General features: G+C 41.3%; 6 protein-coding genes across 8 annotated transcripts; 4 read left to right on the forward strand and 2 right to left on the reverse strand.

The window, feature by feature from the left end:
• Positions 1-20421: 20421 nt before the first annotated feature.
• Positions 20422-82550, reverse strand: ppp2r5a (protein phosphatase 2, regulatory subunit B', alpha isoform). Its single transcript, XM_055232089.1, has 14 exons — positions 81992-82550; positions 81584-81782; positions 61624-61820; positions 48346-48447; positions 48170-48262; positions 42837-42967; positions 40479-40538; positions 30101-30209; positions 28293-28346; positions 28070-28120; positions 27869-27988; positions 26544-26671; positions 25498-25599; positions 20422-23854 (listed from the first exon to the last, which is right to left on the reverse strand). The coding sequence occupies exons 2-14, from the start codon at positions 81738-81740 to the stop codon at positions 23518-23520; spliced, it is 1641 nt and encodes a 546-aa protein (XP_055088064.1). The 5' UTR covers positions 81741-81782; positions 81992-82550; the 3' UTR covers positions 20422-23517.
• A 10404-nt stretch (positions 82551-92954) lies between these two features.
• On the reverse strand, positions 92955-111703 carry dtl (denticleless E3 ubiquitin protein ligase homolog (Drosophila)). Its single transcript, XM_033991348.2, has 15 exons — positions 111536-111703; positions 109982-110119; positions 108813-108905; positions 107894-107955; positions 107654-107774; positions 105876-105941; positions 105135-105250; positions 104988-105061; positions 104443-104549; positions 100584-100688; positions 99503-99615; positions 99253-99342; positions 98983-99106; positions 95118-95662; positions 92955-93296 (listed from the first exon to the last, which is right to left on the reverse strand). The coding sequence occupies exons 1-15, from the start codon at positions 111585-111587 to the stop codon at positions 93234-93236; spliced, it is 1869 nt and encodes a 622-aa protein (XP_033847239.1). The 5' UTR covers positions 111588-111703; the 3' UTR covers positions 92955-93233.
• Positions 111704-117627: 5924 nt separating this feature from the next.
• Positions 117628-136911, forward strand: ints7 (integrator complex subunit 7). 2 transcript variants are annotated; one of them, XM_033990543.2, is made up of 20 exons: positions 117628-117835; positions 119386-119515; positions 120348-120494; positions 121155-121292; positions 121361-121407; positions 121971-122170; positions 122675-122797; positions 123180-123297; positions 123412-123546; positions 124423-124520; positions 125963-126202; positions 127338-127475; positions 128637-128843; positions 129782-129976; positions 130615-130718; positions 131543-131611; positions 132171-132306; positions 132384-132482; positions 133534-133719; positions 136093-136911. In XM_033990543.2, exons 1-20 carry the CDS (start codon positions 117742-117744, stop codon positions 136372-136374), a joined length of 2886 nt encoding a protein of 961 aa, XP_033846434.1. In that variant the 5' UTR covers positions 117628-117741; the 3' UTR covers positions 136375-136911. The 2 variants fall into 2 exon arrangements, with proteins under 2 accessions (XP_033846434.1, XP_055088059.1); XM_055232084.1 differs by having other exon boundaries at positions 117662-117835; positions 132174-132306; positions 136093-136420.
• A 2596-nt stretch (positions 136912-139507) lies between these two features.
• lpgat1 (lysophosphatidylglycerol acyltransferase 1) lies at positions 139508-201710 on the forward strand. Its single transcript, XM_033990544.2, has 8 exons — positions 139508-140029; positions 147608-147859; positions 158487-158605; positions 164172-164267; positions 167312-167591; positions 176437-176566; positions 198693-198799; positions 199543-201710. Exons 2-8 carry the CDS (start codon positions 147622-147624, stop codon positions 199692-199694), a joined length of 1122 nt encoding a protein of 373 aa, XP_033846435.1. The 5' UTR covers positions 139508-140029; positions 147608-147621; the 3' UTR covers positions 199695-201710.
• Positions 201711-209716: 8006 nt separating this feature from the next.
• On the forward strand, positions 209717-216786 carry nek2 (NIMA-related kinase 2). Of its 2 annotated transcripts, XM_055232199.1 has the most exons (9): positions 209717-209987; positions 211134-211351; positions 211765-212005; positions 212398-212480; positions 212557-212683; positions 213567-213807; positions 214792-214846; positions 214928-215004; positions 215740-216786. In XM_055232199.1, the coding sequence occupies exons 1-9, from the start codon at positions 209892-209894 to the stop codon at positions 215937-215939; spliced, it is 1338 nt and encodes a 445-aa protein (XP_055088174.1). In that variant the 5' UTR covers positions 209717-209891; the 3' UTR covers positions 215940-216786. The 2 variants fall into 2 exon arrangements, with proteins under 2 accessions (XP_055088174.1, XP_055088175.1); XM_055232200.1 differs by lacking the exons at positions 214792-214846; positions 214928-215004 and having other exon boundaries at positions 209882-209987; positions 215740-216402.
• A 351-nt stretch (positions 216787-217137) lies between these two features.
• Positions 217138-229623, forward strand: slc30a1a (solute carrier family 30 member 1a). The gene is made up of 2 exons (XM_033991179.2): positions 217138-218107; positions 226368-229623. The coding sequence occupies exons 1-2, from the start codon at positions 217534-217536 to the stop codon at positions 227273-227275; spliced, it is 1482 nt and encodes a 493-aa protein (XP_033847070.1). The 5' UTR covers positions 217138-217533; the 3' UTR covers positions 227276-229623.
• The last annotated feature ends 22183 nt before the right edge of the window (positions 229624-251806 follow it).

Genomic DNA, 251806 nt, shown 5'->3' on the forward strand with positions numbered 1-251806 from the left:
TACGTTCTTCTTGGGTTCCTCCATCTCAGTATGTCCACCGGTAGATCTTTGGGTTTTCTGTACAATGACCATAAAAACAACTTTATACCTCTGGTCCGACAGTCACCCAGAACTCCTCTATCTAAGGACTGTGCCGGGCAGTTGGATTTTCAGATTGAACGCCCCCACCCGCTTGCAGAGGTACAGGGACTGAACACTAATTGTACAGTGAAATTTTAGATTTTGATTTGACATTTTTTAAAATTTCAGAGTCAAGATGAATAAAACCAACATCCAAACAACACTTTTGACTTCAGAATTCCTGTCAAACAAGGTAACAGAAGTGACATCCCAACATTGTAAATTATATATATTTTAAACTGAGCTGGAAGAGAAATCAAAGTTGCATTACTGGGACAACACATGGAAAACAGATAGAAATAGAAATAATCTGGTGGTGGAGAAGGACTATCGGACGGCCTCAAAGAGATTCTGGCAAACCGTCCGACGCCTCAGGAGGGGGAAGCAGTGCTTCACCAACACTGTATACAGTGCGGGTGGAGAGCTGCTGACCTCGACTGGGGATGTTGTCGGGCGGTGGAAGGAATACTTTGAGGATCTCCTCAATCCCACTGTCACGTCTTCCGAGGAGGAAGCAGAAACTGGGGACCCAGAGGCGGACTCGTCCATCACCCTGGCTGAAGTCATTGAGGTGGTTGGCAAGCTCCTCGGTGGCAAGGCTCCGGGGGTGGACGAGATCCGTCCTGAGTACCTCAAGTCTCTGGATGTTGTGGGGCTGTCTTGGCTGACACGTCTCTGCAACATCGCGTGGCGGTCGGGGACAGTACCTGTGGAATGGCAGACCGGGGTGGTGGTCCCTCTGTATAAGAAGGGGGACCGGAGGGTGTGTTCCAATTACAGGGGAATCACACTCCTCAGCCTTCCCGGTAAGGTCTATTCCAGGGTACTGGAGAGGAGAATCCGACCGATAGTCGAACCTCGGATTCAGGAGGAGCAGTGTGGTTTTCGTCCTGGTCGTGGAACACTGGACCAGCTCTATACTCTTCATCGGGTCCTCGAGGGCTCATGGGAGTATGCCCAACCAGTCCACATGTGTTTTGTGGATCTGGAGAAGGCATTCGACCGTGTCCCTCGTAGTGTCCTTTGGGGGGTGCTCTGGGAGTATGGGGTCCGGGGCTCTTTGCTAAGGGCTGTCCGGTCCCTGTATGACTGGAGCAGGAGCTGTGTTCGCATTGCTGGCAGTAAGTCAGACCTGTTCCCGGTGCATGTTGGACTCCGCCAGGGCTGCCCTTTGTCACCGGTTCTGTTCATTATATTTATGGACAGAATTTCTAGGCGCAGCCAGGGGCCGGAGGGGGCCTGGTTTGGGAACCACAGGATTTCATCTCTGCTGTTTGCAGATGATGTTGTCCTGATGGCTTCTTCGAGCCAGGACCTGCAGCAGGCACTGGGGCGGTTTGCAGCCGAGTGTGAAGCGGCTGGGATGAGAATCAGCTCCTCCAAATCTGAGGCCATGGTTCTCGACCGGAAAAAGGTGGTTTGCTCTCTCCGGGTGGGTGGTGAGTCTCTGCCCCAAGTGGAGGAGTTCAAGTATCTCGGGGTCTTGTTCACGAGTGAGGGAAGGATGGAGCGTGAGATTGACAGGCGGATCGGTGCAGCGTCTGCAGTGATGCGGTCGCTGTATCGGTCCGTTGTGGTAAAGAAGGAGCTGAGCCGGAAGGCGAAGCTCTCGATTTACCGGTCAATCTACGTTCCTACCCTCACCTATGGTCATGAGCTTTGGGTAATGACCGAAAGGACAAGATCGCGGATACAAGCGGCTGAAATGGGCTTCCTCCGCAGAGTGGCCGGGCGCACCCTTAGGGATAGGGTGAGGAGCTCGGTCACACGGGAGGAGCTCGGAGTAGAGCCGCTGCTCCTACACGTTGAGAGGAACCCGCTGAGGTGGCTCGGGCATCTGCTCAGGATGCCTCCTGGACGCCTCCCTAGGGAGGTGTTCTGGGCATGTCCCACCGGGAGGAGGCCCCGGGGAAGACCCAGGACACGCTGGAGGGACTATGTCTCTCGGCTGGCCTGGGAACGCCTTGGGGTCCCACCGGAGGAGCTGGAGGACGTGTCCGGGGTGAGGGAAGTCTGGGAGTCCCTGCTTAGACTGCTGCCCCCGCGACCCGGCCCCGGAGATATTATTGCTATTCCTTGAATGCTGCCCGGTATGGCATTAATCTTCTACAATCTCTATAGAAACTAGTCTGGTGAGACCAAGTTACAGGTCAGATCTCTGATAAGGCAACTCTTCTCACAGTAAGAACACATGGTTTTGATCTGTTTTAGCGCTATAAACAACTGTGATTAAAAAAAGTAAGAGATCTATGGTGTGAGATTCTAGGCAAGACTATAACATCTCCATGGAGAAAAGCAGATGGCAGACTGCAAACAGAAAAGTGATATAATGCACCTTTTTTAATCTTAATGTTGTAGGCTCCTCCAATGATCCAGAGACCATGTTAAAGTGGATGAAGGTCTACCGGCTCACCCACACCGACCTGGAGTTTATGCAGAGGCTGATGGAGGAGAAAAAGCTGAAGAAACTGCAGGTGAATGTCTCAGTGTGGTTTATGTTGCTGTGAAAGTCTGACAGATTGTAATGGTTTTAGGAGGAGCTGAAAGCCGTGCAAAACCCCCTGGACAGTGAACGTATGGCTCTGGAGCTGGCCTCCAAGTACGGCTAATGCTCATAGCCTTAGTTAAAGTGCATATGACAGGTAGACTACTAACTTCATTAAAACAAATAATTATAGTTTGGACTTTACTAACAATCTAGCCTAGTTTTCTTTTAATTTCACGGCCTGGAAGGACAAGGGCAACCGATGTGACACATAATTTCGTAAGTACCTAGCAGCAATCATAATGAGAAGGGGTATTTTAGTTCTATGTTATATTCATTTAAAAGTTTCACTTTAGTTTTTGATCCTCTGCGTCCCCGCTCCCTTTGCTCTCCACATTAAACTCCCACACTGTCATTGTTCATAAATAAACAAAATACACTACACTAACTGATGTGATGTGCAGTCATTTCATTAGCGGGATGTGATAGCGCTCTGATGGGGGAGTGACTTAGTGCATAGAGCAAAAGGAGAGACTTGGTGTCAAAAACGAAACTTAACTGTATTAAACATAATAAAAGTCAACTGGACAAAACGTTGTAGGACTGAAGACGTTTTGCTGCTCGTCCAAGCTTCTTCAGTTCTGGTTAGATTATTGGTGGACACTGCCTCCCCACTGATGTGGGGATAAAAGAGGAAATCAAAGAAAACCATGGTCTCATCTGAATCAAACTGGAGATGCTTGACTTAGCTCATAAATTCTTCTGTTTTCTCAATCTGGTGCTCCATGTTGCCCACTAGAGGAGCCAGGATGGTCTTCAGATGTTTGGCCACATTATATGTAATAAAGCCTGTACTAGATACAATGGGTCTGAGGGGTAATCCTTCATGGATCTTTGGGAGGCCATAGATGCAAGGAATGGAGGCACCAGGATAGAGTCTGTAATACAGCTGTCTATTGGGAGCCATAGACCAGAGAACAGGTGATGTTTGACACCACATAGTTCAGAGGTTGCATTGACTCAAATGCTTCGCCTGAACACCAAATACAACAAATTAGTCCTTTTGTGTAAGTGTACCGGGAGCGGTGCAGTAAAACCTTGATTTGGTCTTCACTTATTAATTTAATAAATGTCCAATAATGCCACCCCAGGAATTTCACCTGGAGAATATAAGCCTAGAGCACACATGTAAGCTTTACTTAAGGAGGACAAGAGACAATTCCAATTCACAATGTTTATTGAAGGAAGCAAAAGTAGTAAAATTGCAATTCTTTGTTAAACTAGTTTAACTTAAAAACTTTTTACACATACAAGCCAGGGAGCTGAGGCCTTTCTGGGAAAAAAGGGAGAGGAGCAACTGATGAGTATATTTAACCATAAACAAAGGAGAAACAATACACGCAAATAAACAGTGCACTGCAAATATGAAGAGTTACCGCCTCCAGAAGAACCACCACCAGACCCGACACTCAGCTCCTGGAAACAAACTTTAAAATGAGGGGTTTCAATGATATTTCTACATATACACATACACCCGAATAACAGCAACAATAGTGCATTGTGTCATTAATCCACTGACTCCCAGTGAGCGTGGCAGACAGGTAGATCCGACGCGTGCGGACGCACGGAGCGGTGCAGAAGTCCTCGCGCACCCTTTCAGCGCGGCACTGGCGGACCACGCGCACGGTTAAAGCGAGCAACGCATAGTAAAAGGTAGCAGCAGGCAACCGAAAATATAGGACAAAACGGCAGCGTCTGCATAGAAAAGGGGGGACGCATACGAAGATTAGAATTTGCAAGCACATGCACCAGTGACACAGGCAGATACTTAGTACTTGAGCACAACTTGTAGCTCCTGTAAAGGAGAGGACAGGAAAGCAGGACAGGCTGCCTGTAGAAAACACAGGGCTAAAGCTAAGGGACCGCTAACAGCCAAATACAATTGTGATCTCTTACCGTCATGAGTTGCGAACGCAGTCTGTCCGCGCGCAGATACGTGATTGTCCGCGCTAAACAGTACCAAGTTAGCGGACGGATAAGTACATTTTAGATGAGAGCACTGGAGTATCCCTTACCTGCCGTGAGGCGCAGATAAACACGGAACTGCTGGTGAAGTGCCGGTGGGCGCGCACTAGAAGCTAAAAGCAACAGGAGAACAGCAAAGAAGCACGCACCTTTATCGCTTGACTCCAGTTATTCAGCATAATTTAAATTTGTGGCATTGGCTTTCCCTTCTGACAGGCAGTTCTCTTGGACATTGGTAAACTATGAACGTGCTTATCGGTGGGGCCGAGGGTGGGAGCTGCTGGTGTGGGCACAACTCTGCCCACACCAGTCCATCTTTCCCACAATCTGGCCCTTGTTCCTTGGATCAGCAGCAGCCTGCAGTATGAACATGGAAATAAAAACATAAAAATTGAGTATGAAAGATTGGTCACTATTGCCAAGTTGGGCTTGGTATCCCTTAATGAGACACAGAGGAACATTCTAGGTAATGGAGATCTACCCTTCACCAGAAAAGTTACATCATGCACCTAATAAAAATCAGACACAAAAGAAAAGGATCCCTCACCTCTTTTTGTGCCAGGGAAGACTTGTGCGTGGCCATTCTGTTCACCAAGGCAAAAACCTTGGACTAAAAAGAAACAATATATGTGGGATTAAAAATAAATAAATACACACACATTTCATAATGATGATGCAGAGGTGGGAAGGTACCCAAAACTTTTGCATCTCCACAATCTTAACTCTTATTTGATCTGGAGGAGGGCCTCCTCCTTGTTTCCATGGAAATGTTGTTCCTTTGGCTAGAATATTCCACAGAATGGCGTGTAACTTTGTCATCTCCATGGAGAATGTTCTGATGATGGTTTTAAACTTTTCATTTCCATGAAATCATGCAGGAGATGTGCCACCACCAGAAAGTTACAGTGTAGGTATTGTAAAGTGTAACCAGTTTTTTATACATTTAGAGTTTTGGTTGAAGCCATTCAGAAAGCAGAACAAGCTTCACACCTTGTGTGCTGAGCCTTGGATAGAATCATACTGCTAACCATAAGGAGGATTCAGATAGGATCCAGGAGATTTCTAAGAGGTTATAACATTGTTCCCTCTTCTAAAACATGCCTGAAGAGGTTTTAGATGTCATCCATGCCTGTTTGAATAATTTAGTGATTTCTCCCAGACTCTATTCAAACCCTTGTTAGCCAAAAGAGTCTATACAATGCTCCGCCCACAAGCCTATGTCACCCATGCTCCCATATGACACTCCTTCATAAATATACAAATTGTAAACAATTTGACAATGATGTGATGTGCAGTGGTTTCATTAGTGGGATGGACACTGATGTTTTGTGATGCCGCTATGAGCTTTGACTTAACACACATAGGCTTGTGGGCTAAGCTTTGGATAGCAACATACAGCTAACCACTAGAAAGGTATCTAGGAGAGACCACTAGATTACTCAAACATGCTTTTGATGAAGGAACAATGTTATTTTAACATGGTAGAAAGCTCCACAAAGTACATTTTCCATAATACCCCACTATTAAAGGGCCCATATTACACTATTTTCTGATCGCTGTTATGTCGTTTCCTCATCACAAACAGATCTGGAGTTGTTTGTTTCATCCACACATGTTTAACACACAAACTCTGCATATTTAGGCTGAATTTTTCTCTCAAACAGAAAACACTCCACCTTCCACCTTGTGATGTCATCATGTGATACTACAGGAAGCGCTGCACTGTATTTTTAAACTCCATACACATTCACTAGAATCATGTGGGTATTTTCAGCCCTATAACTGCCAATCTTTACTGAACTAAACGTGAAAGGGGCTGTTAACTTAAACTACTGCTTCATGACAAAGGCTGAATTTAAATCTGTCTGAAAGACCCCCTAATCATTTTTTTTCTCTCAAAGGGCACAATGGTACAGTTGACATAGGCCAAAAAAGAGGGAGAGAAAGATAATTAGAATGTTTTATTACCATTAATACCATTAGTTAAAAAATATATATATTTAAAAAAAATCACACTAGGAATTTGCTGTGGCATTACAGTGAAGAAAGAATAATAATATAAGAAAATAAGGAAATCCATTAAAACAAGGCAAAATAGACTTTGATACAAATACAAAAGATACAGAAGAGTAGATTTAGTTGTTTATAGTGACAGTAACTGGTGTTATAGAGTGACAGGTGTTAGAGTGACAGGTCTTATACAGTTACAGTTGTTATAAAGTGATAGTTGTTATAGAGTGACAGGTGTTACAGAAGCAAGGCAAGTTTATTTGTACAGCAGAATTTATACACAAAGTAATTCAAAGTGCTTCACAGAAAGAGAAAGACCTTAAAATCACACAAATCAAAACATAAATAATCAAAAATAATCATCAAATTAACATTTAAACAGAAGAGTGCAGAATATAACCCTTTCAGTCAAATGCACAACTAAACAGAACTGTTTTGAGCCTGGATTTAAACATGTCAAGTACAGTGACAGGTGTTATAGAGTGACAGTTGTTATAAAGTTACAGGTGTTATAGAGTGACAGTTGTTATAAAGTTACAGGTGTTATAGAGTGACAGTTGTTATAAAGTTACAGGTGTTATAGAGTGACGGGTGTTTTAGAGTGACAGTTGTTATACAGTGACAGGTGGAATAGAGTGACAGGTGCCTAGGGAGACTCTGTACAGTTGCTTGCTGGACTGTCTCTGGGACCTCTGTGAACAGGATACATCTTGGGTCTTGTCTGGTAGATCTGGGCCTTGTCCAGCTCTCTCTCTCTCCACCATCAGCTCCCTCATGGCCCAGCACAGGATGGACTTCTTGCAGAGGGCTGCCGAAAAAAGCCAAGCTCCAGCCCAAACGATAACGCAGTTCTACACGGCAGTCCATCCTCACCTCTCCCATAAGCCCGTCATGATAATTACTACATTGACTTATTGTTCCATAAATGTAAGATAAATGAAGTCAGTATTTATCATGTTGTTGTTTTTTTCCTTTGATTTAGCATGGAACTTATTTTTTTGTATTACAATTAGATTGGAGCTTTTGAGTGTGGAATAAATTATGGGTCATTCTGCTATTTATTGCAGCTGTTTTGTTTTTTTAAACTACATTGGACATTTAGAACTGTTTTTGGAATAATTGATTATTTTTAGTATTATGGTTTATCATCTATATTTTCTTCAGCAATACATCGAACTTCAAAAATTGTTATCGTGACAAACCTACTCCTCCATCACAGTGTGGTACACCAGGGACACACACAGACTGCAGCAGAGCATTGCTCTGCTGAGAAGGAGATCGACTGCTGTCTTCCATCTCTCCAGGATCTGTACGTCTCCAAGACTTGGGGGTGAGCAGGTCAAATCACAGTTGACCCTTCTCATCCTGGACACGGACTATAAGAGCCCCTCCCCTTGGGCAGGAGGTTACATGGGCAAACTTCGGCCCGGGGGCCCACATGGCTCTTTGGGCTTATTAATCCGGCCCGCCGACTGTGACCAAATTATATTAAACTAGGCAAGGGTAGACCTTGTTCAATTTACCTTTTCAACAAGTTGTTGAGCTTTTGGCACTTGATAAAATTGAGTGTGAGTTTTTCTGCTGTGTTTATGTAACGCAACTAGGGGCTAATTAGGACCTGACTGCAATGTGACCAGATGTAGGTACGGTAGGGAGCCAGTGTGTGTGAATAAATACATCAACACGGAATCTTAGTCAAAAAATAATATATATTAAGTTCAATATTAGTTATTTAGGCAGGTATGCAATAATAATATACATATATACAATGAATTATAAATATGAAATTACTTTATATATATGATTAATACAAAAAAAAAATGCAATGCAACAGAACCCCAAAAAAAATGTCCCGTTCCAGTTCCAGGTTCGAGTATTTGTTCCAAAGGTTGTGTTCAATGTGTAATGTCTTTATGATCCAAAACTTGTTATGATCCAAGAAAGCAGGAAAATGAAAAGGTTCGTTTGTTCCTACCAGTCTATGAAGGAAAAGGGTAGCTCGCCATCCAGGTTATTGTGGGGTTGTCGTGGGATTCAGTGCAGGGGAAAAAAAACCTGACCTAAAAACAGGGTCAGTAAACCAAAAATAATTATTAGCATAATTAGCATACAATTAATAAATTATCTTAAAGTAATTCATCATTACTATAACGTCAATAAATAAACAAATAAATACATGCCATACATGCAGTATATATATATATAACCAAATAATCTTCGTTACATAAAAATTAATTTATCAATAACAAATAAATAATAATTCCAATAACTAGCTTTGATTTTAAAGCAAAGTAAAGTAAAGTCAGATAAAGTAAAGTCAGGTCAAATCAAGTAAAGTCAGGTCAAGTCAGATCAAGTAAAGTCAATTCAGGTCAAATCAAGCAAAGTGCACTTTTAAATTTCATCAATAAATCAAATCTCATGGCATCTTAGCCTAATTCATAAAAAAAACATGGAGCTTCTAATGCTGCGCATCACAAAAGAATGCCCTATTCAAAACATCATTGCTATATCAACTCAGATTTCAAAAAGTAACCAAAAGCAGCGAACCGGATCAAATTCAATCAAAATAAAGTAATAAATTAACACTAGCCTTTATGGCAAAAGGTTCGGCTTACACGTAAATGGAAATAAAGTAAAAATTAAACCAAAAAGACCGTTCTTGGTCGCGCCGACCGCATTATTCTAAATGCTACTGTTAGCGTTACTCCCGACGCATGTTAAAAGGGAGATCCGCAGCTCCGGAAAACATACGTAACTTTGTGGAAAATAAATGGAATTGCTTACCGTTGAGCGGATAGTGATAGCGGTAAGTATCTGTCGAGTCCAAATGTAGTTTTATGTATTTTCTTCCATGAAATTGCCAAGAGAATCAGCCAGAATCAGCCAGAATCAGCCAGAATCAGCCAGAATCAGCCACAGCAGGAGCAGCATGAGACAGGTCTTGGCGTCTGACGTCACCGCTAATAAAGGAAATTTGTCCCGCCACAACCAACTCCTCACCGGAAGTGGGACATTATATGACACGGGTTACATTTATTTAACTGAAATTTAATAAATTAATTATGAATTCAATGAATGCATTTGGAAAACAATTTCTACAATGAGCCACGTATATTCATGCTTTGATACATGTTACAGGCTAAATGTCTAATGTAAGATAGATAGATATAGATAGAACCCATTGTGGCCCGTGTGTCAAAGTTTGCCCACCCCTGCTCTATAGCACCTGTCACTATCACTTTTCCACATTCAAGACACTCAAAGCACTTTACATCAAGGAACCACTCACCCATTCACACACACATTCATACACCAGAGTACATAGATAGGCCCGTCAGGCGCACATAATCCTGAGAATGCCACACCTATTTTGACTTTACACATATACCATTACAGTGAATTTGTCTGGGCTGCACTCAACAACCAGGGGCCGACAAATGACAGAGACTGTAGATTGTGCTGGTGGTCCCTATGGTCTGGTATAGTGGTCCTAAGCTGCACTAAGGCGGATCTCGAGCAATGGTTATGTGTTTTACAGTCGGTATGAAGTCAGTGTGTATTCATGAGTGTAATTTTATACTTCATTGTTGAAAAGTGTCCCTGCCAAGCACAAGCCCGATTAGACTAAGACCAATTAGGCTTGTGAAATAATGTTTTGAAAGCTTATTTTGTCAAAAAAAAGTTGACACTAACATTTTTGTTTGAGATCCCTCAAATGGTGGAGGAGGTTGGTTGTAGACACGTTTATGTGGTGCAAACCAAAATGTATAAATAACATTGACCAGGAAAATGAAGACCAGGAGTCGGTCACATTAAAGCCACCGTGGCTCCGCCCCACCTCACATGGCTTTCACACAGACTTTGTGTCAATATCATACATCTGTTAAGAAGGTTAGGTTATCAGACTCATAATTTGTGCACATTAAATTAAAAAACATCAACACCACACCAGCTTTTAATTTAGCCTGAAATGAATGCTCGTTAGTAATTACTTTTTATCATGTGATGTATTTGTGGAGGTTGTGTTTTGGACTCTTTCCGGTTGGATGACAGCATGTCGAGTCACTTGTTTGACCTTTATTTTAGTCCCTTTTTCCACTCTGATATTGCACCGTGACACATTTCTAGAGCACTTTTCTACCTTCAAGACACTCAAGGAACCATCCATATACCCGTGAGGCAGGTTATGTGTCTTGCCCAAGGACAGGTCTTCATCTGTGATGTAACCATCAACTAGTGGACCAGAGGATCTTTAGTTTTTACTCTACTTTAGTTTTCAAAGAGTTTGCTATAGTTTTGATGGGGTTCTTCAAAATATCAGTTAAATACATTAGAAATACACCTGCATAAAAACACATATACAACATTCATTGTCCCTTTAAAAGTCTAAACATCTACTTTAATCTTTCTGCTTTTAAAGGGGAAGAATTCCACGAATCTCTTCTGTAAAGCAGTTCTGCTTATAATATTGGTAAGGGACAATCAGCATACATCTGGTGCACATAAAGTATTGGTCTAATCCCACATGATAAATGCTGTAGGGCCACCTGCTGGTGACACACCGCAGTGTAAAAAAAAGTTACAAACCGTTCCTAGGGATGAAAGGAAGTAACACAACAGATGGTAGATGGATATAATATATAATCCATCTACCATCTGGATATAATATTTAAAGTAAATGTAAGCGAAACAAGGCTGCATGTGATAATAAAATTAAAATGTACAATAAAACTAACAACGAAAGGGGGTTCAAGTACAAAATGAATGCCAAAATAAATTACAATACACCAATCAAAGCAATTGCAATCGGGTAGGTCGTGAGTGACTTCTAGTGTATCAAAACAACTACACACAAGTTTAAAGATAACAATGCAGCAGATGAAGCAACGGCGTGCTGTTCTCTGACCCAGCCACACTGCAGGTATGCAGCGCTTTTAAAAATGGGCAACACTGACAGTCTAAATTTTAATATCATCCCATGCCTACTCTACCTCACGATTATTTTGACCAAAATAATTGCGATCAATGATATCATGATAATTATTAAACCAAGGTTTACAGTTGCTAAAACATCAATTACCATACAATTTGCAGGTATCTGAGCTATCACTTATTTTTCTACAAATATATTCTCAATTCATTGTAATTTCACTTGCAGCAAAAAAAACTATATGAGTCCAGGTGGCATTGTTTTGTTAATGGGTCAATTATATAACTCTATACTATAATAAAACACATGAACCAACCTCTAGAAAAGCATATAAACATTAGATACAATTGTATTTGTAACTTCAGTTCTTTTAGTCCTTCATGCTAGATAAAAGTGTAAAAAGGCCAGCATGTTTACTTTTTCAGGATTAAGTCTTGCTCAATAAGGAGCTACCACTTGCACTAAAGGTTCATTCTGAGGAAACACTAGTTGCAGGTATGCAAAGAAACCTTCTGGCAATCCTTGAAAGATGAGGCAGCTCTCCTACGTGACCACCCCAACACAGCAGCGGGTCCTCTTCAGCCTCAACGGAAGGAAGACACATGTAGATCTTTACCTCTGCCTTGACATGTACATAAACAAAATCAATAAATCTATATTTTTAGTGTTAATTAGTAATATGCATTTAGTGTATTTAGCAATCTGTATTTTAAAACAAACCTGTTCTTCTACAGTGCTTTGTTCTTCACTTCTCTGCTGCCTTGTTGCTGTGATCTTCAGTAGCCCAGTCAGTCATTGGGTACTGGCTTTATCAAGTGTAGAGGGGGGAAAAGGGTCTACTAGTCTCTTCAACTGGGAGGTTCTTGTCTCACATTCACAGGGACCAGTCTAAGGGCCTCTTAGACAGTGATACTGACAATCTGTTGATTTTCAGAGAAGTTTCATTTGAAGCGGGAGTCAATAAAGCATGCTACAGCCATCATTTTGAGTGCTTTTTTGAATACCAAGAGTCCAGATCCTCTCTCATCGTCTCGCTCCTCCCCTACATCACTGCTTGGATTAGATAAAACAAAACTTTTAGAATTAATGACATGTTTATCACTGTCACTTTAGACATACACCATGATTATTATATTGTAAATGCTACTTGTTCCTGTTCTATCCATGTTGTTTCAAGCGGGGGGCGCTGGGGATGTTTATGAGTATGTGTACAAAAAGGCGAGAAAGTAGTAGTCGACATGTTATCAATGATTTGATATCTGAAAACTGAAAATGTAGTTTCCCATGGAAAATGTCCATCTACAGGTGAAGAAAGAGGCCAATCAGGGCGCCATAGACATCCCAGCTTGCACTGAAACCTTTATTTTGCGGAACCCAGACTTTTCTGATTCCTGATTTCTCATACAGAGGAGGTGGGGTTTTCTGTGAGTCGCAGTGTCACATGCTACGGAGGCAGAGTTTACAGTGAATCACAGGGTGACACATGCAGAGGAGGCGGGATTTACAGTGAGTCACAAGGTGTCGTGCACAAAGGTTTACCTTGAATCACAAGGGCCGTGCCCCAATTCGCCAAATGCACCTTTTGAAGGGTCCCTTCGAAGTACTCTTCAAAGTGTAGTTTGAAGGTTCCGGTCGAGAATCTGCCCTCCTCAGTGTAGCCGCCATCTTGCTGAAGTGGGACAGACCTACACCATGGACCGCACTTCCACGCTGTCTTTGAACGTACATTACGTAGCTTACGTTACGCCTACAAAAGGTGACGGCTGGTGATTAATTAGCTATACGCCATTGGATGTGTGAGCATAGCTGTAAAATGGACAGTACATTAATGATCTTTTTATTTTTCATTTGTCATAGTTTAATAGAAGAAGAGTTAAGGCGGCGTCGTCGCAGACGTTCAGTTCTTTTTAGATTGAATGAAGTAAGTAATTCATGTATTCTGTGGAATATCAATAGGTAAATCTAAGGTTCCAGGTGATTGTTTTCCCATTTGTAGCTACTTCATAACTTAAACGAAATATACCTTCTTAATACGTTATAACAGAGACAGAGGTAACCAATATATTTTTTACATTCATAGTTTATAAAGCAGAGTTTATAAACCACTTATTAGTTGTACAAAGTGGGATGTTGTGTATTTTAATGGTCCAGTATTTGGGGCAGGTATGATTTATTCCATGGCTAAATCAGTTTAATACCAGTAGAGGGCGTTGTTTACCTTCTATGCCGCACCAGTTAATTTAATGTTATTATTGTTAATACTGCAATAATAACTTGTCATGAGAATAATGTATTGTTTTTATTATTATTGTCAGGGAATAACTGCACATACCTTTATTGAATATAACTATTTCTTTCCCCAAACCAGACCCGAAGAATATACTGCAGAGTTAACCTGAGTGTGCCAGTGCTGGAAAGGTTCTTTAATCATGAAGACACACGGCCTGACTTTCGGCTGAGCAGGGAATCCTTGGCAGTGCTAATGCGCCTTCTGGAGCTGGACCGACGGCATGGATGGGGTGCTGAGCTTGAGGTGTTGGTCTTCCTCTTCTGGCTGGCAAGTGGAACGTCCTACCGGATGGTCTCCCGAGTGTTTGGGATACCACGCTCCACTGTCCACCACATTGTCCACAGGGTCACTAGGGAGGTGGTGGCCCTGCGTCACCAAGTCGTCCACCTCCCTACCAATGATGACTTTGAGGCAGTGACCCGTGGGTTTGCACGTATTGCGAGGCACAGGGCCTTTAGGAGAGCAGCTGGGGCAATAGATGGCTGCCATGTAAGAATCAGGCCACCCAGCGGCCCTGATGGTCAGAGCTACAGAAACAGGAAACTGTTTCCCAGCATCATCCTTCAGGCTGTGACCATCAGGGCCGCTTCATAGACACCTACGTGGGGTGGCCTGGTTCTGTCCATGATGCAAGAGTCCTTCGATACAGTCCTCTGTACCAGAGAGGACTGTATCCTCCTCCAGGGCACTTCATCCTCGCAGATGGAGGGTACCCCTGTCTCCAGCATCCACTCCCCCTCATCACTCCCCACAAGAGCCTGTGCAAGGTGTGGGAGCCCAGCGCAAGGTGTGGGAGCCCAGCGCAAGGTGTGGGAGCCCAGCGCTTCAATTTTCATCATTCCAAGGCACGTTCAATTATTGAGCATGCCTTTGGAATGATGAAAACAGGATTCAGGGCCATCTTTTTTCATGCTCTGGAGGTCCACCACACCTTTGCGCCACATGTAAGTGAAATGTTAAATATCATGAAATATGTGAATATGAAAGATTAAATCATAATTCGCTCATTGTTACAGTTAAATAGTGATTACTGTAAACTCAATTTAATGGGACTTCACTGAGTTGAGTCGCCTCATACAGATCTGAATTTAATTCTAACAGTTTCATGTAGCAACAGTTTCATGTGGCACTGTTGAACCAGTTGAATCCACGTGAACCAGCACTTACATTTAAGTGTGTACTCCTGCGCGCTCTCCATTTTCTTCTTTTTTGCGTAGCCGCGGTGCATGATGGGATATAGAAGTGTGCACAGATGCACGCTTTGGTTACGTCCGATCTCCATGGAAACGGTGCAAAGGGAAGGGCAGGTTTCTCGGCCGCATTCAGTAGGATGGGTTGAAATGGGACAGCCCTTGTCACGCTGGAAATTACGCTTTGAATGGTGATTCTACGGCCAGTTTGGCGAATTGGGACACAGCCATCGAGTGTGTTTCTGGGTTGAAGCAGTGGTGGTGCAAAGTGATTGTAGCAGAATTTGTGCCGCTAGTAGAGTTTGTTGCAGAATACATGTGGGCTGTGTCTCAATTCGCCAAATGCACCCTTCAAGGGTCCTTTCGAAGTACTCTTCAAAGTGTAGTTTGAAGGTTCCGGTCGAGAATCTGCCCTCCTCAGTGTAGCCGCCATCTTGCTGAAGTGGGACAGGTCTACACCACGGACCACACTTCCACAGCTGTCTTTGAGCGTACGATACGTACATTACGTACGTTATTTTTAATGATTTATTATTTAATAGAAGAAAAGTCAAGATGTCGTCGTCACAGCCGTTTCTTTCTGTTTAGATTGAATATCAATAGACAAATATAACGTTCGAGGTGATTTTTTTACTCAATTGTAGCTACTTCATAACTTAAACATTAGCATTTTACATTCATAGCCTATAAACCAGAGAACACTGATTAGTTGTACATATAGTGGGATACTGCAGTTGCAGATAATAATGTCTTCTTATTGTCTAGCAATAATTCCACATTCCTTTATTCCATGTAACTCCTTTTTAATCATCAAACACACTGTACAGATCTTTATTCAGATTTAACAGTTTCATGTCGCTCTGCTGTAGATGAGGTAAACCAGTACGAACATTTGAACATGTATTGCGCAACGGACTCCATTTTCTTCTCTTTTTTGCGTAGCCGCGGTGCATGATGGGATATAGAAGTGCGTGAAGTGTACACGGATGCACGCTTCGGTTACGTCCGATCTCCATGGAAATGGTGGAAAGGGAAGGGCAGGTTTGTCGGCCGCATTCAGTAGGGTGTGTTGAAATGGGACAGCCCTTGTCGCGCCAGAAATTACGTAACTGCCCTTCGAACCGCCCTTAGAAATGGTGATTCTAAGGCCAGGTGGGCGAATTGGGACACGGCCGTGGATCAGGCATCGTGGCGCCATCTTTCATACAGGAAGCTGGGGCGGATGTGACACATTTAGATTCCGGAAGTCGCCGTTTCAAAGCCTCACAGAGGATCGGCGCATTGCTGACTTGTTGGTGCACATGAACATTGATCGATTTACACAAATGAACCTGCTTTTTTAGCATATTTTAGCGGCCACACCTTTCCCGAATTCAGTTCATTCATATTTTATGGAAAAAAAAGTGGGCGGGGCGGAATAAAGCCAGTATCTTTAAACCACAACTTTCCTCGTCTTCAAATGAATTAATTAAATAAATAAATCAAAATCAAAATCCGCTCTGTGCATGGTTTTGTCTAATAATCACCGTAATGCCTGCCACTTTCTTCATATGTCATAATGATTGCCCTGGTGATATCACAGTAGGCTATATGAAAGTTAACGGTGAAAAGTGTAAACTTGCCAAATGATAAAAGAATTTTAAGGTAAATTATGTTCTAATAAATTTGTGCAAAATATGAAATTATAAGTCTTTAATAAATAATATCTTTACAGTGGGTCTTGAAAGCCTTGCAGTTACAAAAACAGTCCAGTAGATGGCCGTATACAAACTCAAATAAAGTCAGGTTTGCGTTACAAGTGGATATCAGAGGTTTTAATGATTTTATAATAATGACTTGGTTTAGTGGAGTATTAACTCTGGTAAATATTTATCATAGCTTTACATCAGTTAAGTGGCAGTTTACGGGGAAAAAAAAAAGTTGAGAAGAAATGTACACTTCCAAAATACAGAAACAATTTATGCCCAAATACCACATTTTTATGATAGTTTTAACCCTCAGTTAACAAAATAAAAGTGTTGTCATCTATTTTTATTTATTTAATTATAACTATTGTGTAATTTTGAAGTTTTGCCCCCTGGTAACATAAAGGTAAAGGTTATGTCATAGGCCATCTGCTACTCATCATGTCCTACCAGAAAGTAAAATTAAAATCTTAACTACTACAAGTCAAAATTAGACAAAACTGTTTGTAAAATAGAGGTATGTCTTCTTTGGCTTTTTTGCTCAGTATGCCAATACGAATGTCCGCGCCAAATTTTTTGGTCAAATTGAAAATTTCAAGGGGGCGCTGTAGAGCACTTTTAAATCATAGCTATACAACTTGTCAATCACTGCATTCAGATCAACAGTGCACAAACATTTTTCATTGGGACTGATTCAATTCAATGTTACCTGTGAGAAATACGCATGTTTTTATGCTTTTCAAAATTCCACAAATTCTGATTTGTGGATTAGTCACACCCACATTTTAGAATTAATCAAAAATCTAAACAATAATATTTACTTGCACATAGGTGTTGGTTAATTTTACCAATTTTCAAGTATTTTCAAAGAAATTCCGAGATGGAGATATTAAAAGTAACAAAAGTGAAATTTAGCAAAAATGGGGTTTCACCCAATATGGCCTCCTGTTGGGTTTAGGATGGGGTCATAATAGGTTTTTACTTGTCATCACATGAGCTATATTCATGCCAAGTTTCATCTTGTTGAAAAAGGTTTTGAGTCTTCGTCCATTGGCGTTATGTATTTTGACTTATAAAAAGGGCGCCACAGAGGCATTTTTCATCATTTTCAAATGTGCTTTTAAATTACTTACTTGAATTTTACGCCATAGTGGGATTAGTATAGAGCATCTATTTAGTCTACAACAAAGTCCAATACTCTGAACCCCATGTATTTCAATGACACATTTCTTATGTTATCTCAGTAACAGGGGTGCAGATAGAGTATGTCCTCATTGGCTTTTTTGATCAGTATGTCAAGGAGAATATATGTGCCAAATTTCAATAGTCTATGAGAAACTTTTGAGAAAAGAAAAATTAATTAAGGTTGTTAGGGGGCACTACCAAGTCATTTTTCAATATTTTTAAGTACAAATAAAAAAAAAAAACACAAAATTTTATGCCAATCTTCGGTCCAATAAAATTGACTTTATGTTCAGGGGGTCAAAAGTTATTTATTTATTTATTTATTTGATAGGGACAGTGCATATTAATGAACATCTGTAAACAGTGTAAATATGCCAGATTATAGCAAAAAAAATGCTAGTTTCCATCTGTTGTCCCTAGGCAGGTACACAGACAACAAATACAACATAGACATTACAAAAATACAATAAAAGCAGCTAAAAGTGCTCACAGACCTGGTTTTCCTTTAGCCACAGTTTAAGGTGCAGTTTGAATGTGGACAGAGATGAACATTCTCTTATTGTCAGAGGACGACTATTCCAAATATGAGTCCCTTTAACAGAGAGCACGGTTTGTCCAAATGTGCGTCTGTGTGGTACATCACAATCTCCTCGAGATGTGGCCCTGGTTCCCATCCCAGTCACAGTCTTTAATTTGATAAAGTCTTTCAGCGGAGGAGGAGCAAGTCTGTGTAGAACTTTAAATATAAAACAAGCATTTTTAAACTGTATAAAATTATCAAAATTCAACCAGTTATATTTTTTTTAAAACAATACAATGGTGAAAGGAGCTAGTTTTTTTGTCAAAGATTTTTATCCACGATTTTTATTTTTTTAAAGAGGGATTCGATTGGTTTTTGTGTTGTGCCGGCAGCAAGTGACCAGGTGGTTATGCAACATTCAAAATGAGAAAAAATCATTGAATGTAAAAAAAAGTTTAGCTGAGTGCTGTGTCATAAAAGGCCTTACATGTCTAAAATTTCGCACATTAAAATTTATTGTGTTTGTCATTTGTTTTAAAGTGACTTCAATCCAGCCGTAAGAATAATAATATAAGCTTGTTCAGTTCTAATTTTTGACACCACTCACTGGCATGTAGAGATGTGTTTACTACTTGATTTTTGCCATTTTCCGGGCTCCGGACGCACTTTTAACGAGTCTCTCGTCTGGATGTTGTCCCAGGCTCGGGCCTAATTATGTTGACTATGATTCTGTGAAATGAGCACTCAAACCTATCATTACCTTTTTAGTCTCACATTCAGCCTGCAGACCACTGATAAATAGGTGGTATCTCAATAGAAAACACATTTATACACGCATGTTGTAACTGCATATTTCCAAACATATGGCCTACGAATTGGGCTGGTATAGGTGTTTTATAAAAATTAACATTATTGGGTTATTCATGAGCTAAAATGGGCCCTGGTGGACAGGTCAGAAGTCTCTGGTGGAATTTGCTGTTGAACTGTTAGATTGCACATTTATAAACCTGGTTTGTCTGTAATGGGGCATATGCACATCCACATGAAACAAAACCTGCCACAAAGTTCTGTGTCTTCTTTGACAAATGAACTAAAGTTAAATTAATTTTTCACATTAACCTCAAAGATGTGATTGTTGTCAGTTGTACGCACTGTAAAGCCATAAGGTTAACATGGAAAGTGGAGCCAGTCATTAACTAATGGAGCTCAGCAGTGACTTTCTGGAAAAATATATATATTAAAAGTTTGAAAGCTTGCTCAGGGCTAATCAGCTATGTGGTAACTAATTACTACAAGACCAATAATTTTATTTAAAATCTGTTTCTGAAACGTTATAAATCTACGGAAAAAGTACTTCCAGAACTGGAGCAGGCGTCATTGTTGAGCTCTACAAGGTTAAATATTTTAAATGATATATTTAATATTTAAATTCTTGAACGTGAATGCAACCCAGTCACAGTTACAGTGTCTGATGTAGATTCATGTGCAATGTAGGCTACCTTTTTTTTTTTGATAACAAAATAAACCAACATACTGGTCGGATTGAGCTGGAATTCAAGATTCTAAAGAAGACTTTTGTTTTTTGCCTCTGTAGCCATGAATTTACAAAGTTTTATTACATTATTATGGACCATGTCATTAATTTTAAAAGTAGCCCTTTTTTTTCTTCTTGTTTCTTCTTCTATTGCTTCGTAATAACATAAACATACCAAGACATGGAGGGAACAAGGGGTTAAAGGAACTGCATGTTAAGATTTTGATTTAAAATTCCATAAATATGACCCAACTGTGTCTCCAGATACAAGGTAAACATGTTCAGATCAAATGTCGCTTTTACTGGTAAAAATTGTCATGCTGATGAGTATCTCATCCATCTGCAGGTTAAGGCACTGGCAACCCGAATTCAGTTGTGATTGTATTGTATGTATATGTATAAAACAGTAAGAGCACTTTAATAAAGAATGAATAATACAAGCCATTTAAATCCAATGTTTATTAGGTTTACAATCTGCAGATACAAAACAAGTCCCACAGACACACTGGAATGGACTGACAGAGGCATCACATGGAACAGAACCAGCATCCTGGAATGCCCAACTTGGAGAGTCTAGAGCTGTCCTCCAGACTCATCCTGACAGGGTGGATCACAAACAAGAGGTATGAGCCATTTGACGTTTGCTTCTCCAGAGTCAAAGAAAATCCACAATGAAAAAAAAGTGTATAAGGGAATTGGATTATTTTTCAGAGTTCACAAATCTTTAAATTATTTTATAGGCCTGATTTCTGAATTCAGTAATAAAATTGCATTGAATTCTGAGTTTGATAAAGACCTAAAAGTTATGCGACCTTTATTCAGAAACAGCTCCTGGCAGTGCCGGCCTGTATTCACTGAAGAGACAGACCACTATTTTGGTTGGCTGATATTTGCACTTATTGGTGTATCTGCTAGCGGCCTTAAATCTCCAGGCCAATATTTTGCTTTGGCCGACTTGCTGTCTATGGAGTACACACAAAGCCTTGTTTTGTGCCACTATCTCTTCACATTCAAGCGTTAAAATGTGACTAGGCAGCTCTCTTACAGGTCTGTGGTAAAAAGGGCTGTGGATGAGTTTTTACTAAATTTAAATGACAGAATTTGGGGAGAGACAAAAAGAACTATCTACTACATATTGGCCCAGAAATATCGGCAGAGCTTCTCGGCCATCTGCTGGGCCATCTGCTGCTATGGATTCTAAACAATGTACATGTTCACAGTATGTTACTGTAGGAGTTACCATACATGTTCCCTGTATCACAAGAGTTACATCCATTTGAATGTGTTTTAAAAATGATCTTGGATTCAAAGTGATAAGACCTAAGCAACACTGTTTCTCTCAGTTATTATCAAGAAAAAAACAAAAACAAACATCCAAATGGGAAAGTGAAAAAGAAGATTCCCTTTAAAATAGCTTTACACATATTGAAACCAAAATATACACACAGACCCTGCACCCCTTCAGCCAAAAACAGGTTGAAATATACAGTTATACTATTTATACTTGAAAATATAGTACTGAGTCTGGTTTGCTTTTAGACAAAAATAGATTTGTATATAGCACACAAGTATCTGTCACACTGACACACCATGAGAGAGTTCAGAGATGCTAATGTTAGCTCATGGGGCAGGGTGAGAGCTCTTAAAGTGTGCTCTGTTGCACACTAGTCAGCTCTTGCACTGGTCTGCTCAGGGTAAGGCCGCACACATGTACTGCTCCAACCCTTCTGTACTTTCAGAGCCTGGAGAGTTCAGTCTACTGAATGGGGACTCTCAAATCAGACTCATTCACATTTCATCACAAGAAAGTACACTGGCAGTAAACAAAAGTGCATTCATACTTAGAAGCTCTGCTAATGAACAAGTGCAGTGGCTAAATAAGGCTACTGTTTGTTCTCCTGACCCCTTACTCCACTAGAATCAACTTTCTACTGACTTGCATTCTCCCACTGAGAGCTATGGCTGGTGTAGCTCTAGGTATCAATACATTTTAAGTATACATTTTGAAGTTTTTAAAAATGAATACTTATTTAGTATTGCACACAGAAGTGACCTATATAATAGTGGTGCAACAAAAAAGTTTCTGCATTTCCTTTTAAGTGTACTATCCTTGTGAACAGTGTCTTAAATAGCACATGTACCCACCAACCATTTGATGCAGTCATGGATCTCTGCTTTTTGGTTGCATTCCTATTAAATTGGCACACTTCTATACAATGACTGTCCTGTCTCTGCCCTTCACTCTTAAGGTCAACAGTTTTACAAACAGCAGGTTTAAAAATTTCAAATCTTTCACAAAAGTTCAAGCCCTTATGATTTACACTTAAACTGCCACAATCAGGAAATAATCTCTGGTGAAAGAATACATTTTGGAACAGACAATCCAGATATACTAAATACATATATGTGTGCTGGCATTTACAAAGTCTGTCCACACAAATGCTTTGTTTAAATACTCTGTCCACTGACCTGAGCAACACACACACACAAGCAGCATCTGAAAACAACCGTAGCCCTGCTGTCTCACCATCCAAGACTCAGCCCACTGACTCTTAAAACCATAGAGTTGGGGCGTATGGGAGGACCGCGAGCACCTCCTGAAGGGTCTTCAAAATAATATAATGTCATGTACTTAATATGCATGCAGGTCCTGGGTTACTGAGTATAGTAAAAGAAAAGTAGAAAAAATTAAAGGCGCTGTACCATATTTTTACTTTTTTTAAAATTGTGAAAAACAAAACTAGTTAATTTTTAACGGTTTGCAATGGTCCAATGGTCCTCACCTTCCTTATGCATTGGGATGAGTTCATAAGTGCTTTTCTTATGTTTCAGAGACCAGAGTTTTGCCGTCACAGTAAAGCTAACAAAAACTAGCATTTTAATGTACATTTATTCATTACTGAAAAACAAAATGCTTTTTAAAGAGGGGGTATTTCTCTTATGTGGGCTATTAACTGTAACACATAACATATTTAAATCACCATGTTACTTTTTATTGTTTTGAAAATGCTATATTTTGAGCACCTTTGCTCACATCGTAACATCACAACACGAGCAGTATGCATCATGCTTGAATAGGACCCAGTAGAGATCGCTAGATTACTCAAACATGCATGGTTGACATCTAAAACCTGTCCCGGCACGTTTATGATGAGAGAATATTATAACATGGTAGAAAGCTCCAAAAAGTTATATTTTGACCTCAAGAGCTGCTTATACAATATATCTGTATTGGGCAAGACAAATTTTGTTCAAATACATATGAAAAATATTGAGTAGAGGCCCTTCAAAAACCCCTGCTCTAGACCACGTTCTCTTGCTTGAGTATGATGATAGGAAAAGTAGAAGGAAAATAAAGTGGAGTTTTTAAGCAGTACACGGAACTAAGAATACTGTTTATCCTCAAACACACTTGATATCACGGCTCTCTGTGGCAGTGTCAGCATTCCTTAACTACCCGTAAAGTGGAACCTGGACAATACCGAAACATTTAGTGTGGACAGAAACTATTCACCTCTCACACCTAAGACGTTTTTACTGTCATTTGGCACTGAGGTTGTTGGGGTTGTTGGGGTTGTTGGGGTCGTTGGGGTCACTGGGGTCACTGGGGTCACTGGGGTCACTGGGGTCAGGGCTCTCCTCACACTCTGATTTGGGTTCATATGCATCTGGCTCATTCTCCTGACCGCTGCAGCTCTGGGTGTTACTGGTGAAGTGATTTGTGTCATTGCCATGATTACTGTTGTTGTTGTTGTTGTTATTGTTGAAGTTGTGGGTGCTCTGCAGACCATGGCTGTTGTTGGGACTGCAGTGGTTCAGTCTGAGTGCATCCAGTCTCCTCCACAGCTCGTCTCTGTCCTGCTCCCTTTTCTTCTCCCTGAAAACAGCATTAGCATTAGGATTAGCATAGCATTAGCGCCTTCTTACTGTAATGAAAGATAGGGTGACCAAATGTCCTTATTTATGCGGGACAATCCCAGTTAATCTATACTGTCAAAATGAACCTGTAAAGATAGTATGGCCTGAATAAAAGACCTATTAAAGGACCTATTCTGCAAAACAGACTTTTAAGAGCTTTTCACCATGTTATAGCTGTTTTACTCCATTTACTCACTTTAAGTTGTATTTGGAATGATTTGTTGCTATACTGCCGATAAACTTCTGCTTTCACTGCCACCGGTACACGCCCACTGCTCTGTACTTTGTCCTCAAATTTTATTTTATTAATCAGTGATAAGTGTAGGATTCGGCAGCATTGCAAAGTAATTTTGGTATGAGTGGGAAAAAAAAAGTACAACTCGCTAGCTTGATCTGCAGCTATCCATGGAAGGTAGAGACAACTTCACAGCTCTTGATGACGTTTACAACGACATCAGCTCCCATTGGGTACCATAGTTTTTGAAAGCAGAAGTCAGCAGATGTGTATCGTTTTAGAAGAATACAGTGGTCTCTCACTATATCACGATTCATCTTTCACGGTCTCGCTGTTTTGCAAATTTTCTTGGTGTAATTTTACATGCTTTTTTTTTTACAGTGTATGAACGTGGATTGTGTTCTGTGTCCTGATTGGGTAAGGGACTGTCTCCTGTACAGTACAGAATGCGTTCAGCCAAATTTACATAAACACTACAGCGGAGCGGCACCAGGACGAAGAGACACAGTCAGAGGAACTGTGAAATACACGTGTGTCAGTATTAATAAATTAAACAAGTGAGAAATGTGAGAAAATGTTAATGCTTGTCTCAGAAAAGTGTATAAAGTGTGTGGTAAGGAGTTTTACAGCCTTAAAACATATATAATAATTGTAAAAATTAAAGCTGGCTACTTTGCGGATTTTGCCTATTGCGGGTTATTTTTAGAATGCAACTCCAGCGATAGACCAGGGACCATTGTATTGCAATTTCAAATGTCCAAATTACAACATAACGATCCACGGGTGTCATAGATTATAACTATATAGCAGATACAAGCACAGTATGTCTTATTTAAAAGCCTATAGAGGTGTAGCAGCTCTTCTGGTGCACAAAGTGAGTGCACCTCCTCACAGACTTTTTTTTAAAAGTTCATTCATAAAATGTTTTTTGAGAGTGTCTGTGTAATCCCTCACTCATCCAGGTCTGACCTATAGTAAAGCCAAATTTAAATCTGTCAACTGGACAAAATATTTAAGATTTGGCTTTTACTTTTTTTGAATGAACTTTGTAATAAAAAAAACTAAAAAAAACTAAAAAAAAAAACTAAAACAACAACTGTGCTTGTCCGTCTGACTTTAGGGACAATCTTGCAAAAGGTCTATGGAGAAAAGCCACTTTTCAAACAGATGACACCAGGCCAAGCTGGAGGTCAGATTTGTGGAGAGGCAAGCCCAGTCACGGTAAGAAAGCATGTTTTTAAATTAATTTTTGACCAGTACAAACACCTTGAATAAATGCATGGCAGACATGCTTAAAGCCATCTTGTGAAGCCAGAAACTTAGTGCACCTTGAACTGAGAGAACAGCACAGTCCTAGTTTACAATACCTCTGTCGGTCAGTTTTGTAGGACGTTGTGAGCTCATCAAACAGAGGCCCGTTCATCTCCATCAGCGTCTTCAAAACATTGTAGACCAGAGCCACGATGGTCCTGCCAACACACAAATGAAGACAGGCTTAGATACAGCTGTTGCCATGGTAATGTCAACAGCTTATGTTAGCATCAGTGAACTATACAGTCATTGAACTAAAACTTTTACAAAATAGTAAAATGTGAATTAAAATAGAAACATAATTCAATCTGTGTATTGTCTTACACGTTTTTAACAATGACAAAACAGCAACAAGAGTATTCTTATGTTAGAAGAGTGAAAAAAGTAATCAATCGCCAGAGGTGGGTAGAGTAGCCAAAAATAGTATTCAAGTAAGACAAACACTACTTCAAAATAATGGAATGGTGGAACTGAGCAGTTTGAGCTTTGGACATGCAGACAGACTAATAATAAAGTGTTCCTCAAATATGTGTGAATGAAACAAAACATAACTCGAGGTCTGTTTTTGAGGAGGTGACAGCATTATAACATGGTTAAAAGCTCAATGATGAGTCACTGTTGCATAATACAGGACCTTTAATGTACCTGGGAGGATAAAACATTAAATAATGCACAAAATCTGGTATATTCAAAGGACAGATACAAAAAGGGGGCAAACTACATCATATCTGAAGGAGCTGCAAGAAAAATTGTGTAAAACATAAAGCTCAAGTCACTTGTAGATTTACTCACAGTGGGAAGAGTAACCAGAACTTTTTACTCAAGTAAGACTACTTGAAGGCTTTGTGCACCGGTCAGACTCGACCATCATCAATGCAACATCTTGGTGAAAAATTAATGCAACACTGAATGGAAATAAATCTTATGACATTGCAGAAGCTTATCGAAACAATGCCACAGCAAATGCATGCCGTAATCAAAGCTAAAGGTGGAACAACCAAATATTACAGTGTGTGACCTTTTTTTTGGTGGCAACTTTTTTTTTTGGCCAGGCAGTGTATTACTCCAGTAGGAGTAAAAGTACACTGCTAGAGAAACTCACGGGTTCCAGTGCTCCTTGGAGATCCTGTACAGGCTGCCAAACATGATGGGCAGGATCTTATCGATGTTCTCCTCGATGAGGCTCAGAATGTACTCGTTATTCCAGAAGTAGAGCGCCCTCTCTGCCACCTGCAGCAAACATTTTATTTATTTATTATTATTTATTTAATATGGACAAAGCAGTTACACTAGACAAACCAGGTTCCTAGTTTCAAATATTATAGCACAAGTCTTTCACAAGTATAAGACACATAGACTAGTATACACCCATGGACCACTATGAACCTACTGCACACTGAGGAATACACACATATAACACACATGGGAATAGAACACAAAGTACACACATGTAATGTGGGAAATCACAGTATATTGTCTGAAGAAGAGGTGTGTTTTATTATAGTGGTATTAGAATCAGTATTGAGTATCAAGTCTGTTCCTTAGTATTGAAAGAAAGTTTGAAATTTTAATATCTGTGTGCTAAATATTTATCATAGTTTCACATAGTTAAGAGGCTGTTTTTTGAAGAGAAGTTAAGATGAAAAATGTAAAAATACAGGAAGTATTAGCAAAAGATGAAGTTCAAATCTGTCAATTGGACAATTCGTTGTAGGAGTGAAGATGTTTGGCTGCTCATCCAAGCTGCTTCTTCAGTTCTGGTCAGAATGCTGGTGGCCACTGCCTTATATCTATCTGAGGAGAGGGGCTAACCACACTGAAACTGTAAACAGCTATTGTCTCCAGTTTCAGCTGAGACTACCCTATTCAGCCCTTAACGACCCTCCTATTGTTCTGTATTGTGCTATGAGAACAATAGCAGGGTCGTTGTTTACAGTTTCAGTTTTTATTTTAACATTGTCAAAGACAACCACCCGCATCTCCCTGTCCACACTCTTATGTTTAAATATATTTATTTATTCATTTTAACGTGAGTCAGCAAAAACCCCACTGAGATCAAATCGGACAGAAAGTAGTAATGCCAACAATCAGGTTGCCAGGTCTGGCAAATAATTTAAAAAAAAGTCACCAGACAAAAGTATTCTCACAATACTACTGCGAAAAAAGTGGGGGCAACCTGTCCAAACATGTGTCCAGTGTTTTCCTGGCCATTTCTTGCCCAGTGCAGTTGAATCCCTCTCTAAGGGTTGTTGGGATGGGCTGCATGCAATAGACTACATAAGGAGCTCTCCAGGTGTGTTTATGCAATTGGGACATTCAAATCACAGTCCCTCCAATCAAAGTTCCTCATTTACATGCATTTTAGACATCCTCTTAAGAATTCAGGTGAAGACAAGTAATCCGGGTGCTCCAGCTGTGTTAGTGCACCTGAAAATGGGGGTTGGCCACACATTTGGCTATCTGCTTGAACAGCGGCTCCTGGATCTTCTTGAACTGTGTCGGCTCAATGACATCCAAAATCTCTTCAATTTCACCCAGAAACATCACCTACACAAATGACGTCAACAACTGATAAAACACTATACAAATGACTTAATCAAAAAATAAATAAATAAATAAATCAATTACCTCTTTCTGGCTACACGTCTTAGGCCAAAACTTGAGCAACCCTCGAATAACCTACAAAATGTGCAGAAAAGCATATTGTTCTACCAGAGTTCTCAAAACAGAATTGTGAGGCATAACAGTTTTTAAGTTTGTAGGCACTTTAAGTGGTTTCATTTAGCTTGATAAGCAGTTGCCACAGGGCGCTCAGCAATGGTATCGTGCCAAAATATAAAAATACAAATACCGGTTCAGTGAGTGTGGGATCCTTCTCCAGGAATTGGACGACACAGTATGCCAGCTAGAGGCACAAGAGGAAATGCCAATTAATTTTAGCTGCAGTACAAGGGATACTTCTAAATGCATGCATCATATACATTTAATTGTCTATAATCTGTTTAGAAGTAAACTTCACAAGATGGCTTTTTATTTGAATGTACAAATTGTGTTACTGAAAGAGAAAAATATTGATTTGGAGCACATCAATATAGAAGTTGAACATTTTAGAGTACTTTTCTAGTAGCATACATTTGCTCCTACTTGCAAAATATTTTATTTGAAGTAACAATACTCTTGAGTATTAGTTTGGCTCCTGTTCCCATTACAATTAATTCTACAAGTGACAAAAACTTTATGTTGACAATGTGAAATTATTTGAAAGTTTGAGTTTCAGATATGATTTAGTATGTCTCATTTTTTGTCTGTTCTTTGAAAATAAATAATGCAAGAATATTTTGTTCATTATTTAATGTGTTGTCCTTAAAATTACATTAGCCGTAAATTATAATTTGTAGATGTAACACCTGACAGTTAGTCTTATTTGAGTATTTTCTTCGACCACAACTTAATAATAATATTATTTTGAAGTAACGTTCTTTTTACTCGAGTATCTCTGCTTTGTTTGGGATTGTTGCTTTGTAATAATGGAGGAAAAATTTATCTACTGTATTCTGAGGATACAAAACAAACTGGTCACAGCTGGAGAATGTGACGAGGAGCGTCTGACTTATTTGACACTACCTGTGAAAGTTTGGACACATGACTGCATTCAGTGTTTGTTTTTTTTCTCTTTACGTTTACTGCTTTCCAAATTTTAGACACATACAGAAGACATTAAATGTATGATGTAATTATGTAGCAAAAAAATTATAACTTTAAAAAAGTTGTACATTTTATATTAAAATCCTCAATCCTTTGCTTCATTGACAAACCGTTGGCCTTATCACAATGAGCTTCTTAATGAAGTCTCCTGAAAAGGTTTTCACTTTCACTTTACCTTGTCAGTCAAGAAATGTCAAAAGTGCAAAGCAGTGATCAAAGCAAAAAAAAAAACCAAACAAACAACTTTTGAGTTACTCTGAGTTTATGTTTTGTTTGCTACATACCATATGTGTCATTCATAGTTTTGATGCCTTCAGAGAGAATCGTAAATAATTAAATAAAAATAAAGAAGAAACCTAAATAAAAAAGTGTGCCCAACTTTTGACTGGTAGTATAATTATATCTTTAAAGCTGCACCTTTAAGTGGTCTAAGTGAGACTGCGGAGCCCTGGGTAAGGACACTGGAAACTGACAATTACATCTCAAATATAGACTAAATATAAATAGACATGGCACTTTCTATTGAAAAAATGTCACCCCTCTCTCTAAATGTTGCTGTCACTTTGGTCTTAAAATGTTCATATAAACCTGCTCTACATGGTGCTTTTACTTTGCAATTTTTTCCATAAATCAAGATATGAACATTAATAACAGACCAATCAGGTGCCTTCTTTCTGCGAGGTCAGCTCTCGCGTGTTAGTAACAGGCTTGATTGACAGCCATCACAGCCCGCCCCTGCCAAATCAGCAGTGCAGGTGTGAAGAGGCATTGAAAAGCCAGATTAGCCGCTATAGCTGCTATCCTGCAGCTGCAACCGAACGCTTTGGGTGACATCACACCCCCTCAGTCCACTTGTATAAAGTTCATGATCTCAAACCAATACTTCAATTCAAAAAGGTTTGAGCGGAAATATATATTGATGTATATATTATATTTGATGTGTTTTCTGTGTACCTGTGCGTGGAATAGGACCAGAGCTTTGGCTGTGTGCAGAGGAATCAGCACCTTCATCAGGAACTGCTTGTGCTCAGCCTTCAGCGGCAGAGCGAAGCCATTGATGATACTGCCACACACAGGACATTTTAGAGCAGCATTAGATCACACAGATCAGCTGGTGAACAGGCAGACATTTTGCATTTAAAGTGCATATGACAGGTTTTTTTTTAAAATTATGACATAGTTTGATTGCCCTGTGGTAAATATTTATCATAGTTTTTCATCAATCAAGTGGCAGTATGTGGGTGAAAAAAGTTGAGAAAAAAGCACAAATATACAGGAAGTAACACTGAGCTCTAAAACTGAACACCTCTTGCTAGTATGCTTATGTCATCAACATAAGCATACCATCCAAAATGCAGGGACAATGTATGTACAAGGAAGCCATCTTTGGACAGTTTAAGCCTTATTGTGCTGGTGTTGTTATGTATTTGTATTAGTCTAATGAGAACCATTCTGTAATTTAGAAGTTTGGCCCCCTGTTAACCTCATTGTTTCTAGGTAACAGTTATGCAATGATTTTAAATATGTCATATCTCCTACTTGCATCCAACCAGGAAGTAAAACGAAGGTTTTATATGTAACTACGGTTCTATGAATCCTGGATGATCACCAGAGGCGGTGTTTCAAGCACTGAATGATCACTCTTGCACATGCGCAGGTCAAGATTTAATAACAACAAATTCACCTATGACCTTCCGGTGACCCACATGGCGCTATAAAGTCATGTGACTCCAGAAGCACAGTCCCTTAACCTTCTCGCGAGAGCACGAGGATTCCAAGGGACAGAGACCTCTGGCAGTCATCCCGGATTCACATAACCGTAGTTACATACGTAACGTCCATTCTATTTCATCCCTTCTGACCGCCAGAGGCGGTGCTTCAAGCACTGGATGACTTGTAACAACATGGTCATGAGGAATCCACAGACCACGTCAAGCAAAACCTACCTCATAGCGAAGTATGATGCTCATGTAACACTCCATCCAAAGGATGGGGAACCGCGATATTCACCCAGTCAAATCTGGCAAACGTGGAGGGTGAGGTCCAAAAGGCCACAGCACAGATCACATTCAGGGGAATCCCATGCATAGCAGCCCAGAAGATAGAAAGCCCCCTGGTTGAATGGCATTCTCACACCTTCAGGCATCAGTCACCCCTGTGAGGCATAAGCATCTTTAATGGGCACTACAACCCACCAAGAAAGGTGCTGTTTAGAAAGAGCATGACCCTTACATGGACTGGCATAACACACAAACAGACTTTCCGACCATTGCATACCTGCCGTAAACTGTATGTAAGAGTCCAATGAGCGAACAGGGCATAAAGTTTCTGCGGTAGATTCTGTGCCAAACCTCGCCAACTGGAGCGGTTGGGCATTACCTGCAGAAAATAACACCTTAGGGAGGAAAGAGACATTAGGCCAGAGAGTTACGTCTGAGCCGTCAGCATGCCACATACAGCAGGACTCATTGACAGACAGGGCCTGCAGTTCACCCACACGCTTACCCGAAGCCATGACATGGAGAAATGCAGTCTTAAACGACAGCCACTTAATGTCTGCCTGGGCAATAGGCTCGAATGGATGAGCCTGCAGAGTCTCCAAGACCAATGAAAGATCCCATGATGGAGCCACTGGCCATCTAGGTGGGTGAAGCATTCTGGCACCTTTCAAGAAACGGGAAACGTTCTTTTCACTGCCCACAGTGCTACCGTTCATGCCACTGTGCCAGCAAGATCTTGCAGCCACATATACCTTTAATGACCACAATCCAAATGTTCCTGCAAAAACTCCACGATAGCAGAGACTGAATAGCGCAACACATCTTGTCCATGTCTCCTGCACCATTTTTCAAATAGCTTCCCCCTATTTGTGTACAGCCTCCACGTTGATGGTGCCCAACTGGGCCCTGCAGAGGCCACACCCAGAGCTGGAGGCGATTGGGCTGGGTATGCAGTATCCGTCCCTCCACCTGGGACAGAGGTCTTTCCTAGCAGGAAGGCGCATTGGAGAGCTGTAACAGAGTCCGTGCAGAAGCGAGAACCAGATCTTCGCTGGCCAGAATGGAGCAACTAGCAGAAACTTGTGTCCCTCCTACAGAACTCTCAGGAGTGTTTGATAAATCAGGGGGAAAGGGGGAAAGGAGGAAAGGCGTAGAGGAGAACGTAAGGCCAGTCATGAGCCAGTGCATCCTGACCGAATGGGCTGGTGTTGTCTCTTAAAGAGAACCAGAGGGCAATGGGTCACTTCCTGCGAAGCGAACAGATCCACTTCGGCCCTGCCGAAGACCCTGTAGATGGTGCACACGACCTCTGGGTGAAGCTTCCATTCCCCCGGCAAGAGAGTCTGGTGAGAGATTCCTCTGCCACCTGATTCAGCGTCCCCTGAAGATGGGCTGCCCTCAAGCTGGCAAAATGGACGGATGCCTACATTAGAAGCTGCCGTGTTCTCTGTGTGAGATTCACTAATCTGGTCCCTCTCATGTGATTTATATGGTAAACTACTGACTTGTAGTCTGAACGTACAAGCACATGTCTGCGTAGCAATTTTGATAGCAAATAATGCAGTGCCAAGTACAGAGCCAGTAATTCCAGCACATTTAGGTGTTCCCCGATCAGACACAAGGTCCATGTCCCTTGTATCACCTGACCTTGCCACGTTGCACCCCAACCCGTCGAGGATGCATCCGTATACACAACCTCCTTCTGTGACGGTACAGGCCCCAATGGAACGCCTGATAGGATCCAACATCTGTCTCTCCACTGAGACAGGGAGTGCAGACACTGGGGAGACACACACAACCTCTTGCGTCTGTTTGCGGACAGAGTTGGGTCCAGCTGTAAGCTGTTCAGCCACATCTGCATCAGCCATAATGAAAGCAGCCCCAAGAGAACTACAATGTAGGCTTCTACCAACCTGCCCAGGAACTGGAGATATCACAGGAACAGCAGGGCTTCTCCCGCTTGGAATGCACCCAGCATGCCCGTGATGCTGTCGACCCTCGTTGGCGAAGGGCAAGCAACCATGGTGACAGTGTTTAAGGCCATCCCCCAAAGAACCAGTGTCCTGTGTCAGGACCAGATTGCTCTTGTCCATATTCACACACAGACCCAAACGGCTCACATGATCGAGTACAAGCTCTGTGTCGCGAATGGCCTGGTCGCAGCTGGGTGCACAAATCAACCAGTCATTGAGGTAAGGAAGAATCTTCAAACCCCGCGCCTGCAGAGGAGACAAGGCCACTGCCACCACTCGAGTGAACACACCCTGGGTGACAGCCCAAACGGGAGGATCCTGAACTGAAAATGTCTTCCCTGAAAAGCAAAGCGAAGGAACTTCCAATGATTGTGTGCAATTGATACATGAAAATAAGCATCCTTCAGATCTATGGTCGTGAACCATTCGCCTGGAGAAAGTGCTTGAAGCACCTCTGAGGTGCGTAGAATGTGAAACATCATGACTTTTAAAAACACATTGAGACCTTGCAGGTCTAAAACAGGACATAGGTTGCCGCTTTTCAAGGTTGCTATTTCTTGATTGAGTGCCTCGGACTTTGCCGGGTCCGAGATGGCGGACCCAGCCAAAAAAAGGAGGCTGGTGTCGGAAATGTAGGCGGTATCCCCGTGATAAGGTGGTCAACACCCACATGTCTGGGGTATTGGCAGCCTAGTAGTGGAGCTGTTCCGGGTTGAAACAACCGACCGCCAGCCTATGAGCATCACCTATGACCCCCCCCCCCCACTCCGAGAGTGGCCTGAACTTGTAACAGGGCACCGAGGAGCCAAAAATGGGCTTGGTGGCAAAGCATAGGTCTGCCGGTGTGTAGTAGAAGGAACAAATAGAGGAGGGGTTCGTCGGTGAAGGCCCACCAGCAAATGTGTAGTCTGAGAGGCCTGGACTGTCTGTTGCAAAGCCTCCAGTGCCGCCTCTCTAAAAAGTTCACCCGGAACCACAGGAAATCCTCTCAAGGTTCCCCTACATGTCTCCATCAAGGGAGATTGTGCTAACCAGACCTGCCAACGCGCCTGGGTCAGGACGGATAGCAGGCGGCCAAGCTCCCTTAACATAAAGGCAAATGCTTGAAGAGACATGTCGACCAAGCCTCGCGTAGGTGCATCGACACTAGAAGACTTTAATGAAGTCGCTAACCCCAACAATAAATGGGATAGGGAATTGCCAATACGACGCAGAGTCGTAAGCCTTGCACAGCAATTCGTTAGTAACCCGGCACTGACCATTGGGTCTCAGAGCCTCATCTGAGGCCACAATAAGGGAGGCCACAGCTGGTTCAATCCAGGCCAAATTTAGGCGCATCCTGCATGGCACCAAAAGCCTTTCATCAGACGTCAGTTTAGAAAACACTTTTGTCTCCGACCAGCAAGCACGTAGTTCCTTTCCTCCAATTGTAAACGTGCAAAAGCCACTGCATGGACTCAATGAGAGCTTTCATTCTACTGAGTTCTGATGTAAGGCTGTCCACCTTCGAGGATAATCCCCCAGAGCGATCCCCTTTGCTATGCTTATGTGGAATAGGGGAAGTGCCAACAGCAGAGCGCTTTCTCATCACCTTCTCACTCGCTGGCAACTGGATGTCCTGTATATCAGAGGGCGCCGAGGTCCCAGCCCCTCCAAACACAGCCAGGCAGTCAGTGCGCAGGGATCTGGGCATAATGCTGCAACTCATGCAAGCATTCTCTGTCAAACCTTCCCTAAGGTGGTCCACATCTAAACATAAGGGGCATAAATCATGTAAGCATATGGACTCCATCAAACCAAAGGTAGATCAGGTCGAGCAGAAAACGCCACTCTTGATCCGCCAACTGGGATAAAAAAATACCATGTTGAGCTGAAAACGCCACTTGTGGTAGGCTACAATTAAAATATATAACCCTACCAAACTTAAAGTGAACAGTAACCACAGCTGCTGTTAGTAAAATTAGAACATGGACATGAAGGCATGAAAAACGAGCTCAAGAACCAAACACGGTTCTAAAATAACAATGATAGTTCAGTCGAATGCGGCAACAACCAACACAAAGTCAAGCTGAACCGAAAACAGCAGCAAATACAAACCAACTCCACCAAACCCTGTATCACTTCCAACAAAAAAGAGAGAGACTACTTAGCTTAGTCTATCTTTGTGCTACCACCAAAGAAAAGGGAAAACAATTGTGATACAAAGCAGTATCCGCGGGTAGCCACGACACACTCAACCTAAGCGCAAGGAGAAAAAAGGGACTGTGCTTCCGGAGTCACATGACTGTATAGCGCCATGTGGGTCACCGGAAGGTCATATGTGAATTTGTTGTTATTAAATCTCAACCTGCGCATGTGCAAGAGTGATCATTCAATGCTTGAAGCACCGGCTCTGGCGATCAGAAAGGATGAAATAGAATGATAAACTTCAACATAGTGGGAGAGCGGCATCATCAATCTCAATTCAATATTCAATCAATCAATCAATATTTCCATTGTCATGTTGGAGATAAATGTTTACAGCCCATTGTAACTTTGCAGGGGGTGCTGCAAAGTCACAATGGGCCGATAGAATTTTAATCCACACATCATTTTGTAGAGCTCATCAAAATACACAAATGCTACATTGGGTTTGTTTGAATCAGAGGATTTTTACAGAAGTTACGGGAATCTTTATGCTTTTAATGCTTTTAATAATAATAATAATAATAATGGCTTACACTTGTAATGCGCTTCATGCCTCATCCAAAACGTTTCCTTAAGAGCTCATTATGACCACACCCTTATGTAAATTCTTTTAACAACTTTTGACCCCAGATATGTCCATGACAAGTTTTTGGCCATCTACATATTTAGATTCATAATGGCCACCTTCATGTTGGAGATAGGGTGTGGTCCCCATAGAATTTTTTGCTCAAAGTCACAAAGAATGAGTGTGTCAAATTTCATTGGAGTACAAGGGTCTGTGTACTAAATTGTATTTGTTTACGATATCCAAAATTTTTCGGCCCCATTTTAACTTTGCGGGGGGCACTGGAGAGGCATTTTTAAAGATACAAGTCTAATTCACACATTAAGTTCAGTCCAGTTCATCAAAATACACAAACGCTACATTGAGGCTTATGTAAATTCTTTTAACAACTTTTGCTGCCTGAGTTTGGAGTCCGTCGGAAAAAAAACTTTAGGACAAGTTTGTTAAAGTACAAGGTCTAGATTTTGGATGTTTCAACCAAGATGGCCAATGTCCTGTGTGGTTTAGGACAGAGCCATAATATACTTTTTTGTCCATCTCAAGATTCCCTACAATTGAAGCCAGAAGTTTACATACACTATATAAAAAGACACATATGCTTTTTCCCCCCCACTGTCTGACATGAAATCAGACTAAACTTTGTTCTGAAATGTGCATATCAATCCATGAACAAAAGCAAAAGACCTTCTAAGGATGCTGCTGAAGCTGGTAAGAGTGTGTCATTATCCACAGTGAAACGAGGACTGTATCGACATGGGCTGAAAGGACACCCTGCAGGAAGAAGCCATTACTCCAAAAGAAACATAAAAAAGCCAGATTACAGTTTGCAAATACACTTGGAGAAATGTCCTGTAGTCTGACAAAACTAAAATTGAACTGTTTGATAATGAGCATCATTACGTTTGGAGGAAAAAGGGGGAAGCTTGCAAGCCTGAGAACACCATTCCAACTGTGAAATACAGGTGTGGCAGCATCTTGTTGTGGGGTTGTTTTGCTGCAGGAGGGACTGGTGCAATTTATGGGCAGACCTGAAAAGGCCTGTGAGAGCAAGGCGGCCTACAAACTTGGCTCAGTTACACCAGTTCTGTCAGGAGGAATGGGCCAAATTCCTGTCAACTACTGTGAGATTTGACCCAAGTCATACAGTTTAAAGGCAATGGAACCAAATACTGATGAAATGTATGTAAACTTCTGACTTTGAGGAAAGTAATGAAAAATTTATTTAATCTGGCATTTAGCAAATAGAAATTATTTTATTAATCCTAACTGACCTAAAACAGGAAAAGTTTAGTCTGATTTCATGTCAGACAGTGAGAAAAAAAAAGCATAAGCATCTTTTCATATACATACATTGAAAAAATAGGCTCTGCCCCCTCGGATCTCGTAATGTGTTTTAATTTCCCAGAGGGCGCCACTGAGCCATCCTGCAATGTAGACTTGGTGACATTATGCAACTTCAATTTGAGTCAATCTCTAATTTTGTGACAAAAGTTTCAAAAGTATTGAGCATTTTTCTTTTTCTCAGGAGAATTTTACTTGTGTGGAAAAAATGTTTTTTCCATGTTTTACGCCTAAACGATAAAAGTTATCATGATAACACTTTGTCACATTGTTCCCAATTATGAAGAGCCTCTCTCTCTAAATTCTTTCATAAGTTCATGACAAATAGATTGGCTTTTATGAATGCGCTATAGAGCCATCTTAAAAGATAGCGCCCTAATTTGCATGTCATTATGTCCAGTTCAGAAATGTGCACACACGCTTCACTGTAAAAAATTCTATCTTTCATAAACATGGTTGGCTTTTGATGGATTCAAAATATATATTCAAGTTATATTATGTTATCTCACTGTTCATTTTAAAGGTACTGTAATGTAATGTTCACTCTTTATTTAGTCATTATATTCAACTATGTAAACTATGTAATCTGCACTAATGTTTGTTTTTGAGTCTTGCAGATACCTAATTAGTACCTAATTGGAGCCTAGGATAATTAGGGTTTCTCTACGTGCATGACCCCCAGTCATACCGTTTTTTAAAGCAAGACCTACTCACTCGTCTTGTCTCTCTCTTCCTCGGTATCCGTCAACCTTTAGACTCCAAAAGATATCGAGAGAGCCAGTCCTGGAAAAGGTCTCGAATGCTGTGGCCACAGTCTCTCCTGGGTCTCCGACATCCGCTGGAGTCCTCCGGTATATTGGGATCCGGCTCGAAGGACCAAGTATATAGGTAAAAAAGGTGAACCTATCAGCTTTGAATGACCTCAAAACCAACATTGCTCATGAAAGATAGAATTTTTTACAAAAATTGACATTTTGTTGAAAAAACACCATGTTCACGCCCAACATTTTATTTAAAAGTTAATTGATATTGTTTTATTGCACATGGGATTTGTGTCTTTTGGCCAAGTTTTAAGTGTTTTTGATGAAAACTGTTGGAGAAGACATCAAAAGATTATGATGAGTGTAGGGATGGGACGATATACTATAATATCGTTAATCGCGATAAAAAAGGTCCGCAATTAATCGTTCGTGGCATTTTTTTTAATTATTGATTATAATCGCCTTTACGGCACCACACTGCCTCATGTTTCCAGTTCCAATACAACGTTTAGATGTTAGTTCTGGTGTTTGCCCACTCTGTCATAGCAATGACACCTGTAGCTTCTGTGTTTATCTCTGTCTGAACTATATTCTGCCAGATATCAACAATAAACAAAGTCTGATTCGTAACGTTCCACAGGAACGTACCAGTGCGCACCTCAGCCGTGCGCACAAATGAGACGCTAATGTGTGCACATCTTAGATTTTTACCTACAATAATGCAAACTGCAGAATAAAACAACACCTTTTAAGCAATAGACAAATTAAGTCCAACTCATACAGCTGAATACAAATGTGCCAGAGCGCATGGTCCGAATGCGCACTATGCGCACAGAAGCAAAGCTAACGATTATATACGGTGTATTTTACCTACAATTAAGTCAATAGCAGAATAAACCACACTTACCGATAGAGAACAGCATCCAATCCATCAAAAAATAAGGTCCTTTACTTCTGAGTCCACTGTGGGATCTTTCCCTTTGCCATGAACCCCTCCAGGTCCGTGATGCCTCTAGTTTAACTTGTACAAACATCCACAGTGTCCTCGATCACGTTCTCCCTTTGTTTTGTCCGTTTCGTCATGTTTAAAACGCAAAACAACAGTGCGTAAAATGCGCCATTATGCACACATTTCTGCATCCACTCGTTTCCCAATTCACCAAAATGCCTTAATTAAAAAAAATTAAATGGTCGTCGACGGGCACTTGCGTCACTTCCAGCGCAACAAGGACTGGTCCATTTTGACAGCATGGCATTGAGGAGTACACATTTTCTTCCGGGTACGTCTGTTTGCGGAAAACCATGGCATGTGATACATCATCCTGTTCCGCTGCTCATTGGCTGTAACGGGAAAACGTCACTAAATGTGTGTGATGTAATTGGTTGATTCTACAAGGGGAAGAGTGGGGCGTAAACTTTCAGTCATCTGTAGCACTGATTCGCTGTCTGCGGCCTCAGTAACCTACAACCCCCACCTTACTGGCCAACACTGGTGTCAATCACAAGCGAACACGTGTGTTTAGCACTGGGGAACAAAGTTGGCGCTGTCAGAAGTTTATTATGCCTGAAATCGACAAAGGAAAGGCAAAGAAGTGACGGAGCAGATTTCATATTTGGAGTACTTTCCTGCAGCAGATTGGACATGGAGGATCTTATTTTGTGGACATAATTTCTTGACTGGATTATATTCTCTGGACCTTTACAGAACAAATGAGACCAACTTTGTGTGAATAGAACAATGGTAAGTGAAGTCCAGATTCACACTTTGTGACTTTTCTGTAAAAACGTCTTTCCTGTCAGCACTGTGGTGATTGCAGGTGAAAATGGTTTCCATATCCAGAAAGACGAGCGCCGCAGCTTTCATTTGATGTGTAGATTGTTTGTGTGGGTGACGCAGAAGTGTATGTACATTGCTATAAAGTTGTAAAGTAGGTTAATAATTATCGCGATAATATCGTTAATTGCCATTATTTTGGCCACGATAATCATGAGTCTAAAATTTTATATCGTCCCATCCCTAGATGAGTGACTTTGTTGATCCCAGGCTTGATCCAATATGGTTGACTTCCTGTAGGGTTTAGGGCGGGGCCATAATATAATTTTTTACATGCCCTGATGTGACCTATTTTTGATGCTATGTTTCATTTGTCTACGATGACATTTCTCTGGGCCGGGCTCGCATTGGTCCAATGTAAATTGATTTTTGAGGTGGCGCTACTGAGCCGTCTTTCAATATTTTTTCTCAAGGTTTTCAAAATTAGAGCTCACTGAACTCTAATTTTCGATACCACTTACTTGTCTATACATTACTGTTTACTGATTTTTGCGATTTTCCCTAAAATTTGCAAATACAATAGGGCTCTCACACATTCATGCTCAGGCCCTAATTATGTTGTGAAATGAGTCATCTAACCTGCCACATGCACTGGAAATATGTTATTTAGATATAAGTGGCATTCAAATGTGTCTCGTAAATCATAATATTCATTCATTCATAAAGCTTACCTGCCGAGGATTTCAAGTAGTTCAGCCACTCCATTAAAGCGCTCGGACTCATAGATGAACCTGCGGAAAAAATCATCAGATCATGGTGGAGAGAATAACTTGCTCCTCTGTATCTCTCCTTTTGTCTTTCTCTTTCTTCTCTGCACCTGTCCATCTCCCAATCCTCTGCACTTCTCCTCCCTTGCAACTTTCCTCCTCTGCACTTCTCCTTCTCCTCTTCTGCACCTCTCCTAATGTACCACTCCTTCTTTGCAGCTACTCCTGTCAATCTCATACTCTTCCACATCTCTCCTCCTCCTCTTCTGCATCTTTTCTTCTCTTCCTCTGCACCTTGCCACCTCCTCTGCACCTCAGCTCCTCCACTGTACATCTTCTCTGTACCTCTCCTCCACCCCTGCACCTCACCTTCTGTCCTCCTTCTCCTCTGCATCTCTCCTTCTGTCCATCTCTTTCTCCTCTGCACCTTTCCTCCTCCTATGCACCTCTCCAGCTCCTCCTCTGCACCTCCCCTCCTCCTGCAGGAACCTGGGGAGCACAGCCCTCTCCCCTCAGAGACAGATGGCACAAGTGGGAGTAGACCTCGACACCTGAAATGACAAGCTCCATCTGTCTGCTCTGCTTTATCCCCGAGGAGGAGAGTGGATTCTGGGGCAAACGGTGTATTTAAAGCAAGAAATCAAACTTATTACTACACTACAATAATCCAAAACTTGGGAAAAGACAAAGGGTTGGACTAAAACGGGTCAAGGTTGCAAAATCTCCAGCAGGCAAACCTACCTCCCCTATATACATACTCTACTGAAGACATAAATGTCTAATTAAAAAGCACTGTACTCGATTTATAGTGTGGTAAAAATATAAGAACAGAACCAATTCATTTTAAACGGTTTGCAGTGGTCCAAAGTTATTCCTCACTTATCTTACCTTTATTAACTCTCTGTTAACGGACCCTAACTCTGTGCATGAAATTGCTTCAACTCATTTGAACTTTTAGGATAGAAGAGCTATCAGAATCAGAAGTGCTCAACATTATAAACTCTGTTAATTCCTCAAAGACTAAACATATTTTTGGGATTGAAACTATTTTTTTAAAATAAAAAAAAACACCAAAAAACTCTTTTCTTTTGCCTGTTACACATCTTGTACACTTATCATGTCATATATATTCCATATACACATACATGCATATACATTCAAAATTCAATTCAAATACAGCAAAAGGTCACTGACAATAATTTAGATGTACAGTATTACTGTGAGTACCATGAAGCATTTTCAAATTGTAACAGAAAGAAAAACATACCAACAATGGTAAGGAAACAATAAGCATAAGGTGGAATCAACGCTGAAAGTGCAGTATGACTTATATTAAAACTGGCCTCCCTCTGTACAGACCAGACCATGTCTTTATATAAAAACTTAAATGTATAAATACTTTGGCATTGCTTTTGTTTTAAATGCAGGGCATTCCACAGTTTCACCCCACATACAGTCACACAAAAACTTTTGCGAGTGGTTCGATCATGAGGTAGAATAAAATTTCCATAGCCTCTCCAATTGTAAGTTCGCTATTTAAGAGAAAAAACTTTTGTACGTTACTTGGTAATAACTTATTGAAGGCTTTGAATTATATAATTACAGTGTTATATTTTACAAGATCGGGAATTTTTAATAGTTTGGACTGGATGAAAACTTTGTGAGTGTGATCTAGAAAACCAACATTGTGAATGATCCGCACTGCTCGTTTTTGCAATAAGAATAATTGGTTAATTGAGCATTGGTAATTGTTTCCCCATATTTCAACACAATTTGTGAAATATGGGAGAACCAGTGAGCAGTATAATGTACAGTAAATCATAATGTTCACCTATCTACATTGACCCGTTTAACTTTTTCACCAAAAAAATGCTGCTATGGTTTAAGTCATATCTATCTGATAGGAAGCAATCTGTGTCCATTTCTGGAATTAAGTCGCAGCATTCTGGGGCCTAATTTATTTCCATTTATATTAATGATTTACCCAATGTGTGTCGTAACCTCAATATTCAGATGTAAGCTGATGATGTAGTCCTTTTTACAAATTGCAAAAACCCACAGGAGGCTTCTCAAATTTTAACATCACCAATGACCCACATTCAAAACTAGGTCAAGGCCTCTTGTTTACAATTAAACACAAAGAAATCAGTCTGCATGATGCTCAGCAAGCGACCACCTGAACTTCAGCTGTCCTCCTTAAGGCCTCCCCTCAGACTGAGCATTTAGATCTTTGGCTAAAAAAGCTGGGTGACCACTGGGTTAGAGCCGCAGAAGCAGTGATGAAAAAATAAAGAAAGAAGATGCAGAAGGACAGTGACTCACCTGAGGAATATATTGTTGATCTGCTTGCGTATAAAAGCGCGAAGACCCAGGAATTTGCCGTAAATGCGATGTAGGATGGTCTTCAGGAAGTCCCTCTCTCTGGGGTCCTCACTGTGGAACGACTCCAATAACTGAAACAAAAACACAGCGCAAACTGGTACCAGGCTTATAATAACAAAAATGCATTACTCTCATACAGCGCTTTTCCACACACTCAAAGTCACTTTACAATTGTGTGTATTATTCATTCTCTCCACACTCGTTGGTGGTAAGATATTAGTGTAGTGAAAAGTGTTTTGTCCAATGACACAACAGTTTTGCCACTGGCACCCTACTGTGACAGCTGGTATTCCCTGAGGTCTCCCAACCAAGTACAAACCAGGCCCAGCCCTGCTTAGCTTCTGAAATCCAAATCTCAGTTTGGGAAAAAAAAAAAAAAAAAAAAAAAAAAAAAAAAAAAATGGTTCCGCGACACAACTCAAAGTTCAAATTCTCAAAAATTAAATACCGGTAACTTAGTTCCCTGAGGTACTTTGTACTTACAGTCTCATAACTTAGACACTCATTTTAGTAAATTCAAATAAAGCATTTACTCAAACACTTTTTTAACATTGTACTGGTTTCTGCTGTATGGACCCTTCTTTCTCAGGGGGCTGATAAAATTCTGTGGGCCACTTTTTTACTAAAAAGATTTCAGACTTCCCTCATTATTTAATGTGCATCATTATAAATAGTGCAGAATGGCCACAGGAGCTCTCCCTCAGACCACTTTACTGTCACAGCAATTAAAGGGACTTATCGGCCAGAGTTATGAAACGGCATTAATTCATTTAGCCCCAGAGCTCCAGGCAAGGTCAGTATTGATAAAGTGCATAGTCACTTTGTTTAGATACACACCAGGAAATAAATGGCCTAGTCCAATTTAAACTGATTTATCAAAATGCATGTAAAAACAGGCAATACGATTTAGGTGTTCTAGTTCAAATCTCCCAATGCGCATGCAAAGAAGCAAGGAAACTCAACACAGGTGTGTGAATGTGATGGATTTTTATCATATTGCAGGGACCAAAATCTGCACAAATGTTTACATTATGGGGACCTGCCTTGATATGGGGACAAAAATCTGGTCCCCATGATGCAAATCCTTTATTTTTAAATCAACAACATGATCTCAAGTTCATATATGGGTTCAAATAGGTTAAGATTAGGGTTTAGGTTAAGGTTAGGCAAATAGTGGCTATGGCTAAAGTTAGAATCAGTCACCAGGAAATTAATTTAAGTCAATGTAATGTCCTCAGAAAGAAAGTATGGACACCCAACATGTGTATGTGTGTATGTATGTGTGTGGGCATGTATGTGTGTGCGTGTATGTGTATATGTGGTGTGTGTGTGTGTGTGTGTGTGTGTGTGTGTGTGTGCGCGCTTGAAGTTGTGTGTGAAATCCACAGCTTTGCCCCCATCTCATCTCGTGGATAGCTTTGAGTAGCGTTTTCCTGCTGATTGGGGCTGGGTTGAGGAGGATGGACCGGGTGAGTACATTATGAAGCTGTTAGAAAGAGCCATGTTTCTGTGGGACATTCCGAGTAGAAGCACAGGCTTGTTCTGGCATAAACTGAACATGTCACAGGCCTCAGGGACTTCTGCCAGACTCTGAGAACATGTGCAGCAGAAAGAGCAGAGTCAGGCTACTACTATGTTTTTCTAAATAATTCTGACTTGGTTTGGTAAATGTTTATTGTAATTTTACATCAGCTAAGTGGCAGTTTGTGAAGAAAGGTTGAACAAAGTAAAAAATGGCAGGAAATAGCATGAAATAGCATTATAAAAGATATCCCTCTATTTAGATCACCAATATGCAAAATTCCATCCAAAATACATCAACAATGTAACACATTTCTCTGACATTAATCACTAATAAAAATAAATAAATAGGTGCTATCATCCATCCATCCATCCATTTTCTTCCGCTTATCCGGGGCCGGGTCGCGGGGGCAGCAGTCTAAGCAGGGACTCCCAGACTTCCCTCACCCCGGACACGTCCTCCAGCTCCTCCGGTGGGACCCCAAGGCGTTCCCAGGCCAGCCGAGAGACATAGTCCCTCCAGCGTGTCCTGGGTCTTCCCCGGGGCCTCCTCCCGGTGGGACATGCCCAGAACACCTCCCTAGGGAGGCGTCCAGGAGGCATCCTGAGCAGATGCCCGAGCCACCTCAGCTGGTTCCTCTCAACGTGTAGGAGCAGCGGCTCTACTCCGAGCTCCTCCCGTGTGACCGAGCTCCTCACCCTATCCCTAAGGGTGCTATCATATATTTGTTAAATAATAAGTATTTGTAAATTTTGTCCTCAATATTTTGATTATGTCCTCCTCTTGAGTGAGCCTGGTGATGGTTTATTAAAAACTGCAGGTTTCTAATATGTGATGTAACAATCTGATTTATCCCCTTTCTGAGGTCTGAATGCCCAGTAATCAATTAATTTTCCCCAAAGTGTGAATGAACTAAAATATAACTCTAGGTGTGTTTTAGTTATGGTAACATGTTTAAAGAGAGGGTATTTTACTTCTAACTTGAACACATATTTGAAATGCTATTTTCACCAAAAAACAACATATTAACAGTGCGCATGCCAGTGTGTAATGCAGCAGGTTTGTAGAGTTGCTGTGTACAGTTTTGTATCATGTTTTTGTATATTTATGGAGAATTGTCGTACCGGAGCATGGGTGACGTAGGCTTGTGGGCGGAGAATCTCCATTGTACAGAATCTTACAGCTACCTCTAAGGAGGGTTGGAATAGGGCCCGGGAGAGATCACTAAAATATTCCAACATGCATGGAAGATATCTAAAACCTCTTCAGGCATTTTTTTGATGAGGGAACAAAGTTCTAACATGGTAGAAAACAAACAAAAAACACTGATTTTGCATAATAGCTCCTCTGTAAAACCTCAAAAAGTAAATGTAGTACAAATGTCCTTTAAATTCTGGTTGCTGGAATGCCTATAGATATTCACATTTTGAAGAAAAGGCTCAATACCATTTTTTTTAAATTATCTTTTTAATTTAATAATAAAAAGAAAAATCATATCTGCTTTCATTTTGACATGTGATCTTAGATCCACTGTTGAACAAAACAGGAAAATCAAAATGTTGTCCTATATCTGTATTTACTTTTTTCTATATTTATACCTGTTCAAAGGAGTATCTGGATATGGATGGAGAAATAGAAATAGATCAATAGATAGAGAGAGATATAGACAGAGAGAATTAGAGAGAAATGGAGAGATAGAGATAGAGAGAAATAGAAAGATAGATTCCATATATACCAATGGTTGTAACAATAAGTATTTGTTTGCAAACTTATTGCCCAGAGCCACTGACTCAGCCACATTGAAGGATCAGAGTCAGAATGTTTAAAGAGAGCAAATGGTAATTCTTGTAGGACGAACACTATCCACAATTCTTTCATTAAAAGGCATTAAAAACACCCTTTGCAGCAGACCAAAAGGAGTCCCTGCCCACCAACCACTAAACTGAATGAGAACTGCACTGTGAAAAACCAATAAAAGGAAATAAATATTACAGCAAGCAAATACATGCATTTTGTACCCTCACAAAAAAAACTACAGTACTTCATGTAGTACTTTGACAGGGCGCTATATCAATAACACATTTGCCAAGTGCAGTAATGTCACACCCATTTCTACACAGGAAGCTGAAGACATAATGCAACAGTGAGACGCATGCCATTGTGTAGGACTAATACAACATACCGACTTTGTGGTATTGAAAACACGTGCACTGTCAACATGAAAAAAACTGCAGTACATCCTGAGGAGAAAGAGAAGCAGTCAGTATTGTGTGTGAGGAAGTAGCTCAGCTATTCCAAAACATATCAGGTAAAAACCGGTCCGAGACAGCATACCAGAGTCAAATACTACTCAAGCGGATGTAAAATGTAGTGTCCTAAAATGTAAATAATTACTCAAATAAAGTAAAGAAGTAGCAAAAATACTACTCTACCATAGACTGTATGAATGGACATAGCCGAGTCTCTAGTCTCGGTTCCAAATACGAAGTGATCATGGGCGCGTTTCTGGCTCCATTGACTCAAATTGGCTTTACAAAATGTCATTACCCTTCTCTCGGTAACTGCTGCAGTGAGCCTTGTTATTTTGGTCTTAAAAAGATCGCACTGACCCAGTCTACATGATCATGTCTACATGTGTTTTTATTTGACTGTTTTGTCCATAAATCAAGATATGAACATTAATAACAGACAACTCTTCTTCCCCCGAGGTCGCCCCCGCTACCGTTAGCAACAAATTAGATTGACAGCATTGCTATGTTAAGCGGTGCGGACTGGTTTCGTTTAGCTGTCAATCAAACTTGTTGCTAACGCTAGCGGGAAGGGGTGATATCTTCAACAGCCTTGCTCTGGACTGGCTCTTTGGTTGTTACGATACTCAGAGTTTTGAAGGTTACATGTCACCTGCACGATTTCACGGAAATATAAAGTTAAAACCATACTTTGTGACATTGTCCATGGATAAATCCTATGCCATACTGTGGAATATTTGGGCTAAAAGAACATCATTTCAACTCAATTTATTTTTGGAAAGCCCAAAATCACCGCAGTTGCCTCTTAGGGCTGAACATGAGAATTAATTTAACCAAGAGAAAGTTAGAAAATCAACAATGAAACAGAAACAGCCAAGCAAATTAATCAACAGAAAACAAGCAAATGGATAACTATCCCAGAGCGCCCCCTTTACTTAGACCCTCCTTCTCAGCAAAGACAACAAAGGAGAGGGAAATAATTTAATCGAGATTAAGAGTAACCACACTTTACTCACATTCAAGTCTTGCTACTGACATGAAATCAAAGTAACAGTAACCCTGGGCTCAGACTGCACGCGGGGCAGCTCCGCTCTGGTGGCCACGAGTATTCCGTATAGTAAAAAATACGAGAGAAGCTCAGATGGCACGTTGTCTGGTGGTGCCGGCGGAGGTGCCGCAGTGCTCCGTGTTATATCCGTTGTTTTCTATTTTTGCCGGACGCCAGAGCCACAAAGCCTTTCCCTTAATAAATAAATAGTTATTGCATGAATAAGTGGTCGCGCATGCAGCTTAAAGGCAGTGACTGCAACAGCACAGTCGAGACTCCGGTATGAATGTCACACTAAACCGGTCCAACACAGGAGTCGCAACTGGGCCAGATGCAGTCTGAATGAGGTGTTACCCTCTGTCCTCATCTAAAAATAGGACTATTTACTGTTTGTGACCAAGTTAGATTTTAAGTGAACTAAACTCATGTTATAAGTGACTTTTCTGAAACATACCTGCAGAACAAATCTTTGGTCGATGTAGCGTTTGGCAATGCTGGGCTGGAAATCAGGATTTTCCAGGAAACGTAGGAGGAACTCGTACACCAGCTAAGATGGAAAAACAAATCCCATGTATTACCAGGAGCACAGATGATGTTTGGAGAGATCACAGAACATATACTACTACGTACTTGCATGTGTGGCCAGGACACCTCCAGGGTGGGCTCGTCCTCCTCAGGGTCAAAGTCCGGGTTCTCACTGGGAGGAAGAGTCCGGAAGATGTTGGTGCAGATCTGAGAAAATGAGGACGATAATGAAGACCAAAGATAGCACAGCACATGGGCTTGCCAGTGGCTCGGGGTAAAGTGGGTGCCTCATAACCAGGAGAACGCTCTACAGATGCTTGCACTGTTTACAAAGGGTGGGGCCAGACTATTTTCTGCTTTTCTGTTGTCCCCCTTCTCCCCCATTCAGTCCTTTTTGACTTGAAACTAGTTATGGACAAAGTAGGCCCAAATATGTCTGAGAATAATTATTAAACAATGCTTGAGTCTCTGTGCTATCCACAAGGGAATTGCATACTATTACATTTGATTTTATTAATATATTTTTCTTACAAATTTGACACTTTTTCAAATCTTGACTGTCTTTTACCTATTTACTATTTTTATTGCTAAAGCTAACACCTCAAGCAGCTAAACCCAGACTGAGGGCTGTGTAATGAATCAGACTTTAGAGCCCGAGCACGAATGTATAGTAATGTAATAATATATAGACAAGTGGTATAGAAAATTAGAGTTCAGTGAGCTCTAACTTTGAGTAGCTCATTAGTGCCACCTCAAAAAATGATTTAAAAATGCACAAATGGGAACCCGGCCCAAAAAATGTCATCATAGACAAATTAAACTTTTCAAAAATAGGTCACATCAGAACATGGAAAAAATTATGGCCCCACACTAAACCCTACAGGAAGTCAGCCATATTGGATCAAACCCGGGATCGACCAAGTCACTCATTGTAATCTTCTGACATCTGCTCCAACAGTTTTCATGAAAAACACTTCAAACTTGGCCAAAAGACACAAAACTCACGTGCACTAAAAGGATATCAATTACATTTGAAATAACATGTTGGGCGTGGTCATAGTGATTTTTCAACAAAATGTCAATTCACCCAGTGAAGCACAGGTCCACATTTCTGAGCTGGATGTACTGACATGCAAAATTAGGGCTCTATCTTTTAAGATGGCTCTATAGCTCCCCTTCATATTTCATAAAAAAAAAAAAAAAAAAAATCATAAAAAACAATCTCTGTCCTGGACTTGTGAAAGAATTGTTATTATTTATTATTCCTTTCCACCAAGCATAACCGCAGGAACTAGGGGTGTTGCTACTGAAGGGTCATGAAGCTGCAAGAAGGCCCAGGATTGCTGGGTCTGCGGTGAGCAAAACTATATATATATATATATATATATATATATAATTGTTAAAAGTCCACCGGACTTCATTTCCCAGGGTGCACCTGCTGTTATTGTAGTGCCGGAAGGCCCGTGGCCCGTGAGTTCAGCAGAATCATTGTGGTGTTTAGAGCGGTGCCTCGTGTTCTCAGGTCATCCTGCCTGTTTTTGTGTGTATGCGTACCGTGTGCGTTCTTACGAAGTGAGTATTGTTGGGAATTGTTTATCTACCCATTTTGTATAGTTTTGACCATATTTTTCATCGCTGCATTTATATTTTATACTTAACGTTTACTTAGAAGTTGATTTATTGTGTTAGAGCGCCTCCCTGTGGTTCCTTCCCGTTATAACACGTAATTTTCTCTGCTCATTTCAATGTATACTTATCAATGTTGCTAATACATGTATACTTTGTTTTCCTTTCAGATAACCACACACACGCACACACACCCACACCCACCTATATATGGACACCACCCTAACCTACCTGTATAACAATCAGTCCCTCAATATCACCTGCTCTCTCCTCCTGAATAAACTTCCCTCGACTATCTAATCGGAGTTCGCCTGTTCCTTCTAACCGAGGACAACTCAGTCGGAGACGAATCAGAAAACAGTGCATGCCAGACGCACACAGTACCTTACAAGTGGTCCTTCGAGCCGGATCGTCTTTGGCTGAGTTATCAAGATGGCAACTTCACTACACAAGGTTGAGTCTGCTCAGGATCAGAGTCCACAACATAGTTCCCGTCCACGCAGGAGCAGGAGGCTTCCGGGACATCTAGCAGACTATGATCACGGCCTACTGGATCCAGAGGTATTGTCTGCCTACAGCTCGGATGAATCAGATACGGAGGAGAGGTATAGATGGGAGAAGATGGAGAGTGCTTGGGACAGAGTGCTGACAACGATGCAGGAGATGCAAGTCACTATGAGGGAAACCAGCAGTGCATTATCTAGGCGTGTGGAGAGACTGGAGCGAGATTGTAAGTCCTCCAGCCCTCTCAATCAGCGCAGTAATGCAACTACACCAGGCAGAGCCGCTTCCCTTCCTCTTGTTCTCAAACCAGTGCCACTGACTGTATCAGCCCCCAGGCAAGAAACCAGAACTCCCGTGAATCTGTTAAGGCCAGTCGACCCTGCTTCCGTGAGTACAAGCCCTGTCCAGCCTGCATTCCAGTTGGCTCCTCCATTGAGTCCCATAGTGCAGCCCACTGTAGCGCCTGTGCATCAGCCTCCTCCTATCCCTATGAGCCCTGTTATTCTACCAGCTCCACTGTCTCCAGGTCCTGCAGTCCAGGCGAGGCCTAATCCAGTAGTCCAGCCTGTGCTACAGCCTGCACGTCAGCCCAGTGTTTTTCGTCCGTGGACTCGACCCGCACTGCAGGCTCCTCTGCCCCCTCCTCAGCCGAGAGCACCATCAGTGATTTCACCAGTGATTCCGCCTGTGCTTCAGCCTGCCCCACCGCCAGGGGTGAGTCATGTTATCCATCCTGGGCATCAACCTGTCACCCAAGTAGACCAGTCTACATCCCATTATTATCCACAACCAGGAGCAGCGACCCAGCAGCCTATCACCTATAACCAGTCATATGTAGCTCCTCCTACTGATGTAGCCAGTCACTACTATCCTACATACCCATCAGCCTATGGGACCCTACCACAGCCTGCAGGATATCATCCTTCTCCAGCAGCTGTAACCCAGCCTAACCTGATGGAGATGATAGTAGCGTCTTCATATGGCATCCCCAAACCTAAGCTGGTGACGTTCAGATCGGGCAAAGAGAGCGACTTTGCATTATTGAAGAAGGGGCTGGACAGTTTACTGGGGCCACATGCTCATCTCACAGAGGAGTATAAATATCACATCCTGCTGGATAATTTGGAGCATCCGTGTGCTTTACAGGTGGCCCGCCGTTACATACATGACCGCACTCCCTACAGCAGTGCTATGAGAGCTTTGGAGCAGAGGTATGGACAGCCGAGGCAGTTAGTTCAGAGTGAGCTGAGTGCCATCCTTAACTGCCCTCCTATTAAGGCGGGTGACTCTCAGGCCTTTGAAGATTTCTCCCTCTCAGTATCCAGCCTGGTTGGCCTCCTCAGTTCCATGGATGATGTGGCAGCCACTGAGCTCCAGTGTGGTTCACATGTGGACAGACTACTCACCAATCTCCCTCCTAGCTACAGAGACAGTTTTATTGAGTACTGTATTACACGTGGCATCATCCGCAGTGGCAGCAGTTGCACATACAACATGTATGACCTCTCTGAATGGCTGGAGCGTAAATCACAAGTATTGCAGCTCTCAAGACAAGCCACTCAGCCTCAACACGCAGACAGGCCACGCCAAGAGAGGAGCCATCCTAGATCCGCTGCAGGGCCCAAGTCACAGAGTAAGCCAACCTCCATTTATTACGGCTCAGACCCTGCACAAGCACAACCCAAGACAGAGGTGAAGGCACAAACTCCTCATTCAGCCACCTCTAAGCAGAAGCAGAAGTTTAAGCCCTATTGCCCTTACTGTGAAGGGACAGAGCATTACCTCAGTAGCTGTGCAGATTTTAAGAAGCTGGACCTGAAAGCCATAGCCTCCTGGATAAAGGAGAAATCCAGATGCTGCCGCTGCGGCCGTAAACACACTCCTGAGCAGTGTACCCTGAAGAAACCGTGCAGCAGCTGTGGAGACCAGCACTTATTAGTGTTACATGACCTGGCCGAGGCCAAGAAACAGGACCCTAATATCCTGACAGTGAGCACCAGCCGAGTCTTCCTGGGCCCCCTCAGTCATTCAGGCCGTGTTATGCTCAAGGTTGTGCCCATCCAGCTGCACCATGAAAGGAAGTCCCTGGACACATTTGCTCTCCTAGATGACGGCTCAGAGAAAACCATCATCCTCCCAGCTCAACATCTCAAGCAGGAGGAGGAGTCAATCTCATTGAGAACGATCCGCCATGATGTGATCCAGGTAAACTCGGTGCCCGAGTTTCATTTCAGCTCTCCCCAAAGGCCAAGCCGAGGACCCGCTACAAGATTACACATGCCTTCACGGCCTCACAGCTCTGTTTAACTGAACAGTCATGCCCAGTAGAGCTCTTAAAGGAGAAGTACCACCATTTACAGTGTGTGCAGCTCGAGGGCTTCTCAGAAGTACAGCCTTTGGTGTTAATCGGCTCAGACAATGCTCACCTCATCACTCCTGTCCGTCCTGTCCTGCGTGGGCCAGCCCATGGGCCCATGGCCATCTGCACCAAGCTCGGATGGGCCATCCAGGGTCCCAGCTGTAGTCTGCCCACGCAGCAAGGAGAGGTGCACTGCCTGAACCTGTCATGCCTTTCTCCTGCTGAGGCCCTCCATGAGAATGTGAAGCGTCTGTGGCAGCTAGACACCCCCCTCCACAGACCAGAGAAAGAGGTCACACGCTCTAAAGAAGACAGAGAAGCTATAGCCATGCTAGAGGCTAAAACCATTAGAGTCCCTGTACACAGAGTAGAGAGATACGCCACTCCCCTGCTCCGAAAGAAAGATTTCCCACAGCTCCAGATCTCTCCTGAAGTGGTTAAAGGCCTCCTGAGATCCACCGAACGTAAACTAGCTAGGAACCCCGATCTAGCTATCACATACAATCAGGAGATCAAGAGGCTAGTGGACTCTGGCTATGTGGTTAAGCTGACTCCAGAAGAGATTCATCACTCTACTGAATCCTGGTATGTGCCACACCACATAGTACATCACAACAACAAAGCTAGAGTGGTCTTTAACTGCTCCTTTGAGTTCCAGGGGACCGTCCTCAACCATTACCTCCTGCCAGGGCCTACACTGGGGCCCACACTACTTGGTGTGCTACTCCGCTTCCGGCAGTTTCCTGTGGCTGTGAGTGGGGACATCAAAGCCATGTTTCACCAGGTCCGACTGCTCCTGGAGGACTGCCCCCTTTTGCGCTTCCTGTGGCGAGATGGTGAAACAGAGCGGCCCCCGGATGTGTATGAGTGGAGAGTTTTGCCATTCGGGACCACGTGTAGCCCCTGTTGTGCTATTTTTGCACTACAGAGCCATGTGAGGGAGCACAAAGACACTTACCAGGATGTTTATGATTCTGTGTACACAGCCTTCTACGTGGACAACTGCCTGCAGTCCCTTTCTGACCCACAAGAAGCTAAGGCGCTCATTGACAGGATGAGAGAGCTCCTTCTACGTGGTGGATTCGAGATACGCCAATGGGCGAGCAACCTCCCTGACGTAGTGGCTCATCTGCCCAGTACTGCCAGGTCAGATAGCTGTGAACTGTGGCTGAACATTAAAAGCCTTGATCCACAGGAGTCAACGTTGGGTCTCAGCCGGCACTGCCCAACCGATGTTCTGGGATACAAGCACCGCCCAGTGTCTTACACCACTGTTACACTGCGTAATGTGTACAAAGTACTGGCCAGTCAATATGACCCACTGGGTTATATTTGCCCCTACACCACAAGAGCAAAACTGATTGTGCAGACCCTGTGGAGCACAGAGAGAGGATGGGATGATCCCATACAGGGCACCCTGCTCCAGTCTTGGCTTGAATGGGAGAGTGAGCTGTCATACCTCCAGCACATCACCATGCCCCGCTGTTATGCTCATCCTCTCAACAGCAGCAGTGTGACAAATGAAGCTCACATCTTCTGTGACGCCTCTGAGAGGGCTTATGGAGCTGTGGCCTATCTCAGGGTGATGGAACAACAAGTGCACATCTCCACCTCCTTTGTCATGGCCCGATCTAGGGTAGCGCCCCGCAAACAGGTGTCAGTGCCCCGACTGGAGCTGTGTGCTGCGCTTACTGGAGCCCAACTGGCCAAGGTGCTCCAAACAGAACCCACTATCTCACTGCAGTCTATCTACCTGTGGACAGATTCCACTACGGTCCTGAAGTGGATCCAGTCCAGCTCCTGTCGCTACAAAGTATTTGTGGGAACTAGAATTTGTGAGATCCAGGAGCTGACCTCCCCAGAGCAGTGGTATTATGTAAACTCGGACTACAACCCTGCTGATGACATCACTAGAGGCAAGTCTCTGGCAGAGTTAATGGTTCCCGGCCGCTGGTCACAAGGCCCACACTTCCTGACTCAGACCAAGGACACGTGGCCAAAGCCCCCAACAGATCCTACAGACTATGGCAGTGAGGAGCTCAGGAAGGCAACATTCTGTGGCCATGCAGCTGTATCCCCGAGCCTCCCAGATCCCACACAGTATACGTCACTGGATGACCTCATCCTGGCCACTCAGCAGTCCCTGCATGGGGCGGCCACTCCTCCCACTTCTGTAGAGCGTCTGGAGGCAGAGGTACAGCTCCTTCGTTCTGCACAGACTGACAGTTTCCCAGAGGAGGTCCAAGCCCTCCGAGCAGGCCACCCTGTTCACTCAAGCAGCCGTCTGAGTGCTCTTTCTCCTGAGTATGACAGCCTCAGTGGTCTGATCAGAGTTGGAGGCCGTCTGCGACAGGCCACAGATGTAAGCCCAGACAGCATTCACCCTATTGTGCTGGCAGCAGATCACCCTCTGTCTAAACTCATCATAAAGCATTATGATGCACAGCTCCTTCACCCTGGTGCAGAAAGACTGTATGCAGAGATACGCCGCACCTATTGGATCATCAGAGGACGTCAGGCCATAAAGAAACATCAGTACCAGTGTGTGCACTGTAGAAGGTGGCGTGCCTCTCCTTCTACTCCCAAGATGGCTGACCTTCCCTCGGCGCGGCTGCGGCTTTACAAACCTCCATTCTGGTCTACAGGCGTAGACTGCTTTGGCCCATACCTAATTAAGATTGGCCGCAGAAGAGAGAAGCACTGGGGGATCATATACAAGTGCCTCACCACCCGATGTGTGCACTTGGATCTCCTGCCTAGCCTTGATGCTGACTCTTTTCTTATGTCTTTACGCAGGTTTATTGCACGCAGGGGGAAGCCGTATGAGCTGTGGTCAGACCAGGGCACGAACTTCAGAGGTGGTAACAAAGAGCTCCAGACCGCCTTTGAGAACATGGCCACAGAACTACAGCAACAGCTGGCCAAGCAAACCATTAAGTTCCATTTCAACCCACCGCATGCTCCTCACTTCGGAGGAGCCTGGGAACGAGAAATCATGTCAGTCAAGTCAGCTCTGCAGGTCGTCCTGAAGGATCAAGTTGTGGTGGAGGAAGTTCTGCTTACAACGCTGATAGAAGTTGAGGGCATCCTGAACTCCAAACCTCTTGGGTATGCCTCATCAGATGTGGCTGACACTGACCCTATCACACCAAATCTCTTGTTAATGGGGCGGCGTGACGCAGCGTTACCACAGGCTGTGTATGGCCCTCATGATGCTCTGTCTAACAGGAGATGGAGACACAGTCAGGTAATCAGTGACCATTTCTGGAAGCGCTTTGTCCAGAACTACCTCCCTGGGCTTCAGCTGAGACAGAAATGGAGGAAATCTACAGACAATGTGGCTGTAGGACAGATCGTTATGATTGTGGATGCGAATCTCCCCAGAGGACTGTGGTCTGTTGGCACAATCACCAAGGTTTTCCCAGGATCAGACGGTGTTGTTCGAGCCGCAGAGGTGAAAGTTAAAGACAGTACCTATGTTCGCCCTGTAACCAAACTAGTGGAGCTTCCGGAAGTGCCTGAGGACTCTGACAGCGCTTCTCCAAACTAGTGGACTTTGCATGTGTGTATTTTCCCTGCAAATACAGGGGCGGCTGTTAAAAGTCCACCGGACTTCATTTCCCAGGGTGCACCTGCTGTTATTGTAGTGCCGGAAGGCCCGTGGCCCGTGAGTTCAGCAGAATCATTGTGGTGTTTAGAGCGGTGCCTCGTGTTCTCAGGTCATCCTGCCTGTTTTTGTGTGTATGCGTACCGTGTGCATTCTTACGAAGTGAGTATTGTTGGGAATTGTTTATCTACCCATTTTGTATAGTTTTGACCATATTTTTCATCGTTGCATTTATATTTTATACTTAACGTTTACTTAGAAGTTGATTTATTGTGTTAGAGCGCCTCCCTGTGGTTCCTTCCCATTATAACATGTAATTTTCTCTGCTCATTTCAATGTATACTTATCAATGTTGCTAATACATGTATACTTTGTTTTCCTTTCAGATAACCACACACGCACACACACCCACACCCACCTATATATGGACACCACCCTAACCTACCTGTATAACAATCAGTCCCTCAATATCACCTGCTCTCTCCTCCTGAATAAACTTCCCTCGACTATCTAATCGGAGTTCGCCTGTTCCTTCTAACCGAGGACAACTCAGTCAGAGACGAATCAGAATACAGTGTATGCCAGACGCACACAGTACCTTACAATAATTCCTAACAGAGATAAGATCAAAATAAACAAATTCTAAAAGTTCACATTTTGTATTTGATTACATTTCTATTTTTTACTTTATTGAATCATTTATCGTTTACAATAAACAATTTGCCTCAAGGTTAAACTATGGGTAAACTAAACCTGAACGCTATGCCGCACGCTCATATGCTACATGACAACCTGTGAGCGCTGAGCAATGATAGAGACAACAGCGATAGGATGTGTGGATGTGGATCCCTAAAAGTTTGGACTTTGCTGGAGTTACAGCCTGGACTTGTTGTACACGTCATGTTTGTTTAAAACTAATGCATCAGGACTTGCATGGTGAGAAAAGTCAACTGCGGGACTAAACCATGCGTCCCCTGTCACAGCGGTGGACTTGGCATCACCCAAGCAGGACGGCACCGCACTGAGTAAACTGATAAAGTTACAGTGTGTCACTTTCCTTTATGGGCTGGACACAGACATTCATTAAGATGTCAGCCGCTGCTTGTGATGTTGAAGAGCAGTGTGCGCTGGTGGACATCCAGGACATGCATAGTATTAGGCTCAGGAGGCCACAGATGTGGTCAACAGTGACATGGATGTGTTAGGCTCAGGAGGTCACAGATGTGGTCAACAGTGACATGGATGTGTTAGGCTCAGGAGGTCACAGATGTGGTCAACAGTGACATGGATGTGTTAGGCTCAGGAGGTCACAGATGTGGTCAACAGTGACATGGATGTGTTAGGTTTAGGAGGTCACAGATGTGGTCAAAAGTGACATGGATGTGTTAGGCTCAGGAGGTCACAGATGTGGTCAACAGTGACATGGATGTGTTAGGCTCAGGAGGTCACAGATGTGGTCAACAGTGACATGGATGTGTAACCCGCCTGGTTAGAGTTAAAAACAATATTTAATTTGTTTTGAAATTGTTTTATTTCACGTTATACATAAGTGGTTTTATTTTGAAAACCGCAAGTTATTTTGACGGGAAACCGGAAGTAGTATGAACATGCGCAGATAGCTTAACTTTGCTCACGCATGCACAGAGCACAGCCTTTCGTCTCACGTGTAGGTTGAAAAACAAAGAAAAAGGTATGAAAGCCAAAATACAATGTCTTGAAAATGACAAATGTTGAAGTTTATGTTCTAATATGATTAAAACTCCTGTTTAGAGGTGAAAGAACCATTGAAGATGCACTTTTAATTTGCTGAATCACCCGAGTTAATAGTCTTGATAAGCTAGCACACACGTGTTCTCATAGACTGTATTAAGACGCTTTCTTTTGGGCATGCTAGCTCTTCATTTTGGGTTCTTTGCACATTTTGAGTTCATTTTGTAAAGAAATGTATTGCTAAAAGCATTTAATTGATTGTGTAAGAAGGATAATTCACGGTGATATGTAACGTGCCATTAAAGATGCAGTTTGGATAATTTTACACTGAAAAAGAATAGTCACACTCGCTAAATGTGACTCTGGATCAAAGAAGAAAGCATTTGAAGATAAAATTGTCATTCTAAGTTATCTAAATTGAGTAAAACCAGCAAAGCTGTGATTTTTGTTATTTAAAACTATGTATTTTATTTCTTTTATCTGAAATCTTATGTTAAAAAGAGTCGCTAAGTGAGATACACAGAAATATGGTTTATGCATTTAACTGTAAAAGTTAATGTGTTTTCATAAGTAAGTGAATGCAATGTGATATTACATTTAATTGGAAGTATTATGGGTTAAAATCATATATTTTAACTATAGGAGACATTTATTTGGAAATTAATCGTAGTTACCTACTTGTTAACTATATTTAATTATTTCCAATTTGATAAGATAAATTTATGTTGTACAACAACGTTTTATAGGAACTTTATGTGAATCAAATTACAATTGCATATGTGAGAATTGGATTGTAAAACCTGTTTTGCAAATACAGGTCAGGTTTTTTGACTTCATGGAAAAGTGATGTACAGCCTTGATGTCTGAGGTTGACGAGATCCATTGATGGTGAGCCTCCCAGCTGAATTGTGAACTTTACCACCCATACAGCGGATCCTTTGGTAGGATTGTATCGGTCCCACTGACTGATACCAACGGAAGCCTCCTTTGGATACATTCCCTGACTTGACTATCCCCCCTGACTAACTGACTTGAACATTGAAGTTGCAAGGCAACAATTTTCAGAGGAACAATTCCCCAAGGGACACTTTATTTTTATTATTCTGGGCCCATATATGTGTAATTGTATTGTAAAATGTTTTATACTTTTATAACTAAAAGTTCACTATTAACTACAATTACTGGTGTCCATTGTTCTTGCTACATCTCAGCTCCTGTGAACCTAGAGGCGATACGTGTACATACCCTGAAGTGGGTTACAGATGTGTTAAGCTCAGGAGGTCACAGATGTGGTCAACAGTGACATGGATGTGTCAGGCTCAGGAGGTCACAGATGTGGTCAACAGTGACATGGATGTGTCAGGTTTAGGAGGTCACAGATGTGGTCAACAGTGACATGGATGCGTTAGGTTTAGGAGGTCACAGATGTGGTCAACAGTGACATGGATGCGTTAGGCTCAGGAGGTCACAGATGTGGTCAACAGTGACATGGATGCATTAGGCTCAGGAGGTCACAGATGTGGTCAACAGTGACATGGATGCGTTAGGCTCAGGAGGTCACAGAAGTGGTCAACAGTGACATGGATGTGTTAGGTTTAGGAGGTCACAGATGTGGTCAACAGTGACATGGATGTGTTAGGCTCAGGAGGTCACAGATGTGGTCAACAGTGACATGGATGTGTTAGGCTCAGGAGGTCACAGATGTGGTCAACAGTGACATGGATGTGTTAGGCTCAGGAGGTCACAGATGTGGTCAACAGTGACATGGATGTGTTAGGTTTAGGAGGTCACAGATGTGGTCAACAGTAACATTACTGCCACATGTAGAGGATGAGTTTCATTATTTATCCAACTCTGACGTATGCTCGTGTGTTGTACATGGTAAAGTGAGGCTGAGCAAGAACGTGGGCCAAATTAGATTTTGCACCTTCACTTTGTATGTGTTATATAAACTATCTACATCCGCATTTGCATGGCCACGCCTCAAAAAAGTCAATGGGAAGTGAAAAAATGTAATCCAATGACATTTGGTACACTCTATTCTTTATGTGACTTTGAGCAAAAAATTCTATGGGGACCACACCCTATCTCCAACGTGAAGACGGCCATTTTGAATCAAAATATGCAGATGACCAAAATCTAGACCTCGTACTTGGACAACAAATTTGCCCTAAAGTTTTTATCCAATGGACTCCAAACTGAGGCAGCATCATCAGGACATATCTGGGGTCAAAAGTTGTAAAAGGAACTAAAAGAAGTCTCAGGGTATGGTCATGATGAGCGCTTAACAAAGCAGCAATTTTGAAAGCATAGAAAATCCTGTTAGTTTTGCAAACATTGTCTGTGTACTTTGATAAGCAGGACAAAATTATGTGTGGATTAAAATTCTATCTTTAAAAATGGCTCTCCAGCACCACCTGCAAAGTTACGATGGGCTGTAAACATTTATCTCCAAAATGACATTGGAAATATTGAATCACATGTTAAACTAAGGTTGATATGCAGCTCTCCCACTATGACATGCATTTCCCCAGTCGCAAGAGTTTGCTTGTCATTTTAATTTGGGGGAGGGGAGAGAGATAAAAGAGACAGAAATATAAGAGAGGCCGCTACATGAGACCGATGAGATAAAGGCAAAAAGATGAAAGAGATGAGAGAAGATAGACAGGATATAGACAGAAAAGAGGGAGTGATATGAGATAGATGAGTGAAAGATGAGATTAAGATGAGAAAAAAGAGTGAGTGATATAACATGAAAAAGAGAAGAGAATGAGATATAAGAGAGAAAGCAGTAAGATAAGATAGAGATGAGAGAGATGAGAGAAAGAGGGAGAACAAGGGATGGGCGAGAAAGGAGAGATGAGATAGATGAGAGAAAGGAACAAGATGAGAGAGAGAGTGATATGAGAGAGAGATGAGAGGGAGAGAGGTGAGACATAACTATAGACAGGGAGAGGATAGAGGCAGAGGAGGATAGAGAGAGAGAGAAAGAGAGAGGCAGTATTAGCCACACTACATGCCACAGCTGCATGCCTGTGGGGCCAGTGTGTCGGGTATGACTATTTGTGACAAATTGTTATGGATCTCAACAATCCCGCCCACTTCGCACTTTGGTTCCGGGAGTACATTTTCTATTAATTTTTTCCCATAAACTTTTCCAAAAAGTTTGTAGAGATTAACCAGCTATGTGCTAACTAATATCCATAACACAGTTGTTTTAAAAAAAAAAAAAATAGTCCAAAAAGCAAAGCAAAAATAATCCAAAAAGCAATTTTTAATAATTTAGTGGTTAATAAAGTTTCAGAAACAGATTTTAAAGAAAATTATAGGTCTTCTGGTCATTAGTTACCGTAGAGCTGCCTAGCCCTGAGCAAGCAGGGAAAAATGGAAAAAATTAATGGGAAATTTACTTCTGTTACTGAACTGATTACCAAGCAATGGTTTTACTACACAAAACTTTGTATGGGCACAGGAAAGCATAAGGATAGTATGATGAAAGTGAATTTAAAAACACAAAGTAGCTCTATACATTAAAGCATGCTTACAGATGGACTATGTGACGTTAATGTAGCCTCACCATGTTGATGATCTCGGGGTAGGCGGCCTCCACCAGCACACCCCTGTTGGTGGACACATAGTCAACCAGCTCATTGAGAGTGGCTCTCTTGACCTCTTTGCTCTTCAGATCTGTAACTGACTCAAAGAAGTCGAAGAGGACACAGCACTGCTGGAGCTTCTGCTGGAACAGCTCCTGCTGCTCTGTGCTGGGGGTGTCTGCAAATGACAAACAAATGCTCTTTTAATAGACGTATACATTTGGGGAAAAAACACATCCTGCTGCTCTGTGCTGGGGGTGTCTGCAAATGACAAACAAATGCTCTTTTAATAGACGTTTACATTTGGGGAAAAAACACACCAGGTCAGGATAGAAGAAAGTGCTTGGTAATGAATGGATAGATTTCTTAAGTCATATATTTTAATATTTAGATGAAATTGTGATACATCTGGAATCATCAGAATCTAGTTGATGCACACATCTCACACTTTATAATGTATTAAAAGGCGTTTTAGCAGACTATGGAAACTTCCACCAAAGGCTGCAGCCTCCAATCTCTCCAGGACCTGTACGTCTCCAGGACTCGGGGACGAGCAGGTTGGATCATGCGAGAACAAGGCTCTGTTGGACTGCTAGTACTCCAGTGAGTAGTACTCGAGTTAGAGGGGTTACATGAACAGAATGTGGGAAAAATGGTTACTTCAAAACCCACAGTCCAAGCTTACAGCTAAGCAACTAGTAGCTCAGTGTTCCGACATCCACAAATAGCAACTGCTATCATACTGATCCACACTACCAGGATCTACAGCACAGGCACTGGAATGTCAATTGGGCTTCAGAAGTGTAGCCAGATGGTGACAAAGAGAAGGAAGGTAGTCCACACAGAAGGGGTCTCACTCCCAGAAGGACCAATAGCAGACATTGAGGACAGTTACAAGCACCTTGGTATCCCATAATTAAATGGCAACCTTGAAGAGGAAACAAGGAAAGCAGCCACAGCCAAATACCTCCAACAAGTAAGGCAAGTCCTAAAGAGTCACCTCAATGGAACAAGACCCAGGCACTAAACAGCTATGCCCTGCCAGTAATCCAATACCCAGCAGGAATCATTAGCCAAAGGAGGAGATACAGACCACAGATGTTAAGAGCCGAAAGCTCCTGTCCATGTATGGAGGATTTCCAAATCCAGCACCATGAGACTGTGCGCGAGCCGAAAGGATGGAGGCTGAGAACTAGTGAGTGTGAGAGCCACTGTCCAGTATTGAATTGGATCTTTCATGACCTATTGGATTGGAGAAACTAAGCAGCCACTCCATAAGAGGATGTACCAACACCGGAGTGAAAGCTCCTCTGGACTCCAGTCTGCTGTACGTCTCCATCTCAAAGCCACTAACCACTCCTTTGAAGATAGTGAAGTTCAGATCTTAGCCAGAGAAAAGAAATGGTTTGAGAGGGGAGTTAAACAAGTCATTTTTGTAAGGAAAGACAATCCTTCCTTAAACAGGAATAAGGCCTTAGACATCATCTATCCCCCATCTATAACTCCACCCTCAAACAAAGAGAACAACAGCAGGGTCGTTAAAGGTTGAATAGGGTGGTTTTAGCTGAAACTGGAGACAATAGCTTTTTACAGTTTCAGTGTAGTTAGCCTCTCCCTTCAGATAGATATAAGGCAGTGTCCACCAGTAATCTGACCAGAACTGAAGAAGCGGCTTGGATGAGCAGTGAAACATCTTCACTCCTACAACGATTTATCCAGTTGACAGATTTAAACTTTGTCTTTTGCTACTATCATTTATAGTTTTATGTTGCGCCGTAACGCCGAAACAAGTTCCCAGTTTGCGAATGCTGTTCAGTGATAATGGCAATAAACCTTTTTTTCTGATTCTGAAATAAAGTTTATGTGAGTGTAAAGTAGGGATGGGACGGTATTTATTGTGACCAAAATAATCGCAATTGACGATACTATCATGATAATTATAATGGTAAAACCATGCGCCGATACTAGCAAGCTGTGCAATTAGCTGTGCAAAATGCTGTTCAGCTACCGCTAACCTAGCAATAGCAAAGTCGCACAAACACAGATTAATACAAATCCAAAGTAACACAAACTACTTTCAATAGTTTATTTCTCATGGTATGTAACTTAAGGTAGATATTTTCAGCTCAAGTTTGCCAAACAATGCAGGACGGTAAATGTGCATGTAAGTTGCTCGTGTTTGCCTTTGGAGCCGTATTTTTTTTTCCGGCAGGCTCTGCGGATTAGTGGCTCATCTTGTTGGTCTTGTTTTTCAAATCCATAATAATTCCACACTTCAGACTTCACCTTCTAGAGTGGAGGATATGTAATCGGGATCCAAATCCACTGCCTGCCCACTAGCCATGAAGGTGACTGAGGTGAAGAACCATCCCCAATTCAGAATAGGCACAGAAGTTAGCAAGTTTCATTGCTATGATAGAGGGCACCCTTGTGGACAAAAACCAGAACTAACATCTAAAAATTTTATTGAAACTGGTAACATGAGGCAGTGTGGTGCTGCCAAGGCAATTATAATCATGTGCGATGATCACAATTATTAAAAAATGAAAACGATTAATTGCAGACCCTTTTTATCATGATTAACGATATTACCGTATATTGTCCCATCCCTAGTGTAAAGCCTGATACGGTTTACACTGGGTTATGAGAGTTGTCCAACCTGACCTCAGCTATTCTCAAGCTTCATGTGTCCTGCACACAGGCACACACTGAACTGGACACACTGTAAAGACCATAAACACATTTCTGTTATTTTGTTTTTACTACAATAAGATTTTAGCTGTAGGGTAGGGATAGATAATTTGACAATCTAGTTGCAATTTTTCTGACAAACATTGCGATTAGATTTGCAGTTTAAGTGATAAAAAAAACAATACAAAAATCGCATTCCATAACATGTTTGTACAGATCAGCAGGTCAGCAGTCTTTATGCAGAATAAGACACGAAATATGTTGTTTTACTGCCATAGTTTTGATTTATATGTTATTTAAATAATGTTAATGTCAATAATATGTTATATGGTATTTTAGTGTTTTATTTTGGTAGTGAGATAGGAACTGTTGTTTTTTGTTTGGTTCCGCTCGACCGCTAAAAAGGGACGCACGTCTGGGTTTTTACCTGAAAAGTGTGGCGTGTTCGCAAGATATATTGAAGTTACGCAAAGTTAATATAAGTAAAGCTCATTCTACCTCCTAAATTTGGGTCAGCCAGCGAGGTATGTGTTTGTAGTTTCATGTGTTATTTTTATGTCTTTAATTATTATATTTCTAATTGTAATTTATGTAAATGATTTAGTTCGACGGTGGTTCGGTGGTACCGTGGTTTGGTGGTTAGACGGCTAGACGGCATTGTTATCTACAATCAAGTTTGCACTTATATAAATTAAAAGATTCAACCAGCCATCAGTAAAAGAACTCTTTATTGACACGAAGAGGTGGCGTGATATGTTGTATCTGGAGGACATTATGGCATTTGCTCAGCCCTGCTGGAGAGACCCCTCATTTATTGCAGGGGTTACATTCCAAAAATAACCCACTATAGGCAAATTCTGCGAAGTAGAAAGCTTTATTTTTTACAATTACTATCCATCCATCCATCCATCCATTTTCTTCCGCTTATCCGTGGCCGGGTCGCGGGGGCAGCCGTCTAAGCAGGGACTCCCAGACTTCCCTCACCCACGTCCTCCAGCTCCTCCGGTGGGACCCCAAGGCGTTCCCAGGCCAGCCGAGAGACATACTCCCTCCAGCGTGTCCTGGGTCTTCCCCGGGGCCTCCTCCTGGTGGGACATGCCCAGAACACCTCCCTAGGGAGGCATCCAGGAGGCATTCTGAGCAGATGCCCGAGCCACCTCAACTGGTTCCTCTCAACGTGTAGGAGCAGCGGCTCTACTCCGAGTTCCTCCCGTGTGACCGAGCTCCTCACCCTATCCTATCGGCCACCCTGCGGAGGAAACCCATGTCAGCCGCTTGTATCCGTGACCTTGTCCTTTCGGTCATTACCCAGAGCTCATGACCATAGGTGAGGGTAGGAACGTAGATTGACCGGTAAATCGAGAGATTTGCCTTTGGGCTCAGCTCCTTCTTTACCACAACGGTCCGATACAGCGACCGCATCACTGCAGACACTGCACCGATCCGCCTGTCAATCTCACGCTCCATCCTTCTCTCACTCGTGAACAAGACCCCGAGATACTTGAACTCCTCCACTTGAGGCAGAGACTCACCACCCACCCGGAGAGGGCAAACGACCTTTTTCCGGTCGAGAACCATGGCCTCGGATTTGGAGGAGCTGATTCTCATCCCAGCCGCTTCACACTCGGCTGCAAACCGCCCCAGTGCCTGCTGCAGGTCCTGGCTTGAAGAAGCCATCAGGACAACATCATCTGCAAACAGCAGAGATGAAATCCTGTGGTTCCCAAACCAGACCCCCTCCGACCCCTGGCTGCACCTAGAAATTCTGTCCATAAATATAATGAACAGAACCGGTGACAAAGGGCAGCCCTGGCAGAGTCCAACATGCACCGGGAACAGGTCTGACTTACTGCCGGCAATGCAAACAGCTCCTGCTCCAGTCATACAGGGACCGGACAGCCCTTAGCAAAGAGCCCCGGACCCCATACTCCCGGAGCACCCCCCAAAGGACACCACGAGGGACACGGTCGAATGCCTTCTCCAGATCCACAAAACACATGTGGACTGGTTGGGCATACTCCCATGAGCCCTCGAGGACCCGATGGAGAGTATAGAGCTGGTCCAGTGTTCCACGACCAGGACGAAAACCACACTGCTCCTCCTGAATCCGAGGTTCGACTATCGGTCGGATTCTCCTCTCCAGTACCCTGGAATAGACCTTACCGGGAGGGCTGAGGAGTGTGATTCCCCTGTAATTGGAACACACCCTCCGGTCCCCCTTCTTATACAGAGGGACCACCACCCCGGTCTGCCATTCCACAGGTACTGTCCCCGACTGCCACGTGATGTTGCAGAGACGTGTCAGCCAAGACAGTCCCACAACATCCAGAGACTTGAGGTACTCAATTACAATTACTATATATATTTTAAATATTATACTGTAGTGTAAATAAAAATGACAGCTTTTAGAAAGTCTCTAGTGGATGTGCATCTTGGCTGCCCTGCGTTTCTGTGGCACGTTTTCAAGCGTCAAGAGTCTTGCAAATCTGGCATTGACACCTTGAGCGTTCAGGCATCAGACGCTTTGTTTGCACGTCCAAAAGTTGAAAAAGCTGAACTTTTTGACACACAGCATCAACCAATCAGAGATGACGTGCATCCAGAGCGTCCATGATGCACATCAGAGGTGTTTGTCCTCAAATGCAAAGGTGTCTAACTAGAGGCATCCAACGCATTCTTGACGCCCCGGTGTGAACGAACCATTAGTCAATCAGGATGCAGAACACAATGCACGTTCATACACTGTTAAAAAAAACAAAAACATGCAAAATTGCACACACAAAAAATCCGCGAAACAGCGAGACCGTAAAAGGTGAACTGCGATATAACGAGGGACCACTGTACTGTGTTTCATTCTGCTATTTGTTTGCTTCAGCTCATGTTTTTAACAATATTCTACATTTGGGATAATTTTCGGGGGATAATCCTTCTTTAAAGTTGTTCAGTACCATAAATTTGTTTCAGTATTAGTTTATCGTCTAAAGTCAATACATCACACTCCAAAATGTGTTACTGTGACAGTAATAGGTTAATAATTCTAATTCTGAATCATTTTTTCTACAATAGGATGACAAAACAATCCCTATTTACCCAGGACAGTCATAGTTTTGAGCCATGTGACCCATGTCCCAGCAGATTTAGCCAAAACTAGTGAGTTGTCCCAGTTTCATAAAAGATATGTCCCAGGTGTCTCCATTTTTGACAAATTTTCTCCCCACCAAGAGTAAAGAACGGAATATATTGTCATTTGTATAGCCTGTTTGCTAAATAACTGTTGCCTGTTTGCTAAATAACTTTCCACCGACTTGGAAACCACTCCTCAAATTCCAAGCAATGCTAATTTATGTAAAGTTTTATGATTGATTAAGTCAATGAATAAACCACCCACAAATTTACTGTCCAAGGAATGAGTAATTTCTTCAGTTGTGTCCATTAATGCCAATAAAGTTGATCTATCGGATCTAGTGACAGTATGTTTTTCTATAAGGGATTCCAGTTGGTTGTTGAATTGTTTTTCAACATTTTTTTTTTTACAAATTGAGGTACTATTAAAACAAGTCTAGCATTTGTGAAGTAATGTTTGTTTGTTGTTTTATATAGAAAAATCACCTTTGCCAGTTTCATTTTTGCAGGGCAAGTACCAGTTTAAAATGATGAATAGCATATGGAAGTAAAACTCTTTTGATTGCCGCCATGTCCAGACCATGACAGTCAGTTGACGTCTTGCTCTTACATTTCTTAACTACATTAATAATCTCCAATTCATCTACTGGTTTCAAAAACATTGACTGTGAATTTTGTTCAATCATGTGGTGTGAACTGTTATCTTGACTTTCAGTACCAAGGACTTTACTTGCAAGTTTTCTTCCTACATTAAGAAAAAACACCCACAGACAGACTACAATAAGTGCTCCTTATTCTCATTGACTGCACTGATTTAAATGAGAATTCTGAGTTTCATATTTGATTATTATTATTATTCAGAAACAAATTTTTGATCAAATTATCAGCCTTGTAGCCATTGATTATCACATTGCTAATTAGCACTGAACAAGGTTTCTAACTTTTAATATGATTTTTTTTGGAAAGACGATGTGAAAAATTTCTTTAGGAGATGACATGGGTCTGATCTCAGGTAGGACTCTCCATAAACTCAAAATAGATAAATGTACAAGTTTATCATTATTACATCCTCCAATATCCACCCACAACAAAGAGAGAATAGCAACGATTTCAGGTTCAGTCAGGTTTAGTCCTCTACGTTTCATTTCTATCCACTGATAAATGCACTGCAAAAATATATCCACATGTGTTAAACTGGATTTGAATTGTAAATATTTATTGATGCTTGTTTTAAGACATATGGAATAACTCTACATTGCAAAAAAAATCAAACAAAAAACAAAACAAAAGAAATCCATTACATTTGTGAGCTGCTGCATTTTCGATACTCTTTATGTCTTTTCTTCCAGCAATTCTTCATATTACTCCTTTTTAGTCAATTTATTTTTTATTTATTTTCTGCTTCATTTTTTAAAAGATTTTTTGTATAGCTTATTATTCTTTTCACAGGCTTTAATGGTCACATGGGCACATTTTTATATATCACGTTTCTACCTTCAAGGCACTCAAAGTGCTCTACATCCAGGAACCACTCACTCATTCACACACACATTCATACACCAGTGTACACAGACACTGGGAGCAAGGAGGGTTAAGTGTCCTGTTCAAGGACACAACAACAGCAGTCCTCTGCAGGAGCAGGAATTACACCACCAACCTGTGGGTAAGTGGATCTGACTGCTCTACCAATGATGTTTAGGTACCTGACCTGTGGGGTGCCCCAAGGGTCGATCCTGCCGTTAGGCCAGTTAATACACAGCACTAATGTGTCCTACCACAACTCTGCAGATGACACTCAGATCTATGTCTCACTGGCAGCAGGTGAATATGGACCAGTGGATTCACTCACTGCATCCAACAGACCAGTGTGTGGATGCAAAATCAACTTTCTCCAGACAAGACGGAAGTCATAGTCATAACCTTCAAATCAGGCTAGAAATCTAGGGGTAATAATGGACTCAGACTTGAACTTTAACAGCCACATCAAATCAATAACATCTTCAGATTTTATCATCTAAAAAATATTACAAAAATCAAAGGAACAATGGCTTGCAAAAGTGTTCATCCCACTGGAACGTTTTCAAATTTTGTCAAGTCACAACCACAAATTTAGATATTTTTTTTTAAATTTGCATTTTATATGAATAAGTGACATAAAATGGTACATAAGTGTCAAGTAAAAAGAAAATGATTTATCATTTTCAGATAAATAAATAAATCAATAAAAATACACAACTGAAAAGTGCAGCGTGCAAAAGTATTCAGTCTCCCTAAGTCAATACTTTGTGGAACCGCTTTTTGCTGCAATTACAGCTGCAAGTCTTTTGGGGTATGTCTCCACCAGTTTTGCTACAGACTGAAATTTTTGCCCATTCTTCCTGGCAAAACAGTTCAAGCTCAGTCAGATTTGATGGAGACCGTTTGTGAATTGCAGTTTTCAGATCTTGCCACGGATTCTCAATTGGACTTAGTGAAATGAAAATAATTTTATAATAATTTTATGTGTTGTATGGAATAAAGTTCATACCCAGTTAATAATTCCACATTAGAGCCTTATAGTGCTCCATTTTTGTTTCTCTTTACATATTTCTATTGTTATACACTCCAATACATCACCAATGACTGTTGTCATCTTAGCAACAATTTAAAATGTCAATGTGTTGTCTACAAAAATTGTGCTCTTCCTTCCCACTTATTCAGTCTACAACCCAATTCCAATGAAGTTGGGACGCTGTGTAAAACTTAAAAAAAAATACAGAATACAATGATTTGCAAATCCTTTTCAGCCTATATTTAACTGAATAAACAAAGACATGATATTTAAAGTTAAATCTGATAAACTTAGTTTTTATGCAAATATTCACTCATTTTCAATTTGATGCCTGCAACATGTTCCAATAAAGGTGGGACAGGGGCAACAAAAGAATGGGAAAGTTGAGGAATGCTTAAAATGCACCTGTTTGGAACATTCCACAGGTGAACAGGTTAATTGGAAACAGGTGAGTATCATGATTGGGTATAAAAGGAGCATTTCCGAAGGGCTCAGTCATTCACAAGCAAGGATGGGGCGAGGTTCACCACTTTTTTATTTTATATATATCTAAATATCGATAGATCAATAGATCAATAGATAGAGATATATCTATATTTATAGATATACACAGACAAGTCCACAATCCTCTTCCTGATATCTTGGCTGATTTCTTTTGACCTTCCCATGATCCACAAAGAAGCAGTGTGATTCAGGTGTGCTTCAAATACATCCACAGGTATGTCTCTAATTAACTCAGATGTTATCAATAAATTTATCAGAAGGTTCCAAAGACATGACATCATCATTTGGGTTTTCTCAAATTGTTTACATACAGTAGGATTACTATGACTTTAAACTTCTGACTTTGAAGAAAGTCATGAAAAAATCGTTCTCTCATTATTCTGGCATTTAGCAAATAGAAACTATTTTGTTGATCCTAATTGACCTAAAACAGGAAAAGTTTAGTCTGATGTCATGTCAGACAGTGAAAAAAAAAATAGCGCAGGCATCTCTTTATGTAGCGTATGCAAACGTCTGGTTTCAACTGTATGTGTACTGGGACAAGATACATGGGTAATACACATGTACAGGGCCTTTAACAGAGCTGATGGAGTACACCTCTTGTTTTAACATAATAGACAATTGAAGAGATGACTGAATCTCTACAGCGCTCTAATGTCAAGAAGATTTTATTAAAGATCTTACCTAGTTTTTTTTTTTTAGGTGAAGTTTATAATTTTGCTTCATGGCTGGACACTGGCAGCAGATATGCCACACTGGTTTAGCAGATGTGGAAATGCAAGCCCACTAACAGTAAGAACACTTGGTTTTCAGTGCTATAAACAACTAAACCACAAAAAACGTTTTATTTTTTGGGTTCAAAGGTTCAGTATTTTACTAAAAAGTTACATGTTGTTGCTTTAAATGCATGATTCACAATAAATATGATTTAGGCCTAATTAAGCAACTAATTCAGTTCATCAAACAGACAGTATCAAGAAGTGGACTAGGGGAGTGTGATGTCACTCTTAGTATTTGGCTCCAGTCAAATGAAGCTCATCAAGGCTAGCACTTATAGCGGCCAATTTGGAACAGAATTCCATATTTGGAATTCCGACTGGGAGTGTCATAGCAACCAAAAAAACAATCCGAAATGAGGCTGTTGAAGGTAACGCCTTTTCCTGCCCGCACTGCTGGTTCAGGAGGGAGCAGATGCTTAGCAAAAAAATCTGTTGCAAATGCTAGCGGGAGCAACCTCAGGGAAAGAAGGCACCTGATTTGTCTCTTGTTAAATGTTCATATCTTGATTTACAGAAACAATAGTGAAATAAAAAACCCAGGATGTATGATGCGTGTAGAGCGGGTTAATACACACATTTAAGACCAAAATGACGAGTCTGACAGCAGCAGGTACAGACAGAGGAGACACAGTTTTCACTTTCACTAGAAAGTGAATTAGAGTTGATGGAGCCGGAAGCACGCCCATGATCACTTCCTATATGGAACGTGGTGGATAAGAGATTAGATGTCCATTTATATATACGGTCTATGGTTCATCCCCAAAATGCTCTTATCTCTCTTTATAAAATACTGTGCCTGTCACTGCCTCCTTGTCTACATGCACACTCACAACTACAATGTGAGGAATCGACTTTTTATTACGCAATGTAGCACAGCACAGCAACACGGCCAAAATATTCACAATCAATTTGACACAGAGTGGAAATGTCCCTGTGTGCCACCAGCTGACGAGGGTCTTATGTAAGCGCTCAGGTCAGACATGGACTGACCAGGGAGAGGGTCAGAGGAGCCAGACTCAAAGACACTCTGCCTCCTCTGCTGGTGCTAGGAAGAACATGGATCCAAGTTGATGCTGAATGATTTAGAAAAAAATATTCAATTGTGATTTTTCTGTGATTGGATTTGTGATTATAGGTCTTAATCGTAGGATTCTGTTTAAAATTCACATTTTAAACAGATCCAGAAGAATTGACAAAAAGACTCAAACATGAACTGACAAACTAATACAAGAATCACATTTCAGAACATGTTTGTACAGATCTCAACTACAGTGTTACATGTTTTTATGCAGAATAAAACCCCATGGAGACACAGGGACATTTCAGAACATGTTTGACAAGTCTAAACTGCAGGGTTAGCAGTTTTATGCAGAATAAGACAGGAGATTTTGTTTTAGGGATGTATAAATAACACTGATATCGAATATCGGTGGAGATACTGAAAAATTGGCTGGAGCAAGTACTGGTTCCATGATATCTGTTAAGCCGATATATAAATACTTCACAGTTTTTTATAGTTGAAAGTAAAGTGTTACATGTTAGGAGGGAGAGGCACAAGTTTATCCAGTCCTACCCTCATTTAGAACTGGCACTCAACACAGGCTCAGCAGTATCAGTCAGACACAACAAAAACATGTTTCGTTTTTTTTTCTGTATTTGATCACATCGCAGTAGAAACATTGCTTCTTTGCTTCTATAGGATTATTATAATATTTTATAAGCCCCTTTAAACTGTTGAATGTTACTAATGATTTTCTCAGGCAAATTGTTCCATAACTTGATTTGATACACTGAAGCTTGTCATTGTATTTTTTTTACAAATTGCATTTTGAAAATGAGGTTGTGGGTTCCTTCTCTGTCTGAGAACCATTTTTCAAAATGACAAGGAAGCCATTTATTTTTGTTTTTTAAAAATTTATCAAATCAGATGAATGTACCACTCTCATCTGTAGGACTAACATTTGCATCTCAGTAAACTTTGTTATTGACCTTTCTTATGAGATTTTTTTCTGCAGAATAGTTATAGATGGGAGATTTGTTAAGTAGATATTATTCCCAGGGTTAACGTGGTATTAGTAATGCCGTTATTTTTGACCAGTAACGAGTAATCAAACTAATTACTCTTTCTGTAAGTAACGCTGTTAGTAGTTACTGTCAGTGTAACGGGGCTGAGTCTCAGCAGCAGTGACAGAACGCTGCTGTCAGTCGGATTTTATGGATACACATTATAAGTTCAGCTAAATTCATATGTGTTTGATGGTTCACCTCTGGTTTTACAAGTATATAAGGGCTGCCATGTGGCGTGCACATGTTTGTAATGCACTGATATCAGGGCGTTTGGTAAGTGTGCTGTTTGGCGATAGTCGTATATGGGACAGGTGTTTGCTCTGCATTATAGTAAGATGACAATATTTTACAAATCGAAAGTCTCCAATCCTGTGGTTGTCCTGTGTTGTCTGCAGGTTAATGTGGGTGTATGTGCTGAGCGGAGAGAGACTGGATCCAGGTTTTCAGATGCAAAATTTTGAAAAACGCCAAATGTTCAAATAATTTCATATTGGCAACATAATGCTTTCATCATTGCAGATTTACTCACAGTGGGAAGAGAAACCAACAAAAGTACTGTTACTTCAATAAAAATATTACTCAAAGTTTGCTGCTAGAAAAGTACTGGGAGAAGTAAAATTTCTTTAAAAAGTTAGTAAATGTAACTGAGTAAATGCAATTAAGTACTACCCAATTAAATACTGCTGCTTGTGTACAGGTTTCTCCATGGCCGAGCACCAAAGTACATCTCTCAAAGTACATGTTAGAGCCACATGAACCATCTCACACTCTGAGGACTTCAGAGACCCGCCTCCTGCTGGAGTCCTGGCTCAGTCCTGGTTAAGACCTGATTTAGTCCTGGTTTAGTCCTGGTTAAGACCTGATTTAGTCCTGGTTTAGTTCTGGTTTAGTCTTGGTTTAGTCCTGGTTTAGTCCCTGCCTCCTGCTGGTGCCCAGAGTCAGGACTAAACATGGGGAATCAGCGTTTCAGTTTTATTCACTTAAAACCTGGAACAATCTTCTTGAAGATGTGAGACAGGTCTCTACTTTGACCATGTCTAAATCCAGGCCCCAAACAGTTCTGTTTAGCTGTACATATGACTGAAAGGGCACTTTTCTGCTTTAATGTTAATTTTATGATGATTATTTGTGATTATTTATGTTTTGATTTGTTGTATTGTGATTTTAATGTCTTTCTTATTCTGTAATGCACTTTGAATTACTTTGTGTTTGAATTGTACTATACAATTAAACTTGCCTTCCCTTACCCAGCTCTGCCTACTGCTGACCTTCTGTGTGTTTTATACAACCTAGGAGCTGCCTGCTTTAGTCAAACACATGCCCTTTGGTCTCATCAACACTTCGGAGAAACACAAGCACAAACAGGCCATAATAAAGCAAAGGATGAGGGGCAGGTGACCTCTAGACTGTGAAAGTAGAGTGATGGCTCTGAGTGTGTACACATGCTGCTCCTCAAACTAACTACACACTTTATTTATGGTGCATGTATCCCTCCTCACAAATAGGAGTGAGTCGATGGAGTAGTCTAAGAAGGTCAAACATGAAGTACCAGAGACATATTGCACAAAATGTACTTGTTTAAGCTTTAACCACATTTTCAGCCAAAGGAAAATTCAATTGTGTCAACTGGAGAAAAGTGAAGAAGTTTAGCCGCTCATCCACTTCTTCGGTTCTGATCAGATTGCTGGTGGACACTGCACTATACACTGTATGGTTCACACCTGGACGACTGAGGGATTACACAGTCGCCAGTGTCCACCAGGAATCTGACCAGAACTGCAGAAGCGGCTTTAATGAGGGTCAAACTGTCTTTACTTTTACTAAAACTTTTGAGCAGTCGACAGTATTGATTTTTTCTTTTACCATGGATCATACCTGGACAACTGAGGGATTACACAGACTTTTAACCATGTTAAAATATTTTTTCGCTCATCAAAACCATTCCTGGAATTGTGGTTTCAGTAATCCTCTGTAAAAAGTCCATTACCTCTGATCATCAAAAAACAGTTTGAAATTCCCTGGATTGTGATGTCAGAGATAGAGACCCTATGCAGTTTTTAAGACCATAAAATCATCGCCAGACTCGCTTTACACGTATCTGCCGTCAAATTGCATTCACTACTGCTGCATGTATACATTAACATATTTCTCGTTACTTCATTAAATTGTTTCCGCTGTAGTAGACGCCAAGCTGCGCCCCATTGGTGGATGGGGTGTATAATGACCACACAATGTTTCTCTGGGGTATTAACTGTTAACACATAACATATTTACATCACCATGTTTCCTTTTATTGTTTTGAACATGCTATATTCACCTAAAACTATGTATCAATATTTTCAAGGGTTTTTGCATTTTGTAACATTTTTGAACCCTGTGCTCTCCACACTAACTTACTCCTCCTTCAGAGCGCTATCACATTACAATTGCTGTGCATTTCACTAATGAAACTACTGCATATTGCATCTGGCTTATGAAGTTGTGTTGTTTTTTATCATGCTTGAACATTTTTGGACAATTGCTTTGCAGGAGGATGGGTGACGTAGGCGGAGCATTGGACAGGATTGTACTGCTAACCGTAAGGGTTTGAATCGGGCCTAGGAGAGATCACTGGATTACTCAGACATGCATGGATGACATCTAAAACCTCTTCAGACATGTTTTTGATGAGGGAACATTGTTATAACATGGCCAAAAGTTCCTAAAAGTCCATATGCACCCCCCCTTTAAACTATATTACTAGTTTACGTTTTGTTCATTGTAAACCACAATATTGATGTAAAAGGTTTAATAAAAGAACCAGCTCAATTGACTCTGTGCAAACCTGCAGATTATGATGTGATTATGCTACCCCATACTCTTCAATGTGGCATTTCACAAGCAACGGATTTTCATTTGAAACGTACCATTATATTATTTAAAAATAACTATGCAACTGATTTCACCCTGAATCTGATTTTTAAGTAATCACAATAAAGGCCAGAGACAGAGGGTGGATGAAAACAGCTTTTCTGTTAACTGAAGCCTCAAATGTAGGACAAGAAAATGTAGGATCACACAAACATGCATGAATCACTGAAAAGGCAACAAGCTTTATATTAATTATAGAAACTGTAGACCTTTTTTCCCTCTTGTCTTCTCAACACTATAGTAATATGAGGCAGTAGAGGCGCAGTTTATTACTACAGAAAAAGAAACTCCAACACTGAAAACCACTGTCACTGAGAGGTGGGCAGTTTATCAAAATACACAGAATACTGTGAATGTTGTTTTGAAGATCAAGTATAATTTGAATATCAAGTATATTGTTAATATATAATTTATAAAGCAAAAAAAAGATTAAAAATGGAAAAAAAACTTACAATAATAATCGTAATGCATCATATTTTACATAGCGCATTTCTGAACACTCAAAACGCTCGACAGTGCATTATTCATTCACTCCACACTCAGACTGACTGAAGTGAGGACGTAACGGCCTCTCTGACCAGTTACCACAGTGGGCCGTAACTGGTATTCCCACCAATCTTCCACCCACGAACTAACCAGGCCCAGCATAGCTTAGCCTCTCAGATCTGAAGAGATCAGGTCTGACAAGCTCGTATGGCTTAATATCCTTATCTTAATTTTAGATTCATGGAAACAGAAGAGAAGATGAAAAATACAGGAAGTCGCGGTGATAATAGTGGTTATAAAACAGAACCCCTCTACCTATGTCAACAACGTGGAAAATTCCATTCATAATGTGGGGACAATTCAGGCACATGGAGGACATTTTTTTGGCTGTTTAAACATTTAACACAGTAAAGGTGTATTTTTATTAGTCCAACCATGACTATTGTGCAATTTAGACAATCTTATTACCATTATGGTTGCCAGGTAAGAGTTATGGAATTACCTCGATGTAATATCTGCTGCCCATATCCAACCAGGAAGTGAAACTTCCTCGAAACAAAAATTTGAAAAATTTGAATAGGGACAGGTTTGATCAGGAAATACACGTTTCACATGGTAGTTGCTGGTTTTATTGTGACAGCAAATCTCAACTCTGAATGTCTCTGAAAGTTGTTTAATGGGGTGAATAATCAGGACACTTAGGATGCATGAGGTCAGTGGGGAATAACTTTGGATCACTGCAAACTGTTTAAAATTACTAGCTCTATTTTTTCACTTTTTAAGACTAAAACTAACTAGATACTCATTTGAGCAGGTATCAATATAAAAAAGTTACATTCACAGGACATAAATTAACTTTTATGAAAATCTTTAGAATAATTTTGAGCTGTATCAGAACAAGTTCAAGACCACATGGACCAGTATGAACCTACTGGACACTGAGGGATTACACAGATATAAGACACATGGAACAGACAACAAAGTACTACCATTTAATGCTGAAAAGTGTTTTTTTTTTTTTTATCATCATCGTGGTATCGGAATCAGTATTAAGTATCAAGTCTATTCCTTAGTATCGAAACAGAGTTTGAAATTTGAGTATTCTGACAACACTGGCATAGTTACACTCTCATCTACTGAATTAGTGGATATGGTTTTGGTGAAGGCCTACAGTAAGCGTGCCACCCTTCTTTTTGTCCTCACAAGGTGAAAGTGTGCTGGAGCGTTTCAAGGCATGTCCTGAGTGTCAACAGTGTTTGACATCAGCGAGCTCGGGAGCCCGGAGCTCAGACGCCCGGAGCTCAGACGCCCGGAGCTCAGACGCCCACAGCACACATGCAGGTCAACAGGTTGTGCTGCACATACGTCTGCAACTCTCAACTCTCAAACACACTGGCTGCAAATACTCACTCACTGAAAACTTTTACTGTTACTGCCTCATTTATTTTTCAAGTTTTGTTTTTTTTTTTTGGGGGGGGGGGATACAAAAGCAGGCTTTCTCCAAGATTGCCAATAAGATGTCAATGAGATGGGGAAATAGGGTTGTCAAAACAAACCAATTCGATCCAACTGATACTAAAACTAGTATCAAAACTAGATACTCATTTGAGCAGATATCAATACTAGACATCACATTTCGAGGACAGAAATGAACCTTTCCTAAATATGTTTAGAACAATGTCTCTCTGCATGTTTAACAAGTATAAGACACATAGACTAGTATACACCCATGGACCACTATGAACCTCCTGGAGACTGAGGATTACACACATATAACACACACGGGAACAGAACACAAAGTACCAACATTTAATGTAGAAAATCACATTCTATTGTCAAAAAAAAAAAGGGGGGGGTTTATTATTATGGTGGTATCAGAATTGGTGTTGAGTACAGAGTCTATTGCTTCGTATCGAAATGGAGTTTAGTATCATGACAACACTACTGGGAAGGTAGGCTGCAAAATATATATATATATATATATATATATATATATATATATATATATTGCAGCAGTGTGGATACTGCGATACTGAATTGTGCAATAATCAATATCTTAACATACCATACATCGCAATAACACCAAGGTTCTCCATCTGGCAAAAATACAGCTTTTTGATTTTTTTTTTTAAAAGAATCTGTTAAATGTATGAAGTCCAGAGACAAAACCAGGACTAAATCAAGGACAAGTTTGAAGTTTTTATTTTGACAAGAGTTTCAGTAGTGAATCAAAGCATGCGCTTTTTCTTGAATTATCACTGAAATTATTGAGTCAAAAAGTACATTAAAATATCACAATAATAGCGATATTGAAGTTCTTGAAAGTCATATCACAAAATTTACTAATATAATGCAGCCCCAGAGGGGAGGTTTGGTTTTTGGTTTTTTGGTTTTTTTACTGTATAAATCTTCCTGATTAGTGGAAAACAACTACAGGGTCATTCTACAAAATCAGTGCCTTTCCACCTTTGAAAAATTGTAATATTTCATTTTTGGATTTTATGTTTTCTTTCCATATTTGAAATAAGCACAAAAAAATTTCTTTAAAAAAATCTTTATTGTTAGAATGGGACTGTGTGTGTAATCCTGCAGTTGTCTGGGTATGATCTATAGTAAAAGAAAAATGTATTCTGTCTTTTGGACAAAGGATTTTTTGAGTGAATACAAAAAAATATTTAAAAAAAAAACTTGTCAGATGGATCTTGGTGTTATTGCAATGTATAGAATATTGAGATACTGATTACTGCGTAAGTTAATATCGCAATATGGATACTTTGCTATTTAAACAGCCTTTTGAGTAGCTGACAGATTTTTTTTTTCTTTTCAATTTGAATGGTGGCAAATTTTTAAGTACCATAATTTCCTCTACAAACAAGTCTGTCTTTTTCTGTATAAAAAAACATCTAACCCTGTAGTTTAGAAACATATTTTGAAATGTGATTCTTGTTCTAGTTTATCAATTCAAATATTTCAGCCTTTTTGTCAAATCCTCTGGGCGTGTTTAAAATGTGAACATTGAGCAAAATCCTATTATTAAAACATAACAATTATATTAAATGATAAATCACAAATTTAATCACAATTTCCTCATGTTTCAGCCCTTTTAAAAATGAGCAGTTTGGTAAAAACAGGGATGACAGTAATACAGCGGTGTCTGGAGAATGGCATGAGACAGAAAGCTCAATTTGGCCAAAAAAAAAAAAAAAGAAAGATCTTAGCAGTTATTCTGTGAGGCCAGTGCTATGTTACTTGGCATATTTGAAATGAAATGATTTACTGCTACATTTGACAGTGGCTCATACTCTAGTATCTAAGATGTATTTTACTGTAATGTCACGTTTACGCTAAAAAGCTATAGCTCTTTACTCATTTAGTCCGTTAATCACTTGATGGTGTCTTAGTTGACCAAATTCGTTATTGGTTTAGTAAGATTTATAGAGATTTCTGTGCATAACAGCAGAGAGGTGAAAGCATAGCGGGAGTTAGCAGAAGTTTTGGGAGTGAATGGACAGTTCAATTTGCCTTCTCATTAATAAAGATGCTGTTTACTAATAGTTTACTACTATTAAGTACTTCGTTTACTTATTTGCGTAGTTGTTTTTGAATGAAAGTCTGTGCAGCGCCATGTTGTGGAATTGATTGGGATGTTGTTGAACTGATTGGGATGTTGTGGAATTGATTGGGATGGAATGCAAAAAAACATTGTTACCATGGAAGTCCACCACGTTTGAAACAAGTGTGCAAAATGACAATAGAGATGTTTGATTTTTTTAAATAGCACTTACAGGGTGTGTAACAGAACCCTGCATGCTTCACGGCCACATGGATTAGAAACATACAGACACCCAAGCTCACACTGGACAGAAACTGTTAACAAATAGGCGTGTTAGTTTCAGTGTAGTTAGCTCCTCTCTTCAGACAGATATAAGGCAGTGTCCACCAGAAATCTGACCAGAACTGAAGAAGCGGCTTGGATGAGCAGCTAAACGTCTCCACACAAAAACTTTTGTCCAGCTGACAGAATTGAATTTTTTTCTTTTGCTATGGATCTACTGTTACAATTTCAAAAATGTTCATCTATACAACAAGTATACCTGATGCATATCCAAATGTTTAATGTCTAAACAAAAGAAACCACACATGGACTTAAATAGAGCCCAGATCTGGACTTGGGGGTTGTGTTTTCAATTATCAGCCTCTAATGACAGCAAATAAACACAAATTCATTAAATCAAACACAGCGTGGGCCTATGGCTACTCTGAATGCATGGTCGCATTATAACAGAGAAAGAGGTAATGTTTTATCAATGTTCTGATGTTGACGCACACACACGATTCACATGTGTTCATTGATATGTGTAAAGCTCCAGTATGTAACTTCTTGGAGGTGGCAGCTCACCTGTATGATCCCATGGATATACAAAGTTAAAACCATTCTTACATATGTACTGTAGAATATTATAGCCAAAGTGCAAAAAAACAACAATAATGAAAAAGAATGCTTTTATTTTTAAAAGGTACATACTGGAGTTTTAACATAATAAAAGTGTCTGACCACTCAGTAACACTGACAATAAGTGCACTTTGGGGGCCCTGATTTAAGTGTGCTGCTTGTCTAATCATAAATATTTCATACCAATTTGCATAAAATAGTTTTAGTTTTGGCCTAGTTAACGTGACCTTTAGTTAAAGATGTAGCAGTATACTGTACAGAGACAGTAAAAAGTCTCCTGATGTACGTCTTGCCTTCCCCTTTAAGGCCTCCTTGGTCACTGGCGGTGATGTGGTCAGCGTGCAGACAGTTTTAGCCCCTGCTTATGATCCTCTTACCTTTGAGCAGCGGGAGTGGAGACAGCTCTACAGGGCCTGTGCCGTGCGTCCTGAACTGAGAGGAGCCCTGCGACCTCCTCTGCCGCGGCTGGGCCTTCCTCATGGACTTCCTCGTAAAACCGTCCACCTTGTCCGACGCAGAGATGGCAGCCGACATTTTAAAGCAGTACCCCGGGGTCTTCAGATAACCTCGTCAATCCTTAATGACGACAAACAAGCTTCGTTTCATGTCCAAAATGTACCAATGCGCGTGCGTAAACCTCGTTTTGCTCTATTGTGTCTATACAGTGAACAAATAGCTTGGTTAAGTTACGAACCAACACTAGAAACACTGCCTGATTAGTGTCTTTGTGGACTCCTGCACAAACATTGCCTTATTGATAAAAATAACCATAGCGGAAGTCGCACCTTGTCTTTAAACTGTTCTGAGTCCTGCACAACTTCCACCTGCTACAAAACATAGCCGTGACATTGTCCGGGAAAGTTGCGTGATATGTCCGTGAAGTTTGTTGCAGCTGTAGCAGCCGCCGCCGCCGCCGCCGCCGCCGCCGCCGCCTCCGCCTCCTCCTCCTCCTCCTCCTCCTCTGGAGCCTGTGGGCCTAGCGCGCTGCTAAAACAGGGAGGCGCAGATACACGCGGGTTAAGATCAAATCTGCTCGTCTCTTGCGTCTGATCAAATCCGATAGTCACAAATGATGCGACTGCACGTACCAGCGTCAGGATTGTAGCTTTTAATCGACGCAAATACTATTTTACACGTCTGTCCGTAGCTGCGATGAAGTTCAATTCCTAGTAGTTATCCGCGCGTTAAAACAACATCTTTCACTGTCGCTGGTGCTATTAACGGGTCCGCAGATGTCGGCACGCTTGCCTGGCGTTTAAAAGCGACGGTATAGTTGAAAATAGCGGACTTCAGTGACGCACGGGCGGCCATAAACAGTCCCCGCAGCCCCGTAGCGTCTGGATCACTGAAGCCACGGTGGGGGCCTGACAGGAGGACGTCACTGATTGACAGCGCGGACAGCCAATCAGAGAGCGGGATTGGCAAGACTGGAAACTTTTTAGACCAATCACAGCGCACGCGCGGCGGATTCGCACCATGTGACTTGCGAAAACATTCGGTGACGTCGAAGCGGGAGTGGCGCTGCCTAAACTTTTTTTTCCTGTAAAGCCTTTTTTTTGTTTGTTTGTTTATTTTAACAATTTATTAATTTTATTTATTTTTTAAAATGTGTGTTGTTTTTCTCTCTGTCATCTACCTCGTGCATTTTTCTGTATTATCTTCTGTATTGTTTTACGTGACCTATATATCTGTGGACGTATGGTATGTTTAAGGTTTAATGATAATTCATCAATAAGAAAGTGACAGCTGAATCTAGAGCGTAGAGCTGTTCACTGCGCATGCGTAGGGTAACAGACCAAAACGGCAAAAACACACTCTTGATGGAGTCTTAACACATTTACTGCAGATTGTAGATGCTTGATTAAAAGTGCACTCTGTAACTTTTCTGGACACCAGATTCTGCGTTTAAATGTAATGGCGTTTAAATGTGATGGCTTTGCCTGGTATATTCCACAGTTTTGCATTAAACGTATGTTTCTAGCATCTGTGAGTAAGTTAATGAGTGAGTGAGTGAGTGAGGTTGTCCCTCCACAGGTCTGACCTGTAACTTTGTGTTAATGTTAATCCCGTACTGATTTCTCTTCAAAACTTTTGTCCAGTCACCACGTTCAATTTTCTTTTTCTATGGACCCAAGCATATTGTAGAACATTCTAGACAAAAGGGAGAAAAGCAAGTGAACCCTCCAGAAAGGTTAAATAGTACTTTAACTGTAAAGAATACTTAATGCCACTGTAACCAGTCAGATGAAATGTAAGTACCTCAATACGCAGTAATGATCCAAGTCAGGAATACCCTTGGGATGTTGGGAGTACCTCGGTCAAGGATAGGCCTACAGAGCCTGTCCTATACTATGAATAATATTCTCATCTAAAACGCCTTTGAGTGTTCAAAAAAGCTCTATATAAATCAGATGTATTATTATTATTATTATTATTATTATTATTATTATTAAAATCATTACCCTACTGAACATACAGCTCAAACCAGAAGTTTGGCAGATATATACAGTTAACAGACACTATATAAAAAGATACATATGGTTTTTTTTTCTCACTTTTTGAGATGAAATCAGACTAAACTTTTTCTGTTTCAGGTCAATTAGGATTAACAAAATTATTTCTATTTGCTAAATGCCAGAATAATGAGAGAAGGAACCTTTCTTCCAGGTTCCACTGCCTTTAAACTGTATGAATTGGGTCAAATGTTTTGGATTTTCTTCCACAAGCTTCTCATAATAGTTGGCAGGAATTTTGACCCATTCCTCCTGACAGAACTGGTGTAACTGAGCCAAGTTTGTGTCCGCCTTGCTCGCACGGGCCTTTTCGGGTCTATGATACATTTTCAATAGGATTGAGATCAGGGCTTTGTGATTGCCACTCCAAAACACCGACTTTGTTATCTTTAAGCCACTTTGAAACCAGATTGGCAGTATGCTTCAGGTCATTGTCCATTTAGATGACCCATTTATGCTCAAGCTTTACCTTGGCTGATGTCTTGAGATCTTCCTTCAGTATTTCCACATAATATTCTTTCCTCATGATGCCATCTATTTTGTGAAGTGCAGCAGTCCCTCCTGCAACAAAACAACCCCACAACATGATGCTGCCCTGACATGCGCATTTTCACACAGAACCCGCCTTCTTCCTGAGTGGTGTGACGGCTGGATATTCCCATGGACTTTATACTTGTGTATAATTGTTTGAGCAGATGAACGTGGCACCTTCAGGCATCTGAAAATTGCACCAAAGATAAACCAGACCAGTGCACAATTCTCTTCCTGATATCTTGGCTAATTTCTTTTGACCTTCTCAATGATGTTACACAAAGAAGCAGTATGTTTCAGGTGTGGTTCAAATATATCCACAGGTGTGTCAATAAACCAATCAGAAGCTTCCAAAGACATGACCACATCATCTGGGTTTTCTCAAATTGTTTAAATGTGTACTAATCTTACTGTATGTAAACTTCTGATTTTGATTAAAGTAATGAAAAATTGTCTAAAAAATCCTTCTCATTATTCTGGCATTTAGCAAATAGAAATAATTTTGGTAATCCTAAATTTACCTAAAATAGAAAAAGTTTAGTCTGATTTCAGTGAGGAAAAAAGCACATATGTTTTTTTATATACAGTGCATCCGGAATGTATTCACAGCGCTTCATTTTTTCCACATTTTGTCATGTTACAGCCTCATTCCAAATTGTATTAAATTAATCTCTTATCTCAAAATTCTACACACAATACACACAATAAAACTAAGAAATCACATTTACATAAGTATTCACAGCCTTTGCTTAATACTTGCTACTGCTGAGGCTACATCACTACTGCTGCAGGTGTGTGAGGAGGGAGGAGGCCTGTACTACTGCTGAGGCTACTGCTGAGGCTACTGCTGAGGCTACTGCTGAGGCTACTGCTGAGGCTACTGCTGAGGCTACTGCTGAGGCTACTGCTGAGGCTACTGCTGAGGCTACTGCTGAGGCTACATCACTACTGCTGCAGGTGTGTGAGGAGGGAGGAGGCCTGTACTATTGCTGCTTCTGTTGCTTGCTAAACTAACTGCTACTCTGCCATGCTGAACTAACTGCTTTGTGGTGGATTATCTGTGCTCAGCTTAACTGCCTTGACTACTAGCTTGCTGCTGTAATGTCTCCATGCTATATACATAGCCCAAATATGAATCAAGCTAAAATACTATCTTTTGCTGTGTTAATTTTCATTGTTCATGCATCATTATGTGGGCTTCAAACCTTTAACGCTAAACTTGAGTTGTCACCACTGTCACCAGAGGGATGCAGACAGTTTCTTTGTGACTAAGGGTTTGAAATGTGCAAAAATGGCAGAATTTCATGTTCACTCAGTATACTCTTATGACATTACAAAATAACTGTTCAATGTTGTATTGTTCTTATATGCAAAGTCTCAAAAATCTAAATCAGTGAGAAATTTCAAACTGCTAAACCGAATCAGCAGGAATCTTATCTTATCTTATCTTACTATTACAAATAATACTGATTTGGATTTCTCTGATTTTTGCACTCGCAAAGGCATGGGCTTTCTCCATGTAAATGCTAGAAGCATTTTGCCAAAGATGGACCAACTTAGAACTTGGGTAGAAAGCTCAAAACCAGACTTTGTTGTAATGTCAGAGACCTGGCTGTGTAATTCAGTGAAGAATGCAAAGATAAACATGCCAGGGTATTTACTTTTTAGACAAGACAGAACGTCTAGAGACGGTGGGGTTTGCATTTATGTAAAAAATCACTTTCAGTGTACCATTCTCCTAGCTAAGTCTATTCCTAAACAGTTTGATTTACTAGTAGTGAAAGTGAAATTCAACAATTCCTCGTTGAACGTAACTGTATGCTACCGGCCTCCCTCTGCACCCTCATCTGCCCTGACAGCACTAAGTAATGCCTTAGTCCCTTTTGTTCGATCTGAGCTGATTCTTCTAAGTGATTTGAAGTGTGACATGCTAAAACCACCCGAAAATGTCCTTTTACAGTTTGACTCATTAAACCTCACACAAATAATTTCTCAGCCAACTTGCTATGACTCTAAAAATCCAGATAAAGCAACATTAATTGATATATTTCTTACCAACTCCCCTCACATGTATACTTCTGGTACCTTCTGCAGTGACATTAGTGATCACTGTTTCATTGCTTGTATCCGTAAGGGTCACTTTATCAAATTGCCAGGTCTTGTTAGTCAGAGGCGTGTTCTAAAGAATTTCAATACACAAGCCTTTTTACATGATCTATCAGAAATATGTTGGGAAAGATTAGTACTTATCCCAACAGTCCATGAAGCATGGACTGCATTCAAAAATAATTTCAGTACAATTATCAATAAGCACGCCCCATTAAAAAACATGCGTATTAAGAATCGCATTAGTCCTTGGTTTTCTAATGATTTAGCCTTGCTGCTCAGGGAAAAAAATGCTGCCTGGCGCAAAGCTAAAAAATCAGGTCAAACTCACACTTATTTTGGAAAACTGTAAAACAGTTGGAAAATAAGTCAGTTGGTACACCTGTGTCTATTACATCAGATAATATTGTGGTTACAGATAAACTCAGTATGGCGAATGTATTTAACCACCACTTTACAAAGTTAACCCCTTTTGATGTAAACATAGGCTCTGATGTCTCCCCAAGTGTAAAACCTGTTGGATCTCAAAAACTCTCTTTTAAACTGTTCACTTTAAAAGAAGTGAAACAAGAGCTGTTAGCTCTAGATTAAAAAAAACAGCTGGAATAGATGGACTTGCACCATTCTTTCTTAAAACAGCCGCCCCTATTATTGCAGCTCCGCTTGCTAGCATTTTTAATTTGTCTCTTCAAACTGGTGAAATACCTACAGAGTGGAAATCTGCATTGGTTCGCCCACTTTTTAAAAGTGGTGATCGATCTGACTTGAACAATTACAGGCCTATTTCTATATTACCATGTGCATCTAAAATTATGGAAAAACTTGTCAATCAACAACTGCTAAGTTATATTGAGAATGCTAACATTCTGACTCGCGCACAGTCTGGTTTTCGTTCAGGTCATGGTTGTATCACAGCTGTTTTAAAAGTCCTTGATAATATCACTTCTGCACTAGGCTCCAAACAATTTTGCGCAGCAGTTTTTATTGATTTAGCAAAAGCTTTTGATTCAGTTAACCACCACATCTGACAGGAAAAACTTTGCCGTGTTGGGGTTTCCAATCAGTCTCTGGCATGGTTCTCAAATTTTCTAGTAGACCAAGTACAACAGGTAATGATTGCCTCTTGGCTTTCTCAACCTCTCCACGTTTCCAGGGGAGTCCCTCAAGGGTCAGTCCTGGGACCAACTCTCTTCTCCATTTATATTAATGATATCCCATTGTCTGTTAGCAAAGGAACTGTTCACCTGTATGCAGATGATACAATTTTATATTCCTCTGGCCCTAGCCCTGAAATAGTCAATAAAAATTTACAAGAACGTTTTCTTAATGTAGAGAAAGCCTTTTTGCAACTGGACTTAACACTAAATGCAAAAAAACAAGGGCAATCTGGTTTAGCCGCATTAAAACTGCTAATCCTCAAACTTTTTCTTAGCACAGCAGATGGAAACACCCTTGAGCAGGTTAGAGATTATAAATATCTGGGAATCTGGCTAGATAGTACGTTAGCTTTCCAGCAGCACATCACTGTCTTACAGGCAAAGGTAAAGGCTAAATTGGGTTTTTTGTACAGAAACCGCTCCTGTTTCACAATCCCAGCTGAACGTGCCATTGTTGAGATGTCCATTCTTCCACAATTTGACTATGGCGACATCATTTATGGACATGCTTCCAAAAGTAACCTTGCAAAATTAGATACCATTTATCATTCTGCGATTCGTTGTGTTAAAAATGCCCCCTTTAGGACACATCACTGTCTGCTGTACACTCAGGTGAGCTGGCCCTCACTGCAGTCTCGCCGAAATATGCATTGGCTTATGTTTGTCTATAAAACCATGCTAGGGCTCACACCTTCTTATCTAAGTCAGCTGCTCGTACAAGAGTCTCCCTCCAGATACAACACTTGGTCCTCACAGCTCATCAAACTGAAAGTTCCTAAGTCTAGGTCTTCTCTTGGCCTCATGTCATTTCGATGCGCCGCTGCTCATGATTGGAATTTGGCTCAAAGCTCACTTAAACTGGACTCCTTCATTTCTCTTTCTGCTTTTAAATGTAAACTGAAGGTAATTTTTAAAGACATGTGTAAATGTTTTACTAATGATACGAAAGGAGATTTTTAGTGATGTAAATGTTTGTTTTATATTTTAATGAAATGATGTCCCCTTCCCTTGGCTGCTCTGGCATACCCAGGCCATCATTGTAAATAAGAATTTTTTCTTAATGTTTTGCCTGGTAAAATAAAGGTTAAATAAATAAATAAATAAAATACTTTGTTGATCCACCTTTGGCAGCAATCACAGCCTCAAGTCTTTTTTCAGTATGATGCCACAAGCTTAGCACACTGTTGTGGAAATAAGACTCCTTTTGCAGGCTCTGATGAATGTTGAAGCATAGGCAAGAGTTTATTTCTTGCAAGAAATAGGTCCGACAGCATCTCCCCCTTATGTCAAACCCCGAATGATGGAAATCACCAGGGTTATATAGTTTGAGATGACCAGAGAACATACATTTCAAAGCAAGGATATGACACTCCTACTGAGGTGTGGCCAGACAAGCTCCTGGAGGCATTCATGAGCTTGATCACCTCAGGATGGAGCATGTGGAGTCAAAACAATACAAGGTGTGATACATTTCAAAGGAGAAGGTTCTGAAAGCCAACTGTCTGGTCTGATTGCATCTATCTTCACTTACATTATAAACACATCTTAATACGATTAGCAACCAAAAGGGAACAAAAGGGTTTGGATGAAAGGTTTTCTAACACTGTCTTGACGACCAGACCAAATGAGTTTTAGTTACAAGACCACGTGATTACAAGACACAATATTTAAATTTCCTTTACAACACTTATCTTTAGTGTCGTAACGGTGCGGGAAGGACCAAAGAGTGCAGACTCAGGGCAAGTTGACAGTGTTTATTTACAGGATAGTGAATTTCAGTCTTTAATAGTTCATTCAAACACACACGAGGAACCAGGAAGCAGGAGGCAGGCGGGGCGGGCGGAGAGCAGGTCGAAGACGGGAAGCCAGGACCGGGGTGAAGACAGGAGCGGGGATGAGACCAGGACAGGCAGGGCCGGCGTAGTCCAAAGAGCAGGACCAAGAGCAAGAAGCAGGCGGGACGCCGGAGACCAAGACAGGACAGGTGGCAAGGCAAAGGGATGACTGTACCGGAGCTGGAGCACAGAGGCAGAAGCAGGAACGAGCGAGGGCAGGGATCTGGAAGGTGACAAAAATTCCAAATGAGAGCATGCAGACGAATAACAAAGATGCAAAAACTGAGCTGGAGCATTCACGTTTACACGTGGACGGTCTGGCTCCGAATGTAGTCTGCCGAGCCCTCATATACTCAGCAGCAGGTGATGGTGATTGCGCTGATGTGCTCCAGGTGTGTGCGGGAGGAGTCAGGAACTCCGCCCAGCTCCAGACAGACAGGCAGGGGAGGGGGAGAGAGCACAGGAGGACAGGAACAAACAGGCATCATGACATTTAGGCAATTTTGCCCATTCAGCTTTGCAGTAGTTCATCGGGTTTGATAGGAGACATCTGTGCACAGCCATTTGCAGGTCTCTCCAGAGATGTTCAATCAGATTCAAGTATGGACTCTGGCTGGGCCACTCCTGGACATTCATAAAGTGGTTCTGAAGCCAATCCTTTGAGATCTTGGCTGTGTGCTCCGGGTCTCTGTCCTGCTGAAAAATGAACCATCGCCCCAGTCTGAGGTCAAGAGCGCTCTGGAGCAGGTTTTTATCCAGGATATCTTTGTATATTGCTGCATTCATTTTTCCTTCTATCCTGGCTAGTCTGCCAGTTCCTGCTGCTGAAAAACATGCCCATAGCATGATGCTGCCACCACCATGCTTCAATGTAGGGATGGTATTGGCTTGGTGATGAGCGGTGCCTGGTTTCCTCTAAACATGACGTCTGGCATTCACACCAAAGAGCTCAATCTTTGTCTCATCAAACTAGAGAATTTTGTTTCTCATGGTCTAAGAGTCATTCAGCTGCCTTTTGGCAAATTCCAGACGGGCTGCCAAGTTCCTTTTACTAAGGAGTGGCTTTCGTCTGGCCACTCTACCATACAGGCCTGATTGGTGGATTGCTGCAGAGATGGTTGTCCTTCTGGAAGGCTCTCCTCTCTCCACAGAGGAACGCTGGAGCTCTGACAGAGTGACCATTGGGTTCTTGGTCACGCCCCTGACTAAGGCCCTTCTCCCCCGAGCGCTCAGTTTAGACGGCCGGCCAGCTCTAGGAAGAGTCCTGGTGGTTCCAAACGTCTTCCATTTACGAATAATGGAGGCCACTGTGCTCATTGGGACCTTCAATGTAGCAGAAATTTTTCTGTATCCTTCCCCAGATTTGTGCCTCAAGACAATCTTGTCTCGCAGGTAGTGATGGGTCATTTGAAGCCGAGGCATCGAAGCTTGTACTGAGTAATAGGGGGCGTGTCAAATGAAGCCCTGCTTCAAGGCTTTAGTCAGATTACTAAAAAACATGTGACCGCCTAAAGCGAGGCCTCGCTTCCCACCGGTCACGTGACTGGTTTAGGCTATGTGTCACTTTTCTAAATAAAAGCGCGCAGCACCTCGCGGCATGTTGTGGGTGTCGTAGGTTGGTTGTAGTTTGAGTGAGTCAGTGACAGATAGTAATAAAGTGTTAGGAATAAAGCGTTCCTTCACTCATAATTTGTTAATTCAGTATGCTTAGAAAGTCGCGTTGGGAATGGCAATTAAACATAAAGTACAATTTAACAAGTGAAGACGTTCAGCAATTGATAAAATGTTATAAATCTATCATAAAATTGCCATGAAATAGGTGGCACGATGTTGATAATGATGTGTCTAACCTGGTAAACACGGAGCGCGTAGGTCTGGAAGGTTGGGGGATCGAGATTCGCTGCTCTATTACTGAAAAATTTTATCATCAATGTCAATACAGAATTGTCTTACAGACAGACAAAATAACTTTTTCTTTAATTAAATAAGTTTTTATTTAGTGTAAGACACTACCACTTCGCCCAAAACGCACGTGATCTGGGAATGCGAGGCTTCGCTTTTGTGAACATGACGTCATCGCTTCATTTACGGTGTCGCTTTACCCACGCGCTCCCATATTTCATTCACATTCACTTTATTAAAACTTCGATTTTGAAGCTTCTATTTTTAGGACTGGTAGAAGTTCAAATGAGCCAAGTTTAGTTTACCGTTCGAGGTTTGTAAAAATTGCAGTAGTTTAGTAATTTTATAAAGTGGTTCAGTTCTGATGAGCTGTACAAAAGCAACACAGGCACAGACAGTCTTTAGAAACGTGTTGCATTGTGTTTGCGCTTGTTTTACTTTGAAAACCTCGCAATGAAAATTACAATTTAACTTTAAAAACGTTTCATCGCGCTCACTAAACACATTGAGTGTTTGCCTGCCACGCAGAGGGTTGAGAAATCGAGACTTGGGTTACTCAAATCATACTTCGAATTATAAAATATACTGTAATAGAATGATTGCATGCAAAAATAACATTTATTTAATTAGTGCACTATTTGTGTGATTTTCTCAATAAAAAGGTCTTTATTTGCTTTATGACAGTGCATCACTTGACATGCATACACTTTTTATGGCCATAAGATGGCAGACTCGAGCAATTACACTCTGGGCGACTCTTGTACCGGTACAATCGGCTGAAAGCCTCAGGTGGTTCATGAGGCTTCAGTTGGCCATCAATACTCGCAGGTCTACAGACAATTCCTTTGACTTCATGCTTGGTGTTTGTGCTCTGACATGCACAGTCAGCTGTGGGACCTTATATAGACAGGTGTGTGCCTTTCAAATCATGTTCAATCAACTGAATTTATCGCAGGTGGACTCCAATTAAGCTGTAGAAACATCTCAAGGATGATCAGTGGAAAAAGGATGCACCTGAGCTCAATTTTGAGCTTCATGGTAAAGGCTGTCAATACTTATGTAAATGTGATTTCTTATTTTTTTAATTTATTAAAAATAGAAAACTGTTTTAAAAAAACAAAACTTTTTCCACATTGTCATAATGGGGTATTGTTTGTAGAATTTTGAGATAAGAGATGAATTTAATACAATTTGGAATGAGGCTGTAACATGACAAAATGTGGAAAAAATGAAGCGCTGTGAATACTTTCCGGATTCACTGTAGTGTATGTAAACATCTGGTTCCAGCTGTATGTGACTCATGTTTTAGTACCAAAGCTAGATATTTGAGCAGGTATTGATACAAAAAAATAAAAATAAATCACATTCACAGGACAGAAATTAACCTTTTCCAGAATATGTTTAGAATGATGATGAGAAAACCTATGAGACACACACAGTAATATACGCCCATGGACCACTATGGAACCTACCTAGACCACTTAGGGACTACACAGATATAAGGACACATGGGAATAGAATATAAAATTAAAGTCACATTCTATTAAAATAAATTGTGCTATCAGAATCAGTATCGATGTGTTAGTATAAAAAAAAAAGAGAGAAATTTTAGTATTGCGACAGCACTAGTGCTACCATATTACTTATAATTTTGACACATTTAAACGATAGAAACCTTCATAAATCATACCCGGAGTCAAAATACAAAACCACATCCTGTTTAATAAGATCTGATCTTCTTCAGTTTATCACATACCAATAAACCAAAACAACATCCAACAGGTTCTTCTGTACAAGCAGCTCCACTCACAATTCTAAATATGAAAACTATATACAAAAATGATACAGAGGTAATGTACAACACTCATTAGATACCAAATGGATGTCAAACTGAAGTTAGTTGGAATTACACCGCCCAAATGTGGCCAAAAATTACATTAAATTCATTAAAAATATCGCTAAAATATGCATATTCGATGGTGTTCACTCCAATGTCCGCTTAGTGAAATACGTGGATATTTTCTTCATAGATTGTGGCGAGCAAGCCTAAAAAAAAAGAGAAAAGAGGTGAGATAAGGAGTTCCGTCATTGTAGATTAGCAGTATCAGAACAATACCCAATGTGTGCATCTGATTACCCAGGGTTTGTACCCATTTCTTTCCATGTATTTGAGCAAAACTTGTCTTACCTCAGACCAGATATATTGTAAAAGCAAATTTATAAAATAAATTTGTACTAGCTGCATGTAATTTTAAAGTGTTTTACTGTCCGAGAATCAGTCAGCTATATTGTCAGCACATTGGTCACAGTTGTAAAAAGTGCTTATAAACTCATCACCGTAAATAATAAGGATGCTCAAAGTAAGTGAGGAATAAGTTTGGACCAAACACTTTAAAATTAACTAGTTTAGTTTTTCACATTTTTAAGACAATACAAATGAGGGCCTTTAAGACATTTTACTGCCAAAATTCTGGAAATCCAGTCAGCCTGCATTCCACACACAGGTGTTGTGTGATAGGAGTGCTTTCGTCATAGGGTTGAGTCGGTGTTTGTGATATTTTAGTTTCCATTAAGTGTCAAACCATATCAACATTCAGTTCAATTTAAGCTTATTTATATAGCACAAAAACAACTTCAGCTGCCCACTGTGCTTCACATAAAAGTAAAAAAGCAAGTATACAGATAGCACAATGCAAATTAATGGTACAATAAAACTTCCAATATATTCTGTTTAGACTGAAACCCCACCTCTTCTCTTTGGCATTCAATACCATCTAGTCTGTGTTACAGTTCGAGAGAATCTGACAGGCAGAGGGTGCTGTTCCATAGTCTGGGCACTGCCACAGAAAAGGCTCTGTCACCTCTGGTCTTGAGCCTGGCTTTGAGCAGTCAGCTGACCTGACATCAAGGCTGTGGGTGGGTGGAGTATAGGGCTGCAGTAAGTCCCTCAAATAAAGAGGACCCATAGAGTGCACAGTTAAACACTCAATGACACTTTGAATTGCAGCCTATATGAAATAAAGAGCCAGTGTAGGCGCCACAGCGCAGGCCTGATGCACTCTCATCTCATAGTTTTTGTCAGCAGACGAGCTGCAGCATTCTGGACATTTTGTAAACACTAAAGACAAATAGCTCTTTGGGTAAATCAGTATTTAGAACCATCTTATTGATGGTCTAGTCTCATTTTAAAATTTAGGCTATTACCTTAGGTGGTACTTGTCTATGTGAGAAGTTTGAGCTAGTCTTTTGTTTAGGTTCATATATTTTTGGATAATTGGCTGTGCATATTTAAAAGCAAATCTATATCATTTGGTTGTTGATTCATATGTGTCTGCTCCAGACACAGGGAGAATATGCAAACTCCACACAGAAAGGCCCAGTTGACCCGTGAGTGTCTAGTACTCATGCTGACCAGCAAAAAGATAATTGTAAAGCTATTCAAGAAAGGTCCATGCCTGTCTTTTTTTTAATTTTTTTATCTACACCTTTTAGTTAAATATTACTTTAAGCATCAGCTAGTATCTGGATTAGCACTGCACAATATATTGCAATGGAATATAAATCACTTTCAGTTGCTGCAATGATAAAATGATAAAGGTTACAATCATCTTAAATTTAGAACGTCTTTTATAAAATCTTGTTTAGACCTGTCGTTTGTAGTTCTAAAATGTATGTGATTTTTAAATGGGTTTATCAGTTAAGATTTCAGTCTTCTCTCAGATGTGAATAATCCTGGAATTGTTTACATTGCGCACACTGAACAAAATCCAACACAATTGTAGTACTTGTTAGAAAAATTAAAATTATTTTTTCAGACAAAATGCTGCAGCCCTACTCTGAATATTAATTTTATGCTGTGTAACTCACCGGAGAGCCAGGCGTCCTCCCGTCTACCCTCCGTGGGCTGCCCTGGCTGCTCCTCATCTTCTGGCCCATCGCAGACAGCCAGTTCCCCCCAGCGCTGGGCCTGAGGTTTTCTTTACCCTTAGAAGGTCCTACGTTCTCCACCTCAGAGCACAGCCCCTCTACTCGGCTTTTCTTAGCTGGATTCAACTCTGCTACACAGCCACACTGCTCTATGTCACCACAGCAAGAGGGACTGCTTGCCTCCAGCCTGCGTTTCACTCGTTGCTCTGTAGGGGGTGTAGTGGCATCATTTTGGTGACTCAGGACTCGAGAGGCTAGAGGACTAGGAGATCCATGACTCGGACATAGCCACTGCTTGATGGAGGTTGGCGTTTGGGGGCGTTGGGCGGACGTTTTGGGGGAGGACTGGGCGGAGGTGGTGCTGGAGGGGAGGGGGAGCGAGGCGTTATTGGAGGCACAAGAGGCCGGTCTGGGAGAGGACAGACTGACCAGGCTGTGTGTGTGGGGGGTTTTGGCAGGAGTGGTGTCAGCTCGGGCTGAATGCCCTAAACACAAAAGAAAGACTTAGATTTTAACTTCATCTTCTGCTATTTACTCCTGTCAACTGGACATATCTTGTAGGAGTGAAGACGTTTCGCTGCTCTTCAGTGCTGGTCAGATTGCTGCTGGCCACTGCCTTATATCTGTCTGAGGGGAGGGACTAACCACACTGAAACTGTAAACAGCTATTGTCTCCAGTTTCAGCTGGAGCTACCCTATTTAGCCCTTAACGACCCCGCTCTTATTCTCATTGTTCTGGGTCTGAGGATGGAGTTATAGATGGGGGAGAGGTTATGTCTCAGGCCCCCATTCCCGTTTAAGGAAGGATTCTTTTTCCTAACAGAAATAACTTCTTAAATTCCTCTTTCAAACCATTTCTTTTCTCTGGCTAAGATCTTAACTTCACTGTCTTCAAAGGAGTGGTTGGTGGCTTTAAGATGGAGATGTATGGCGGACTGTGGTCCAGAGGAACTCTCATGCTGGTGTTGGTACATCCTCTTATGGAGTAGCTGTTTAGTTTCTCCAATGTAACGCTCAGTGCACTCTTCACTACACTGAATGGAGTAGACTACATTACTTTGTGGCTTGGGGTTTTGTTTAGGTTTGAAAAAGACAGGAATCTCATACTGTCTGAAGATTCTCTGAAGTTTCTCAGACACACCAACAGTGTAAGGGATGGTAACACCTCTCCTTCTAGGTTCAGATTCCTTGCTGTCCTGTATTTTAGCTCATTTTGAACTATTGAAGGCCCATTTTGGATATCCACAAGCAGAGAGGGCTCCTCCTTCACTTTTCCCTCTGTATTTGTAGGCACCACTTGAGCTCTGTGTTGTAGTGTATGGATCACTCCGAGTTTGTGCTGCAGTGGATGGTGTGAGTCAAACAGCAGGTATTGGTCCGTATGTGTAGGCTTCCTGTAAATTTCTACCTGGAGTCGCCGGTCCTCTTCTATTGTTACTGCACAATCTAAAAAGGCCAGTTTGTTCTCCTTGGCTTCTTCCTGTGTGAACTTGATGTTTGGATCCACAGCCTTAATATCTGCAGTAAAAGGCTCCAGATCCGGAATTTTGATTTTGGTCCAGTTGTCATCCACATATCGATACCAATGTGTGCGTGGAGTACCTGGAAATGAGGCCAAAGCCTCCTGTTCAAATTGTTCCATGTATAAATTAGCCATGATGGGAGAGACAGGTGAGCCCATGGCACAGCCGTGGATTTGCCTGTAGAAGTTTCCCCTAAACTGGAAATATGTGGTATTACGACAAATTCCAAGCAGTTTGCAGTTGGTCCGTTGTCAGTTTAGTTCTCGCTTTTAGTTTAGTATCCTGCAGTAGCCTCCTTTGCTGCTTCGGCCGCTACTGATGTGAGGATACAAGTGAAAAGAGTTCACATCAAATTTTCAGACAGTATGAGAATCCTGTCTTTTTCAAACCTACTTTAAGACACTTTAAGACAAAAACTGGTTCACCCAAAGGAACCCCAAGCCACAAACAAAGTAATGCAGTCTACTCCATTCAATGTAGTGAAGACTGCAGTGAGCGTTACATCCTCTTATGGAGTAGCTGTTTAGTTTCTCCAATGTACCAACACCAGCGTGAGACTTCCTCTGGACCCCAGTCCGCCGAACATCTCCATATCAAAGCCACTAACCACTCCTTTGAAGATAGTGAAGTTCAGATCTTAGCCAGAGAAAAGAAATGGTTTGAGAGGGGAGTTAAAGAAGCTATTTTTATTAGTCAAGAGAATCCTTCCTTGAGACATAACCTCTTCCCCATCTATAACTCCATCCTCAGACCCAGAACAATGAGAACAATAGGAGGGTCGTTAAGGGCTGAATAGGGTAGTCTCAGCTGAAACTGGAGACAATAGATGTTTCAGTGTAGTTATCCCCTCCCCTCAGATAGATATAAGGCAGTGGCCAGCAGCATTCTGACCAGAACTGAAGAAGCAGCTTGGATAAGCAGCCAAACATCTTTACTCCTACAACGATTTGTCCAGTTGACAGATTTGAACTTTGTCTTTTGCTATGGATTAGACCTGGACGACTGAGGGTTTACACAGATATGTTAGGAGTAAATAAATATCTACATTCAAAGAAATTCACAAAAATACTGAACAATTTCATTTTGTTACAAGCTCATTTTGGACACTTTTACTAGGGATGGGTGATACATCTTCCAATGTCATACTGGCCGATACTGATACATTTTTGTCGAAATCATATTGGCCGATATTGATATTCCATAAAAATTAAAAAAAAAATCAGGCCAGCCCAATTCTCTGTGTGCCTATGCATCACTCTCATTTTGTCCTCAGAGCATTGAATTTATCTTTTTGAACAAACTCATGAGTAATGTCAATAAACCAATGAGAAGCTTCCAGACATGACATCATCAGAGTTTTGCCAAATTTTTTAAGTCATAGTAAAGTTACTGTATGTAAACTTCTTTCTTTGAAGAAAGTCATGAAAAATTGCCAAAAAAATCCCTCATTATTCTGGCATTTAGTGAATTAGTCAATTAGTATCAGCAAAATTATTTCTAAAACAGGAACAGTTTAGTCTGATTTCATGTCAGACAGTGAGAAAAAAAAGCCTGTGTTTTGTTTTTTTATATATATAGTTCATGTAAACTTCTCGTTTCAACTGTAAATAGGACAAAATTAGAACTTTCCAGAAAATGTCACTATCCAGAAAATGTCTGACAAGAAGACAAAACAAAAAAGACCACATGGTAAAAATTGTGTGCGTGTGTGTGTGTGCACACGCGCGCGCAAGTGTGTGTATTTTTATTTTTATTTTTTTACACACACAAAGGGAAAATTTAGATTTTGAGTACCGGTAATTTCTCACTCCACAACCAAAAGCATGATTTTAGGGTCAAGACCAAAATTTAATTTACAATATTGTGTTTATAGTCCTGAATAAAAAAGGACTATAAACACAATATTGTAAATTAAATTATAAAAAGGTACAAACTGAAAACACTCTGTTCCTCCCTGTGATGTCATGTGGTAATACAGGAAGTGCTCCACTGTGTTTTTAAACCACACACGTTCATGAGAATCATTGGATCATTGCAGTCCTGAAATTGCCAATCTCTACTAAAGGTAAAAGGAGGTATTAACCTAAAAACTCCCACTTTGTGACATCACAAGGTGGAACAGAGCATTTTAAGCTTTGGAGATGTGGACAGACTAATAAGCTGTGAATAAAACAAAACAACTCCAGGTTTGTTTTTGAGGAGGTAACAACATTATAACATGGCTTAAAGCTCAGAAGAAAAAATTCTCTGTAATATAGGACCTTTTAAGTTTAAGGACTGACTTGTTGGAGATTTGAGGCGAGCCCAGCCCACCAGGTTAGTCTTTCCCAAACGCGACTCCGTCTCTTCACCTTCTCTGTAGAGCCGCCAAATACGCACGGTGTGGTCGTCCGAGCAAGATGCAATCTACAAAGAGAGAGGGAGCGAAGGAAGGAGGGGGATGGGGAGACGCGGAGAGAGCAGTGAGGAAGGAGCAGAGAGAAAGTAACGTATTGATCAGTCCTTTTGATGTCCAGTGGAGACTAAAGAGTATTTTGTTGTTGTGGCCTCACTTTGGTGAAGTCTGTCGGGCACCATGACACAGATGTGACCTCCTCACTGTGGCCTTGGAGCATCATGGGAGGATGGGAGGGAGAGGACATCTGAAGAAATACACACTTTCAACACACAACTTGAGTAACATTATCGTGGTGTAATCAGGGTGTGTACTGTTAAACTATCAGTACAGTGTTCCTAAAGGTATCCAGCCCTGGGTGTTCTACTCTCACAACACTAGTTCTATGTCATGGTTTGCGTTCATACCTTCCAGATGTAAGCATGGTTGTCGCTGGAGCCACTGGCCAAGAACTGGTCATCAGGACTCACTGTGGACTTGATGTAGAAGGAGGAGTTCTGATGACCACTAAAAACAGCCACTGTGAAAAGACAGATTAGCATATGCAAGTTAGTCAGTTATCAACAGTTATCAGCGTCACCAATTTCACTAGAGCTGTATCTCTACCTTCATTTCAATTCATTTTTGTAAAGCCCAAAATCACAACAGCAGTTGCCTCTCAGGGATGAACATGAGAATTGATTTAACCAACAGAAAATTAGAAAATCAACAATGAAACAGACATTGGTCAATAACAGCCAAGCAAATTAATCAACAGAAAACAGCCAAATGGAGAACTTTCTCAGAACATCCGCTGTCCTTAGACCTTCTCGGCAAGGAAAAACTTAAAAAAAAAAGTTTCGAGGTTTCTGTTTGACTCAGTGAAGGAGAGATCCACTCTCATTGACGGACAGCTGCAGATGTGTCCAGGACTAATGTGCATCCATTTACAGATAGTTGAGTGGGCTCTGGCCCTACAGACTTGAAATCTAAGGACAGAGGGAGACTTATCCACGGCAGGACGGGAGTCAACCCAGCCAGGCACCGGGCCATCCAGTCCAGGTGAGGGAAGGGAAGGTCCGGGTCCACAGAACATGATTAGTGTTGGATAGTCAGGACCAGAGGAAGGGAATTTATAATGTAGCTTGACTGTTTTACATTTTACTTGAGTATCAAGTAAGTTGAGATAAGGCTGTAGGTGTCAAATGTTAACTACTTGCCAACTGCTAAAATGTTAAGTACCCCAAAACATTTTCCAAACCATAACCTTAACCATTTTCCCCACCTTAACATAGTCTGGTTCCTAAACTTAACCAAACCCCGACCTTAACACCGACATTATAACCATTACTTTTCATTTTGTTTAAAAAATTAAAAAATGCTGTTGAAAACTGACAACATAAATGATTCAACCAAATGTAAGCTGAAATATCATTTACTACATAGAACATCACCCTCGAGTGGCTCTAATAAAAAAGGCCAGAGTTCAAACCCATGCTGTACTCTTACCTGGAGACGTTTTGACTCCGGTGACGTTAAACATGTAAATATTGTCATCAGTGCAGTTACACATCACATTGGATCTGCTAGAGTCCAACACCAGTCCGGAATAACCTACATCACATCAAAAAAAAAAAGAAAAAAGAAAATCACACATGAGTAAAGCTGAGCTGTGGGACATCCTGGATCAATCTGTTTGACTTTAGTGTCAATACCTGCTCAAATGAGCAAAATCTAGTTTTGATACTAGTTTTAGTATTGATTAGTATGTGATTTTCAGTACTTTTGACAACCTTACTACAGACTAGTATACACCCATGGACCACTATAAAACCTACATGGACAACTGTTTTATATTAAAAGGTGGCCATATATCTGCGTATTCCCTCAAAGTAGTACAATTTAATCCCCTCCCCGAACCGCCACCTTAACGTGGTGGAGGGGTTTGAGCACCCGAATGATCCTGGGAGCTATGTTGTCGGGGGCTTCATGCCCCTGGTAGGGTCACCCATGGCAAACAGGTCCTGGGAGACGGGTCTGACTAAGAGCGGTTCAGAAGCCCATCATGAAGAGAAATCCAACGAGGCCGTTTACGTCGCCCGGACTGGCGTTACCGGGGCCCCACCCTGGAGCCAGGCCTGGGGTGGGTGCTCGGCAGCGAGCGCCTGGTGGCCGGGCCTTTCCCCACGGGGCCCGGTCGGGCCCAGCCCGAAGAAACGACGTGGGGCCGTCCTCCCGTGGACCCACCACCTGCGGGAGGAGCCATGAGGGGCGGGTGCGGAGAGATCCGGGTAGCAGTCGAAGGCGGGGACCTCAACGACCGGATCTCCGGACATGGAGACTAGCTCTGGGGACATGGAATGTCACCTCGCTGGGGGGGAAGGAGCCTGAGCTTGTGCGGGAGGTTGAGCGTTACCGGCTAGATATAGTCGGCCTCACCTCCACGCACAGCTTGGGATCTGGAACCCATCTTCTTGAGAGGGGTTGGACTCTCCATTTCTCTGGCGTTGCCCGCGGGGAGCGGCGGCGAGCTGGTGTGGGCTTGCTCATTGCCCCACAGCTCAGCCGCTGCGTGTTGGAGTTCACTCCGGTGAACGAGAGGGTCGCGTCCCTGCGCCTTCGGGTCGGGGACAGGTCTCTCACTGTTGTGTCGGCCTACGGGCCAAACAGCAGTGCAGAGTACCCGGCCTTCTTGGAGTCCCTGGGAGGGGTACTAGACAGTACACCAACCGGGGACTCCGTTGTTCTCCTGGGGGACTTCAACGCCCATGTGAGTAACGACAGTGACACTTGGAGGGGCGTGATTGGGAGGAACGGCCTCCCCGATCTGAACCCGAGCGGTGTTTTGTTATTGGACTTCTGTGCTAGCCACAGCTTGTCCATAACAAACACCATGTTCGAGCACAAGGGTGTCCATCGGTGCACGTGGCACCAGGACACTCTAGGTCGGAGGTCGATGATCGACTTTGTTGTCGTGTCATCTGACCTCCGACTGCGTGTCTTGGACACTCGGGTGAAGAGAGGGGCTGAGCTGTCAACTGATCACCACCTGTGGTGAGTTGGATCCGCTGGCGGAGGAGGAAGCCGGACAGACCTGGCAGGCCCAAGCGTATTGTGAGGGTCTGCTGGGAACGTCTGGCGGAGCCCTCCGTCAGGGGGGTCTTCAACTCCCACCTCCGGGAGAGCTTCTCCCTGATCCCGGGGGAGGTTGGAGACATGGACTCCGAGTGGGCCATGTTCTCCACCTCTATTGTTGATGCGGCTGCTCGTAGCTGTGGTCGTAAGGTCTGTGGTGTTTGTCGCGGCGGCAATCCCCGAACCCGGTGGTGGACACCGGAAGTAAGGGATGCCGTCAAGCTGAAGAAGGAGTCCTATCGAGCCTTGTTGGCTCGTGGGACTCCTGAGGCAGCTGATGAGTACCGGCAGGCCAAGCGTGCCGCGGCTCGGGCGGTCACAGGGGCAAAAACTCGGGGTTGGGAGGAGTTCGGGGAGGCCATGGAGGAGGACTATCGGACGGCCTCAAAGAGATTCTGGCAAACCGTCCGACGCCTCAGGAGGGGGAAGCAGTGCTTCACCAACACTGTTTACAGTGCGGGTGGAGAGCTGCTGACCTCGACTGGGGATGTTGTCAGGCGGTGGAAGGAATACTTTGAGGATCTCCTCAATCCCACTGTCACGTCTTCCGAGGAGGAAGCAGAAACTGGGGACCCAGAGGCGGACTCGTCCATCACCCTGGCTGAAGTCACTGAGGTGGTTGGCAAGCTCCTCGGTGGCAAGGCTCCGGGGGTGGATGAGATCCGTCCTGAGTACCTCAAGTCTCTGGATGTTGTGGGACTGTCTTGGCTGACACGTCTCTGCAACATCGCGTGGCGGTCGGGGACAGTACCTGTGGAATGGCAGAATGTATAAGAAGGGGGACCAGAGAGTGTGTTCCAATTACAGGGGAATCACACTCCTCAGCCCTCCCGGTAAGGTCTATTCCAGGGTACTGGAGAGGAGAATCCGACCGATAGTCGAACCTCGGATTCAGGAGGAGCAGTGTGGTTTTCGTCCTGGTCGTGGAACACTGGACCAGCTCTATACTCTCCATCGGGTCCTCGAGGGCTCATGGGAGTATGCCCAACCAGTCCACATGTGTTTTGTGGATCTGGAGAAGGCATTCGACCGTGTCCCTCGTGGTGTCCTTTGGGGGGTGCTCTGGGAGTATGGGGTCCGGGGCTCTTTGCTAAGGGCTGTCCGGTCCCTGTATGACCGGAGCAGGAGCTGTGTTCGCATTGCCGGCAGTAAGTCAGACCTGTTCCCGGTGCATGTTGGACTCCGCCAGGGCTGCCCTTTGTCACCGGTTCTGTTCATTATATTTATGGACAGAATTTCTAGGCGCAGCCAGGGGCCGGAGGGGGCCTGGTTTGGGAACCACAGGATTTCATCTCTGCTGTTTGCAGATGATGTTGTCCTGATGGCTTCTTCAAGCCAGGACCTGCAGCAGGCACTGGGGCGGTTTGCAGCCGAGTGTGAAGCGGCTGGGATGAGAATCAGCTCCTCCAAATCCGAGGCCATGGTTCTCGACCGGAAAAAGGTGGTTTGCTCTCTCCGGGTGGGTGGTGAGTCTCTGCCCCAAGTGGAGGAGTTCAAGTATCTCGGGGTCTTGTTCACGAGTGAGGGAAGGATGGAGCGTGAGATTGACAGGCGGATCGGTGCAGCGTCTGCAGTGATGCGGTCGCTGTATCGGTCCGTTGTGGTAAAGAAGGAGCTGAGCCGGAAGGCGAAGCTCTCGATTTACCGGTCAATCTACGTTCCTACCCTCACCTATGGTCATGAGCTTTGGGTAATGACCGAAAGGACAAGATCGCGGATACAAGCGGCTGAAATGGGCTTCCTCCGCAGAGTGGCCGGGCGCACCCTTAGGGATAGGGTGAGGAGCTCGGTCACACGGGAGGAGCTCGGAGTAGAGCCGCTGCTCCTACACGTTGAGAGGAACCAGCTGAGGTGGCTCGGGCATCTGCTCAGGATGCCTCCTGGACGCCTCCCTAGGGAGGTGTTCTGGGCATGTCCCACCGGGAGGAGGCCCCGGGGAAGACCCAGGACACGCTGGAGGGACTATGTCTCTCGGCTGGCCTGGGAACGCCTTGGGGTCCCACCGGAGGAGCTGGAGGACGTGTCCGGGGTGAGGGAAGTCTGGGAGTCCCTGCTTAGACTGCTGCCCCCGCGACCCGGCCCCGGATAAGCGGAAGAAAATGGATGGATGGATGGATAGTACAATTTAATGTTTTAATTTAATGTTTTTTATTATCATCATGGTATCAGAATTGTTACTGGTTATTGAGTCCTGAGTTTCCTTAGTATCGTGACAACACTATTCAGAACAGACCTAGCCTCATGCGCATGCTGGACCCGGGGTAGGGGAAGGTCTGTAGAGGCACAGGATCCTGGCGGTGGGCAGCGTAGTTCTTCCTCAAGTCCCACATCTTCACGACACTGGAGAAGAGACAGACAATTTACATGACAGAAGAAGACATATTGTACCCGGGGACTGGGGGACTTCTCTCCTTTTATTGGTGAATAAATGATCTTAAATAGCATGTTTATTTAGTCTGGTGTAAGGCTCAACGATTTGGAACAAATATTTTAATGGAATGTTGTGGAGAGGCATTACAGCTAGATCTGCAGTTTATGTTTTAATAACAGGATTCTGTTCAAAGTATCTAGAAAAAAAGGAAAAATAGGTCTATGAACTGACAAACTAATGAATCACATTTCAGAACATGTTTGTAGAGATCTAAACTACAGGGGTAACAGTGTGTATGCAGAATAAGATATTTTGTTGTTTGTGGTAAAATGGCAGCCTTTCTGATTTGCTGATTTTTTGCGTTCACTCAACTTGCAATATATCTCCCACCTCTAATGGTATCTTACCCATCCACGGCCCCAGAGGAGATGAGCGTGTGCTGATCCTGAAACAGTACCACAGTCACGCTCTGCTGGCTGTCCTACACAACAGAACATGACATTTAAGAACTTGAACCATAAAACAGTGTTTGAATGTGATAAACAGGATCCTACCACACTGGGAGCCATGCCTCGAGTGCTGCCTCTTTTCTTCTTGGTTTTCTGCACAGAGTTTGGTTCGGCTTTGTTATGTGCACCACTGATCTGCTTCACCTGTTTGTAGTAGCCATCTGAGACAAAGCAAAAAACAAAACAAAAAAAACAAAAACAGGAAAGTCCCATTGAAATTATAGCTCAGAATTAATTTAAATTTTAGAAGCTTTTAAACCATGGTCAGCAGCATGTTGTATTCATTCACTCCACACTCGGCGAAGTTAAGCTGGCTGCCGGTAGCGAGGCTGTCGGTTTGTGCCATCGACCCCTCCTATCACCAACACTCACATACACACCACATTCACACTAGGTAACGTAGATGGAGTGTCTTGCTAAGGAAACGACATCAGTTTAACATTATAGCCACTGCTGCCCCACTGTGGCCTCTGGTATTCTCACCGGTATGCCATCCAAGCATTAACTAGACCCAACCCTGCTTCGATTTAGAAATCCACCCTTGTCAGGGCAGTATACTGTCCTGTAATCAAATGTTGAGCAGACACAGTGAAAGCCTCAGTTCTGAAGTTTTGAACAGAAAGTCAACTGTTTCTATTATTAAGTCATAGGCCAATATTGCAGTTTACGATGAACAATATGTAATAAAAATATGATCCATGTATGTGATGGGCTATTACTACAAAAGCTTGATATGCCTTTAATGTTTGCCAGTTTAGAATGAGACATATGTTTACTAAAGAATACCTTTTTTGCTGCAGCGTGTGTCCCAGACCATGATGTTTCCATCTCTTGCTCCAGTGCAGAAAACAGCTGTGAGGGGACATAAAAAACATGTTTATATTACATTACAATGCATTTCATACTATATTAAAATAAACATCAAGACTACTCAGAGTGCCAGGGTTATAGCCTCCAGGGAATAAACACAGTTCTGTGACTAAATGAATTCAAACATTCTATAAATCCAAGATTGAGGGCAAACATTGTTTCAATAACAAAATAATAAGTCGTAAATAAAAAGTCATCTCCTTGTTCTGACAGTTCACACTTTACTATGATTGGTTAATTCCACCTGTCACTCACTTGGATCCTTAAAGAGACGGACTTTTCACCTTCTACTCTCCCCATTTGTCAGAGCATAGAGGTGCATTAAACAGCACCAAATTACAATCTGACGATATGACCAAAAAGGCATGTCATCACATGGATGAGATCACACAATTCGATTTCCGTGAACATATTTCCCAGCCCTATGTACCAGATGAATATTTCTTGTAACTTTAAATGCAGAGATAAAAGATCCTTTATTTATCCCAGAATGGGGACATTTCAGTGTTGCATATCCAAATTAAATAACAGCACTAGAATATAAAAAAAACTTTCACAAAGGCTTGGACTTGAGTTGAAAAAATAAATTATTCAGGGTGCTAGAATATTGCCATAAACAATAAACTAGGTCGGAACACCTGCTCCTTTTAAAACAAATTCTTGATCTCATTTGAAACCAAGTTCCATTTCATTCCCACGGTATTCAAAGAATGGTATAAGAGAGTAGGGTTCCAACTAAGATTATTTTCTTAATAAAATAAGATAATATTTTAAATAATATTTTTCAATTAGTCGACTAGTCGCCTGTACAGTCCACAAACTGTTCAGGACTGTGTAGGTCTGCTGAGAAATATTTTTTAAGTTTTGAATACACAAGAGCAGATAGCTTGGACAGCGTGGCACAGGCAGCTTTGTGAAGCCTGTCTCATGTTCACACACAAGGTGCCCTCTCTCGTTTCACTTTATTCACTCTGTCAGAGTTTTCAGATCAGGATTGATAACGGTGTAGCTGAATAGTGGTCTTCTGTGTGTATTGCAGGTGCATTGCTGTGCTTAGTGTTCAGAATGTGCATGTGCCTGTTACATCTTCCTGACCAAAAAAAAAAGTCACCAACTGGATTTAACTAAGCAAATAGGTTGGGGTTGTTGCAGTGGGTCAGGTCTAGGTTCAGCAACAGTCTGTGCTCAAAGAATGAGGTCAGCTGACTACTTGAATATACTGAATGAACAGGTTATTTCATCAATGGATTTTTTTGATGGCACGGACATATTCCAAGATGACAATGCCAGGATTCATCAGGCTCAAATTGTGAAAGAGTGGTTCAGGGACCATCATTTTCATAAACCTTAACCCCATTGAGAATCTTTGGGATGTGCTGGAGATAGCTTTGTGCAGTGGTCAGACTCTACCATCATCAATGCAAGATCTTGGTGAAAAATTTATGCAACACTGGATGAAAATAAAGCTTGTAACATTGCAGAAGTTTATCGAGACAGTGCAGTGCAGTAATCAAAGCTAAAGGGAGTCCAACCAAATATTAGTGTGTGACCTTTTTTTTTGGTCAGGCAGTGCATCTGCCACATTAATTAAAGACTCAGCTCTACATGCACCGATGCGCTCTACATGCGCGATGTTGTTGATTATGAATCATTGCAGTCCTATAAGACAAATTAGTATGTAGTGTAGGTAGTACCTTTGTCGTTGGGGGTGAAGCCCACAGACTTCAGGCTGCAGAGGTGGCCCCTGAAGCTGCCCAGTAACTCCCCCGAGTGGACGTCCCAGAGCCGAGCCATCTGGTCCCCTGCAGCGGTCACCTGGAGCCACCGCACAGCAACACATCATCATCAACACAACGCCACAGCCAATGGAGGTCAAGAACTAGGGTTTATGAACTGTTACACTAACTGAAGTGTAAAAACAAAAGCATACATACCAGCTGAGACTCTCCCGGGACCCAGGCGATGTCAAAGACAGCATTCTCATGAGCTAACCACTCTGCAACATTATTGTTATTATTATTAGTTTATTTGTTTGGACAGTGCATGTTAATGACCATAAATAGTACACTCTATAAACACGTCCAATTGCAGTCATGAGCCCATTTCAATCTGGTGTTCCACATTCACTGGAGATAAGGGTTGAAAAGTCTCTTCAGAATCAGAAGACTTTTATTGCCATCATCAGTGAACACAGCTCACAAACTAGGAACTTACTGCGGTGATAAAGTGCAGCATAAAAAACACACTGAATAAATACAAATAAGGGCATGCACAAAGTTAAAAAAAAGAAATGCTTAAAAATAAAATACTTAGGAGGTAGAAAATATATACAACAGCAGCATCAGAACAACAGTGCAAACATGACTTATTAAAGTGACCGGTATTATAAAGTGTCCAGTTTAGTGCAGATATTATAAAGTGTTCATGAGACAAACAGCAGAGGGGAAGAAACTGTTCTTATGACGAGACACAAAGAGGCAACTACAGTTTCCTCTAGAGCAGGAGTGTCAAACTGAGGGCCACATCACCAAAATGGCTGCTCTCTTGATAAATTGAGATTTTAAAACCATCATACCTTTTGGTTTACCCTGTCAAGGGCCACATAAAATGATGTGGAGGGCCAAATTTGGCCTGCAGGCCTCGAGTTTGACACATGTGCTCTAGAGCCACTGCTGCCCCACTGTGGCATATGGTATTGAGTGGACTCTCATCAAAGTACTAACCAGGCTCGGCCCTGCTTAGATTACAAGACCTGACGAGATTGGGCATACTCATGGTGGCCATAATTTCATGAGCCCCTGACACTGGGCCTTTAAACCTGTCAAAGCTTGTCCTCAGACTCTGGCTATGTACCTTTGAGCAGCACGTTATTCCTGCTCTCTGTGTTGTACACTCGGACGATGCCCTCTTCATTGGCCACAGCAAGCACATTCTGGAGGTTAGCAGCTGGAGATACAATAAAAATACTCTTTGAAACCAACGTTAAAACATTAAAAAGTCTATTTGATCCCTAAACACCAGAGTTGTACACCAGTACAAATTACAGGTCTGATTTATGGAGGCGAGCCCAAACACAGTAAGAATACAGGTTTTTCAAGATATGTTTTAACGCTATACTGGGGAGCATTCCAAACAAAGCAAGCAGATGACATACACAGCCCACTGGAAAAGTTACAAAGTGCTAAGTACACCTTTTTTACTGGTCAACTTGGTTCTAGACCAGGGGTGTCAAACACATTTTCGCCGAGGGCCACATCAGCAAAATGGCTGCCCTCAAAGGGCCAGATGTAAAATAAATCTAAAAAGTAAAAAAAATAAACTAGTTTTTTTAACTTGTTAATTAACTGTTTCTGTATTTATTACTTATTCAAGTGACAAATATTGAATATGTATTTGCCTTGATGTAAAAATATGGCTGTGTAACTGCGTATCTCCTGATAAAATAACATTTTAAGATGATCATACCTTTTAATTTACCCTGTCAAGGGCTGCATAAAATGATGTGGAGGGCCACATTTGGCCCGTGGGCCTTGAGTTTGACACATGTGTTCTAGACCATAAGAACCCTGCTGTAGCAAACACAGTGGTACATTGTTGTAGAAAGATGGGAGTAAAAAATGCAGTAGTAGTATCAGAAATAAATACTTTTACAACATTTTTATAGGCTATGAGGCTGTGGGCTAATGTGTATAGAAAATTACAACTATGCTACTACCAATTTCAGGTTTCAACGTTATTGATTGATTTCTTTATCATTGTTGCCTGCATACTAAATTGAGAAGCAGTATGTAAAAATGGATTCAACCATCGCTTTATAAAAATAAACCATCAAACTCCTCTCCATGTCATTTCTAACCCTAACCCAAGTAAAGACGCTGTCCAGACTTGATTTTTTTACAAGGGTCGAGGTGGTACGTGACCACGATGGGCGGCAAGATATAGTTTATTGACCTCGAAAGAAATTCTGTTTAAGTCCTTTACTTCTGGTACACATCAGATTGTAAGCTTGTCATGTTTCTTACCAGAGGAGAAGGCCAGCCCAAAAGGAGGGACGGTGTCACCTAGGTTACCGTAGGAGACATGCTCATCGCGTCGCACACAGCCATACCCTGACAGCAGGAAGCCCAGGGAGGGAGGGGAAGAAGGCTGAGCAGGCAAAGCTAGAGGCGGAACAAGATTTTGAAAATTAAAAAAAACAAACAAAAAAAACACACAGACAATAACTATAGTGTGTTGTCTTTGACAAGTGTAATCGGGCCGATATTTTGTATTAGCCATCAACATTTAACTTGAACATGGCTGTGAGGTGGGCTGGCCCCTGGACCGACCCCTGTACCAATGGAGAGACATTTAGCCTTGACTAAACACTGTAGTGTGAAATGATACTGCACATAGGCCTGTCACTGTACAACGTTTTGAGGCACAATACATCGCTACACAGAAATGTAACAATAAATGATAATCTGAAAATACTTCATGCCACTGACACAAAAGCAGTAAAGCTGGATAACCATAGTAAACCTTTTCTAATAAAAATAAATAAATAACAGAATGAACCAATAACCAATAACCAATAGCAAACATCTGTTTTGAGTGTAACAGCTCATCTGCACATGTGGAGTCTCTGGAGTGAGAAGCAGGAAGCTTTAAATGGGACAAAAGACATGGGAAAACTCCTCCACAAAAGTACTTTGTCTCCACTGCATTTGAAAGACAAATATAATACTTTCTACTTACTAAAAGTTCTCAAAAAAGGCTCAAAGTAATAAGCACTCACTTTTGAGGATCTGTACTTTACTTAAGTACTTACTGACCACCTCTGTGGTTAAACACAATACTCAGGACACATGAACAATGAATACAGCACACACTGGTGCAGGACACACTGGTGCAGGACACACTGGTGCAGGACACACTGGTGCAGGACACACTGGTGCAGGACACACTGGTGCAGGACACACTGGTGCAGGACACACTGGTGCAGGACACACTGGTGCAGGACACACTGGTGCAGGACACACAGCACACAGAGGGCAGTTTATAGTGTTCAAAACAACACAACAAGAAGAGAAGCCTCTTTGATGAGAGCGCAGGGGCCAGTTCTGTCTTTCTGTTCTTAGATCACTGTCCAACTGAATGAATATGTATTTTCTGTGTTAGATAGGTTTCGATAGTCGACGTCATCTGGAAAATTTCAGAAGCAAAAGATGAAGTTTAAATCTGTCAACTGGACCAGTCGTTGTTTGAGTGAAGATGTTTGGCTGCTCGTTCAAGCCGCTTCTTCGGGTCTGGTCAGATTAACTGCTGCACACTGCCTTATGTCTGATAGATATAAGGCTCTGGGTCAGACCCGGACGACTGAGAGACTACACAGACAAAAGGTCACAAGGTTTCTCTTGTAGTCCTGTTGGTGCTTTTGATCATTTGTCTGCTTTGATAATCCTTTAGACAAGAGTGTGACACGTATGAGAGATAAAACAAACACACATTTTTCGATGTTGTAATTTAAATTTTCCAGATGTTAGTGGTAAAAAACAGGAGCACACATAGAGGACTGAATGTACTTCACATCTCACCGTTCTGTCTACGTCTGCCCCGCTGTGCGTCCACTATGGAGCGGAAAATCATGTTTTCTCTTCAGAGCCGGGGGACTGCGGTCTTTAAGTCCGTAGAGGTGGTAAAAGCGGCAGATCTAGCGCACTTATTGTCGCCGATCGTGTATATTTCGCGCGAACACAGCAGCCGTGCCCCGGACCGAAAGCCCCGCGCAGCCCGTCGCGCGAGCCTATTGGATCACGCGCACATTCGGGCTCCGCCGCACGAGCCCATTGGACTGCGTGCATATCCGGGCTCCGCCCTCCCGCTTCCGCCGCCGTGCTGGAAGGACTTTTATTTCTTTTTTTTGTGTGTGTTTTTGTACATATTGGTTTCGTCACCATGGAAACAGAAAGTTAAAAACATACGAGCGTTCTCTAGAGATGTTTTCATAGAAACAAGCAAGAGAAGGTTCTTCTCCAGAACAAATAAGATTCAGGTTTGTGGAGATGCGAGCCCAACTCACAGTCAAGGCGCATCTCTCAGTGCAATAAAACAGACATTCAAGTCAACAAAAAACAAAACGTAAACAAAGTCTTTCTTTTATTTAGTTTTGGTTAATAGAGATGCATTCTGTGAGTACTGTACAGTAAAAGTTGAATGAGAAGTGTTTTAAGTTAAAGGTGCAGTATGGAACTTTTCTGCCGGAGGAGCTACACTTCCAAGTCGTCATGAAAATGTTATTGCTTTGCCTGGAATGTTTCACGCTACAGCATTATTGCATGTTTTCAATTCCAGATTTTTATTTTTATATTTTTTTCGTGGGAAACCAATAATATCTCCATGAAGACAAGCATGACCCTCCACTAGAAAAGTTGCGCCTTTAAAAGCATTGAAATCCAACTTTGTTTTGCAGTTTTAAGTGTAAAATTCAAATAACGCGTATTATTATTATTATTTTACCTTTTCAGTTGATAAATAAATAAATAAAGTGTCTAAATTGGTTTGTTTCTCATTCTTTGCATACATTTGAGAGAGATTCCAACACTCGCGCAGCAGCAGACATCTCTACCTATTGAATAGTCTCTGGAGTCAACAAGTCGAATCCGCGGTATTATAGTTTATACAGCTCAAATAACATTAAAGATCGATACACTAATCAAAGTCCGAGTAACTGGAAAAAAATAACAACGCTAACATAACATTACTTTTTGTTCAAAGAGGAAGTGGAAAGGGCCATTATCTGTTTAAGTTTGCACTGCAATTTTGGCGGTTCGGCATAATCCGGTTTGTGACTGGGTCGGGATGGCGTCCCAAGTGGACGATGACGATTTGACGATTTTATACAGTCAGGTAGAGCAGGAGGACTGGGGAGGGGAAAGGCTGGGAATTGGAGCAGCCAGAGTAGCAAACGGAGAATGTATTTGGAAGATGTGAGTCCAGATGAAGGGGGATCTGGGAGTCGGAAAAGAGCAGTGAGAGAGCAACATAATCCTAAAGTCATTATTAAGTTTAAAAATGAAGGAGAGATTGGAAAAGTCGGAGTTCGTGCCTTGTCTAGGGAAATAAAAAATAAGCTTGGGGATGTAGTATTGGCAAAGGTTTTGCGAGACAGTAGTCTGTTGATGGTGTGTAAGTCAGAGGAGCAGAAAAACACTGCAATGAAGGTTGGACATATCGGGAAAATGGTAGTGAGTGAGTGTAAGATTGTGGGTGAAAGGAAAGGGGCATGTGGGGTGATTTCAGGGATTCCTTTGGATGAGGATTTGGATAAAATCAAAAACAGTCTGGGTGAAGGGGTGAGTTCTATTAAGAGATTGACGAGACGGAGTGATGGTCAAAGAGTTCAGAGCTTGTCGGTACTTCTGGAATTTCGTGAGGTGGTGCTTCCTGAAAGAGTGAAAGTGGGTTGTTTGAGTTTCCCGGTTAGACAGTTGTATGGGCATATAGCTGCGGTGTGTAGAGGGAAGCAGAGGTGCCCAAAGTGTGGAGGGGAACACAGGATTGAGGAGTTGTTAGTATTTTTAGCTTATGTGATTAATTGCTCTGAACAAGCCAAGCATAGGGCAAATAAAATCAAGATTGTGGTAAAGGGGGCAGAGAAGTATTTGGGTGTAAAAGGAGTGATGTGGGAGCAAGTGTACAAGAGGTTGGAGGAGGACAGAAAGGTGGGAGGAGCAGGTGAGAAGACCTGATTGTACTTCAGTGGAATGCTAGAAGCATTATAGCAAATGGACAGGAATTTAAGGGGTATGTGCAATATAGTAAGGTGAAGCCCGATATAATTTGTGTACAAGAGACATGGCTTAAGCCTACATTGGATTTTAGTATTACAGGATATGAATGTGTTCGAAGGGATAGGCAAGGGGGGAATGGGGGTGGGTGTGCAATATTTATTAGGGATGGGATTCAGTATAGGGTTTTAAGTAAAGGAAAGGTCCTGGAGTGTATTGTGATAGAGGTTTGGGATAAAGAAGGTAAGGTTAATATAGTAAAATTTTATAATCCATGTAAGCGATTATCAATGGAGGGACTAGAAGAATTTACAGTTTATCTTGAAGGTAAGGTTATATGCTGTGGTGATTTTAACTCGCACAGTACATTGTGGAGTGGGCATAATGATGAGAATGGGTTAGTGGTGGAAGACTTGATGGATTGGAAGGGGCTAGTGTGTTTGAATGATGGAAGTGGGACCAGGTTTGATGCAAGAACTGGGACACAATCAGCGGTAGACTTAACACTAGTTTCTGAAACCATTGCAGGGACTTGCTCGTGGAAAGTCGATAAAGAATCTACTGCAGGTAGTGATCACTATCCAATTATAACAGAGGTAGGTGTCAGGTTGGAGAAGGGTGACACGAGTGGAGTGAGTAGGTGGTGTTTTAAAGGGGTAGAATGGGGTAAATTCAGAGTTATTTGTGAAAAGGAAATGGAGAAGATACATGTTAATGTGGATGACTTGAATTTTTCTTTGTGCAGGGCAATCTTGAGTGCAGCAAAACAGACAATAAGGAAGAAGGAAGGTAAGCAAAAGAGAAAGATTGTCCCTTGGTGGTTGGAGGATTGTACTAAAGCTGTTCGAGAGAGGAATAAGGCATACATACAAAGTTTTAGAACGAAATCATTGTTACCAAAATTACATTGAGTATAAGAGGAGAAGGGCAGTTGCCAGGAAAGTGGTTAAGGAGCAAAGAAAACATACTGGAGAGGGTATTGTGACACATTAGGTAGGCAAACATCTATAAGCCAAGTACGGGATACGATTAAAAGAATGTCTGGTAATAATAAAAAAATTTGTTATCCTGCGATGAAGAATGAGGAGCGAGTAATTTTAGATAATAAAAGTAAAGCGGAGCTGTTGGCAAAACATTTTGTGAAGATTCACAGTGATGAAAATTCTGAGTATAGGTGAAAGGGGAAAAATATTGAAAGGTTAGAAGATGTGAGTGAGTATGAAAGTGTGATAAATGTGGAGTTCACAATGACAGAGTTAAATGCTGCTTTAAGTACGTGTGGAAAGACATCACCTGGAAAAGATGAAATCTCTTACTGTATGCTGAAGAACCTTAATATAAAAAGTAAGTCCAAGCTCCTAGTGTTGTACAATAGAGTGTGGGGGGAGAGTAGTTTACCTGAGCAGTGGAAGGAGGCTGTAGTAGTTCCCTTTTGCAAACCAGGACAAGATCCCAGCCTAGCAGAAAGCTACATACTGATAGCCCTGACTTCTCATTTGGGGAAATTGATGGAGAAAATGGTTAACGAGAGATTATTCTATTTTCTGGAGAAAAAAAAATCTACTTAAAAACCATCAATTTGGTTTTAGAAAAGGCAGGAGCACAATAGATCCGGCAGTTATTTTAGAGCATGAAGTTAGGAGAGCCCAAGCAAATATAGAGGGTGTTGTCTCAGTTTTCTTTGACGTGGAAAAGGCGTACGATATGATGTGGAGGGAGGGTTTAATCATACGGCTCCATCAGATGGGAATACGAGGTAAGATGTTAAAGTGGGTTCGAAACTTTTTAACAGGTAGAAATATTTTAGTGCGGGTGGGAAAACATTTTAGCTCTAAATATGAAGTGGATAATGGTATTCCACAAGGAAGTATTGTGAGTCCAGTGTTGTTCTCTGTAATGATTAATGAAATATTTTGTAATGTAGAAGGTTCAGTGGGGGTGTCCCTCTATACAGATGATGGAGTGATGTGGAAGAGAGGTAGAAATATTGACTTCATTGTGAGAAAGTTGCAGCAAGCTATACAGAAAGTAGAAGCATGGACTGTAAAGTGGGGTTTTAGATTTTCTGTAAATAAAACAAAGGTTATGTTTTTTACCAGGAAGAAAGTGGATCAGTATTCTGTCAAGCTGTATGGAGTTGATTTGGAGAGAGTAACAGAGTTTAAGTATTTGGGTATGTGGTTTGAAAGTAGATTAACATGGGGATTGCATATTACTAAAACAGTGGAAAAATGTAAAAAGGTAATTAACATTATGAGATGCTTGAGAGGACGGGAGTGGGGAGCCAGCCGGGCATGTTTAAAGACAATATACATAGCTATGATCAGGTCGGTGGTGGATTATGGGTGTATTTTGTATAATTCTGCTTCAAAGAGTAGTCTTAAAAAACTAGAAATAATTCGGAATCAGGCGTTAAGAATTTGTTGTGGGGCGATAAGGACAACTCCGGTAGATGCACTACAGGTGGAAATGGGGGAAATGCCATTGAGCTGTAGAAGGGACCAACAGACCAAAATGTATTTTTAATCATTTTACATTGTTGATTTTTTGTATTGTGTATGTATGTATGTACGGCGACCTTGAGAGCCTTGAAAGGCGCCTAACAAATAAATGTAGTAACAGGTTCTGGTTTATTGGACTAGTCTGCAAGGACATAGTAAAAGTCATCCAGGGCTGAGCGTGTTAAAACCATGTCAGGGAAAAGAAAAGGCAAACTTCACCAGCATTGGGTGGGTGGCAGAGGGTGCGGCGCAAGGGCCCATTTGGAATTAAGTCCTACAGTCCCGATTGCTGGGGTGCCTCCGTGGTTGCTTGAGGAACCTGTAGTAGATTTAGGACTCCTGGGGAGGAAGTGTAGTAGAGCGGGAGTTGATGAATATATCTGTGAAAAGTACTCTGAACATTTAATAATGTATACTGATGCTTCAAAGCTAGCGAATGGGAAGGTGGGGATATCATGTTATTCCAGATATAGGTGTTGCAGTTAAAAAGAGGACAAGTGACAATGTGGCTGTTTATACAGGAGAGTTGCTGGCAATACTCTTGGCATTGAGTTGGGTGGAGGAGAATGGGCCAAAGCAGAATGCGATCGCTTCAGACTCAAGCAGTGCAGTGACAAGTGTTAAAACATTCAAGTCAGAGATGAGACAAGACATAATTTGGGAAGTAGGGCAAATACTGGAAAGAATAAACAGACAAAAGAAATATGTCATTTTCATGTGGGTTCCAGCACATATAGGGGTGGAAGGGAATGAGCTGGCGGATAAGTGGGCAAAAGGAGGAGCTGTAAAGGAGGAGGTAGATTTCCCAGTAAAATATAGTAAATCAGAAATTAAGATAATTATTAAAGATAGGGTAAGAAAACAATGCAGAGTAAATGGCATTCATGCCCTAAGGGCCGGTTTTATTACAATCTGCAGGGAAGAGTCGAGGGTAAAACAGCGGAATGGGGTTGGTAGAAACGGGAGGAGGAGGATGTGTTGGCAAGACTGAGGCTGGGTCACACAAGACTAAATAGCACACTTAAAATTATAGGAAAGCATGAAACGGGGGAGTGTGATTATTGTAGCTGTCAGGAGACTGTTGAACATGTAATCATATATTGTCCAAAGTAACAGTTGCAACATAGAATTTTAAAAGATAGACTTCATCAGAATAGTATTCGTTGCGAATTAAAAGACATTTTGCAAGGATTTAAACAAGACTGTGTACTCAAAGCAGTAGCAAAGTATCTTATCTCCACCAAACTGATAAAGAGGGTATAGAAAAACTATTGGGGTCGTCCCGGCTCACACTCCATACCGAATGGTGGCGGGAATGCACCATTTTCAGTTGCGTGCCAACCGCCATAAAACACTACTAGAAGAAGAAGAAGAAGAAGAAAGAGGAAATGTTGAATGTTTACTTCCGGTTCGTAGAGTGCACGGTCCATTCTCTCCTACTGTATTTCTGTGTGATGGAGACGAACAGAAGCTAATCAAACTCTTCAGTCCTTTCAGTAGCATCTCTCCACTATGGCTCTCTCCACTGCCCGGTCCTTTCTGTCCGAGGCGTGTTACGGCGAGCAGGAGCTGGACGCGAACTCCGCCCTCTTGGAGCTGGATAAAGGTGGCTGTAGCATAGAGGCTAATTCATGAGCCTCCATTCATTTAGCTTTTCTCTTCCCACTGAACGGGAATTCATAATTAAATTTGTACAGCATGCAACTTATTTCAGATGCACTTAAATCAGAAAAATAAGGTTGGAGAGCACATATTATTTCTACCATGCTATGGGGAAATTACAGTGTTGTTTAGTTTATTAGTTTATTTGAATGGACAGTGTGCAAAAAAAACATTAATAGATGCTTTGCACCAGATTATAGCCGAAGCTAGTTTCCGCCTGCAGTCCTCCTTGTAACAGCATAGAACAACAAAAGCATGAGTATAAATGCCAAAAAGTTTTATGGTATTCAACGTAGGCCTATCATTACAATTAACATGCTTAATGCTAGTGGTGGAAAGAGTACTATAAACACTTTGTTCTCCAGTAGGACTACAGTTACATGGATAAATGTGTACTGCTGACAAAGTAGTACTGAAGTTAAAATAAAAATGATGCTTGAAAAATAGTATATACTAAAAATACTAGAGTTATTAGTTTATGTACTCTTTTGCACAAAACTTGATTAATTTAACTGTTTAATGCTGAACCCAAAACATGCACACTATGTCAAATCTTCCAGCTAAGGTAAAGTTCAAGACTAGCTCAACATCTGGAGATGAGGAGATGCCCCAGTGGCACTGAAGGATGGGGGCAATGCAAATTTCCCTATCGGCATAATTAACTTGTTTAAACCACAATCCACATATTCTTTCAGCTCTGTCCAATCACAGCAGGAGATACACAGTGCTGTTTTGTGTGTTCAGAGGTGGTGTGACAGATGTGGTTTGGGATGATTTGGATTCTGCTCTGTAACTTTTAAATGTAACTAACTACAATTATGTGCTGGTACAGGTCTAAAAATCTACTTAAAAAGCACAATTAAGGAAAAAGATTATCTCATTTACAGTAACTTGAGTATTTGTAACTAGTTACTTTCCACCAGTGCTTAATGCAATCTTCCAAAAAAAGGGTTATAGTATATTTATTAAGCCATTAAGCCTGAGAGTGCACTCATCACCATGATTGGTTAAATCCACTTCAAAGCAAAAAGAGGCTGACCAAATGGAGGAGTGGATGGAGACAGTGTTTGTATTTAAATATAAAGCTGGACACTGGCAGCCGATAAGACATACATAGAGGTAATTCCATAATGGTTACCTAATAAATGTCACATTAACAATAAATGACAACACATTTATTTTGTTAAATCATTGATATAAAGTAATTTGTCAGAAAAATGACTTAAACATAAATTGTCTCTGCATTTTGGATGGAACTTTCTGTCTTGATGACATAAGTTGAGGAATTCCTTTTTAGAGCACAGCACTACTTCTTGTATTTTTGTACTTTTCTTCTCACCTTTTTTCCACAAACTGCCTTAACTTAAGTAAAACTATGATAAGTATTTACAGGTACTATCCTACCAAACCAAGTCAGAATTAGAAAAACATGAAAACCTGCCTTAAGAAGTTTAACTTGAAATAGGTGTGACTTATTTCCTGTTTGTGTTGTAGGCCTGCGCTCCGGTAAACTGGGTGAGCAGTGTGAAGCAGTGGTGCTATTCCCCAAGCTCTTTCAGAAGTATCCTTTTCCCATTCTCATCAACTCCGCCTTCCTTAAACTGGCAGACATCTTCAGGCTCGGGTAGGCCTACACCATACACTGTCTATATACTCTCTATGGACTACACCTATTTACCACCATCTTGTCACAGCTGTATCAGAGTGAAGCTATTTGGCAGCTCTTGTGGGTTAAATATTTGTGAATAGTATGTTAATGATGAAATACTTTTTCCAAGTAGGGCTGAAGGATTGGACTGAATGTCTTGTGTCGGCTTCAAACCACAGGCTTTTACTGACAGAGGATTGGCTGTAGACCTGTCAATTAAAAAGCTGATCACTGGCAATTAGAGATGACTGAACCTTCATTCAAATTTTATAAATTGCCCAGCCCCGTTTCTAAGTAACAGTTACTTGTGTGGTTAGTATTTACTGTGTGTGGTTAGTATTAATAGCCTCTAGATAGAGTTTAGATAGAGTCACGTGTTTGTATGACTAATTTTAGTACATATATAAATGGGTAATATTTTACCCATTCATATATGTACCATATGTACCTTTTCAGGTGATATATTTTTCCCTAGTAACAGAAAAAAAAAAAAATAAAAATAAAAATATATATATATATATATATAAATATAAATATATATATATAAATATATATATATATATATATATATATATATATATATATATATATATATATATATATATATATATATATATATATATATATTAATATTTTTAAAGGGCGACAACCATTGCAACCTTATTATTGTAAGATTTGGAGTGCGCATTTCTGGAGTTATGAGGCCAGTAAAATACATGTACTGTAATCAGATTTTGGTGCATGTAGAAAAAACCACAGTTACAAAAAACAAAAAATTAAAAGACATCTATAATTCTTCTGTTGACAGGAATAACTTCCTCCGCCTCTGTGTGCTGAAAGTGACCCAACAAAGTGAGAAGCATCTAGAGAAGATCCTTAATGTGGACGAGTTTGTGAAGCGCGTATTTTCCGTCATCCACAGCAACGACCCTGTGGCACGAGCCATCACTCTCAGGTAACCATGGACATGGTGTACAGTGGTATGGAATGTTCTCACATCAAAAGAACTATTATGCATGAGAATTGTGAGCATTTTAGAAGCAAAAATAATACTTTCAATACTTTCAATTCAAACAAAAAGTAAATCTAAATGTTAAAGGTGCTGTACTTGAACTAGTTCATTTTAAACAGTTTGCAATGGTCCAAAGTTATTTCTCACGTGCTTTATACATTCAGACCATCCTTATTCTTCACCAAGATGATTTCATAAGCAGTTTTCACAGCTTTCAGAGACCAGAGCGGAGTTTTGCCATGATGGTAAAGCAACTAGCAGCTAACCAGACACAGACAAACAACTAGCATGCTAACTAGACACTTTGTGCCTAGTTAGAAAGCATACTATTGTCCTATAATCACAGACAGTACACAGGGGACTTATTTTGGCCTCAAGAGCTTATACAATATATCTCTACTGGGGTAAGACACATGTTGTTCAAGCCCTTTAAGCATCATTGTTTATTACATATTAACTGAGTGAATCAAAGTTTGATTTGACTAAGCTGGTCAGCTGCTGGAGGAATTATCTATCGACAATGTGAATGAAAACTAAATGAAGATTTCCCTGTTGTATGGTCCTGGTGTCAATAACACCATGGTTTGTGCTTGTTTGAGACAGGATGCTGGGGAGCCTGGCCTCAATCATCCCAGAGAGAAAAAACGCCCACCACAACATCCGCCAGAGCCTGGACTCTCACGACAATGTGGAGGTGGAAGCTGCCATATACGCCGCTGCTAGCTTCTCTGCTCAGTCAAAGTAAGAGACATGAGATCTGTATCTAGTGTATCTAGTGAGCGTGCAACTGAAATGTTTTATCATTTCAGAGACTTCGCTGCTGGGATTTGCAACAAAGTCAGTGAAATGATCCAAGGTAATGTTAAACTGCTGTTCAGCACTACTATAGTATCTATGCAGCAATGGATATAGTATGGAATTTTGCGCACAGTGGTTCACATGGTTACACAATCAAAAAACAACACGTTTGAGCCTAAACATTAATTTTTTGTCATAAAAACACTGAAATAAAAGTATGTTTTTGCAGTATATTTTATTGCACTGAAAAACATAAAAACATCCTCACTCGGAGTGAGCTTGCTCCTCCACAAACCTGACTCTTATTTGGCTTGGAGGAGGACCTGCTCCAGCTTGTTTCCATGGAAATGTGGTTCTTTTGGCTATAATCTTCCACAGTATGATACAGAACTCATCTATCTTCATTTAGAATGTTCCAAAGTATTATTTCAACTTTCATTTCCATGGAATAATACAGTTGACTTTCCACCCCCAGAAAGTTACATACCAGTCCATTGTTGCACATGGACTGGCCAGCACAGAGGGTACACAGGTTGGGGCTTCTTTTAGACTGGACTATTGGACTACATGTATGATCTGCTGACACACTGGTTTCAACTAGCTGTGTGTTATCCCCTTCAGGTCTGGACACTCCAGTGGAGCTGAAGCTGAATCTAATTCCCATGCTGCAGCACATGCACCATGATGCCAGCCTGGCCTCCAGCAGCAGAGAGCTCCTCCAGCACCTGGTGGACTCCTATCCCTCCACCCCCATGGTCATCGTCACTCTGCACACCTTCACTCAGCTGGCAGCCTCCTCGCTCATTCACATCCCAAAACAGGTAATACTATTACAGTGGTTCCCAAATTAGCCGCATACTGCCTCTGAACATTGTGTGTATGTGCATATATATATATATATATATATATCTCAAAGCATGTGCATCCCTTTTCAAGCTTTTGGACAGGCCTAGAAGATCAAGATAATCCAAAATCAAATTAAGACAAGGCACCAAATTTTGACACTCCTGCTAATGTGCAAAACTCACATATAGACATTAGAGGAGCACAGGTCGTTGGACGTTCTTTGCAGTTATGGAAGTCTCTACTTCAAACATTCAGCCAGTTAAAGCTCTCTCCTTTCTCCCATTGTGCCATGAAGTTAAGATAATAATTTCTTAACTAGATTAATTATAAAATTATTATTATTTGGAAAAAATAAAACTTTACAAACACAGAACACATTTGTTACACATTATTGTATGGGAGAACACAATACTTGTAATGCCTCTGGTCTTGGAGACAGAACATGGATGACTAACATGCCTTTGTATTGGTTTATTCAGCTGCAGCTGCTGCTTCAGTATCTTAAGGATGACTGTAGAAAAGCTGTCAAAAGACTGGCTATCAATGACCTCAAGCTGCTGGCTAAAAAGGCTCCTCACCTGTGGAGGAGAGAGGACACTCAGGTAGTCCCCGTGCTGCACACACACACAGACGCACATGCAAACAAGCACAGGGTTGTCTCTCCTCTGGTCTGCTTGCATAGAATAATCAGCTGTTTAAAGCATAACTAAGTAACTTTTTGCGGTGGAGCTCTCCCTGCAGCTCCTTTGTAAGAATACACTGTCAGAAAACAGACCCAAAGACATTTAACATTTAAAGGTCTTCCTGGTTTCCATGCTCCGGGTCCAGGGGCAGGGCTTTGCTATGTGAGACACTGACACTGACAAACATTTCAGAAGGTAAATTTGTGTTCAAGCACCAGGGGGCCCATCAGTGCAGGCTGCGACAGATAACACTTTTAAGGGAGGAAGATGTGTCTGAATCCCTATGTGTAATTGTACATAGACCCTGTGTGAATGCGCACTGAGCAGCCCTTACAACAGTTTGAAGCTGGGCATGTTGGCTGTCATCTCCACCTTATCTGGAACCATCGCAATCAAGCACTACTTCAATAAAACGCCAGGTACCTACTAACAATGCTTTTCTCTAATTATACACAAGTACAGCTAACTAAGTGGAGTATTAGGGTAAGTCATTATACATGTGAAAGTACCTGATTCGTTTATATTGATCTCAGGTTCATCTCAGGTGCCCCCTAGACTCACGGACCTGGTCAAGTTAGCACAGGAGAGCTGTTACCATAGCAACCTGTGGGTGTCAGGTCACGGGGTCATCGTCCTCACCAACATCACGCTGTCTGGGCCAGACAAAGGTTAGTCCAGTGTCTCAAGTGTGAATAACAACTGAACAACTAAAGTGCATATGATAGGTTTTCATATTTTTCTAATTCTGACTTAGTTTGGTGGGATAGTACCTAAATATGTTGTGAGAGTGTAGTGCCAGTTTGTGGAAGAAAAAAAAAAAGGTGAGAAGAAAAATACCAAAAACACATGAAGTGAAGTTCAAAGTTCTTGCCGAGTTCTTAAACAGAATCTCTCAACCTGTCATCAGCAATAAAAATTCCATTCAAAATGCAGGTACAATGTATGCACAAGGAAGGCATTCTGACAGTTTAAACTGTCATTTAACAAAATAAAGACATTCTCCTTTTTGTTTATTAGTCTAATCTGTTTTGCCCCTTGTTAACTTTATGGTTACAGGTAACAGTTAAGGTATTACCTCTCATATCTGCTACCCTTGTCCAACCAGGAAGTAAAATCATAAACTTCACCAAAATAAAAAAAAAAAAAGGTAGTAAATTTGTAAAATCTTAAATATAATTGTTAACTATGCTTTTGTGAAATTAGTAGTCTGACCTGTACTTTAAATGCACAGGAGGAAAAACATTTTGAATCAAAGAGTGCATAAATTAAAGCCCACCACTCATTTATGTTATTTCATTGTTTTCATCTGCAGAGTTAAAGCGAAATTAAAAACTGCCAGAGTTTTGATCTGTTTATTTGCTGTGGAGAGCAAATCACTTGATCCTAGCATCAGATGTCACTTATCTATTTTTGCCAAAAGTGTGTTTGGTGGTGTGATAGCCATTTTTATTCGCTTTTTTTTACTGCTGTAAACTCAGGTATGAGCAGGTACATAGAGAAATGAGCAGATAGTGAGCAGTGAGTGTGACATGCTGTTGTTTCAGATATGGTGCAGCTGGAGCAGGACACTCTTCTGGCTCTGCAGTCTCTGGTGATGCTCTGCAGTCAGGACCACAGCCCCAGCGCTCAGGCAACGCTGAAAGTAACGCCCTAACCCTCACATTCAATTGTACCACTAATTAACTGCACTATGTCACTTTTTTGGTGCCATCAATATGTCTCAGTGGATATTGTGTGGAAAAGTCAGGTCCACGGTCCCTTTGTCCTCCCCAGGTGTAGCTTGATTATGGAATGAGTTGCAGGTGTGCATGGGAGGAGCCATAATCTCCGCCCAACTCCAGGCTCTGACACAGAAGGAAGGGGGACAACAGCACAAGAAAGACAGGACAGACTGGGATCTGGCACATTATGTTGCTTTTCCTTCAATGTTTCACAGTGTGGCATTAAACTTTTTCAATCAATTAATCAAATCAAAATTACTTTTTGTCACTAAGGGGCAGTTTAAGCACATTGAGCAGTAAAATACACTGCCTGGCCAAAAACGAAGTCGCCCCCTGGATTTAACTAAGCAAATAGGTACGAGCCTCCTCCAGTTGTTCAGGTCTAGGTTCAGCAACAGTATGTGCTCAAAAAATGAGGTCAGCTGACTGCCTGAATATACTGAATGACCAGGCCACCACAGAGTCCAGACCTTAAACCCATTGAGAATCTTTGGGATGTGCTGGAGAAGGCTTTGTGCAGCGGTCAGACTCGACCATCATCAATGCAAGATCTTGGTGAAAAATTAATGCAACACTGGATGGAAATAAATCTTATGACATTGCAGAAGCCAGGTGAGACACCAGGCTTCCTCTAGAGGCCAAAAAGCCTCTCCTAATCCTCACTCCACTCTCTTGTTTCGGTCAGTGATGAGACAGGACATTCTCTCTAGAACGTCTTTTCTACCATATTTGATGTAAAATGCATGTTACATTGTTGTAAAAGTCTGTTGCAATTCAGAGCTAGCTGAATAGCAGGGTCACCATGGATACAGGAAAAACAAACTGCTCAAATAACACAAGCCAGTAGTCCTTAACTTTTGTCCTTTGAAATGCACAAGCTCCACTTTTTAGGTGATAAATATCTCCAAATATTAAGTTAAAAATGTTACCTAAACAGAAAAGTTTACCAACTGCTCAGTGTGCCAGCCAATCAGCCACAAAGAACAGCCAACCACGGCCGTAGCAACTTATCTTTCCCCATGGAGACAAGCTGGTAATGCCGAGAGGACATTTTGCAGGTCTGCTGATCTGCGGAGAGGCATGACATTTCGATATATACAAACACATGGTGGACCCCACACCTGATGAGTAACATATTGCAACTTTAATTTAAAATGTTTTAACAACAACACTGATTGTCTACCCACCTTATACATTATTTTGAGCCATTCTAGCGTTTACACAGTGCACTTCTTGATTCTTGTACAGTAAAACTTTTTTTTTTTTTTTTTTTTAAGAGCTTATACAATATATTTGTACATAATTTTCCTTTTATTCCCTCACAGAACCATCTATACATGTATCATTTTTTTGTGATTTCCAGACAGCTCTTACCTCATTGGTCAAGTTGTTGAAGAATCGCCCCCACTTGAGCCAATCAGCAGTGGAGTTCCTGTTGGAGCAGCTGCATGTGTCATGTGATTTGTCACGTGTGTCCATGTGCCACGCCCTGGCCGCCATCGCTTCCCACCTGCCTGTGTTGGGGGACTCCATGCTGGGAGATTTGCTGGATCTGTACAGGGTGGCTAGCCACTCCTCCACAGACAAGCAGCAAGAGCTCCTGGTGAAGCTCACTATGACACATTTCACTGCCATTCTACCTCTTTAAAACTTCTCAGCAATCACTACCCTTGTGATATCTGTTATACCCTTTTTCTGTCACACTGTTAAATAGATTATTACAGTCAGTGTGAATAGAATATAACTAAGGCACTAGAGAACCAACAGTAGGGCTGCAGCCAGTGGTGGAAAGAGTACAAATCAGTACTCAAGTAAAGATACAGTTACATGACTCAAAATGTACTCAATTACAACTACAAGTACTGCTTCCAAAATTGTACTTAAGTAAAAGTAAAAAAGTGCACTTGAAAAGTACTACTCAAAGTACTAGTTACAGGTTTAAAAATCTACTCAAAAAGTACAATTACCCTAAAAATCTGCTCAATTACAGCAATGTGAGCATTTTTAATTAGTTACTTTCCACCCCTGGCTGCAATAATGATTATTTTAGTTGGAGATTATTCACGATTAGTCAATAAGCCTTACTCAATGGTAAACAAAAGATCCAATCGATTTGTGTGCAATGAGGTTAGGGTTGTTTAAAGATGGGATACCACTGTATGTAAAATGTACTTTGTGGAGCTTTCTACCATGTTATAATGTTGTTCCCTCATCAAAAACAAACAAACAAGCTTGAAGAGGTTTGAGATGTCATCCATACAGTAATGTAGCTCCCACCGCTCCCCTATTTCAACCGTTTTTATGGTTAGTAGCAAGACTCTGTCCAATGTTTAGTCCAGTTCTCCATAAGCATATACAAGTATGATACAAAACAATACAGTCTACAACTTCACAAACCTGATGCAATGTGCAGTAGTTTCATTAGTGCGCACCTCAGAAGGGGAGTGCTAGCATTTTCAAAAGAATAATGGATGATCTAAATATGTTATGTGTTAGCAGTTATTACCCCAAAGTGTAGTACCCCCTCATTAAGGTTGTCATGATATCAATTTTTTGTGTTTTGGTTCATTCTGACCATAAACATCACAGTTTTACAATTATTCAAAATATTATAAACACCAAAACTATGTCACAAACATCACAATTTTCTTTTATTTTTTTACCAAAATCATGTTGCCACACTGTAGACTATTGTCCTGACCTCCTCGGTGCTGGTTTAACCCTTCTTGTGCCTGCAGGTGTCCTTGGCCACAGTGATGTTCGTGGCGAGTCAGTCTTCCCTCTCGGCGGAGGTCAAAGCTGTTATAAAGCAGCAGCTGGAGAGTGTGGCCAATGGATGGACAGTGTACCGCATTGCACGCCAAGCCTCACGCATGGTAACTGTGCATGCAATAAGTAACCTCTGCTTCTTACCGTGGAAAATATTGCCATAATATTACATTCAAGACCATTTAGCTGATTTAAGGTTTCATACGGTCACAATGATTTTGTGAGATGTTAACTAATTTTGTTAGGCATTCATTAGTTACAAGAGGTTCCCCATCTGTACAAACACAGTCACTAGAGCAAAAATTCAGTACTGAAAACTAAGTTTACGGATATAACTGATCTAATGGATATAATCCTGAATGACTGTCAGTGAATGATCACTCTTGCGGACTTGGTCTAAAAGGGCAATTAAAAATTGCGCAACTCTCTATATAGCCTCAAATAATCTGTAATTGGAAAACAGTAAAAGTCTGCAATTTAACGTAATATTAATGGTGATACATCAGTCTAGTAGTCTGTGATACCGATATTAAATTCACCTTTTATCAAGATCTTTTAGACATTTTGGAATACAGTTGGCCCTTACTATATTCCCGTTCACCTTTCACTGTTTTGCTGATTTTTTTGTGTGCAATTTTGCATGCTTTTTTTACAGTGTATGGACACACATTGTGTTCCGCGTCCTGATTGGTCATTGTCAATCAATCTCCTCCGTGCCGTGTCTCCTGTACAGTACAAAATGCATTCAGCCAAATTTACATAAATGTTGGGTCGACACTACAGCGGAGCAGCACTAGGACGAAGAGGCACGGTCAGAGGAACTGTGAAATGCGCATAAGTCACTATCAATTAATTAAAAAAGAACGAAATGTGAGAAAATGTGAACGCCTGTCTGATAAAAGTGTATAAAGTGTGAGGGGTTTTACAGGCTTAAAACATATATAATAATTATAAAAAATAAAGCTGACTACTTTGCAGATTTCTCCTATTGCGGGATATTTTTAGAACGTAACCCCCGCCATTAAACCAGAGACTACTGTACTACTATGGGCATTAGGCGTAACAGTCAGTGGGTTGTATTTTGACTTTGACCTGATGGCACACCTCCTGCCCAGTTGACTCCCCAATTGACTCCCCAATTGACTCCCCAATTGACTCCCCAATTGACTCCCCTTTTCATTCCCCAGTTGACTCCCCAGTTGACTCCCCAGTTGACTCCCCAGTTGACTCCCTGTTCACTCCCCTGTTGAAATGTCCCTCCTCCTCAGGGCTGCCACGAGCTGTCCAGTGAGCTGTACCAGAGTCTGCGCACACGTGTGGCCTCTGAGCACTTCTACTTCTGGCTCAACAGTCTGAAGGAGTTCTCCCAGGCCGAGCAGTGCCTCAGCCACATCCAGGACGGAGACTACAGCGGAGCTCTGAGCGCCATCGCCGAAGCTCTGAGGTCCTACCAGAAGGGCATTGCGTCACTCACGGTGAGAAGCCCCAGTCGGGACAACTGGAGGCTTTAAAGGCCTATATTACAGTTTTTTTTAATATATGTTATAATGTATCATGATCAAAAACATACCTGGAGTTGCGTTGTTTCATTCAAACCTGTTTAGCACAAATCATGGATATTTAGACTTGGTTCTATCAAACCAAAAACGATGTCATTGAGTGGGGATACAAGAAGTGCTCCACCATGTTTTTAAACTCTGTATAGCTTCACTAGAATCACTTGACTAATTTCAGTCCTGGATGAAATTAATATGAAATATGACAATATGGCATAATAATGACTAAAACTGTGACTAAATGTGAGAATTTGCATTTGGGGCAGTCTGACTGGCCAGAGAGATAAGACAAGGCACCAGTACTTCAGTTGGTAGAGTGTTTGTCCACTGATCAGAAGGTTGGCGGTTCGAACCCCGGTAGAGTGGTCAGATCCAGTGACCTACCGGTGCAAGTCTAGCTCCTACTGATGAATATTTTTGTTTACATGAACGGTTGGAACTAGATCAAATGTTTTAAAAGAACCATCTTTTTCTTTACAATTTGTATGCATTCTTTAACTGGTTAACGCTGAACCAAGAATATGATTCTGCCATATAAATAAATAGTAAAGTCTTTTGAACGGCTTTAAAGAGAACGGATCCAAAAGATTTGGATCCCACAAAGGAGCAGAAAGTCCCATCTTTTAATAGAAAAAGTCACCATTTACCTCCTAAAGGATTAGACAAAGAATAGTGTGGATTTTAATACTTCTTATAGAGTATCTGTTAAATGATATGACTTCATCACATTGACTTCATCAATTAAAACTAAAAAGAATTATTTGATTGAATCTTGACTGAAACAAAATTCTAATTTGTTATCAGATGAGCAGTGTATTCCCCGGTGTAATGTCGAATATGTGTATCTGTGTGTGTAGGCGGCCAGCACACCTCTGTCCCCCCTGAGCTTCCAGTGTGACCTGATGAAGCTGCGCATGGACACAGTACAGGCCCTGTCCCAGCTCCTTTGCACCTGTAACAGTCTGAAGACCAGCCCTCCTCCTGCCATCGCCACCACGGTAGCCCTGACCTCCGGGAACGAGCTTCAGCGGTGCGGACGCATCTCTATGCAGGTCAATCCCATCCCGAAGGCTAAACTAATGGGGAATCTTTTGCATAATGTATAATGCAAAAGGGCATATAGATGAGTGGTATTTGTGTTATGGTACATAGATAGAACTCACGGAATCAATTGAATCAGTCAAAAAGGCTGTGTCGTAAAGGAACTGTATGTAAGATTTTGAATTTAAAATTGACAAAGTTGACCTACCGTTTTCAAGACGATTATCCAGTCAGAAAGCAGAACCTCACACGAATGAGTCTATCATTTGGGTTGCCTGTTCCAATGCTGAAATCCATCCATCCATTTTCTTTCTCTTATCCGGGACCGAGTCACAGGGGCAACAGTCTAACTCACAGCCCTGGCTCCATACAGGTCTTTTAATCTCATTACAACCATATGGAGTAACTATGTGATCTTATTTGTGTATTTTATCCATTGGAAGCTGGAGTAAAGCAGATTTTGTATTTATTAAATAGCACAATATCTTAACCCAGTTTCTATGAATCCTGGGTGACCACCAGAGGGCTGTGGCATGATTCCCTATGCAGAATTACCCCTGGCCACTACTTGGAGGTGGCAACATATACTCTACAAAATGCCTGGTTGAAAATTCTATGAATATTGTGTCTGTGTCACATGTCTCTGCAGATGAAGGTGTGCATGGATGAGTTCCGGAGTCTGGCTGCTCGATACGCTGATCTCCACCAGTCTTCATTCGACGCTGACTGTGCCACTCTACGGAATGTGGAGCTGTATCCTTGTGCTCATGTGCTGCAGATGGAGGCATCACACCAAAGTGACTAGATCCATCAGTATATGATATATGGAACAATACATTTTGGGAGACAATATTTATCGTGGGCACTTTTTTGTACTAGTGGGGACCTTTTTGTTATATTTCTGTGCTAAAATCTGATTTGAAAAGTACAGAGTCAAATAAATAATATGTATGACTCACTCACTGTAGACAGATACAAATGGACTACCCATTGTGCTATTTAGATTTTTAACAATATTGTACATTGTTAACAATATTCTACAAGACCAAGGCCAGTTATATCACCCAGACTGGCGTTACCGAGGCCCCACCCTGGAGCGAGGCCTTTCCCCACGGGGCCCGGCCGGGCTCAGCCTCAGCCTAAAAGAGCAACGTGGGGCTGTCCTCCCATGGACCCACCACCTGCAGGAGCATCTGTGGAAGGCTGGTGCAAAGAGATCTGGGCGGCAGTCGAAGGCGGGGGCCTCGGCGACTGGATCTCTGGACATGTAGACTAGCTTGTGCAGGAGGTTGAGCGTTACTGACTAGATATAGTCGGCTTCACCTCCACGCACAGCCTTTGGGTCAGGGACAGGTCTCTCACTGTCGTGGCGGCCTACAGGCTACAACAGTGAGTGAGTCAGTGCACGTGGCACCAGGACACCCTAGGTCGGAGGTCGATGATGATATCTCAGCCTTTAGAAATATGGCAGTAATAAGTTAATACTTTTTTTTTATTCACAGAAGTGAATGTTGCAGGAGCACCTATGTAGCAGCTGTTTCTACTTTTAAGATAAATATTCTTAACTTTGAGTTCAGACAACAACAGAGCTGCTTGATGGTCTCTTATGTTATTGAAGCTCTGATACTTGACCCCCAGGCTGCAAGGTAAAGGGAGATTTCAATACATTTCTAAGTATGACTTGGTTTGTCATAGTTTTAAATCAGTTAAATGTCATTAAATCGTTTGTGAAGAAGGGTAAAGCTGAAAATTACCGGAAGTAGGAGTTAATATTAATCCCTCTATGATGTTATCAATACACAAAATTCCATCCAAAATTCCATCCACACGCAAATAAGTAATTTTTCTGGCAGTTTTAAATTTGACAGTATGAATGAGAACTTTGCAAATTAATTTCTTGAAAACGGGTGCATTGGAAGAGTGGGAGCAGCCCAAGAACATCCTGCAGGTGGAAACAGTGAATTTTATTAGGACATCATGATGTACTAATACAATTCACTATTTGCAAGTAAGATTCATACGTTTAACAAAATAAAGGTGTCATATATTTTTATTAGATAATAACTGTTTGGTAAATGAGTTAGGATTTAGCATTTGTTTACAGTATGGTCGCTATGTAACAGTTATGTTTTAGTGAAATGAGTGATGTAACAAGTATATAATGCCTTTTAAAGTGCATATCCCATTGTCTTGTCGTGTCCACAGTAGCTTCCAGGAATGTGATAGTCCGGGCGGGCTGCAGACAGAGAGTGAATTTGAGCGCAGGATGCTATCTGTGTTCACCAAAGTGCTGGAGGAGGTGGAGGGGCTGAGTAAGAAGCACCCTCCTGTGTCTTACCTGGTACGGCCCGGATCAGCCTACATACTGAAGTAATAGTTGTAATAGTGCTGTTTACTCACTGTTCCTCTGTGTCCCAGCACACAGGCTGTCTCTGCAACGCCGTCATAGCCCTGCTCAAAGTCCCACTGTCCATAGAGAGGTACTTCTTCCAGAAGCTACAATCCACCAGTATCAAGGTATTTCACACAGTCAGCAGATAACATCTCCTCTGCCCATGGTAACTGTGTAATAATCATAAATTATATTTAAATGGAGATGGCTAACCTGCCAACTGCCACATTCCAAAGAGGAAGTGAGCATGGGCACACTTCTGGCTCCACTTCACTTTATATTGAAAAACTATGGCCCCTCTCTCTGTACCTGCTGCTGTCAGACTCGTCATTTTGGTCTTAAAATGTTCTTATTAACCCACTCTACATGATCCTAGTATTTGTATTTTGCTATTGTGTCTGGAAATCAAAATATGGACATTAATATCAGACACATCAGGTGCCTTCTTTCTCTGGCATTAACTGTTTCATTGACAGCGTTGCTAAGTGCCCGCTCCGTGCTAAACCAGCAGTGCGGGAGGGGTGTTACCTTGAACATCCTCACTCCAGATTGGCTCTTTAGTAGCTATGATAATCCTGGTTAGAATTCCAAATATGGAACTCTGCTCCAAATTGGCTGCTATAACTACTAGCCTCAACAAGCTTAATTTGACTGGAGCTGAACACTGTGGGTGACGTCACACACTCATTTAGTCCACTTCTTTATACAGTCTATGGTAATAATGCAGGCTTATTATGGAATTTGAATTGAAATGCCCTGCCAGAAGAACTATTGAGGTTCATGTCATATGTTATTACAAGCACCATAAACTGGCTGTGCAATTCTTAGTTGTTTTTTTTTGTATTGTGGCTAGCATTCTCGCCGGACAGCAAGGTTCTGGGATTAACTCAATGGCAACATGATATGATCTGTCAGAAATGTGCTAAAACAAACATGTAAAAAATTTTAGGGTTCAGCCGGTGCTGCACAAAAAGTGAATAGATTGTATTTAATAATTTGTCACAAAATGTAGAAATCACTTTGTTGTTTTATTTTAGTCTGCATTTTGGCAGCTTTTTCATAGTCTTAGCAGTGTTTATCTTCTGGATCTATTAAGATGCCATCCATTTGTTCATGTATCCCCCACCTCTAATGAAATCCTAACATATGTCTTTATGTTTGTGTTGTGCTGGTCAGCTGGCCCTGTCGCCCTCCCCACGCTCCCCGGCTGAGCCCATCCCAGTGCAGAGCAGTCAGCAGCTGACTTTGAAGGTGGAGGGGGTGGTGCAGCACGGCTCCAGCCCGGGACTGTTCAGGAAGATCCAGTCTGTGTGCCTTAGTGTGACCACCACACTGCAGAGCAAGAGCGGAGCCGACCACAAGGTGAGGCCAGGGCTGGGCATCTACTGTTTCACATGTGGTCTGGAGCTCCCTCCAATGCAGAGATTGCTAAAGCATGTACCTCAGACCGGGCCTACCCGTATTGTACCTTCCCAGTGGAAAACTGCCCATTTTTAAAGGTTCTATATTATGCAAAATTGACTCTTACAAGCTTTATTCCATGCTACAATGTTGTTACCTCATAAAAAAATGTCATGACGTGGTAGTTTTCAAGTTAACAGCTACTTTTTACCTTTTATTCAGAAGAGATTAGCAATTTCAGGGGTGAAATCATCCAAATGATCCTAGTGACGCAATTCCTGTATTTCCCCAAGACATCACAAGGCGGAGCAGAGTGTTTTCTGATTGGGAGAAGAACTCAGCCTAAATATGCAGGGTTTGTGTGTTAAACGTGTGCGAATGAAACAAAACACAACTCCAGGTTTTGGTATTTTTAATGAGGAAACAACATTGTTAGGTAACCAAACCTTCCCCTTACCTTAATCAGATTGTTTTTCCCTAAACATAACTTCAACCTAATCATGAAAGAATAATGCCCAAGCGTTTCTGTTATGAAACAATAGAGGGAAATGAACTTTATGAACACCGGTACCAATACTTTAGAATCCAGAACAGCCCTACCCATAATACTGGGCTGATGCTGAAGACTGATTTGCCTATAATGTATCATTTGAAATTGCTCAAATGAGCCAGATTTCCCTATTGAGGATATTGTAATTTCTTAATAAATATCTAAAATATATGTGTAATCCCTCAATCATCCAGCTCTGATCCATAGTAAAAGAAAAATTCTATTCTGTCAATGAAGAAAACATTGTAGGAGTGAAAATGTTTCACTGCTCATCCAAGCCACTTCAGTTCTGGTCAGATTACTGCTGGACAATGCCTTTTATTTGTCTAAAGCAAGGGCGTCAAACACATTTTCACCGATGGCCACATCAGCAAAATGGCTGTCCTCAAAGGGCCAGATGTAAAATATAATCCAACTACTTTTTTAACTTGTTAATTAACCCTTTAAGGACTGAGCACACTATGGACCAGTATAGCTCACCTAGACTTTTATTCTTTTGTTAGCCATAAAAATCATGTTAAAGGAAGTATCAGAATTTTCTGCATTTTTTCACACAACTACCTCTATTTTACATATCCATCCATATTTTTTCTTTTACGCATCAAATAAATGACAGCAGCACCCGCGCTCTCATTCGTCACCTTCGAGGGACAACAGAGGCAGATTACCGTAATGATGGTAAAATGTTTAAATAGCCCCATGCTTTCACTTTGAGACGCCATTTGAATTTACATGAGAGCATGACTGGTTGCGGAGTTACACTACTATCTATCTATCTATCTATCTATCTATCTATCTATCTATCTATCTATCTATATCTATCTCTATATATATCTATATATCTATCTATATATCATATCTATCTATATCTATCTATCTCTATATATATCTATATATCTATATCTATCTATATATCATATCTATCTATCTCTCTCTATATATATATCTATCTATACCCAATGCAACCGTGCTCTATCGGCGACAATAGCATCCAATGCTATAGGGTTAACTGTTTCTATATTTATTACTTATTCTCTCTCTCTCTCTCTCTCTCGATATAGATATAGATATAGATATATAGATATACGCTACGCAACCGCTCTCTATCGGCGACAATAGCATCCAACGCTATAGGGTTAACCGTTTCTGTATTTATTGCTTATTCACGTTTCAAATGTTGCATATTAATTTGCATAGATGTAAAAATATGGCTGTGTAAGTACATATCTCTTCATAAAATGACATGTTAAGACCATCATACCTTTTAATTTACCATGTCGAGGGCCACATAAAATGATGTGGAGGGCCACATTTGGCCCCCGGGCCTTAAGTTTGACACATGTGATCTAAAGGAATGGCTAATTACACTTAATGTAGCTCATTAGACCTAGCCTAAACAGAAACTATACACAACAGGTGTGTTAGTTTCAGTGTAGTTCGCTCCTCCCTTTTGTCTTCACTCCTACAACTTGTCCAGTTGACAGAATTACATTTTTCTTTTACTAAATATCTAAAATGTCAATTTACAAACGTTGAATCTGATCATTTCAATCAGTGACTAGACCCTAGAACCTATTACATTATAACATGAATCAGCTTTTTTACAACATTCATTTGAGCGGCCCCTGTCTGTATAAAATAGAGGATGTTTTGATGGCATTTGTTTTGAAGGTTGCAGACAACCATCAAAATCTAAGAAACAACAATGATCTCAAATGAAAGCATTTTGTACATTTAGTTTAAGCTCTTAGCATAGGTCTAACTGAATGCTCCTCACTGTGTAGGTGGCTATGGATGCTAAGACCAATGAGATGGAGCAGCGTGTGGAACCTCACAACGATTACTTCAGCACTCAGTTCCTGTTAAACTTCTCGGTCCTGGGCACGCACGCTGTCACAGTGGAGGCATCTGTGGTGGACCAGAGCGGCACCGAGTGGAAGACTGGCCCCAGGACCAGCCTCTGTGTGAAGTCTCTGGAAGACCCCTACTCCCAACAGCTCCGGCTCCAGCTCCAGCAGGGCCCCCAGGCACAGGCACAGAGAGGAGGGCCTTTCCCACGCTTCTAGACTGCAGCTCTGGCACCTGGCTACTCCCATTTGTATATGATTTTACTTTTTTTTAATTAAAACTTAAATGACTGGACTCTGGATATTTTTATAGTTTTATTTTTTGTGTATGATCTGAAGTGAGGTGGCAAAGGCACAGGAATGGCATCTGGTGTAAAAACCTATAAAAAGCCTTATGTGAATGGTGATTCCTAATGGAAGAAAATGGTAACTCTCACCAGTGTTGGGCAGTAACTAGTTACAAAGTATGGGATTTCTGTAATCAGCTATCTTTTTAGTAATGCAGTATTGTAACTAGTTGCAATTGAAAATTGACTAATCAGATTACAGTTACTAGCACTAGTAAATTTTTATTACTTTCCCTGCCAAAAATTTGTGTAATCCTCAGAACCTATGTCATAAAACAGTAAAAAAGATAGGCACATAATGTGGCCTTCTGGTGTCGCTGTGAATCAGCTGTTAACCAAAACCCAAATACTGTTTTATGGAGAACTGTGGCGTTGCCTCAGTGAGACATGAGGGTCTAACAGAAAGCGCCAGTAGAACAATTCATGCTTTTCATAAGTCTGTTTCTGAGCTGTGTGTTTTCTTTTTTTCATAGTAATTTATAGTAAGCTGCAATCAAATTACTTTTGAAATAAAATTATCAAATTAGTAATTAGATTATTTTTGAATGATAATCATTTATAATCAGATTAGTTTTGCAAAGTAATTGGACCAACAATGCAACTTTTTATCACGTGACTTAGACGACAACTGCTGCTACTGTAAACATCTCACATCACAGCACATGTCCTGGTCATCACTGTAAAGTTGGAGCAAGGCACATTTACTTATCAAAGTGGCGTTCCTGTCTGCCCTTCAGCCAACAGGGGGCGACACATACCAAATGACATCACTGGAGAGGACAAAATGTGAAATCTGCGCCCCTAGAATGGAAGTCCAGTTCAAGGCTTTTTAAGTGCAGCTGTTCAAGTCCTCTCTGACTTTAATGGTAGTATTAAATAAAGAAAATATTTTTTATTTATTACTAATGTCCACTGAAAATGGTTCAGTATCCCAGTTTCCCTTGAGACGCAGACTCATGTAGACAATATATAGGCCTAGAAGTATTAACACATGTATAAATCTCACTAAACCTGGCTGTGAGGACGACTGATGTAAAGTCACTGTTTGATATGATTTGAGTCTGTCAAGTCAAGTAACAATCAAAAGAGTTTCGTAAAAGAGGAGACCTTAAAAACGACTCTTCCAAATTCCCATTTCAAAATAAAAGCCTGTAACTGACGTCCATATGAAGCTGCTGTGTGTTCAGCTTCTATTGGCCTCTCAAATCGCGTTTGCTCACACCCATCAAACAGCAGTGTGGACTTTGAATATATGCTCTAGCCCAAGGGCACAAGGGCAGCAGCACTTTGGGGCAGGTATTGGTAGAGCAACCAAAAAATGTGCTCAAGTTAGAGTAACGCTTCTGCAAAATAATATTACTCAAGTAGAAGTGCAAAGTAGTGAGTAAGTAAGTAATAGTAAAAAAGTATTTGGGAAAAGTACATCTCAAGTAAAAGACTAACTGGATATAACATCGGATTTATAATTAAATGTAAAGATAAAGTTAATTTAATTGGAAGGAAAAAACATTAAATCATTCACAAAATCTGGTATTTTCAAATGACAGACACAAAAATTGGACAAACTAAATCATATCTGGAGCTGCAAGAAACACAAATCATTTCATATTGTGTCATTTCATATTGTGTCAACGTAAAGCTCAAGTCACTTTAGACTCACAGAGAGACACCAGAAGTAAGACCACTTCAAAGCATTAGTCTACTCAAGTAGAAGTAAAAGTATGCAGCTAAAAAAGTACAACATCTTTAAAAAGTTAAATGTAACTGAGTACTTCACATATCTGCTAAACAGTAATTTACAGTTAATAGTCCAAAGTCTGTGAGTGTGACTCGCTGGCTGATGATTACTGTGTTTGATGAGTTCACTATGTACCTGCATTGATTTGTACTGCATGTATTCATGTCACGCATGCACACGCACGCACACATATTTAGGCCTGCACATTGTTTTGTGTGTGTCTCTTTCTCTCTCTATATATATATAGATAGATACATAGATATATATATATATATATATAGAGAGAGAGAGAGAGAGAGCGAGAGAGAGAGAGAGAGAGAGAGAGAGAGAGAGAGAGAGAGAGAGAGAGAGAGAGAGAGAGAGAGGAGAGCGCTCAACTGGTAAGTCATGGCAAGTTTATTAGTATAGCACAATTCATACACAAGGTAATTCAGAGTGCTTTATGTTTTGATTTATAGTAAGAAATCACAATACAGTAAATCAAAACAAATACTCACAAATAATCAGCATAAAATCAACATTAAAAGAGAAAAGTGTAGAATAAAATAAATACATTTGAGAAAAAAAACAAAACCTTTCAGACATATGCACAGCTAAACAGAACTGTTTTGATCCTGGATTGTAGAGGCTTGTCTCACATCTTCAGAAATATTGTCCAGGTTTTAGCTGCATAAAACTGAAATGCCGATTCCCCATGTTTAGTCCTGACTCTGATTACTTCTTGGTGGTACTCTTGGTGTAGTCCTGTCATAGATCTAGTTTAGATCTGGTGGTACTTCTTGGTGGTATGTCTTGGCGGTCTACTTGTTGGTGGTACTTTTTGGCGGTAGTACTTGTTGGTGGTACTTCTTGGTGATACTTCTTGGCGGTAGTACTTGTTGGTGGTAGTTCTTAGCGGTGTGCTGTGTGTTTGGTGGTACTTCTTAGCGGTAGTACTTCTTGGCAGTACTTCTTAGCGGTAGTACTTCTTGGCGGTACTTCTTAGCGGTAGTACTTCTTGGTGGTACTTCTTGGCGATACTTCTTAGCGGTAGTACTTCTTGGCGGTACTTCTTAGCGGTAGTACTTCTTGGTGGTACTTCTTAGCAGTAGTACTTCTTGGCGGTACTTCTTAGCGGTAGTACTTCTTGGTGGTACTTCTTAGCAGTAGTACTTCTTGGCGGTACTTCTTAGCGGTAGTACTTCTTGGCGGCAGCCTTGCTGTAGCCCGTCAGCACGAGCCGCTCTGACGCTTTTATTTTGAAGGCGCGCTGCTGCTTCCTCTTGTCTCTATGACGATGTCCCACTGTGAGACATAACGGGACCAAGCCGAGCAGCATCTGGAGACCAAAATCTCTGTCGTTCACATTTCCCAGCGCCTGTGTTTGGTCTCACCGCCCTCCCATCCCGCCGGACCCTCGTACCCCGGCTCTGGCCCGGCTCTGGCCCGCCTCTTCTCCCGCTACAGCCCGAACCACGATGGCGCTGCATCCGAGCAGGAGGATTTATCCCGGCGCCTTTGCCTGAGATGGGGCCAGTGTCGCTGGTGCTGAAGCGGACTTGCTTGTTAGCCAGCTAGCGGGCTTTCCTAGCTGCATGGACGTGGCTTTACGGGACTGATCGCTCATGGACATGGTTTTTATGGCACGGTTTGGCGCAGCGTTATCAGGCGTTTCCAGCAGCAGCGGTGAACATGTCCAGTACTAGCTCATTTATGAACTAGAGCCGTCCGGGTTAGCTGTGCGTGAGACTCCATATCTGTCCGTGTCTTTCTACAGTCGTGCTTGGATGATTCAGTGACATTTTCTTGGGTGAGTAACTTTAATTCGAGCGTTGAGTGTGCCAGTCCTTGGGTAGGGCAACATTCTGGGCGCAAAACGCGGATATTGCGCTTTGTGGCGACCTCAGTACACAATCAGCCCAGGCTAACATCTGCTCAGCCTTCAGGAAAATTCCAGCCTCATGTTTATCATCTGAATTCTCACAATCTACTGTTTTGTGTAAGTTTCCCTCAGCTAACGTCTGCTCCCGTTTTGCTAGCTCAGCGCACGGCTAAACTAGCAGCAGCCTGGTCCTTTTATGGTGGTGTCCTAGCGTGCTTCAGTGTCATCGCGCTATCGCCAGCCTAAACCACTCGGGCATCCACGTTAGAGCGCGGATCACGGGCTAAAACTTCATCAGGTAGCCGAATAGAGTGACTGCTTGTCGTGGGAGCTCACAGACCGTAGCCTCGCCCACCACGGAGCCAAAACAACAGTGTGGTTTGGATGGCACAGCTGCTGGACAAGTTGCAGCAAGCTTGGTATTTTCAGAGGAAGTAACAGCAAGGGCCCTCGTGTATTTGATGGTTTAAAGTTTACATTGTGGCCCGGGAGTGCGTAAAGAAGTGTGCCGTGGGGGGCCAAATAGGGGGCCAAAGGAGGATGAGAGATTCGGGTGAGCAGGAGGTTAGTTTTAGTAGTTGCAGCTGTTTTTGTCACTTTTCCACTTTTGTCCAGGACATATCCCCTATTTGGTTTGGTTTATTTTTATTTTTTTTCAAATTACCTATTTTCCGGATTATAAATCGCACTTTTTTCATAATTTGGTCGGGGTGTGATTTATAAGTGAAATATGTTATTTTCTTCATTATTATCCATTTTTTGGCTGGTGCGACTTATACTCTGGGAAATATCTGTATTATACAGAGGTGATATTAGGGCAGCACAATGTGAGGAAAAAGATGTGATTTGATAAGTATATATTTTATTTTGCAATAGAGGTTATGCAGATGACATCACAACGGACTTTAGTGAGTGGCAATATGGTGAGCAATGACTTTTTCTTTTGTAAACATGCAAAATGCATGTTAAATGCTGAATGATCTGCTAAAGCTTAATAACAACTATAAACACCTACAACTCTAAATATTTAGTTTGTAGCTGACATTTAAAAGTAGAAAATTAAGTCAACAGTAGCTAAACAACGGGGACACTGCAGGCTATGCTCACATTTATTCTTAAAGTGTCTTAACAGACAAAAATCACAGAATAAAAAGCAAAGAAACAGTGCCACTCAGTCGAAATGTTGATAGGAGCATTTTTCAAGTAAAATGATGTCAGTGCCTAAGCTCTATATTGTAACATACTTTTTGGCACAATAAGTTCAGTTAAAGCCTTTTTTGCCAAAAAGACTAAAATAAAAACTTTTTTTGTGTTTATTAAACTGAAAAATGTATACAAAGCATACATTTTCACAAATCTGACTCTGACACCTCGTTGTTTCCATGGAACTGCTGTTTCTTTGGCTATCATATTACATAGTGTGACATAAAGCTCATCTATTTCCTTTGTGAATGTGAAAGTAACTTTCTATTTCCGTAGAATCATGCAGGTGGCATGACACCTCCAGAAAGTTACATGTTATGCCTTTACCCAATAGCACAACAGGTTTAGTTAAAGCAAACCTGCAAAATCAACTTTTCAGAGCTTTTAACAATTTTATAGTTGTTTCTCCTCATCATTTACTTACCCCAAATTGTATTTGGAGTGATTCATGTTTGTTTGAGCAATCTTGAATCGTTTATTTTCAAGAAGACATTTTGCTGATCAACCCCCGTTTTCACCAACACCGACATACACCAACTGTGATGTACTTACTTCATTCTCCAATTTAATTTTCTTAATTGGTCATACAGTTGAAGCAAGAAGTTTACATACACTATATAAAAAGACACATGCTCTTTTTTTCTTACTATCTGACATTAAATCACTTTTTCCTGTTTTAGATTAATTAGGATCACCAAAATAATTTTTATTTGCTAAATTCCAGAAGATTGAAAGTTTTTTTTTTGGACAATTTTTCATAACTTTTTTCAAAGTCAGAAGATTACATGCATTTCATTAGTATTTGGTACTCTTACCTTTAAACTGTAATGACTTGGGTCAAACATTTTGGATATCCTTCCAGAAGCTTCTCACAACAGTTTGCAGGAATTTTGACCCATTCCTTCTGACAGAACTGTTGTAACTGCGCGAAGTTTGTGGACCGTCTTAAGGTGCGTTCACACCGGGGCGTCAGAGGCGTCCAGTTTACATTTAAAGTCTATGGTGGACTCGCGTCTTGAGCGTCCTGTGTTTTTGCGGTCTTCAAGCAGCAGCGTGAATCTGGCGTTGACACGGCGCATCTTGAGTGTCCAGGTGTTGAAAAAGTTGAAAAAGCTGAACTTTTTGGCATTCGACGCACAGCGTCAACCAATCAGAGACCACGCTCCAGTGACAAAGCGACATTATTCGGAAGACCGGGGAGCCACATACAGACAATGTGGGACAGACTTGTGATTACCGTTTGCCAGCGCCCTACTTTATAATGTGACATTGTAGGATTATAAAGACCGGGACAAAAAGGACCTTGCCTGGAGGACGATCAGTGAGGAGCTCGGTGTGTCTGGTAAGTTATCACAACTTTGGAACGGTAAAATATTTGCCCGCCGTTAGGCTAGCCAGTACTAGCGTAATGAAGTTGCCGTCATCTGGACACATGTACAAAGTGTCGAAGACGCGCGTTGGAGGTGTCTGCCCTCAAATGCAAAGGCGTCCAACTAGAGGCATCCAGCAAGTGTTCTTGACGCCCCGGTGTGAATGCACGATTACTCCCACATGCCTTTTCAGGTCTGCCAATAGGATTGAGATCAGGGCTTTGTGATGGCTACTCCAAAACATTGACTTTGTTATCCTTAAGCCACTTTGTAACCAGTTTGGCAGTATGCTTCAGGTCATTGTCCATTTGGAATTAATGAATGATGAATATTATTATAGAATTTGTCTTTTTTTTTTTTTTTTTCCAAGTACAATTCTGGAAAATGAAGAACATTGTGCTGCAATACATGTATTTTCTTGTGATATTGATTATTGCGACATATTGAGTGAAAAGGTTTTTTGTTTTTTTTGTACTGAACATGCCTGCCCACACAAACACAATATCCATATGATAAGTAAAGTATAGCCCCCAAATCTTACTGAAGACATGAGCATGTTATTGAGTTTTCTAAATAGTTTATTCATTTTATAAATTGGAGAGCATTCATAGAGCTCTGGATTGAATGCCAAAAACTTATCTGCAACGTTTGGCAAATGTCTAGTGAGATTAGTGGTAGCCAAAACTAAACACCCAATAAGCTACTGGAAAAGATACCACACTAGTCAGAATACTTTTGAATGAATGCTAATTTAAGTAGCATGATTTAAATATGACAGTTTTACAAGTTTTTCTATTTATGAATTAATTGCTGGGGTGGTGCCTGTGGTAAATATTTGTCATAGTTTCACACCAGTTACAAAAATACAGGAAATAGCTGTGAGCTCTAAACAGAATACCTTTATGTCATCAACAAAGAAAGTTCTGTCCAAAATGCAGAGACAGAACACTTTTTTCAGAGAGTTTAAGCCTTAATTTAACAAAATAAAGGTGTTAGCATATATTTTTCATTGGTGTAATCATAACTCTTATTGACTGTTATGGCCCTTTTTAACTTAATAGTTACTATGTAACTAGGGTTGTCAAAAGTACGGAAAATCAGATGCTAATCAATACTAAAACTAATATCAAAGCTAGATACTCATCTGAGAAAGTATCTATATTAAAAAGTCCCATTCACAGGACAGGGATGAACCTTTCCTGAATAGATTTAGAATGATCTTGAGCTGTATCTTTCACTGTGTCTATTTCAAGTATAAGACACCCAGACTAGTATACGCCCATGGACCACTATGAACCTACTGGACACTGAGGGGTCACGCACATATAAGGCCACAGGATAATATAAAAGAAAGTAATATGATTTTATGTTAAAAATCACATTCTATTGTCTAAAAAAATGAGTGTTTTTATTGTCATCATAGTATCGGAATCAGTATTGAGTATCAAATCTTTCTCTTAGTATTGAAAACGAGTTCATTACATACTGTCACGATACTAAAATTTAATTTATGGAATTACACTTGAATATATCATTTGCGATCCAGGTCAAACCAGGAAGTGAAAAAACTAGGCTAGATTTTTAGTTGTCTAACCTCAATCCTGAACCAGTTGTGGGTTAAAAGGGTCAGGAGTGTCATGCATTGCCCTGGGCTGTGACTCAAGTTCTCTTTTCTGTATAAATGTATTATGAAATTTTGATGACTCAATATGTGATTTGGACTTGTATATTGAGAGGCAAACTACAGACACGCTGCTTTCCAGGTGGCCTCCTGAACATCACGTGTCACTCAGCTACAGTAAAACACGTCAATAATTAACCGGCTGTGTCAAAGGTTTGGCACTCAGCTCAACACAGATTTAGCTTATCTGTGAATGAGATGGTACCACCTAAACTGAAGTAGAATATGTTGGAGGGGGTGTTCTACTTCTATCTCTATGGTGGAATGTTCATCAGTTAAGTTTTTAGACACAAGATGATGTAAACAACACATTTTCAGGAGCCTGTGATCAATACAAGCATTCATGGTCCTGCTTAGGTGAGGTGAGCCTGACTAACTGAAAAACTGTTGGCTAATGCTAGCTAGGTTGCGACAGTAACATTATTTGTGAGAGACACAATGGCACAAATCAGCTCATCTGTTGTAGTTCCAACTTAATCTGCTCTTTTTGGTCAGACTGTGTTAAAACAAAACTCAGTCAAGTCTAACTTGAGTAAGAGAGCTTCAGCTTGCTGGGTTTCAGAAGAATCACAACATTCTATAAGCCAATAATGTTAAATACAGTTAGGAAGGGTAGCTAAAATGAATATTATTAAAATGCAGATTTATGTTGTAATACAGTGAGTTTAGTTATTAATAGAAATGATCAGGTTCAACATTTGTGTGTTTACCTTTAGGATATTTCACAGCTAATTACAATGTCATCAATAGGAAAATCTGTCTCTTGCCCCCATCTGGGAGTGTGACATCATTACATTCTAGAGAGTGAAAATCACAGAGTAGTACCTAGAGTTAGCGTCACACCCCCAGAGACATGAGGACATCAGCTGCAGCTTGAACTCTAAAAGACATATTATAAAACTCAGATAGTGGCAGAAGAAGTTTGTCCTAAAATTTTAACTCACAAAAGTCTGAGTTGTAGCTACACAACAAAATGTAAAGTGCACTTAATTTTTAGTTGAGGGCCCACCACTTACTTGACTCCTGGAGATGTTATTTGTTTTGCCTGGAGTGTTCCACTGTATAGCATTAATCTTATCATTTGCATTTATTCAGTTGTAGGTAATATTGCTCAAAAACGTAATGTATAACTACCTACTGAATAGTGCATGAGGTTGAATCTGTGGCGTTCATAAATAAAGTAAAATACAGTTCAGTTGCTATGTGTTTTTAGAGTTCATATAGTCCAGATAATCAAAATTAACTCTAATTATATTTATAGTCTACTAGTCATAATTAGTTGATTAATCGCTGCAGCCCTAACATGACATTGTGAGGTACTTGACAGTGGGGAGTTGCCTTATTGTGGAACGTTTCAGCAAAAGCAAGTACCAATAAATGTACGCAGTGCATAGGGTGGCCCATATTGACAAAAATGAATGTCTCAACCTTTTTAGAGAATCCCAACATTTTGTCAATCCAACTGAAATGTGACTTCTTTTTTAACTGTTTAAGCTGAGGTTTAGGGCTAGCAGAATTGTATTGTCATTAACAGAAAAACTAACTACACTCTTCAAATTGTGAAAGTAAGTTATTAATATGGAAAGTATTTGTGCCTCTGTAGTCTGAAGCAAATCTAACGGAAACACTGGGTCAGACAGATGTGAAAGGACTGTTCATAATGTTTTCTTTTATAACCAATATGCTCGATATATCAAATTTTGTATTGTCAAAAGCACATTCACAATTACGGCTTGGCGATATGGGAAATAAATTAATCAAGAGTTCAGAAACATAAACAATATACCCCATTAATCTCTTCCATTTAACACAAAAAGTAATCACATTTTTGCCAATAAAAGTCTGAACTCTGCTCCAAACCACATGATTTTACAAACAGTGGATTGGATGTGGACCTTTTTTAGTTTTTTCTTACCGAGAATGAAGGTCTAAGGATAGGGGATGTTGTGGGACAGTTATCCATTTGCTTGTTTTCTGTGAATGTTAGTTAATCTGTCTGAAAATCCAACAGTAACAGACACTAGTCCCTAAGAGGCAATTGCTGTTGTGATTTTGGGCTTTACAAAAATAAATTAAATTGACCTCTCGATTCAAAAACCCAAACATATGACCATTAGAATTCACAATCTTGTTTTTTTCATTAATTGCCCAGCAGTATTTACAATACTATTAATATTTTGATAACCGGGGATTTTTTTGACAAAATCTCCAACAAAAATGACCATGTGAGCTTTCATTTTGAGTATTTCCTCCAAATACTGACTCAACAATATTGACTCTCCCATCACCCAAAAGCCAACATATGACAAGGGCGTCAGCAGCTTCTTACTGCTTGTTGTTTGTTCACTGACCTGAAGGTTGGCGGTTCATTTCCCGTTCTCATCATAAACAACGTTGGTGGCACAATTGGCTCCACTAACCCACATGTTGGTGGAGCGATTCTAGCTCACACAGATGAATGCTGTTTTTGTGTCCTTGGGCAAGACATTTAACCCATGTTGCTCCCAGTGTCTGTGTACAGTTGTCCCTCGCTATATTGCGGTTCACCTTTCATGGCCTCGCTGTTTTACGGATTTTTTTTGTGCAATTTTGCATGCTTTTCTTACAGTGTATGAATGTGCATTGTGCTCTGCGTCCTGTAGGGATTGTAGACCATTGTCAATCAATCTCCGTGCCATGTCTGCTGTACAGTACAGAATGCATTCAGCCAAATTTATGTTCGATCGTTGTGTGACTCTGAAGTGCTGTATGTTTGCAGGTTTTCTCCCCGACAAAACCCACAATGTCGATGAAACGTTCTGCACTGACAAATTTCAGAAAAAATATATCATAATAGTAAAAATAAAGCTGACTACTTCGCGGATTTCGCCTATTGTGGGGTATTTTTAGAAAGTAACCCCCGCAATAAACAAGAGACCACTGTACAGTGGTGTATAAGTGTGTGTGTGAATGGGTGACTGGTTCATATCAATGTGTCCATAGACTGTAGATATAGATGGACATAGCCAACTCGCTAGCTGATGCATTCCAAAAAGGAAATAAGCACGGGCGCCTCCAAGTATGGTCCCTGGGTGTAGATTAGCTGGTTGCAACTGAACATGATAGATGACACAGTCCCTTGGTCCATGTCTATTATATAGTTTGAGTATTTCACAGTACAACATGACTACTCCATGTCCATAGCTGACAGCACGGTAGTAAACCCATAGAACCATGCCCCCCTCACCTCTCTCCCTCTCTCCCTGCCCACAGCGAGTGTTTCCAGGATGGCTCAGCTCGGGGACGGGGCTAGCGGACTGGCCTGGATCGTGCTCAGAGCTCTGCTGCGCTTCGTCTTCATGTTCTTCAATAACTGCGTAGCCATCCCCTCCTACTGCCTGTATCTGCTTGCCCTGCAGCCACTCCGGGTCTGGGACAGCGCCACCTTCTGGTACCTGGAGGGGGTCATGTTCAAGTGGTTGCTGGCCATGGTGTCCTCCTGGGGCTGGATCGCGGGATACACAGGTAGGATGGGAGCTCCGCTAATCTACTTATGGCTCTGTTCTGTCATAGCTCTTGCATTTGGCTGGGTATTTATTTTGAGCCCACTTCACTTTTGATTTAGAAATGCCTTGGTCCTTTTCTACTCCGGATCTAGGTTTAAATTAATTAGCTCTCACCCTAAAGTGTCATGTTGATACTTGATACAATGGCATCATGTGGGGGATTGTGCATGTATGTCTATGGCGAAATGTTCAGCAGATACGATGGTGACACTATGCACACATTAGCAAACACAGCCTGATAAGTTTTTTAGATTGTCTGAAAACTTAAGAAGAAAATGCAAAATGGATTTTCATCACATTTTCAAGAACCTATGATCAATACGAGCATTCATGGTCCTGTTTAGGTAAGAGTGACTAAAGAAAAACAGTTGGCTAATACTAGCTAGCTTGTGACTGTAATTTTATGTGAGGGACTTTGACAGGTTTGACAGCACATATCAGCACATCAGCTCATCTGTTGTAGTTCCAGCTAAGACAGTTCTTTCTGGTCAGATTGTGTTAAAACAAAGCTCAGATTAAAGTCTAGAGAGTTTTAGACAGAGCAGTTCTTCTAGTTAGTATCAGCATGTTGATGATATCAGCTGTAAAGTATCAATAGTGACTCACATGGCAATAAATGATAAGATGCTTTTTGATTTGAAGAAGTAGCTATCGCCCTGGTTGTCCCCCTTGGTTGACCCCTGGTTGCCCCCCTGGTTGTCCCCATGGTTGTCCCTCCTTCTTAATCTTAAAGAGGTTCTTAGTTTTTTATTCAGAAGCTGTAACCATGGACATGTTTCATACCTGACGAAAGATTAGAGAATATTTGAAAGGGCCTCGGTTCAAATATGACCCTCTAGGAAAAAATAATTGCCAATACCAGTAAGTTTATTTAAAAAATCATAAAAATCATTACAAATTACATTTTAATAGATAAGAGTGCAGATTAAGTCCTTTTGGTGAACAAGTAACTCACCAAGTTTATTATGTCTACCATGTTATAACATGTTCCCTCCTCAAAAAACATGCCTGAAGAGGTTTTAGATGAGGTTTTCAAACCCCCTTTTCAGGAAGATCTAAAATTTGTTCATTTGACTACGAGCTTAAATCACGCATGCTCTCTTGACAATCCTCCCTAAACATGCAAAAGCATGATGCATTGTGCAGTAGTTTCATTAGCAGAATGCACGCTGATTCTAATGTGATAGCACTGTGAATGGGGTGTGACTTTTGACAGAGCCTCAAAACTGAAAGTCCATCCATACATTTTCTCCCGCTTATCCAGAACCGGGTCGCGGGGGGCAGCAGTCTAAACAGTGACTCCCAGACTTTCCTCACCCTAGACGGGTCCTCCAGCTCCTCCGGTGGGGACCCCAAGGTGTTCCCAAGCCAGCCGAGAGAGCCGAGAGACATAGTCCCTCCAGCGTGTCATCTCCCCCAGGGATATGCCTGGAACACCTCCCCAGGGAGGCGTCCAGGGGGCATCCGTAACAGATGCCCAAGCCACCTCAGCTGGCTTCTATCTACATGGAGAAGCAGTGGCTCTACTCCGAGCTCCTCCTGTGTGACCGAGCTCCTCACCCTATCTCTAAGGGAGCACCCAGCCACCCTGCGGAGGAAACCCACTTTGGCCTCTTATATCCATGATCTTGTCCTTTTGGTCATTACACAAAGCTCATGACCATAGGTGAGGGTAGGAACATAGTAAATCGAGAGCTTTGCCTTTCGACTCAGCTCTGAAATGTAAGTGAAACTTGTCAAACATGTTGATGTTGTTTGTTTTAATGCCTCAGTAAAATACCCCTTCTTTAAGGCTGTCCAGTGTTAATGTTTATATTTGTGGTATATGCACAATAGACCAATAGTTTAATGGTAGGTAAACAATTTTACATTTTTATGATATTAATCTTAAAATCCCAGTGTATCATAGATCACATAGATGGCTACCGTATTCTAAGACTGTTGATATCCATGTATGTGGTGAGGGCGCAATGACTTGGGTGTCTGTGTACAGTAATGAGCGGTGCTGTGTAGTAGTATGGTGTCGGGTTACACTGTGACTAAACGCTTACAAATGACCACATGTAGAGCTACAAGGCCAGCCCTTTAATTATGTAGAGCCGGGAGCCTATAGAGCACCTCTGCCCAAACCAGGGACTCATCTGCTACTGAATAGGGATGGGACGATATAAAATTTTAGACTCACGATTATTGTGGCCAAAATAATCGCGATTAACGATATTATCGTGATAATTATTAACCTGTTAAGGTTCCGACTGCCCAGGCCTACTTTACAACTTTACAGTAATGTACATACACTTCTGCATCACCCACACAAACAATCTACACATCAAATGAAAGCTACCGCGCTTGTCTTTCAAACCATTTTCACCTGCAATCACCACAGTGCTGACTTCTGACAGGGCCAACTTTGTTCAGTGCTAAACACACGTGTTAGCTTGTGATTGACACCAGTGTTGGCCAATAAGGTGGGGGTTGTGGGTTACTGAGGCCGCAGACAGCGAATCAGTGCTACAGATGATTGAAAGTTTATGCCCCACTCTTCCCCTTGTAGAATCAACCAATTACATTACACACATTTAGTGACGTTTTCCCCTGACAGCCAATGAGCAGAGGAACATGACGACGTATCACATGCCATGGTTTTCCGTAAGCAGACGTACCCGGAAGAAAATGTGTACTCCTCAATTCCATGTTGTCAAAATGGACTAGTCCTTGTCGCGCCAGAAGTGACGCAAGTGCCCGTCGACAAACACTTAGAACAATGCCGTTTAGGCACTTTGGCGAATTAGGAAACGGCCGAAGCCGAGTGGATGCAGAAATGTGTGCATAATGGTGCATTTTACGCACAGTTTTTTTGTGTTTTAAACATGACGAAACGGACAAAACAAATGGAGTGCGTGATCGAAGACACTGTGGATGTTTGTACAAGTTAAACTAGAGGCATCTCGGACCTGGAGGGGTTCATGGCAAAGAGTAAAGTGGACTCAGGAATAAAGGACCTTAATTTTTGATGGATTGGATGCTGTTCTCGATCGGTAAGTGTGGTTTATTCTGCTATTGACTTAATTGTAGGTAAAATATACCGTGTATAATCATTAGCATTGCTTCTGTGCACATAGTGCGCATTCGGACCATGCGCTCTGGCACATTTGTATTCAGCTGTATGAGTTGGACTTAATTTGTCTATTGCTTAAAAGGTGTTGTTTTATTCTGCAGTTTGCATTATTGTAGGTAAAAATCTAAGATGTGCACACATTAGCGTCTCATTTGTGCGCACGGCTGAGGCGCGCACTGGTACGTTCCTGTGGAGAGTTACGGATCAGACTTTGTTTATTGTTATCTGGCAGAATATAGTTCAGGCAGAGATAAGCACAGAAGCTACAAGTGTCATTGCTATGACAGAGTAGGCAAACACCAGAACTAACATCTAAACGTTGTATTGGAACTGGAAACATGAGGCAGTGTGGTGCCGTAAAGGCAATTATAATCGTGCGCGATGATAACAATTATTAAAAAAGGCCACGAACGATTAATTGTGGACCTTTTTTATCGCGATTAACAATATTATCGTATATTGTCCCATCCCTACTACCGAGACACCTGAAGAGTCCTGTCATTCATCAGATCCAAAGGGTAGTGCAAAGCTAGTGCTGTCATGACATTTAAATTACAAACTCCATTTTGCTACTACGATTAAGTCTTGATAATAATAGATTTTTGTAAACAAAAAAGTCAGGCAGGCAGCACAGTTCATAAACACCATTGTCCAATTGGTCAGGTCTACTGACCCACATGTTGGCGGTGCGATACCAGCTCCCACAGATGAATGTTATTGTTGTCTTTGGGTGAGACACTTCATCCCCCTCGCCCCCTGTATCTTCATACATTGGGGTGTGTGAGTTGGGTGAGTGGTTCCTTGTTTTAAAGCGCTTTGAGTGCCTTGAAGGTGGAGAAGGACTACATAAACATGTGACCATTTACCATGTGACCAATTTTTCCTGAGATATGAAAGACATTTTATGCTTGTGACTCCTTTGTAGTTCTTATCTGTGATACCATGGTGGATCATTATTTTATATTTTGGCCATTTTTAAATCACATTATTAATCTAAAATTACTTAATAAAAGGAACATGTTTGCTAACATCAGTTGAAACCTGCTGTGATGATTTCCACCTGCTGCTTTAAGGTACATCATCACAATGTGTCACTGCTGGACCATGCTGACGGTGCCACCTATGCATAGCATTTCCATTTATCAATCAGTGGATGTTTTATTTCATTTTACTTTTCATTGAAGTGCCAAAATGGCTATTGTGACACTACTTAATCATAAGCGGTTTGGGAAAAAAAGGAGTAAAGATCAGTAGGAGTGTATGGGGGGTGGGGTATTTTCTGAGCAATGACTTCTTAAGTACAGGAGAATGACATTACTCAACCATGTATGAATCTGAGAAAAAAAATCTATTATAAAATAGTTTGCCCTCAAAAGGTATGCTTTCAGTGATGGACATTTATTTGTTGAGCCCTAATGCTTTGCAAAACAAAGCTAGCACATGTTAGCAACATCTGTTTCCTGTTTATCACATCTAAATTGAAAAGAAACATGGTTTAGAGGCTCAGAGAATTGAAATAAATGCAGAAAAAGCTGACTATAAACCGGGTGTAGCTCTTTGTGAACTGCAAGATTGGCCTTATGATTAAAATGAATAATTCCAATACCATATAAATTTTATAGATTAAGAAAATGAGTTATGTTTGGGTGATGTCAGTTGCTCACCTATTGGAGCCCTACCCCTGGACCGGGAGCAGATGACACAATTTGGCTGGAGGTGGCCCTACCAAACAGACCCAAGATCAGCATACCATACCGAAGGAAAAGAGGCTTTTTGTCTCAGTAGACTCCAGTCCTCAACCTGTCTTACTGCTGTACGCTACAACGAGGACACATCTGAGCTAGGGCAATGTGTAATTAACATTTGACATGCCAACATGTCATCCTTTAAGCCACATGTGTCAAACTCAAGGCCCGGGGGCCAAATGTGGCCCTCCACATCATTTTATGTGGCCCTCAACAAGGTAAATTAAAAGGTATGATGGTCTTAAAATGTCATTTTATCAGGAGACAAGTAGTTACACAGACATATCTTTTACACATTTGCAAATACATATGTAATATTTGTAACTTGAAGAAGTAGAAGTTGTTCTGATGTTGTATATATTTATATTATATTATATATTATATTATTATAATAGCTATATTTCAACTTTTTTATATTATAGTTATTCAGTGTTTTTGTGTTGCACTTTATCACCAAAGCAATGGCAATAAAAGTCTTCTGATTCTGAAGTAATGAATACAGAAACAGTTAAGTAACACTTTAAAAAAGTATTTAAATTTATTTTACATTTGGCCCTTTGACGGCAGCCATTTTGCTGATGTGGCCCTCGGTGAAAATGTGTTTGACACCCTTGCTTTAAGCCCTCCACTATAAACAAGTTACCATATTTCCTCTTGTGCTAAACACCTTATGCAGATGCAGCAGAAGTCTTTTCTGACTAATCTGCTGATCTGGGGAACATTGAATTTTCTGCCACATAAGTGAATATCATTCACTGTCTACTGGTGGACAATTCACATAGCCACTCAGTTCAGACAACAATCCATCTGTAATTGCATGTGTCTTTTCACTAACTGCTCCCCTCAAAAAGCTTCCAAGGCTCTTCTTTGGCTTTTTAGCAGCTCCTTGACTGCTCTTCTCCTGATGGAGATGGAACTTCTCCTGAAACACCTTGCTGTGTTTCAGTGCTGCCCCAGTTCACTAGTGGCTTGGATTTTGATGACTTGACTATTCCGTGCAAAAGTGTGAATCGAGGAAAGGCTTGTAAACATGGCTATGTTTACAGTCACCCTCTGTAAGTGTGTCTTTGTAGCTTTTGTTCATGTAGACAAGTGTTGCTGTTTTGATGTCAATGTCAGTCTCTTATTTTTAACAGATTATTGTTGAAAATCTGAAGTACAGGCTTAACTTCTGAAATAGTCACATATTCTTCAGCAGAAAATGCATCTGTGAAGTGGGCTCAGTGCAGTGCTGACTGGTCCAGCACCTCTGTGTCTTGTCATGTCAACACGAGATGCCTTGTGGTTTTAACAGCAGCTAAAACCTGTGCTATAGCCTTTTCTAGTGCAAGGAGCTGCTGGATCATTCTCTGCTTGAACCCCAACAAGTGCAACATTATATAAGTTTTAAGTTTGTGTTCTGGTGGGCCCAGTTCTTTTTGGGCATCTTAGAGAGCTCACTGGCGCTTCAACTGTGGCCAAAAGCAGCAACAATCTTCTTGCCCACTCAAACTGCTCACTCAATCCTTGGGTCTTTCACACTTTCCAAATGACAAACAAAAAAAGTTTATTAATTATAGTGAACATACAGTTTGAAATGCATGACACTTAAGTGTATATATTTAATATTTTGTACTTGTATGCGTTAAAATATGCATATAAATTTGAATAATGCAGATTGAAACACGGTATTATCTGGTAATGGGCAACAATGGTTATTTACTTTTCCAGATCAAGTATTACCTCATTGCATTGATCTGCTCAAAAGTTAGCATACTTATTATTAGTATTAGTATTATTAGTATTATGTAAAACAATAAGCCGCAATATAAAACTAACCAAGGCAAGAACTAAACCGGGACTTAAATCAGAGCTGATCCTATCCAGAATCAGACTGTAAGTTAAAATAAACACCAAATATCAATAATTCAAAAAACATGCGGCTATCATTATTTTAAAATGGTGCAAGAAATATCACAGCTAACATTATAATAACTTACCTATAGTGATGTGCAGGTGATGTCTGAAGCATGAAAGCGTGGTCCACTTGTTAAGCGCAATGGCCTTCAACATCTGATTACCTGCTTGCATGTTTTGCAAAATATAGTACTGTGGCATGTATCTGCCAGGCAAAAACCAAACTAGTTCCAGACCATGGAGGTTGCACCCTTTTGGGAAGCTCTAGTTCATCTGTGTCAGTGGATGTGGTGCTTTCTCCCTCCTTCTCTGTCGTGCCATGCTTCTCAGTCCATGTGCTTTAGACTGGATGAAAACAATGTCACTTTGCAGGCACGTTTTACCCAAATTCTATAATTTATTTAATTTTCTATTGTATTGTGTGTCATTACACTGGCATTATCATCAAAGGTCCCTATTCACAATGCAATATTTATATGGCAATGTAGTAATCAGTATATTTTTTATATTTTCAGATGCATTTTAACAACAATATTTCCAAAATGCATAAGGATACATTTTAAAACGTTTCACTGCAGGCTACTTGTTTTGCCCTGATCTGTTTTTCCTCAAAGGAGTGATATCATGCAAATATTTTCAGATAAGAGCTTGTTTTTGTAAAACATTTTAAAATACACAGCTGTACACTGTCATACCATGGTATTTTTAGTCCATTATCATCCAGTGGAAATTCCCACCCTAGTTTGTTTATTTAAGCTAAATGCATGGTAACGTCATTAGGGCCGGTCCTGTCATTTCAACACTGATATATTGTGTATATGTGGATGATATGGAAATCCAAATGACAGGACAAGAGCTTATTTGCGTTTGTATCTATGTGTCCCCCATGCGTGTCCTGTAACACATGTGTCCTGCTTCTGTCAGGCTTGTCATTCTAGTCTTTTAAATGTTAATTATAACCTACTCTACATGATCCTGGTGTTTTTATTTCGCTATTTTGTCTGTAAATCAAGATATGAATTTTAACAGACCAATCAGGTGCCTTTTTATCCCAAGGTTGGTGCCTGCTGTCATTGGCAACAAGTTTGAGTCAAAATTATTGTGTGTAAGCGCCAGGATCACTGTTTTGAGTACTTTTAACAACCTCACTCCTAATTGGTTGCATACTCACATTTCCAAATATGGAACTTGGCTCCAGATTAGCTGCTATAACTACTAACATCGATTGACAGTCCACTTAGTCTATGGTCCTCCTCCCAGTGTACTCTTCTGTTTACACTTGCTGCTGTTGTTTCAGGTTGTTATATTTTGGCATCAAAGTTCCAGCCAAGTATAGTTACATTAGTTAATGTTCCGGAAAGGGGCAACAGTGGCACAGCTGTTACCTTCAGCCCTGAGAGTTGCCGATTCAATCCTTCCTCGGGACACATACTGCAGTTGTGTTCCTGAGTATATTTAGTAATGGCATGGCTGTGCAATAAACCATCTATAAACCATCTGATCTATGCTTACTGTGAATTTAGACAGTGTGAACAGAGACACAAAACCTGGTCTCTTCTCTACTTCGCCTGACAGTGCTGATTTAGGAGTGTGTATCACAAGTACGACTCATATCTGCTCTCCAAAGTTATTTCTCACTTACCCTATGCATTCTGAGCATCCAAATGATTTACCACAATAAGTTTATAAGCACTTTTCACAACTTTCAGAGATCAGAATGGAGTTTTGGCACAGCCAAATGCTAACGCACCTGATTCTCAGATGATAAAACACTTCATAATTAGGTGCAGACAGCTCCGTTCTGGCCTCTGAAAGTTGTGAAAAGAACTTAAACTCATCAAGGTGAATAATTAGGAAGCTCAGAATGCATAAGTTCTATGTTGTACAGTAATAACTTGGGACCACTGCAAACCGTTTAAAATTAACTAGCTCTGTTTTTCATGTTTTCTTGGCTGTAAAAATCAGGTACAGATCCCTGTAGATACATAGATTCCATCGACCATATTAATATTTAAATTCATGCTTAGAACTTATGTTTATTAATTATATTTTTTTGTATGTAAAATTGTGAACACAATTCTGTTCACAATTTTACATACAAAACTAACCATATAGAAAACTATACCATATATAATTTGTTTAAAAAGGTAAACAAGCTATAAACACAATATCTTTTTAAGACAAATAAAATGACCATTGTTGAGTGCTCCTGGTTCATATATTGGATTTATAAGTCCAATCATTTGCTTGCTGAAGTATTCATTCTCATTGGTTTAGTCAGGTGTTCTGCTGTAGCTCCTATCCCACTGGCCCTCTGCGGGCCATGTAAATATTGAGTGGCTGGTTTGCATAGCGCGTGTGTGTGAAGTGTTGAAACATATTTTTAGAAAGTTGACAGAGGGGTAATATGCTGCTCTACAAGCGTGACTCTGCAGTTCATTTTAGGGATGCACAAGCAGTTGTCTTTAGATGACTTTTACCTGTATGTTTGGATATTTTGTTGTTTGATTTAATCGTTTTTTTTAATGATTTTCTAGTTTTGACTTTATTTACTTACAGGAAGTAGAGACGTCTACAACATATTAATGGCATCACACTAGGGAGAGTCAGAATTCTGTTCAAAACCACCAAAATTTTCAAACTCGGTGGTGATATATGATATTGAACCAGTATAATTTCTGACCCTTTTAACATTAACCTAGTAAAAAGATGTTGGCATAGATGTTATGTCCAGTGGTTTTCTTTAGAGATCACCCGATATCTGATTGATTCTGATTTCTGATTGATTCTGATATGGTTTTTTTTATGGGCGATGCCGATACAGAATTGAATATTTAGAATCCAGACTAAACGATTGCTGATAACCGCCGCTGATGTAAAGAGCCGATTTTGGTTACAACAGCAACAAACTTTATTTATAAAGCGCTTTTCATACAAAAAATGTAACACAAAGTGCTTTACAGTGCATTAAAAACAGTCCTACCCACCAAACCCACCCAACCACCCCCAAGAACCCAACCCCAACACATCAATTGGTTATTTTCTCAACCTGTTTTTTTTACCACAAACCTTTGACAGAGCTGTGTAGTCATGTATGCAGTTATCTCTTCACACTAAAATGTTAAAATAAAGCTTTGTATGTATTATTAAGGCAGCAGTTTGGTCAAAACAAAATATCTGCCTGTACTTGAGCTTTAAAACCGATAGGCAGATATTTGCACTTTCTGACATATCGGCAAATATAATAGCTAACCAATATACCAGTGTATCTCTAGTTTTCTTCTTTCCAAACATGTATAAACCTTGAATGTACCCTAAAAATGAAATGTTGCACCTATTTAAATATACTACTTTTGAATATATTGTCAGCTTTTCCATTGAAGTAACTTATGTTAAATAACAAATTATTTTACGTAGATCCAACATGTAATCAAGTAAAAGTAAGTGCCATAGTATGGGATCTAATTTTTTGTGTAAATAAGCTAATAATGCTAGCCTTCTCTCTCTTCATTCTTTTATATAGCAGCGATTTCCAATTGAATTTCCCTGTGGGCCAAAACACATCCATTGTTTATTTGCTGGTAAAATTGATTATTCATCATTTTTCATAGCTTTTTAGCCATCTTGCTCCTCTCTAACCAGTTTACTATACATACACATTTTAAACAAGCACATATAAAATGTCCTTTTGCTCTGCATTTCTTCTTGGCTTGAATAATAAACAACCATGTCTAAGAGCTTTAAGATGTATCTGTATGTCATGTTGGGGGCATAATGAGGTTCTATGTTGTACAGTATCTTAAGTGTCAACATTGGTGTCTTTGCAGTGACTGAGTGGGGCGATGACGTGCGGCCGTTCTCAGAGGAAGAGGCCATGGTGATCGTGAACCACCAGTCGACAGGAGATGTGTGCACGCTCATGATGTGCCTGCAGGACAAGGGCACTGTAAGTATACACCAAACTATGTTATGTACATGCCAGGGACTCCCTAAATTCTCCGCATTTCGTCCCTGGGTAGGGCTTGTGTTTCCATGTCAGTCAAGGCTAACTAACTGCTGCGTGCTGTATTTTCTGTGGAGTGGGAGTTAATTTCATATCATCAGCAGACGCAGTTACAGCTAATATTAAAAGTTCTATATTACGCAAAATTGACTCTTGTGAGCTTTAAGTCATGTTATAATGCTGTTAGCTTATCAAAACATCCCTGGAATTGTATTTTGTTTCATTCCCACATATTTAAGTAGATTATTATGAGTTTGTCTACATCTCCAAAGCTCTGAATGCTCTGTTACACCTTGTGATGTCATGAAGCAGTAGTTTTAAAGTTAACAGCTCCTTTTACCTTTTGTTCAGTATAAATTGGCAAATGCAGGGCTGAAATTATCCAAATGATTTAATGAAGGTGTATGGAGTTTAAAAACACATTGGAGTGGAGTATTACCACTTGACATAACAAGGTGGAAGGCGGAGTGTTTCCTGTTTGAGGGAAAAAAGTTTAAGTTTGTGTGTTAAACATGTGTGAATGCAAACAATTTTGGATGTCGTTTTCAATGTTTTCGATGAGGAAACAACATTATAACATATATCAGAAAATGGCGTAATAATATCATTTTAGGTCTAAGTTAGCTTTGTCTTCCCAAAAGTCTGTATTGTAGACTTGTTTGCACAGGTAAATCGGGAGAAAATGCCAAACTTTATTTCAGAGTGATGCGATGCATATAGATGTAGATTATTAATTATTATTAACTTTTCCCTTTTAAATTTAAGCTAATAAAAAAAAATCAAACAGCCTAAATTGTGCATTGAATTGTTTAATGTAGATTATATCAAAATCATGTCTCATTCTTGTGGCCCCAGTCTCACGTATTGTCCATCCCTAAAAATGTAATGTCTTCTTTGAGAGCAAAATGTTGCTATGTCACCCTGGGGTCTCATGCTGTCTTCCTGGCCTATTGTATTTTTTTCCCCGATAGCGTTTTCAACCAACCTTTTATAGATTTCTAAATGTACTATCTTTTTAAAAATCTGCCTTATTTTTTCATACCAAAACAATATCTTGGTTTCAGCTTCTCTGTCGCCTATTTCCCAGCATTCCACTTGCTGAGAATTCTTCATAATAAAAACTGAGTGGGCCTCTACTAACAAGGGATTTGAACACTGCACAAAGTATTTATGAGTTTGTGTTTAGCTTATCAGATCAGATAGACAAATTGCAATGGAGAGGAAGCTTATAAGCATTAAAAAGACAATAGAGGATGTGTATGAGGGTTAAAAACACAATAGCGGAAGTGTATGAGGAGATATTTTGTTTTTCCCCAAACTTTATAATGTACAACTAAAGTTTCAACCTAAACTCTCTACTATACTCATTACCAAGATACCCCAAGGAGTTTGTACCATGTCCTGTGTTGAGCTTGTGAGTGCATGTCCACCGTCTTACGCCCTGAAATGCACCTTGGTCAAACAAGTCTTAAAATGGCTAGCATCATTTTTATAAGGTATTTTCCGATCAGGCTTTTTGAGGGTGATAACAATACTGGTCATCTGAATTTTTGATAAGCTGATACCGATCATAGCCAATGCCAGTCACATGGACTTTGATATAGAAATGCAAACTTTTTATTATTGAAAAAAACTAATGTAGACTTTTCTTGATATGTTCTTTGACCAAAATTTAGTTATAGCATCAATGGTATTTTGCTGGCAATTTAAAGCAGACCTATTTGGCAAAATAGACTTTTCAGATCTTTAACTATGTTACATTTATTTGCCCTTCTCATTTACCCTCTAAAGTTGTATTTGGAGTGATTCGTGCATGTGACTGGAGCAGTCTTTAATCGCTTAGTTTCAAGACGCCATATTGCCCATCAATCCCTATTTCACCATCACCAGTATATGCCCACTGCTGTCTACTTACTTTGTTCTTCAATTTTAGGCCTCTAACTGCCCATCAGTTATCTATGTTTGTGATCCGTATATCTAACCGGCCTATTTGCCACTGATTATGATATTTTTGCCTTGATTGGCCAATTAATGATCAATGGTCAATTGATTGGAGCACATCTAGTATGCAGTTATGTTGACTATTCAATTCACATAAGACACGTGTCTGATGGGTTGTTTGATCTATGGGTTTCAGAGTAATGAAAATTGACAAAGTTGCCACAGTAATGAATAATTTAACGCAAAATCTTGTATATTTTCAACTCTTGTTGTTTTGCCAATCTTACAAATCTTTTTCAGCACCTGTCATGTAGGGATGGGACGATATACGATAATATCGTTAATCGCGATAAAAAAGGTCCCCAATTAATGTTGGTGGCATTTTTTTATAATGGCGATCATCGCGCAAGATTATAATCGCCTGTACGGCACCACACTGCCTCGTGTTTCCAGTTCCAATACAACGTTTAGATGTTAGTTCTGGTGTTTGCCCACTCTGTCATAGCAATGACACTTGTAGCTTCTGTGCTTATCTCTGCCTGAACTATATTCTGCCAGATATCAACAATAAACAAAGTCTGATCCGTAACGCTCCACAGGAACGTACCAGTGCGCGCCTCACCCGTGCGCACAAATGAGACGCTAATGTGTGCACATCTTAGATTTTTACCTACAATAATGCAAACTGCAGAATAAAACAACACCTTTTAAGCAATAGACAAATTAAGTCTAATTCATACAGCTGAATACAAATGTGCCAGAGCGCATGGTCCGAATGCGCACTATGTGCACAGAAGCAAAGCTAACGATTATACACGGTATATTTTACCTACAATTAAGTCAATAGCAGAATAAACCACACTTACCGATCGAGAACAGCATCCAATCCATCAAAAAATAAGGTCCTTTACTTCTGAGTCCACTGTGGGATCTTTACTCTTTGCCATGAACCGCTCCAGGTCCGTGATGCCTCTAGTTTAACTTGTACAAACATCCACAGTGTCCTCGATCACGTTCTCCCTTTGTTTTGTCCGTTTCGTCATGTTTAAAACGCAAAACAACAGTGCGTAAAATGCGCCATTATGCACACATTTCTGCATCCACTCGTTTCCCAATTCACCAAAATGCCTTAATTAAAAAAAATTAAATGTTCGTCGACGGGCACTTGCGTCACTTCCAGCAAGGACTGGTCCATTTTGACAGCATGAGGAGTACACATTTTCTTCCGGGTACGTCTGTTTACAGAAAACCATGGCATGTGATACATCATCCTGTTCCGCTGCTCATTGGCTGTAAGGGGAAAACGTCACTAAATGTGTGTGATGTAATTGGTTGATTCTACAAGGGGAAGAGTGGGGCGTAAACTTTCAGTCATCTGTAGCACTGATTCGCTGTCTGCGGCCTCAGTAACCTACAACCCCCACCTTACTGGCCAACACTGGTGTCAATCACAAGCGAACACGTGTGTTTAGCACTGGGGAACAAAGTTGGCGCCGTCAGAAGTTTATTATGCCTGAAATCGACAAAGGAAAGGCAAAGAAGTGACGGAGCAGATTTCATATTTGGAGTACTTTCCTGCAGCAGATTGGACATGGAGGATTTTATTTTGTGGACATAATTTCTTGACTGGATTATATTCTCTGGACCTTTACGGAACAAATGAGACCAACTTTGTGTGAACAGAACCAGAGCGCTCAATGGTAAGTGAAGTCCAGATTCACACTTTGTGACTTTTCTGTAAAAACGTCTTTCCTGTCAGCACTGTGGTGATTGCAGGTGAAAATGGTTTGCATATCCAGAAAGACGAGCGCCGCAGCTTTCATTTGATGTGTAGATTGTTTGTGTGGGTGATGCAGAAGTGTATGTACATTGCTGTAAAGTTGTAAAGTAGGTCCGGGCCGTCGGAACGTTAACAGGTTAATAATTATCGCGATAATATCGTTAATCGCGATTATTTTGGCCACGATAATCGTGAGTCTAAAATTTAATATCGTCCCATCCCTACTGTCATGTAGGCTTACCACTAACGTAAAACATATTCAAAAATCATCATTGTTAAAGATATGGAAAATTAGAATATAGACTATATTGCATTTGATTAAAATATATTTAGAGAGACTGCAAAAAGAGCTGATTGGAAAAAGTAAACATTCAATGTAATCTTTCACTCAATCATATTCAATCAGCTCAGTTCTTGTTATCATAGCGAACATCATCAGAGGTATAATACTCCCTACAACAGAAGCATAGCCTGGAGTGCACTAGAGTGGAATGGACAGTACTATCACAGAGTCTTGAGAATTCATATCTCCAGGTGACATCCAGGTCTCATACTGATGGCAACAACACTAGATTATATTTCTTCACTTTTGTGGTTAAATAGTCTTGAATTTCATCACATTTACAGGCAGAATTTTGATCAACCGCCATAATATAAGCTAAAAACATATTTTTTGTCGGTATATACTTGTGACTGTGAACTGTGGATTATGAGCTGGGTGGACTTGTTCATTTGTTTTTTTTTGTTTTTTCTCTTGGCCACATATAGCTTTATTAGCAATTATAGCTGAAATCATATATAGAACCACACCTTTGGCAGACATAGATGAGCGACATCTCATTTACATTGAGCATTTGATTTTCAGACATCAACTGTGTTACTCACTCAGGTATTTGCTCTTTGCCACACAAATAAGCACATTGAAGCTCTCGCAGGTTTTGCTTTCACTTTAACATAATGGCAAAAAACTATGAAAGGACATGTGCTAGTCTGCAGTGTAGGGACTGTAGATTGAATGTTTACTCCCTTTAGATCTGTAGCGATGTCAAACAAATATGTAATATTTTCCGGGGTGTTTCTTACCCCATGTAGTTGAATGCCTCTTTTAGTCTGCTCCTAGCCCAATTTGAACAGAATTTTCAAAATACATGTAAACCAAGGAATTGAGGTGGTGTGAATCAAATCTTAAAAATTCCAATGACACATCTAGCAAAGCTTATTCATACATGCCCACTGAATGTAACAGTGCAGCATATAAGGACAGACGTTAAACTGCACAAGGTAACAGTCTGGAAAATATTAGGCATGTGTTTAGGCTTGTACTCTCATCATCTCTCATTACATCAGCAGCAACAACAAACTACAGCTCCTCCACTGAGTACATGCTGTTTTTGTTTTGGTCTTTTATGTTTTAAGTGAAAACGTGGGGTGTTTTTTGTGCTGTGGAGAGCAAAATAACTAACATAAACTATTGATTATTTCTAACTAAATGTGGTTATATTATGATAGGCGTCTCGTAGCTCACCGTTCACACCTATTTGGTTCTTTGACCTGCTATAGACTGGAACAAGGGTGGTCTGACAGGGTTTGGGGCTATTTGAATTTGGTTATTTAGCACACTCACTTTTTCCTCTGCATGTAAACGTTGTGAGTGTCTCCGGTTGATCCTGTAATCCACCAAATGTAGTGAGCCAGACCCAGATATGCTTGGGCAGAGCGGGTCAGAGCAGGGCAGAGGGGGAGGGTTTTCTGGTGTGACGGGCTGCTGACAGATGTGTGCTTTTGCAGGTGGTGAGGAAAATGATGTGGCTCATGGACCATGTGTTCAAATACACCAACTTTGGCCTGGTTTCTCTCATCCACGGGGACTTCTTCATCCGACAGGTAAGATATATTTGGACACGCCAAGCATTTCAATTTCACTTGGGATTTGAGAGGTGAAACACTACTTTTTTTTTTTGTCAGAGCTCATTTTGGTACTGCTAAATAATGACATATTGTGGGCAAAATTCACACACAAAACTTTTGTTTACCTTATATATACACTACTTTTAACTTCAGTTAGTTTATCAATACCTAGAGTTGTTTGATTCACTCTTGTTATCAGCATATATCGTCACCCTCCCCTCTCCAGAGGGGATGTCCAGGTGTTTGTATTTAATGTTATATTTTGTATGTAAATGCCAGGATAAATCTTTTTCAGTTGTTTTCTATAGGTAATTTTCAGCTTTATCTAACTTGCTATATAGCAAAAAATAAAAATAAAAAAATCTGTCAGCTGGACAAATCATTGTAGGAGTGAAGACGTTTGGCTGATCATCCAAGCCTCTTATTCAGTTCTGGTCAGATTACTGCTGGACACTGCCTTATATTTATCTGAAGGGAGGAGCTAACTACACTGAAACTCAAAACAACTATTACTTACAATTCCTGTTTGCAGGTTAGGTCTATTGTGCACTGTGCCGGAGTCTTACTTAGCATAGTCATTCAAGCCCCTAATGAGTGATTTCATACCAATTAGTATCCTGGCTAGCTCTGTTGTTTTCTTTGTTTCCTTTGGTTTGAGGATGGAGTTATAGATGGGGGATATATGATACATTGCGTTGTTGGTAACTCGACAAAACCCCTAGCAACAAACAATGTGGTCTACTCCATTCAGTGTAGTGAAGAGTGCAGTGAGCGTTACATTGGAGAAACTAAACTAAAGAGAATGTACCAACACCGTCATGAGAGCTCCTCTGGACCCCAGTCTGCTGTACATTTCCATCTCAAAGCCACTAACCACTCCTTTGAAGATAGTGAGGTTTAGATCTTAGCCAGAGAAAAGAAATTGTTTGAGAGGGGATTTAGGATAGACAATCCTTAAACAAGAATTGGGAGCATTCGATATCATCTGTCTCAAGATTGGTAATAGGTGTGAAATCACTCATTAGGGGCTTGAATGATTATACTAAGTAGGACTCAGACACAGTGCACACTTAGGGTAACACAATACGCCTAGCCTACAAACAGAAACTGTAAACAATAGGTGTTTTGAACTTCATTGTAGTTAAGTCCTCCCTTCAGACAGCTATAAGGCAGTGTCCACCAGTAATCTGACCAGAACTGAAGAAGGGGCTTGGATGAGCAGCCAGTCGTCTAAACTCCCAGTTGACAGATTTTAATTTTCTTTTGCTATGGATCAGACCTGGATGACTGAGGGATTATACAGATATAACATGCTTTAGCACAAGCCATTGTGGGTTGAGCTGTGATAGTTGTGGACACCATGGCTTTGCATATGGTTTGTCTGACGTCTGTACAACATGACAATGCTAGACCTAGACACTAGAGCTGGACAAAAAAAAACAAAAAACAGAACTAGTTCCTTTTAAATTGTTGCTCACTTTTTTAACTCAATGTCCTAATTATTCACCAGAATGACTTTATGAGTGAGATTTTACTGCCACAGTAATGCTAACTGCAACTAGTATGCTAATGCTGCACAAACCTTACTTTTTGGTTTGTGAATAATAAAATGCTTTATAATTGGATGCAGACAGTGGTGGCATTTTGACCCTAAGAGTACTGCGGAAGGACAATTTTTTCTTTATTACAAACAAATTTACAGCCTCTTCAAACTAGACTTCAAACTAGACATCAAACTAGACGCTTCTTGTCAAAACATATAAAAATGTGCCTGTCTTGGCTCCAGTCACCATTGCAAGTACTTAGTGACATCATGCAAGACTGCCCTGAAGCCAGGTGTTTGTGTTCAGCAGGGGTGGAGTTTGAAATGTTAGACCAATCTCATGGTTCCTTATACATCCAGACCCTGCCCCTCCTTTCCCCTCACTCTCTTCTTTAGTCCTGCAGGTACTGCCCAGTTTGTCAGCTCTGTTAGAACTGTGGTTATGGGTGGGGTTTAGGTGTTTACACTACCTGAAATGGAAGCGCTTTACAAGGGCTGGACTCACCTGTTGCACCTCTCCATTAAGCCAAGCTGCTTCTCTGATGAACTGAAGCCAAGTACTGAATAAACATGCGGTGTAATGCTAACAGCTACAAGCTTCATACTCAAAACAAACAACTGGAGTGATGAATGCACTGTGGACGCTGGGCCCATTGCTCAGGCTTTAATGGCATAACTCGCATCAGTGTACTACCACGATGGCATTAAGAGCATTAGCACGGAGCAGGAGGAGCCCCATTGATTTTAGTTGGGACCAATCGAAACACATTCACATCTGTGAAGAGGAAATGCGGTCGTTATTCCAAGCAGCAGATATGAATGGGAGTAGAGACTGAGGGCACACATATGCAGGCTCTGAATGACCTTGGTGGGGTACTACCAAAGACATGGTTTTGACTGAAGCAGAAAGGAAACTCCATATTACATGCATGTATATGGATACAGAAAATAAACTATATAAGTAGTGGTAGTGGTGGAAGCATGGTCTTCCAGACAATTTGGGTGAAGTTTATTATCTTACTTCCTGATTGGACTTGGGCAACAGATGTGACTTGCTAGGTAAGGGCTGAAGTGTGTAACTTGCTTGACAAATAAAAAAATAAAAGAAAGCACTTTAAGTTTCTTAAAAGAAATGGTCCGTATATTGGAACTTATACATTGTTACTTAGTACATTGTTAACACTAATTAACAAAAGCTGAATAAGAAATATATACACTATGATAAATATTAACCATTGTGTCTCAGTGGTTAATATGTGGTTAATCAGTGTATATAATCTGTATCTTTTGTATGAGGTAGGCCTGGGCAAGTAATCAAATTTATTCAATTCATGTTTTTTCTTTTTCTAAATTTGATTTAATATCTAGGTTTTTCATGTTTTATACAAAACAAAGCTTCATGTTAAATTCGATCTGTTAAAAATTGCCAAACTGCTGACATGGCCTGACAGTTGATTGTGGTATTTCCTGTACCCAGGGTAAGGCTCACCGAGACAAGCAGCTGGTTTACCTGAAGGAGCACTTGGACCGCTACTACCACAGCCGTGACCGCAAGTGGATCGTCCTGTTTCCGGAGGGCGGCTTCCTGCGGAAAAGGCGGGAAACCAGCCAGCTGTTCGCCAAGAAGAACTCCCTGCCCCACCTGACCCACGTGACTCTGCCTCGCATGGGGGCTACCCACGTCATACTCAAGACGCTGGGTGGGCAGCAGGAGAATGGCAGTGTGACGGGGGACACCGGCAACAACAACCAAACTGGTATGTATGCGCCGGTGGTGTCATGGTACAGCTCAATTTCGATACTAAGGAATAGACTCGATACTCAATACTGATGCTGATGATAAAAAAAAAAAACGCCCTTAAGACAATAGAATGTGATTTTCAGTAATAAATCATAGTACTTTTTTATATTACCATGTGGTTCTGTGTAATTCCTCAGTGGTCCATGGGTATATACTAGTCAATGTGTCTTGTAAAACATACAGCTCAAGAGTGTTCTAAAGCTATTCAGGAAAGGCTCATTTCTGTCCTGTGAATGGGATGTTTTATCATCGATACTTGCACAAATATGTATTAGAATATGTTTAACACTAGTTTTATTATTGATTTGTTTCAGATTTTCAATGCTTTTGACAACCCTACTCACATGTACTACTATGATGGCTTCTGATGGAGGGTCTTACTGTCATACATTGTGCTTGGCTCTGCAAAGTAGGCTGTAATTGCGTTAGTAACATATTTTCTAGATACAAACTTGAACCACATGATAAAGAAACAAATAAGGATTAGGGCTGAACAATTTGGGAAAAAATATCTGATTTAGATTTTTCTGACAAACATTGTGACTGTGAAATGAAATGTATGTTTTAACAATAGGATTCTGTTCAAAGTTCACATTTTAAACTCAAGAATTGCCAAAAAAGACTGAAATCTGAACTCACAAACTAATACAAGAATCACATTAAGAACATGTTTGTACAGATCTAAACTAGAGGGTTAGACATTTTTATGCAGAATGACATTTTGTTGAGTAAATTGTGTTACTTCAAACATTGCAGCCTTTGTGATTTGCTAGGCACTGTGCACAGCAGCACTCTAGCTGTCTCAAGGCTAACAATCATTTTTATTAAAATCAGAAAAGATAAGATAAATAACTTAAATAATAAATAAAATAAAGTAAATTCTACCCGATGATTTGTATATGTAGAATACTTCAGTTTGTGGTGTTGTTTTAATACTTATTATTCCTCAAAATTAGCATTAGTGTTAGTATTGAGACACAAACATCTCTTTCTAAACACAGAGTCTTCCAGTGAAGTATTTATTTTTTCTGTGCAGTGTTTAACATGTTGTCTACCTTTTATATATAAGTATTTATTCATTTTAGCGTGACTCGGCAAAAACCTTATTGAGATAAATTTGGACAGGAAGTAAGACTGAGGTTGCTGGGCACTAGTGTGCACAAAGTCAATTGCATCCATTTAAATTGCAGTTTTGATTCAATTGTGAAGAAACTTGCAGGTTTAACGGGGAAGGACAATAAATTGGTCTGATATGAAAAAATACCACAATATTCCCTATGCTTCCCCAACTTAATTTTGCCCATGTGGCATTTCCAGTTTGCCCTCAGTTCATCAGATGTTTCGATCTGTGTCGATGTTCGAAAGCGTAAAAGAATATGCCATATGTGCTTCCCTACTTCCCTACTACTTGACATCAATATCAGCAAATGTCAGTTAGATGCCACAACAGCATATTGTGGATATCTGTATCAGCTGAAGAGAATCCATATCGGACCATTCCTTGAAACGGTGTTCACCTGCATGATTCCATGGAAATGGAAAGTTAAAACTAGGGCGAGACTAAATAATCAATTAGTCGACTGAAAAGCTGACATGGCAAAAGCTCTCAGAACTATTATGTATTTCTATGTATGTGACCCAAACTGCGCTCACAAGACTACAAGTTCACAGGAATTCTTCCAAAAACAACTATTTATGCAGAGAAAAGTACTAGGAAATTTTATATAAAGACAGATTCAGTTTGTTAATCAGTTTAATCTTTTTAACATATAAATACCAAAAAATACCCACACTCACTCACTTTTCCTTTCTGCTGTTGTCCCATATAAATCTTTATAACTGAAACAAAATCTGACAAATTTTGGTCAACTATTACACTGACTAGTCAATCGACTAAACGACTACAGTCGTAGTTAAAACCATACTTCGGAACATTCTCCATAGAGCTAGATATGTTTTGGAGAAGATCACCCAAAATTGAAAAAACATACATTTATTTTAGTCTATGTTTTATATTCTGGCTTTAAGTTTTGTAAAGTAAATATAATTTATCATTCAAATGATTTGCAAAACTCCAGACTTGAAAGCTTTCTAAATCCTGTATGAATGCAGTGGCCCCTGCGCTGTGCTGGCCCCTGTGATTTGCTGGCCCTGAGGCAGACAGAAGCAGTTTCCAGAGTGCACACACAGCACCACTGCTCCCTCTTTGCCTCCTTGTGTTGGGGCCCTCCACCCCCCCACACACACATCAGCTCCATGTGCCACTCCTGGAAAAACCTCTGTCTGTCTCTACCTCCCTGTTTAGCAAAGTGTTGAATCTTCTCATAGATTATTACAAATTAGTGTTGTTGCAACAGTAAAATTTCAAAATTGATTTTGATACTAAGGAATATCCTCAATACCAATTCCAATACCACGATGATAATAAAAAAAACCCTCTATCTTTAGACAATAGAATGTGATTTTTTAATATTGACATGTGGTCTTATATCTGTGTAATCCCTCAATCGTCCAGACTGGGTTTAGTTTGAATTAAGTCCCAATTTGAATATGTGTACAAGTGAGAATGTAGCCTGGGAAGTGGCACCCCCCGCTCCCTCTATCCCCTAAGTTTTGTTTATTTATTTGTTAGGATCCCTATCAGCTGTACCCGAGAAGCAAGTAATCTTCCTGTGGGCCATTTACAAATACTTTACAATTTATAATTTCATATAGACATGTCCTAAAAGAATATTAATGGTACTGTCTACTTTCAGAATATACTGTCTTTATTTTATGTCTCTTCTGTCTCTCCAGTCTCCGCTCTCCCTCCGTCTGTCCTCTGTAGAGTGACTCAGCAGCTGTGCTTCTGTGTCTTTGAGGGGACACGTGTTTGTCCATGCCTCAGTGCCTTTCTCCCTCTTTTCCCCCATGTCCCCTTTGTCTCCCCTCTGCTTCCCCCTCTTCCGTAATCTGTAGAGTGACCTATGTCTTTGAATGAACACTTGCCTATGGGGCCCGTGTTTGTCCATGCCTCGGTGTCTTTCTTTCCCTCTCTCTTCCTCCTGTCCCCCCTCTGTCCCCTCTCTCCCATGTCCTCAATATAGTAACCCATCTCGTTGAGCGAGGGACAGTCTTGCCTGGGAGACACATGTTTGTCCATGCTTCAGTTTGAATACGTTAGTGTGGGTCAGAGGGAGGTCAGTGAGTGACGTCGAGCACAGCACTCTGTCCTCTGGGTCTGCAGAGCATTACAGAACAGAAAATATCATCATGAGGCCTGTTCACAAATCAAGACCATCTTCTCATGTTTATCATAATTCGAATATCTGACGAACTATGATTGATGAATTCAACAAGATTTTTCCAGTTAAAGGTGCCCTACGTGACTTTTCTGTTTTAGGGTATGCCAGCTGCTTTCCTCTATGGAGATGTCCTTGCTTTACCTTGAGGTTAATATTGTTCAACAGAAACTGTTATTTGTAGCACTCTGGCATTGGTTTTGCTGAAAGCAATCGGGAAAAGGTGGAATGTTATGACAGATATTTTAATCTGATTGGTCAAATCCATAGAGTGTAAATATAAATGGACAAAGCTAATACGCTAGCCACCAAGTAGGAAGTGAGCAAGACCATTAAAAAATATGCCCCCTGTTACTGCTGCTGTCAGACAGTCATTCCAACCTTAAAGCGTTTTAACCCACTCTACATGATCCTGGTGTTTTTATTTTACTATTTTGTTCCTAAATTAAGATAAAAATATTAATATCAGACCAATCAGGTGCCTTCTTTCGACAAGGTCGTGCCTGGTAACGTTAGCAGCAGGTTTGGTTGTGAGTTTTGCTAAGTGCCCGCCCCCTGCCTAGCCACTGATGTGGGCAGGAAGGGGCGTTACCTTCAACACCCTCGCTCCTGATTGGCTCTTTTCTTTTCATTTCGGGCTCAGACTTCCAAATATTGTCCCTGATTAGCTGACGATAAAAAAACATGACAGAGGAACAAGCCCGAGAAATTAAAATATTGGTTAGATCCATTTGCACAAAGCACTTCCTTCTGCACATTTAAAAAAAATCTAAGTTTGTATTTTGGCTAATGTTCACCTAATTATGGCTGTCAGTGTTGCCATGTTTGTTTTGTTTAGATTATGTGCTTCATCTTTGGCTTCTGCCCAAACTACAATACTGCTCTCTGGTTGGTCCAGTCTCTGGCCCAGGCTGTATCACAACAGTGGGCCAAATGAATTCTTGTGAGTTTGTCAATGTAGCAGGTATTGGGCCGGTACAACCACCGCTACTAGTTTAAAATATCATTTGTAGGGGAGAGTTGGTTGCTGGAATAAACAAAATGAGATGGACACATTAATTTCGTGCTGTCTTGGCTCGCTGCTACTGCCGCTAACTTTATTTTTACACAAGCACATTGCATTAACATATAAACAATCCAAATGTGGCGAAAGAGAACAATTTTATATTACAGCATGTGGAGTCAACGGAGAAGTAGCAAGGTCTAGGCTAAGCGCTAGCGCGGGAGTTAGCATAAAGAGCTAATCATATATCTAAATAAAATACATCAAATAGTAAACGTCTAGCTTAGACTAGCAAATCTTACAACAAAAGTTATATCATTAGGACTTCATATGAGTCAATTTTCGTGTTTAGTGGAACTTTACCAACCTGGAATAAACAAAGTGAGATGGACACATTAATTTCGTGCTGCCTTGGCTTGCTGCTACTGCCGCTAACAGGAAGCAGAAGCCTGACCTCTCGCAAACCGTCTCGCTGCGCGTGCTGCCATCAAGTGGTGACAATCAGAATTACAATTGTTCAGTTATCAAAATAAAAACGCCACTAATACTCATTTATAAAATTACATTAAATAAAAACTATGTGACCACACATCGTGGGCATCACATCAACTTAACAAATACCACAGTAATTCCAGGCAAAGCAATAACATCCAAGTTATGCCATCTTATTAGCATTAAGCCCACATAGTTGTAGACTAGTGTTGCTGCAGCTAATATTTTCCTATGAACATCTACAGTGCAAATACTCCAGCATTTATTGATGTGCATTTAGACTGGTGGCCTGAACAGTTCTCTGGAGAAATCTGACTATAATTGGACATGAAGCATATTCAGAACACTCCCTGTATGTAAACGATGTAACTGATAAGACCTGATAAGAAGTGTGTTTAACCATCAGGAGGCAAAGTTCACTGCACTGTGCATACTGTGTCGATATGGGACGTGGTCATGATCCCACTTAACCTGATCATATACTGCATCATTTTTAGCTTTATTTTGGTCTGATTTTAATTACACCTAGTTACTCTGGGTCCTCAATAGTGGAAGGTAGTCGCAGCAACTTCAGTCTCGTAATATGGAGCAGTAGACAGTATGGGTATAGCCATAGACAGTATGGGTATAGCTAACAGGCTAGCCGCCACGTTCCAAATAGAGCCGATGGAGCTGGAAGAGTGCCCATGCTCACTTCGTAATTCACTTTCTAGTCAAAAAAGTCGCCCCTCTCTCTCTTTGTTTTAATCTGCTCTACATGATCTTTTTATTTCGCAATTTTGTCCATAAATCAAGATGTGAACGTTAATAACAGACCAATAAGCTGCCCTCTTTCACCAAGGTCAGTCTCGCTAGCATTGCTAACAGGTTTGATTGACAGTATTGCTGAGCACCTGCTCCCTGCTAAACCAGTGGTGCAGGCGAGAAGGGGCGTTACCTTCAAGATCCCCACCAGCAAAAGAGATAAGAGCGTAAACAAAGCCTTAAATTGCCTCTAGAATGATTATAGAGAGTAACATTGTTTTTGTGGATAATTGGTTATATTTTGTAATGTTTTTTTTTCAGAGTGGTGTAGTGTGCACACTCTCATGACTGTCAGTGTAGACCCACATTCTCTCACTATCTCGCTCATCCCAGTCAGGAAGTGCACAGCGTTCTAAATCTCTCACCACTGGGAAACTTTTACTCTTGTCTTTATCTATAGCAGAACTAGTATAAGACCGCATGGCGATGATGAAGAAACTACTTTCTCACTTTCACACTTTCATTTTGTGGTGTGTTTTTGATATAAAATACCGAGTGCGTTTACGTTTACGTTTTAAGTATCCTGGTTATGATCCTTGCCTCGGTTATAACTCAGGATATGACGTTTACATGCGCTCAGAGAAACCAGGATTCTCATAGAAATGGCAGTGAAATGGCAAGGAATTAGGCATGTAGCAACCTTTACTTTTGCATGTTTCTAACAAGATATACTTTAAAAGAAAGAACATGAGACTGTAGAGCGCTGTAACTGCTTCAGTAAAAGGTGTTATTAACACGTGAAAATCCAGAGCCTCACTGAGTCAGTTCAGTCTGAGCACAACAGACAGAGAAATGAATATGGTGCTAAATGGTGACTTTATTGTACAATAGAGTGTTATATTTTGTTGCTACTCCTGCTGTATTTGTTACTTCAGTTCACTCATGCTCAGTAAAGCACTAGTGTTGTGAAATCAGGATACTGTGTCTACATGCCAAAGTATCCTGAATACTATCAGAATATCGAGAGAAACTGATATCTCATGAACTGGATACTAGATAGTGAAACCAGGATACTCCATATAGCAAAAAAAAGAGCGCTGCAAAGGTCCCAAATGTTTTAGTAGGTTTTAAAGTGTTGCTTAACCAAACAGGCCTTGTGTTATTACAGTCATTGGTGAACTTGGATAATACACACCTCAAGAAAACAGCTGGGTGACTTGTTTACACTTGTTTTGAAGACCAAAGAATCTGCTCTCATCCTTACACCTAGGCCACAAGATTAATCGCAGTCAGATCAAAAGGGTTAGAATGAAAATGACTCAAACCTGAATGAACCAGTCTAAATATAAATGTGCGTGTAGTAATGGTGAGGGGAAGCCACTATAACATGCTTTAATAACACATTAATAACACATTATGGAACCAAATTTGACATTATTTTAAGTTAGAAAATGTGAAATACGTATCCTAAGGTGATCAAAAGTATGTGAAGGGAGGCAAGGGAATTAAAGCCACAAGAATGCATAATATGTTCTTTAAAATGTGCTTTGAGAAATGAATCATGATTTAACATAATAAACTGCAAATTTAAAACTCCAAATTCTGAAAAATATGGCACAAGACAGGCACCCTTTCTTTTGCCTTGAGATTTTCAATTATTGTTCCAGCCTCGTGAGATTTGGTTTTATGGGACACTAGTTCTCTATAAAAGGTGTTTTGCTTGTCCTGGGCATGTTGGACTTTGTTACTCTGGTTATTATGAGAGAAAAGACATTTGAGTCTTTTGAGCATTTTGGGTGACTGTTTGGAGCCAACCTGAATGACATTGTTACAGTATATTTTAACATAAGTCTTAACATAGGTTGTAACAATAGACCCTTCCAGGATTGACAAGTTCATTTTGACATTTGTTTATTTGGCTACCAGCAATACTAGCCAAATCCAGCTCCAGTCTCTAGAGTTCACTAATGTTTTGTGCACAGGATTTGTGCTTAATGAAATACCAAAAAAAAAAGTCGCCACCTGGATTTAACTAAGGAAATAGGTAGGGGTTGCTGTAGTTGGTCAGGTCTATTTTCAGCAACAGTCTGTGCTCAAAGAATGAGGTCAGCTGACCTTATTCTACCTGAATATTCTGAATGACCAGGTTATTCCATCAATGGATTTTTTTCCTTCCCTGATGGCACTGGCATATTCCAAAATGACAATGTCAGGATTCATCTGGCTCAAACTGTGAAAGAGTGGTTCAGGGGGACACATGGATTGGCCAACACAGAGTCCAGACCTTAACCCCATTGAGAATCTTTGACCACTGCACAAAGCCTTCTCCAGCACATCCCAGACTCTACCATCATCAATGCAACATCTTGGTGAAAAATTAATGCAACACTGGATGGAAATAAATCTTGTGACATTGCAGAAGCTTATCAAAACAACACTACTGCTATATTTTTGGTGGATTATTGTCCAGTGAAATCAATTTAAGCCATTGTACATGTTTGTTGGCATGTATGCTAATTTTGACGGTCATTGCTAACGTTAACAACATAATCGCCAGAACAGCCCTGGTTTTTCATAGTTTGTGATGTTTGGAGGCTCACGCTAACTCTCTCACTGAAAATGCATTAGAGCTAACATATGGAAGAATACCAGCATTTGGGATGCAGAAGTTTACAAGCATTGGAGGTCTATATTCATGAATTTTATGTAAAGATTCCTCTCTGGGCATCGTACAACACAAAATGATGGATGAACATAAAGAGAAATAGTTGTGTAAGCAGGCAGTTGTCTGTGTAAAGTTAAAACATACAGATGCCTTTTTACTTTAGTCATATACATATATGTGAATTATAATATTTGAGAACATATTTATTTAATTTGTATTTTGATCTCATAATATGACATATCTGTCCTACTTTCCTGTGTCCCTGCATTGTTATGTAAATGCTTTCTTTATGATGACCTCTTTGTACAGAGTGGACTATAGGCATGTCAGGATTAATCAATCAATAACTAGGATTTAGATCTCACCATTTAACACTACCCTTTAGATGGATGTCATTAAGTACAATATCTAAATGAAATCTGTACTGCACTATGTAAATAAAATAGTATGACAAAAACATGCACAGCAGCTGTAAGAAATCAGGTTTCAAATGCATAGTCATTTATATTCACATTTTATTTGACAAATATTTAAGTGAATTGAGGTTCTTTCCCTGTTTATTGAAAAAAGGCAAAACAATAACTTTTCTAATTGTTGATCGTCTCCTCTTTTTCAGGTGTAAATAAATCCAAAAGCCTGCAGTGGGTTATAGATGTGACTATAGCCTACCCCAAAGCAAGACCTATGGACATCCAGACCTGGATCTTTGGATACAGGCCTCCAACAGTCACACATGTACACTACAGGTAAGGGACCTCAGGGACCTCACTCACACACGTACACTACAGGTAAAGGGACCTCAGTCACACACGTACACTATAGATAACAGACCTCAGTCACACACGTACACTATAGATAACAGACCTCAGTCACACACGTACACTATAGATAAGAGACCTCAGTCACACACGTACACTACAGCACTACAGATAAGAGACCTCAGTCACACACGTACACTACAGATAAGAGACCTCAGTCACACACGTACACTACAGATAGGAGCCCTCACTCACACACGTACACTACAGATAAGAGACCTCAGTCACACACGTACACTACAGATAGGAGCCCTCACTCACACACGTACACTACAGATAAGAGACCTCAGTCACACACGTACACTACAGATAGGAGCCCTCACTCACACACGTACACTACAGATAAGAGACCTCAGTCACACACGTACACTACAGATAGGAGCCCTCACTCACACACGTACACTACAGATAAGAGACCTCAGTCACACACGTACACTACAGATAGGAGCCCTCACTCACACACGTACACTACAGATAAGAGACCTCAGTCACACACGTACACTACAGATAGGAGCCCTCACTCACACACGTACACTACAGATAAGAGACCTCAGTCACACACGTACACTACAGATAGGAGCCCTCACTCACACACGTACACTACAGATAAGAGACCTCAGTCACACACGTACACTACAGATAAGAGACCTCACTCACACATGTACACTATAGATAAAAGACCTCAGTCACACACGTACACTACAGATAGGAGCCCTCACTCACACACGTACACTACAGATAAGAGACCTCAGTCACACACGTACACTACAGATAGGAGCCCTCACTCACACACGTACACTACAGATAAGAGACCTCAGTCACACACGTACACTACAGATAGGAGCCCTCACTCACACACGTACACTACAGATAAGAGACCTCAGTCACACACGTACACTACAGATAGGAGCCCTCACTCACACACGTACACTACAGATAAGAGACCTCAGTCACACACGTACACTACAGATAGGAGCCCTCACTCACACACGTACACTACAGATAAGAGACCTCAGTCACACACGTACACTACAGATAGGAGCCCTCACTCACACACGTACACTACAGATAAGAGACCTCAGTCACACACGTACACTACAGATAAGAGACCTCACTCACACATGTACACTATAGATAAAAGACCTCAGTCACACACGTACACTACAGATAAGAGACCTCAGTCACACACGTACACTACAGATAACAGACCTCAATCACACACGTACACTACAGATAAGAGACCTCAGTCACACACGTACACTACAGATAACAGACCTCAGTCACACACGTACACTACAGATAACAGACCTCAGTCACACACGTACACTACAGATAACAGACCTCAGTCACACACGTACACTACAGATAACAGACCTCAGTCACACACGTACACTACAGATAACAGACCTCAGTCACACACGTACACTACAGATAAGAGACCTCAGTCACACACGTACACTACAGATAACAGACCTCAGTCACAGACATACACTACAGATAAGGGGCCTCCATCACACAGGTACAGTAAGGGACCTCATTTTTCCCAGAGAAATTTGAAAGTTTGTATTTAGATAATTGTATTCAACATTCTATTCAATTCAAAATATATATTCAATATATATTCTATTCAAAATACATATTTGATCCGACCATGAGAGTGTTTCATAAGGTCTAAGTTGGTCTACAATAATGCTGCATTCAGACCGGTGTGTCAAAAACGCGTTGGGCGCCTTTGCATTTGAGGACAGACGAATCCGACACTTTTATACTTGAGGCGCATCCAGGGTGTCCATTGTGGTCTGCGAGTGCCTTTGGATGTTTTGTTTTCTCTTTGTGAACGATGGTTTTAGTGTATTTATTACATATAACCCATCGACCGAGGCGGCAGCGACGTGTCTGGGTCCATGACTAGCCTAGGCTAGACGGTGCGGCCAGCATAATTAAATTGCTTTTAGTTTGTAACTGACGTCTTTCTACTTTTTCCGGATTATGATGTTGCTCCATTTTGGAGAATTTGGATGGTTATTGTGAGGACATTTTAACTCATGCCATTCTGCCCCAGTGGGAATGTGACCTTGGAACATCCTTAGAAAACTACAATGCACTTGCAGACACATTTTAGGAATTTCTTTTTCCATCATCCATGGGTACTTGGATGTGGCCCTGCTTGCATTAAAGGGTCTATGCCTGATTTCAAAACCAGGAGTCATGTTTTAGTTTGAACCCTTAGCACTTAGTCCTTTCTGCCACTTTGATGTTGCACCATAACACACAAACGACTGTCTGGGATAGTAACAATGTGTCGGCACATAAAAAGGTGACCAACTGCATGCACACTAAGACTCATGGGAAAGCATGTCAGTAGTTTCTGTATTGGCATTTTCTTAGGATAGAACTATGTAAAATGAAGAGATTTTATTTAGTCTCAACCTTATTCCTACATACATGATGCAGGGATTCTCTACTATAACTAAAAATAAACAAATCTAAATAAAAAACATATCAAAGTTTAAAATTTGACTTGTCACTTTTGTAATAATAAAATGTATTTATCTTGGATATAAATTCATATTTTCTCCTCCTTCAACTGCCACCTTATCGTGGTGGGGGTGTTTGCGTACCCGAATGATCCTAGGAACTATTTGGCCTGGGGAATTATGCACCTGACAAACAGGTCCTAGGTGACGGGCCAGACAAAGAGCAGTTCCCAATACACCTATGATTAGCTGTATAATGAGGATTGTGACGTCGCCCGGTATGGCGCAGCCGGGGCCCCACCCTGGAGGCAGGCCTGAGGTTGGGGCTTGAATGCGAGCCCGGCCTTTGCCCACGGGGCCCGGCCGGGCTCAGAGGGTCTCATAGGCGTCGGGTGCGTAGATGACTGGGCAGCTGAAGATGGATGTCTCAACGACCCAGTCCACAGACACAGCATCTGGCTGTAGCAATGTGGAATGTCACCTCGCTGGGGGGGAAGGAGCCTGAGCTCGTGCAGGAGGTTGAGAGGTACCAGCTAGATATACCACCTCCATACACAGCTTGGGCTTTGATACCCAACTCCTTGAGAGGGGTTGAACCCTCCACTTCTCTGGCGTTGCCCATGGGGAGAGGCGGCGAGCTGCTGTGGGCTTTCTCATTGCCCCACAGCTCAGCTGTTACGTGTTGGAGTTCACCCCAGTGAACGAGAGGGTGGCATCCCTGCGTCTTTGGGTCGGGGACAGGTCTCACTGTTGTGTCGGCCTATGGGCCGAACAGCAATGTAGAGTACCCGGCCTTCTTGGAGTCCCTGGGAGGGGTACTAGACAGTGCACCTACTGGGGACTCCATTGTTCAGCAGGGTCTTCAACTCACGCCTCCGGGAGAGCTTCTCCCATGTCCCGGGGGAGGTTGGAGACATGGAGTCCGAGTAGTCCATGTTCCTCCTCCATTGTCAATGTGGCTGCACGTAGCTGTGGTCGCAAGTTCTCTGGTGCCTGTTGCAGTGGCAATCCCCGAACCTGGTGGTGGACGCCGGAAGTAAGGGATGCCGTCAGGCTGAAGATGGAGTCCTATCAGGCCCTGCTGGCTTGGGGGACTCCTGAAGCAGCGGACAGGTACCATCAGGCCAAGCGTGCTGCAGCCCATGCTGTCACAGAGGCAAAAACTCAGGGCTGGGAGAAGTTCGGGGAGGCCATGGAGGAGGATTATCGGTCGGCCTCGAAGAAATTCTGGCAAACCGTCCAACGCCTCAGGAGTAGGAAGCAGTGCCTCACCAACACTGTTTACAGTGCTGGCTGAAAGCTGCTGACCTCAACTTGGAGTCTTGTTCACGAGTGAGGGACGGATGGAGCGTGAGATTGACAGGCGGATTGGTGTACTGTCTGCAGTGATGCGGTCGCTGTATCGGACCGTTGTGGTAAAGGAGCTGAGCCAGAAGTCAAAGCTATCAATTTACCGGTAAATCTACGTTCCTACCCTCACGTATGGTCATGAGCTTTGGGTAATGATCGAAAGTATAAGATCGTGAATACAAGTGGCCGAAATGGGTTTTGCTCCGCAGGGTGGCTGGGCACTCCCTTAGAGATGGGGTGAGGAGCTCAGTCACACGGGGGGAGCTCGGGGTAGAGCTGCTGCTCCTCCATGTCAAGAGGAGGCAGTTGAGGTGGCTCGGGCATCTATTCCAGATGCTGGACGCCTCCCTAGAGAGGTGTTCCGGGCACGTCCCACTGGGAGGAGGCCCCGGGGAAGACCCAGGACATGCTGGAGGGACTATGTCTCTCGGCTGGCCTGGGAACGCCTCGAGATCCTCCCGGAAGAGCTGGAGGAAGTGTGTGTGGAGAGGGAAGTCAGGGTCTCCTTGCTGAAACTGCTGCCTCCGTGACCCGGCCTCGGATAAAGCTCATTAGTCAAAAAAGACAAATCTGATGCACAGAGGATAAACTGGCTAAGACATGGGCACACACAGACTGGGGGAGTGCTGAAAAAATATCAGTTACAAATATCTGCAAAACTTTCAGCCTCAGACAGACGCTGATATCTAGGCAAATCCTCAGATATTACAAACATTACCGATATTCAGGAACCCCTCGAAATGGTCTATCCTTAAGAACGTATAGAATACCATCCTTAATGTAAAGAGCAGTTATCTTGAAAAATGAAAGGGCCTGTTTCTGATTTTAATGTATTCTTGTCAAGTCCCTCCGTAGACCCAGCCTCACATCCTTGAAGTTGGCGGCTTATTGTAATAGATGTAAGCACGTATCCCCTAGGTTTGTCCCGCATCCATGCACCGCTAATGTATTGTTCCTTTGCGTCCTTCACTTCGCCCTCTGCTTTAATCTGTCCCTGTGGTGATACAGTGTGATGAAGTCAGCACTGGATCACTCATGACTTTAAACACAAAATGAGATGCCTGGATTACATCAGAACTTCAAACATTTAAGTGCATATGACAGGTTTTCATGTTTGTCTAACTATGACTTGGTTTGGTGGTATAGTACTTGTGGTAAGTACTTACTACTCATGGCTTTACATCACTTATGTGGCAGTTTGTAAAGAGAAGTTGCTGAATACAGGAAGTAGTGTTTATTTGTAAAGTGGAATGCCACTATGTGGAATGCCACTATGTCAACACAGGAAATCACATCCAAAATGCAGAGACAATTGGCACAACAGTGCTCGCCAACCTCACTGTTGGCGTCACTACTTCCTGTCCAGTTTTATCTCTGACATTGTTGCTGAGTCACGCTAAAATGAATAAATATTTAAAGATAAGGCAGTGGATAGGGAGCTGCTGCTGTAGCTCAATGCTAGCACTAATGATCATTTTGACACATAATAAATATTAAAACGTAAAGCACTTTGAATGACCTTGTGTATGAATTGTGCTATACAAATAAACTTGCCTTGCCTTGCCTTGCCTAAAACATGACTACAACCTAAAGTATTCTACATATAAAATAATCAGGCAGTCTTTATTTTAATGAATTTTAATACAAGTAAGTTGTTTGTTTTATGTTGTACGATTGTAATGAAAGTGACTCTTAGCTTTGAGACAGTGAGCTAGCTAGCGTGCCTCTGTGCACAGAGCCTATTTACACGAAGGAAAGAGTTTTTCTTTCAGTTTAAACCTTCATATAAAATAAAGGTGTTGTCATTTATTTTTATTAGTCTAATCAAAACTGTTGTGCAATTTAGACAAGTTTTGGCCTTTGTTAACATTATTGTTGCTAGGTAATAGCTATGGAAATACCTCCACGTATGTCATATCTGCTGCCCGTATCCAACCAGGAATTAAAATTATAAACATCGCTATCATCATCAAAATGTAAAAAATAGATTTTTTTGTCAAATCTTAAATCTCATGATTTTAGCTATGTTTTGGTCAACTAGCTAGTTTAGCCTGTCACATCTACTTTAACTACTACATATATTGTTTGGTTGTTTTATTATTGTTTTCTTAATTGTCTGAGTTGGCATGTGACTAAAAAATCTAAAAGTAAGTGTGATTTATTAACAATGGTGGCTCTCAGGGGCCTCTCCACTCAGGGGTCGACTCATTAAGGCCATTATTAGGAGCGGAGGAGGTCCTGGTTCATGTCCCAGGCCCAGTCCACCTTGAACTTAAACAGAAAAGGCTTCTCTTAATCACACCATCAAAGTAAATATACCCATAGGTTTATCCATGGGTCCAGGATAAAGGCACTGGACCTGATTTTTACTACCTTAAAAGGTGAAAAATGGAGCTAGTTCATTTCAACAGTTTGCAGTGGTTCAAAGTTATTCCTGACTTACCCTCTGCATTTCGAGCATCCCAATTATTCACCGCGATGAGTTTATAAGTGCTTTTCACAACTTTCATAGAACAGAGGGAAGCCTCTGAACTGTAATGAACTAGCATGCTACAACTCGTGCTTTTTGATTATCAGACAACAAAGCCTTTTTTTAATTAGATGCAGACAATACGCAGTGGGCATATTTTACCCCAGTACAGATATATTGTTAAGACAAACTTAGCCCAAATACTTTGGATACAGGATCTTTTTAAGAAAATATTTTATTATATTTTGTTTTGATTTTCTGAAGGATATGAGCACTTCTGCCGCACGACAGCTGGAGCAAAGCCACTTATGTAATGTCTAATGTGCAGTGGCTTTTAAAAAATTCTCATTTATGGGTCATGTTCTCATTTGTGTAGTACCAGTGTAGTATGTATAGATGGTGTTGGTTGCAGCCAGCAGTGAGTGCTGTGTAAGTGCACGGAGCTGTCAGTCTGTGCTTGATTCAGCAGCTCTGCTCTTGTGGGAATCAGCCATTTAACCATATATTGTATAAGCAGCTTTTGAGTTCAAAATATGTCTGCTGTGTGCTGTATGCATCTAATTTATAAAGCGTTTCATTGTTTGATTATCAGGGAGTGCATGATAGCATGCTTTTTTTTACCACGATTTCTTTACACAATAGAATTTAATTTTCAGCATTAAATATTGGTACTTTGTTTTCTCTTCCCATGTGTGTAATATGTGTGTAATCCCTCAGTGTGCAGTAGTTTCATAGTGGTCCAAGGGTGTATACTGGTCTATGTCTTTTACTTGTGAAACATATCATTAGATATCATTCTAAAGATACTCAAAAAAGGTTCATTTCTGTCCTGTCAATGTGACTTTTTGCATTGATACCTGCTCAAGTGAGTATCTAGTTTTAATATCGATTAGTATCTGAATTTTGATACTTTTGACAACTCAAATAGTGCAAACATATCTTCACGTTTTAGCCTAATGTATGTATTTTTAATGTACTCAAGAGTCATTTAAAAAGACAAATCTGATGCACTAAGACCAAATATCGACTACAATTTCAATATGGGACCAATACCGATATCTCTAGAAACCCGTAACCCATAAGAACTGCTCATCCAAGCCACTTCTTCAGTTCTGAAGAAGTGGCTTGGATGAGCAGTGAAACGTCTTCACTCCTACAAGATTTGTCCAGTTGACAGATTTAACTTCGTTGTTTGCTATGGATCAGACCTGGACGACTGAGGGTCTACACAGACACCTTAACCCATAAGCTGCTGATTATTTTATTTGATTATCCTGATTATCACAATTTCATAGCAGTTTATCAGAAATGTGCTCAAACGTGCCAGCGGTTCAAATACTGGAATGGACTTGTTGATCTCCATTGTGATATTGTTTGTTTTCCACATATACCTCTCGTATAGGTCAGAGAATGTGACACCAGAGTTTGGAACCGTTGACCTCTTTCTCTCTTCCTCTCACTTGTACCATCTTCATCTTCTCCTCTTATCTCTTCCTCTCCTCCTCTTGTTCTCTCTCCTCTTGTCTCTCCTCTTCTTGTACCATCTACACCCCCATCCTCATCCCTCTTCCCTCACGCCTGTCTCCTCTCTAGCTCATGGTCTCTCCATCCTCTCCTCTTTCTTCCCTCTCTCCTATCTACCTCTAACCTCTCTCCTTTGTTGCTCATATGCTCTCCATCCTCTCCTCTCTTTCTTCCCTCTCTCCCCTCTCCTCCTCTCTGTTCCTGACCTTGATATTATTGTGCTGCCCTCTGCTGTCAGTTCAGATATAGATTATAAAAGTACTGCTGTGTTAGGGCTGATTCTGGTTTCAATTCCTCCCCCTCTGTCTGTCTCTCTTCCTCTATCCCTTCACTATCCTCTCAGTCCCTCTCTCATCCCTCTCAGTCTCTTTTCCCTCCCGCTCTCTGTCTCAGTCCCACCCACCCCACCCCCCAGCATCCCTCCCTTCATCCCGTCTGTTTTTCTGTAGTAGTGTGCGGATAATCGGAGTCCCCGATTGGGGAGGAATATAAGCCTAGTGCAGATGGACTCAGGTGCTTGAATATTCACTCATTCTTTTGGATCTGCTCTTTTTTACCACATGTTCTGTACGTTACAGTCTTGTATTTTTTGCCTCTTTGCCTGACACCACCAGTCTATAGTACAGAGTTATCAGTTTTTAGACATAATAGGAGCCTATGAGGATGTGATACATATATATTTATTTGTATAGTAATCACTAGGTATGGGATGATATTGAAATTCTGTGTTGTGATTATCATGGCCAAAATAATTCAGATTAACAATTATATAATGATAGTTAGCGTGAGCTTGTGTGGGCTTGTTTATTGCCCCACAGCTCAGCCGCCACATGTTGGAGTTCACCCTGGTGAGTGTTGTTCTGTTATTGGACTGTGCTAGACACAGTTTGTCAATAACAAACACCATGTTTTAGCACAAGAGTGAGGAGCTCGGTCACACAGGAGGACTTCGGGATAGAGGCTCTGCTAATTGACGTCGAGAGGAGCTCTGAGTAGAGCCGCTGCTCATCCACATCGAGAGGAGCAGCTGAGATGGCTTGGGCATCTGTTCCGGATGCCCCATGGATGCCTCCCTGGGATTTTTTCTGTTCTACAGTTAAATTTGAGCTATGCAGTGTTGATATTATTACTATAACACTGACTCATAGACACTAACTATGAAAGTGTTTTTTGCTACTGCTATTTTATTACTTTATTTTTTAACCACATCATACATTTATTAGAAAAGCGGCTGAAATGGGTTTCCTCCGCAGGGTGGCCGGGCGCACCCTTAGGGATAGGGTGAGGAGCTCGGTCACACGGGAGGAGCTCGGAGTAGAGCCGCTGCTCCTACACGTTGAGAGGAACCAGTTGAGGTGGCTCGGGCATCTGCTCAGGATGCCTCCTGGACGCCTCCCTAGGGAGGTGTTCTGGGCATGTCCCACCGGGAGGAGGCCCCGGGGAAGACCCAGGACACGCTGGAGGGACTATGTCTCTCAGCTGGCCTGGGAACGCCTTGGGGTCCCACCGAAGGAGCTGGAGGATGTGTCCGGAGTGAGGGAAGTCTGGGAGTCCCTGCTTAGACTGCTGCCCCCGCGACCCGGCCCCGGATAAGCGGAAGAAAATGGATGGATGGATGGATGGATCATACATTTAGAATAGCTTTTTGGGGGGGTAATTCTGCTTTAGTGTTATTGTGTCAGTGATATGAATTAGTTTCAATATTATGTTTTATGGTCTATATTTTCTTCAGCAATATATCATACTTCAAAATTTGTTACAGTGACAGGCCTAAAGCCACGCCCACTTTTCCCCACACGGAGGTGATAGTTCCGGGCCTTAGCACAGAGTGTGGGTGGGTTGGCTGTTTGTCCAGATCAGGAGCGGATCCGTGTGCAGCCACCTCTCTTCCTAGAGGAGGCGTAAAGCTCCGTGCACTTCATAGCTTGCTTTAGTTTGACATTTTTTGTAATATTTAAGGTACGGTTTGATCATAGTGGTGTAAACATCAGTTTATTGGCAAGAGGAGCTCTCCCAATTTCTCTGTTAGTTTTGAGTTGAGTTTGAGTCCGCTGTGCTGATACATCATCATCCCCTACTTCCCCTGCGGCACACAGACTCGAAGGAGAAGAGCCGACAGTGCCCAGAGATCATCCAGGTGTTTGTGAAGGGCTTTAGTGTTAAGATTGTTGTGAGAAGGAACGTCATGTTTTCACTTATTCAATATTATTAACACCGTGACCAAACATTGAAATCATGCGTTCACTGTCATTCACTTGTCTTATAGATCACCAATCGTCTAGTTTTATGAATCAGCTCAATCAAGTCAAAGTTAGCAAATGTTAAATTGAAGGCTTTTCTCCAGTTGTGATACAGCTTAAATTTTTAACTTTTTTGTAATTTAGAATTTAACAGTATTAAATTGAAATAACTTCTTTAGCTTCTAAAATGGTCAGCGTTATTATTCTATTTGTTCTTATGATTACATTGTAAACTGAATAATCTCTCATCGCTAGTACCATGTAGACATAGCACGTTACCTGCTACCAATGTTCCCTCTAATTTTTCACGAGTCTGAGCAAACACACACTCCCTGAGCAGTGGACCAGTGTGAGCGACATCAGACGTGCGCACTGTGGTCATCAGACGTGCGCACTGTGGTCATCAGATGTGCGCACTGTGGTCATGCTGCATCGCATCCATCCAAGTTAAATGGTTTATTAAAAGAATTAAATTACCGCATTTACATTTCTGTTATAAGACTTTTAATTAAGTGCTTTAGCCCACTTATACAATGAAAATGACAAAAATCTTGCTCATGACCTGTGTAGTATTTTAATGCTATTGGAAGTATAAATATTTAATTTTAACTATGGCAAAACATGAGTCTCCAACCAAACCAAGACAACTCTAAACTCCAATGTTGAAAACACACTTAACATTTTTATGATAAAGCTCTGACTTGTATTATGAGTATAAGCCATTGTGTGAAGCTTTTGCTTGATTTTTACAACTCATAAACTTGTGACAGTCAATGACCAATACACACTGAGAGGAATCTGTATCTGCACACACAGCTGCTCTATTACTGTACATTTATACTGTACATCATATCAAAACACAATATAAAATGTATATTTGTATATAAAATATATTCAAAACAAGTGGTATGGGTCCAAATAAATATATATTTACAAACCACACACTGCAAACGGTGAGCAAACACACACACACTTCAAAATGTAAACAAACACACTGGGAACTAAAAATACACTGTACATGTGACAGTGTGACAGTCATTCTGTGACAGAGGTTGGTGGATCGAGTCCCACTCGGACCAACTTCTGTCATTGTGTCCTTAGGTCTGTCATTGTGTCCTTAGGCAAGACACTTCACCAACGTGGCGTGTGCGTGTATGATTGGTGGTGGTCGGGGGGGCGCAGATTGGCATTAGCTAATGCTAATGATTACACATAATACACATTTGACCCACAATTAAGTCAATAGCAGAATAAACCACGCTTACCGATCAGGAACAGCATCCAGTCCATCAAAACATCAGGTCCTCTACTCCTGAGTCCACCATGAGATCTTCACTCGTTTCCACGAACCGCTCCAGGTCCGAAATGCCTCTAGTTTAACTTGTACAAACATCCACAGTGTCCTCGGTCGCGTACTTCCTTTGTTTTGTCCGTTTCGTCATGTTTAAAACGCAAAACTGCTGCAAAACAGTGCGTAAAATTATGCAATTACGCGCCCGTAATTTTATGCGTGCATTTTTGCCCGAGGGCGGGCCGTCGGAATGGTAAGGGGTTAAACAGCACTTAGCATCTTTAGCGAGTCTTCACTCCACATCGGCCACGTCGGCTATGGCCGTGTCCCAATTCGCCAAACTGGCCTTAGAATCACCATTCGAAGCGTGCATCAAAGGGCAGTTACGTAATTTCCGGCGCGACAAGGGCTGTCCCATTTCAAAGCACCCTACTGAATGCAGCCGACAAACCTGCCCTTCCCTTTGCAACGTTTCCATGGAGATCGGACGTAACCGAAGCGTGCATCTATACCCCATCATGCATCGCGGCTACGCAAAAAAAAGAAGAAAATGGAGTCCGTTGCGCAATACACGTTCAAATGTTCGTGCTGGTTTACCTCATCTACAACAGAGCGACATGAAACTGTTAAATCTGAATAAAGATCTGTACAGTGTGTTTGATGATTAAAAAGGAGTTAAATGGAATAAAGGAATGTGCAGTTATTGCTACACAATAAGAAGACATTATTATCATAAAAAATTATTACTGCAATAAGAATAATGTAAGAATGTTTGTTTCTATTGTAAGTGTCAAAGACCAAGAGACTGAAACGTAAAGTCAGAAGGTTTAATGAGTTGCACACAGGTAATGTGAACAATGAAGCAATGGACTCTGAGGAAAGGACAGAACAGAGTCCTAAGACGTGCACAAAATCTTCATGAGTTCCGTACATTCCATATGTCTGCGCCCCTTGTGGGCACGTGTCATTTACTTTCGTGTTAGTAAATCAAGACACTAGCTTGATGTAGCGCTGCACTGCTAGAAAATACCTTATAATAATCAGATGAAAAGAACTGGCACGGCATAGAAGGGAAACAGCGCCCTCTACTGTTATTAAAGTGGTGTAGCCACTGGCCAAAATAACAAACCATTAAACTGCAATATCCCACTATATGTGCAACTAATCAGTGTTCTCTGGTTTATAGACTATGAAAGTAAAAATTATATTGTTATTACGTTTTCACAAGGTATATTTTGTTTAAGTTATGAAGTAGCTACAAATGAGTAAAAAAATCACCTCAAACGTTATATTTGCCTATTGATATTCAATCTAAACAGAAAGAAGCGGCTGTGACGACGACATCTTGACTTTTCTTCTATTAAATAATAAATCATTAAAAATATCGTACGCTCAAAGACAGCTGTGGAAGTGTGGTCCGTGGTGTGGGCCTGTCCCACTTCAGCAAGATGGCGGCTACACTGAGGAGGGCAAATTCTTGTCCGGAACCTTCTAACTACACTTTGAAGAGTACTTCGAAGGGACCCTTCAAAGGGTGCATTTGGCGAATTGGGACACGGCCACTGATAGCGGCACATGAGGATGCCTGTCAATGATGTTGATAAGCTGCGCAAATTCGTATGTGAATCACATAATTGTCTGGAGCAGCTCATCCCCGGTCACACTCATTGACTCACATTGAAAAATAGCACAGAATGAATTGTTGAGTGTTTATTTTATTTTCAACTCCTGTTCGATTTTTTTGTGCGCAGCACAGATTTTCTGTGCGCGGAGACCATGTCAGCAGTGTGCAATTGCGCACACGCGCAGCTTGGAGGGAACAGTGCCTGCTACCCATGTGACCTGTGTGTCCAAAGACTGTCCACGTGTCACCATAGTGAACTGACCCTCACACACACTCGCTATGGTTTCATGCATGCCAGCAAAACAGGCCTAGTCCAATTTAAACACATTTTTAAAAATGCAACAATAGCTCAGTTGATGGAGCGGTCACATTCACTGACCCACAGGTTGGCGGTGCTATTCCAGCTCTCACAGATGAATGCTTTTGTTGTGTCCTTGGGCAAGACACTTAACCCACCTCGCTCCCCAGTGTCACTGGTGAAAATGTGGTTGATTGGGTGAGTGGTTCCTTGATGTAAAGTGCTTTCATTGCCTTGAAGGTGGAAAAGCACTGTATAAAAATGTGACTGTTTACCATGACCGTTTATATGACCATGCATATAAACCTAGGTACTGTGATTGAAGTGCCGCAGATGGATTCTTCCAGATGCCCGTAACACATCTGTAGAAGCCGGTACTTGCTTGGATACCTGCTGCATCTAACAGCTCAGTCGAGTTACATTAGGTGCAGACTAGGAGAGGAAATCAAATGCATGAAGTAAGAAAAAGCCAGAAAAATATTAGACATGCATTTGGATGTTTACTCTCTCGTTTTAAAAGAGCAGCCTTGATAAAGTACGGTCCCTGCACAGCGGACTAGCATGTGTTGTTTTGTTGTTTTGGTCTATTGGTTGGTCTGTTGACTGTAGACTGGAACAAGAGTGGTCTGACAGGTTTTGGGGCCAAGGCCATTTGGTTGTCCAAACGTAGGGACTGACCCTCACACACACTGCCCCTTGTGCGTTCAGATCAGGGTGACAGCAGATCATCGGGGCAGGGACCTCTTATCGGTGACTTGGTCAAACTGAAGCCTCAAAACAAATGTTGCCTCATCTGAACCAGGAACTCCTCCTTACCCCTGCTCCAGTAACCAGACACAAGCCAGACCCATTTGTGTAGTAAACTGGATTTTATTTCTGCACTTTTTCAATCTGGGAAGCTAGCAATAATCAGTGGTTATTTCTTCTACCAAAACATCTCAGAATGTTCATTAATGGTTAGATAATACAACTGTGCAGAAGACAATTTGTATTTACCACAGTTAAATCTATCATCACGTCCTCCTGCCCCTTGCCCTCATTTCCCCTGTCATTCCTCAGTTTCAGTCATTTGCCAAATTTGCGTCAATCTTGCTAGCTGTTAGCTTCATGTTATCTGTCTGTTGAAACCTTAAATTCGCCCTTCTGTTGAAACCTTAAGTTCGCCCTTAAATTGAGTTCACAAAGACTTTTACAATGTTTACTGTTTTGGAAACAAATATTACACTCAAATTAGTTGGCCTTCATTTTTCTCTGCACTGATCTGTTTGCTTAGGCTTTTTAGCAGTTAAATGTGGTGTAAACATATCATAAACATATTTAAAGGAATAAAACTGGATGTCGTATTACCAGTAGTTAGTTCGTGTATGTGTTGCCATTAGGGATGGGACAATATGAAAATTTAGACTCACGATTAGTGTGAACAAAATAATTGCGCTTAATGGTATTAACATGATAATTATTAACCTGTTAATGTTGTGATGGTCCAGGCCCACATTACAAATCTACATGGGTGATGCAGAAGTTTATGTACTTTGTTGTAAACAATCTACACATCAAATGAAAAGCTACGGCGCTCGTCTTTCCGAATATGCAAACCATTTTTACCTGCTATCACCACAGTGCTGATAGGAAAGCTGTTTTTACAGAAAAGCCAAAAATTTGAATTTGGACTTCACTTACTGTATTTTCTGCACTATAAGGCGCATCGGAATATTAGGCGCACCTTCAATAAATGGCCTATTAACAGTTTTCATACATAGGGCGCACCGCATTATAAGGCGCATAGAATATAAACTACTGTAGTAGCTGGGGTTGTGTTATGCATACACGAGATGGAGCTGCGCTAAAGGGAATGTCAACAAAACAGATAAGTCAGTCAGTCAAACTTTCTTAATAGAATATAAAAAACGTTCTGAAAACTTTGTTCACTCACAAAACAAGTTAATGCATATTCACAATATCTTTCAGTCTTGTTCAGTTGTAAACACGTGAAAGAAACATGTAAAGCTCACTTTTTCAGTTCATTCCTCATTCACAAATCCGTCGAATTCTTCCCCTTCAGTGTCTGAGTTGAACAGTTGGACGAGCTTGGCATTCAAAGTGCCCGATTCCGTCTCGTCAAAATCGCCATTATCCGTGTCACTGCTGTTGTCTGGCAGTTCAGTGACAATTCCTGCCTTCGTGAAAGCTCGGACCACAGTTGAGACTAATATATCAGCCCAGGCATCCGCAATCCATTCGCAGATGGTGGCGTATGTCGCCCCGCGCTGACTCCCCGTCTCCCCGTTATTACCGCTATTACTTCGGCGACGCCTCCTGACTACGGGTGTCATAATTGACCAATATTGATCCATATATAAGGCGCATCGGATTATAAGACGCACTGTGGGTTTTTGAGAAAATGAAAGACTTTTAGGTGCGCCTTATAGTGTGGAAAATACGGTACGTTTGGGGCTCTGGTTCTGTCAAACATCAACATATTCCAAGAATGTTGGTCGTTCGGTACAGCTCCAGAATATAATCCAGTGAAGAAATCATTTCTACAAAATAGATTAGATCCTCCATGTCCAATCTGCTGAAAGTATTCCAAACGTGAAATCTGCTTCATCCCTTTTGTCCATTTCAGGCATAATAAACTTCTGATAGTGCCAACTTTCTTCCTCAGTGCTAAACACACTCATTAGCTTCTGACTGACACCAGTGTTGGCCAATAAGGTAGGGGTTGTGGGTTACTGGAGTCCCAGACAGCGAATCAGTGCTACAGATGACTGAAAGTTTACACCCCACTCTCCCCCTTGTAAAATTAACCAATTACATTACACACATTTAGTGACATTTTCCCCTTACAGCCAATGAGCATTGGAACACGACGATGTATGGTATGCATGGTTTTCTGTAAACAGACAGAGCATGACGATTGCGTAAATGAAGCCGTGTGGATCTGTACATAATGCGCACGCATTTAACCCACTGTTGTTTTGCATTCTAAACATGACGAAACGGACAAAACAAAGGAAGTACACAATCGAGGACACTGTGGGTGTTTGTACAAGTTATACTAGAGGCATCTTTGAGCCGGAGCAGTTCATGGCAAAGAGTGAAGATGGCTGTAGACTCAGTAGAGGAGGAGAGGACCTTATTATTGGATGTACTGGATGCTGTTCTCGATCAGTAAGCGAGGTTTATTCTGCTGACATGATTTCATGTAAAATATATTTTGTGTATGTCTGTTAAATGCTGCTTACCTAGCGCTGACCTAGTGATAGCAAAGTTCACACAAATCCAAACTAACATAATCTACATTCAATAGTTTATTTCACATGGTATGTTACTTACGATAGATATTTTCGTCTCAAGTTTGGCAAACAATGCAGGATGGATGTCTCGTAAATTCAGCTGATTCAAATTGGGGTCACCATGTCCTCCTCTCCACCGTCCTCATGACCGCCTGTCCTCATGACCGCCTGTCCTCATGACCACCTGTCCTCCTTCAACCTCTTTCCTGTCTTCCTGTCCCCATGTCCTTCTTCCCCCCGTGTCCTCCTTTCCCCTCTCCCTTGTCCCCATGCCCTCCTGTCCTCATGTCTCCCTGTTCTCTTTCCCTGTCTCCCCCGTCCCCATGCCCTCCCATCCTCATGTCTTGCACCCCTGTGTTCTTTTCTCCTGTCCTCCTGTCCCCTGTTCCTCTCTCCCCTGTCCCCCTGTGCTCCTCTCTGGCCCCTTGTCCTCCTTCCCTCTCACTCTTGAACCCGTGTGCTCTTTTACCCGGTTCTTCTCTCCCCGGTCCCCCTGTCCTCCTCCTTGTCCCCTGTCCTTCTGTCTGTCCCCATTTCACCCGTCCGCCCGTGCTCAGGTTACACAGGCCTGATTTGTGATGAATATTTCAGTTGAGGCAGGGTGCTTGTGGTCGGGCGTTTCGAACTGTGCCTAAGTGCTCCATTGTCTGTTAGTAAAACATGGCTCAGGTTTCTGCTGCTGTACAAACCCCCAATGAACTGTGAGCGCCACCTAGGCTTTGGTTTGGTCATCATTTTTATTCATTTATTTTTCATTTTCATATAAAATATTTTGCATATGTTTTTTTGTTTTTTTTTGTCTCTGCACATGTCACAATAAAACATTTTGAATTTTTTAGGATACTATTAAAACTACTTTATACCTCTGACACAATAACCTTAAAAGGCCTGTATTTCCCTGTTACAGATTTTGTACAAGGTCAAAATAAGCCTGCTGCATACTGTGTGCATATAATTTAATTTAATGTCCAAAAAATCGGGAAGTCTGTGTTCCCATGCTAGTTGTTGTTAGCTTTACCATCAGGGCAAACTCAAAACAGGCAAAAGTCAGTGAGGAATAACTTTGGACCACTGTAAACGGTTTCAAATGAACTGTCGTATTTTTCAGACTAGAGGTCGCACTTTTTTCATTGTTTGTCTGGGGGTGGGACTTATACTCAGATGCGATTTATATGTGAAATTATTTAAGTATATAATTTCACATCTTTGTTATTGTCACACTGACAATGGCACGAGGCCACACCTCATCTACTTCCGGAGCGGCGCTTCATCTACATCTGGAGCAGGTGGAGTTGTTTAGAAGCGACAACGAAGTTGTGATTTGGAGTGAGATTGAGAGTAAACTTGCTTGTTTTTATGCTTTAGTTGTGTATTTAACTGTTAATATCTTACGTTACCATACCAGACCCGTATTCAGTTCTGTCTGTGCTTCATGTAGCTGAATAAATGTGTTATGTAACGGTTGATTATACATTATATGTTACAGTTCACGTGTTTGAACAATAGATGGTGCTGGTGTGTTTATCACCAGTAAGAAAATTGACTTGACTCATTTTCTTTTATACATTTCGCATTTAATTTCCCCTTATATATTTCCCCTTCATTTATAAGACCATAAATGTGAGTAAATGTTTTGTGTGTAAATGTTTAGTTTATCATAAGTCTAGTTAAAGGTCACAAAAACTACTTCCTGTTTTCCGGTTCAGCCTTTTATGCTAATGTAAAGTCTTACCTGACAGAGCACTATTTAAGAAACAATTGAGAAGTAAAATATAAAGGTTTGGGTTCACCAGTTTGTTTACTACCAGGCCAAAGTGGTATGTATATTTTCCATGCGTTCATGTGCAGTTTTGTGTGTAGATGTAATATGAGCCAGAGCTTATGTTATATTTGATGTTTTTGCTAGTTCTACAGTGTGAACTGTGATGAAGAAGTAAGACCACAGTAAATATCAGTGAAGAGACCTCTTGTGTCTCTCGTGTTTGTGGACAAGCTGCTTATGTTACGTTAGCATAGCGTATCTGATTAACTGTTAATATCTTACATAAACATACCAGACTTATATTCAGTTCTGTCTGTGTGTTACATTAGCATACTGTACTGCTATTCAGCCTGTCGTTCTCTATTTTATTGTTGTTATAACTTGCCTTTAAAGACAAAATTCTGTTCTTTGTCTTGGGTTTTATAAAATAAATTTCCCCAAAAAATGCAACTTATAGTCCAGTGTGACTTATACATGTTTTTTTCTTCAATATTAGGCATTTGGTGCAACTTTTACTCTGGAGCGACATATAGTCCAGAAAATATGGTAGTTGTTTTATTTTTATTTTTTTTAAAGATGGATGTTTATGAACAACATGGTCTATATATATATATATATATATATATATATATATGTATATGTATATGTATATGTATATATATATGTATATGTATGTATATGTATGTATGTGTATGTATGTGTATGTATGTGTATGTATGTGTATGTATGTGTATGTATGTATGTATGTGTATGTATGTATGTGTATGTATGTGTATGTATGTATGTGTATGTATGTGTATGTATATATGTGTATATATATGTATGTATATGTGTATATATATGTATGTATATGTGTATGTGTATGTATATATATATATATATATATATATATATATATATATATATATATATATGTATGTGTATGTATGTATATGTATGTATATGTATGTATATGTATGTATATGTATGTATATGTATGTATATGTATGTGTATGTATGTGTATGTATGTGTATGTATGTGTATGTATGTATGTGTATGTATGTATGTGTATGTATGTATGTGTATGTATGTATGTGTATGTATGTATGTGTATGTATGTGTATGTATGTGTATGTATATATATGTATGTATATGTGTATATATATGTATGTATATGTGTATATATATGTATGTATATGTGTATATATATGTATGTATATGTGTATGTGTATGTATATATGTATGTATATGTGTATATATATGTATGTATATGTATATATATATATATATATATATATATATATATATATATATATATATATGGTATATGGTATATGGTATATGGTAATATATAAGTCTTGATCTGACCCTTTTAAGACCTCCAGATGCGGACATGCACAGATGCTTTGACCCTCACTTCTCTCATTGAAGACCCGTCACCAGCTTTTATCCATGGAAATGTTTTTGCTTTGTCAGGAATTTTCCAGAGAATGACATTAAAGGTCCTATATTGCACAAAATGGACTCTTGTCAGCTTTAATCCATAGTATAATGCTGTTATTTCGTCAAAAACACACCTGGAGTTTTGTTTTGTTTCATTCACACATGTTTGAGTAAACCTGGTTTATTAGTCCGCCTACATTTACAAAGTTCAAAATGCACAGTTCCACCTTGTGATGTCATGAAAAGGTAGTTTTCAAATTAGCATGTACCTTTTACCTTCAGTAGAGGTTGACAATTCCAGGACTGAAATAATCCATAGTGAAGGTGTATGGAAAACACAGTGTAGCACTTCCTGTATTACCACATGACATCACAAGGTGGAACAGTGTGTTTTCAGTCTGAGAGAAAAACTCCACCTAAATATGCAGGGTTTGTGTGTTAAACATGTGTGAATGAAACAAAACACAACTCCAGGTCTGTTTGTGATGAGAGAAAATAATGAAAAGAAAATAATGTAATATGGGCCCTTTAAACTTTTTTTTTTTTTTTTTTTTACCTTTGTGTGTTTTCATGAGATAAGCAGGTGACTTCACATGGCCAAGTTACATGCCAGATTTGTGGAGAGGCAGGCCCCCTTACAGTATGCATAAACACCTGTTGAATAAATGCAAGAGTTGGAATTCTTGTCTGGGTAAAAGACATGATTTGAAAAAAGTTTACAATGACGAGTGAGTCTGGAACCATATCCTGCCTCCACGATTTCAGATAGATGTGATTGTGATTGACAGACCAATTAACTAATCATTAACCCTTACGGTCTGGTTCCAGACCCTTCTGCGTTTAAACAGGATGTAGGAGCGACTGTCTGCTTCAACAGGTGAATGGCTTGAATTCTGTGGGGCCACGTACTGTGCTAGTGATCACATGACCACTCACTTCCCTAAAAGACAGACTGAGCAGAGCGCCATTTCTCTCCTCTGACTCTTTCTGTCAGCTCACCCCTTTGTCTCTCTTCATCTCTCTCCCTTTCTCTTCTCCCTCTTCTCCTCCCCTCTCCTGTCTTTGCTCGCTCACATCTCTTCTTCCTGTCTTTCCCTCTACCTGTCTTTCCCTACCCTTCCTCTTTCATATTTACCCCATCTGCCCCTCATCTCTCCATCCTGTTCCCTCTTCTCCACCTCTTCTCTCTCTACTCCCCCTTCCTTCCCTCCCTCCTTCCTCCCTCCCTCTCTTCTCCTTCCTCCCTTTTTCCTCCCTGTATAGAGTGATGAGTTCACCTCTAGTGAAGGTGACCACAGGCTGAGTGCAGCCATAGCTCAGTGGGGACCCCCTCTGGCACAGTGCAGTATTGCAGTTGGCACCACTGACATTGTGGATGGTGGAAGTGACCCTTAAAGAGGGGGTATTGCGAAAAATCGATAGCTTTCTACAGTGTTTTATCATTGATGTCATACATGCATGTTTGAGAAATTTAGTGATATCTGGCCCTATTCGAACCCTACCTATTCTTAGCTGTAAGAGTCTGTGTTAGGCACCGCCCACAAACCTACATCACCCATGCTGCGACATGACAATTCTCCATAAATATACAAAAGCATGATGCTAAACTGTACACAGCAGCTTCACAAACCCAATGTGATGTAGTTTCAGTAGTGGGATGCATGCCAATTGTGCCGTGATAGCGCTCTGAAGGGGGAGTAACTTAGCATGTTTACCTTAGTAAACATGTCCATACGTTGTTTTCATTGAGTATAGCATTTTCAAAACCATAAAAGGTAACACTGTGATCTGAATATGTTATGTGGTACATTTAATACCCCATAGAAGTAAAATACCCCCTTTAATGATGAGAGAGGAGATTCTGGTATTGCATTTTATTAGCTGTCAAAAAAATTACATCCAGAATTGTATAGGTGTTTGAGTGAAAGTGAGATGCATTTGGTATTGCCTACTGGTGCAATCTTTGCTGTCACTCAGGAGGAGGGACCCTACCAACCCTATACTAGCTGGTAGAAGTTTAGTAATATGTTAATTGTTTTGAAGTAGCAGTGCTACTGCTACCATCACCCACAGTCTTTGAGTGGTTCTTGCATTCTAAATAAATTTGGCCCTTGTTTTGCGCTCTCCGTGTCAATGGGAGTCACTGGCAGTATGAGTTTATAATTTAGCTTGAATTTAAAGCACGCTTGTGCACTGCCCCATCTTGAAGAACTGTAATTTTGATTTTTTGGGGGGGTTTGGTTGGGTTTTCTTTTCCCCCTTGTATTCCTCTGACCCCTCTCTCTGCCCTGTGTTGTAGGATGTACCCCATAAAGGAGGTTCCGGTGGAGGCTGAGGCCCTCACAGACTGGCTGTACCAGAGGTTTGTGGAGAAGGAGCAGCTCCTGGAGCACTTCTACAGCACAGGTAATTACACCTTGTATTGCACTATTTGCCCCTAATTATTGGTGCAATTATGGCTAAACACTATGACAAAACATTTTCCTGCTTCACATGTTGCTGTTTTACCATTATTTATTTCACTGTGATTCACTGTGATTGGTTAAAGCCACCTGTCACTCACATACAGTATTGGAGGCTGGCCATGGAAGTATAATAAGATCTGAAGATGAACCAAAGCTGATGCATTCGTTTCAATAACTCATTTGGCGCATGGGTCCATAAATCTTTTTTTTCTTCCACATTTCTCCGGAATACTTGCTCAGTGCAACCCAACATGTGGTGACAGAAACATGCACCATGTGATCAGTTCTGACCAATCAAAGAGATGCAGCTAGCACGGGCTCAGAGCGGGGCTAAGCTAAACTTACAAAGCTAATACATATAGTGAAAATGCAGGAAAAAATATGCCCTTTGTGAAAGCTGTCGATGTCCTGTCAGCCGACAACATTGTGCTCTATGGGAGAATTTTTTTCTGGACCCAGCGGTTGTAGAGTAGCTACTAATTGAACTTGCATGCCGACGGGGCTATTGTCTTCTCCAGTTCTTATCCATGATCCATGAGGCTGACCAATAGAGCAGAGGGTGTAAGTGTATTAAACAGAAGCACTGAATGATCATAGAACTATTATAGACTGACACCATGGCGCAACTTAGATCACCAGTCGATAATACTGCTTCTCACCTTTATCCTCTGCTCTCTCCTATAGGCCTGTTCCCTCCCTCCCCCGGCCAAAAGGGGGCAGTGTCGCGTCAGATGACCTTGGACCCGGTGTGGTTGTGCGCGATTCAGTCATTTGCGTTTGCGTCGGGGTACATGTGGTTCAGCGCACTCCAGTATCTGTACTGCTGCGTGTTCTGAACGCCTCCGCCGGACCACCACCTGGCCCCAGCATCTTAGCCCGGCTCCTCCCCCTGCGGGTGAATGTACATTTGACCAAGCGGGAAAAGCAGACATTGGGATTGATCTCCTCATCTCCTCCACCACATAGGCTCAGGATGCTCTCTTCGATTTTAGCCCATAGTTACAGACTGTTGTGTAACTGTAGTTCTGTAGGGGTCCTGTAGGGGTCAGGTTTTTACAAGGAGCTCCATCCTAACTCCTGTTCCTCCATTGCACTAAGGATCGATGATACTGCCCTGCTCCTCCACATTTCAATTTTTGTGTTTTCCTTTTGGTGGCCATTTTTGTTTTGGAATCATGTTTACATTGGCTCCCTCCGCGAAAGGGAATAACGACAACCATGCACTGACCATTTGAGATTTCTCTTTTGGACTTTGAACACAAAAGATTTTTCAGCAAATAATTATGTCGCTTCACGATTGCCATTTGAGAGATGGCAGAGACTACCCATAGATTTACAAATATTTAAGCCATATGCTTAGTGTGTCAGGACAGTGAAAATATAACTTTTTTATATAGGAACACATTGGACATAGTGGAGCTTGTTCTAGGTGTCATTACTGTACATTTACAGCATAACCTGCCTAATGAGTGCGAGTGGTGTGTGCAGCCATTTTAGTTCCGTTTTAATGTCCCATGTTCTAATGCTCTGTTAAGTGTTGTACAGAAAAAAATACAAGGACGTTTTTGTTTTTGTTTTTTATTTTCATTCTTAAAATGAACTTGGTCCTTGTCATTATGTTTTAGCTGATTGTGAATGTTTTCTGAGGACAACCATAGGACCTCTCCCTCAACAAACTAGTGTTATCCTGATTGTGAACTGAAATCTACCTTGTTTTGGGTCACTGTGAAAAGCCCAGTTGCAAATCCTGATACAGTTCTAGCTAGGGCTGGGTACCGTTTAAAGGTATCAGTACAATATAGAAAAAGTGTATATGACAGGTTTCCATGTTTTTCCAATTTTGGTTTGGTGGGATAGTACCTGTGGTAATCATTCATCATAGTTTTACATCATTTAAGACAAAATGTTGAGGATAGAAGTACAAAAATACAGGAAGTAGCAGTGAGTTCTAAAATGGAATGCCTCTACATATGTCATCAACACGGCAAACTCCATCCCAAACACTGTGAACATTTTCAACCTCCATTTAATAAAATAATCATAACTATTGTATAATTTTTACCCCTTGTTAGCATATCTGCTGTTCAACCAGAAATTAAAATTCTAGTTCACAAAAAAAAATCTAAATCCAGAAAACATTTTCTGAAGAATTTTGCCTAGTTTTAAGTACCGTATTTTCCGAATTATACGTCACTCCAGAGTATAAGTCACACCAACGAAACAATGTGTAATAATGAAGAAAAAAACATAAGTCGCACTGGACTATCATTCACATTTTTGGGGGAAATTTATTTCAGAAAATCCAACACCAAGAACAGACATTGTATCTTTAAAGGCAAGTTATAATAATGGATGAAGTGTCTTGCCTAAGGACACAACTTGGTCCAAGCGGGACTTGATCCTCTGCAGAGCCTCCACTGTCTGCATTTAACCTGTTCCGAGTGTTAGCTGTAGCCACAGACGTCAACAGCAACTCTGCTTGTATCTACGGGTCCTCATTCTGGAAAATAGCGTGGTATCGGATCAGTGATTTGGTCTGAGTACTTGCCAATGCCGATACCTGAAAAAATGTGTGGTACCAGAATATCAGTATCAGAACAACCCTAATATTAACTGTGTTTCAGTGAAATGAGTACTCTATCCCAGACATGGGCAAACTACAGCCCGGGGCCACACACGTCCTTTTGGGCTTATTAAACCGGCCAGCCGAAAGTGACCAAATTATATTAAAATAGGTAAGAGTAAACTACTTCTGTGTTTATGTAACTGAAATTTAAGAAATTAATAATGAATTTAATTAATGCATTTGGAAAACAAATGAGCCTTGCATATTCATGCTTTGCTACATGTTACAGGCCAAATCTCTAATGTAATATATATGTATATACATATGTATATATGTATGTGTGTGTATATATGTATATATATATATATATGTATATATGTGTATATGTATGTATATATGTGTATATGTGTATGTATATGTATATATATATATATATATATATATATATTTTTTTTTTTTTTTTTTTTTTTTCCTGGGCCGGCCCTTCTGTCAAATTTTAGAACCCACTGTGGCCCATGTGTCAAAAAGTTTGCCCAACCCTGCACCTGTCCGATGCTTTGCACATACTTTGAGGTTTTACTGATACTGGAACATGTATGATACCAAAAAAGCATTGCAAAAAGGTATTTTTTTTACTCAAATTCATTCTGAAAGGATATCAGTTACTGTACTGAAAACCAGGTATTGTTTAAGTACTGATACCCAAAAAAGTGAAGAGTACCCAGCCCTACTGCCATTATAGGAAAGGTAAATACAAGTGCATATTTTTTTTTGGAAAGGTCCAAAATTCTGCCAAACGGACATTATATTTTCGCATGTTTTTGTATAATTTCTTTCTTCAGAAACTCATGTTATTTGTTGCGATTATAATTGAAGTACTTGGCCAAATTTAGTCTCAACATTTAGATGCTTACAACTTTTCTGATAGCAACTCAGAAGTGCTCCTTAGTGTTTTTTCAGACTCTTCTGATCAGCGCATACATCGCCACTCCCTATGTCGCTAACCAAATAGAACGCTAGCAACTATTGTTTTTAAAGTTAACATCTAAACCCCACCTACAGTCATTTCAGATAGAGGTGCTAAACTGGGCCGTACCTGGAGGAATAAAGAAAAGTGTGATGTGAGCGGAGGGGGCGGGGCTAGAGGCATAAGTAACAGTGTGATTGGTATCCACACTTCAAACTCCGCCCCTGCAGCCAGGTGTTTGTAATCAGAAACACCTGGCTGTATTCAGGGCAGTCTTGTGCGATGTTACTTAGTACTTAAGGCGCTTTGGTGGATTTAGTGTTTAGTTCCACTCTAAGTCTGGTTAAGACTTGTCACTCCTTAGTCCAACAGCTTGCGCCCTCTACTTGGTTGACAGTAGTTGGAAAAACCAGAACAGTGCATAATATAGGAAAATTATTATAAGGTAATCAATAATGCTAATTTAGCCACTCAAAATTCGAAATTAGTTTTATTTCTCTTTACTGCCCTCTGGTGTGTGGAGGTGGTACATTTCCCACTCTCAAAATCTTAAAAGTGCTGTGCTTCCTGTTGGTTTTAAACACATCACTGCAGCCTTTTTCAAACTTGCTTGCTCATTCTAAAACTTCTGCAAAGTTTATCTGTTTTTATTTTCTGTTTTTAACAAATCAGATGTAAGATTGTTCATAAAACTAAAATTCAATTGGAACATGTTTACAAAAATGGACAATCATTCAATTCCATTATTGTATTGTTTAAAATATACAAATATGCAATCAGTTGTTTAAAATTGTCTTGCTGTCTTGTATTGACACCTTGTATTACATGATCAAATCAGAGAACTTAACACAACTGGGCTTTTTCACCATGAGGGAAACCTGAGCAGACTGGAACTATATGATAGAAATTTGAGTTTTGTCAAATTGGTGTAACTATGGCAACAGAAGGTCTACCGGATGCCGGTAGGGCATCTGTACCAGCCACTCAGACTACCCTCAGCTTTGGAACAAATGACGCCATATTTGTTTTGTTTTTTTCCTTCTTTTGAACCAGAATTGTTTCCATTGTCCTAAAGGAAGACTTGGGAATCACCATAGGAGTCTGAACCATTCTCAAAATCTAGAGCTGTCTGTAAGTTTGCGTTTCCTTGAATTCTAGCACCATTTTCAACACCCAGAAATCTGTGCTGGAATAAAAACCTCTGAAAGATCCCAAATTTTGTTTTGTTTTGTTTTTTTTGCGTTGCCACGGTAATACTGGGAGGACATGCACAGTCCACTTGAGATAAATCGATTGGGAGTATAACACCCAACCTCCTCACTGACAGGAGGAGACAGGATGACAAATCTGCCACAATAAGACGAGGAGGCCTGTGCTGTGTGCTTCCTTTGCATAAGGAGGTTGTGGGTTGGACTCCAGGCAGATTCCTTGAATGCAGTAACATTGGCTCTTGTGTCACCTCACCTCTGTCACCTCACCTGTGTCATTTTACCTGTCTGCAGCTCACTGCCTTGTGTTTAAGTGTCTGAACATGGCTCCAGTTACTCTGCTCTCACCATATGTCCTCACAGCGCCTCAGAGTTTTACTCATGACTCCTACATGAGCGGTGCTACAAGAAGTACTGTAGAAGTACAGATACTGGACCAAAAAATGCTCAAGTAAAAGTATCACATGAAATAATCTATATAGAAGAATTAAAGTACCACTATAAAAATGTACTTTAAAAAGTAAAAGTATTTTGCACAGGTTTTGAATTTTGGTCATCAGAAACAACAGAATCAATCATTTTTATCTAGCCATTTTTATTTCTATTTCTTTTTGTTTGCTACAAACATGTTAAAAATGAACCCCTCAGGCTTTTCACCAGGTCTCAAACAGTACTAAAAAAGACTTTTACTTTTAACTAATTTTGTGGAGTAAAAAGTAGAGATACCTTTCCTGTAGTGAAGTAAAAGTATAACGTATCCACTTTAAAACTGACTTAAGTACAAATTTATGTTTCATGTGGATAGGCCCAGTAATTACAGAGATATTAAGCATAAACTAGGTCAACACATCTGCAATCGGACTTTTTTAATAGATTATTTTTTCAGGCCAACAAGTCCAGGAAAACAATGAACAGCCAGAAAAAACAAATTAAAACAAAAAGAGTATAGCCATGGTTACCGTACACTGGGGGTATAACAGAGAGAGTTCAGAGAGTGATGAAAAACACCAGTAAGAGAAAGCTCAGACAATGCGCCCACCCAAAATCGAACCAGAGCACAAATCTAATAATAATAATAATAATACATTTTATTTGTTAGGCGCCTTTCAAGGCTCTCAAGGTCGCCGTACATACATTTATACACAATACAATTAATGTCATATATGAAATACCCTGCATCTCTTTCAATAAAACATACATCAGGAAAACAGGGAGGGCGTTCACTACACGGAAAAAGGAACATAGTACAGAATGTGAGAATGGGGCCTTAGACATCACTGACTGACAATTCCATCCTCAGACTCAAAGCAAACAAAGGAAACAAAGAGAACAATAGAGCAAACCAGTAGGGCCATTAAAGGTGAGGTAGCTGTTTACAGTTTCAGTGTAGTTAGCTTCTCCCTTCAGACAGATATGTGCTATGTGTTTAATTGTCCAGTTTTACAATTAAACACAAAGCAGAACTGAAGCAACTCAAATCATTCATTTCTGACCCCTGCAAAAGAGAGAACCACATTATGTCATGGGACAGAGCAAACACAGGGACAGGACGATAAACACCATCACTGGATTAAGGAGAGAATACGGAAAGATGCCCATGGGACTACACACATGGACAAAATTGTGAAAGAAAAACTCACAATGGTCACAGAAATAACTTGAAACTGACAAAAGTAATAATAAATAAAAATTCTATGAAATTTAACCAATGAAAGTCAGACATTGCTTATCAACCATGCTTCAATACAATTATTTTTAAAAAACCAACAACAAACAAACAAATGAAACGGGCCTGGACAAAAATGATGGTACCCTTAACTTAATATTTTGTTGCACAACCTTTTGAGGCAATCACCGCAATCAAACGATTCCTGTAACTATCAATGACACTTCTGCACCTCTCAGCGGGTATTTTGGCCCACTCCTCATGAGCAAACTGCTCCAGTTGTCTCAGGTTTGAAGGGTGCCTTTTCCAGACGGCATGTTTCAGCTCCTACCAAAGATGCTCAATAGGATTTAGGTCAGGGCTCATAGAAGGCCACTTTAGAATAGTCCAATGTTTCCTCTAATTAGTGGACACACCTTGGATTAACATGTCCCTTTGGTAGCATTATTTTCAGTCTTTTCTACGGGTACCATCATTTTTGTTCAGGGTGTTTTTTACTCTCACATCTCAAATCAAATCAAATCAAACTTTATTTATATAGCACTTTTTCATACAAAAAAAGTAACACAAAGTGCTTTACAAAGCATTAAAATCAGTCCCACCCACCAAACCCACCCAGCCACCCGACAGCCCAACAACCCAACCCCAACACATCAATAATCATAACCAAACAACCCCCCACCCCAACACACACTCCCACCCCCCACCTCAACACATGTTAAAATACCTCAGTTTCATTTAAAATATGTTTAAGTGGAACAGGCTGGATAAAGATGAACCAGATGAGAGAGCGCCACCAGAGGAACCATCTGCACCAGGAACAGGGTCACCCACAGCCACAGGACACCAGCCCAGGGCCTCGAGAAGAGATGAGGTCAAGACCAAACCTCCAGGGCCCACGAGCCAGGGCCCAGCAGCCACAGCCAACCACAGCTCCCGGTGCAGAGGGCTCCTCAGAGGAAACACTGGCAAATCTAAAATGATTAAAAATAATAAAATAAGTCAAACCTAATAAATAAGTCAATAAATAATAAAATAAATAATCAATAAATAATAAAATAATCAATAAATAATAAAATAAGTCAAAACTAAACAGGTAAATAAAACATAAGTAAAACATAAACACACTAGCCAGCCTAAATAAGACTAAATAAATAGAGAAGTAAACTAAAATGATAAATACTAATCAAAAGCTATGCTAAAAAGATGGGTCTTGAGCCTGCTTTTAAAAACCTGAATGTTCTCTGCGGCCCTGAGGTCCTCCGGCAGGCTGTTCCATAGACGGGGGCCATAAAACTGGAAAGAGGCCTCTCCATGCGTGTGTGTCCTGACTTTGGGAATGACTAGGAGCCTGCTGCCGGAGGAGCGCAGGGGCCGCGAGGGTTCATAGGATAAAAGCAGTTCTGTAAGATAAGAAGGCCCAAGACCATTAAGACATTTAAAAACCAGTAAAAGAACTTTAAAATCGATCCTGAAACACACAGGGAGCCAATGCAGGGATTCTAATACCGGTGTAATGTGGTCCCGCCCCCTGGTCTTAGTCAGGACACGTGCTGCTGAATTTTGTAATAATTGTAGACCTGAAATCGCCTTTTTGGGAAGACCAGAGAGCAGGGCATTACAGTAGTCTATACGACTGGTGATAAAAGCATGCATCAGCGTCTCTGTGTTGGCCCGAGAGAGAATGGGACGGACTCTGGCTATGTTCTTCTGGGATACTGTCCTGAAGAAGTTGGACTGCAGATGGCGCTGTCGTCCTGCCCTCACCAGCAGGAAGACGGCACTAGTCCTGCCCTCACCAGCAGGAAGACGGCACTAGTGAACAGTCCAAACTCAGGTATGAAAACAAATCAAACAAACCTTTTTTAGACACATTGTTACACTGAAATGTCTTTCAATTGTTGAGTGGTTATCTTATTGCTAAAAGGTCAGAGGTTGCTTCACATTGCCCAATGACATCACAGGGATATACCTTCAGTAGGACCTCGCTCTGCCTCCTCTGGCCCTGAGCCCCTGTGGTCTTGGTGGGGGTATTTGCATGTCTGTCCCCTGTGCTTCTCCCATGGTTGTCCCATGGTTGTCCCATGGTTGTCCCATGGTTGTCCCATGGTTGTCCCATGGTTGTCCCATGGTTGTCCCATGGTTGTCCCATGGTTGTCCCATGGTTGTCCCATGGTTATATGGCTCAGACGCACATCTCAGAGGAGACCCTGGCCTTTGAAAACACAGACTGGCAGCACCCCACTGTGCCCTGGAGGGGAGAGCGCATGCAGGAGGCACACAGCCAAAGATCAGCTCCATATGCATGAACATGAGTACGGTGTAGCAAAAAGCCCACATGGTAATACAAGGGTCACCAATAAAGGCCCGTGAAAGTCCTTTTTGTACCTTACTCAGTGTACATTTACTGATTACTGATCACAGGATTTTGATTATGCTGATCTTACTTTAATTATAGTCTAACTACATTCACTTGACACAACTTTCTCAGTGGGAAAAATAGCCTACATAATGCATTTATTTAAAACAGTCCTACCCTGCAAAATTGACTTTTCAGAAGTTTTAAGCCTAGCAAGCAGTCTATGATTTTCTTCCTGTACCCATTGGTGGGATCTCATTTCAGCAGTTCATAGGTGGCGGTGTCACTGAGGAGGCTGTTCACTTTAGCCTCGTAATCAGCTGAGTTCAGGATCACGGTGCATCTCCCTTTGTCAGCTGGCAAAATGTTGATGCTGTGGTCCTTTTCTAGTGTAGTGAGAGCCTTCCTTTCCTCTGATGTTATGTTGCAGAAGCTGGAGAAGGAGGAAGCCATTGATAGACAGCTGTATTACAGACTCTATCTTGGTGATTCCATTCCTTGTATCTATGGTCTCCCTAAGATCCACAAAGAAGGAGTTCTATCACATACAATGTGGCCAAACTGAAAATCAAAATTCATGATCTGGAGCCTTTTATTGCACATATTAATGTGGTGGATCCAAACATCAAGTTCACACGAGAAGAAGCCAAGGAGAACAAACTGGCCTTTTTAGATTGTGCAGTAACAATAGAAGAGGACCGGCGACTCCAGGTAGAAGTTTACAGGAAGCCCACACATACGGACCAATACCTGCTGTTTGACTCACACCATCCACTGCAGCACAAACTCGGAGTGGTCCATACACTACAACACAGAGCTCAAGTGGTGCCTACAAATACAGAGGGAAAAGTGAAGGAGGAGCAACACATGGAAAAAGCCCTCTCTGCTTGTGGATATCCAAAATGGGCCTTCAATAGTTCAAAATGAGCTAAAATACAGGACAGCAAGGAATCTGAACCTAGAAGGAGAGGTGTTACCATCCCTTACACTGCGGGTGTGTCTGAGAAACTTCAGAGAATCTTCTGACAGTATGAGATTCCTGTCTTTTTCAAACCCACAAACACTTTAAGGCAAAAATTGGTTCACCCTAAGGACAAAATTCCGAGCCATAAACAAAGTAATGTAGTCTACTCCATTCAGTGTAGTGAAGAGTGCACTGAGCGTTACATTGGAGAAACTAAACAGCTGCTCCATAAGAGGATGTACCAACACCAGCATGAGAGTTCCTCTGGACCCCAGCCTGCCGTACATCTCCATCTTAAAGCCACTAACCACTCCTTTGTAGATAGTGATGTTCAGATCTTAGCCAGAGAAAAGAAATGGTTTGAGAGGGGAGTTAAAGAAGCTATTTTTGTTAGGAAAAAGAATCCTTCCTTAAACAGGAATGGGGGCCTGAGACATAATCTCTCCGCCATCTATAACTCCATCCTCAGACCCAGAACAATGAGAACAATAGCAGGGTCGTTAAGGGCTGAATAGGGTAGTTTCAGCTGAAACTGGAGACAATAGCTGTTTACAGTTTCAGTGTGGTTAGCCCCTCCCCTCAGTTAGATTTAAAAGGCAGTGGCCACCAGCATCTGACCAGAACTGAAGAATGGATGAGCAGTGAAACGTCTTCACTCCTACAAGATTTGTCCAGTTGACAGATTTAACTTCGTTGTTTGCTATGGATCAGACCTGGACGACTGAGGGTCTACACAGATAGTTTAGTATTAATTTTATTTAAGCAGATTTTTTTCATGATGGACGTACTTTTCTTTTTACTTGAGTGTTTTTTGCTCCAGTATCTTTACTTTTAGGCTACTTCAGTAACAAATGTGAGTCCTTATCATAGCTCTTACTTTGGTTCTTTTGGTTTGTCCAGTGAGCGCATGTGCCATACTGTGAGTGTGTGTGAGAGCGCGCCCTCCATTGTCCACACGGTGCACTGCAGACGCTTCCCGCTCCTGCCGTGCGCTTCGGAGCTTAGCAACGCCTCCAACTGTTGCTTCTCGACAGCCAATTAGCGACCGGCTCGGAGCACAGCTGTCCAATCAGGAACGGCCTTTTCGGCACCAATTTAAACCGAAGCCGAGCACTTCCTGTTTGGTCTGATCTGCTACAACCATCTGCAACAACGAACAACAAACACACCGAACAGAGCTGTGCACCGTGCGGCCTCCAGAGCGCAGGACCAGTGTTATAAAATCTGTTTTTATTGGGCTTGTAAGGGAGCAGAGCTAACGCTCCGCGAGGACACGGACACGCTGCGGCGCGTTACCGGAGCGATGCCGTCCCGTGTGAACGACTACGAGGTGCTACTCACCATCGGCTCCGGATCTTATGGACGATGTCAGAAGATCAGGCGCAAATCGGACGGAAAAGTGAGTCGTGTTTCCAGCAATAGTGCAGTCTGTGTTTAAAGGAATCGTGTAGGAAAGAGGCGGACTCCGTGTCACCCATGGACAGTCGACAGAACTGTTAGATTGTATTTTGTTTTGTGGTGACTGCCTTTCTTATCTAGATACTTCAGGCTCAAACTAGTCACTAGTCACCTTTTCACTGGGGTGTTAAAGATCCACTAGATAACATTTCTGCTTGTCTCCATGGAGATGTCGTTGCTTTGCTCTAATGTTCCACAGTATAACAATGACACACTTTTCTGTCTCACATGTCTTTAATCACAAGTGTTTTCATTGCTCAACAGTCCCTTAAAAACTTTCACTTTTGCAGTGAGCAGGGTCTCCAGAGCTGGCCTGTAATGCCATACTGTGGAACATCCCCAGGTACATAACATCACCATGGAGATGAGCAAGCTGGCTAACTCTACATCAGAAAAGTGAAACAGTGCATCTTTTAAATGTATTTAACTTTTCTAATGAGGTTCTGCTGCCTGCTTGTTTCCCTGGTGATTGCTTTGCCTATGTTCCACAGTGTGGTATTTAAAAAATATCAGCAAGGTGAAAATATGTTTATTTTAATGCAATAACATGTCTGTGGAGACAAGCAGATAGCCGAACCTCAGCTAGCATTAGCAACCACCACTACTTTAATGTCCTGTTTTCATTCTGTTTGTCCTGCGTGTAGCAGTCGGCATTTGGTTGATCAGTCGGTCAGTGTGTATTCATAGTTGGACAAAATGTGTATTAGTTGACTGATCATTTTATTTAGATAAGTATTTACATGGGACAACAGCAGAAAAGAGAAGTTAGTGAGTTAGCTGAAGTTTTTATATTTTTTGTTATTTCTATCTAAAAAGGTAGATTAAACTCATGATTCACAAGTGTAATCTGTCTTTATATAAGTGCATTGTTTCCCAGTACTTTTTTCTGCATAAATAGTTTTTGCATGAACTCCCCCTGCAGGTGTGGTCTTGTGAGTGCACTTTGGGTCAGATGCACAGAGACGTGTAATACTTTTGACAGCTTTTGCCACGCCCACTTTGTAGTCAACTAATCGATGATCAGGACATGTCTTTAGTCGACCAAGAATTTATTTAGCCAGTTAAATCCCTCCCTATGTGCCCTCAGATCCTGGTGTGGAAGGAGCTGGACTATGGTGCGATGGGGGAGAGTGAGAAGCAGATGTTGGTGTCAGAGGTGAATCTCCTGAGAGAGCTGAAGCACCCAAATATTGTGCGCTACTATGACCGCATCATCGACCGCTGCAACACCACACTCTACATCGTCATGGAGCACTGCGAGGGCGGAGACCTGGCCAGCCTCATCAGCTGCTGCATTAGAGACAGGTCAGCTCGTACTCAGCTCGTACTTGGGGGCACCAACACCGCTTCTTTTATAGCAACTTCTGGCTTTTTTTTTTTTTTTTTTTGAAAGTGGCAGGTTGTATTTCTTTGGGTTTAGTTAAATTTCATTTGTATAATCATTTAACTGCTATGCAATATAATGGACAATATTTTTGTTTTGTTAAACTGTAAATTGTCTTCATAGTGCATAAATTGTGCCTTCATTTTGATGGAATTTTCCGTGTTGATGACACAGGTAGAGGTATTCTGAGAAGTACAAAAATACAGGAATTAGCAGTTCTCTGTGTTTTTCCCCACAAACCGCGGCTTAACCACCAAACCCAGTCATAACTACAAAAACAACATAGAAACCTGTCATATGCACTTTAAGCTTCATGTTTTGTCTGTGCTCTTAGGCGCCACCTGGAGGAGGCTTTCATACTGCGGGTGATGGCTCAGCTGGCCCTGGCCCTGCGTGAGTGCCACAGACACAGTGATGGCAGGGCCACAGTCCTGCACAGAGACCTGAAACCTGCCAACATCTTCCTCGACAGCAAACACAACGTAAAGCTGGGAGACTTTGGACTGGCCCGCATCCTCAACCACGACACCAGCTTCGCCAAGACCTTTGTGGGGACACCCTACTACATGTCTCCTGTACGCAGCGGGTATTACAGTCACTTGCATGCATGTCACCTAGAGAATGGGAGGGCACCTGGCACACAGGGTTACAGGAGGGTGGGGTATGGAGCTCAAAAGTCAAAGCCCGTTGAGGTTCTTTTAAGTAAATCTCCCATAAATTTTTTCCCCACAGGACTGTTGGCCTCTGTTGTGCCTTTTTATTCTCATAATTTAACTTTCATATATATATATATATATATATATATATATATATATATATAAATTTTCTTCCCCTGAGAAGGCAATGGGAAATATGAATGGGAAATGCAATATCAAGTGCTATGCTTGCTTTCATTTTCAAAATCACTGCTGTTTTTTCTCTCCTTTTTTTGTTTTGCATGTACTAACTGTGACACCCTTGTCTCCAGGAGCAAATGAACCAGATGTCCTACAATGAGAAGTCTGATATCTGGTCTCTGGGCTGTCTGCTTTATGAGCTCTGTGCACTCTCGTAAGTATCTAAAGTTGGCCTTTGAAAAGATTGGGCCTTTGATTGACCTGTTTGACCTGTTCCCTGTGTGTCCCAGGCCTCCTTTCACTGCCTTTAACCAGAAAGAGCTGGCAGAGAAGATCCGTGAGGGCCGCTTCAGGAGGCTCCCATACAGATACTCTGAGGAGCTCAACTCGCTGCTTTGCAAAATGCTGCATCTCAAGGTTCTACTCTACTGCATTTGGCAACTGCACAACACCAGTGTCAGGAACTAGGCTTTATCTGTCCTGGAATATCAGCCATATCCGCTTGTGACTTCCAAATCTCATCAGATCTCAGAAGCTAAGCAGGGCTGGCAAAGTTTATTTTTCCCTTCCACACCTCCTATGGTCAGCATTTATAATACTTTAGCCAATTACGGTGAAGTGTGATCTGCTAAAAGGAGCAGATGCTTTTATTTACTACTTCAGAACAATATCAAGATACTACATTTACAGGAATAATGAGAAAGTTGAAATTATGATCTGGGTAAAAAAAAATTGATGTATACCTTTTGGCAAATGGCCCACACCCATGATATGTATTGATAAACAGAGGTGGGTATTACTCAGTTACATTTACTCACTAACTTGAGTTGCTTTTTAAGTACAATTTCTTTAAATTGTACTTTTCTAGTGGCATACTTTACTCCCACCCCCCATATTTAAGTAAGTTTTGGTTACATTTCCCACTGTGTGTAAATTTACAAGTGACAAAAGCTTTATGTTGACAATATGAACATCTTTGAACCAGGTCCGTCAATAGAAATTTGAGGGCCTGGGGAATACTTAGTAATACTTTACTTACTTGGTAGTAGTTTTCCCAAATAATTTCTTGGACCACTACTCTGTAATTCTACTTATGTAAGACTAATGTTATTTTAAAATAATATTACTTTAGTACAGTTTTTGGCTTCTCTACCCTCCTCTGATGTTACATATGGATCCAGCTAAAATATATTGAAAGATGATTCAAATGAGTAATTATGAGCATAAGCATTGTTATATTATAAGCTCCAAATGGCTGTTTCAGAATCCAGCCCTCCATGACTTTTACTGTGTTGTTCAGGATTACCTGCGACCCTCAGTGGAGTCCATTCTCCAGTGCAGCTTGCTGTCTGAGGTCGTGGCTGAGCAGCAGAGAAAGGCCCAGGAGAAAGCCCAGAGAAGGTCTGGAGACTGTCCCCAGCAGACCCCCACTCCCTCCACCCCCACCCCACCCACAGCTAGTGAGACCCAACTCAAACTGAGAGAGCAGGCTGTGAAGGAGCGCGAGAGGGCCCTGAAGGAGAGGGAGGAGAGGCTAGAGAGTGAGTCTGCTACACACACACACACGCACACACACACAGTTACCACTGATCAATAACACAGAACTGGTTGTGTTCATCTGACATCTCAACATGCAGAGTTGGTGGACAGGTCAGAGTTTTATGGTAGAATTTGCTGTTTAACTGTCAGCTTGCACATTATTTGACCTGATTTCTCTGTGCCTGTTTTTGTTTCATATAGAGTGTGAGGCTTTGTTACTCAAGTTAGACTTTAATCTTATTTTAGCAAAAATCTGTCCAAAAAGAACAATCCTAGCTGGAACTACAACAGGTGAGATGATTTGTGCTGTTAAACAAGTCCCTCTGTGACAGTCACAAGCTAACTAACATTAGCCAACAGTTTTTCAGTCAGTCACTCACCTTTTTTGTTGAAAATCAAACTCCTAACCAGGACCATGAATGCTTATATTATTCATAGGCTCCTAAAATGTGGTGTTTATTTATTTTTCTTCAGTTTTAACATTTATCTGGTGTTTGCATTGTGTAACCATGATTACTGCTGAACTTTCAGCCATAGACGTGCATGAAAACTATCAATAGGCCCCTGCCCTCTGAAATCATATCATAGTTTCTAGAATGTGAACATAATATGAAGCAACAAGTGAGCTCATTTGTGCTGTTAAACAAGTCCCACTCAAATTAGATCAAGATAGTTTTGGCCAACTGTAGTTTTTCACTCACTGAGCCATAAAACATGTAGTTGTGTGGCTATATATAACACACAGGGAGAGATGAAATATTGCTTCAGAAAACGTTTTGATACATAAAGTTGGAGATGATTCCTCCTCCTGTCCTCATGCAGTCCTTTTTTATTGCTGAATTGTTTGGGATTAAGAACCAATGTATTGGTTCATGTGTTTGTTTGGTTGTTTTCACCATGCTATAGCCCTGTTTATTTCCTGCTAACTTTTAACAGAGCTGGGTTTTCCAGTCTCTGAATTCACTTTGTAACATTTTGTTTTGCAGAAAGAGAGCAGGAACTTTGTGTGCGAGAGCAGCTTTCCAATGAGAAACTTGCCCGGTAAATTTTCATTTTTGGGAGGGGGGGTCTTTCCTCTTTTTTTTTTTTATTAATTTTTTTTTTTTTTTTTTTTTTTTAAAGAGCTGAAAGTTTACTGAAAACTTACAACCGCCTTCACCAGCAGAGGGAGCTGTCTCCGTTTTATTCCAAAGACATAGGTATGGGCTTGAGCTGAGGAGCACGGGACACAGTACCTTCCAAACATTTCACTCTGAATATATATGCTTATTAACTGCATGTTTATATCCATATATTTATTCCTTATGACTTATGTAATAAAGACATTTTAACAATTTCTATCAATATTGATACTTTGCAGTAACGTCATGCTGGGGGTGTACTGCATGTATACCTATGCTGGAATGTTCAGCAATTACCATGGAGATGCAAAGCACACAGGAGTAAACAATGCCAGATCTTTTTAGGATCCAAGTCTGAAAACTCAAAATTACAAAATGGATTTAAACAACACATTTTAAGGAGCATGTGAATGAGTGTTTATAGTTTAAGGGGTTGATTTTTAACAAAAATGAGAGTGACTAACTGAAAAAAACATTGGCTAATGCTAATTTTTGATTTGTTTAACAGCACAAAAGCTCACCTGTTGTAATTCCAACCAAGTCAGTTCTTTATGGTCAGATTGTTACTCAAATGAGACTATAATGTGAGCTTTGTTTTAGCACAGAGCTTCAGACAAAGCAGTACCTACAGTTAGCATCACACCCCCATGGAAAGTTGATGACATCAACTGCAACGTATCAATTAATAAAATTCATATTGTTTCTATTGTCTTTTGAAGGTTTTGCATGTGTCTTCCAACCCTACATCTGACCAAACTGAATACATTTCTCAAAGCAGTTTAAAAAGTTGATGCACTCTCTGCTGTTTCATAGCTTTGGCGGATAAAACTTCACCGGGGAAGAAGAAGGTGCATTTTGCCGGGGAGAGCAAAGAAAATGTGAGACCGCTGACCGCTGAGTCGCAGCAGCTGATCCTAAGGAGGCTCCACATAGCTAACCTGCGTGCCCAAGCCCTCAGTGACATGGAGAAAGTGTGTCAGGCCAAGAGCAGGCAGATCCTTGGCCTCCGATAACCACAGAGACACAACGACTTGTATATGTTAATATGATTGTAACATAAGCTAGATTTAATTTAAAACTAACAGATATTGTTATGATTGTTGGTTGTTTTACTAATTTTATAATTAATGTGTTTTATGTTTTTGGTGTGAAAATATTTGATTCTGATGTTGTATCTTCAGGCAGCTAGTCGTTCTCCAAAACCCAAGTGCAGTAAGTAATTGTAGATCAATATATGGTTGTCAAAGGTATCGAAAATCACATACTGATACTAAATCTAGTATTAAAACTATTGATAGGACAGAAATGACCCTTTCCTGAATATGTTTAGAATGATGTTTAGCTGTATCTTTCACAAGTATGACACAGACTAGTATATACCCACAGACCACTGTGAACGTACTGGACACTGAGGAATTACACACATATAATGCACGTGAGAATAGAAAAAGTACTACCATTTAATGTTGGAAATCGCATGTGTTTTTTGGGTTTTTTTTAATTATCATTTTTGTATGGGAATTGGTATCGGAAATTTTAGAACCATGACAACATAGCTCAGTGTTTGTTAAAAGGCCAATGTAACACAACCACTACAGCATAGTAAACATGCATTTACGACTACAAGCTAGTTAGACAACTTTGTTTTCTAAATATATGGTACTATATAATGGTAAGTCAAATTCCAGAACTCATACAACAAACAGTCTTCCCCAAAGGGTCATCACTCAACCATTTTCATACCAAAAGACTTATGTTTGTTTGATGAAAATGAATCAGGGGAGGGTTATGGACCATATTTTTGTCACTGAATGTGTGATTTGGACTGAAAAGGTTTTAAATGGTGGCACAGAAACAGATAAAAGAATAAATAAAAAAAAAAACCATCCTGTTTATGCAGTAAACTGAACATAATGCAGATAACTAAGTTAAGCAGATCAAAAGCCAATAAAAAGAATAAAACAATATTACTTATTAATTTAATGAGACCATAATTTCTGTATTTATTTATTTTGTTATTTTTTGAGACCATAATTTCTGTTTAATTCCTCTCATAAAATGTGTTGCGTAAAATAACGTCAACATCGCGCGAGAACACAGCCGCTGTTAGCGTGCTTAGCAACCGCTGCTGATTGGCCCACAGACATGAGCTCCAAAGTCCGACCAAACATGTCCACCCTCTCCATCTCTCCACCAATCATTTCCTGCGGCCTGCTCAGGGGGCGGGACTCCGGGTCACGGGTCTGTGTGGAACACCGGCGGCCCGGGTGCAAAACTTTTCGCCGTCTGCAAAGCGCGGCTCGTCGGCAAAACACTTGTGGAAGCGGCCGGAGTGCAGAGTAGCGCAGAGGAGAGCAGAGGAGCGCCGTGTGCCTGCCACAGCACACCCTTTACTCTCACTTTTGTTCGTGTTTCGGACCGAGGCTGTATAACCGTGTGTGATGACCCGACACACCGGGGACGCCCGTTAGCCTCGCTCCGTATTGTCTCTGAAGCTCCAACGATTAGCTCGAAGTCGCAGTTCCGCGGTCAGTGGGCTAACCCAGCCTTTATGCGCTAACGACAAGATAAGGAACACTACTTTTTATCTGGAGGAAGAAAAGAAAGATGGCGTGTGAGCCGAATCGTGCCCGTTTGCTGTGTATGCTGTCCATGACTTTCGGCTTCTTCGTGGTGGAGGTGGTGGTGAGCCGGATCACCTCGTCCCTGTCCATGCTGTCGGACTCGTTCCACATGTTGTCGGACGTCATCGCGCTGGTCGTGGCTCTCGTGGCGGTCCGGTTCGCGGAGAAGACTCAGGCCACCAACAAGAACACGTTCGGCTGGATCCGGGCGGAGGTGATGGGCGCCCTGGTCAACGCCGTGTTCCTGACCGCGCTGTGCTTCACCATCGTCCTGGAGGCGATCGAGCGCTTCACCGAGCCACACGAGATCGAGGGGCCCTTGGTGGTGATCGGGGTGGGGGCCGCGGGGCTCCTGGTCAACCTGCTCGGCCTGTGTCTGTTCCATGGACACTCCGGCGGGGGGCACGGGCATTCGCACGGCGCAGGGGGAGGGGGGCACACGCACGGAGGAAAGAGCCACAAGGCCAAAGCTCTGAAGGCTGGCTCTTGTGGAGAGGAGACCAATCACCTGGTGAACCACAGCAGCCCCGGGGACGGCCGCTCGGACCGCAGGAACGGTAAGCCTCGCCATATGTCTCCCTATGTGACCCATTTAAGATGTCCACACACATGATCACACTATTGATCTGTTACAGCTGTACCTGTTTTATCTGTCCGTATTTCAACAATGTGCCCGGGATTAGAACATATGTGGAAAAGAAGACATCATTCATCCCAATCTACACACGCTCTGGAAATGAATAGAAATAGGGTTGTTAGAAGTATCGAAAATCAGATACAAGAAACGAACCTTTTCCAGAATCGCTATAGAATGATCTTGAGCTTAGTTAGACTAGTGCAAGACGCACAGACTAGTGCAAGACGCACAGACTAGTGCAAGACGCACAGACTAGTGCAAGACGCACAGACTAGTGCAAGACGCACAGACTAGTGCAAGACGCACAGACTAGTGCAAGACGCACAGACTAGTGCAAGACGCACAGACTAGTGCAAGACGCACAGACTAGTGCAAGACGCACAGACTAGTGTATGTCCATGGATTACACACATATAAGCACACATGTTAACTAAGGATGGAAGAATAAACAACGCTTATTGTGATTTTTTTTTTTTTTTTTTTTTAAAGGTTGAAAATAATTGTTCGGGGACATTTTATGTAATTGTGATAATCGCCAACAAAAATGATCGTCTTGAATGTGCACAAAAACGTAGTAATGATGATCTTCTACATTATTGTTATGTTCAATTCAAACTTTATTAAGAACATATTATGTCTGGTTCATAGTGAATAGCAAACCCCCCAAAACACACAAATTATAATGTATACAGACACAAACACCAATGTTGTTTTCACAAAGTTCAATACTATAACAGTTGTTGACTGGCCATAATCGTAAATCGCAATTATTTTAGCCATGATAATCGTGACAAAAACTTCAGTATAGTTCCATGCCTGGAAAGTATTATTTAATGTTGAACAGTCTACCTATTGCATAAAGGGTCTTTTCTATTATTGTGTTTTTAGAATCGCTATTGGGTACCGAGTATATTCCTTAGTATCAAAAAGTGGTTTGAAATTGTATTGTAACACCACTAGTAGTTCTGATGCGTAAATCGTTCACTCATAAAACAGTTCACTCTTGCGTAGTAATTGTGAATGTAAGTGAACGTACTTTTATTGACTCTGTAGTTCATTGTGGTAGAATTTTAAGCGTGTTCATTGCACTCGCTGATAAAAGGAAATATTTTGTTTTTGATAATCAAACGTTGATTTGGTGACAAAGTGAGGAAGTGAAAATGAGTGCTTCTCTTGTTGAGTTTCAGAATGGAGCTGATACTGGGGCGGACGCAGGGCTGCAACATTAATCACAATGAACCAAAATCGCAATTTGAATGGACGCAATCAGCAAATCATTAAGGCAATAATTTTTTTTTTTTTTTCTTTTTTTTAAGCAAAACTATTCTGCAAAATAGACTTTTCAGAGCTTTTGACGATGTTACAGTTGTTTCCCCTCACCATTTACTCACCCAAAGTTGTATTTGGAGTGAATTGTGCATGTTTGTGTAATCTGTAAGCACTTATTTTCAAAACACAATTTTGCTGATCAAGTCCCATTTTCATCTCCATCAGCATACTCCCACTCTTCTGTACTTACATCGTTCTCCAATTTTATTTTTAAGAATAAGATTCGGCAGTGTCGCGTAGTCATTTTGGTACAAATAGAAAAAAAATCCTCTCTTCGCTTGTGTGATGTTCTCTTATCCATAGGAGGGGCTGACAGCAGTCATTATCTGCACTGTACAGACTAGGGTTGGCAAAAGTATCAAATCTGATGCAAATTCATATTAAAACCAGTATTGAAACTAGATATTTATTTGAGTAGAAACTGATGTTAAAACAATCACATTCACAGGACAGAAATGAACCTTTCCTGAATATGTTTATAATGATGTGTCTCTGTATCTTTCACAAGTATAAGTCACAGACTAGTATAGACCCATGGACCACTACAGCACACATGGGAATAGAACACAAAGTACCAACATTTAATGTGGAAAATCACATTCTATTGTCTAAAGAAAAGATGTTTTTATTGTCATCGTGGTATCAGAATGATATTGAGTATTGAGTCTATTCCTTAGTATCAAAATGGAGTTTGAGATTTTAGTACTGTGACAGCACTAAGTAGAAAAGTGTGTTTGATTTCCACGTTCCTCCGCAGACTCCAGAGTGATGTTGCATAAGTACAGTCCTTCCACATTACTGATATAGAAGCCATTTGTGCTGTGGACAGATGCCATGCTCATGTCTCCTGGACACTATGGACGTGAACAGCCCAGACCTGTCAGGAAGTGTCTGAGCTCCAAACTACACAAAGGCACATCAGCTGCATTCCATTAACTCTATTTTATAAATGATTTACTTTTGCATTGCTACATGTAGTGTACTGTAATGTACTGTAGTGTAGTGTAATGGTAGTGGTAGTGTAATGTAGTGTACATTTAGTGATGCAAAAATTTTAAACTCCATTTCAATACTGAGGAATAGACTCAATATTGATTCTGATACCACAATGATAATAAAATACTCTTTCTTTAGACAATAGAATATGATTTTCTACATTAAATGTTGGTACTTTGTGTTCTATCCTCATGTGTGTTATATGTGTGTAATCCTCAGTGTGCAGTAGGTTCATAGTGGTCCATGGGTGTATACTACTCTGTAGTATACACCCATGGACCTTGTGAAACATACAGAGACATCATTATAAACATTGCAAAGAGTCATTTCTGTCTTGTGACATTTTTAGTATCAATACCTGCTCAAATTTCGATACTCGTATTAGAATCGATTAGTATCTGGTTTTCTTTTGGCAACCTTAGTTATTCATTTTTAAAGACTTAAACAAGCTATGCAAAATTGACTTTTTTGACCTTTTAATCATGTTACATGTAATACTAATCCCAAAATAAATTTTAAAAGGGAATTGAAGGCACCAGTTTGGATGTGTTGCTTAAAGTGGACCTATTCTACAAAATTTTAACCATCTTCTAACAGTTTCTTCTCACCATTTACTCACCTGAAGTTGTATTTGGAGTGATTTGTCCATGTAAGTAATCTTTAATTGCTTATTTTCAAGACGTCATTTTGCCGATCAAATCTCGTTGACACGCCCACTACTTCATTCTCCAATTTTATTTTCTTAATTGATGATACTAGTAGGATTCAGCAGTGTTGCGTAACCATTTTGGTACAAGTGTGTGAAAAAAATATGTTACTCGCTAGCACAGCTATCCATCAGAGGGGCCGACAGCTGCACGGCGCTTTGTTGTGATGATGTTTGTGGTGACATCAGCTTCCATTGCGTACCGTAGTTTCTTTTTAACATGTTAGTGAATTTGTTTCTCCTATTAAGTCATTTGAGTTGAACATTGTGGATCATTATGTTATAATTTGGACATTTTAAATCATAAGATAAGATATGCCTTTATTATTCCCACAGTGGGGAAATTCCAATATTGCACCGCACAGTTACAGAACAGAAGGAAAATGGTACATGCAATAAAACAAGATAATAGATAAATAGCTTTAAATAATTTAAAAAATAGACTTAAAAAATCTAAGCCCCTCTCTTCTTGAGAGGGGCTGTTCTCTCCATTTCTCTGGTGTTGCCCGCGGGGAGCGGCAGCGAGCTGGTGTGGGCTTGCTCATTGCCCCACAGCTCAGCCGCTTCGTGTTGGGGTTCACTCCGGTGAACGAGAAGGTCGCATCCCTGCGCCTTCGGGTCGGGGACAGGTTTCTCACTGTTGTGTCGGCCTACGGGCCAAACAGCAGTGCAGAGTACCTGGCCTTCTTGGAGTCCCTGGGAGGGGTACTAGACAGTGCACCGACTGGGGACTCCGTTGTTCTCCTGGGGGACTTCAATGCCCATGTGGGTAATGACAGTGACACCTGGAGGGGCGTGATTGGGAAGAACGGCCTCCCTGATCTGAACCCGAGTGGTGTTTTGTTATTGGACTTCTGTGCTAGTCACAGTTTGTCCATAACAAACACCATGTTCGAGCACCAGGGTGTCCATCAGTGCATGTAGCACCAGGACACTCTAGGTCGGAGGTCGATGATCGACTTTGTTGTCATGTCATCTGACCTCCGACCGCGTGTCTTGGACATTTGGGTGAAGAGGGGGGCTGAGCTGTCAACCGATCACCACCTGGTGGTGAGTTGGATCCGCTGGCGGAGGAGGAAGCCGGACAGACCTGGCAGGCCCAAGCGTATTGTAAGGGTCTGTTTGGAATGCCTGGCTGAGCCTTCTGTCAGAGGGGTCTTCAACTCACACCTCCGGGAGAGCTTCTCCCTGATCCTGGGGGAGGCTGGAGGACGACTGTCGGACGGCCTCAAAGAAATTCTGGCAAACCGTCAGACGCCTCAGGAGGGGGAAGCAGTGCTTCACCAACACTGTTTACAGTGCGGGTGGAGAGCTGCTGACCTCGACTGGGGATGTTGTCGGGCGGTGGAAGGAATACTTTGAGGATTTCCTCAATCCCCCCGTCATGTCTTCCAAGGAGGAAACAGAGACTGGGGACTCGGAGGCGGACTCGTCCATCACCCTGGCTGAAGTCACTGAGGTAGTTGGCAAGCTCCTCGGTGTTGTGGGACTGTCTTGGTTGACACGTCTCTGCAACATCGCGTGGCGGTCGGGGACAGTACCACTGGAGTGGCAGACCGGGATGGTGGTCCCTCTGTATAAGAAGGGGGACCGGAGGGTGTCTTCCAATTACAGGGGAATCACACTCCTCAGCCTTCCCGGTAAGGTTTACTCCAGGGTACTGGAGAGGAGAATCCAACCGATAGTTGAACCTCGGATTCAGGAGGAGCAGTGTGGTTTTCGTCCTGGTCGCGGAACACTGGACCAGCTTTATACTCTCCATCGGGTCCTCGAGGGTTCATGGGAGTTTGCCCAACCAGTCCACATGTGTTTTGTGGATCTGGAGAAGGCATTCGACCGTGTCCCTCGTGGTGTCCTTTGGGGGGTGCTCCGGGAGTATGGGGTCCGGGGCTCTTTGCTAAGGGCTGTCCGGTCCCTGTATGACCGGAGCAGGAGCTGTTTGCATTGTCGGCAGTAAGTCAGACCTGTTCCCGGTGCATGTTGGACTCTGCCAGGGCTGCCCTTTGTCACCGGTTCTGTTCATTATATTTATGGACAGAATTTCTAGGCGCAGCCAGGGGCCGGAGGGGGTCTGGTTTGGGAACCACAGGATTTCATCTCTGCTGTTTGCGGATGATGTGGTCCTGATGGCTTCATCGAGCCAGGACCTGCAGCAGGGACTGGTGCGGTTTGCAGCCGAGTGTGAAGCGGCTGGGATGAGAATCAGCTCGAAGCTCTCGATTTACCGGTCAATCTACATTCCTACCCTCACCTATGGTCATGAGCTCTGGGTAATGACCGAAAGGACAAGATCGCGGATACAAGCAGCCGAAATTAGTTTCCTCCGCAGAGTGGCCGGGCGCACCCTTAGGGATAGGGTGAGGAGCTCAGTCACACGGGAGGAGCTCGGAGTCGAGCCGCTGCTTCTACACGTTGAGAGGACTATGTCTCGCTGGCCTGGGAACGCCTTGGGGTCCCACCGGAGGAGCTGGAGGACGTGTCTGGGGTGATGGAAGTTTGGGAGTCCCTGTTTAGACTGCTGCCCCCGTGACCCAGCTCCGGATAAGCGGAAGAAAATGGATGGATGGACTTTAAAAATAAACTAAAAATAGACTCCAATGTAACATCTCTGTAAAGTGACTTGAGTAAATCACGAGTGTCATGTGTCATGAGTTTATAATTATAGAGCAGACACAAGCACAATAGGTCTTCTTTAAAATGAAAATTGATTAATTTATCTTGGAATAAAGTGGCAGGTATTATTCTATTAAAACCAATCATTCAATTGGTACATCCAGAGAAAGTGTTTTTATGTTTTTGTACTCTGTATCACTGCAGATGAACACAGATTCTTCTTAGTTTGTTCTGCTAAAGTCTGCAGTATTTCTTGTGTAAATTGTGTAAATGAAAGCAGTGAGATAGCAGTCTGCTGTGCTGTTGTAGCATCCCTTTCTCATCTGCTGCTGCTCTGACTCACCCTGTCGCCCCCACACTCTAAAACCATTAGACACCTCCCCCTGCACACACCTCTCTCTCTTTCTGCCTCTTTCTCTTTTGCTCTCACCCTCTCTCTCCTCCTTCTTTCATTATCTCTGTCTTCCCTTTTGAAACCCTCTCCTCTGTATCTTCCACTATCTTACCTTATCTCTTGATTACTCGCTGTCCTCTTTCCCCATCTTCTCTCTATTCTCCCTCTTGATCACTCTTTGTCTTTCACTCTCTCTGTGTCGTGCTTGTCTCTTGGCTGCAGTGTTGAATAAGCCTGGTGGTGCTGGTGATGGCGCTGATGTTGGTGCTGGTGCTGCTGTGTGACTATACGTGCACATGGCTGATGAGCAGTTGAGCGTGTGAGAGTCAGAGTCAAACTTTACCAACGCTCTATGTTTAAACATCTGGTTTTCTAAAGTAGTGACACCTAGTAGGCCTGTCACAATAATTAACTCAAATTATCAACATATCATTCAGTATATGAAAGCTGTGACACGATGTTTTAGAGGTCAGTATTTATCGTGAGTACTTTTTCTTTGCCAAAGTAGGGAGATTTGGGGTATTTTTTGTTGTAATATATGATTTGAACTGTAGAGTGTCCCTTTTATGGCTAATTATTGGTACATTCTGCTGTTTATTTGTTGCAACTCATGTCTTTAAATGGCAGTATTTATGGTTTAATGAGATTGTCTTATTTAGTGGCATAAGATGGTTTCAATGTTATCGTTTATCCGCATTATATATTGCTTCAAAATATGTTATTGTGACAGTTCTAACAACAAGTAATCAACAGAGTTGTTTGCATACTGATGCTGGAGTCGACAAAAGCTCTGATACCCAATTTTTTTCAGGTATTGTATCGGCAAGTACTCGAACCAAATGACCGATCTGATGCCACTCTGTGTTTTCCAGTATGAGAACCCTATAGAGGCGAACGGCCACTGTTGGCATCTGCAGCTTATGCTAACGCTAGGTTAAATGCACGCTGCAAAAATAAAAAAAACACTGATAATAACAGAAAAGCCATTTGTGTGACCTCTTTGATACCTTCATTTAACCTTTGGTCTGGACGCTGAACTTGGTAAAATAACTACGAAGAGTGCAGCCCGACAACAGCCTAACAGACTTTGTTTACTCTGCATAATGAGCCACATGGTGAGTGTCTTTTTACAGGCCTCACTGCTGTTTTTATCCACGCTCTGTGGTACAAAGTGACTAAGTAGAAGTCAAGATCATTATACATTTGACTAATACTTAAGTCCTCAAAATCTCATTTATTCTCAAATATTTTCTTTAGAGAGAGCCTTTTATTTTTTGCTCTACGTAGCCTGAGTCTACTTCTTTACCCTAATTCAATTCATTTATTTTTGTAACGCCCAAAATCACAACAACAGTTGTCTCGAAGGGCGTTCATGTTTTGGTTGATGGGGGAAACCGGAGTACCCGGAGGAAACCCATCCAGACACGGGGAAAAACATGAAAAACTCCACACAGAAAGGCCTGGCGACCCGGGGATCCAACCAAACCCTCTTGCTGTGAGGCATGAGTGTTGCCACTCAGCCAAATGTCCTATGTGGTATCGGACTGGTATCAGTATTTGCGATTGCAATAAGGCCAAGTGCCATAAAGATATGGTGCTTTATATGCTAGTGTTTTGTAATGAACTCTAACATCCATAGATTTGTTCATTGTAAAATACAATTCTGACCTCAAACAACCTCATAATAAAAAGACTCTACTACTGACTGTAGTGAGCAGCGTATTTTCATTCATATATTTTTATTTTTGAACCCTGATCCAAACTCAAAATCATAGTTGTAAGTAAATACAAGACAGTGGGCGGAGATTGGGGGTAGGTAAAAACAAAGATTTTCTAAACATTGCAGAATTACTCAAACATACATGAATCAATCAAAATGCAACACATTCCTGAAAGTTAAGTAATGATAAGGGAGTAGGAACATAGTTAGAAGCACATAAAAATAGATTTAAAGTTCACCTGTGAGACAAAAATGTTTTGTATTATCTCATTGTCTCTTATAACAGGCTTTTTACATTGTATAGTGCTAGTCAGCTCATACAGAACGCTGACATGAATGTTGGTCATTCAACTCATTTATAGTGAGTAAAGATTGGAAAACCTGAAGACGAACTTATAATTAACCTGTGTCCTGTTGTGCAGAATTGGAGTGCAAGGACAACACGGAGGTGCAGGTGAACGGCAGCCCTTACTACGAGGACCCCGACTCCACCCAGTTGAACCTGCACTTTGATGATTTGGACGCGGCCCCAGACTCTTCTCAGCTGAACATGCATGGGGTGTTCCTGCACGTGCTTGGCGATGCGTTGGGCTCCGTCATCGTTGTGGTAACCGCTGTCATCTTCTACTTAGTGTGGACGCCTTGCGGTGATGACGAGAACTGCGTCAACCCCTGCATCAACCGCCACAGCACGGACCACCGCCACATCAACCACACCATCGTGGACCTCCTAGAGGGGCCTTCTGCCGCGCGCATGGCCGGGCCCTGCTGGGTGCTCTACTTGGACCCCGTGCTGTGCATCATCATGGTCGGCATCTTGCTCTATACCACATACCCCCTGCTTAAAGAGTCAGCCCTCATCCTGCTGCAGACTGTGCCCAAGCAGATCAACATGGACAGTCTGAACCAGCGGTTACTGCGGCTAGAAGGAGTGCTGGCCATCCATGAGCTGCACATCTGGCAGCTGGCTGGCAGCCGCATCATTGCCACGGCACACATCAAGTGCCACGACCCCACCTCCTACATGGAGGTGGCCAAACGCATCAAGGACTTCTTCCACAACGAGGGCATCCACGCCACCACCATCCAGCCCGAATTCGTCACCTTCAACTCAGACAACCGTGACTCCCAGTGTGAGCTGGCCTGTCGGACAGTGTGTGCACCTAAACAGTGCTGCAGCAGTGCTGACAAGGCCGACGGCAAAAAGAACAGTGCAGAGAGTAAGATGGCGGCCTCTAGTGCTCTGGAGGTGATCAGTGAGATGCAGGAGCAGCCTGTCCAAGTAGGGGCCAGAGCAGAGGAGCGCAAGGAGGCAGAGTCCTCTCTGTAAGACCAGTCTAGATGTTTTAATCTAGTGTCTGTGCGCTTTAGTGACCTACTCTTATATCACTTGTATTCTTTTGTTTCAGCCTGAAGTTAAATTTGTAATTTTTTTAGAAAGTATTTATGATCCCAAATGTTTTAGCTTAAATTGGATAATTTAAACAATTAAGATCTATATAAATATTTATGCAAACCTGCCTGGTTTTGGGTCCCTTTCCTTCAGAGCCATTCCCAGTGCTCCTGACATCTTTTATTCTGAGATGCAATTCCACTGATGGGTTTCTATTCACTTCTAACATTATGCACAATGTCCAAGTCCTTCTGAAGTGCGCTGGGACCAATGTAAGCCGCTGGAGGGCTGTGTCATCAGACCGGTGATGCTCCAGTGCTGTGTACACACGGGTCCATCGCTTACGCTGTCATTGTCAACACTCCTGGTTTTGGAGAAGGCAACAGGAGCAAAGACATGCAAACTTCAACCTGTTCAGCCAATGTATGATGTCTAGTACTGTGTGTGTGTGTGAATGAGACATGAGCCATATTTTGGCTCATCCCACATGGACTCTCCTGTCTGCTTCTCCAAACTCAATGTTTTGTAATTCCTGCTGTACACACCCTCCATCCCTCTCTTTCAGAACACTAAGCCTTGATTATTTATTTCAAATGTCCTTTGGAGAGCTACTCTTCAAAAAACGCAAATCAGAATCATTCAGATTTAGAGTATGAATCTGAATTTCTGTGTTTTGGTAATTTTAGGGTCATTTAAATCATTTTGAGTCCATCAGATGAAGAAAACGGACCTTGTCAAAAGTGCTCCTATTTGGATTGATCTTGTGATTTGATATCTTTGCTGTGTAACTGTTCCTGTGCCAAAGCTTCTGCTGGACTAGGCCTGTCACCACAACTCTTTTTCACATATGATAAATTACTAAAGAAAAACACCACGATAAAAAAATTCAATTGAATCTACTTTATACCAGCGACACGCTGACTCTAAAGCAGGAGCATCCCAGTGAACTTTGTCCCATGTGAACTATGTTGTAAAAAATGTGATTTATAAAAGGCACCACTGAACACTTGAGTTAGTTAATTTTAAACGGTTTGCAGTGGTCCAAAGTTATTGGCCACTTACAAAATGTACTCTGACCATCCCAATTATGTGCTGCAAAGGTCATGAGTTGCTGTGCTAGAAACACAAACCAACACTAGCATGCTAACTGTGCATTACCTGATTCTCTGACAATAAAAAATTTGATTCACGGCATTTTGACCTCAAGATCTGCTTACACAATATATCTGTACTTGGTCAAGACACATTTTCCTCAAGTACAAGGGGGGAAAAAAAATTGGGTACAGGCATAGACGGTATATGTAAATGTGTATGTCAAATCTGCTAGCCACCGCATTCTAAATAGGAAGTGAGCCTGGGTGTGCTCCATCGACTGACTCCTATTCACTTTATGTCAAAACTGTGTCCCCTCTCTCTGTAACTGCTGCTGTCATTTTGGTCTTAAATGCTCGTATTAACCCACTCTACATGATCCTGGGTTTTTAATTTCCCTTTTGTCTGTAAATCAAGAGATCAACATTAATAACATACAAATCAGGCACCTTCTTTTCCCGAGGTCGCTCCTGTTAGCGTTAGCAACCAGTTTGATTGACAGCATTGCTAAGCGCTCATTCCCTGCTAAACCAGCGGTGCGATGTTGACAGCCTCACTCCGGATTGGCTCTTTGGTTACTATGATACTCTCAGTCGGAATTCCAAATATGGAACTGGACTCCAAATTAGTCCCTAAAACTGCTAGCCTCAATGAGCTTCATTTGACTGGAGCCAAATGCTGTGGGTGACATCGCACTCACTTAGTCCACTTCTTCAGACAGTCTATGGGTAAAGGCCCCTTAAATACCAAAAAATTTAAAATCCATACTGTGTGCAAATAAAAGGTATTATTCTATCATGTGTGTAATAAGTTGATACAGTAAGTATGGTGACAGGCCTACATAATACCACACCATTTTTGGTGCTCATTACTATTAGCCATTACCCCATCTTTCCCCAGTATGGCTCCTGTCATTTTAGACTATTTATTCAACCTGATCTATACCTCTGTTTTGAATGCTGTTGCACTGTACACTTATTTGCAAGTATTTGATTTGTTTTGCAAAGGACCATTTCTGCTGTAGTCAGTTTGTACAAATGGGATAGTTATTTTTTTCTGGAGCATTTTTTACTAAGTATTATGGTACATTTATTTTTCACATCACATTGTGTCCTATGTACAATATTGCCATGATTCAGAAAAAAAATATTACTTCAGAGCAAATGTGCACTGCTCCAATAAACTGTAAAAGAATACGGTGTTTTTTTTGTTTTGTTTTGGGGGTTTTTTTTCTCAGAAATTCGGAATTTAAATTTGGGAAAAATGACAATGTTTTCTATATGAACTGATTTCTATCATGTGGAAAATGTTGACTATAAATGACTATAAATGGCACATTCTCAAATGCATGCTACACTATGGCATAACTGTAGCTTTTGTTTATTTAAAAACAAAATATCTAAATGAGAATGAATGCTGAAATAGTCTAAACAGATTATAGATTATGGTCATATTACATAATTATGACTGAAATCTTATCTAAAGAAAATGAGCTAAAAATGACTAAAATCGATATGCCTTGTAATGTTCCACAGTATGGGATTCAACTCTTTCCCAGTTGGAGAATTTGCTAAGGAAACACGGTGGAAAACATGCATTCTTACTGTGAGCTGTTCATCTCCATAGAGATAGATCGGCTTAATGCCATACTGTGAAACATTCCAGGAAAAGCAATAATATCTCCATGGAGACGAACAGCTGGCCGACCTCCAATAACCTCCAATAGAAAGGTTAGCTAGAGCGCCTTTAAGTTGCAGATTTAGAAAATTACCAAAATGTATGTTTAGGTGTGTCTTTGCAACATACCAAATTATCTTCTATCTACCCAAATGTTCTGCTCCTGTCTGCTCCTCCAAATGTTCTGCTCCTGTCTGCTCCTCCAAATGTTCTGCTCCTGTCTGCTCCTTCAAATGTTCTGCTCCTCCAAATGTTCTGCTCATTCAAATGTTCTGCTCCTGTCTGCTCCTCCAAATGTTCTGCTCCTTCAAATGTTCTGCTCCTGTCTGCTCCTCCAAATGTTCTGCTCCTGTCTGCTCCTCCAAATGTTCTGCTCCTGTCTGCTCCTTCAAATGTTCTGCTCCTCCAAATGTTCTGCTCATTCAAATGTTCTGCTCCTGTCTGCTCCTCCAAATGTTCTGCTCCTTCAAATGTTCTGCCCCTTTCTGCTCCTCCAAATGTTCTGCTCCTGTCTGCTCCTCCAAATGTTCTGCTCCTGTCTGCTCCTTCAAATGTTCTGCTCCTCTAAATGTTCTGCTCCTGTCTGCTTCTCCAAATGTTCCCCTTGAGGCCTCCTGAGAACATCTGTACCTGGTGTGTCCTGCCCCTCTCCTACCTCTTTCCCATAGAATATATAAATAAATGGACATTGGACCACCCTGCTAGTCGCTGCGTTCCACATGGGAAGTGAGCATGGGCGCAAAGCGGTTCCTTCAAGGTCTGGCTTCAGTTCACTTTTCTACTGAAAAATCTTTAAGTCTCTGTAACTGCTGCTGTCAGTCTCATCATTTGGGTTTTAAAATGTTGGTTTTAACCCACTCTACATCATCTTGGGATTTTTACTTGACTATTTTTACTTGACTCTTTAATCAAGATATAAACATTAATAACAGACAAATCATGTCTTTTTACTCTGAGGTCACTCACACTAGCATTAGTAACAGGTTTGATTGACAGCCTCATTGCTAAGCACCCCCTGCCAAACCAGCGTGCTGAAAGAGGCAAGACCCTTCAATAACCTCACTCTTAGCCTCTATTGGCTTCATTTGATTGGTGCCGAACGCTGTGGGTGACCTCTACTTCCCAGTCCATCATCATACATGCAATACACAATTTATGATCTCTTCTGCCCCACCGCTGCCCCACCTCTCCAGCACCTCTCCAAGTTTCTTCTCTTGGTGAATGTTCTTTACCATTATAATCTACATATAAGTCTGTTGCTGCTTGGTTTGTGGGTAACGGATGGTGCCATCTTGTTTTGGTTTTGGTTAAAGCTTTGTTGCGTAACATTTCAGCCAATAAATGGTAATATAAGCCCATAGTAAATAGTAAATAGGTTGCGTTCATGTTATAATTTGATGTCATATGTAATTATATGAGATATTTGAAAGAAATGACTACATTTGTGGATCTTATTTGTTTGGGATCAGCTCCATAAACTTCATATTAATCTTATGGTTTAAAGTCCAGCTGACAGCAATCATGTCTTTGGGGTTGAATAATGGCTCCACTTTCTGAAGCTGTTGTGAAAAAAAATCATTTCACTTTGTTTATTTACACTGACAGACAAGAACTTTGTCTGTCAGTCTGTCAGCTGAACTTTGTAATTACTGGACCTATCCCCATAAACCAGGTCAAAGGTCAACACATCTGCATCTGACAGTCCCACAGAGAACTCCACCTGAGAGTTCAGACCTGTCTCAGGTCAGTTTTAATCCATAGGGACACTAGAATGTTGTGATGTCACGTGAACCCAACCTATTTCCTTTTGGATTGTCTATTAGCTAAAATGTTACACAGGTGGGCTTTAAAGGAATCTGCTCTCTGGCTCTAACTGGTACTCCACTGGAGCAGTACCGGATTCATGGGGCTAGCCAGGTGGCACGTTTGTACTTTTCACTGCTGTAAATCCTGGTGTAGCGTTGCTGGACATTCAGGGTTCTTCTCAAATCACTCTTAAAAGATTGTGAAAGTCTCCATGCAATGTGTGTGTGTATATGCAAAGTGGTGCTGGAGCGTGCAGGCGAGGCTGCACACTAGTGATTTTTACATTTGCTCCTGTTTTTATAAGAATGCTATATGTTCTGTGTGTTTGTGAATAAAACTGTTCAACTGTGTTGTGTGGCAGATCCTTGTTTCTGATGGGAGATTCTGGCTAAATAAAGTACAGTTGACTATGTTCTGCTTGGTATGCTTTAATCTTTATTTATACAGGGATAGCCCAATGAGAGTACCAGGCTGTCTTTTTCATGAACACCTTATTAAAATACAGATAAATACAAAACAAAACAAATAACTTAATAAGTCCATTTAAAACATTAAAAACAGGTGCAGGTCTAAATATTCATCACCAGATTAGTGACACCAGTGTATACAGATTTCATGTCAGAAAAATAACCAAAAGCCCCCCCCATCAAAGTTCAACAAACAAGTGAGATATTCACGCATTGTGCGCCTACCCACTCAGTGGAGGAAGCCCATTTCGGCCGCTTGTATTTGAGATCTTGTCCTTTCTGTCATTACCCAGAGCTCATGACCATAGGTGAGGGTGTGTAGAGGGTAGATCAACCAGCTCCTCTCAATCTGAGACCATGGAAAACCACCAGAAAAAGGTGGCTTGTCTTCTCCGGGTGGGTGGAGAGTCTCTGCCTCAAGTGGAGGAGTTCAAGTATCTTGGGGTCTTGTTCATGAGTGAGGGAAGGATGGAGCGTGAGATTGATAGTTGGATCGGCGCAGCATCTGCAGTGATGCGGTCAGACTGTTGTGGTAAAGGAGATGAGCCGAAAGACAAAGTTCAATGTATGTTCCTATTCTCACCTTATGGTCATGGTCATGAGTTAGTGACCTTGACCTCGTACAAGTGTTACTTTAAAGACTAGATCACGTAGATTTTCCCCTAACTCAAGATCTGGACATCTGGTTTACTTTTCTCTGTTTTATCACCAAAAAAGGTCCCTGGAGATGTTTATGAAAAATAGACTTTATCATGAACTCCTGATCTATAATGTTTACTGATTTACAGTATAAATGATGTGAAATACAGTAGATGAAACAATGAAAACACGACGCGCTCACTAATGTGCAGATGTTGTAGCCTGTTAGCAGCAAATCAGTCGTGTCAATGTAATAAACATAACTTTTAACTTTCGTTTGTGATTTTAATTTCCGTCAATTACCGTTAAGCAAATGGACAGTGTTTATCGAAAAACCATTTGAGATTGTTTCTCTTCAAACTGCTCTCTGCCTAATGAATAGACTATAATGCTAATGACAATAGGCAAACATACAGTTTTTCAATTGTACGGTTGAATCATTCAAATAAAAACAAAAACCAAAAAAACAATATCAATGTAAAAATATATTCATATCTTAATGTATGGCTTGATTAGCTGCTAGCCTATTTAGTTGTAGAAATCCACTTCTGCCATCCATATGGAGCATTGTAAATCCAATAAAAGTTTCAGGCTTTCTTCTACACTTCCAGCGCGCAACAATTATCCACAATATCTCCATAATCCGATGCCGTTAGCTTCTGTGGGAATTCTCCGCTGCTCCACTGCCAGTATAGAGTTCGGAGTTGCATGCTGGCATTGTGTGACCACAACTGCAGGGGCTCTATGTGATGCTAGTGAGGTAATAGTGGTAGAATTACTCAAATTTGTAATAAAAAGCTCTCTTGGGCCAATTGAGGAGGAGACTTGAGTGTAACCGGTTCATATATATGTATAATTAATGTATAATTACACAAAATGCTGCTTTTGTTTGTCACAGTTTTGTCCATACCTGGTGTTTTGATTTTGTGTGCAGCCTTGGTCCTCCAGCCACTTCTTCTTTGTTTTGCTTTCTTCTTCGTGTGTCCCTTGCTCCTGGTATAAATTTGGGGTTTGACTCCCACCTGTTCCCTTTGCAAACCCGTATTGGGAAGAGGTCAGTCATCTATTGTGATCCCAAGTGTCCTCTTTTAATTGTCTTTACCTTTGTATACATCTGTGGTTATATTTTATTTGTATTTAAGTTAATATTGAGCTCCTGTGTTGTTTCGTTGTTTTTGTTTGTTCATGTGAGCAAGTGCGGGGAGTTGTTGACTTTGTCCATTGTCTTCTTTTGTATAGTGTGGGCTGGACCGATGGCACATGTTCATAAACTTTCATACTTTTTATGAAACAGGTATGTTGTTGTTAGTCCTTTGCAAACCGGTATTGGGAAGAGTGTGGGCTGGACCGACGGCACATATTCATAAAGTTTTATACTTTTTATGAAACAGATTAAAAGTGACTCCAAAAGTTCCCGCGGGGTCTTGTGGCTCCTTAGCACCCTTACAACACAACGCAGAAGACCACCGGTCACATGAGGGCCAACAAAAATTGTCCCAAGGACTGCATTTACCTCCCAGGCCATAGTTTGGACACCTCTGCAGAGTTAATTCACCAAAAAGTCAAAGCTTTTAAGATCAAATCTAAGCAATTCTCCAAATGAAGGAACACATTCTGTCCAGTATGAGGAAGGAACATCAACATTTCAATCCAAATAAGGAACGATTCCTTATTTAAGGAATGGTTCCAGGTGCTCAACCAAGTATTTAGCTTTTTTAGAGATGACTTTAAAGTGTGCAGCTGCTGAGGTTTGGCAGCAAAGCTTTGTGCATATAGAGTGTATGAGGGACCAAAAAGATGATTACAAACATGACAGAGCAAAAAACAAACAAACAAACAAAACATTTGATTTTTAAAAATAAAATAAACATGATTGCCTGATTTTCTGGGGAGTTGTAGGTGAACAAATCCTAATTTTTTTAGCAGTCTGACGCAGAACACTGTGATATAAGCCCATTTATTGTAGCCTCCTTCTCTGCAAGATTCAAAACAGTTTATAGTGTATTAGACTATTACAACTGGCCTACTTTTATGACACACTTCCATTTTAGAAATACTGATCATTTGTGTCTAAATCATAAACTGCATAACAAAGTGTACTAAGGGAGTGCGATATCACCCAAAGCTTCATTTAACTGAAGCTGAATGCTCCGGTCAAATGAAGCTCATCTCGCTCTTATGGGGTGAATTTGGAGCTGAGTTCCATATTTGGAATTCCGAACACAAGTATCACAGCAGCCAATCTGGCGCGAGGCTGTTGAAGGTCCACTTTTTAGCACGGAGTGAGTGCCTAGCAACACTGTCAGTCAATCTTGTTGCTAACGCTAGCAGGATCGACCTCGGGGAAAGAAGACTTTTGTAATGAACGTTTTTTAAGGCAAGACACTGCAGATGAATTGAAAAAAATCTTAAATTTAGAGATATCAGTTTGCAACATCTTCTGTAATTTACTCACACACATGTAAGAAATAAATATGTTACAAGTTTGTCATCATGTAATGTTTTCATCTAAAAATAATACATTTTATGTGTAAAAACCAGACACTGTATAAAGAAGTGAAATGCGTTTGACGTCACCCACAACATTCAGCTTCAGATAAATGAAGCTCATCGAGGCTAGCAGGGATAGAGGTGAATTTGGAGTCAAGTTTCATATTTGTAATTCATTCTGTGAGTATCATAGCAACTAAAGAGACAATCTGGAGCGAGGCTGTTGAAGATAATGCCCCTTCCCGCCCACACCGCTGGTTTAGCAGGGAGCGGGCACTTAACAACGCTGTCAATCAAACCTGTTGCTAACTCTAGCAGAAGCGACCTCAGGGAAAGAAAGCGCCCGATTTGTTGGTTATTAATGTTCATATCTTACATCAATCACAATAGTAAAAACACCCAGGATCATGTAGAGTGGGTTAATACAAATATTTTAAGACCAGAGAGAGTCTGACCACAGCAGTTACAGAGAGAGGGGTGACAATTTTCAATCGAAAGTGAACTGGAGCCAGAGTTGATGGAGCTGGAAGCACCCCCATGATCACTTCCTGTTTGGAACACTGCAGCTTGCACGTTATGTCCATTTACAGTCTATGGTAAAAATGTCAATGTCTACTTCTGGGACATTCAACAGAATAATGAAAAAGGCAGATTAAAATTTTTCTTGCTTCTTTTTGATGACAAATTAGATGCTAAAAAATATACAGAGGGGATTTTGGATCTTATTTATTATTTGAGTAAACTAAATCTTACAAAAAATGTGTCTAAAAATTAAAATTATGCATCATTTTATGGAGTTATAATTTGAATAAATTATACTTGGAATTAGATATCAAAAAACTGCACATATGTTTCATCAAAAATCTTGTTAGGTACAAGATTGTAAAGTTTGGTGTATGTAGGTGCTGCTTTAAGGAGGGTAACCCTTAAGCCCCAGTGTCCCATATAAACCTATGGAGGCAGGTTGATGAAATATTAAAACTTCTTTTGGTGCAGAGTGGACAGTTCTGTTGTTTCCACATGAAAGCTTGTATGCTAAGAAACTGATGAAAAACAACAAGTTGAAAAGATTGAGTTTTGCCCATAGTGTCCATAGCTAATTCCACCATCATTTTATATGGCAGTACTACTTCTATTCAGTTTAGAGTATTCTGGCTTTAAATGTCATTGTGTTTGTTAGGCCTACTCTGGTACTTTTCAGACATCACCTGTGTGTACATGTGTGTACATGTGTGTACATGTGTGTGTGTGCTCTTAGAACAATAGTTTGCGACGGGTTTGTATTGAGTGGCAGGACTCTCCTTTCTCTCCACAAATGCTGTGTTAGCAGAGAGTCCCTGTGCTGACCCCTCTGACCCTCCTGGGCTGACCCTGTCTGACCCCTCTGCCCTGTCCCACTTTGACTCTCTGACTCACATAAATATGAATTACATGCATTTTAACTCACCTAAAAATAAATACACGTTTAAATAATATAAATTACAAGAAACAACCCCACCCCCTTCTCCCCTACGACAGATTTCGTGGGTTACAAAGTCTTAGCAAAACATACACTAGCAAGAGAGCAATGTGGCTATCAAAAGGACAAAAAAGAAAAGTAGAGAGTGAAAATCGGGGTTTCAGAGAAGAATGGAAGGAAACATATGCTTTTATCTTACCTGGATTTGCGAATGCAAAACCTTTATGCCTCATCTGCAACGAGGTAATATCCGTTTGGAATACAACATGAGACACCATGAGACAAAACACGGACATTTCAGTGCGTCCTTTCCCCCAAAGTCAGAGTCACGGCGTGTCAAAATTGATGTGACAGCTACATCCAGAGGAGCAGAGTCTTGGTTCGAGGCCTTAACACACAAGAAAAAGTGTCCAGTGCGTCACTTAAGGCATCCTGGATTTTGGCTCGTCATGGAAAACCTTTTACCGATGCAGAAATTTTGAAGGATGTGATGGTGTCAGTTTTGCTGTCGACTGATAAAACCACAGACGCACTTATAGCTTCTGTCAAACAGAGGCCACTCTCCGCGCGCTGTGCGCCGTATTGAAGTATTGTCCTCAGATATACATGGTGATATTATCCGCGCACTCCGTAAAGTTGATCACTATTCCCTGGCTATTGACGAAAGCACTGACACGGCAGATGTGGCTCAAATGTGCGTTTATGTTAGATATTTTGATGACAAGACTGTCTCATTCCAAGAAGAACTTCTTTTTCTCATTCCGCTGGAAGGCCAAACTACAGGTGACATTCTGTTTGCCAAACTTGAGGAGCAGTTTAGGAAACACTCCTTATCCCTTGAGAAGATTAATTTCATTGTAACAGACGAGCTAAAGACCGTAATGGACAAAGTGATGTGCATCATTAATTACATCCGAGGGACATCGAGCACACAACACCGTCTTTTCAGGCAACTTGTGACTGATGGTTAAACTACGACAGGCTTTTAGTCGTGCGTAATTCCGCACTAACGGCTTCCTTACTCCGCATTTGGTGCCGTAATGACCTGCACCTTTACGCACGACTTTGGGAGAGCTGTAGGACTTGGATGATGCCAAATGCAGCAAGGATCGTGATAAAATCACAACGTAAATGAAAAATGCTTAAAATTGACATGGCTAAGTGTATTTATGTTGTGTCAAACATGAGCAAAGGTCGGGAACAATAAAACCTGAAATGCGGACAAAAAGCAAGTTCCCACCCCAGTTAAAAGAAATCTTCAAACTGTGAGTATTTTGACAGTTTTGTGATTAAGTATGGAAGCCCGTTTCCGCCATGAAAAAAAAAATAAAAGCCCCACAGAAAGTCGAAATTACGAGTTTTAAACTCGTAATTATGAGTTTAAAACTCGTAATTATGAGTTTAAAACTCGTAATTATGAGTTTAAAACTCGTAATTATGAGTTTAAAACTCGTAATTACGAGTTTAAAACTCGTAATTAGGACTTTTAAAACTACTAATTATGAGTTTAAAACTCGTAATTATGAGTTTTAAAACTACTAATTATGAGTTTAAAACTCGTAATTAGAACTTTTAAAGTCTTAATTGAGCTTGTAGCACACTGCAACTGAGTGTACAGAGCAGAGGAGACAGGAGGAGGACTGTTATGTTTATCACCTACATACTTTTAAAAAATGAATAAATTAAGCTCCAGTAAAGTTTCTGGCGTCTTGAACAAATCAGTGGGCCCTGAGTGCTGTTCTGACCACTCATGAGCTGTGCTCTGTGTCTGTGAGCGCTCGTTTTCCTGGTCTGAGCAGAGTGCCAGCTGGTCACAACCCCGCTGGTTTATTGAGGAAATTATTAAAATACCAAATTCATTTAATCAAAATTGATAAGGTTCACTTTTTGTAAATGTTACATTCCCAAAATTACGAGTTATAAACTCATAATTAATACTTTTAAAAGTCCTAATTACGAGTTTTAAACTCATAATTAGTAGTTTTAAAAGTCCTAATTACGAGTTTTAAACTCGTAATTACGAGTTTTAAACTCATAATTACGAGTTTTAAACTCATAATTACGAGTTTTAAACTCATAATTACGAGTTTTAAACTCATAATTACGAGTTTAAAACTCGTAATTTCGACTTTCTGTGGGGCTTTTATTTTTTTTTTCATGGCGGAAACGGGCTTCCATAATTAAGTGATTTATTTTAATAAAATAGTGAATTTTGAATAACTAAACACAGAAGTGCTAGAAGGCTATAGTGTAACTGGTGCACATTCCTTGAGCTGCGCGCAGTCTGCACACGTGCCTCACCAGATGTCCAAAAACAGCCACGATTTTGACTGGTGAAGGTATATGTACACACCAGTTCATTGTTTGCTTTTAATGTTGTGTTACATGCACATCATGGGCAGTGGAATGCCCGTAGCAGTGCCCACATAACTTGGTATTAAAGAATCAATGCCGGAAAAAAGTCCAAAACCCTCTGGCGGGCCAAAAAAAATTGGCAAAGGGCCAACATTTTCCCGCGGGCCGGACGTTGCTGACCACTGCTGTATGGTGTGGTCTGCTGGAACAGCAGCATCAAAGAGAGGGAGAGGAAGAAGCTGGACAAGGTCATCAAGAAGTCCAGCTCCATCCTGGGCTGTCCTCTGGACTCAGTGCAGGAGGTGGGGGACAGGAGGGTCCTGGCTAGGGTAATTTCTATGCTGGGCCATGAGTCTCACCTCCTCTCGCTCTGTCTGCCCTGGAGAGCAGCTTCAGTGACAGACTGATTCACCCTCGCTGTGTGAAGGAGAGGTTTCACAGGTCTTTCCTTCCTGCTGCTGTCAGACTGTACAATGAACACTGTTAACACTGAACATGTGTCATTCATCCACACCTATGTGCAGTACTCAAGTCACTTTACGAAGATGTTATATTAGAGTCTATTTTTAGTTTATTTTTCAATTCAATTCAATTCATTTATTTTTGTAACGCCCAAAATCACAACAACAGTTGTCTCGAAGAGCGTATTTTTAAGTATATTTTTTAAATTATTTTAAACTATCTATTATCTTGTTTTATTGCATGTACCATTTTCCTTCTGTTCTTTAACTGTGCGGTGCAATACTGGAATTTCCCCACTGTGGGACTAATAAAGGCAGATCTTATCTTATCTCATCTTATTTTCTGTCAAGATCAGCAGCCTCATCCATAATAATACAACTCGGATTGATTCCCCACTACAACTGTCGAAAAACAATCAACAATAAGAACTGGATAAGACACTCCCTCTCTTTCCCAGGGGGCAAAAACGGGACAGGACACCTCTGTCCCGGAGGGCGAGATCTCTCCATACGTACTGTTCAACCGACAGGGCGTCCATGGCTTTAACAAAAGTTGGATTTTGTAGGGATTCTTCTCTACTTTCAATGTTCTGTCCCACTTTGACCCTGTGTGCTGTCCCCTCGCTGACCCCTATGTCCCGTCCCGCTTTGACCCTGTGTGCTGTCCCCACCTGTCCCATCCCGCTTTAACCCTGTGTGCTGTCCCCTCACTGACCCCTCTGTCCCGTCCCACATTGACCCTGTGCACTGTCCCCTCACTGACCCCTCTGTCCTGTCCCGCTTTGACCCTGTCTACTGTCCCCTCGCTGACCCCTCTGTCATGTCCCACTTTGACCCTGTGTGCTGTCCCCTCGCTGACCCCTCTGTCCCGCTTTGACCCTGTGTGCTGTCCCCTCGCTGACCACTCTGTCCCGTCACACTTTGACCCTGTGTGCTGTCCCCTCGCTGACCTTTCTGTCCCGTCCCGATTTGACCCAGTATGCTGTCTCCTTGCTGACCCCTCTGTCCTGTCCCGCTTTGGCCTGTGTGCTGTCCCCTGCTGACCCCTCTGTCCTGTCCCGCTTTGACCCTGTGTGCTGTCCCCTGCTGACCCCTCTGTTCTGTCCCGCTTTGACCCTGTGTGCTGTCCCCTCGCTGACCCCTCTGTCCTGCTTTGAACCTGTGTGCTGTCCCCTCGCTGACCCCTCTGTCCCGTCACACTTTGACCCTGTGTGCTGTCTCCTCGCTGACCCCTCTGTCCCGTCCTGCTTTGAACCTGTGTGCTGTCCCCTCGCTGACCCCTCTGTCCCGTCCCGCTTTGACCCTGTCTACTGTCCCCTCGCTGACCCCTCTGTCCTGTCCCACTTTGACCTTGTCTACTGTCCCCTTGCTGACCCCTCTGTTCCATCCCACTTTAACCCTGTGTGCTGTCCCCTCTGTCCCGTCCCACTTTGACCCTGTATGCTGTCCCTTCACTGACCCCTCTGTCCCATCCCGCATTGATCCTGTGTGCTGTCCCCTCACTGACCCCTCTGTCCTGTCCCACTTTGACCCTGAGTGCTATCACCTCGCTGACCTCTCTGTCCTGCTTTGACCCTGTGTGCTGTCCCCTTGCTGACCCCTCTGTCCTGCTTTGACCCTGTGTCCCCTTGCTGACCCCTCTGTCCTGCTTTGACCCTGTGTTATGTCCCCTCGCTGACCCCTCTGTCCCATCCCGCTTTGAGCTTGTGTGCTGCCCCCTCGCTGACCCCTCTGTGCCATCTCTATTTGACCCTGAGTGCTCTCCCCTCGCTGACCCCTCTGTCCCGTCCCTCTTTGACCCTGAGTACTGTCCCCTCGCTGACTCCTCTGTCCTGTCCCTCTTTGACCCTGTGTGCTGTCCCTTCGCTGACCCCTCTGTCCTGTCCCTCTTTGACCCTGAGTGCTGTCCCCTCGCTGACTCCTCTGTCCTGTCCCTCTTTGACCCTGTGTGCTGTCCCTTCGCTGACCCCTCTGTCCTGTCCCTCTTTGACCCTGTGTGCTGTCCCCTCGCTGACCCCTCTGTCCTCTCCCTCTTTGACCCTGTGTGCTGTCCCCTCGCTGACCCCACCTGATACTCTCTTATTCAATGGAGGAATGTACCAGAGCCGGGCCCGTCATCAGTGGGTCGGGGGCAGGAAACCTGACATGAGCCCCCCTCTCATATAAATGAGAGGGGGCCCCCTCACCAGACCATTGTGCATAAATACTTTTTAAACTTAAAAACCTTTTCCTAGTTTTGTCTGTTTTTTAAAATTTTAGCAAATTTTATCATTTTACTTTTTTGTTGGACACGGGCAGCAGATATGACATAGGTAATTCCAGCTTTGTTACCCAGCAACCATACTGTCAACAACAAATTCACTCTGCATTTGGGATAGAATTTTTGGTGTTATTGACAAAGGTGCTATATTTGTCCCTATAGTGATATTTGTCCCTATAGTTATATTTGTCCCTATAGTGATATTTGTCCCTATAGTTATATTTGTCCCTATAGTTATATTTGTTCCTATAGGTTTCCCTTTCGCAGCCTCTCTGTTATGAAACGTTCTGCGCCGACAAATTTCAGAAACACTTTGGACTTAAGTGTTTCTCTGCATGGAGAGGCACCTCTGCAGATACCACTGGAGCAGAGGCACGAGAACAACACATTTAAAGTGATCATTGAGGAAAAGGGATATAATCTACGAAGGTTTGAACTTTAAGAGTGTTTAAACAAGAGAGAAATGTCAAAAAATGTTAATGCCTTAAAACATGTATAATAATTGTTAAAAAAAAATGTTATACATGTTTTAAGGCAATAATATTTTCTGACGTGTGCTGTGCTCTCGCTGACAGAGGGGTCAACGAGGGGACAGCACACAGGGTTAAAACTGAGTACTTCATGGATTTCACCTATTGCGAGTTATTTCTAGAATGTAAACACCGCGATAAATGAGGGACCACTTTACTTAGTTTTTATTGTCTTAAAATAGACTGTGTAAAGAAGAGGATTAACTGAGTGTGATGTCACCCACAGCGTTCCTCCAGTCAAATGAAGCTCATCGAGGCTAGCAGTTATAGCAGCCAATTTGGAGCAGATTTGCATATTAGGAATTCTCACTGCCAGTATCATAGCAACCAAAGAGCCAATCTGGAGCGAGGCTGTTGAATGTAACGCCCCTTCCTGCCCACACCACTGGTTTTACAGGGAGCAGGGCACAGTTTTTCAATGTAAAGTGAATAGAAACCAGAGTCAGTGGAGCCAGGAGTGCGCCTATGATCACTTTAGAACGTGGCAGCTAATGGGTTAGCTATGTCCATTTACAGTCTATGCTTAAAATGTGAAAAACAGAACAATTTTAAATGGTTCACAGTGGTCTAAAGTTATTTCTCACTTACCTGATGCATTCTGAGAAAAGGAACATTACAGGTTACAATAGCCAGCATGCTAACAGCGCATAAGCATTACTTCTTGTTTTCTGGACCTTAAAGATACTTTATAATTAGTCTCCTTTTGACCCTAACAGCTTCTTTTACAATATATCTGTACTGGTACAAAACAAATTAAACTTTATTAATTTTTTGTTTTTTAATCCTACAGCCTAAAGAAAGAATACATTTTCAATATTTTCATGGTTAAACTATTCAGAAAAACATTCTGAAATTAAGTGTATAAATGTACTTATGTTCTGGAGTGGTGAATTGAAAGAGATTTAAAATGTCATCAAGAACTTTTTCATTGTATGAGCACAGTATGACCTTTGACCCTGCTATGTAGTGTGCTGAATCAGTGGTCAGATTTTTTTCACATTTTGAAACAATGGCACAAAACAAAACCAAAAATAACAGCGGGGAGTGACCTGACACACATGGTGAGTCCAGTGCAGGCCTCACAGCACTTCAACATTATCTTTATCTTATCTCTTATCTCTGTCTGTGGAGCAACAGTGACACGACTCTTTCAATCATAATATCTGTAGTATCGGCCTGGTTCTCAAGGAGTATCATACCAGACTGTGCGATATCAGACTGTACCATACTAGACTGTACCATACCAGACTGTACCATACCACGCTGCACCATACCAGACTGTACCATACCAGACTGTATCATGTCAGACTGTACCATACCAGACTGTACCATACCACACTGTATCATGTCAGACTGTACCATACCAGACTGTACCATACCAGACTGTACCATACCACACTGCACCATACCAGACTGTACCATACCACACTGCACCATATCAGACTGTACCATACCATACCACACTGTACCATACCAGACTGTACCATACCACACTGTATCATACCAGTCTGTACCATACCAGACTGTACCATACCACACTGCACCATACCAGACTGTACCATACCACACTGTATCATACCAGACTGTACCATACCAGACTGTATCATACCAGACTGTACCAGACTATTATACCAAACTGTATCATACCAAACTGTATCATGCCAGATTGTATCATACCACACTGCACCATACCAGACTGTACCATACCACACTGTATCATACTAGACTGTATCATACCACACTGCACCATACCAGACTGTACCATACCACACTGTATCATACCAGACTGTATCATACCACACTGCACCCTGCCAGACTGTACCATACCACACTGTATCATACCGGACTGTATCATACCACACTGCACCATACCAGACTGTACCATACCACACTGTATCATACCAGACTGTATCATACCACACTGCACCATACCAGACTGTATCATACCAAACTGTATCATACCACACTGTATCATATCAGACTGTATCATACCACACTGTATCATACAAAACTGTATCATGCCAGACTGTATCATACCAGACTGTATCATACCAGACTATTATACCAAACTGTATCATACCAAACTGTATCATACCAGACTGTATCATACCAGACTGTACCATACCAGACTGTATCATACCACACTGTATCATACCAGACTGTACCATACCAGACTGTACCATACCAGACTGTACCATACCACACTGTATCATACCACACTGCACCATACCAGACTGTATCATACCACACTGTATCATACCAGACTGTACCATACCACACTGTATCATACCAGACTGTACCATACCAGACTGTACCATACCAGACTGTACCATACCACACTGTATCATACCACACTGCACCATACCAGACTGTATCATACCACACTGTATCATACCAGACTGTACCATACCAGACTGTACCATACCACACTGTATCATACCAGACTGTACCATACCAGACTGTACCATACCACACTGTATCATACCAGACTGTACCATACCAGACTGTACCATACCAGACTGTACCATACCACACTGTATCATACCAGACTGTATCATACCAGACTATACCATACCAGACTGTACCATACCACACTGTATCATACCAGACTGTACCATACCACACTGTATCATACCAGACTGTACCATACCAGACTGTACCATACCAGACTGTACCATACCAGACTGTACCATACCACACTGTATCATACCAGACTGTACCATACCAGACTGTACCATACCAGACTGTACCATACCACACTGTATCATACCAGACTGTACCATACCAGACTGTACCATACCACACTGTATCATACCAGACTGTACCATACCAGACTGTACCATACCAGACTGTACCATACCAGACTGTATCATACCAGACTGTACCATACCAGACTGTACCATACCACACTGTATCATACCAGACTGTACCATACCACACCGTATCATACCAGACTGTACCATACCAGACTGTACCATACCAGACTGTACCATACCACACTGTATCATACCAGACTGTACCATACCAGACTGTATCATACCAGACTGTACCATACCAGACTGTACCATACCACACTGTATCATACCACACTGTATCATACCAGACTGTACCATACCAGACTGTACCATACCACACTGTATCATACCAGACTGTACCATACCACACCGTATCATACCAGACTGTACCATACCACACCGTATCATACCAGACTGTACCATACCAGACTGTACCATACCACACTGTATCATATCAGACTGTACCATACCAGACTGTACCATACCACACTGTATCATACCAGACTGTACCATACCACACTGTATCATATCAGACTGTATCATACCACACTGTATCATACGTAGCATGCTTGTAGCCCTACTGTAAAAAATCTTGGAGTCCTATTTGATCAAAATCTCTCATTCACAGCCCATATAAACATACCTTGTAAAACCGCATACTTTCACCTGCGAAATATAACTAAAATTAGAAATATTTTACCTAAAAAAGATGCTGAAAAACTCATCCGTGCATTTGTTACTTCCAGACTTGATTACTGTAATTCTCTGCTCGCCGCCTGCCCCAAAAGTACTATAAGGAGCCTCCAGTTGGTCCAAAATGCAGGGGCCAGAGTCCTAACAGGAACTAAAAGAAGAGACCACATCAGTCCTGTACTAAAATATCTGCACTGGCTTCTTGTCGAGCTTAGAATGAAATTCAAAGTCCTCCTCCTGACATACAAAGCCCTAAACCAGGGGTGTCCAAACTTTTCTCATGAAGGGCCACATATAAAATCACAGACAAAGCCGAGGGCCGATTGAGGGCCATAGACTGGTCGCCAGTACAGTGAATACTTCAAATCTGTGTTATTATTACAAGTTAGACTGAACCACTAGACCTTTATTCATGTTTACATCCTCAATGGAACACATAAAATATTTGATAAGGGCTTGTTAAAGTAGATTTTCAGAAATATATAGTAAAAAGTACTGTTTAAAGTAAAATAGGCCAATTCACCTGGAAACTTGAGGGCCAAGAAAAATTGGTCCGAGGGCCGCATTTGGCCCCCGGGCCGCAGTTTGGACATGCCTGCCCTAAACGGTATGGCCCCATCCTATCTGCAAGATGCTATTGTCCCGTACCAGCCAAACAGAGCACTCCGCTCTCAGAATGCAGGACTATTAGTGGTTCCTACAGTGTCCAAAAGTACAGTGGGAGGGAGAGCATTCAGTTACCAAGCTCCTGTGCTATGGAATCAACTCCCTGCTGATGTTAAACAGGCCTCCAGAGTCTCTGTATTTAAGACCAGGCTTAAAACCTTAGGGAGTGACCTCGTCCTCTGTGGACAGGCCTCTGTGGACAGGCCTCTGTGGACAGGCCTCTGTGTCCTTGTCCTATGTGGACTGGCCTCTGTGTCCTCGTCCTCTGTGGACAGGCCTCGTTAATGTGTCACTCTTTAATTGTTGTATGCAGCTGTGAAACTTTGTCCACTGCAGGGGACAGAGTCCAGCTCCAGATAACCACTGTCCTCCACATGTAACAGAGGACACACAGGCAGGGGCAGACTGGGACAGAGTCCGGAGGACAGACAGGGACAGGGGGACACACGGACAGAGGGTAGACAGAGACGGGGGGCAGGCAGGTACAGGGGCAGGAGGTCAAACAGGGACAGAAGGACACACAGGAGCAAGAGGGCAGACAAGGATAGTGGCAGAAGGACAGACTAGGACAGGGGGACAGATAGGGACACCAGGAGGGACTTGACAGGGACAGGAGGTCAGACAGGGACAAGTGTCACGTGAGATTGAATGCATGTCAGTTGCCAAAACAGTCCTGGTTTGTGATGTTTTCAGGGGGGGTCGAATGTATGTCAAAGACAGAATTTTCAGAGTTACCATGGTGACACAAGGCACAAAACTCAGATTAAAGTTTCATCTCCCCAGGGAATGTTGATGACATCAGCTGACATCAGACATGGGCAACTACGGCCCAGGGACCACACATGGCCCTTTGGGCTTATTAATCTGGTTCGTCGAACGTGACCAAATTATATAAAAATAGGTAAGGGTAAACCTTGTTTAATTTACATTTCCCATGTAATGCCAACTTTTTCCCCAAAATATGGCGCACGTCAGCTACATCAACCTTGTTCACATGTATTATTCTCTTATCAGCCCTTCTGCAAAAATTATCAAAAAAAAAAAGTGGACAGAGAGTGCCGATTGCTTGATATGGAGCGGACGACAAAATATTTTTTGCGGTTTTCAAAGAGTACAATATCAGGAACATGCGGCTATGGCTCAGAGGTTGGCAGTCAATTTACAGACTCAACAACATTTGACCAAGACAAGTTTGAGGATGGAACTGCATTAGAACATGGCTTAAAGCTCACAAGAGTCAATGTTATGAATACAACCCTGTTTTAGTGAAATGGACAGTCACATTTAGGCCATTTGACTGGAACAGACAAACAAAGGCCTGATGCCCGTTATCCCTCACACTGGACCGTAAGTTGTGGTTGGTGTTTATGATCTTACCAGTGAAGCAGATCATAAAGCGTGTGAGATAAGGACTGCAAAGGACATAGCCGCTCTCCACTTCATAAAGAGAGGCGGAGGAAGTCCAGTACCTACAAGCACTTCATCTGTTTCATCTGCAGTGGTGTGTTTCACAACTGATACTTTGAGTGACATTGTCGTGGTGTTCTACATGTATGTCAGGTGCGATTCAAAGTGTCATTGAGTGTTTAAATGTGTGCACTCTATGGGTCCTCTTTATTTGATATACTCCACCCAAAGCTCTGAGGTCAGAGGTCAACTGACCAGCTCCTGCTGCTGTGCCCAAAGCCAGGCTCAAGACCAGAGGTGAACAGAGCCTTTTCTGTGGCAGTGCCCAGACTATGGAACAGCACCCTCTGCCTGTCAGATCCTTTCGGTCTGTAACACAGACTAGACCAGTGGTTCTTAACCTGGGTTCAATCGAACCCTAGGGGTTCGGTGAGTCAGTTTCAGGGGTTCGACGAAGGTCAAGACATGCAGCTGACTCATATGATGCGCGGACTGCGAGCGTCTCTAGACGCTGGCCATGTCCCAATTCGACAAGTGCACCCTTTGATGTGCCTATCGAAGTACCCACCCGACTTAAATGAGCCGTTCGAATGGCATAAAAACATAAAATGACATAAAAATGAAGAAAAGGAACAGACTTTGCTGCGAAAATGATTTGCAGTAAATATTCATTATTATTGTAGCGTGATGGAAATTAGGTGATGGGTGTGTGTTAAAATGTTTAAAATAATAAATAGCATAAATACAATAAGTTAATTATTGAAATACATAAGGTTAAAAATTAAAATGATTTCAGTGTGGTAGTATTAAAAAAGGTCATGTCTTTGTGAAAAGGTGTGTATGTATTTGTGGTGAGTTCATGCATTGTATTGGTTTTATTCTTTGAACACAGTGATGTTAATGCATGGTTCATTTTGTGCACCAGTAAAACATACATGTGTCTTGAATTTGAAAAAAATTATATTTTATTTTTCAATAAACAAGGGTTTGGTGAATGTGCATATGAAACTGGTGGGGTTCAGTACCTCCAACAAGGTTAAGAACCACTGGACTAGACTGAATCCCCACCTCTTCTCCCTGGCATTTAATACCAGCTAAACAGGATATATTGGTTGTTTTATTGTATTATTCATATGTGCCGTGTTAGCTGTATGCTTGACTTTTATGTGAAGTTGTTTTAAATGTGCTATATAAATGAACTTGAATTGTCTTTGTGTACAACATTAGCCGGCTATTTCCAATCAGAGGAACAGTCAGCCCGACCATTTCCATTGTAATGTTAGGATAAATAACTTTGCTTAGCTATTCCGCATAACCACTGCTATAGTTTATTATTGTACACTGCTTATGTGAAGATGAGGACTAGATTACAACTGTGTGGAACAGACATATATTCAGGATATGTAAAAGATAGATATTCTATATCTATCTATATATCTAATCAAATAACTAAGTAGGGCAGGATCTTACTGATAGGCATGTGCTGACTCATGACTCGTCACCCTGGTCAAGCCAGCAAAATATGCTTCAGCAATCGGAGCAAGAAACAACTCCCTCCTGCGCCAAGGATGCTCGTGATGGTCTGATAAGACTGTGCAACGTGCCAAGAGGCCTGGCCTATGCACCAACGAAGAGGCGCTAAGTCTAAACCATAATGGTCTCCCACTGTAGTATGCATGTAAAACTCATTGTATAGACCTAAATATTCAGTCTCTGCCTGGGAGTGTCAGTCGCACAGACTTCGTGTACAAGTACTGCTCTTTACTGGTTGATAAAGTAAATTCTTCTTAGAATTTCATCTCTGGGTCGAGGTTATTCTTTGTCTTAGCAGAAACTAATGAACACAAGAGGAAAGGACTGTTTTCCTCAACAGCAATGTAATGTTTATATGACTTTTGCCGAGTCGTGCTAAAATGCTAAAATCACTAAATCCTGACAGATCAGAAAGTGGATGTCACTGAGAACATGTTTAACACTTTACAAATGTGTGTCATTCTATTAAAATGTTAAATGTAATATGCAACAACAAAATTTACTTTGTTCATTATTTTTGTGTGTAGATTATTTCAATCAGTGGCGTGTGTCTGTGTGTGTGTGTGTGTGTATATATATATATATATATATATATATATATATATATATAATTTATTAGGCTGTGAAATGAACATTAGTATGCTCGTACCCTAGCATTAGCATTAGCCCTGACATGCAAAGGCTTACCTTTGTAAACACAGAAGTGTCCTTCAGTGAAGTTTTCCTCACATTTATAAAGTGTTTAACATGTTGTCAGTGACCTCCACCCGCAGCTCCCTGTCCACTGTCTGACCTCTGATCCCCTAACCACTGACCCCTAAGCCACCTGGAGCTCCCTATCTGTTGTCTGATCTGTCAGGATTTTGTTTTTAGCGCGACTCTTAATAAACCTCATAAACATAACACTGGAGGGTTGGGCTGTCTGTCCCTTTGAGTGGAGCAACTCCCACTGCGTGTATAGAGCCAAGTGAACTGTATGTATGTCTGTGGCAGAATGCTCAGCAGTTACCATGGTGATACAATATACACATTATCAATCAGTGTTAAATATGTGTTAAGAAGTAAACTTCTTACTTCTTACCCCCCCCCCACACACACACCCCGCCACACACACCCCCCCCCCCCCCCCACACCCCACACACACACACCCACACACACACACACACATTCATACATACATTCACACACACATTCACACAAACAGAGCAACACAAATCGAGCTGATTGTAAGTATATGTCATTTTTACACTATAATATAATGGAGTATGGTGTAAGTATTCAGAGTATTCAGAATACTGTACTCTGATTGGCCTGTGTATTAAAACATGATACAAAATACATTTAATGCAGGTATTCAGTACTCTGTAAGTACATTTTACTACAGTATTCTACAGTATAATGAGGGTCACAGTGAGCACGTCTGTTACATAACTCCGACCCTCCTGATGCAAAGGGAAATCACATGATGAGTCACATGATGAGTCACATGATGAGTGAACCCGGGCACCATGGCTGACACATGGTTTTCCTCTGGCTCGGGTCCAACATGGAACTGAGAGATTTGGAAATAACTCTGTGTTAAGTCATTGTTCTGTTTGGTGTTGTAACAACTGAAAGAGGACATGAGGACAGGAAGACATGTTGTGTTCACATGTGGTGCTCGTGTTCACATGTGCTTGTGTTCACATCTGTGACGCCCCTGGACCATCAGGACGTGTTTATGATATTTTAAAGAGAAATATTTTAAACACCTTCAGAAAAGAAACAAGTCCTGTGAGGTATGAGGAGTTAGACAGGAGGACGGGAGGGCATCTGACACACAGAGAGGGCATCTGACTCACAGAGAGGGCATCTGACACACAGAGAGGGCATCTGACACACAGGGAGGGCATCTGACACACAGGGAGGGCATCTGACACACAGGGAGGACATCTGACACACAGAGAGGGCATCTGACACACAGGGAGGGCATCTGACACACAGAGAGGGCATCTGACACACAGAGAGGGCATCTGACACACAGAGAGGGCATCTGACATATAGGGATACAGGAGCATGGTAGGGCATCTGACACATAGGGATGGGAGGGCATCTGACACAGGTTACAAGAGAGCATGTGGTTATGTTGCCCTTGGTTA

The sequence above is a fragment of the Periophthalmus magnuspinnatus genome, chromosome 24 (assembly GCF_009829125.3).
Source record: "Periophthalmus magnuspinnatus isolate fPerMag1 chromosome 24, fPerMag1.2.pri, whole genome shotgun sequence".
Classification (NCBI taxonomy): domain Eukaryota; kingdom Metazoa; phylum Chordata; class Actinopteri; order Gobiiformes; family Gobiidae; genus Periophthalmus; species Periophthalmus magnuspinnatus.

Excerpts from the sequence above, each read along its gene's own strand:
- ppp2r5a (XM_055232089.1), bottom strand. The coding sequence starts at position 81,740 with ATGTCGGCTGCCATCTCTGCGTCGGACAAGGTGGACGGTTTTACGAGG. Across the intron at positions 27,989-28,069 it reads AGACGTGTAGCCAGAAAGAG|GTGATGTTTCTGGGTGAAAT; the intron begins GTAATTGATTTA and ends TCATTTGTGTAG. Across the intron at positions 25,600-26,543 it reads TCCAAGGAGCACTGGAACCC|GACCATCGTGGCTCTGGTCT; the intron begins GTGAGTTTCTCT and ends GTGTGTTGGCAG.
- dtl (XM_033991348.2), bottom strand. The coding sequence starts at position 111,587 with ATGATTTTCCGCTCCATAGTGGACGCACAGCGGGGCAGACGTAGACAG. Across the intron at positions 108,906-109,981 it reads TGGGCTGGCCTTCTCCTCTG|CTGCTAACCTCCAGAATGTG; the intron begins GTAAGAAACATG and ends TTGTATCTCCAG. Across the intron at positions 95,663-98,982 it reads TCGCCTCAAATCTCCAACAA|GGCATTCAGCCCGAGCTGAC; the intron begins GTCAGTCCTTAA and ends TTTTGTGTTTAG.
- ints7 (XM_033990543.2), top strand. The coding sequence starts at position 117,742 with ATGGCTCTCTCCACTGCCCGGTCCTTTCTGTCCGAGGCGTGTTACGGC. Across the intron at positions 129,977-130,614 it reads GCGGACGCATCTCTATGCAG|ATGAAGGTGTGCATGGATGA; the intron begins GTCAATCCCATC and ends ATGTCTCTGCAG. Across the intron at positions 133,720-136,092 it reads AGAGCGGAGCCGACCACAAG|GTGGCTATGGATGCTAAGAC; the intron begins GTGAGGCCAGGG and ends CTCACTGTGTAG.
- lpgat1 (XM_033990544.2), top strand. The coding sequence starts at position 147,622 with ATGGCTCAGCTCGGGGACGGGGCTAGCGGACTGGCCTGGATCGTGCTC. Across the intron at positions 167,592-176,436 it reads CGGCAACAACAACCAAACTG|GTGTAAATAAATCCAAAAGC; the intron begins GTATGTATGCGC and ends CCTCTTTTTCAG. Across the intron at positions 198,800-199,542 it reads GGAGCACTTCTACAGCACAG|GCCTGTTCCCTCCCTCCCCC; the intron begins GTAATTACACCT and ends TCTCTCCTATAG.
- nek2 (XM_055232199.1), top strand. The coding sequence starts at position 209,892 with ATGCCGTCCCGTGTGAACGACTACGAGGTGCTACTCACCATCGGCTCC. Across the intron at positions 209,988-211,133 it reads GGCGCAAATCGGACGGAAAA|ATCCTGGTGTGGAAGGAGCT; the intron begins GTGAGTCGTGTT and ends ATGTGCCCTCAG. Across the intron at positions 214,847-214,927 it reads TCCAATGAGAAACTTGCCCG|AGCTGAAAGTTTACTGAAAA; the intron begins GTAAATTTTCAT and ends TTTTTTTTAAAG.
- slc30a1a (XM_033991179.2), top strand. The coding sequence starts at position 217,534 with ATGGCGTGTGAGCCGAATCGTGCCCGTTTGCTGTGTATGCTGTCCATG. Across the intron at positions 218,108-226,367 it reads CCGCTCGGACCGCAGGAACG|AATTGGAGTGCAAGGACAAC; the intron begins GTAAGCCTCGCC and ends CCTGTTGTGCAG.